The sequence below is a fragment of the Micrasema longulum genome, unplaced genomic scaffold (genome assembly GCF_059751315.1).
Source record: "Micrasema longulum isolate JH-2025_06_02 unplaced genomic scaffold, ASM5975131v1 h1tg000429l, whole genome shotgun sequence".
Lineage (NCBI taxonomy): Eukaryota > Metazoa > Arthropoda > Insecta > Trichoptera > Brachycentridae > Micrasema > Micrasema longulum.
This window is the reverse complement of record NW_028277629.1, coordinates 126,587-370,069: the sequence shown is the minus strand read 5'-3', so window position 1 is coordinate 370,069 and position 243,483 is coordinate 126,587. Positions and strand designations below refer to the sequence as shown.

General features: G+C 33.0%; 1 protein-coding gene across 1 annotated transcript; it reads right to left on the bottom strand.

Moving 5' to 3' along the window:
* Positions 1 to 3,647: 3,647 nt before the first annotated feature.
* NaCP60E (Na channel protein 60E) lies at positions 3,648 to 217,638 on the bottom strand. The gene is made up of 25 exons (XM_088226406.1): positions 217,562 to 217,638; positions 130,783 to 131,003; positions 92,290 to 92,488; positions 56,607 to 56,826; positions 45,914 to 46,048; positions 44,086 to 44,342; positions 42,686 to 42,798; positions 40,266 to 40,429; positions 38,469 to 38,619; positions 30,957 to 31,171; positions 29,862 to 30,032; positions 28,147 to 28,340; positions 26,386 to 26,617; positions 19,889 to 20,166; positions 18,976 to 19,241; positions 17,798 to 18,143; positions 15,734 to 16,049; positions 14,922 to 15,197; positions 13,987 to 14,283; positions 12,957 to 13,245; positions 11,911 to 12,104; positions 11,041 to 11,243; positions 9,216 to 9,488; positions 8,082 to 8,441; positions 3,648 to 7,538 (listed from the first exon to the last, which is right to left on the bottom strand). The coding sequence occupies exons 1-25, from the start codon at positions 217,621 to 217,623 to the stop codon at positions 6,824 to 6,826; spliced, it is 6,147 nt and encodes a 2,048-aa protein (XP_088082532.1). The 5' UTR covers positions 217,624 to 217,638; the 3' UTR covers positions 3,648 to 6,823.
* Between the last annotated feature and the right edge of the window lie 25,845 nt (positions 217,639 to 243,483).

The window sequence follows — 243,483 nt, the reverse complement described above, 5'->3', positions numbered from 1 at the left end:
ATCAAAATAAATTAAGAAAATGCGTGAAAATGATTTGTGATTATCCTTGCATCACAAAAATCACAGCTGGTTGTGGGAACCAAACCTTTTTACTTACTCAAAAACACAGCCGGTAGGCCAATGCATTTAAGTTCTTTAGTATTTAAAAAAATGCATTTATTGCTTAGAAACATAAAACATCTTGTAGATTCCACATTTCATCCGATTACAGTATGGTCACAAACTGTACAAATTATACCTTTGAACAAACTGGTTAAATAATAAAATGTTAAGCAAATTCTTTATGCGGAAGAAATTTTTCAATAGTTTTTCGAGATTTATGTACTGTTCACTTTCAGAAAAACATTTTTTAAAATTTGAAATTGAGTAAAAAGAGGAAAAGTAGGGAATAAATTGTAAATAGTAAATAATTATGTTCTTTCGGCATAAAATAATGTCAAAGTAACCTCTGTACTATAGAATGAGATAATATAATTTAAATTTGTATTATATTATTTATAATAAATACTCAGGTAAATCTTAATTATTTGATTGGTAATTTAATATATTATAATGTGCCATATTTACAAAATAACTACAGGGATATATTTGAAAGCGGTCCCTGAGAAATTTTTAGGGTAAATAATTTTTTAAAGTAACGATATAAAAATCTAAAGTTCTGGCATTTTTATAATATCCATTACGTAATTAAAGTATAAAATTTTAAATTACTAATATCTCTAATATTGTTTTCCACCGTGGATATATTGATATGGTTGGGGGGGTATGAAATATTGCGAACCGTCGGACAAGGGCCGCACAGGAAGGGGCAGGTCTCGGAAGTGAAGGGTATAGAAATGAAGAAACTCTAAATGCCGTGAAAACTATGAAAACTTAACAATCTATAAGCTCTATATTCACAGATTAATAATACATTATATACTCATGTTTATATTATGTAAGAAGTATAAATAATGATTTTCAATGGCAATAAAATTCAATTTTATCCACAAACTAACTTGTATTGTATCGGTTTAAAATCATGGTTCATGGTTTAAAATCTTATTAAATTATCGAATAGTTTTAAACCAAAATTATTTGACTATTTGATTAATTTAATTCAGCATCATCTTGTTAAAAAATTTCTTCAAACAGATTTATCATTCAGGCATAAAATGTTATCTTTGTCACTAGCTCAGCCAGAAATCCAATCTGGTTTTGCATGCTAGGTTTTGATCCAACGGTTATTTAACCTTTTCAGTAGCAGCCGTATTTTCTATGGGGGAATTCTTTTGTAAGTCAGCCATTTTTTGGTATAAGAATAGAAAGAAAAAAATGTGTTATTTACAAAAGTACAATATAAACAGCAAAATAAGATGTTTTTCAATTTTACAGATGAGTTTTCCTCATTTTTTCATCTTCAGAAAATGGTAAAGAAGGTTTTCACTACTGAGTTTTTCTAAAATAACATAGGTAATATAATTAGAACGAAAAACTATGTTTAAATCGTTTCTAATCTTATTTTGAACATTTAAATGACAACATTGATAAAAAACTAAAATGAATAAAAAATATTTAAAGACAAAACCCACGAAAACAACTTTTTCAAGAACTTACAAACAAACACGCAAGGAGATTCTCAAACGTGGGGTGATTCCCTTATTCTCTGCGTTGAAAAAACTCGAGTTTTAACCCCAATGTCTTCTGACGACTGTTAAACTAATCATTTTACAAGATTACACATCTTAGAAGATTTTTCACAAACAAACCATCACGCCGTTTCTCCGTAGGGGTAGGATAGAATGCCATATCGCTCAATTTTTGCATACAGACCTCACTTCCTCTATATTCATACATCTTCTCATGCACGCACGCCGATTATTCCTACTTATGACGTGTCCATCTTCAAGTATTTGATAGACTCGATCGCGTCATGTCTTTCTCGGTCTTCCTCGTTTTCTGCATCCATCAACATTCGCGCCGTACATCCTTTTAGCCGTTCTTTCATTGTCCATTGATAATGCATATCTCAGCCTTCATGGATCTCGACATTTGTGCACCTATCATACATCGTTTTACCACACATTCGCCTGAGAGATTGCATTTCGACAGCATTCAATCTACTTTCATCATCATTTTTCCAATTCCATATTTCGCTCCCATACATTAGAGTTGCCACTAGAACTCCATTGTGAACTGCTAATTTAGCCTCCTGCGATAAACATTTGTTTGCCAAAGTAGATTCCAGTGCACCGTTCACCCTGTTCCGGGCACTCACCCTCCTTTCAATATCTTTCTCGGTCTTTCCATCCCTAGTAAACATACTTCTCAGATACACAATTTCTTCTACCTGATTTTTAATGATGATTCACTTTTGATAAAGAGCGCCCTTGAGGTGATTTTCACAAAAATGGCGCTTTATAAATTATCCAACCATAGATATATATATAAAGATGTCGCTATAAGTTGAAACTGTACTAGGTAGGTTGAGTAGGTTATACTCTGTTCTTTACGCCACAAAGTAGACGCGAGATAACTCGCTCATGGCCTAACGCGACACTACAGCTTACGCTCGATATCTCGCTCGTGGCTGACTTCTCGTGGGGTTAAAATGGAATATAAAACATGTTTTTCTTTAGAAAATCCGTTTTAACGGATGAATTATTTTGTATAAAACTATTGAAACATTGAGTCGGGACAGTCAACACAAGTGGAAAAGTGAATAGTTTGTACTAGTGTTATTTTATACTGCTAAACACTTGAAATAACTTTGAATTGAATTACTAGTGACATTTACATTTATCTTGTGTTGTTGAGCTCTAGAGCAACATTTTAAAATTAATTTCACACACCCCCTCAAAAAATTAAATTTTGATTAAAATAATAATATATTTTCTAAGGCACCACTGAATTATATTTAATTCAACATTCGTTTACTACTTTGGTATGAAATTAAGATTTTAAAAATCTTTGAAAAAACATTTGAAAGTGTTAAAACTCTTTGGTATGGGCTGTTTATATGTTTATAATATACATATATAAACAGCGTATTTTAATTAGTTGTAACTGCTTGTTGAAGCATCTTAACTGTTCCAGCTAGCAGAGAAAGAATTCAAGGTAAAAAGTATGTAAATTGTTCACACGAGGAAGCTAAGACCCGCCGAGGGTCGTAATGCTGAGGATGATGACATTGTTCACATGACAATTTTCTTTCTGAATAGAAAGGAATTTCGTGGAGAATTTTCAAACCTCAACAATCTCATTATATCGCCTATGTAAGTTCAATACCGGAGAAGAACCATTTGTCAAAATGTTCAGGAGGGACGAAAACCTTGCGATTTCATAAAATAAATTTAAGTGTAGTTTATTTTGTGTCATGTAAATATATTAAAAAATCTATTTATACTATTGTATGCAACTATACGAATTTAATTGAGGAGTTATGCATGACGTATTCGCTGAATACAGCGATAGCTTTTACGCAAATCTAGTATGTTTCATCCACTGTATTGGATTTAGAGATATACGCGGTATTGCTTGCGTCTTTCGTGGGGATGATTCACGGTATTGGATTTAATTGAATGCGAGCAATTTCAAAATTCAAATACACCAATCTAATGTGGTTTGTCCGGTTCAACTGAAAATGCTAATAAATAGTATTATTATTCTTTTGGCTCATACGCAGTATTGAACTTACATGGACGATATTCTCTAGAGGACCTAGAAATATTGCTTTAAGAAAATGCTAATTACAAAGCAATGACGAAAATGCATTCCATTTTGTTCTGTTTTGATTTTTTGTTAGATTTTAATTCCGAACTCATTAGATTAGATTTTGAAACAACAATGATTTATGAATTATATTGGAGTTTGTAAAATAATGTATTTCAATAATAGGTTTTTTTAAATAAAATATACGTACACGGATAATATTGTTAAAGGGTGTCATCAATAGATGATTGAGATTCTAATAGAATGCCCAAATATTTTGTAAATTCAGCTATAAAAAAAATGTAAGAGTTAGTTTTTTAAAAATGGTAATTTTATTTGTAAAATAATGTAAATAAAACACTTGAAATGAATATTTGAATTTAACTATGCAACCCCCTATACTGAGAGGTATTAGATTTATCCATCTGATACATACATTTAAATAACTAAATATTATATTTTTAGGCCATTTGTAGTAATTTGGTTTTTACACATCCATACAAATTTAGTATTTGTAACTTAAAATTAACAACTGATACAAAAACATAAGTACTAAGATAAATAATCAGGTAGAAGTAGCTTCTTAGTAAAGTAAGCTAAGAAAAGTCTTAAAAAAACTTAACATATAAATATTTTGATTGCTTCAATTTTTTTTCTTTAGACTTTTAAAATCAGTTTGTACCCTAACAAAAATCTTCCTTCTGAGTATATGAAAAAAATTATGCTGATTATTTCCCCCCATTATGACACGTTGCTTGTAAAAGATGGGGTAAAATATCAATAGAAATAATATGTTTAAAGTAAATAGCGTGTGAAATATAAAACTATTCTAAAAATCTTCTACTTCTGATTGTTCCAACCAATTGTCATCGAATGAACCCGCTAGATAAACAATTAGACCTTGAAGACCACAACCGACACCTTAGTGTCACCAGTCACGAGGAACGAAAGAATTGACAAAGATGGACCGAAAGTTGACACATTGCAACTACATACTTACTGCGCTAGCAACCTGAAGATACGAAATTAAGTGCTTAAATTATCACAGACTCCTAGGGAATAAATAAAGGAACACAGTATACATGAAATAATTGGGATAGAATGTAACGCACGGATAGGTATTATAATTCTAAAAGTAAATGGAGTTTTTGTGTATAATTTTATTTCCACACCTGGAAAGTAATTGATTTTTCTTATCCGCCTATCCTTAATTACTGTAAAATGTACACTTACGGCTAGTAAGGGGAAACAAGTAGTGCGGTGTCGCAATATCAAGGAGCATAGTTGGCTACGAAGAAACACAATGTCTCTCTACTAAATACCTATGTACAATATTGTCAATGCCCGCTAACACGTTACTTGTTACTTGGTAATAATATCTTTAACACAACCATCGGGAAGAGTGCGCCACCTCGCCTTACTCCCGCCTATGTACAAATCTCGGAAGATGGAAAGTTTGTCGAAAAATAAGTTCTGTGATTTTTTAATACAAAAGTTCAGCCGAGCAGAACGCCGCCCGGAAACTAAGCTAACAGACACTACGGAACAGTGCAAAACATTAGCTAATTATGGAACGTAAGGAATTTTATCTCATAACTGATGTAAATGTGCTAGAATGTCTTAGAAGAGGTGTAAGTTTTTAGAAAAGGTTTTGTGTGACTTTGGTGCATGCAAAGAAAAAGTGCTTGTATAATTTTACGTAAAGATTATTTCCTTCGAAGGCACTTAATTAACGCAGGCTTTGGTTTAACTTAACAGGTTGCGGGGTCCCATATTGTAATCATCGAAGCTCTCAGTTTAATTATACGTAATACATATTATGTCGGTTGAAGGTATGCGGTAGGAAATGACTGTAACGCTCGCGCCTTACTCTATAGTAGTCTAGGAGAGGAGGGTGAGATGTCGTGTACTGAGGTGCGACTGAGATGGTGGCATTTACACAGTTATGAAGTAAAATGATGAAAATACTACATATGTATAAAAGTTTCACTACATAATATAATATTGGTGGTGGACCCGTTAGATATTGTTCTTTTAAAGCTCGCAACGAAACGAAACATTCTGAGACCTAAAATACGCGTCCTTAATGTTGTCTAAACCTTAATATTTTGGAAGGTTAACTCGTCATTTAACTTTAGTAAGTTTAAGCTAAAAAAGAGGAGATAGTGTGTACTCTAAAGTTACGTAGATTGATTGTACAGAAGCATTATATTATTAAAAGAGATGGTAAATTTAGGGGGTGGGACAACACTATGCAGCCCTATTCAGCCTTGATGAGTCACCAACGTACTTCCGGAGAAGTGGATACAGCGGAGAAATGAGATAAATACATTTTAGTTTAACAGCGAACTCTCATCTCTTCACGAACACCGAGATTACTTAGTAAATAGGTGAGAAAAAGTGCTTGAATATGAATAAGTCTCCAAACTTTATTATTGCTCGTAACAAACGCGAATTTAAAATGCCTTATAGAATTTCCTCGTAAGTATTAAGTAATTTTCTAAAGAGTAAAATCTATTTCTACAACGCACAAGGATACTTCCCTCTGTAGAGACAACACGCGAGTGTATACTTTCTCCTGTATGCGCTTGTTAAATTGTTAGAATTCACTTTACCATTGATGCCAAGTAAACCATTTAACCGTACGAAACCCACTATTGGATTTCCAGTCAACTGATGTTACCCTGTTCTTACTCAAGTAATATCAACTACTAATTATTATAAACTATATCACCTTTACACAGGAATATTAGCAACCGTACCGAGTCTAACTTTCGCTAATACTATCAACATTTTAATAATGAACTATCTAAGTATTTCACCTTAACTCTAACTGAATCTGTCATATTATTGCATATACATTATATTAAATCGATATTTCAATTGTAACAAGCGTAAATTTTATATTCGCTTTATTTAAAGTAGCACCCATTCCGCTATGATCGAATATCGCTAAAATAATTCAACTAAATTGAAAATTCTAAACTATCTAACGCACCGCCGGCCGCGGTAGCTCAGAGAACGCGGGATATCAACTGTCCAGTCTACGCGGGATCCAACGCGACAGCCTACCCAGCGTGGGAGGATGAGGCGGAAGTTAGAGCAGCGGGTCCGTGGACCGGGCGGGCGCGCATCAGCTGCTCTCCTTCCTGTCTTCCTCCGCCGAGTACTCCTCGCTCTCGCGGTGCACCAGGGCGTGCACCAGCGTGGGCTCGGGGGGCGCGGGCGGCAGCGGCGCCAGCGGGGGCGCCTCCGGCGACGCCTCCGTCACCAGGATGCTCACCTCGCTGCCGGCCGGGCACAGCCCCCCGAGCTGCACGCTCCCGGGCGCCCTCAGCCCCGTCTGGGAGAACCCTCTCTCCAGAGGCTTCTTCCTGATGATGCTGCCCCCGCGCCGGTGTTTAGGCTCGTCTCCTCCGCCCAGGTGGAGTCCCAGCACGGTGCCGCTCTGTTTCAGAGAGCCTTTGTGCTTCAGCGGAGAAGTGATGTCGTCATCGTGTTGGGTTTCCACAGCATCCTGGTGCTTTAGGAAGAAATTGTAAATGCTTCTTCTCCTAGTGGGCGGTTGTTGGGGACCCGTTGCGGGCCCTCCCTCGGGGGACGGCTCGCTGATAGTGATGCATGGATCGGCCTGCACGGTGCCGGCCAGGAACAGGAGGGGCAGGTTGAGCCAGGGACCCGCCAGATCGCTGAGGTCCGAACCGTCCGAGGCCCTCGAAGACTTGCGGGACGAGGCCCGACTCCCCCGGTGCACGTGGAGGAAGGCCGACAGCCTCCCCTGCCAGCCGCCCGGAGAGGAAGTCTGCGTCTGCTCGTCTTCAACTTCCAGAGGCTCGCGCTCTCTATCTCTTTTAGCCCTGCAATAATTGAAACACACATGAGGACTATTTACAGTTGAACTTGGACAGTTAAAGTGTCCGCCATACGAGGGAAAGAAACCCTGTCTTTAGGCGGAAACAATGTAAAATTGCGTGCGCTGTATTTGTCGGTTGTTTGTTGTTTGTAACGTGAGTTTTCAGAGCAGTCCCATAATTGTGCCAGAATCATGTTGAGTATAATTTTGCGTTATCGGTGACCTAAAGTGCTATAGTGCCAAAGTCCAAAGACTCACTTACTCAGTAACGCTGGCTATTCGGGCGAGTACGGACTTTAGTTAACATACGACCATGCGGCGACCGGGAGCAAGAATGTAGGAATTAGTCAATACTTGATTATCACCTGAATTTGAACATACTGTTAATAATGTTATCGTGTTACTGGGAAAATATCCATTACTTATATTGCTTTAATACTAAGTGGCTTGAATCCGACAATGTTATAATCAGAGGTTAATTTTGGATAAAAGATATTTCCCAGTTTGTAATCTATCGAATAGTCTATCTATGACTTACTTCAAATAATCTCTGAAGGCCTTCTGTATCAATTTAGCGGCTTTGTCCTGTCGTTTCCACATTCTGGTAGAAGAAACGATCTCCAGCTCCTTTCTGGTGGGGAACTGTTTCTTGAACTTGATGTCCATCTGGTCTTGGAGCTGTCGGAAGTTATCAGTTTCCTCCACGTGTCCCAGGACGTACTTGACCAGGGAGTGCAGTATATCCAAGCAGTGGATCTTGTTCCCTTTGGCGATGGGAAGGTTGAAGCTGACGAGAGCGACAGTGTTGGGTTTGGAGATTCCCAGTGGGGGGTCGAGGGAGGCGATGAAATCGGAGAGCTGAGAGAAACTGATGAATTGTGTAGCGTGCGGGTCATATCTGAAAAATGTTTAAGTTAGCTACAAAGCAATCCCCTCGACACATACTATCGACAGCTTAGGCACAACTAGTGTAAACTTCTTATAAACTCTACCAGTTTGAAGATGCCGTGAGAGGTTATTATTGATTAAAAATGTGTCAACCTGTCGTTTACATATAATTTAAAAAAAAAAGTAATTTATTGTAATGAACTTCCACAAAGAAGTTTTATGAATTGATTTCAATGTATCCCAACAATTTGCCTTCTGAGGAGCATAAAAAAGTACTTTTGATAAAAATGAGTTGCAGTAACTACATAATTTGTTCGGTTTCTGGAACAAGTAGGTAACTACGTATTTTAGAAAAATGAGATATTTTCATAAATGGCATCAAATAATCTTCGTTTAAAAATAAACAAAAATGTTTCGTATTTTATTGCACTAAAAAGAATATTCTGTAATATTCAACAAGTTGACCGCAAGCAGTTTTATTTGAATTGTTGATCTGGGGTGAGCTTTTAACTTGTACTAGAAACCCAACAAATATATTTTTTTTAATGTAGCATAGCAGAGTTCAGTGGACCAAAAAATCTTGTTTATAATTTATTAATGTCCTTATAAACATTTATTTGTTCTTTTTATTTACACCTTTATATAAATATTGAGTCCATTTACTTAAAGTCTTATAACTGTGCTAGGGAGTTGTATAAGAGTGGAGTTCGAACCTTAAAGGGCCAGATCAGAGGTCCAAAATCCTAATCAACGCATTAATATTAATAATAGTCGAAGAACTTACTTAGACCAGCGTATGTAGAACATCTCAAGGTCATCCTCCACAATGCCGATCTCTTCCTCCTGATGCGCTTGGTTGAAGTTCTCGAGGATAATGGCAATGTACATGTTGATGACGATCATGTAACTGATGATGATGAAGCTGGTGAAGTAGGTGATGGCCAGTAGCGGAGAGCCACAGTCCCCGTTGGCCTGACCCTTGGCGAACTGATCGCAGTGCGGCGGTTGGATCATCAGGGTCTCTAGGACGTCGTTCCAACCCGCCGATGTCATGAGCCTGCCAGGAAATACTATGCGTAAATATTGATTCTTACAAGCCTAGAAATATCTGCCTGTAAATGATATTCCACGCAACTTAGTAATTTTACAAATGAGGAAATTAAGTGAAATGCAACAGGGAATTGGATATGAAAAATGTTTTCTTGTACCTGGTAAAAATTAGAGCAATTGGTTCTTTTTTGACATGTATTTTCTCTAATACAAAGGTCCGATAGCTATCTTGGATCCATTTCATGAAGGGATTTGAATACTGTCCAGCAAAGCTTGTATTTGATTCTCTCTGGGCTTTTTAACCAGTGCAAATCTCGAAGTTGTGAGATGTGAGAATATTTTTTTACTTCGCTGCTGCATTGAAAACCGATTGAAGTTTTATCAGTTTGTATTTTGGGAGATTTGTGTATTTTCCATTACAGTAATTTAGATACGAAACGCATTCACAAGAGCTTTAGTTGCGTCTATAGGAATATTTGTTCGTATGGATTTGATTCGTCAGAGATGGAAGAAACCAGCACTTACCGTTTTATTGACCTGAGAATGCAGAGAAAGATTTGAATCTAAATGAACACCCAGTTATGTTTCATTTTTCAGTCGTGTGTTTTGATCACTCACCGAAAAGAACTCTTGACGTCGTGAGTGTTGTAATTTGGAAGTTTCGGTGGGGATTTTCAAAATAACAAAACTTGAAAAAATCACAGCGGTGATAATACGGTACATAAATAAAATATTTTTTTTCGACTTAGTTTGATAGTCTCAATATAATGTTGTCCATACAAATGATTCTAGAACGACACATGTGATTTTCTTCAATTTTACATGAGTGGTTTAGGATTTTTTGACACTTTACAACTTGACAAGGGCAAAACAATATCGTTTGATACTTTGGTCAGTTGTATAACTATAAATTGTATATTTTTATTCAAACCAGGAAAATATAAAGCCTTTATAAAACCTTTTCAAGATCAAATATTGAAGAAAGACAATATCGCATTTTTCGCACGTCCATCCCCTTGTTCTACGATCACAATGATATATTATTTTTAAAACCACTGAACTTTCTTATGTTCTTTTTTTATTTGAAAAATATTTACAGACTAATAATCAATTTTATATTATGTCGGCGCTTAAAAAGCGATCTTTATTTGCTGAAGGGTTCTCACACTAGCATAACATTTTCATTAAGATCATCGAAACATTAGTCTCAAATTCGGTATACTCATTAATGTCAACATAAATTAAGGCAAATTAAAAAAAAACTTCCTGGAAAGCGTAAGAGTATGTATTATTTAACATATGAACAATGGCCACAATGGAACATCCCATTTTTATCCGTTAGGAACACTAGTTATAGTGTAATTTTATTTTTAAAAACTCAAGTCAATATTTATACAGAATCCATCAGACATTCATCTGCTTTTATTTCCGCATACAATAATAAGACTTATACTTGTCCCTAAAAGAACAGTGTATTTTTGCTATAACCAACTACCAATGCGTGGTGATGCAAATGAATTTATTGCAAATTGAAAAATGATTTTATTCAGCCACCTTACCTAAACAGCAGCTGCATACTTCTCCCGAAGGTCTCAAAGTTGACCAAATCATCCAAAGCTCCTTGCTGCTTCACATGACCAAATACGGACATTCCTATGATGGCGTAAATGAAGGTGATCAGTGCCAGGAGCGCTCCGATATTGAACAAGGCAGGTAAAGACACGACAAGAGCAAAAAGAAGTTTCCTTATTCCTTTAGCGGCCTGAAATTTAAAAAATAAATACGTATATCCACTTGACCGACACATTATAAGGGTAGGAGATTAACGGACGTTTGGCAGCCACCAGCGCAGCGTACCTTGATCATCTGTTACATGAAGGCAAGGTGATCAGTCTTACGCACCAGGTACCAGCCAGAGACAGTGAAATATTGCAGTGTTCAACCGCCTTTAAATATTGCCAGGGATCGAACCCGGGACCACGAGAATAGTACATTAAACCACGAGGCCGACTTATCTCTGCTTGATTTCCCTTTTCAGAATTTTTGTTTGCCATTGAATTGAAAACACTTGTCCAGGGACTGGTTCTATTTTACACACAGAATATCCGCCTGGATACAGACATTTAGCAATATTTATAGTTAATTATATTTTTCCAAATGAAAATTTGTATGAAAAATATATCATGTAATCGGCTTAACAAATAATTACAATTACCAAAGACAGCGGAACTATTTGTGAATAGTATTTATGAACAATAAGAAATCTAAGGAATAAATAAAGTCATTCATCAGAAATTCCTTCATTTTTCCTTTTGTAGCAATGGCTATCAATTTGTTGTTCATTTAAACTGTAAATATATTAGTGTCTATGTGAATTATACCGCCACATTAGTGTGAATTTTACTGTTTGTATAATAAGTACAGTATACCTTGATGAGCCGCAATATCCTCCCGATTCTGAACACCCTTACGACCCTGAGCAGAGTCGGGGACACGGGCAAGTCTATCATGATGTCTTCCATTAGTATTCCCAGTATACTGGCCAGTACCAGCAGAAAGTCAAACATGTTCCATGGAACCGTGAAGTAGTGGTGCCTTAATCCTACCATTTTTACAATGGCCTCTGTAATCGATAACAATTTAATTTGTAATTGCATAATCGAAATATTATAAAAGTACAAAGTGTACATGGGCAGGAAAACTGAGAAGAAAAACAAAATACTGTTGATTTAAAACTATTTTATTTTTATTTCACTATGCATGAGTAGATATAATGATAACTTTGTATGAAAAGTAGCTTAAGAGAAGTTGTAATGTTCTTTTAATTTTACATCTATATAATACCGATTGAGGAAGTTTTCTCAGTTAGTCTGTATTTGATTTCAAATAAGTTTTCTATTGAAATTTATCAGTAGTAATTTATATAGAAGAGAAGTGGGATTTGATTTCAGCTGAGATCTGAACTGACTGGGACTGTCGATGATTCTCAAGTATGAAGGCAATTGGTTCCAGGCAGAGGGGCCGGTTATGGCAAAAGCACTATTTCCGAACCCAGTGTATTGGGCAGCGCCAGAGTTAGACAAGTTTGTTGTTTGCCTGAATCAAATGCTGTCATAAGAGAAGATTTTCTTTGACATGTATTTTCCCTAATACTGAGGTCGGATAGGTATACTGGAACCATCTCATGAAGGGATTTGAATACTGTCCGGAAAAACTTAAATTTTTCTATTCTCTCTGGGCTTTTTGACTAGTTCAAATCTCGAAGATAACCTCCCGTAATAACCCTTGCTGCCGCATTGAATAGTGAATGAAATTGATCAGTTTGGTGTTTTGGGATATTTGAGTATGTTCCATTCTAAGTAATATAGAAGTTACATTACAGTAATCTAGAGTGATCCTAAATATAAATAGATTTAAATTCAAACGCAGCCCGACTAGTGAGTGGGTATATTAACATGTTTTGAGAAACACTTACCTAAACTGAAGACTGTTGTAAAAAATGCATTGCTAACTTCTAGAATAAAAAATATTGCGTGTGGTTGATTGTAATGCTCAATACCCATAGTAAGCATGTTTAAGAATATTAGAACAAATATTGCAATCTCGAATCTACGTGAATTAGACAAGTCATAGAACATTGCGAGGAACTGGTTGATGGGTCTTTTGATGACCTTTTGTGGTTTCTTCCGTCCTAATTTCTTCATAGCCGTATAATAATGCTTTTGACTTTCTGTCAGAAACATTTCTAAAACTCCTCCCTCATACTAGAAAATAAAACAAATATATCGTTATGAAATAACCGAGTGTCTGTGTTTCAAAATTTAAAGTCGGGAAACTTTTAAGTTCTTATTGTTAAATGTAGATAACTTTTTGGTCAAGGCAAATAAATGAATACAAATGTAATTATAATAAATGAAGTTACATTATCAATATGTTTCTTTTTTGGGTGATACCAAGTGTGTTGGATATGATCATTGCACCAGCCATCTTCAGGGTAAACTGAATTTACCTGCAATGGTAGCCGAAACGTCAGAACAAATCCAACACATACGGTGTCACCCAAAAAATAAACATATTGATAACAGTGACCGTGAAGTGACATTATTACAGCAATGTTCATTTGAATGATATGATTTTAATGATAGAATGTCATAACTCTGCCATAACCAATCACAAAACATGGAAGTTATAATTGAGTGTTGACGGCATAAAAATTAATCAAAGTTCCGGATCGTACTGATTTGTACTATTTTTTTAACTCTTTTGAAAATTTGGTATAATATTGCATAATCGATGTTAAATGTTTGAAGTTATTGTCCATAAACTCAGTATAAAAATGTTAGTTATATTCAAATACGTATCTTTGTATGAATAGATAAATTGAAAAAATCTATAGGTAAACATAATATTTCCATTGATATTAAAATACTTAGGCATATTTAAGTAAAAGTGCCGCAAAAAATGGTGTTTATTTAATTTGATATTTTATAATGTAGGCTCGTTACCTTCTTTTTAAGCATGTTGAAATTATCGATGATAACTCCGATGAAGAGATTAAGAGTGAAGAAGGACCCGCAAACAATGAAGATAACAAAGTAGATATAAGCGTAAAGGTTGGCTTCCCTCTGCGGCTGCAGGTCCACTCCTCGGGCGTCCACAGCATCAGCCATGACCTCCATCCAACCCTCGAAGGTGGCCACTTGGAAAAGAGCCAGATAAGCTATGCCCACGTGGTCGAATGAGATCTTAGAGTTTATCCAAGAGTAGTTGCGGTACATACACTCCCATTTGTCATTCACAATCTGGAAAGAGTAAGCAGTTCATTATGGAGATTTTGTAAAAATTTATCGTAACCATCATATTTTATTTTCTTAAATTTACGGACAGAGTTGGACTCTAAGTTTATTATAACGAAAAAGATAATTATAGTATGCAGTGAAATAAAACTAGAAACGATACAATAAAAGAAAAAGCAAAGACAAATAGTGGACATCTTTATGTAAGGAATTTATTGAATATTATTATTTATGTTTTAATTAATTAGTAAAGTTATTTCATTTACAACCGAAAAAAATCTAGGTAGAGGTGCCTGGAAACCATAATTAGTCTTATGATGACCGAGGAACAGAATTTCTCTATTTCTGAGTCTACGTGAAGGAACATTAAGAGGTATTTATCGGAGAACAGTCGGGACATCAAATAAACCTAAATATTTTAAAGATGCACATTAAATTAGTTATTAATTGAATCCCATAGTTGGATTTCAGTGGGTTTTGAAATTGAATTATTTAAAAATAACTATTTTGGAAAATAGAAAACGGATTGTGGTAGTGCTGGGTTTAGCCTCTGACCTCTGGTTTGTGAGTCAGTGACACTACCGTGGAACCACAACCTAATGAAATAATTGTCTTAAATAATATTTCTTAGAAACATTACTCACGTTTATAGGCAAGAGCTCTCCTTCCCCGTCGACACATTTGAAAAACTTCCCTCCGAAGAATTGCACTCCCATGATGGAGAAGATTAACCAGAACACCAGACATACCAGCAGGACGTTGAAGATACTGGGGATGGCGTACATGAGGGCGTTTACTACTATCCTCATCCCCTGCCAGCGGGATATTGCTCTCAGCGGCCTCAAGGCTCGAAGTGTTCGGAGAGATCTCAAAACCTTCAAATTCTCATTTTCTTCTATCAACAGACTGAACACCGACACCTGGAAGATAATCATACATAAAATATAAACACGGTAAAAAAATCATCTTCAGTTGTCATTTCCGTTATAAATAATTATCAAAAGTACCACACAGATTATATCAGAAAGGACAGGTGAAAACAGAAAAAATGCTTACAAGTCATTATCAGCCTACGGCTACATATGGTCGTAAAAGGGGAGCTTAAGGTTATCCGCTATAAGTTATTTTACAAATAATAAGCTGGAATTCAGTGCTTTGGCATAAATATTTAAGAATTTTATTTGGTGACAAATGTGTAAATCCGCCCTAGACACATAATTATTTTAACAATTTATATAATTTTAGCATCTTAAAATATAAAGGCTACAGAAATATAATAAAAGTTTCATTAGAGTACTATTTATAAATTAGGTTCTGTTTATAAATTTCGTTGATTGATTTGAAAAAAAAATCTACCATACTATGAATCTTCTCAATGGATCTCATACTGCGGATATTTTTGATATTATTTTATAAACGCTTCTTTTTCACATGTAGTAAAACAAATTATACTTACAAAAACAATTATAAAATCTAAAATAGTCCAGAAACTAGTGAAGTATTTTGTGAACCCGAGGGCCAACCATTTTAGGAACATCTCGATGGTAAATATTAGGCAAAACCCCAAGTTGGTCCAGTAGAGAATTTTCTTCAGCGGCTTATTACTCTCCAAGTGGATGTCCTCGAAACACAAAGTTATACTGGAAGCAAATATGAGGACCAAGATGAACCACTCGAAGGCTGGAGTGTCCACATATTGGAGGATCACCGTTCGGACAGTTGTCCACTTCTGGCCGATAGGTGTTTGGACCAGGTTGTCCCAGCACGAACATCTGGAAAGAAATTTGAGGAATATTGCGATTAAAATCATTTTTAGCATTTTATTACACTCAACTTATAATATTGTATCATTTTGGATTATCAGTGGCTGTACTTAAAAAAACAAGGGATTTAACATATTACAACAGAGATGAAGAACATTTTAGAGAAGGTAATATGGAAGTCTAGGCACCTAAAGGGCTTATGACCTATCATTGGCTGGTGTAAGTGGCCACTTTACACAGTGTAACATTCACCATTCTGTCCATATTTGAACATCCATATCCCCACAATTCTTTCATCTGTTGATGTTTGTGAAGTTAAAGAGCTGAAACCTTTATTGTAATGTAATTGAATTATTTCTCCTACATACCAGGCAACGTCTGAAAATCTTATTTTTTCAATTTCTATACTTCTTCATGGACCAGGTCGATTTGTCAACAATATTTTGAGTTTGTCCAAATTTTTGTAGACAAGGACTGGATACCCCAGGGAGTTTAATTCAGTCCTTGTCTACAAAAATTTGGACAAACTCAAAATATTGTTGATTCAGCGTATTTCAGCGTTTGGTTTTTAATTTGTTTTTCTTTATTTTCATATTCATATTTTTTTTATTACTCTAAAACGGGTTTTCCCAAAAATTTTCAGCAATGTAACACTTTGCAGATTAGGAACACTTAGGTTGGAACAAATTCATAATAGTAAAAATGACAACAAAAAATGTTTAAAAAAAGTAAGATATGAATAAAACTTATTCAGAATACAACTGTTTACAGTAATTACAACACGTTCAAATGAATAAAATGACTCGCCTACAGGCTGTACTAAATGCCGCAGCGAGACTTATTTTTGGAATCTCTAAATTCAGTCATATCACTCCACTACTTCGGGAATTGCACTGGCCACGTTTTCCACAGAGGGTGGAATACAAACTCTGTTGGCATATGTATAAGTCACTGCACAACTCTGGCTCCAGAATATCTGAGGGGACTCTGCATTCCAGATGAACTAGCTGACAGACGTCTTACGCTTAGATCAGCTACATCTACGTCGAAAGGAAAAGTTATTATACCTCTACGCAAACAGCGCACTAAATTCGGCGAACGTGCATTTGCGGTCGCAGGCCCTACGGCATGGAATGCTCTCCCAGCAGAAATACGAAACTGTGAGAGTGAAGTGATGTTTCGGAAGAAACTTAAAAGCCACTTGTTCTCTAAATCATTTGAATAAATTCTTAGCATGTGGTGGAAAAGTAATATGAAAAAGTACATTATTTTTCTTAAATTAAAAAGTTAAAATTAAATTTATGTCTTTATATAATCACTTTGTAAAGCGCCCTTGAGGTATTATATTACGAAAATGGCGCTACATAAGTTATCCATAATAATTAATTAATAATTCAGTCAAAATACGGTATTATTTTCAAGAATCTGATTTTAAAATTATTGGGTTTGTTGCAAACATGGCAACCTTTTTTCTATCGAGTATTCCAAAGTTGGCAATCTCCAAAATTAAATGAATTATTTCACTGTTGTCTCTTGACATAATTGTGATTATTTTATCATTAATTACAAATAAAATATTAACTGGTTTAAATAAAAATTTGAAATATAAAGAAAAGTTAAAGCTATTATTGTATCAGTTTTTTTTATGATTTGCTTAAAATGAAGAAATATGAATTTTGCCGGGTTCACAAATAGCACCCTGCCTAGGCTTGTGCTAGTATTGACCTCTGAAAATTTCCGAAATAAATGACCACAACCTTTGATAGCAATGCTGCGGAAAGCAGTCTTGCGGCGCCTTCGCCGTCCTGTTCCTCCCGAAGCTGGGGAAGTTGGCGAATCTGTCCACAAACTGCCCCTTGGAGTTCCTCCGCCCGCCGACGGTGAGCTCGTCCACGTAGGACACCAGGGCGTGCCACGGCCTCTTCACTCCTCCGCCGGTCTCCTTGGTCTCCTCCTGTTGGGGGACTTTCACGGTGACGGACTTGGGCTTCCTGACGACCATCTCTTCGCCGATCGGAATCGGAATGCCTTCTTCCGTCTCGGTGTCTTTAGAGGAACCCTTTTCCAGAACGGCCAGTTCGATACTTTCTGTCCCTGTTTCGTCTGAAACGAAATGAAGTAGGATAAATGTCAAAAGAAGACACAATCGAAGGGAATGAACAAGATTCACGTGAAAGAAGCTAGGAATGTATGACAGACAGGATAGACGGTGGTTCATCCATTCTGTCTATCGCTACGAGAAAATGGCGTGATGGTAATAAAGTAGGATAAATAAGCAGAGCTCGTTTCTCGAGACATTTCAATTACTGTGTTGTTGAAATAGAAGAATTCCATAATAATAATTATTTTCATACTAATAATCTAATGGTAGTATCTATTAAGTATTTAAGCATTGTATTTTAGATCTGAAAAATACTAGGCGGACCAAAAAGTTTGGAATAATCCTACGAGACGGTATTAATATGCACTGATGTGAACAAAGCCTGAAAAGCGTCATCTTTCATTAGACGTCTGTCGAAATTTTAGCTGTTTTTGTTCACGCATTTACAAGTTACAGTAGTGAGAAGCAACCGACCTTCGTGTTTTTTTTAAATGAGAAAATCTGAGTTTCGTCTTCTGATTAAACATTATTATTTACGCAAGATGAAGATGATTCAAACGTGGTTTTCTGTCTTTCGTTGAGGCCGTACAAGCACCGATGACGCTAAACGATCTGGACGCCCAGAAGACGTCAGTACACCAGAAAACATGGAAAAAAAACATGATATTGTGTTGAACGACCCCAAAGTGAAATCGAGGGAGCTAGCTGAGACCGCAAAGATGTCATAGGGCAGTGTGTTCAATAATAATTGTTTTAAATAATGCAAACAATATGTTTTTACTTCCGCTTGTTTATTGCGTACACCCAAATAATATCAATACTTACAGGAGTTACCTTTGCTATCTTTCTGTTGCGTTCCAAAGCCCGAGGAATATTGCATTTGAAGAAGTTGTTTGTTGGCGAAGTCCTTCTTCTCCCTGTCGGGAGACAGTTCGTCCAGAGCCTCCTTGGAGTCCTCTCGTATGGTGGCCGAGTACCTCTTGCCCTCGCCCCCGATCTCCTTAATGTCCTTCAGCGTCTCCTGGCTCCCGTGGTTGTAAGCCGCACTTTGGTGAAACAGCCCACCCGCGGAGTAGCAGAAATCAGAACCTGATACAGGCCTGCAAGGATACATATTACGCTGTGATCGAAATAATGTAAATAATCAGATTACTTTGTGAAATTTTTTGGCAGATATTTTTTAGAGATCACAATTAGCTTTTTTTTATTAAATATCAGCAAGTCTTGACAGAGAAAGCGTATGTTTCGAAACCGATAAACATAGAAAAGTCGGTAAGTGGTTATATTTAATTATTTACTAACACTTAATTAAATGAACATTTTATTAAACATTGGTCAAACGACCACAAAGTTAATGTTTTAAATATTAATATAAATTCACATTATCTTGTTGGCCTTAATGTAGGTTTAAACTCCTTGATGATTTTCCAATTATTTAAGTTGGTTGTTTCGCGTTCATCAAATGTTTGTTATTTTTACATCGATGTGCTACTCGTATTATAATAAGGAAGTTTAGTGTCTTTTTTTATTTTTTATTATTTGTCAATGAACTATTAAACTGAGCCAAATTTTTTTTTCATTACATTTTCAAGAAAATCATTAATTTGATGTTGATGTTTTGTGTCTTTTTAATATTCATTTTGTGGTGTCACAAATTAATTATGTAACAGACGGTGCATGATGGACAAAATTTTTCATGTGTTCTGAGGTTGAAAATCAATAATATCAGGTATTGAAATTAATTTACCTGTTGAGTGCTTCCTGATAGCTGTGGTTGTATATGTTGTCGTGGGGAAATCCAACGACAGTCTCCTGAAGGGATCCAGAGTACCTGTGTTCGCTGATAGTGGAAAACCTTTTCTCGCTGTTGAGCCTCTTCTGTATTATGACCTCGTTCACAAGCTGCTCGAGCCTCGAGGGCTTCTCCTCTTCCTTGGGTTTTCCGGTGAAGGCGATCTTCTTTTTCCTCATAATGGATCGGATCCTCTCGAAACTTCTCGCTAGCTTGGAGTCCTCCCCGACTTCCTGGAAGATCTAATATTTGAAGGAAACAACTCCGAGTTTAATAACACACAATAACATGCACGAACAAACCTCCCTCCGGTACACACACATCGAGGAAAGGCGGAAGGAAAAACATCACTGAAAAAGCCAAACACAGTGTTTAATACAAGAACACAAGGACACAAAGACAGTCATGCAAATCACAGGAAAATGTGCATCACAAACAATTATATTTCGTAATATAAGAGGTATTCTGTAGCTTAATCACAAATAACTCTCGATGTGCTTAAAAACACTTTAAGCATTTGAGCGATCACAATGAACCAAAATGAACACGCTTAAATTATCGCAGTCATAAGTCAACGCGCGTGTAATCTCTAAGTCAACGCTCGTGTCGGTTTGTTTTTTGTTTTCCTCGTAAATAAATACAGTTCACTGGCGAAAAATCGGCGTTTACTATAAAAAATAATACAATATATTGCATTTGCAAAATAGTAAGGAGTATCTAATACAAAAATGTGAAAATTAAATTACAAACAATTACTATGGCAACTGCCTTTCTTGACATTTGGCTTGCCAATCGCAGGCTGAATGCAATAAATAGCGTGACAAATAATAAATAAATAAATAAAAATAGCAGTTTTGGAATATTTTCTATTTTTACACCGGTGAAATTCAAATATGTGATTGCGCAGCAGGATTATACGTCGCGAAATGTTAATATTTTAACATTTAATATAAGAACCCACTTGTTCTCTAAATCATTTGAATAAATCCTTAGCTTGTGGTAGTATATCAAGTACATTATTTTCCTTAAATTAAAAAGTTAAAATTAAATTTACATCTTTATATAATCAATTTGTAAAGCGCCCCTGAGGTATTTTATTACGAAAATGGCGCTATGTAAGTTATTCATAACAATAATAATAAATATTAGGTGTTCACGGATGTTCCATTGTGATCGCGAATACGATAAACATCCATGGTGAGAAATTGTTATCACATCGCTTATTAGCACGTCGATAGTTATTTGTGATTGAGCTACTGATATAACTAATAAGAGAGACGAGACATGACACGACTTGACCTATAATATGTTTATACAACCCTAATGGGTTTTTTAAAATAACTAAATTATTATTTTTCAAAACAGTACAATACAAAAAATATGAAAAGTGGCTTATTACATAAATTATTTGAAAAATGGCGCGGAGAAAGATTCAGAATTAACGGAATCTTCTCGGATACGAAGCCTATCGGTTTTTAAATTAATGTGAGATAAGTGGATTGTGCCTACTCAAAAACATATTTATGGTAGATATGCTTCTGTAGGTAGGGGGTGAACATTGGCTGCAAGTAGCCACCGACCAAGAAAAATGGAAGAATATGGAAGAGGCCTATATCCAGCAGTGGAGGACAGAAGGCTGAAGAAGAAGAAGAAGAAGATGCTTCTGTAGAAACATGATGAACCTACGCGAACTAAACAGTGAGAAAATGGAGTTTTCTTTGACAGCAACAGGTCAGGAATCGTAGGTAAATAAAAAAAATATTACGGTCCCAAAAAATTTTTATTAACCTTTTAGTAAAACCATTACAACCTATTTAAAAATGTACAAAATATTATTATATGTATTCAATCTGTTTAAATCAAAACTATTGTATTTTAATTCAAATTAAGTTTATACGAAATTTCGTTAAAATTAGTAGACACCAGGTACTCGTATAAATTATAATGAAAAATTGTAAACTTTGTTAAACAGGTAAGTTTTACCGTTGTCAACAAAAGTAAAAAATAACTTTATTCCGTATTAACGTAAATTATTTAGCGAAATCAAAAAAAATAAAAAAAATTTTTAGGCTTCGCTACAATAATAACTTCTTTTCTCTTAAAAAACAGATTTAAAAACGCAAACGTTACGAAAAATTTATTGATAGGTAGTTGGTATTAATTTTTAAGTTGAATATAAAAAAAACCGCGCGAACAAATTTCATATAATAAAATAATTGTAATATCTTATTGGTATTATAATATGGAGCTATTTGTATTTTAATTATAAAATTGGAAATGTGATGACTTTTCATGCGTTTTATATACACTAACACACGCAATCCATTCCCAAAAAATATTGTAATTTATAAATGATTATTTTAGGGAATTTACATATGAGGGGAAAAAAAATAGCGGTGTCTGGTGATGACGATAATACTAAAAAAGATGCCAAAATGGCCTACGTTTTTGTATTTTAAAAATAATTTGTAATTCTAAATACTGTCGTTTTACAGGAGCAGATTTACTTTCGGATAACATTTAATTAAAAATGTAAAACGACCCTAAAAGGCACACTAATTTATTCTAAACTACCCATAGATATAGGAATTATATACAAATATATGCGTTGTCATTGAATTATGAATTTTATATTAGAAAAATATTGTAACCAACCACAGAAATAAAAAAATCATCTCCCTGGAGTACCTAAGCATTTTGTGTCTGCATTAATAATAAGTGTGAGCTCGTCGTACACCATATTGACATAATGCAAATATTCTACGGGCAAGTTGGTCACAGGAACACGCATGGAGTTAACCTTACTCGGGTACTAAATGTTGACAAGGTGTTGACAAACGACGGGGTAGGGGTGAGATGTGAGGGTGGGCATAATATTTTATCATTTTTAATTGAATAACACCGCCTGTGTCTGTTTATTGAATAATGAAACAAAAACAAGTAAAGTTCGTAATTAATCAGTCATTACTAGACAGAAAATAAAATAACGATACATTAAGAATCGACTTAAATAAATTAAAATTATATTTGCATTAAAATATACTCAATAAATTTTGAAAATTATTTTACTATCAGGAAAAAGTCATTTCGTATTTTTCGCTTTATTTCAATGTTTTATAAAAAGTGTAACAACAATCCATATAAGTCAAATATGCGCCGTTCTCTTTGATAACTTTTTGCTAACTAGAATTTAATTCATAACGCCCCTCTTGCAGAAGCCCTTGTCCCTATTGGCGAAAAACTCGGACAACCAATTTTCACAGGCCTCTGTTGAGACCAAATTTGTTCCCCTAAGCGCGTTGGCCATAGACAGTAACAGGCGGTAATCACTCGGTGCCAGAACTATAGGGTGGAGGCATATGAACTTCCCATCTGAGCTCCCGGAGCTTCTGGCGCGTCATCAAAGATGTGTGCGGCCTGGCGTTGTCCTGATGAAACACGATTCCTCTCCTATTCACCAATGCTGGCCGCTTCTGTTCAATCGACAGCTTCAAACGGTCAAGTTGTTCACAGTGGAGGGCAGAATTGAGCATTTTGCCATAGGCGAGCAGCACCTTCCCGGCCGTCAGTCCTGGCTTAGCCACGGTCTAGGCTGCTTCGTTGGCTTTTTACCACGATCTCTGTCACTTGACATTGTCGTAAGTGACCCATTTTTCATCACCACTCATCATCCGCTTCAGAAATGGGTCGATTTTGTTGCGATTCAGCAGCGATACGCAGATGGAAATGCAGCTCGTGTGGCACCCAAACATCGAGCTTTTTTTTAAATCCAGCCTTATGCACGGTTCAAAACGGTTTTATGATCTATATCAGCTTCTGGACGATGCCACGACTGCTAACATGACGGTCTATCTCGATATGTTCCATGATTTTATCGAAATTTTCAACGACAGGCCTGCCAGAGCGTGGTGCATCATTCACCTCCACTACACCAGAACGAAATCGCTCGAACCACTGTTGCGCAGCACGAACCGATAGAGTATTGGCCCCGCATACATTGAAATTTTTTTTGGTCGCTTTCGAAGCGTTTTTCTCTTTTGGGTAGTAAAAATGTAAAATATGGCGAATTTCTTTCTTTGAGACCTTCATACTCGACGCACGATAGTTCACGACTGAACCGATCAAGCGCAATACTGTCAAAAAAGCGTTTGTAGTATACATTCACACCTTTACAACGCCGTATCGTATGATGTAACTAACAATGAACGAGATATACTTATTAAAATTTATTTCAACAGAGAGGGAAAAAAATATTTTGAGAAGGGAATATGGAAGTCTAGGCATTTACAGGGCTTATGAGCTGTCATTGGCTGGTTTAAGTGGCCATTTTACACACTGTGTAACATTCACCATTCTGCCCATGTTTGAACATCCACATTTCCTCAACTCTTCCATCTGTTGACTTTTGTGAAGTAAAATAGCCTGTAAATGCTGTGTAAATGCCTAGACTTCCATATTCCCTTCTCAAAATATTTTTTTCCCTCTGTTGAAATAAATTTAAATATGAACAACTCCCTAGAGAGGAAATCCAGCCAGTCTGCAAGCATTTGGACATAATCAAACATTGTTGAGATTTACTTAGTTCACCAAAAAGGGCGCAAAATACGAAATTACTTTTTCCTCAACCTAATATCTTGAATACAGATAGACTTTGAAAACAAACACATTTAAGCTACGTACAATAAAACGTGCATTACATTAAGGTATACATATTTAACAACACTAGCACGAAGAAATAAGTATGAATTACCCACCCTGATCTATGGTATTTCGAAAAAATAAAGGTGTGAAAACGCAGTGAAATGAAATAGTGGAACGCATATTATTTTTTTATTTTCTTATATTTATAATGCGGGAAACAAACTGATGGGATAAAAATGAAATGAAATGATTGCATTCTATGTTGGACTCTATGTTAGATTCTATGTTGGACTCTATGTTGGAAAAAAATTACATTAGCTTATGTCAAACTCCTCCAAATAGTACTATTGTAGGAGTCCGACGAATTTCACGGGGCGGAGAATACACTCCGAACACGATGATTTGTTCAATGAGGAAATTCAGTGTTTTTTTTATTATTTATATTTGTTAAAAGACAAAAAAATCATGAATCGTATTGTCATGTCTTTGATTTTTTCAAGTTTTGTAATATTGAAAATCCCCACCGAAGCTTCGAAATAACATCGCCCGCGTATGAGTTTTGGTCGATGAGTGTTCAAAACACACATCTGAAGGGTGAATCATAACTGATAAGAAGCGAAGAAAACATAGGCTTAACCGACATTCTACGACATCGTTTGACATGATTTTTTCAGTTTTAGGAATGAAAAACGGTTTGTTTTTTAAAAAGTTGAACCCAGTACAATCATAATTTGTACCCGTTAAACTTCAAAATACGCTATACGTCGAAAAACATGGCTGCCCCGGAAACGGGGAATCTGTTTCCGGTTGCAATAGGGAAATATCACATACTATGAATACCGACAAAAATATATGAAATAGATTAAGAATAATTAATTGTATTTTCTAAATCAATATGGATATTGGTGGAAAAATGTTTTCGTACATAAATGTAAAAAAGAAATTTGATAAAAATAAATTACTAGAAAAACGCGACGTGTTTGGCTTAGGTTGTTGTGACGCCAAGATTCGTGATAATGTTCTGAACAAATTTCAATGGCCAGGAATAAATAAACATGAATCGTGACGTATTAGGGGCGTGGCCAATGGAATTATCGTTTTGTCGGGAATTAAAAATTGCAAACATAAAAATAACTTTTACGCTGCTTATTAGCAAAAATATTTTTTTTTTACTAGACAGTATTTCATAGGCCTTTATAATGTAAAAAAAAAGATATTTCCCTATTGTGATTGGTCATGATCGCCACAGAAACTTACCAACGCTTTAATTTATTGGCTATTGCAAATACGTGGTCACATAAACCCGTGACGGCCTCCGTGGTGTAGTGGTCGAGACGCTTGACTCACACATGGAAGGTTCCGGGTTCGATTCCCGGTGAGAACACAAAAATTTGATGTGATTTTTCTCAAGCCTGGGTGTTCTGTGATGTAATTCACCACTGCCTTCTGGCCTGTTGTAGTGCAAAAAAATAATAATGAAATAAATAATAATAATAAAGTTCATTTTTACGAAAACCATTTTTATTAATTTTTTCATAGATTTTCGAGAAACTTCGCCGTACATGCTCTAATTTTTACCACACGTAAGAAAACATTTTTTGTATCCAATTTCCCGTAGCACTGAACTTCCTCATAACCATAAATGATTTTCAGAATTGAAATTGTCGAAAGAACTATCTTCTTTAGAATTTTAGCGAGAGAGTTAGTGATTTTTTATATATTTCGTCTGCGAGTACCCGCGATAAATACCCGCAACTCGCACCTACACTGTTCCCAAACGGAATTAATCAAAAGTATGAAAAAGTACCCACCTCCTTTCTGTTCTTGAGTTCCTCGCTGTTGAAGCTGTTAAGCAACAGGGCGAGGAAGAGGTTGAGGACCATGAAGTTGCCCATGACGAGCGCGGGAAGGAAGATGAAGAAGCAGGTCTCCGGCCCCGCCACCTCCTCCGCGCGCATGCAGTCCCACAGCGGCTCTATCCACTCTCCGCAGAGTATTCGGAAAATCATCATAAAGGAGTGGAAGAAATCATTGAAATTCCATCTGAAATAACATGCTCAGTGATGGACTGTAGTCGGCCTGCCGATTCCGCACGATTCATGCTCGTAAATGTAACATTTCAATGGTGGAGGAGATGTACCGAATATGGCATAGGTCCCTAATATGAGATGACGGTGTTTTTCAAAAACTAAGCAAGAAGGCTAACTAAGTTTAACCCAGCGTACCCGATTCCTCACCGACCGACCGAAACATGTTAGTAACCATACACACATTAAATTTTTGTGCTTTACCGATTTGATATTCACGTCAGTATAGTTATTTATTTATTAGAATTTATTTAATTTTGAATATACGAGAACAGAAAATAATAATACATTCATACTAATTAAAATCGAATGCAGTTTTTACACTTGTTTAAAAAATTTATCTTAATTTACTTTGAATTTATTTATTGATATATTAGTTTTAATAGTTTTTAGTTCATTAGGGAGATTATTGTAATTTTTTACACCTTTGAAGACAAAGCTAATTTGACAATGACTTGTGTGGAATTTAGGGATTTTAATATTATTTTGGTATCTGAGTGACTTATTCATCTCAAATTCTTTTATTTTATTTTATTTTATTTTATAAATTTGTGTAATGGAATTTATTTTATAAATAGTAGTATGAACATTAAATAATTAATATAAACTTTCCGTATTGAATGTTGCGGGTTTCTTTAAAAGTACTTTAATAATTAATCTTTGTACTATTTTCAGAGGGTATATTGGCATATGCATCACCCCATCCAACAATACCATGTTGGAAGAGAGATTGTTCTATTGAGTATTGATCTTGTTCTTAATATGGGATATCTTAGCGACTCTATAATATAAATATAGTTTTTAATATAGAATTCTATTAGAACCAAATTTGTATTTATATTTTTCAGGTTGTATCCAGGTTCCAGACTCCTTTCAAAACATGATTGTAATTCTTGCAAAAGAAAAGAGATACGGAGTCAAAGACAAAGAGTAGATCCAGGGCATAGCCTGCCGCCAGTGGTCCCATATTGAGTGTTCAGTGTATCAGAGAATTGTTTGAAATGATGACATTTCTATGTTTAAAAAAAGAAAATGATACATGCATTTTATGTTACATAACTAAGTTCCCAAAGATTTCAATTTTTAATACTTAATAAACAATTTTATTATAATCAACAAAAAAAAATTACCGTAAGCTATTCCATATTCGGTATCTCCATCTCCAGGTACTTTTATTCAAAATTGATAAAATTCTTTGGTATTTAATTATTTGTCAAAATATGTGGAAACTTTAGACAAAAACGCATAAGTCTTTCATATATAAACTGACATGCAAATGAACCTTCGCTAAAACGTTACGTACATCTCTATTGGTACTATTTAGGAAATAAATTCAAACCTCAAAAAGTAAAATTACCTTTTCGACAGAGAATTCAAATAAGACGCCGATAAGATTCTAACGTCAGATATGAAAAGAACCACTGACTTAGTATTTTTAATGGTAAATATTGCGAATAAATAAACAGTAATGGCACAAAAACTTACCTTGGCACGGGGTCTGGCTCAAATTTGTCAGGAGTATAATCCTTGGAGAACAACTGCATACCGATCACAGCGAATATGTATATGACGATTACTAACACAAACGTAAGGTTACCTAATGCACCGATAGTAGATATAATAATACTCAGCAGAACCTTCATGGTGGTCCACGACTGAGCTAGCTTTAACACCCTTAACTGGAAAAATAAAACACGAATTAGTTGTATATCTTGGAAGTACCGCCGAAAAACGATACTCGTACTATTCGACAGTGTTTTGAGGAGTTGAGGAAATGTGGATGTTAAGCAGGGCGTAAAGTGACTACTTAAACCGGACAATGGCAGGTCATAAGCCCTGTGAATGCCTATACTTCCAAATTCCCCTCTCGAAAATGTTACCCCTCTCTGTTTCAATGAATTTAAACGATTCAATTCCAAAAGATGTCTCATCTGTAGTAGGACCAAAATTTAAGAAGTAAATAATATGAAAGAGCGTAAAGTTTTTAAGAGTGCAAACATTGTACAAAATGTCTGGCAGTGAATAGATCAGTGTTTTTCAACACCCCCGGGGGGTCACGAAGCTCGCTCGGGGGGTAGCGGTCGCAAAAGCAAAAAGCTAGTGTTTTAGGTCCCACGCAACAATAAAAATACAATGATTTCAGTGAGAACGCTGTGCTTATTTATTTGTTTGACAAATTTAGGAGTCGTGATTCTATTTACATATGTCGCATGTGGCTAATGGCAATGATAATTTCAAAGCCTCTCTCGCCAGCTCCGGATATTCTTTTATTCTCTTCATATTATGTGAAATAAATTCCATTTTAAGTATGCCTTAAGCAGTAAGATATATAAGATTTATAGATATCGCTGTTGACGCTGCACCCGCTCTGAGGAGCGAATTAAGCGAATTAAGCGCTCGAATTCTCGATTGATAATAATATGGTCTCAATAGGGAGAAAACTAAATATGTATGTGGTAGTTAAGAATCGCTGACAGACGAGTAATATAATAATATTAAGGTCCCAGCGGCTGGATTTGTTACTCGTAAAATAGGCGCGGGCAACTCAGGAGAGCAGCTCAAGTACTCAGCTGGAGTTTTGAACCGGCTCGCAGATCAGCTCACATTATTTCACGCGACTACCGCGAGTCGCGAGTATTTCAGTGAGTCGAATGATTCAGGTCGCACCGTTCGGTTCAAATCAATGTATGGTCCACCGAATCACCGCTGACGCGCTGAGTCAGCTGAACTCTGAAACTTATAATGTACCGCTGAAAGCCGCCGCAAATTTGAGCGGCAGTTCAAAAACGCAAAGTGTTCGAACTGTCTTTTTGAACCGACTCAAAATTGAGTTGCCCATGACGTTATTACCCACGAGTTACCCATAAAGGGGCCGCGCACTCATAAAGGTTGAAAAACACTGAGATACATAAACTAGATTAAAGGAGGGAAGACATTTTTTATAACTTTACAATTTCAAAGAAGAAAACAGGTAAGATTGAAATAAAAATATTTTTGAAAAAATCAAAGATTTCTCAAAATCCCTGGATGGTTCACGCTTAAACACCTCAAGAATTTTAGAACGTTATGATTGAACAAAATATTACTTTGTTCGCAACATATTTTTTTAAGCACCTTTCCAAATAAATTCAAAAAATGTATTTCGAATCAGGGTAACATTTTTGAAGGTTAATTAAATCATAAAATAAATTTTTCCTTACCAATCTAAGTCCTCGCAAGACAGATAATCCATCGACGAGTTCGAATATTAGATCTAACAAACTAGCTGATACTATAATAAGGTCAAAGATGTTCCATCCACACGCGAAGAAGTCTTTGCTTAAAGCTAGGACTTTCAGGAAGCACTCGAGTGTGAAGATGGATGTGAAGACCTGGAAGGGAAGGATTCAACAATCAGAAAGTTTTCATCACTAGGATTAAATAAGGAAATATCGTATTTACATAACAATAAAAGGTTTACAATTGTCTATGTTTCAGAATTAGTTAAAGCATTATCTGGCCTACAAAAAATCGCGGAAAATTGAAAAAAGTAGGTGTATATGATACAGAATTATATCAGCGGCAACGTATGACAGAACTTTTGATATTTCAAAAGTGTTGTGGATTTTTTTCCCCGAACGATATTTACGGTATTTAAAAAGTAGTTTATTTATTTATTTTATTTGATCATTCAACAAGAAGATATAAATGAAAGGTCAGACAAAAAGAATAGTGAAAAAATTTATATGCCTTCCACAAAAAGGACCACAAAGATAGTGATAGATAACAGTGATAACCATAATATCAAAATTGTTTTAATAGTGAATCTGTTGAAAAAAAAATGTTCTTTATTTTGAAGTATATGCAACACGAATATATTATATTTTATATATTTATTATATTAAGACGAGAAGTGTGAAGTGAGATGAATACGATCTTTAAAACTAGACAGGAGTAATAAATAAAGTAATAAATAACCAAATAAACAATATTCCCTTTAGTCTACTCCTGTATAGTTTTAAAGATCGTATCCATCTCACTTCACACTTCCTAACTTAAGAACGACATGACAAAGAGACTAGAATTATTAGCTCCACATCTATCAGATATTCAGAAATCACCGTAAAAAATAAAATAGGATAGAATTCATTCGTCGAGTATACCTTGATAAAAAAAGCTAGCGTAGCTTTAAAACCGGTCGGTAGGAAAAAAAAGTGGTTGAAAACAAAGAATAACCACAAAGTCAGCGCATCAAATAGAAATGTATTTATTGCTTGAAAATGAATTAAAATGAAATAGAATAGACAAAAGCTTACTTTGTTTCCTACGTCTAGGGCCCGCCGTATACTCTCACTCATCCCGTGATGCTCCAGCGCCAGGAATAGGGTGTTGAGCACAATGCACATCGTAATGAACAACTCAAATAGTGGATCTTTCACTATCTTGTAAAGGCAATTCTGAAACTGCAGCCATCCTTCATAGTCTATACAACAAGATATGCATTTATCACAGTTTCTGTCGGGGAGTTCATCTAGAAAACAAAACACTCGTTTCTTAAAATTGCACTTTAAAACATTCCACGTTATAACACGACACACACAAGACGAAAAGAAGGCGAGTCCCAAGTAAAATATACATAAACAGATAAATTAATCCATTACTTTTACGACCACATAACAAATACTAAACATCAAAACACATACAATGTAGGAGACATATTTTTGGAGTTCTCAATGTACCTACGATCTCCGTACTTTTCTAATTGTTTGTAATTACTATAAATTATTTATAAAGCTTGCTGGCAAACACAAAACATTATAACATGTTCGGAAATTTGTGGGGTACATCGACATGCTGAAACAAAATTTTCACGTGTAGTTAAAGAATTGAAAAAAAACAACAGTCATAAGAAAAACAGGTTTTTTTTTTCAAAAAATATGACATGGTTTATGCATATTTTACTTGTATGCCAATTCGATATATACAATATACACATGTGAGGAACCTATCACCTATTTTTTTTACTAAACGTACCAACATACCTGATGAGTAAAATTCATATCTAGGTATATTATACTGACGAAACTTTATATGAGGGGAAGTAATTTTTATGCATTAAGTATTATGTACATGGATATAAGCTCTTTGTAAGCGCAATTAGTAATAATTTATCTACGGCTGCGATGAAATAAAAATGAAGAACGATGTTAAAATAATTAGTATTTTTGTCATTATAATCAAAAAAATTAATGATTTTCTATCAGGGCAGTCAACCTTTTCGTTACTGGATCATTATCATATTGCAACAGTTGACTCTGAAATCAGCAAGCCAATCTAGTGCTTTATTGAATTTCATTATTTAAACAAAATAGTACCTAAACAAAGAAACAAAAAACATTTTACGCGAGTAACTCAAGATTTAATTTTCATTTTAAGCCAAATTTTATATTGTAGTTAAGTCGACGTAGAATATAGAAGCTTTTCTTCAAAGTAAAACATGAAGGATCACGCAAGTAATTTAAATTAATATTTCGAGTCGATGGTAGAATTTCCAAGTTTTATGCGAGGTTCAAACGCTATCAACAGTACCTACAATTAGTTTGAACTGTTTCTGAATCGAATTCAACATTTTTTGTATGTTTATGCTACCACTAATGCGCCTGCCCGATGCCCTTAGAAATTATTTACATAAAAATTTAAGGATATATACATTTGGTTTCCATTTTTTGTCTAAAAGGCGTTAGTTTTATGGTTCATTCGTAATTTCGGAGAATTTTTTCAAGTTAACATAGTTTACAATCTCAAGAAGATTTCTTAATAGCCTAAAAACAAAAGTACAGCACACCAAATGCAAATAGAGACAAATATGATAAGACAGAGAAAATGAAGGAAGTGTAAGAAGTATCATGCAGAGTAACAAGCTTTGAGCAATGCAACACATTATCACTGTTTTTATGTGAAACAATACATCAATAGTACTTTATGATGTATTATGAAATTACTACTATCTGTTGGATGATTTTTTGAATAATATTAAAACAAGTAATATTCATGAACTCTTGTTTACGTATTTGTCCAACAAATAGTAATAATTTTAGTAAGGACAAAAACATTGAAAACTCCAACATTTGTTAGTATTAATTTTCTGAAACATCAAGTTTTTAATTTTCTTAAAGTGTTTTCTTTAAATATTTTATGATTTCCAATATTAACTGCTCGAAACCAAAAATGTATACATTGAAATATGTAGCTATTTTGAATTTAGATTTTCAATACGCGAAAACGTAAAAATCTGAAAAGATGGAAATAAAACTAATAAACGCATTTAGTAGGTATGAATAAATAAGAATTATGTAAAATGAAGTTTTAGTTTATTGAGAAAAAAAAAGGGTATTAAAATACTTTGCGATCATTTTTCTTCGTTTCATGAGAGTATTTCTTAAAACATCGGAATAAAAATGAAGATAGGTTATTTGTTTATTGATGACGTATTATTGAGATGTGCTCTGTAACATTCAACGCAGTGCGGTTGTGGTGTAAGTCATCCAACTTAATAAAGTTTTAAGTCTGAATTATTCACAGTTATAAAAAAAATCGTCATTACGATTTCAAGTAGTAGGTACATTTTCAAATTTTCAATAACCAAAAATTTAAAATTAAAATCACTTTGTTTTTAACTTTCAAAGCTGCGCAAGCTTTCTTATCAAGGTACAATTTTGTATTAAATATAGCCATATTTTATACTAAACTAAACCGAATGCATCCGAAGTCAAGTCATTAATTATGTCAAGTAGTATTTAGTGTTTTTGGAAGTACGGAGTGAGGAATGGGGGGTTGAAACTCACTCCATATTTCCACAAACACAAAATACTACTTGGCATAATGAAGTACTTATTACCTCCAGATGTATTAGATTTAGTAGACACTGTTAAAATTATAAAATAGGGTAATATTCATTACTAAATTGTGCATTAATAAGGAAACTTGTGTAGCTTCTAAAGCGGTTAAATAAATATAACGTGGTTATATATTATATAATGAATAACCGCAAAATTAGTGATTTGAATATTAAACTTAAACTAGACACATTTTTAGAGCAATATCAACTCTTTTTTATGGGTTTTAGAATTTGCTGATTCAAATTTTGGTAGAAGACGATTTTTAGATTTTTGAGTATGAACTTTTTAAACTTAAGCGTGTTTCAGGAGGTTTTTTGTGAGAGTTTTCAAACGTTTCGTCCGACATTTTGTACGTGGGCTCACCTGAGTAGAACGACAATAGCATGTTATCCTTGGCCGGGAGTAATCTGACGGTCTTGTCAGTACATAAGTCGGCTAGGGGAAGCGGGGTGGACTCCGGTGGAAGGTCCACCGGCCGTTGGTATGGCCAGTCAGCCCCTGATGATCATTTCAGTTTGTTTGGATTTAAGGAAAGTGCAAAGATGCGCTTAAGCGAAAGCGTGACATTCTCTCTATATTATGGAGCTAAACGTGTCGTCGTGAAATGGCTGCCGTGAATGCGCACTCGTCTAAGGAGAGATTTATGGAATGAGTGAAATGAGAAAATATAAGCCTTTAGCTCCTAAACGCGCGAAACATTTTTTCATTAGTAATTTCTATTATTGTTTGGAATATCCACCTGTTAAATTGAACTAATGTTTTGACATTTACATGAAATTATCGTACGCACGCCTGTGTGGAAAACCATAAATGGTTAGATAATACAGTTTACAGCCCGTAAAATAACGGTAAAAATTCTCCCAAAAATATTTCTTATCGAGAATAATTGGTCTTTAAAATTTTAAGAAAAAAAAACATTAAATTTTGGTTATTACGTGTGAGTTTCTAGTGTTAGTTTGACTTTTCCGGCAATGTCATTTATGGCATATTAATTGTTCACTCTACGTCTATGAAAACTAGTAAGAAGACAGATAACAATTAAAATTTAGACTAAACATTGAACTCTAGGAAGTTTGGCTAATTTTAAACACGAATCTGACCCTATTCAGTCATAGCTAGAACAGCACATTTTAATATATTCAAATACATAAATATGTACACGTCGTTAGCTCTATTAACTCTTACCTTATCGAGGTTTGATTTCAAACATTTGTATAGAAGTAAGACTATTGATTATAAACTAACACTCTCTACAACTGCAAAATGATGATCTCAAAATGGCGTCTGCGGTAGGCAGAAGATGACAGCACACAAAGTCGATTTACTGAATAGGAAATTTCGGAAAATTCAAATGAAACCTAAAACTGAATCATGCTTTTTAAATTTTCATAAAATAAATATTTTCTAAAAACGATCAATTTTTAAAAATATTTTAGTATTCTAGAGTTCTTATTATATACTCAAATATGAATTTTTTTAGACCATTTCCTAAAAGTCGTAAATAACTTGTGCTGGAAAAATGGAAATCGAGTTGTGGTAGAGTGGGTTTTGAACTGGAACCTATGGTCCGTGAGTCCGCAATACTACCACGGGACCACAACCCGGTTTAAAATAAACATTATTCATAAAAACTCGTTTGCATGTAAAAACGATATAATTATTATTGTTTTAAATATTTCCCAATGTCAATGTTTGTCGGCTGGCTGGGTTTTACTCCCCGGGAGTTATTACGATTTGAAACATGGAAGGAAAGGGAATATGGAAGTCTAGGTATTTACAGGGCTTATGCTCTATCATTGGCTGGTCAATAAAGGTGTCGGCTCTTTTGCGTAACAAAAGTTTTCAGATGGGCGAGTTAAGAAAATGTGCATGTTAGGCAGAATTGTTAATGTTGTTCCACTGTGCGTAAAGTGGCAGTGGCCAAGTGTAAGCCAGCTATTGACAAGTCACAAGTTCTGTAAATGCCTAGACTTCCTAATTTCTTTCCCATAAATGGATAAACAATTTATAAATTAAATATATTTGTAATGTTATTATTAGAACACACATAACAATATGTATGATATGTGTGCCCTACTTTAAGATTTAAATAAATAAAATAAATAAATAAATAAATGTTTTTCCTTTCTGTTGTAATAAATTTAAGTGATAATGACCTTTTACCATAGAATAATATCCTTTGTCTGTGGATAAATATATCAGATTGGGGATAAAGTAATTTCGTATTTCGCGCCCTTTTTTTTCAACTAAATATATCTCGCTTAATATCGGTCATATCGAATCATACAATACTGCGTTGTAAAGGTGGTATATTGACAATATTGCTTTTTGTCGGTTAAGTCGTGAACTATCGTGCGTCGAGTATGGAGGTCTCAAAAGAAGAAATTCGTCATATTTTACTACCTGAAAAAGAAAAACGCGTCAAAAGCGACCAAAAAAATTTACCAAGTATACGGGGCCGATACTTTTTCGGTTTGTGCTGCCCAACAGTAGTTTGAGCGATTTCGTTCTGGCGTAGTGGAGGGTAATGATGCACCACGCTCTGGCAGGCCTGTCGTCAAAAATGTCGATGAACTCATGGAAAATATCGAGATAGACCTACATGTTAGCAATCGTAGCATCGCACGGGAGCTAAATATTGACCATAAAACCATTTTCAGAAGGCTGGATTAAAAAATAGCTCGATTTTTGGGTGCCACACGAGCAGACGCAAAAAACCTCATGGACCGAATTTCCATCTGTGAATCGCTGCTGAATCGCAACAAAATCGACCCATTTCTGAAGCGGATGGTAGCTGGTGATGAAAAGTGGGTCACTTACAATAATGTCAAGCGACAGAAATCGTGGTCGAAGGCCAACGAAGCGGCCCAGACCGTGGCCAAGCCAGGACTGACGGCCAGGAAGGTGTTGCTGTAGGTATGGATGGATTAGCAGGGAATACTTTTCTATGAGCTGCTCCCCTATAGCCAAATGCTGCACTCTACTCTGAACAACTCGACCTTTTGAAGCTGGCGATTGAACAGAAGCGGCCAGCATTGGTGAATAGGAGAGGAATCGCGCTTCATCAGGACAACGCCAGGCCGCACACATTTTTGATGACGCGCCAAAAGCTCCGGGAGCTTGGACGGGAAGTTCTTATGCATCCCCTCTAAAGTACAGACCTGGCATTGAGTGGCTATCACCTGTTCCTGTCTATGGTCAACGCGCTTGGGGGTACAAATTTGGCCTCAAAAGAGGCCTGTGAAAATTGTTTGTCAGAGTTTTTTGCCAATAGGGACAAGGGCTTCTACAAAAGGGGTATTATGAAGTTGAATTCTCGTTAACAACAAGTTATCAAACAGAACGGCGCATATTTGACTTAAATCGGATGATTGTAACACTTTTTATAAAGCATTGAAATAAAGCAAAAAATACGAAATTACTTTTTCCCCAACCTAATATGAGTACAGTAAGCTTAAGTAGTAGGTAAGAATTGGTAACTAAATACATCAGCTTCATCAATATTTTCGCAGATATTATTTATCATAGTTTGTGAATTTCAAAAAGTTTTTTATACTGAGAATGTCAAAACAAAATAATGATTTATATTCTAAAAAAGATCGTAAATAATGCCACATGAAAAAGATCTAAATATTTATATACAATTTCTGTCATAATTTCGAATGCCTACAATAGACGCCATTAAGATCTTGATACTGAAGAATAGGTTTCGACCTCGTAGGTTTAGTCTTAGTCTAACTTACAAAACTAAATATATATTTGACTAAAAATTAACGGCTTATAAATATTTGATACTTTATTTATGAGTAACCTGCGTTTTAATAAAAATTAAAACGGTAATTCTTTTCATTAGAATATTTTAACGAAAAAAGTTTTTGAGGTACTCGAGGACATTGTTAATCAAATGAATGCACGCCAAGCTTAAGCCAGCTTATAAATGTTAAATTTGGAAAGGTTAAAAAGAAAGATGGTGAAAAATACCAATATTTTCTACAGAAAATTAAAATTAATGTAGAAGGCAATGATGTATCTAAATATGTGTTATGCAATGTTGTAATATGTATTTTCACATAAAAATATATCAGTGTCACTTTTAAATGAAATTGTATCTAGTAAAAAAATACTTTTTAGGTAAATGATATAAAATGCATTTCTAAGTAATGCGTCTAACGAAATTAATGTTAATTAAAATAAAAATCTAATACAAAGCATAAATGTATTTGATGTGATCTTTTAATGTAGGCAAAACAAATAATAAAAAAAAACAAGAGCCTGAAAAACTATTATAAAACCAGCAATTTTATTTAAATACTGAATAAACATAATTGAGATACATACTATTTAATTAAAAATAATACATAATAGAAAGTTACCGAATCGATTCTTTTTCTCAAACTGTTGAAATGTTTTTTTGTAAGTTTTTTGAAATATTTTCATAAATTAAATAATTTTCTGTTGCAAACATAGCGGGGTATTATCATTAAAACATATTAAATAAACACTCATAAACATATTCTTTATGAATAATAAATGAAGTTTAGGTTTTGAACTTTGTGGCTTAATATAAATGTATTTTTTATTAAAACTGATCTAGAAAGTTCGATATTTTGTCTATAGGTTTGGTAGCAATCAGTCTCTTTTCAGAGCACGTACCTTTTACTCTCAATATTATTGTTTTGTTTGGAAAATATTAAAAATTGATATCAAGGTGAAAAAATCGATAATACCCTTCTGTCAGAAAAATGATTTTTTAGTGTATGAGTGGTTTTAGCGACATTTTCTAAAGATAAATGGTTGTATGTAGTATGCGTGTTGTGAAGAAGAGCTAAAAGGGTTGAAAGAGTAACTGTACATATATGTCTCGTGTGTGTGGGTGAGCTAGTGGGAGAGTGTGGTGGTGGTGTGTGTGTGAGGTACAACAGCACTCACCCAGCACGACGATCTGCGATAGGTAGTCAGGGTGCAGGGTGTAAGTGGAGTGGGCGTGACGCACCCTCCGGGCCTGAGCCACCCCGTTACACTTGATCACCCTGACGGACCGCGGGGACAGGGCGACTGTCACGGGAGTCGCCTCGGCTCTCTGCAGCTAAAGTCATCAAGAGTCATTACAACACGAATAAAAACAAGGTCAAAGCAAATCGAATGTTTTCAGCCCTCTGAAGCTATAATATTTAATAATTCATACAATTAACAAATTATCTGAAGCATATAGGTATGCCCTGAGCTATGCGCAAAAATGGCAAGACTCAACTTATGCCCAAAAGCTCAGTCATGTCCAATGCGTATTTAGTCGTTCTTTGACATCCAGCCGGGCGTGACGTTTAGAATTAAAAATAAAACGCATGATTGTGTCATGAAAGTGCCTAAAAATCTTTCGGATAAACATCGTAAAAAGGATTATGTAACTTTTCATTCGTAAATATTTGTATATGAGTGAATCACAAAGCTTAAATCAGTTGATATTCAAATACAAATATTATTCGCAATTGCGAAGCTCTTTTTAGTTACAGGGGTGCACTGATAGAAATTTGTTTTTAAAATATAATAAATGTGAGTTAATATTATTTTTGCGTTCTCCAAAATCCAGTGAAAAGAAATAAAATAATCGAAATTATAAGGGAAGAATCTGATTGAAATACACCAAAAATAAATATTGATTGTTAACGTCAAATATAAACTTTTTAAGTACCAAAAATGAGTATCGTCAATTTTTTGGTAGCATATGCATGATCGTTGAATGCAGCCCATGTTTAAATAAACAAACTTAGTAACTATGAGTTCGTTTCGTATCATTACTTTTAAAAATATTTTAGTCTATAGGGCATGTTTTTGTATTAATATATCTGAAGATAGTTCATATCACGTACAATTTGCTTCGTAAATAGAAAAATCCGCTTTCGAGAAAAACGCAAAAAACCTTTCAAACTAGGGAATTCTAATTATATAATGATTTATTTATCAATATACACGGCATGTAGTGCATTTTATTTTACAAAAATATACATTGTGTAGAAAAAAAACACTTCAAATAATATACAGTAGACAAACGAGAAAAAAAGCATAAAAAGTTTATATCTATATATTATAGCAAAATGAGTTTATTCAATTAACCCGCTAACATATTGTGTAAAACATAAATCATTGAAAGGCGTTTAAAAAAGAAAAAGAACAAAAATGAAATGTTTTTTTTGTTTAAAGAATATTTTTTTAAAAAAGGACAGGTAGGTATATCTTTAATCATAGGTACATTGAACAAAAAAATTAAGCCAAGTTAAAGTGAAAAAATGTTTTTTTAATAGTTAAAAATAAGAATCCAAAAAACATATATATTAAAAAAATATTCAAAAACTAGAAAAAAAATAAAGATAAAGCAAATAAAATTTTATAAATATATATATTGGTACATAACTATAGCTTGACAAATGTATGTTACCGTTTACCATCTTTGAAATAATTGAAAAGAGTTGATTTATATAAACTATACTTAAAAATATCAGCAACGTCAGAATAGTTATTGCCGAGTACATATTGATTGAAAGTGATTTTTTTTGGAATTAAGATATTACTAATTGTTCTAGGTCTCGTAATTACGTTTCGTGACGTAGAAACTTTAGTACGTATGTAGCCAGATATAGAGTTTTACCAACATGGCACTACTATGCACAAGAATAACTATAAATAAATAAACATAATATATAGCAACAAGATGTTTCAGTATGGTCCTACCTGCACCAGACTGTGAGCATGTTGCGCTTGGTCCTCGAAGGTCTGGTCGAAGGGTTCTTCGTGGTCATCCACCACCCCCGAGTCGTCCAGAGAAGACTCCCTGTTGTTGTCAGAGCCGCTGGCCTGACGGCTCCCGGCTCCCAGCTGCCCCCGGTATGGAGGCACTGAAAAAGCGAATGAAATTTTATTTATTTTTATTCTGTTTGTCATCGAACATATTCTATATTATTGAAGAAACCAACATTGAATCTTATCGCTGTCGTATATTTGCATTTTGAAATATCTAAATGGATTTGACAATAAGAAAAGTCACGGACAAAAATAATGTAGCTAGTTTTTTTTTTTTTTAAGAACTATACGGGTAACCAATAGGTGAAATATCAAATATAAAAAAATCCGCGTGTCTTGTCCAGTAAATAATAATGAATGTAGAGATAATATAAATTATGCAAATATCACACTGCCGGCACTGAAATTAGTACCAACTTCAAATTCAATATGCAGCTTAACAGGTACTTATACTATTATACTAAAGGGGCCTTACTCATAAACTTGGTATAAAGTTACGCCTAGGCATAGTAGTAGAATACGGGTGGAAAACCATCCTTATTACAGTGGTAGAATGAAGCCTAGGCAGAACTTTATACAGAATTTTCCCTCCCTACCTACGGAAGCATATCTACCATAAATATTTTTTTGAAGAGGCACAATCCACTTATCTCACATTTATTTTATAAACCGATAGGCTTCGTATCCGAGAAGATTCCGTTAATTCTGAATCTTTCTTCGCGCCATTTTTCAAATCATTTCTGTAGTAAGCCACTTTTCATATTTTTTAATAATTTAGTAATTTTAAAAAACTCATGAGGGTTGTATAAACATATTATTATAGGTCAAGTCGGGTCATGTCTCGTCTCTCGTATTAGTTATATCAGTAGCTCAATCACAAATAACTATCGACGTGCTAATAAGCGACGTGATAACAATTTCTCACCGTGGTTGTTTATCGTATTCGCGATCGCAATGCAAATCCGTGAACATCTAATATTAAATGTCAAAATATTTACGTTTCGCGACGTATTATCCTGCTGCGCAATCACATATTTGAATATCACCGTTGTAAATATAGAAAATATTCCAAAACTGCTATATGTATTTATTATTTATCATGCTATTTACTGCATTTAGCCGGCGGTTGGTAAGCCAAATATCAAGAAAAGCAGTCGCCATACTAATTGTAATTTAATTTTCACATTTTTGTATTAGAAACTCCTTACTATTTTGCAAATGCAATATATTGTATTATTTTTTATAATAAACGGCGATTTTTTGCCAGTGAACTGTATTTATTTACGTTGATTTAGAGATTACACACGCGTTGACTAATGACTGCGATAACTTAGGCATGTTCATTACTGTTCATTGTGATCGTTCAAACGCTTAGCATGTTTTTAAGCACATCGATGTTATTTGTGATTGAGCTACAGGTTTATAAATAAGGCCCAAGATGAATATGTTTTGAATTATTCATTGCCTTCCTTATCCCCGTGTATTATACATGCATCCCCGTCCTAATCCCACATTTACTACAAGTGCATTTTTGTTATTTTTGTTTTAATAAGTAAGAAGACGGTCACATTTGACATATTATGTCAGTTTTTTGTATCTTTTAATTATAATACTTATCGATGTTGAGTAAAAAATGTTACATTTTGTGTTGTGATAATTTTTTGCAATATTTTACACTGACATGAGTATTGATGGTCCATAAAATACAGTTATACAATCCAAAATGTTTTTTTTTAAATAAAAATCTATCATGAGCAATTTATTATACAATAATATATATATATATATATTTATTTATTTAACTTTTTATACATAATTTTTATTTTACATTAGCGGGCTTATTGCCAAATGGAAATTTCTTCCAACCAACCAATAAAATAAAAGTTTTATTTTTATAATTCAAGCAAAAACATATTAAATGGAATATCAAGATTCAAAAAAATGCTACAGATATATAAAAATAGAAGGAAATGTATTTGTTTATAAATTACCTTAAATCAATACTATTACTCAACGAGAAAAAGGAAAAATGAGGAAAGAAGAAACGAGGAGAGATTAAGGAAGATAATGGAGATGTTCCTTCGGACGTGATTTAAACAGAGATACTGTAGTAACATCTTTGACGGTAGATGGGAGATGATTCCACAGTCGAGCCGCATGGACACTAGATTTTATAAAAATACTGTAAACGAGTAACTCCACTTTTGTTATATTTGCTTCAAAATCAGAAGTTTACTAATTTTTTTTTTTCACAATTTTGTTTTGAATTGTGACATTTTTCTAAGGGGGTTGCGAAATATTAGTGAGCACTTATGTGGTAATTTCAATGAAAATGGTACAATAAAACTCACCTAGGGCATTCCCGGGGTGCAGTTTCCCTTGCTGCAGCTGAAGGGTGCGGGGGGGGATGGCCGGGGGCGGCGGCGGGGGCCGGGGAGAGGGGGTCGGGCTGGGCGTCAAAGACCTACGAGTAATAAGAAAATCACGCATCGTGAAGAAAATTTGAGATAAATTTATAGATGTTCAAACATAGGCAAAGTGGCGAACGTCACAGAAAATGTGATAATTATCGTCATCAAAGTTCTCTTGTCGGTACCTAATGGTGAATAGGTTAGTTGCTGCACTGGAATAACAAATTTAGAGTATTGCAGTCATTCGCTACTTAGAGAATACGGAGTAAGATGATCAGTCATACGTTTAGGTGACAATATGGTAAAATATTGTAGTAAAAACACACTTTAGTAAAAAGTATTTTATTTTACTCTTCCCACGATTCGCATTCAGACCGGTACCTTAATGTGCCTAACCATTACACTATGAAGCGAATCACTCACCAATATGCTAACTCTAACCGGGTTGTGGCCCGTGGCTAGTGTTGCGGACTCACGGATCAGAGGTCCGCGGTTCGAACCCCACTCTACCCCAACTTGATTTCCACTTTCTAATAATAAGTTGTTAACAACTCGTTGAAAATGGCGCCAAAATGAAAATATTTGGGTAAATCCTAAGCGCAAATATTTATTTTCCAAAAAAGCCCCATCATAATACTTAGCTCATTCGGTTTCGGGGTTTTCGCCTCTACAAATATATCGAGCCATAATCGGCAGAACAACGTAAGCGACAAATAGTGAATTGTGCAGGAGAAGGTTTTTTAAAAATTTTTGTTCCATTTATATATTTTTTAATAATTCGATAAATTCGATTTTTAATGGTTGGTACTGAAGTATTGGCAGTAATTTCAATGACATCCAAATTGTTTAAACACCTTCAGCTTTTAAGATAGTGGCGATAAAGCTGTTTTGACTATAACTCTGACTGTTTTGTGAGCCTACATTGCCTACATCGCCTACATTGTCGTCGGTCACGTTGTTTTGCTTAGCTTCAAAATAATATGTCAACATTTTTTTATTTTTTTTAAAGCGGGGAATGATGCGAAGTAATACAAAGAAAACTATAAATGGCCAAATATTTGGTTTATTTGTAAATATTGTTTTATTTTATTATTATAGTTCTTGCCTTCCGACCTAGATATAAATCAATAACAGATGAGAGCTAGAACAGACAGAGCGCATGGACGGTATGAAATCGAGCCCATATTTACGTCATTAAAAAATGGACTTTTTGAGGTTCCTAAATACTTTTCAAATGTAAACAATTTCGAAGGGCTGGATTACAACCCGTCCTGCACCTACTGAGCGCTTGTACGGTTGAAATTCCAGACTCTATTTATGAATGTATGATTATAGGTCACCTGCTCTTCTGTTGCGTCACCAGCGTCACCGGTGGTTGCTGTCCGTTGCTGGGCTCTTGCAGTCCCCCCACCAGCGCGTTGCTCCTCCCCCTCTTTCTCCGCCTTGTCTTCTTTCTCGTGTATGACGCAAGTAACACCCCCTTCCGCGCGTCAATCTTCTTCTGGTGGTTCTTGGCCAATATCTTCACGTTTATGCTGGCCGGGTCGAAACTGAACATTGAATCGTCGCGGTGTTCGTTGAGGTCTTTTTTCCTCTCCTAAAATATAAAACAAAAGAAAAATCGGTCAAAATCATTATTTGTGTTAGGGAAGAGTAGGGATAGTTGATCCATAGACATAGTTGCTCAAGTCATGTTGAAATAGTTATTCAGTAGATCAAAATTGCAATTTGTTCATTTTTCCCCTTTTGCAGCGTCTTTTGAAACTATTTTGTTACACTAAGGTAGGAGGATCCGTCTTACGTTTCAGGTGCTAGCCTAGGGCATATGAAATATTCTAGTTTAAAAACGCCTTTAAAATAAAAATTCTTGTCGATCATGTCGGGAATCGAACTCGAGACCTTTTGCTCAATAGGCAAACCCTCCGACCGTTTGACTACTAGGCAGGCAAAATTACGATAGTGACTTATAAAATATTTTATAAGTTAAATATTTCTAAGTTTAAATATAAATTCATAAAAAACCATTAAAATGTAGAAATTAGGAAGTTTTTAAAATAGCTGTACAAATGATTAAAACTAATTTATAATGTACTTTTAAAAACATGATATACTTGCATGTAATGAATTTAACTAATAGTGATAAGAACGTTTTGAAGTAAGATATTTTAAGAACGTTTTGAAGTCTTATTTTTAAGCTTAAAGGAGGCAAAAACCGTACCTTTAAAATTACATCAATTTAAGCAAAATGAAAATAAAAGGGAAAGATTGTTATTCAAAAAACAATTCGTATAATCTTTTTCCTCATCTACCACAATGCACAACTCTGCTCCGGAATATCTAAGGGAACTATGCATTCCAGATGAACTAGCTGACAGGCGTCTAACGCTTAGATCAGCTACGTCTACGGCGAGAAGAAAAGTTATTTTACCTCTACGCAAACAGCGCACTAAATTTAGTGAACGCGCATTTGCGGTCGCAGGCCCTATGGCATGGAATGCTCTCCCAGCAGAGGTGCGAGGCTGTGAAAGTGAAGTGATGTTTCGGAAAAAACTTAAAACCCACTTGTTCTCTAAATCATTTGAATAAATCCGTAGCATGTGACAACAAAATAAATTATTTTAATTTAATAACAAATTTAAAAGAATCAGTATGTAAAGCGCCCTTGAGGTATTTTGTTAGGAAAACGGCGCTATATAAGTTATCCATAATAATAATAATAATGGTGAATATTTCTTTGTTTGTTTAACTATCACTCCAATATAACTGTGACTTTGATCTTAAAGGGCCAATATCGTTAATTGCAATATTACAAGAGAGTAATTTTGCAGCGATTCGTAATGTTATAATGAATTTATCAATAACATTTTGAGTTTGTCCAAATTTTTGCAGACAAGGACTGGATTCAATTCCCTGGGGAGCTGCCTATATCAGCAGACACAAAAAAATCTCTGTTGTAGTCTGTTGTTATAATGAATTGTTTGACGAGTTTGATAACGAACAATTAATTGACATTGGCCCTTTTAAATCTGGCATTGGCCCTTTTAGATCCGAGCCACAGATAATTTGATAGCAATTTAATATAATCATGTATTTGAAATTATTTGTTACACCATTGATATTTTCAATGTGACGAAAATATAAAAGTAATAAGCATTAAGTATAGATTACCTCTTGCGTGATTTGAGATTCCTCTTCGTAGCTGAGGGCAACCACGGCGAGCATCAGGTTGATCAGGTAGAAGGAACCGAAAAAGACGACGACAGTGAAGAATGAAACGCTCATCGGACCGCACGAGGATAGAACCTGAAAACGAGGAATTTGTTTTAATAATACGGAAGAATAAGTAAAGAGAAAATAACCTATCATGCAAACTGATAACAGCAATAATTTAATGATTTCGTTCGCCTCGTAGTCCAGAAAGCCGTTGACACGTGAACAATACAATATTGTTTTGTTACAGGACTCGAACATCTACACAAATGTTTAATAATGAAATAAATAGGAACAACTTTGTTTTCAACCACTTATTTTTTATTTTTTCTACCAATTTTCTAATAATACGGCGTTAAAAACAAAGTTATTTTTATTTATTTTATTATAATTCTTTCTGTAATATTTCAGATTCATGTACATATTATTACTTTTAACTTTACCTTTATGTAATTATTTTCTGTCCCAAAATGAGTTTGTTATAGCTCCTGGGAGCAAAAAAAAAATTTGTAAGATTTAATAACAAAACATGTTTTTAAAATTGTCTTATAATAGCGTACATACTCCTAAATCTGACCGTCTGATTTCGGAATTTTTTTAATTTTCTGAATTTTTCGATAAAAGTTCAAAAAAAGTTCGCCTCGAAAAAAAAACAAGAAAACCGAACGAATAAAACAAAATGTTATATCGTAATTTCAATATACGAGTATTTAAAAAAATATGGCCAAAATATCAACAAATTTCAAAAATAACTTATATGTAGAAAATAATACTCATACAAAAATCTTTTTCAAAAAGCCAGATTGAGTTTTACTGACAACTTGATGGAAAAGCATCGAGCTATGTTTTGTGGAAGACGTTGTGTCGAAATTTTAATTTCCTCTTTTTGACAAAATCTCTCAATATTAATCATCGTTGGCGGCTGGATATATAAGCACGTACTCGTATAATATCATAATGTGAATATGTACACTATACTACCTCAGTACTTACGGAGCAGAAAGCAATTTCCGCTCATATCAATTTCGTAGAAAAAGAAAAGCGGATGTGTTTATTTATGGATATTCCTTATAGGAGCGAACAGCTCTTCCGGAAGTTGAGGAAACTGCTCGAATTACGCGATATAAAATAATTATTTCGGTAAGACGTCACAATCGATGGCGGTGTGCCGTTTCCGTAGACAGAGAATGCCTAAATTACCAATTGATTATTTAAATCTAAGGCCGTGTAAACGTCGCGTATGTAAGTTACCGACTCTTATAGGCACTCACCATATAACGAAATGGCTAAGACACCCGCTTTACTCACAAAGGATTGCCGGTGAGATCGCAAAAAAATAAAATGTAAATTTTCTCGTGCCTGGATGTTCTGTACAGTAAATCACCAATGTAATTGGGCCTTCCAGTTTACTGTGGCGTACTCGTAAAACATAAAAAATCTTATTAATATTTAAAGCATTAACTTTGTGGTAAATATTTGTAAAAAACCACTTACCGACTTTTCTATGTCTACCGGTTTCGAGACGTACCATTAAACCAACATGCAGGATCAGGTCAACAGGTAAAAAAGTGTTTATAGTTGTAGCGCTACTTAAAGGATGAGAATAATTTTAATAATAAATCTGTAAAATGAAATAAAGGAATGAATATTTTTTTTCTAAAGTTCCTAAAATTTAATGATTGATTCAGGATAAACCTTTTATTATGTCAGGAAATCAAAAAAAATTACAAATACACCTACAAAATTTTTGTAATTGTTATATATTTTTTAATTGAAAAAAAATAAAACAGTATATACAACGCATAAGGTTAAATCTGACAACTGACAGAAAGTTAGTGGATTAGGTCATGAATTTCAGATATCTGGGAGTAGAAATATCAAGTCACAGTGATTTGTGTACTAAAGTCCGAGAACAGGTCGACAGAGACTGGGTAGGGGTGTCTGGGAAATGTAATATGGAGAAATAAGGAAATGCGTATTAGAGGTGGTAAAAAAATCAAACAGTTATTCTTCTGAAAATGCTAAAACCGTTTCACAAAAAAATAACCAGTTTTTCTTTGGAAATAGCCGAAATCGTTACTATACTATAACTGTAAAGAAATTCATTTGAGTAGCGTAGCTCGTAACAAATAACAGTTAAATGAACTTTTGTGAAAGTATTCCAGCAATTGCTTGTAATATTTTTTGCCCACGCTGCTCTAAACTGTTATTTAGAGAGTTTCACAAAAGAGTTTTATTCGTGAAACAGTGACCGTTAATGCTCTAATTATGAAACACCCAAATGTATAGTATGAAATGAAAACCCTAATGTATAATAATGAAACACCCAAATGTAAACACCCAAATGTAAATAATAATGAAACACCCACAGCAAATGCTGAGAAGTTCCTGATTAGCCCACATTAATATATCCATTTGATCCCAATAGTTTAGATACATTTTAAGATATTTAATTGCAGAAAAATCCACTTTTTGAAATATAAACCTTGTAAATTATAAGCAAGGTAAATAATAAAGCAACTCCCATATAAAAAAAATATATATAAAAAAATGAAACACCCATCTCTGATGCGTACCGAAAGCGAGGTCAGGATATACAATACATGCGCGAGACCCATCATGACGTATGCTGTGAAAGCGCGGGCTGACACTGTTCGTATTGAAGGGCTACTCAGGGCTGCTGAAATGAAGGTCTTAAGGTCAATTATTGGAAAAATGCTCCGAGACCTAATTCATTATACTACTATTAGAGATACTGGTGAAGTTGAGGATATCGTGTGATGAAGCAGATCCAGAAGATTTCCAGGTACTGGAGGGACCATGTGCCATAGAAGAGATCCCAGCAGAATGCTCGTACGAGGTTTTCCAGTAATTTGAATTATTTAATACCAAAAACACGTACGACTTTTGCTCAGAAAAAATCCTCTTTTGTGGCCTCAAGAGTGTTCAATTTCCTGGAAGAACATATTAAGTTCTCCGAAACGAAAGCTATTTTGAGGAGAGGTGTACAAGAATGTTTTTTGTTTAAGGGAAGAGACCATTGCAGGAGACTGCTGAGAGATATTACATAGATTTACATACTATTAAACGTGTTGCCCAGATGTTTATTGAAATATATGTTTATGTAATAATTTTTTAACATAATTTTTGCTATTGTTTTATAATGTACATGCTTCCACTTTCCATTATGTTGTATCCCAACTCAACACCGAGCCCTTGGCCTCATAGAGTTTGGTATACGTTATTATTATTTTTTTGTAATATACATGTATTAGTATGAATAAAAATAAAAATTAATAATGAAATATGGACAAAATGAACAGCGACGGATTTGTGTACACTACAGCCAATGAAATCCCATCTACAATTACAACAAATTTTCTATAACACAGATCTTAGGATCTCTTGAAAGAAGAAGAAGAAGAAAATGTTTAAATGTTGAGATTAAAATAATTATTTTATTTGGTTCAAAGTTAAATTTTGCTTAGTAAGTATTTAGGGTATGTTTCAAAATTAAGTAAAATGTTTCCCTCGGCACAAGACGGTGAGTGAGGGAACACTCTTTATTTTCAAGAGCGAAAACTGTGAAAGAATAAATAAATATATTTTTAAAAAGTCGAAAACTTCCGGGCACGATGGCAACAAAAAAAATGATTATGGAAAACACATTTTCGAACAAAAAGTGAATTTAATTACCTGGTGTGTTTGTAATTCTGATTTCTACATAATGTCTTTATAATATAGAAACAGAATTTGAGTGAAAAATAAGCGAAAATCAGAGAGTTATGTAGGGTGGAGTTCGGGATTAATCAACCGTGGAATTTAATATCCGTTTCGCTCCGGTCAGTTGCAGATTTCATAACGTCCAATTTTAATTTAAGTGTAAAAAATTCAGCAATGTATTGATTATGTAAAAATGTTTGTAGACCGGCTGGATTACCTTCGTAGGGAGTTATTTAGATCTAAATATGTTGCGATAGAGAGGGAAAACATTTTGAGAAGGGATTATAGAAGTCTAGGGATTTACGGGGATCATAAGCCCTGTAAATGCCTAAACATCCATATTCCCTACTCAAAATGTTTTCTCTCTCTGTTGCAGAAAAATTAGAGAATAATTCGCTTCAAAATCGTTAATTCATTTTGCTCGATTCTAACAGTGCCGAGTTCATATTCAATATTGAACCGTAACCTTTCTTCATCAATTGAGCTATGTTATTGGCTAAAAATGAAAATAAACGCAAATTGAAATATTATAATAATAATAAACAGGTATTTTAAAAACGAGGCGGAGAACTGTTCGAGAAGAGAAAACTGAAGTCTAGTCATTTACAGGGCTTATGGCTTGTGCCGTTGGACGTCAAGCGATCACTTTACAGCCGTGTAATATTCACCATTCTGACTGTTTGTAAGTACTTACTCATGTCTTCAATTCAACTTTATATTCATGTAACGGGCGATCTAATTACGCTGCATTTGGTTTGCCAATGCAGTGCCCCATGCACCACTGGGTGTGGAAAATGGTGATCAGTTTTACCCCGCTGGCACAGAGGTTATGAAAAATTACAGGGAATCGAACCCAAGACCTCAGACATGGTAGACGAACACGTTATCTACTAGATGACGAGACGAACTAACCTCCAGTCAATAAGATTTTAACCAGTAGCTCAATCACAAATAACTATCGACGTGCTTAAAAACATGCTAAGCATTTGAGCGATCACAATGAACATGTTTAAGTTATCGCAGTCATAAGTCAACGCGTGTGTAATTTCTAAGTCAACGCTCGTGTCGGTTCATTGGCGAAAAATCGGCGTTTACTATAAAAAATAATACAATATAGGAGTAACTAATACAAAAAAGTGGAAATTAAATTACAATTACTATGGCGACTGCTTTTCTTGACATTTGGTTTGCCAGCCGCTGGCTCAATGCTATAAACAGCCTGACAAATAATATATAAAAATAGCAGATTTGGAATATTTTCCATATTTACACCGGTGAAATTCAAATATGTGATTGCGCAGCAGGATTATGCGTCGCGAAACGTAAATATGTATTTTGATATTTAAGGTTGTAGTCTGGTAAAACGAACGCAAAATTAGGATTAGGGCCCTTATATACTAAAATATGTCAATATATTTTTTTTTTTTTAAAGTATTACTGAAGGCATAATTTTAAGTAGAACTAAAGGAAAATGTATGTTATTTAAAATGCTTGTATTTCTTTTCGAAATCAAAAAAATTTAATTTGGCCTAGGCCACTTTCATGTTCAATTTATTATCTTTAAATTATTTAAAAAAAAAATAGTTCAATACTCGGTCTTTATTGAGAACCCAGGATACCTAAGTTTAGTCTAAATATGAAATGGCGTAATCTGCCGGTCTATAAGTAATTATATTTTAGTAACATAAAACTCTCAAGTATATTTTTAAACAGAAATACCTTTAAAAAATATTTTTTCATATAATTTATGTTTTTTCATTATTTTATTATTGTAATAATAAAACATTTGTTTTAAAATGGCAAAATCGTATGATTTCCTAATTTTGCGTTCGTTTTACCAGCTACAGCCTTAATATTAGGTGTTCACGGATGTTCCGTTGTGATCGCGAATACGATAAACAACCATGGTGAGGAATTTGTTATCACGTCTATAGTTATTTGTGATTGAGCTACTGAGAATGGAAGCGATCGAGTCGAAAACATTCGACTAGGGTTCTAGTTCTAGGTATTTCATAAAAAAAACCTTTTTTATTCTGCCCGGGCATAATATAGGTAATAAAATCCTAAAAACGCCTAGACCTTCTTACTCCCCTCTCTAAAAAGTTTTAGAACAGTTTCTACCTGTTACAACTTCGCCGACGACACAGCAGAGAAGTACAAAACTACAACTCGACATAAATAGCTTCTGCTATCTACTATGGGGAATAAGTTCAGCGAAATTGTGTTCGGAGAAACAGGAAAGTTGAGGGCGATGAGAGATAAGATAGGACAATGATGCGTGGGTCTGAGAATGAGAGAACCAAATGAGTGTAAGATGCGATCTTGCTAACTTTAGATTATTTTCTGTTCTACGCTTTATCTAGTCTCGTTTTTATCTTCACGAGAAACGTAATAAGGTTACTAGAAAACTTGCGAAGTAATTTAATCAATCACGTGTTGAGTATTAAAGTATTATTTATACTCTCTTTTAAAGATTCTTTGTATTTTTCAATACACACTATATTTTTAAACACAGTTTTATCTTATATTTCTTTATGCTGTATTTTTTAAATGTTATGTTGTTTATAAACACGTGTTTTGTAAATAATCTTATATTTGTAAAATAGCTCTGGAATTTTAGGTTTTTAACAGAAAATGTTTCATAACCAGCTGATTCTAAATGTGGTACTTAATTATTACTCAAAACTCCCCACTTCTCCAACGCTTGCGTTTTGAGATATTTCATCATACAGGATGTTCGGTCCATATTTAAAACCATTATAACTTTTAAACGCAAGCAGTTAGAAGAATTTGCAGTAAAGCGTTTTAATAAAAAAAAATATGGTTTAATTTATTACAAATATCGGTTGAAAGAGCGGCGGTGTTTCGCTATCGAGGCGTAATTAAAATACGATTTTTGCTTACTGCGACCGCGGCGCTATATTTGCGGGATAAGTTACGTGCCTTGAATAAAAAAACGCGAAATTGATTTGACAGATAAAAGGTTTCAGAAACAGCTGTAAACAGTTGTCGCCAAAGCCAAGCTTCATCTGTACCGTCTGCGTCTGATGAAAAAGTCTAGCGCGGAAGTGATTTGAAAGCCTCATGGCACGGTGGTCCCGCCGTAGGTCACAGCCTTCCAATATTCATGTCTAAATTATGATGTGTCACTGCAGGTAATTAGTGAACTATAAATAAGTTTGTGTAACTTCGAAACAGTTAGGAATTACATAATTATAACGTGGTGTTTTTATTTTAAATTTAACAAAAAAATAAACAAATCAAATAAACTTTCAATGTTAACAATACCGGAAATCAAACCCGGGACCTCATATCCAGATCTAATATTAGTCTAAACAAAAATATGAAATTGATTTAACGATTAAAAGATTAAAGGTGTAAATTAATATTTTGAAAATCAATAATTATTTCAAAGAAATACTTATATTTTAATACGAATTTCAAATCACTATAATATAAAAAAATGTATAACAGTAAATTATAATGTTTGTAAGTATACGGAAATTTCATGTTCTCTGAATATTGTTAATTAAATTTTAATTGTTTCACAAATCATTTTTATATGTCTGAATTGATGTAAAAATTTTTTTTTTTACGATTTTATAACCAAAACCGTTATTATAAACCGTGGTTTTTCTTTCTAATTACACCTCTAAAATAACATTTTTTCTTTGAGAGCGAAATAAATTTCCTCCGTAAACCGAGCCAACGAGGACTTAAATGGACCCTTTCATGGTTACTGAAAACAGATTACAGGAAAAAAATAATTTCAGGCTTAACGTTTGGAATGGCAAACATCTTCAAAGGTTGGTGAGGAAATTTGTCTCAGAAATTTAATCATTATACTACAAATACAAAAGTAAATCAGATGACCACAGTCGGGAAACATCACTTTTTTACAATTTTTAATCAATATGGGTCGTCATTTACAAACTGAAATTGATAATGAGTATGTAAATGATGGAACAAATACACACAACTTGAACTAGTTTTCCTTGTGAGACTTTCAATTTTTGTGCCTAAAGCTAAGATTTTCTACTGTTTTCGACCATATTTAGGTACGATTATCTGTGTTCACTACTGTTCACGTCTTATAAATATAAATAATTATTTGTGTATAGTTGTAAAATCCTCGGCCTGGATCCTTAAATACTCCAGGCGCGAGTGTTCACTTTTTATAGGTTTTATAATTAACAAGTAAAAACTCTTATTATTTAAAAAAAATAATTCGATGTGCAAGTTTAATATGATCACAGTACAATGATAAGTGACTCGCTGGGAAGGCAAACCCGAATGATAGAGCCGGCCGGTTTCCGCTTCGCGCCGCTCGCAACTTACTCGTACGTATCGTACACTTAATATAAAGGTGCTTATACACCAACATATAATGCATACAGTAGTAAACTCTACTTCTTTTTATTAGCGTAAATATTGAAAAAATATTTTTATTTTTTAACATATACCAGTAGTTACGCCCACAATATTCCTTGTTTGCCTGTTTCGCGCCCTCAAATAAACAAGGTTGAATTCAAATACACACATTTTAATTTTCAATTAGAAAAACCTTGATATTTCAAACTAGTATTTTTAAAATATCGTGGTCGAGATTAAGCTGATAAACCTGGTTGGGCTTAACCGAGTTTAAGCTGGAATGATATTTTCTTGATGTTTAAATAAACGGTATGATGCACAAAGCTTTAAAAATGTCACTTCAATAAGCGAGAGTGGCCTAAATTCTACCATCTTGCAGCTCATTCCAAATACGACAGTATACGAGCAGAAATTTTCCAAATACGACATGTGGTGTGGTTAGTATTTTTTATTGATTTTATTTTATTAAAGATAATTGATCAAATTTGACCTTTTCACTATAAACATTGAATTGAAGAAGTTAAATAAATGTAAAAGTCAAAAGTCGGGTTGTGGTTCCGTGGCTAGCGTTGCGGACTCACGGATCAGAGGTCCGAGGTTCGAGCCCCACTCTACTCCAACTTGATTTCCATTTTCTAATACTGAGCTATTTACAACTCGTTTGAAAATGGCCACCAAAATTGAAATAATTGGGCAAATTACCAGAGCGCTAATGTTTCATACATAAAAAATAATAATAATAAAAAAAAACAATCGACATATTACACTGCAAATACCATATTTTTATCAGACTTTTAATTTTATCTTTCAATTTAAACTTTTTAATTTTTAATTTTATTTTTAATTTTAATTTTAATTTTAATTTTAATTTTAATTTTAATTTTAATTTTAATTTTAATTTTAATTTTAATTTTAATTTTAATTTTAATTTTAATTTTAATTTTAATTTTAATTTTAATTTTAATTTTAATTTTAATTTTAATTTTAATTTTAATTTTAATTTTAATTTTAATTTTAGTTTAATTTTAATTTTAATTTTAATTTTAATTTTAATTTTAATTTTAATTTTAATTTTAATTTTAATTTTAATTTTAATTTTAATTTTAATGTTAATTTTAATTTTAATTTTAATTTTAATTTTAATTTTAATTTTAATTTTAATTTTAATTTTAATTTTAATTTTAATTTTAATTTTAATTTTAAAGTTCATTGAAGCAGAGAGAGAGGGGAGGAAAGTAGAGTTGGAGCTATACAATGTTTTCTCCCTTTTATGTATTTTTTATTTAATATTTATATTTTGTAAATTTATTTTTTAGAATTTGATTATTTTTCCCATCTCCTCCTGCATTCATAATAAATTAGTGTGAAATCTGTAATTAATCTAACTTTTTTAATTGTTCTTTTTTACCTTGTATTTATGTAAAAACTGTATGATTTCCTTAATAAATAAATAAATAAAAATAACATGTCAAAGAACAGAAATAACATTCTTGCCTTAAATGTGTAGGTACGTCCAGAATGTAGGTACATAATTTAAGTGAATAAAAAGCATTAAGAAAGAATGAGCATTATTTTACGATAAACAAAAAAAGGCATCAAATTAAAAATTGATAAAAAAACTATTGTTACAGTACTGCTTACCGAAGAAATAAAATAATTATTGAAGAAAGTTTAATCAGTTGTAAACCATGATTTATCTAAATATTTTAATATTAGAGAAAATATTATACTGTCCTTGGCAGGAAATCAATTATGTAAATGATTCGGTTGGGTTTCAATAGTTAAACTGATTTAAATTAATCACATTAAGTCGGTAGGATAGTCAAGGGACAATTAAAGGAGTATAGCTGACAGAACTGTCAATATTGACGGTGATCCTCAGCGTTGAGGGAACGACCGAAAAGTCGGGCAAGATATGCGCATGCGGAACCTCTTTTGCGGTTTCTAAATAAAATTGTACGAAAATGAATTTGAACATTAATTTGACGATGAATCGGGTTGCGGTCCCGTGGCTAGTGTTGCGAACTCATGGATCAGAGGTCAAAGGTCAGAGGTTAGAACCCCACATTATTCCAACATGATTCCATTTTCTAATATTGAGTTATTTACAACTCGTTGAAAATGGTCAACAAAATTGAAATATTTGGGTAAATTATAAAAACGGTTATATTTCTTTGAAAAAATGCGTAATAGTTATATAATTATACTATTTGTTAAGAATTCTCTACATCGTTCTTTTACTCAGTGAGCGAATAATATATGATAGTGATAGTGAATAATCTTTGTTATGATTTTTGAAAGTTTAATTGTAGTCATGTTAAATTTTTAATAACATTTAGGTACAATAAACTAATTTAATCCAGAAATGATTTTTATGCAAGGAAACCTATGCATCATCATTATTTTTTTACTTTACTTTTTTTATACTGTACTGCGTAGAACGTATCCCCCCGTGAAAAAAAGATTTTATAGTATAGAATGTATAGATAGCATGAAGCTCCAACGAGGACAAGAAACATATGAAAGATGTAAACGTAATAAAATGTTTAAAAGTTACCATGTTGTAGACGTTCTCCCAGTAGTCCAAGGTGATGAGTTGGAAGGTGGTGAGCATAGACCAGAGGAAGTTGTCAAAGTTGGTGTAGCCGTGGTTGGGGTTGGGTCCGATACAGAGGCACGTGTAGTTCCGGGGGCAGTGGCGCGCCCCCGTCAGGTTGCCGCATATCACGGGGTCCCCCGCCAGGTTGTATATCCAGTTGTTCTCTTCGCTTATCCACCTGGAAGAAGAAGATTCGAGAAATTCTTCAATTTGTCGATCGACGTCCACACCCACCGGATGCCCGGTCATAAAAGAAGCCCCGTTCCTAAGAGACGAATTATTAAATCTGAGATGAAAGTCAACATTTTATACAAATAGGGGCAGGTTGGTTATGGTTATAAATAAGAAATGGATAACATTTTAAAGTTCACGGTAGTCCAGGTGTCACTGAAATAAACAGTAAGCTGGAAGAGAGACACCAGAGATGGTACGGGCACATAAGACGGAGATCACCAGACTATTCGGTAAATCAGGCAATATCTTTGGATCATCTTCAAAAGGTATCCAAAAAAAGACTAAAAAGCTTCAACGCTCCAAAATCTCGCAAAGAAACGACCTAGATCAAAGCGACAACAAGAATCGAAAAATATACAGTCTGAGAACGAGAAGAGCCGACCCCGACAGCTTATCCAGGCAATGAGTGTGGGCAGTTCCAGAAAGAAAAAGACGGGGCTGGAATTTTAACTGCTAATTGTAGCTGCAACATGTGTTGTAATTTAGCTTCCACGTGCTATTTTAATCCTGAGAAAATATTTATAGGCAGTGGCAGTATTTGATAAGAACTGTTGCTTAAAAAAAGGCCACAGCTGACTATCACGCCAAAATAGAACAATGATAGAAAGTAGTCGCTAGAGCTATTATTAATTAAGGGGCAATCGTCCAAAAAGGTAAACTAGATACAATTTTTGATATAAAATCGAATTTACAAACATAAAAGACGAAACAAAAACAACAGAGCATTGATAAAACATTCAACGACATCGAGACAAGATCTGGACTACTTATTTAGGGCTCTATATAGTGGTAGACTTAAATTAAAAGAGACCAAATCTGCTTCTGAGTTTACAGTACGACAAAAACGGGAGATTGATGCATTCAGGCTACGGTTTGTTCTCTGCTGATCGAGGAACAGCGCTTAATTTTTTTTATAAAAATGGGAATAATTTTTAAGTGGAATGAGAATTATGATGGTGACATTAAAAGTCCAAATATAAACGAAAGCCCACGGAGTTCCGTAAATTTAATATTGATAGCTAAAAATGAGGAATAATTGCCATACTTTATTGTTGATGTTGCAATAGTGACGCACCGACAGAGCTAAAATTTAACGAATACTTCACTATCAAGAAATATCTAATTGTACGAGTATTATGTGTGGCTATTGCCAATTATTAAGAGCTCGTAAAACGATTAATTTTAATTTAATTAATGCAATAAACTAAACATTGACGGGGAAAATATAGATGAAGTAAAATATTTAGGGGTAATAATAAGCTATAATTTGCATCACATTTTGAGTACATCAACAACAAAATTTCTAAAAAGTTAGGATTTTAAAAAAGAATAAGTAAAAATCTCAGTTTAAATACAAGTAATCTAATTTTCAACGAAATGGTTTTGCCGCATTCCAATTATTGTTTTAGTGTTCTCTTTCTGAGCACTGAGAATGAATACGTCACGAAAAAAGCTTAGAATAGGGGAATGAGGACAATATTGAGATGTGGCAGATATACAAACATTCAACATATGTTACTGAAATGTACTGAACACGCTTTCGGTAAAGCAAAGCGTAATTCATATTTAAATTAAAAATAAATTATTGTTCGAATACATGTTTTGTGATGTTCGGCGTAATAACGAAATCGCTACCCTACGAAAGGAGGAGAAGGTTTCTGACTCCCTAAAACAAGAATCCAGGCAACTCAAAACAATCTGTATCATAAAGGACTTCAAGATGTACAATGAGTTGCCAAAATATATTAGGGATGCTGGGTCTATCGCATCGTTTCGTGGGTTGACGGTGAATTTTGTTAAAAACAAGCATCCACATAGGTAGATAGAGTGTTATCGGAAAGCGTCTGGATTTTATAACAACGTATTGTTTTTGAAATTATTGTTGTACATATATTGTTTATTAGTTGGGGTATAACAAGGTGTTCTTTACATCACATTACATTACATGAAATACATTACATTACAAATACTCTTTCGCATTTATCTTTCAACGTCGATGTTACGCGCTAATTAAAAATAGTTAAACTTCTGAAAAAAAGACACTATTTTGCTTGATGGTCATTTAAGGCGAGACATGTTAACAAATTAGTGACTTAACCTTGATTTTTTTCGCTTTGCCCGTCCGCACCACTTTGACGTCCTATAATAATTGTGGAAGGCAACGCCTGAAAACAATTTTCCAATTTTTATACTTCTTCTTTTACCAGCTAGTTAATTCAACAATGTTTGAGTATGTCCAAATGTTTGCAGACTGGCTGGATTTCCTCCCTAGGGAGTTATTTATATTGAAATTTATTTCAACAGGGAGGAAAAACATTTTCGAGAAGGGAATATGGAAGTCTAGGCATCGGTTCAGCCGGATAAATCTCACCCACGTGATAAAAATTTCAGCTTTTTTGCTTCACAAATGTCAACAGATGGAAGAATTGAGGAAATGTGGAAGTTCAAACATGGGCAAAATGGGTGAATGTTACACAGTGTGTAATGTGGCCACTTAAACCAACCAACGACAGATCATAAGCCCTGTTTTTTTTTTTTTTTAATAAATATTTGCGTTCTTATGATTTACCCAAATATTTAATTTTGAGGGCCATTTTCAACGAGTTGTAAATAACTCACTATTAGAAAATGGAATCAAGTTGGGGTAAAGTGGGATTCGAACCACGGAACTTTGGTCCGTGAGTCCGAGACACTAGCCACAAGACGACAACCCGATTATTGTTAATGCCTAGACTTCCGTATTTCCTTCTCCAAAATGTTTTCCATCCCTGCATTTATTTGTGAAAACAAATTACATTAAAAATTATACATTATATAAACCAAATTCAATTGGAGAACATAATTCAAATAGAAAACTAAAATAAAGATAAGATACAAATCCACTTTTTATGAAGAGAAAACTAAATATGGCGGCCTCCGTGGTGTAGTGGTCAAGACGCTTGACTCACAGACGGAAGGTTCCGGGTTCGATTCCCGGTGAGAACCCAAAAAATTAAATGTGATTTTTCTCAAGCCTGGGTGTTCTGTGATGTAATTCACCGCTGTAATTGGGCCTCCTGGCCTGTTGTGGTGCAAAAATAAAAAAAAATAAAAAAATATCGAGTGCACTTCATTCAACGCCATCTTTCAACTGACTGATTCGTCCCCAAATGCTCGCGCGCTGTTATAATACGCCCCTCTGGACGCAACGGTCGCGCGTATTACGCACGGGAGAATCGCAGCGAATTAGCCCTTTCTGGACATGCTCTTAAGGGAAATTTTAAATAAAACACCGAAGAACTCCAATATAACTCTTATATCACTCAAATTATTTTCATGTACGCATCTTTCATAAGATTTGATTAATAATTATAATTTTCTGATCAAGCGAAGTGGGATGAGATGGGATAAAAATATTAAAAGAGGTGAGGTTATTCGATTTCTTTGTTAAGCTTTTCCAAAAGCCCATGCATGATAAAAAAAGGAAATGATTTCCCCGGATTCCCAATCTCCCCTTTTCAGGAGAAAACAGAATGAAAAGTTATTAGTTTGATTTCCTATTTCTGTGTTTTCAGGAGCGTCTGCAAGTTGTTGGGAGTTACTATTTGTAGCCATTTTCTTATTCCCCTGTATTCAAAAGCAAACATTCAGAATGTATACAAAAGTATACATATTCGAATGCCTGTTTCTCTTTTTTCACGCTGTACGTATTTAGGAATAATATTATTTGTTCGATGAATTATTCCGGTGTTTTCAGTTAGAATTTGTATAAAAAGTAATTAATTTAAATCCCCGTTTTTTAGAACACTGAATTTGTGAGTATTTGTTGTATTTTTTCTATCAAGCTTTTTAAGAAGTATATTGTATGCGCAAGGAATAAATTTGCACAAATCAACATGAATTATTTTGGGCAATTTGAAAGAGAAACGCTTTGGGAGTATTAGGGAGGATTATTGAGATTCTTAAGTTACATCATGGAAAATATTTCTGTTCAATAAGAAAATAAATATAATTTTTATTAATATTAAATTTTGTAATTATTTTACACTTAAACAACGAGATTACTAAAAAAGGACAATTAAAATATGTCAATATTTTTATTCAATTCAGTCTCTCTCAAAGCACGAGAGGAATATAACTGAAAATATAATTAAAAATGTTTTGAGTATGTCCAAATGTTTATTGACAGGCTGGATTTCCTCCCTCGGCAGTAATTTAAATCTGAATTTGTTACAAAAAAGAAGAAAACAAAAAAGAAAAACATTTTTGAGAAGGAATATGGACTTGTGACATTTAAGCTGGATTAATTGGCCACCTTTACACTGTGTAACAATCACCATTCTATCCATGTTTAAACATCCACATTTTCTTAACTCTTCTCCCTGTCTATGAAATGTTTTCAATCTCTGTCGCAACTAATTTAGATCTAAATAACTCCATTGTATCGAAAACCAGCTTGTCTACAAACATTTGGATATCCTGAAAACATTGTTGATCAAACTAATTGGTTAAGAAAAAATATAAGCATAGGAAAATTGTTTTCATGCGTCGCCTCGTGGGTGAATTGATTCAGCCGGATGAAGGTTTTAGCTTTTTTATTTCACGAAAGTCAACAGATTGAAGAGTTGGGGAAATGTGGATATTAAAACGTGTAAAATAGCCACTTAAACCAGCAATTGACAGGTTACAAGCCCTGTAAATGCCTAGACTTCCATATTCCCCTCTAAAAAATATTTTCCTTCTCTGTTGCAACAAATTAAGATGAAAATATAATTACTTATATGTTATATACGGCAAGTCCAGAAAGAAAGAGTACTGTTTGGCTCTTGTGCTATGAATGTTTTTTTTTTACGAAAATTGGCAACACTGATTGGTAGTGGGGGGTTTCTTGAACACAACGAACAATAGGGATGCTCGTTAGTACCAAAACTTGCCTCGTAGTGTTCGTTTCTGTGAAAGATGTCAATAAGAAATCCCGGCAAGTGCGAGGTGCGCGCCGTCATAAGGTTCCTTCTTGCGGGAGGAAAAACCCTACCGAAATTTTTGCACGGATCAAAACTGTTTATGTGACTCTCAATTGTGACTGGTGATGAAATATGGGTGGGTCATTACACCCCTTAGACAAAAAAACGGTCATCACAATGGCGGCACACTAGTTCCCCATCTGCCAAAAAATACAAGACCTCAACTTCGGCCAAAAAATCGTGGCATCCGTGATTTGGGACCGAAAAGAGATAATTTTGATTTTTTCTTGCCTCAAGGGGAGACGATTACTACAGCATGATACTGTGAGACAAAACAAACGGAGGGGAACGTTGACAAAGGGAGTGTGTTTGTTGCACGACAACGCCCGCCCGCACACGGCTAACGCCACCAAGGCGCGTTATAATTCGTTTGGTTGGGACATTTCTAACCATCCTGCATACCCCCCTGACTTTGCATTCTAACCGATGACGAGGTGAAAGAAGAGGTTTCGAAGTGGACGAAGGAGATGGCGAGAGACGCAGGGCATCAAAAAGCTTGTGCCACGAATTACAACCTGCATATAACGGGAAGATGACTACTTGGAAAAATAAGTAATATATAAACAAACAATGTACTGTATTTAAATACAAAAATTGAGTACTCTCGTTGATTACTTTCGGTATATGCATTTTATATTTAATTATCTCCTCGTGCAAATGCAATTTTTAATATGTGCGGCATTAACATGGTGAAACAATTTAATTTCACGAAAACTGTAATCACGTAACTCTCGGATCTTGTTCTTGGATTTGATAAACTTCTGCAAGTAATTGAGTCCCCAGATAATCTTGTGACTGTTGATAAATATCATCCCCCGTTAAATATTTACCTTAACTTAATTACTCAAGAAAGTCCCGATTCTATTACTGAGTTTTGTAATTTCAAGAAAGCAGAGCCATTAAAATCGGGAACATGTTGATATTTTTGACAAAAGAGATTTACAAATCAAAAAATGTCTAGAATTTCACTTTTTACTTTAAATTTGTGTTTAAATTTGTGTGTATGATATTTAGTTTTCTCTTCATAAAAAGTGGATATGTGTCTTATCTTTATTTTAGTTTTCTATTTGAATTATGTTCTCCAATTGAATTTGGTTTATACAATGTATAATTTTTAATGTTATTTGTTTTCACAAATAAATGCAGGGATGGAAAACATTTTGGAGAAGGAAATACGGAAGTCTAGGCATTAACAATAATCGGATTGTCGTCCTGTGGCTAGTGTCTCGGACTCACGGACCAAAGTTCCGTGGTTCGAATCCCACTTTACCCCAACTTGATTCCATTTTCTAATAGTGAGTTATTTACAACTCGTTGAAAATGGCCCTCAAAATTAAATATTTAGGTAAATCATAAGAACGCAAATATTTATTTAAAAAAAAAAAAACAGGGCTTATGATCTGTCGTTGGTTGCTTTAAGTGGCCATTTTACACACTTTATAACACACACCATTTTGTCAATATTTGAACATCCATATTTCTTCGACTCTTCCATCTGGTGGTTTAAGTGAAGTTAAAGAGCTGAAACCTTCATTTTTGCGAAGAGATTTATCTGATGGCAACGCCTGGCAACAACTTTCCAGTTTTTAAACTTCTTCTTGGACCAGTCGGTATTATTACAATATTTTTAATTTAACTAAATGTTTGAAGACAAAAGACTAGGTTTTACCTTCTAAAGAGTCATTAAAATTAACAAATTACAACATAATGTCTCTCTTGGGGGTTAAATCCATTATTTTGTCTAAAAACATTGGGACAAACTCAAATATTGTAAGAAATTGTTTTATTTTAATTTAACATTACGTCAACCAACTTTTCTACCAATTCACTCGAGTGCCTAAAATTATATATCCATTGAATCTTCACATTCGTTTGAAAATGTCCTAACAAGGGGAAACAATTGTCACAGAAATGTTTGTTTTTATATTGTAAAAATAAAATTAAGTATTCAGTAGACTCAAATTAGTGTTTGATTTTTATATTGAAAGTTTAAAGTTTTTACTTCTTCAAATATGGATACATCTATGATTAAGCAGACAACCGCACTGGATTGGTAAAAATAAAACATCATTCACAAATTCGACTAGGCAATCAATGGGCAATGTGTTAGAATAATCTCTCCAAAATCGATTGCAATACGGTGGAAAAGCTCATTTCATCCATAATTCAGGCACGGTATCTGGATGAGAAAATGATGTTACACGCCAAAAATTCAATAATAAAATGTTACATTGAGATCAAAGGAGGTCATGTTAAATATTTATTTGTGGTGTTTTGTACTAACACACGTCCTTGTACTTTTTATTTTGTTTCACTGTTCGGCACTGTAGCTATTATAATAACAAGTTTACATCAAAATCTAAGAGGTTGCGTTTTGTACTTAAATGAGCTCGTAATATCAGCAACAGTTTAAATACCCGGATCAACCGAATCACTAAAATACTTGTTGTATTTCTATATCTTTATGGCCACCGTCCGTCTTCAAAAGACGATGGTGATGTATACTTAATTTGAAGACTGGGAAAAATAGCTTTTCCGGTGACTGTATAGTCCTATACGGGACCAGCACAGTCAGCCACATTTCTCACACTTCCAGGTTGTGGGCTTCTCACACTCCAGTAGGTAGCTGCCTTCCTCGCAGTCTTTTAAGCCTCAGACTTTCCATCCAGAGGTCGTCGTGTGCCGCTTTTCCCTCCTTTACGGCTTCACTCCACACATCTCTTACCCCGGCGAGATCTTCCCGAGGATCAGCGTCAATGCAAAAAGTCTTCATGTCGCGTTTACAGACATCTTTAAATCGCAATCGCTGACCACCGTGGGATCTTTTAGCGTCACAAAGCTCTCCATACATAATATCTTTCGGTGTTCGGCCATCCTTCATTCGACTCACATGACCGAGCCATCGCAGGCGTCTTTCTTTTAAGATCGCCATCGCCGAAGACATCCGAGTGCGGGTTAGTAAATCTGCATTTGTCACTTTGTTCTGCCACGTCACGCCAAGAATACGCCGCAAACACCGCGAATGAAAAGCGTTGATTTTCCTTTCTCGGTGTCTGTAAGTTGGCCAGGTTTCACCGCTGTATAGGATTTTTTTGTATTATCGTATAGCTGCAAAGAAACGTATTTCTCAAATGAAACAAAGAAAAATACCACATATTTTTACTTAGTCGATTTAGTTTTGTACGCTATCATGCAGGAATGCTTTTATGTGGCTTTAGAAATTTCTCTATGCTGTACATTTTTGCTACGTTCATATTTACGAATTTTTGTTTAATCGAAACCTCATCGGTCTATCAAATTCGATTAAACGGGATGTTATAAACCTGCATATTTGCGACTGTCAATAGTAATTATATAACACACTTCTGTATACTCGGGACTTCACCCCGAACGCCTACATCCTACAAGGACAAGCTTGTTTCCTAATCTGATTGAGGGGTTTCTAAACTCGGCACTCTACACTCTACAGGGAGAGTTAGCCCGTATTAATGGGGGACTATTGAAAGTTAGTTAGCAACGGATAATTACTGATTATCACACCTACTCGGGTCACAGGGGATTACAGAAAACAAGCACGAATAAAGGTAGAATTTAATCAATAAAGTATATTATAAAGTAATTTAATTAATAAAGTATAGTGCAGTGGCGAACGGTGATTTTATTTACAGGTAAACCATAAAAAAATATCATTTAATTGTACCTACATAGAAGGTACATAATATAATGGAAGTTATATTATCTTTATACATATAATTATTCTGTACGTGTAATGTCACTTAACTTTTCCTAAACGGCTTAACCGATTTACGTGCGGTTTTCAGCGAAATGAAGATCTTTGTACTGCACGTGTTCGTAGATATTATTTTTTTCAATCGAACCTTCCAAAAAAAGTTAGAAGCATAAATCTTTTTTCCATCGACCTACCAGGGTTACATTTGACGAGAATGCATATATATACAAAAATTTTTTTTTTTTTTTTTTGTTTCAAATAAGGTTGTTTTTGAATGTTTACAAACAACATTCGCTTTTTGCTGATCCCAATCAGATACTTGCCTTACATTCCTTGTGATTTTTTCCCATTTATTTATTTTTACTGGATTTTGGTAATACTAAAATAATATAAACTGATATTTAATACATTTTCGAAAAAAACATTAATGTATTAAGTGAACCCCTGTTGATGAGAAGAGCCGAGTTTGACATTTGCAAAAAAAAATCTATATTTGAAAACGAATTATTATATGTTTTGGAATTCAACCATAAACAAGTACCTAGGTACCTATTTAACAATGAAAACTCTTTTTCCAAGGTAATAGCAGGCAAGTCAACGTTCGGGCAGGACAACGTCTGACGGAACGCTAGTACAATATAAATTGCTATTTTTTCTATGGTTCTGTGTGATACAACAACTTTCATATGTGAAATCAACTCAAACTACGTAACTTCGTGATAAATATATTGTGTGGCTATATTATCCATTGATTTAACACATAACTTATATAAAAGTTTATAATTCAGTCAGTATTCGGTATTCTCGTATCGATTGAAATGTCAACTCGCCGATTTATTCTAGAATTCAATAATGCCAAAAACAGCTGCGTCGTGCGCCACATGCGTTGCGAGTCATATGTCAAAAGTATGATCTCAAAGAAAAATAGTCCTCAAGGAAAAATGTTTGAAATACTGTTTTCCAAATCGAGAATCTTCAAAGAATATATAATTTGCAAGTTAACTCTAGGAGAAAAATCCCGCCACCGGGTTTTATGTGTTCAAAATATAGTACACTTTTTGTATGAAGAAATAAGCTGGAGTAATCGGCTAGATTCTTGGCTCATTGCTGGCGCTAGGCGCACTTTCTTTATATTTTTATTTAAATATGAAGAAACATACGAATGGTGGCAACGATTTATAAGAAATTGTCATTATTTGTTTGTTTTTCTGTAAATAAAGTCGCGGTTATAGCCAGTAAAATATAATGTTAAGCTGCGAATAATCGCATTTATACACGATTCGCCCCTGGTCGTCCTGGTAGTCTATTCGAAACTAAAAAAAATATATTTTTTTTATTGAAAAAAATGTCAACAAATTGATTTATCTTTATAAGATATACATATAATTTATTAAGAGTTGTTTGTGAAAAATCACCCGAAAGGTAATAATATCTCAATACATTGTACATCTACAAAGCGCATAAATGGTAAAAATGTATTTTCATTTATATTATATTTTACATAGAAGTATAGGGTTAGAAAGTAAATACACACTGTAGGCATTGAAGTTAAAAGTCCCATTTAATGTTCCATTATTTCATTATTCGTTGTCCGCTCCCTAGTTGGAGCAAACGGTATCCACAAAGATCCTCCAAGAATGCCTGACACGAACTGCCGACGAACAGTCAGCAGTGGACGTCCAGGACGTCGAGAACCTGATGCCTTGTAAAGTAGGCAAGCGGGGGTAAAGCTCTCAGGAGGCATCCGCAGCACATGGCCAGGCCAACCGTATCGCTTCCGCTTGATGATAGTTGTCACCGGAGTGTGCTGCCTCCGTTCTTTTATTACTTTTATTCCTTACAAAGTCTAACCACCGCACACCCAAGATTCTTTTGAGATACCTATTCTCAAAACTCAAGAGTTTTGCTGTTTCGGGCCCTTGTGAGGTGCCACGATTTGCATCCGAAAAGGAGGATAGGTTTTATGCAGGCGTTATAAAGGCGGTATTTGATTTTCAGTGAGTAAATATCCGATCTCCAGACAGCCTTCATACTGTTGAATTTAGCGCCTGCTATTCCTAGCCGCACTCCCAGTTCTTTTTGAATGCTGCCATTTGATGTTAAGCCCAGGTATTTACAATCGCTAACAATGTCTAATTTGATTTATTTAGGATAGTTTATATAGCGCCATTTTTGTGAGAACTACGTGAAGGGCGCTGTACAATAAGCACCTAACACGCCTTGCAACTACAGAGCTCATAGGTGGTTGGGATTCTATTTCCCTGTTTCTAATAAGGATAATTTTTTTATAATTATATAAGATCTAAATAACAACACGTCTTGACGGTACATGGCACATGGACGTTTAAAAATCTAGCCCCGCAGCACAACATTTTTTATTAAGAAGTGCTTTTAATTTATAAATAATCGTTTAGAAATAGAATCCAGATTACACGTCCTGTAACTACAGAGCGCATAGGCGGTTAAAAATCTAGACCCCAAAGTTTAATTTAGATCAAATATAAAAGGTCACAATACTAAAAATTTTGCAGCTACAAAGCGCATAGACGCGTGGGGTTTTAGTAACATAAAATTATTTTTATTTATATCCCTACAGAGATGAGGTAGAATTTTTTCAAATTCAGGATTATGGTTATTCGAGCGTTTACAGGGCTTATGACCTGTCATTGGCTGGGTTAAGTGGCCACTTTAAGTAGGTACTACAACATTCCCCATTCCGCTTATTAGCGAATATCCACACAGGTAACATTTTTGATTTTTGTATATATGTTACGAATTGAGAAACCATCCACAAGCGAGTTGGAGCGCCATCTATGTATTGATATTGAAGTTAAGTATAAAGTATAAAGTAATAAAGTTAAGTATAAAATTATTGTTTAAAGTTTACAATAATAATACATCGAGCTAAGAACTAGTAAGTTTGGCAAGTTAAGTGAACATGCTACAGTACGAAAAGAAAATAGTAGAAAACGAAACAATGATAGAATTCCTTAGCGTATTCTTGCGGTTACAAGATTGCAAAAGCGGTGACCAATAACCTAAGGGTGAGTATTTTAGGTATACAGGTTTTTCTGTTACAAAACTGTAAAAAAATTTGGTTCACAGTTATTAGCTTACTGAGAGATAGTAGATTCACATGTAACCTCTTCGTTCTCATTCTCAAGGCACTCTCTTAATACCCATACACAATTCCTCTTTCTTCTCTAACTCATATAGTGTCCATGCGGCTCGACTGTGGAATCATCTCCCATCCACCATCAAAGATGTTACTACATTATTTATGTTTAAATCACGTCTGAAGAAACATCTCCTTTCTCTTCCTTAATCTCTCCTCCTTTCCTTTTTCCTCTTTCCTCTTTCCTCTTTTTTCCTTTTTCCCATTGAGTAATAGTTTTGATTTAAGGTAATTTATAAACAAATACGTTTATTTCTATTTTTATATATTTTTAACTTTTTAATCTTTTTTTTTCTATTGAATATGTTCTGTAACTTGAATTATAAAAATAAAACTTTTATTTTATTGGACGGTTGGAAGAAATTGCCATTTGGCAATAAGCCCGCCAATGTACAAATAACATTAAATAAAAAAAATATGTAAGTAGTGTAGGTACCGAAGATGTATCCGCTTCTTGTCAATTTTGTTTGTTATTATGAGACGCATGTTTCCCGCTTAAAATCTCTGGTTATTATAATTTTTCATTGATTTAGACTTTAAATAAACTGGTGTATTTTATAATGAATTTTTTTAATATTTTTTATTTTTTATTTATTTATTTTTACATAAACGGCATTAATTGCCTTTAACATATATTGATCTTAAATATGGAAAAAAATGCAAACATAAATACATAACAAAAAAATATAAAATTGCATAGCTATAACAATAGTAACAAAAATATTTACGAAATAAATACATAAATATGAAAAAACTAATAAAAGTTTTGATATTTGAGTAATTTTATGTGATACATAAAAAAAGTGACATTTGTATCTCTAAATGAACGAACGAATGTATTTCTGAATAAAATCTATAATATTTAGTTAAATATTTCGGCACTTGATCGTCACAAATAAACACATTTTTAAACAGTTTTAACAGAAGCACAATTACAAAATCATGAGAGTTTGTGGGTTTTCATTCTAATACTTTTTCTCGTTATATGAGATGAAGCAATACAGAGTCCCTTAGTTTTGTTGACATTTATAATCAGATCGTTATCGTGGGACCATTTTGAGAGCTGTATAAAGTATTTTTGAAGTTGGCGTTCAGCATTTGCTACATTCTCACCTGATATTATTATGGCCGTGTCGTTTGCAAATAAATGTGTATTCAATTCATAAAGAAACTTTTTGAGACCATTAGCATACATAAGATACTCTTTCGGTTCAAGAAACGACCCTCGAGCAACTCAACACGTCGGTGGCTCGAGTAGCCTATATCTAAGTTGAAGCTCTCATTGCAAAGTGTTCTCAGTCGATTAGGCAATTACCAGAAACTCGGGGGCGGGAGTTCCGCCGAGTCACTCCGGGGCCGAAGGGGTAGCGTTGATTGGACACCTTCCCAGCATCCCGAGGTGCCGATTCACCCCCCGCGGATCGTGATGACTACCCGATAACGAGCACGTTCAATCATGATTCTCCCACAGATTGATGGGAAATCTCCATCTCCAGGTTTATGCGGATGTATTCATTGAGTTGGCGTTTATTTTGCAGAACTCCAAATTATAGCCTCCATATTTAAAAACAGAAATGAAGAACATTTTTGAGAAAGGAATATAGAAATCTAGGCATTTACAGAGCTTACGACATGTCATTGGCTGATTTAAGCGGAATATACTCGTAGATAGAATTGTAAATCAACACGTATCTTTTTTGGGTGATCCCGTGTAAGTTGGGTTCGTTCCGACGTTTCGGCTACCGTTGCAGGAGCCATCTTCAAGGTAAATTGTGTGTTTTATAGCAAAACATATGTGTTTATGTACCTATTAGTAATTTGTACCGTGTTGTAGATGGCAGTAGACACATTCCGTGTCATTTTTGTCGTGTGTAGTGCCGGGAACCTACTTTAACTAATCGTCTCTGTTTGGTGTATGTTATGCCGTGTGTAAAGTAGCCACTTAATCCAGCCAAAGACAGGTCAGAAACCCTGTAGATGCTTTGACTTGTATTCCATTCTCTAAAATGTTCTTCATCTACGTTGTAATTGTTGATAATGTTAATATTTCAATAAAACGCCAAGACGTGGCGCAGTTGGTTAGACGGCTTACTGTGAAACTAGCATCGTGATTGTGAATATATTGTATACCATTATTTTATTTCCCGCGTTTGTCTTTGCTACATAGTTTTATGTTCTTTTTGTTCAGTTTCTTGTAAATATGTTTCTTCGTGTAACTGTTGTAATTTGCTAAGGCCGTATATTTATGTAACATAAATAAATAACAACAAAATACACAAAGAAATAATTATTATCTCACAGAGACAAGACGTCGCCCAGTCGCATGTCGGTAGGTTTCATCTTTCGAAAAGTGACCTAATTATTTCTCTTTTGTATAACTCTCATTGCTGTAGGAATACATCAACCGAGCTGTCTTTGGACACTTCAATGTGAAACCTAAACATTCCTGGCAATAGTGAAAAGAAGCCAGTGTTGGTTCTGTAATTTCCCACAGCAAATACAGTGTTATTAATGAGAGATGTTGTAATAATAAATAAAACAGCGCGCCTTTCTTCCACAAAGGAATTAGCTTTGCAGAGCTGGTATTCCGAATGCTTTTATAGCGTGGTATATATTGCGTATTTGTGTACTAAATACGAACTTTAAAATCATGTAGAATAGCGGCTCCGGGGTGGTATTCTGGATCTTCTCTACCCCCTAAAGAGTGATTCATTTGAAGATTTTTTTATTTATTTACTTCATATAATGGCCACACTGATGAATAAACGTCAAACAAATACGAGCACGTGCAACCAAATATGATTTTTTTATTGAGACCATTATTGCGACCTTAGCCATTACCTAAAACACTTAATTACGTTGAATTCATCAAACCATATAAGTTTTTTTTCATTTTTAAAGCAGCTTTATACACCATTTAACGTTTAATCATAAGTGTGGCCATTGTATAAAGCAAATAAAAAAAAAACTTCAAATTAATCACTCTCTAGGGGGTAGAAAAGATCTAGAATACCACCCTTGGACATGTTAAAGTAAGTTTCGAATGTGATTCCAATTTGCTGTATTATTTTAATAGCAATAAAAAAGGTTTTTTGCGTTTACTTAGAAAAAAATTGCCTTAATTTAATGGTTGATTAAATTTTCCCGATTTATGCATATCCGGATAACATCGGTACCCACTCATCCAGATAATTTAAGTTTGACCGTATATATAAATGTGTGTGTTATATCTGTATAAAATTGTGTTTCTGTGTGACGTTTTTTTAAACATTATTCAAACCGATGACAAATCATAAGCTCCTTAAAGGCCAAGACATCCAATTTCTTAATAACTTTTTGTCTAATTAACAATGTTTTGAGTGTATCCAAATATTTGTAGACAGGCTACATTTCTTCCCTAGAGAGTAATTTAAATTTAAATTTGTAGTAACACCTTGTTTTCTCTCTGTCTGCAAAAAAATTACACCCAAATAACTCCCTAGGGAGGAAATCCAGTTTGTCTACAAACATTTGGACATACTTAAAACATTGTCGATTAAAGTAACTGGAATAAAAAGGTGTGCAAAATAGAAAAATTGTTTTCAGGCGTTGCCAAGTAGGTGAATTGGTTCAGCCGGATGAATCTCACCCACATGATAAAGGTTTCTGCTCTTTTACTTAACAACGGGAGTGGCGTTTGTGGATCTCACGGCTGCATACAATACGGTGAACCATACCAAACTTGTTAATAAGATATAAAATGTCACAAAGGACTTCAAACTTACATCCATAATCCGCAACTTTCTGAACAATAGACGATTTTATGTAACTCTTCAGGGCAAGGACAGTCGATGGAGATCCGAAAAGAATGGACTACCACAGGGAGGCGTTCAGGCGCCAATCCTATATAACATATATACTAAAGATCAACCCATACCAATGGAGACCAGGCAATTTTTACTATGAAAAAAATATGTTAAAGCCAAATCCAAAGAAAACTCAACTCTGAGCCTTCCACCTCAAAAATAAGCAGGCGAGAAGAGAACTGGAAGTCACATGAAAGAGGAAGAGAATCGAGCACTGCCAAACACCCAAATATCTTGGTGTAACTCTGGATATGACGCTTTCCTATAAGCAGCACTACACCAATACTAAACAGAAAGTCTCCGCCGGGAATAAAATATTACGGAAGCTCACCAGTTCATCTTAAGGAGCATCTCCACATGTACTCCGCACTTCTGCCTTGGGTTTGTGTGTATCCGTAGCAGAGTACGCTTGTCCCGTTTGGCAGAAGTCAGCACACGCCAAGCAAGTGGATATTGGTGTAAATGACATGGCGCGATTGGTGTCCGGCTGCCTTAAGCCCACACCGGTGCACACACTTTATCCTATTATTGGGAATCACTCCACTCAACATCAGGAGAAACGTAGCAGCGGATACAGAGAGACACAAACAGACCCATGACTCTAGACACCCGCTTTACGATCATCAAATGGCTCCTCCGAGACCAGGATTAAGAAGAAGTTTCCTCAAAGTCACAACTGACTCGGAAACCTTTGCAGAAAAACGCAGAGAGGATCTGTGGAGAGAGGTAGGTCGACGATAGGCTCTGAATAATGCCATGTAAAAGCACAAACACCGTCCACAATTTTGACTTCCCTACGTGTAAAGTTCTCAATAGATTAAAGGTAGGGGTGTCAAGGTGCAAATACAACCAACGGAGGTGGGGTTTTCTGGAGGGACATCTCCCTCCATGTCATCACATGAACTGCGATTGTGGAGAGGTGCAGGATGATTCTCATCTGCTGCAGTGCCCACAAATGCAGTTTACTTGTGATAATAATGATTTGAGGACGGCCACTGACAAAGCGATATATGTCGCTGCACATTGGAGTGGCAAGATCTAAAGTCCGGACCCGATAAGTAAGTACTTAACAAAAGTCAACAAATGGAAGAGTTGAGGAAATGTGGATGATTTAACATTGAGTGAATGTTATTCAGTGTGTAAAGTTGCCACTTAAACCAGCCAATGACAGGTCATAAGCCTTGTAAATGCTTAGACCTTAAAAATGTTTTCCCTATTTAATGCAACAGATTTTAAGCATTATCTCTGTTTAAAACAATCCCATATCGATGTTCGTCCAGTCGAGAAAAAAAATCGAAATTTGTTTACAATGATTTGGACTAACTTATCATATTGCTTTTCTTGGTGAAATTTTTAACCGCTGAAAACGCAGTCAGCTTCCTTTTCGATAATAGTATGTCCCGTTTCAGGCCGAGGATTTGTGAAGGGCATTAAACACACCTCTTATTATCATGCTAAGGACGTCTTCCCTTACTAAAGGCTATACGATGGTGAAAATCCACACGGTACGACAGAATTATATAAAGTGGATTGTTTTTTATTATATTTTTATTTTTAATTCATCATTGCCCTTTCCGCACCTAGTTGTGCATAGGGCGCTGCGTTGGTTGACCAAATGCACATGAAGGTGTGATCTGTCCTACGCTTCTGGTATAATACACCAGTTAAGGAACAATGAAATATTATATTAAAAACAAATTTACTCGATTTCCTTATTAAGAATTTTCGCCTGAGAGAGGCCGGCCTTGTGGTGTAATGGTCAACGCGTTTGCCTACCATGCAAGAGGTTTCGGGTTCGATTCCCGACATGGTTAATATAAAATATTTATTTAAAATGGTATTTTCTCACGAGAATATTTCATAGTCCCTGGACTGGTACCTGAAGCGTAAGACTGATCACCTTAGTTTCATGAAACAAAATTGATAGAGAGATGCTGCGATTGGTGTAACAATCCAGTGCTCTACGCACCATTAGGTGCGGAAAGGGAATGATGATGATGATGCAGCCTTCTAGTCGAAAACATTCGTCAAAGGTTCTGGTTCAATTTCACACACGAAACTGTATTCTTAATCCGTCAAATTATAAAATTATTTAGATTAATTTTTTGGACGTCGAACGCACTAACCAATACACTGCAGTGGAAAGCGGTGCTTGTTTTTTACAGGTAATCTACGAAGAATGCTCATTCATTTGTACCTACATATGAGGGAGGGTACTACTTGCAAACCCGGCAAAATCCATCTTTATTTATTTTTAAAAAATCACAAAAAACTGATACCTTCAACTTTTTTTTTAAACTTGAATTTTTTACGGTAATCAGTAAATATTTTAAACGTAAGCAGTGATGACATAAGCATGATTATGTCAAGAAGCAGTAGTGAAATAATACATTTAATGTTATGCATTACCAACTTCGCAATACCCCGAGGAGAGGTTGCCATTTATGCAAAAAAGCCGATAATTTAAAAGTCAAGTCTTACAAATAAGGCTGTACTTTTAACTGAAAATATTAAAATTATTGTAAAAAATTGTATTCTGAATAAGTTTCAATTAATAACTCACTTTTTTAAAATTTTGGATTTTGCCGGGTTTGCAAGTAGGACCTTCGTTTTCTGTGGTTTTGTAAAAAACAAATCAAACAACAACTATTATTAACTGCTTAATATATACATATACACGTACTTCTTTATAAAAAAAAGATTCACTTGGAAAAGAATATTCATAAAACAAAGATTATGAGTCCAACAGGACGAGACATTTTCATTAACGATAATGAAATCGAAGTGGTTGATGAATACATTTATCTAGGACACAAAGTGAAACTTGGTAAAGATAACCAGATAGCGGAGTTATCAAGAAGAATAGGGCTGAGTCGGGCTGCTTTCGGCAAACTTAAATATATTTTTGAAAATAAACAAGTCCCTATATGCTTGAAAAGACAAGTATATGAATCGTGCATATTGCCGGTGACAACATATGGACTAGGAACTATGTCTATAACACAGAAAAGTAGCCAGAAATTAAAATGCACGCAACGATCCATGGAAAGACAGATGCTCGGTGTAAGAGGCAGAATAAGAAATGAAGAAATATGGCGCCGAACCGGAGTCGTGGATATCATGGATCGTGCAGTGAAATTAAAATGGCAGTGGGCAGGGCACTTGGCGAGACAAAATGATGGCAGGCGGACACCCAGAATAATAAAGTGGAGACCGTGGGCAAACAAAAGAAGTGTTAGAAGGCCACAGAAAAGATGGGTCAACGACATTGCCTCTATTGCTGGTAAAACGTGGATGATGAAAGCGGGTGATAGGAAGGAATGGAGACGTTTGGAAAAGGCCGCCATCCAGCAGTGGAGAGAATAAGGCTGCAGAAGAAGAAGAAGAAGACTTCTATATAGATATACGTAGCTTTATTTTACACTATTTTGATACAACACTAATATGATCATCAATATGATTAAAATTATTTATCCACTTTTCAATATGAATGATGCCAAAAACGGCCACTTTGAACATTGTAACCCACTGTATCCGAAATAAAGAACCCATTTTTTTCACCCAAAAAGCAAGGTTTTTCAAAAATATTTTTTGAATGTATTTTTTATTGCGTTGAGTTTTTTATACTTCCAATTTTTTAGAATCAATCGAATATTTAACGAAGTAGTAGATAATGCTAAATCGTAAATCATCAGTTTTACATTTTTAATTCTACATCACGAAAACAAAATGGTATCCGATATACGGGCACCTTCTTCCATACTTAGTTGCGCTACCAAACTAGTGCGGCAGAAGGTGATGAGGAATATAGTCTGTTTTGTTGTAAACTGCTGGCGCTGGCGCTGTACCGCGCAACAATACAAACTAGAACTAGCGCCGAAGTAAAACAGAAGTTTCCGCCTTGTTCGCCATTAGGTACCTACCTGCCTACCTGCCTACCTGCCTACCTGCCTATGTGTGTACAGCACCCACTACTTAGTGCTAGTCTACAGGACAGGGAGGTAACTCGTCGTATTATCGTCGTCACGGAGCAAATAAGTGGCCAATTTTATTGATTAACATAATAAAAAATCTTTATTAACCATAATATATACCAATCCGCGGTTTAGCGGTTAAGACACTTCACTCACACAAGCAAGGTTCCGGGTTCGATTCCCGGTGAAGAGATAAAAATTCAATGTGAATTTTCCCAAGCCTGGGTGTGCTGTGTTATAATTCAACACTATTATTGCGCAAGCTGGCCTGTTGTAATGCAGAAACAATGATAAATACAAATAAAAATAACTTATTTAATTTTTTTTAGTAAAAAATTGTATACACAGTTAAATGGCGAACTTATTGCCACAGCAATTTCTTACAATCTGACAAAAAACAAATGAGATGCTAAAAAAGTAAAAAATAAATAATAAAGCATATAAAACAGTCAAGAAGAAAAGAATCTGTAAAAACATTATAATACTTATGGTGTCTATTCCTTGCGTTATTTACATTTAAAACACTTAAATTTATTCAATTGTACCTTCCAAATATTCATTTATACCATATTTATTTATTTATGCATACATATCATATTTAACAAAATGTTACAATAACACTCTGACAAATATTAGTATATAAAGAGTCGGCATGCTAGAAATATTAATATGCCTAATGTTGCAATCGGTTCCTATATGAACAAATGCCTGTTCTTAGAAACCAATTTGTTGCGGCAAATATGGTTACCGAATATATTTCCCATTAATAAAAATAATTTTGAAGAAAAATAAAAACAATAAAATAAATGTTTACGTTAATATAAAAATAAAAAAAAAATAGGAATATCAAAAAAATACAATAGGTTGTTAAATGATTCAATGGAATTGCATAATATTTAGATCACTATCCTTAATAAATTTCCTGATTCCTTACTTCCAATGTCTGTCAACCAAATCGTAATTCTATTTTCAATACCGTTGGTTCAGATTTCCAATTTAATCCAATTTATTAGACAATAGAAATCCTATAGAAAAAAATTCCAATCCAATTTATCAGACTATGGAAACATTTATCTATTAGAAATACTTTTGACACTATAGAAAAAATTGTAATCAATTTATTTCTTCAATTTTATTGGAAAGCTTATTTTATATTTCGACTGCCATGCAAATAGGCCCTCTTGGTATAAATGATTGTTTCGTCAATGGAATGTTTAATTTTATTCCTTCCATTTTATAAAACTTAATTTAATTGTTCACCAATTGTAAGTTTTTTTAATTTTTTAGTTTGTTAAAATACTACCAAACTTTTTCAAAGGCCAAAATATAAAAAAATAATTTTTGATCAGTTTTGTAATTTTGAAATTACTCCCCCGCGACGTTACGAGCTGTCGTAGGTGAGTTGTGTTGCCAATTAAAAGTAGAACTCTGTAGCTATTGAATGGCTACCCGGACACCGCAAATTTATCACAACACATAACAACCTCATAATTGATTGTTTATTATTCATTAAACCGTGTGACGTTAAAGTGGTTAATTTTTATTATTTTTTTATACATCTTCGAAAAACTTCGCCGTAAAATTAAATGCTCTTATTGTTGACGTCTGTAGAAAAATTTCCCGTAGCACTGAATTTCCCATTGAAAAAAATGAACCAACAAGAAATAAATTAACAAACATAAAATACACAAAGACAATTAAAACCAATACAAACTTACACCACTTTCGGTCGAAGGGACTTTGAGTATCAAGTAATAAAAATCTATAACCTACTTCCGCTGTCCATTAAAACAATCAGTTTGGAGAAAATGTTTAAAAAGGGTATAAAAAAGTATGTCAGCCACAACATGTTAAGCTAGGGTTTCCTAGGACAGCGGTGCCCGTATTTTAACGGTCGTAGTAAACGGTGATGCGGTAGACAGCCGTCGTAACGTCGACTGGAGAGTGGTTTCCTAGGGAAACGGTGTTAAATGGTGTTGATAACACCGTTTTCCTATAAAACCACACTCTAGTCACCGTTACGACGGTTATCCACCGCATCATCGTTCACTACGGCCGTTAAAATACGGGCACCGCTGTCCTAGGAAACCCTAGCTTTACTCTCCACAGATAACCAGACCGGCGAGTTTCAGGGGAGAATCGGTCTTGGGTGGGCTGCATATGGAAATATGAAGAAGATCTTTGTCAGCAACGTGTACGATGTAAGTGTACGACCAATGTGTACTTCCAGTATTGACATATGGAGCAGAAACACTTACTCACCAAATTGACTACAAGGAAGCTTCAAGTAGCACGTTGACAACATGAAAGAGCCATGCTCCATATAAAACTCTCTGACCGGATAAGAAACACCGAGATACGGAGAAGATCGGGGGTAACGGACGTGGTCGAAAGATTGGCAAAGCTTAAATGGTCATTTGCGGGACATGTTGCCAGATCAAAAGGCCAAAAATGGACTAAAAGGATAGTCGAGTGGAGACCTTGTAAAGACAAAAGAAGTCGAGGGAGACCCCCCCCCGACGGTTAGGTGGTGTCAAGAGAATCGCAGGTGACTGGATACGGAAAGTGCAAGACAGGGACGGAAGGAGTATAGGGGAGGCTTATGTTCAACAGTGGACAGGAGTAGCTGTGTGAAAAAAAGGAATAAGAACGAAAAGTACGTAGAAGCAAAATAGATTGTCATTTGGCCAAACTTCTTTTGAAATGCCTGCTTCATAATTCTATGGTAATTCTTTATTTTTTTTTGCACGTTTATAAGGTAATATGTAAGTCTAGGCATCTACAGGTCTTATGACCTGTCATTGGCTGGTTTAACACACTGTGTAATATTCACCATTCTGCCCATATTTGAACTTCTACATTCCTTCGATCCTTTCATCTGTTGATGTTTGTGAAGTTAAAGAGCTAAAAGCTGTATTTATGCGGGTGAGATTCATCTAATTAAATTATTTCACCTACACACTAGGCAACGCCTGAAACTTTATATTTTTTCAATTTTTATACTTCTTCATGGACCAGGTGGATTTATCAACAATATTTTGAGTTTGTCCAAATTTTTGTAGACAAGGACTGGATTCAACTACCTGGGGAGCTGCTAACATTAACATATTACAACAGAGATGACTTAGACACTTAGACCAGCCAATGACAGGTCATAAGCCCTGTAGATGCCTAGACTTCTTATAACCTTCTCTAAAATGTTCTTCATCTCTGTTGTATTATGTTCACGTTAACAGCTCCCCAGGGAGTTGAATCTAGTCCTTGTCTACAAAAATATGGACAAACTCAAAATATTGTTTTATAATAAAAATAATATTTAGGTATACAAAGAGAAATTTAATATACTTGTATATGCAATGTTTTGAACAGTCTTAAAATTTTGTAAATTTCTCTCTGCATAGTAACATATATGTATGTAACTAAATAAATAACAAATAATGACGTGATGTTTTCGAGATACACGACCGACAGATATGATGATATGAATATTAAGTCGGCATACAGGAGGCAGGAGGCGTAATTATCGAAATCCAGAGCAAAATTTCTTTTAAGATAATTTCAAATGAGGTTCTGCAAGAAACAAAACTCACGATGCTCGCTATACAAGTTTAGAATAAATTTATAACAGGAACATAATACGCAGTGGTGTGTCATTCTCTAAATGAAGACCATAATTAATATTGGATATCTTCGAGAATTGGTGTCAAAAAAAAAATACCAAAGAAAAAAATAAAAATAGATAATGAAAAAGAAAATTAGAATAATGAATCGAATAATAATATGCGAATTAAATGATACAGAATTTTATTTTGCGATGAAAATAATTGACAATATCATGCCTATTACAAAAAAAATATTTGATCAAACTAACCAATAATGGTATACAACAACCATTGCGTGAAAACAGGGAGATGACATACAAAGCTACTTAAAGAGTTCAATCAAATGAAGAATGGAAGATATGAAAAACATTATAATTAGGAAACATAGTGCGTCTGAATCTAATAACTCGTTATATGGTAACTGAAATTATTTTTGTTTATATTTATTATAATGTAAGTAAAAACTAGTTGTTTATGTTTTTTTACAACTATCTAAATAACTATATTAATTATTATGTTTTCATTGTTAAGAATGCAAAAACAATTATAAAAATAAATAAATGAATGAACCGTCACTTCGTTAGGAGATGCACAAAAACTGGCGACTTCTAACCACGATGACGATGACGCTGACGCCGACGCGACGACAGTCGACCTACGCCGAAGTATGTGAACAGTTTATTTTTTGATCTCTTGAAACATTTCATGATTCTTGTCTGGTTCAGATTAGCTAAACGTGAAAAGGTTGCCCGGTATGAACTGTAACTGAATGGCCAGTGGAGAGGAGTCGACGGCTCTGGTTTGCCTGATCGGACTTGTTTCTCCCAGTTTACTAACAAGCCAATGAACCGATCGCCGTCAGAATTAGGAAAATTAGATCGATGATGTCAGAAGAATTAAATATACATTAATAGGGGCACTGGAATGGAAGCAGTAAATGCGAATTCTAAATAACCGGAATCTTTTATCAACAAATCATTTAAACTTAGAATTTATTTAAGGGTGTGTAAAAAGACCACAAGACCTCTGAAACGGTCCGGGTAGGTGGTGAGGGCTTTCAAAATGGTCCAGACTGTTTAAGAGTTTCCAGTGTAAAGTTAGATTTTTTTATTGTTTATTTTTGTACATTCAAATTAGCATATTACAACAGAGATGAAGAACATTTCAGAGAAGGGAAGTCTTACACCATTTTGGACAAACTCAAAATATTGTTGATAAATTGGTTGAATTTGTTAAATTTGTCGAAAGAAATAAATCTGATGAATATGAAAAAACAAAAAAAAACCTTATAATTTCTCTATCTGCATCCAGCAATGCATAGGACACTGCATTATACACCAATTGCAGTACGTATTGACAACTTTTTTTTACATAGAAATCAATATTTCACTTTATCTTGCCACAAACCGAACCTGGGAGCTCAAGCATGAATGGCGAACGCGTCAACGTCTACACTACGGGGTGCCTTCGTAGCTTTCGTGTCGAAAACACTCGTACTAGGTTCTTGTTCTATTTAGCAGTCAGAAATATATATATTTTTCATCCTTCCGGACACATAACTAACACGTACAAATATAAAAATAAACCGAAACGTAATATATAAAGTAACGAATTTTAATCGTTAATTCTTATAAAATATTCAGAAATAACTACATTTTACATATTCATTTATTAATTTCAATATATTATGCACCATCATCATTATCGTTCCCTCTCCGCACCTAATGGTGCACAGGGCACTGCATTGGTACATCAATCGTAGCGTATCTTGATAATTTTTTGTTACATGAAGGTAAGGTGATTAGTCTTACGCTTTAGGTATTAGTCTAGGGACTATAAAATATTCTAGTGTAAAAACACCCATTTAAATAATATTTCATATCAAGCAAGTCGGGAATCAAACCCGAGACCTCTTGTATGGTAGGCAAATGCGCGTACCATTACACCACGAGGCCAACTTATTTACTATAAGCATTATATACTATTAGAATAAAAAAATATGTATTGCTTATATCTGTAAGTTTTTTTTTTTTTTAGTAAAAGAGAAATACTTGAGTTCTTATTATTTACTTAAATATTTAAATTTTCAGACCATTTCCTAAAAGTCGTAAATAACTTGTGCTGGAAATATGGATATCGAGTTGTGGTAGAGTGGGATTCGAACCTAGGACCTTTGGTCCGTGAGTCCACAATACTATCACGGGACCACAACCCACTATAAACTTATTATAATATGTTTGTATATTTAATGTATAATTAAAATATATTGCAAATATATACGTTATACGCGTTAATGTTGTTTAGTTTACTGTTAATTAGACCCATTAGTGTTATCGCTATGTAAAAGGCAGGCTGACTGGCAAAATAAACAAGTTAACACTTACTAGTAGTATCCAATTATCTATAAAGCACAGAAAACGGTTTTTCAGTAATAATATTTTTGTTATTTCAATCTACACAAATTTATCAATTTTGAGGTCATTTAGGCCAGTTGGAAGTAAGGAAGAAACCGTGTTTTAAAATTGTGGTAGAACGGTGTTCGAATCTCGGACCTCTAGTCCGTGAGTCTATGATGCTCCACAAGATTGCCGGGTAAAAAAAATAATAATTGCATTCAAATTTTGACAAAAATGCTGTCAAAAGAATTAGTAAAATTAATTATATTTATATTATTTCATTCTATCACGGAATTTTTTGATCTGGTTGCCTACAACTTTGTACCTTTCTTTTGTACAGAAACATTATTGTATGTTGTAACACATAAAGTGCTCACTTTTTCTAGGCATTTAGATGTTCTTAATTTCACCTACATGTTGTGGATTGCTAACCGGGCAAGTACAGCCATATAAAGTCTTCCCTTCTATAAAATAGCCCACCAAGTTGGTCCCAGACAATTGAAAAGTTTGATTTGAAGTTTGAAATATACATTCGAGAAATCCCGGAAGAGAGACTATAATGAAAAAAAAAATTACAATACAAAATTTGTGAGGCTGGAAGGTAAGATACATACAAACAAAATACAGGAGAATACTACAGGGCTGAGCCTGCCCGTGTGTTCACCGTCTAGCTCAATCGGAAGCGAATAATACCCTACTAAAAGAGAAGTCGCTGAGGAGTAGGCAAGTTCAATAAATAAATTACTAACGTAACATTCTAAACAATTAACATGAGAAAATATCTCAAATGCTCAATTATATGAATTTCATGGCCCTCGGAATCATGAAAGAAAAAAATATTTTTTGTAAAGAGTGTTTATAATAACTGTAACATAATAATATCTGAATAAACGTGATCTATAAATATAGAAAATCATGTCCGCTCATACCACATAAATTTGGGTTACAGATTTTCAAACTCCAATAAAACAAAAATAAGTGACTTGATGAGATAAATCATAATATAGAAAAATGCACCATTTAGGATAGAATAATTATAAGTTTCCTTCAAACCAAGCAAGAATTTATGTCAGAACATGCTAGTGAATACAAACATATAGTATATAAATATGATTGAACATTTGCAAATTGCATTAATAAATATTGTTTAAACGAAATAAGAAATAAGAAAGCGACATTCGAATTTGCCAAAAAAACATCAAAATTAGGTAGAAAATAAATTAATGTAAATTAATCCGTTCCTTACAAAATATTTACCTCATACTAAAACATTACAAGGGCTTATGCTTGGTCGATTAAAAGGAATAAAAAGAAAAGTTTTCTCTAATCATTTATTTTAATAAACTCTCTAGAATAAAAAAAAGTCAAAAGGATTATTGAATTATTCAAACTTACCAAAAAAAATGTATTTCATAAATGAGTAACGTGCCTATTGGCGTATCTATTGATATTAACACAAAACCAGAAATTTAGTTCTTACTAAAAGTTCCCCGTAGGTATTTTATGGATTTAACTTTTCATTTAAAATTTGATAAAAAAACATTTATTTCTAGAATTAAGTTATGCTTTTTAATCCTGCAGATGACTTCTTCCAAGTTTCCTGGATAATTATTGGTTTAACGCATTGCCTTCAAAAACTCCTAGAATATTGAGCGGAGATGGTCATCATGTGAATTTCGTGCAAATATTACTTCTTGCGGAATATTTGACATCATCTTAGAATTCTCTTTGGCCTCTAGAAGGTTGGAATTTTGTCGGTTGTAGAGCGATAATTGCCTCCTGGCATTTTGCCGAGTGAGTAATATATATTTTTATCTTCGGAATATAAATATACGAAGGATTTTAATGGTATTCATATAAGGTGAAAGGTTTTGGTTCGGTTATCACGTGGTTGTGTGGGGCCTGTTTGAACAAAAATTGCACGAAAATGTAAGAAAATCGATCCTGAAGCTCCCGCGATACCAAAAAAATAAAATATCGAGGACTTACGTCAAGTTTGACGCCCCCGGGTTAATTTGGGACAACGTTTCCTCGATTTGAGTTTGCCACGCTTCGTTATATATCCGGAAATCAGACGCGGAAGTTTTTGAACTCTGTTGTTAACAAATTATTGAAACAAAAGAAATCGTTACGTTAGGTTGCTTAATCTGAGCTCAGAAAAAACAGTTTCTGCAACATTACACGTGCGCGCGGTAAAAAAACGGAGTTAAATGACATACAGTACATACGCGGATGAATTAATTAGTTACAATGTACATGTTTCGATTTGTTTTTCTTGTATAATTGTTTTCCAACAATGTTTTGTTTTGTATAGTTATTGATCTCAACACTCTATAATGTTTACCAGTCTGGAGATGTCCACTAGAAAGTGAAAGCGGTAATCGGTCAAATAAATACAAAAGAAAATAACAAGCATTTAAAAAAAAAATTAACTTATTTTCAAATATAAGTTATTATATCGTCTTTATTTCCTTTCTGCACTGGTGTATAGGGTGTTGCATTAGTACACCAATAGCATCGTATCTTGATCATTATTCTTACACGAAGGATTTCATATCAACCGTATCGGGAATTGGACCCAAAATCTCTTGCATGGCAGGCAAACGCGCTAACCACACGAAGCCGACACAAATAATATTATATCATTATGAATCAAATTAAGTTTTTAACTTATTTAAAACAGCGTATTCCAACAAAAGTAGAGGATATTTAGGAGAAGGGAATATCGAAATCTAATAATTTACAGGGCCTTTGATCTGTCATTGGCTGGTTCAAGTCACCACTTTAAAACTCTTTAAGTGATTAGTTAATATGTAGGATGCGGATAAATGAGAGCTCTTAACCAGTTGGAGGTTGACAGAAGAAAACGATTCAAGTGTGTTTATTATATGTTGTATATACAGACTGATAGTGAATGTAACTACGTTTTATATTAGTAACTGATCAGTTGAACCAACTACATACTGTAACTAACCGTATAAACTGATTAACAAAAGATACTACTAAATAGTGACAGTCCATTTTATTTCCTAATAGGATCTTGAGATCGTGTTTCTTAGTGATTTTACATACGTTATTCAAATATTTTGACAATCTATTGTTTGCATACGGAAAATGTATGGTTCACATTGAAGTCTCAAAATTCTTAATAACTTCATAGAGAAAACTTATAATTAGTTCAACTTATAATGAGTTCTACAAAATAAACACCAAATCAATCAATAACTTCATAGAGGGTGAAATCCACTCATTGTCAACCGCTGAATAGAGTTCTCTTATATCTATATTGTCTATAAAAAATTGGACAAACTCATAATAAGTTGCAAATGACCATATTCTACCTATTGATGTTTACCATCCACCTTTATTTATTAGATTCAATACCTCGATAACTCAAAAGTACAAAACTTCTAATATTAAGTCCAATTTTTTTAAAGCAGATTATCCAGCAATTAATTCATTTCTTTCGACTACTGACTGGAGTTTTATAAACCAGGAATCAAATATCGATACTATAACTGACCAATTTTATACCATCCTTAACACAGCCATTGAAACATATGTTCCTAAAACCAAGTTTATTTTTAATGAGTATCCTAAATGGTTTAATAGCCAACTTATCAAAGTCATACGTAACAAAAAAATTGCTCATGCTACTTATAAAAAATCTCGAGATATTAACGATTACAATGAGTTTACTAAACTGCGAGCTCAGGCTAAAAATCTCTCCAAAACATGTTATCGTAATTGTATTTCAAAATTTGAACAAGAGGCCCTAAGCAACCCTAAACATATTTTTAAATTTTCTAATACTCTCAATTGTAAAGAGTCTGGAATTCCATCCACAATGTATTATGGCAGTAGAATGGCCGACGCACCACAAGATGTTGTTAACTTGTTTGCCGACTACTTTAGCAGTGTATATAGTTCAGAGACTGATCCAGAACTGCACGATTTTGTTTGTACTAATTTGATTGATTTTAATACCTGTTTGTTTACTAATGCTGATATAAAAATTGGGGTAAGCAAATTGGATCCAAGCAAAGGTTCTGGACCAGATAATATTCCTCCCCTCTTCCTCACCCAGTGTGGTTCTTCCTTGACTGATCCACTTACTAAAATTTTTAATTTATCCATAAAAACTGGTATATTTCCTGAAAGATGGAAAGCCAGCTTCTTGACACCTATTTTTAAAAAGGGTGATAAATCAGATATTGCTAATTATAGACCCATCTGCACGCAGTCAACTATACCTAAACTATTAGAATCTATTTTTTTGATAAAGTTTACTCCAGAAATAAAAAAAGTTATCTCCCCATTACAACATGGATTTATTACAGGAAGATCTACAACGACAAATCTAATGTTGTATCAGCATCGGCTTATGGAAGCTATGGAGAAACGCCGGCAAACTGATACGATCTATACTGACTTTAGTAAAGCTTTTGATAAGGTGTCACATGCGATTTTAATACACAAATTAAAACTATTAGGAATCTCGGGAAACATTTTAAAATGGTTCAAAAGCTACTTATCGTCTAGGAAAAGTTTAGTCAAAGTATTCGGTTATGGGTCGTATCAGTTTGAGGCATCTAGTGGAGTTCCTCAGGGATCTCACTTAGGTCCTGTTTTGTTTTTGCTTTTCGTTAATGATATTGTATCGATATTTGAGGGAGTGGACATTCTTTTATTTGCTGATGACCTGAAATTATCTAAGACTATTGCTTCTGTTAGTGACTGCGAATCTCTTCAATTAAACCTGGCGAGTCTATATACTTGGTGTCAGAGAAATGAGCTCTTTCTTAATATTGACAAGTGCAGTGTTATTACGTTTACCCGTAATAGAACTTCAATCAACTTCTCTTATAATATAAATAACACAGATCTCGTAAGAGTTACAGAAATAAAAGATTTAGGTATAGTGTTCGATGACAAGTTGTCATTTGCTCCACACATTGATGCAGTTACTAACAAGGCAATGAAGTGTCTCGGATATTTGCTGAGAACGGTGAAGGATTTTAATTCCATCGATTCGCTTAAATCTTTATATGTTGCCTTAGTTCGGAGTAACTTAGAGTATAATTCAATAATTTGGTCACCTTGCTATAAAATACATAACATAAAATTAGAAAAAGTCCAACATAAATTCCTTCGCTTCATAAATTTTAAACTTAATATTCCCGTTGACCAAATCGACTACAACTTCCCATCAAATAATTTAAAATTGTCTACTCTCTCGAATAGGAGAATCTTAACCGATTTAGTAAACCTATATAAAATTGTAAATGGCGCGCTGGACAGCCCTGATTTAACGCGACTGGTCAATATTAAAATACCTTCCCGTCGCACACGAAATAAGTCGGTGTTTGTCGAGGTGTCCAGTGGGCACAACTACTATGTAAATTCACCTATAGCTAGACTTCATCGCCTTGGTAATGAATATGGCGATGTCGATATATTTCGTTACTCATTGAGCATATTCAAGACCAAAGTACTACAGGCGACCGACGCGACTGAGTCTAGTCAATAAATCCTCGATCGTATTTATGTATGCTTAAAATTTGGCCCGTGTTATGTTTTATATTTTTAGTTTATAAAGCCCTTTTCAGTTTTCAACATTTTAAATAACTTCACTTTAAAGTTTAGTTTACCGGTGTAAAAAAAATTTAAAAAAAATTTATAATTATGTTTTATTTGAATCCTGATATGCCTTATATTATAAACATAATATAATGTATGTATTATGTCTTAATAGTGTATTATGTTAACTATGTAACTTTATTTTTAAATCTTAATAATATTTTTATTTAATTTTTATACTTGAAAAAATGTTAACTATGTTTAGTGTGTAACTTTTTCTTATTATATAGTATGTATAATGTAAAAGCCCCATGGGCGTCAACAGAAAGAAAAATAAAAAAAAAATAAAATAAAAATAATACTGCTTATTGAAATCGATTTTATTTCAAATAAAGTTAACAAAATAATTACTTTCCCCAAATTGTCTATGATTTGGATACTTTAAAAATTATCTGAAAATTAAATTAGAATTCAATATTGAATAATTATTGTTTATTTAGGTTTTATAATAGTAATTATTGTAACTTTATATGACTAATTATTTGGTATGACAAATGATTGACTTAAAATAAAACGATAAAAGCATTATTTTTAAGTTATGACAGGCGCCGTGGGTTAGACGGCCAACTATGTAATAGGCGTCGCGAGTTCGATTCCCGCCAGTTGCAAGAAAAAAATCGAAGAAATAATTTTCCTTAGTTGGTCTGGGTGTTCAAGGGGCTTTTTCATAACTTTTTTTCATGACCTCTATTTTCCGCTCTATGACGAGCCTATAAAAAAGAAGCTTGGGAGGTTATTACTTTAAAAAAAACCTGTTTAAAAAATATTTTGATAATAATATTTTTATTTTAAAAATACTTTTATATGTTATAAATAAATCGCACCGAGTGTGTTCAGAAAAAGTTGATAGGAAAAATTGCCAACTAATAAGGAATCACAAAAGACAACTCGCATAACTATACCACTATGGAACTTTTTCTTAATTTATCGAGTCTTTCAAAACACCGATTTGATGCAAATTTAGGATGAACGAGTATATTTAAAACGATTAATTAATTAATTTATTTATTTATTTATTTACAATCTTTATCAAAATACAATTCCATGTTTATTAATTTATCAAAAATAATGAAATTTTGAACCTCCGTCATCATAAGACTAACTTTAGTTTCCAGGCACCTCTATCTAGAATGATCAGACGTGTTAACAAAAATCAGGATATGAATTATTTTAGTTGTAAATAAAATAACTTAAATAATAAAAAATATTTTTAAAATAAATTCCCTACATCCCTGTTCTGCCCTGCTAAGTCCATAAGTCGTATCTGGTAAATTGTAAATTTTCAACTGTTTTATGCTTTGCCTATCTTATATCTTTTATAAAAAAATTAAGAGAATATCTCACGTTTGAGAAGCTAAAATGACTCGTTTTAAATATGTAAGGCTTTCAAATGTGTATTACAAAAGCAGAAAAAATGCATAAACGAAATTTTCAGTTACGACTTTTAGGCTTAGCAGTACGAGTTTAATTAACGTGGATCCCATTATGTTTATCTATTATGTATTTTTGTCTTTGATTTGTCTTTTTTTTACTTTATATTTTTATGTTACTGATTATTATGATTGATGTTTCTGATTATATTATGATTAATGATTTTTATAAAATTATCGATAAAAACTCTATGGTTTTACTTTATTTCATTCAACCAACGAGCGTTTTCGCTTAAGTAGGCATTGCATCTACAGGAACGGTAAATTTAAAAAAATGTTTTCAATTTTTATATTGTTTCTTAGAAGGTGTGACAAATAATTCTAGATAGGTACTTCGTCACATTTTTTTTGCTTTGCTTTGCGCGGCAACCCATTTGATCTATGAATCGGAAGCAGTAAGCCTTTCTTCTATGGAAAACGCAACCAACATGGTGAACAACTGAACGAGACGCAGTGTAGCCAAGCCCACAGTTTTAACTGTATATTTACAGTTTTTTGGAAATCTTCTCAGTTTTCAGTTTTCAGTTTTGACCTCTAAATCTACAGTTTTTTTTTAAATGCTATCGCCATCTATTTTACTTGCTATGCAGTTCGTTCACTAACTCCGCTTCATCAAAACCTTAAACAATTCAACAAAAGCATGTACGATTTCAATAACAAAAATGAAATGGAAAATAAAGAAGATTTGCAAATTGAAAATCAGCTGATAGCTTTATAATATCATGATACCAGTCCTGAAAATGTCAACTTAGGCGAAAGCGCTCGTTGGTCAAATGAAATAAAGTAAAAGTAAACTAAGAAGTTTTTAATGTTTTATTTTATTCTATATTTTATCAAAATCAGTTGACTATGGAGTTTTATCAAAAAATTTCTACAAAAAACATTAATATTATATACCGATGATTTTCTTTTTCTTTATGATATATCGTTACTCTAGATGTGATACCTCGTATTCACAACCCAGTCAACACTTCAGGAGTGTTCTGACAATCAAGTCAACCGTACGGAGTGTTATCAAGGGTAGTTGCGAGGGCTCAGTTTTTTAGTGAAATAAGTCTCCCGTACGTATAAAGTATCACTAGAAAGACGAAAAATTACTTTACGAAAAGTTTCCATAAAATTTAAAATTGATCAAAAATTGCAGTACGAGGTGTTACATCCAGAGCAACAATATGCTCAGCATGGAATAAATTGATAAAATAAATAAATCATTATATTTTGGTTATTGGTATGAATTTAAATTCGTTCTATGGATGCATTACCCCAGAGAGTAAAGTAGAAAGTTTCGAGAACAATGTAGCATCATCTGTTGCCGCCATTTGTAGCACGAACACAAAACAAAGTAAACAGGAGAAGAGGAAATAGAAAATGGTGTAATATCAAGAAGAGAGTGCACCAGATTTAGTAGCGAGAAATAGGTTCACCGAGGGGTATAGTCTAGTGATAACTTTTCACTTATTTCTAACCTGCACTTTTCAAGGGGGTCGGTAAAACGAGTGTTGTGGAGCTGTGTTATTTATTCCTTAAAACCGTGAAAATATTTCCTCACATACGAGAAATACTAACACTTTTTGATTTACCATTACAATTTCCTTACTGTGAGATAATTCACAGTTATCATTATTTCAATTGTAGCGTACCTGGGCCGCAATAACAATGGAAAGTTAAGAACGTCATACTAATAACATGACGGAATAGTTTAGGATAAGTTCTCTCGAGCGATTATAAAGATACATGACCGATGCTCTATCTTCATGTTTTGAGGTAAAAAACCATTTAAAATACGAAAGAAAAATAAGTCAATTTTGAAGTCAAATTAAATTCTGACATAACTCTTAATGGCTGTATGACACACTTACACTCACTCTTATTTCAACGCCGCCTTTCTTAAACAGCGCCATATTTTCAATATTCTCTTAATGAAAATCAAATTATTCTTTAAAAATGCAATAGAAATTTTATACCAAATCTAAAACTACATGACATATTTGCATTGCTTCGAGGTTAGGGTTCGAACCGTCAGTAGAGTCACAGTCAGTAAGTCACATCTTGCCGGAGGGTATGATTTAATTAAATTCTACGAATGCCCAGTTGCATTCCACTGGCAACACTACTGACTAGTCCAACTCGTTAGCGTTCACGTCGCGAACCCTCGGCAATGGAATTGCACGTATAACAGTGACAACGAGAGTATGAACGAGTACGAGTTTCTGGTGCCTCAAAACTAGAACCAACCAACTAGGAAAGGTAACCCCGACAGAAAAGTCCACCAGAGAAGGCAACGGAAAACCACTCTAGTCATGTTTTTCCAGGAATCATTAGGACGAGTACATCCAACAAGCAGTTGTCCTGCCCTCGGAGTAGCGCAGGACCGAGATGCTTTCGCTGTAGTGATCGACAACTTCAAGGAGACCTGATAAGGCACCGCAAGACGAAGAAAGGTAGAAAAGGACAACAAAAGAACTCAATGAAATACATGGTTTTTAGACCATATGTTAATTTAGTTTTTTGTCTCTCCTGAAAATTCTGCTTTTTGAGTTATGGCTCTAATTTATCGGATACGCAATACGTATTTATAATGTTATTCGTAAAGAAAAGTATGAAGAACTCACTCTTTCCAGGCGTGGTCCGTCATGTTGGCCAAGGTGAAGTTCTCCGCGGGCATGTTGAGCACACACTTGTTCCGCAGCTCGCCCATGTAAACCTGCAGCGCGAAGAGTGCGAACACCATCAGGCAGAAGATGGTCAGCGTCATTACCTCCGCCAGCTGTTTGAAGGAGTGCAGAAGCGCGTTGATGATAGTCTTCAGGCCTGGAATGAGGAAACTCAAGTTAGCCTATTAAAAAAAATGCAAACTCTCGAACGTTGGCTTGCCTGCTATTAACTGGTTCAGCAAACGTTTTTTTGATATTCGAAAAACTATATATTAAGTGACATTTGATATTAAATTTGACATTTCAATCTTTTCGTTTCGTCATTGTGTGATTTGCTGTTGCCTAAAGCAAAATAAAAAAGAGTGCAATATCTCGTTATCTGAAGAGAAAAGGACACGTTATTTATTTTTGCCTTTTTTGAGCTATTTATACATTCGTAATGTGGGTAAGTTTTTCATTTTATCTCCTCATGTGATTGGCTCAGAGTCCTCTTCGTTATCGTGTGTTGAGTCGATTGTTTGTTAGATTAATAATGTGGATTCAATAAAGAACCATTCAGGGACCCATTCAAACACACACAATTTTTTTTTTATCAAAATCGGTTCAGCTGTTTAGGAGAAGCTCAGTGACATACACACGTACAGAAGAATTATGTATTTGAATTTTTTTTGAGGTTCAGATATCAGAAACATCACTTTATATCATTCCAAAAGAAACAATATTACTGATGATTATTCTGTTAATTCTATACGAATAGTTAAGTAAATATCTACAGTATAGAGCGATTGAATCTCAAATTGAAATTATATAAATTTCATGAGAAATAAATGCAGGAGCTTAGGCAAAAACTAGCAAAAATGCCTTTTTTGTCATGCTTCATGCGCTTGTAACAGACATTTTTATTAAAAAATCGTTTTTTAATCCCAGATAAGTTAATAAATACTCTAAATATTTCCAATTATTGAATTTTTCATTGTAATTCAATCAAACTTAGGAAATATTTTAAAACTCTGTGGCCGCCTGATACCGTATTAACATATTATATTATAGTATTTACGCATGGCGTGCGTCGTCCTAAATAAAATGAAAATCATAGATTAATTTATTTGTCAGCTCGGAGACAAGGTCGAGCTGAAAGCGCATCGGTCGGTTCGAATTATATATTTAAAAATAATTACAAGATGAAATGTGGAACTGTTTAAATACATAAAATACCTAGCATCGGCGCGGCGGCCCAGCGGCTTGTATCTGGGCCTTAAGACGAAGAAAAGAAAATCACTTCACTTTACAATGAGGTCGTATTGATCAGTTGAATAAGTAACCTCTTAAAACACTCGAAAATGGCTCGAGAAATCAATCAAAGCTCGCTTCGGCGAGGAATGCAAATAGCGAGGCGAGTGTGGCGAGCACTCGGAGGATGAGAGCACCTGAGCGAGGCTCGGTATTCAGGGCCTGACTCCAGTGGGGGCGGGGGTCGAGGGTCGAGGCCCGCGCTCGAGTGCCCGCCCTTAGTTATCATCCCCCGAACATTGTTCCGAGGGCTTCCGGCGGTGGCGCTACAATAAACGAACGTATTTTTCCCTCTTGAATGCGAACTGAGAACTCAATGCGCGAGGACTTTCTGAATGAAAACAAGCTTCTGCACATTGTTGCGTTTTGAAAGAATGTATTACGTAAAGTGGCGGAGGACTAATGTATTTTTAACGTGCTGTTTTATCTACGGATCATTGCACTGTGAGAATATAATCCCGTAAAACAATTTCTTTTGCATTTAAAAATCATCGTGTGAATTCTAGAATTCTATTGCGTCAACATTTAAGTTGTGCCGATTTTTAATGTTCGCACACTAACCATCATACTATGTGGATAATTTAACTTGCATAATAAATACGCTAGTAAGTAGTCTTGTTTTATTAATGTTTTGCACTGCATATAAAAATGTGTGCATTTTGAAGAGGCTGTACATTGTACATAGTTAGGTAGACTACACCCAATCCTGAGAAATCTATTAACTTAAAAACGTTGTAAATTTTGGAAATTGTTGTGTTATTAACAATTGTTATTAATATAAAGGAATGTCATGTCTATAAAGACATCCGTAAGGGTATTATTAGACTTGTATTTACACGATATGTTATTTGCACAGAAAAGTTTTTTTCATAATTATTCTTTTTTCGACACCAAAAATAAAGGTTATTTTTAATAATATATTACAAAAGAAATGGAGAAAAATGAATGAATCGGATTGGTGTAGCCACTTAAACTAGCAAATGACCTGACTTTAATATTTTTTTCTCAAAAATGTTGTCGAAAACCGTAGTTACGTGTTAATTTTGTAGTATTAATATTTTAAGCATGAACTTTGTGGTCAAACATTTTACTAGATGTTATTAAATATTCGTATATAACCACTTACCGACTTTTATATGTTTACCGGTTTCAAGACGTACCCGTTTCTTCGTCAGGACACCAATTAAAACAAACATGCAAACCAACTTTTTAATATTTTTTTTGTTAATTTTGATTACTCCTTAAAGAGTGAAATTCAGTATTTGTCTGCAAATATTTGGACAAACTTGGAATATTGTAGATGACTTTTTTTGGCTTGAAAATTTAAATAACCATTACTACCATTCTTTACGCGTGATGACGCTCAAGGGACTCAATGGGCACATCAATAGTCTATTGATAATTGCAATGGTAAGAGTAAAGTTACATTGTCTCCTCATCAATTAAAACATTCAATGTACCATAAGTACGCTAATAACTGAACTTTGAGAAATATCTGAAATGTAATAATAAACGTATTTATAAAATAGGAGATCCTTTTGATATTTATATATATATTTATAATTAAGTGCCTCGTTTAATGACGTTTAAAACATAAACCTCATTAAACGAAGTTGTTCGATACCTAAGTTCCCGGAAAAAAAGTTAGGATGAAATAGACAATTACATGAAAGAACATAAAATTGTTTTTATTCGCTTTTTTTAAGTTGAGATGTTTTTTGAACACAAAGCGCTAATTTGACTGGGCCTCAGTTGATACTAAAAAAAATTTGAAGCCTCCCTCGAGTCTTTACATTCCCTTTTTAATTAAAAAGTTTAATATATTTCTTATTACAATTATTAGATATTTTTTACAGTCTCAGTTTCAATATTTAATGTAAGTATAATGTCGATGGCTGAGAACTAAAATATTGTACCTCCATAAATCATAATACTGAGACAATCGCATTTGAAGTTTTGCACACCTTGAAAGATTAGAATTTATTTTATAGAAACAAGGTTTTGTATCTGGTGTAAATACACCATTTTGGCATGGACTTAAGTTTGGCATAAAAATAAATATATTATTATGGAAATAGATTTTTTCATAAATATCTGTGCTTTCAAATTTTGTCAGCATTTACAACATATTTTAATAAGTATATATCTTTAGATTAGTAGGTTTAGGAGATACAATATTTTAACACATAAAAATAAAGGTTAAACTTAATACTTTTCAGTACTAAACTCATTTCCGGCAAAAAATGGATTTTTTGGACATATTTCAGTTCTAAGCCATCGATGTTATGTTTTTTCTTTTCTGTTTCTCACTAAAAAAGATACAAGCTCTTGCGCTTGAAAATTTCGGAAGCACATTTTTATTAAATAAACATAATATTACAAAACGTGTTTAGTATAATAGTTTTTTATTTGGGTTAAAATAAAAGAAAAAGGGATAATAAGGTTTCACAAGGCCAAAAAATCGTGTCCACGGGAGGTAAGAACTTTGGAGTTTTATCGCTGGTGTTTGTGATACTGACTTTATGATTTCAATTTGGAGTTTGTGAGTGTGTGCGCGCGATGACGTCAGCCTTTAGTCTAGGGGTAGCTTATGATATGTCAATTAGAGTTATATTCACAGTCCATAGGTGTTGGTTGTCGGCCAGCCTTGTAAATATCAAAGAAGTGCTATTTTATTTTATTATCAGGGACATCTCTTATTTGTCGCACCGAGAGTTCAATATTTTGGAAGAGTGTATTAAGCTCTCAAGGACAAAAAACTATTTTCAAGAAAATAGTTAAGGACTGGATTTTCCTTAGGTGGATGGATTTGAGTAGCAAACTCCGTGATGATTTTCCGAAATTTTGAGTTTATTGTTTACCATAAAATTTTATTTTATGTGTTTCTTATCCTATATTTGTGATGATATACTCGTGTGTCTGTGTCAACTAATTGCTCGTCGCATCTCAACACAGGACTTTTAGTCCCATTGAGTTGGGACTTATGTATCCATAATGTACAATAAACTACATTTATGTAAATAAATAAATAGACGACACTTACAGAAAAGTTAAATATACATACAAAATAAACACGAATAAATTTTCCCAAGATAAAAAAAAAAAACAATTGAATATGAAATTCATATTTGAAGCGCAAAATTTGTGGTTATTCGTTAAATAATAATAAAAATAAATAAATCATTTAATAGGCATTCACTTCGTAACACTTCTTTATAAGTTTTTTTAAAAATAAAAACTTTGTTATTAGTTTTACACGTTTTATTCTCTTAAAAGAACACAACTATGCTCTATGATCTACGGAGAAGTGCTCTCCCGAAACTATAATTGTGTTTTTCAAAGATAATGAAACGTGTCGCAGTAATAATAAAAAGTTTCAATTTTATAAAAACAGTTTTTTTAACCACATAATATTAATTTAATTAAAGACCAGTTTTTAAGCTAGAGAAGCTTTATTATTGACGAAATTCGCCCACCGCGGCTGTTTTGCCTTTTTTTTATTTTATTGTTTTCATTTTGATATTTGACAACAATGTACAAGCAATACTTTTTGTTATATTATTTTATGTTATTTTGTTATTGGAATTTGAAAAAATCAGTAGTTATTGTTTGATGTACCAGATTAACCGAAATGATTTTTCATTTATTGGAGTCGTTATTAATAAAGAAATTACAAGTTGTGTTCTGAAAATAGTCCACATTAGAGAAAAGTTTCGTTAAAGTGGTTATAAAACAAAGATTTGTAATTTTACCGAATATTAAAATTTTCAAACCCAGTCGTAAATAACTTGTGTTAGAAAAATGAAAATCAAGTTGCTATACAGTGGGATTGAAAACTCGAACCTTCGATTTAATGTCTACAACACTACCATAGAATTAAAACCCAGTTCGTAATATACATAAAGGCATCTAACAACGTTAAAAAGGGAGAAATCCCTATATTTTTCTCATTAAATATGTTTTTTCGTATCATTAAAAGGGTATAACAAACGCCAGACGCTTTTGAAATATTAATTTTAAATCGTATTACCTATGAAATATTACATTAAACATAAAACGAGGTTTTCATTAATTAACGTAGAGTTTTTAAGTTTGCCGAAAACAGCTCATATGAAAGGACTACGAATATAGAGGTGCGGATAAGGTTCAACAAAGGGTTCAACAAAGGGCACGTCACTATAGGACCGCAGATCATTTGTAGCGATCCTTATCGGGACCTTTGAAAGGTCCTTTGTTTTTACTATGTCTGATACCAGTTGATTTGAAACCCTAAATGTCTGATAATTTATTACACAAATAAACTCTCGGAATGTTTATCGTTTTGTCAAACAGCCTTTGTGATTTTAATTGAATTTGCGATTGTGTTTTACAAAGTATTGTACTCGTAACTGACTTATAACAGAATAGAGACGCGTATTACAACAGAGACGGGGAACAATGTCGAGAAAAGATTATAGAAGTCAAGGCATTTACAGGTTGTATGATCTATCATTTAGTGGTTTCAGTGATCACGTTAAATTACGCGTAGCATTCAAAACATTTGAAAATTTGTTTTAAAAGCTAAAATCCAATACATTTATCTACAAACATCTTGACATACTTAATTTTTTTTTCAAAATATTAACATTTTTGTTGATTATCAAGTAGGCAAATAACGACACCGTAAAAAAATTGTTCGTAGCATTTCTAAAAGACTTATTTCGAAATGGCCTTCAGTCGGGTCTTCGTGGCTCTCTCAATGTCTTTTTACTTTTATTTGCTTTTTATGTATATTGATAATTTTTATGTTTTTTTCATAATGTATTTTTGTATAATTTAATTTAGTACGTACTTTTATTTGGCATATGATTTGTTGTTCCTATTTCTTATATTTCTTACTAGAGTATTGAGTGAGTTTCTACAAAACATATCTCAATTATCATTTCAATTATGCTTTTATATATATATTCTTTTTCTGGTGATTTAAATGATACTCTTATTTTGTTTTTTTTTTAATACTACTATATTTTACTATTATTTTGTTGATTTTATATATCTGATTATGTGTGATTCTTAATTTGTATAATTTATATTTTAAAAATTATTTCTGATAATCTTTTTTTCGTCGTTTTCTTTGGAATTTGATTATTTATTAAATTTACCTTTTTTTCTAGATTTTTATCTATGTCATTATAATTTGATGTAATCAAATTTACTACGTATTTTTATTGTTATTTATTGTGGCTTGACACGAGCATAGCCTAAAAGCCTTAACAAGTTCATAAATATTTAATTTTGTAATTTTGAATGAATAAATAAATAAATAAAATGGTGTCAAAACGTTTTCCTTTTAGCACGGTTATTATTTTCGTGACGGCCAGAAGTTACGTGCTGCTAAACCCGGAGACTCTCAGATTATAGTAGCATAGTATTTGAACGTAGTTATGTAGAAAGAAAACAGTCAACAATTTTGGAAAAATGAGATATAGGTTTTATCGGGTGCAGTAAGGCCATTCTATGTTCTGCTAAAAAAAGCCAAGCCGCTTTCATACAAAAAACGGAATTTATTATAATTTTGATTTGATGTTTACTATTGTTATCTTCGGTGGAAGAAAATTAAAGTCTACTGAATACAATTTCAAGATACATGAAAATGTAAATGTATTCGATAAAACCTCGCAAGAAACTGTAGCAAGGTACAAATAATTTGCAACTAAAATAAAAAAATGTATGACGGAAAATCGGTTATACCAAAGGGAAATTATGGAATAGAAATGACATCTTAGTTTGGATATTATTCCGGCCACGTCCTGCGGAAATACAAACTTAGTCCGCGCGAGGGAGGAAAATTGGGGGATGAAATTGATAATAGTTCAAGCAAATGGACGTACTTCCCGGACGGGGTGGAGAAACGGGATGTGCACAAAAAAACTTCTGTGGGAACACAGAAACAATGGCAATGAAATATACTCATTACTTTCATATTAACTACTAGTTTCTTCCAAATTAAAAAATAAATCCTTCTCCAAAAGGTTCTCCATTTCCGTCGTTGTACGTTTACTCTCCTGTGGCTATGATGTAATACTTGTCTACATAGGAAACAAGACTTAATATATCTATCTTATTCAACATATTACAACAGAGATGAAGAACATTCAAGATAAGGTAATTTATAAGTTTGGGCATCTACAGGGCTTATGACCTGTCATTGGCTGGTTTAAGTTGCCACTTTATACACTGTGTAACATTCATCATTCTGCCCGTATTTGAACATCTATATTCCTTCAATTCTTTCATTTGTTGATGTTTGTGAAGTTAAAGAGCTGAAACCTTTATTTATGCGGGTGAGATTCATCGAAATATGGGCAGAATGGTGAATGTTACACAGTGTGCAAAGTGGCCACTTAAACCAGCCAATGACAGGTCATAAGCCCTGTAGATGCCTAAACTTCTATATTACCTTCTCTTAAATGTTCTTCATCTCTGTTGTTGTATGTTAATGTTAACACCTCCCCGGGGATTTGAATCCAGTTCTTGTCTACAAAAATTTGGACTAACTGAAAATGTTGTTCTATCTTATTTATTAAAATAATGACGTTGTATTTTTCGTTATCTTCGAATTGAAAAGAATTGAAACAATTTATTGAAAAAAAAAAATATTTACCGTACACAAAAGCTAAAAAAACATTGTTGCAATGTGCGGATTTGAAAAGAGGCCACAGGACCTTTAAAACAGATCCAAATGAGTGGGAAAATGACAAAAAAAATCTTTAATTTGACGCTTTCACATCGGATTTGGAAAGTAAAATTTGTATTTATATGCTGGATTTTAATACAAAAAATATTTACTATTTAAAGAACGATTGTACAAATGAAAGTGATGCCAATGTCACAATAAATCTGTTTAACTGTATAAAACAAAAACAGGAAAAAAGAACTTTTAACATAGAAGACAAAGACGCAGTTCTGTGGCCGGTGTTTGTTTTTTTTTACACTTCTTCTTTTACCAGTTAATTAATACAACAATGTTTTGAGCATATCTTAATGTTTGCAGACAGGCTGGATTTCCACCCTAGGATTCAGATCTAAATTTTTGATAAAATAATATAAAAGTTTAGGCATTTACAGGACCTGTTATTGGCTGGTTTAAGTGAATGCAAAAACTCTCTATAGCATCTGCCAAGTACCGAAATTTAGTAAATTTGACTGACAATATAATAATACGCAGTTTGGCAGTCTTGACCTGTATCCATTGTATGTTTATTGTTATTTTTTTTGTAAAAAAAACGAAATTGGAAATTTCTTTAGAAACTAAAATTACCATAGTCGCATCGCGTCAAACCATTCACTAGCAATTTAAATGGTCAAACATGAATTCATTATCCAACGGTTCACTCGGCGATCAAAATTCGATTATAAATACGCGGGAGTGTTGGGTTCAGAGAGCTCTACTATATCAGCTGTATTCATGAGAAGTAATTACGGAAATCCGGGTTTATCGCGCTAACCGGAAACTCTGGAGGAAACGTTTTGCCGCCGAAAGTATCCGCGCCCGCGTATTCAGCACGAACGACATCTTGTGACAGCGACGATCGTTTTGTTTTGCACTATACAGTACGAAGTATGCGGTTAACTTAAAAAATGTGGGTTGAATCTAACCCTAGCTCCATGGTGAATTTTCAATGAACGCGAAGTAAGTCGGCTGATGTTTAGAGCATAACTCACGCAGAAAGAGTGACAAAGCCTTTGCCGGTGTTTTATGCCGCGAAAAGGATTAAATTAACTTGAAAGCGAGACTTTTATTTCTATTTTATTCATTCAGAAAGAGAGTTCTTAATTTTTTGCCTGCCTGACCTTGAAGGCGAGAAAACTCATTTAGTGTCGGATCAATATTTTTACAATTGTTGAAAAGAAAAAGCTTTTGATTTTTCGTTTATATTAAATACATATTTTACACCGTGAAAATCAACGAAAGAAATATGGACATACGAAAAAATATAGGCGGGATGCTGAATATTACACAGAATGCTCATCGATAGGGACGAGGTTGTCAATTTTTTTAAGTTCGAGATTAGCAATTGGCGAAAAATCTGCTTTCCTTCCATACTTTTACTTTTATTTGCTTTTTTTATATTTTGATGTTTTTTTCATGATGTATTTTTATGTTTTTTTCATTATGTATTTTTTTGTTTTTTCATGATGTATTATTTAATTTAGCACTCAATCTTATTTGGCATATTATTTATTACTCCTATTTTTTACTACAGTGTATAGTGAGTTTATAGAAACCATATTTCAATTATCATTTCAATTATGTTTTAATATAAATATTCTTTTTCTTTTGATTTCAATGATACTATTATTTTGTTGTTTATTTTAAATACTACTATATTTTACTATTATACTTTTATTTGATGATTTCAATGAAACTGTTATTTTGTATTATTGATTATGTATGAATCTTAATTGAATAATTCATAATTTACATTTTAATGTTGATGTCTGATTATCTTTTTTAAATTGTATTCTTTGGAGTTTTATTATTTATTACTTATACCCTTTTTTCTGGATTTTTATTATATTGCATCACATGCCATTATATTTTAATCTAATTAATTTTACTATGTATTTTTGATTGTTATTTATTATGGCATTGCCTAAAAAGTCTTAATAAGTTCACTTATATTAAAATGAGTGTAATTTTGAATGAATAAATAAAGAAAAATGTAAAATTATCACTTAAACCAACCGCTTTGGTCATGAACCTACACATCCAAATGCCTTTTTCAAAAAGTTTGTTGTTGTAATATCTTAATAAAATAAAACGAAGTTAATAATTTGACATTATTTAACTATGTATTTTTTATTGTTTATTATTATTACTTGACGCGGGTATAGCCAAAAAGCCTTAATAAGTTCATAAATATTTAAACGAGGGTAATTTTGAATGAATAAATAAATAAATATTTCGATCGTAGATTATTGGATGTAAATACTATTATCTATGAACATGTGTATAATGGATAATGTGACCAATGCTTATACCAAAGGTCTAAATAAAAATATGCAAGTCAATGAAAAATCTTTAAAAATTCGTTTTTACACTCAGCAATTGGATAAAAAACTGTTCTCTAAAACAATAATTAATTATAACAATAATCCGGAATTTTAGGGATAAAAACAATAATGAAAAAATATCATTAACATTTTTCATTTCATTTTTCATTCAATTTTTTTGCACCACAACAGGCCAGGAGGCCCAATTACAGTGGTGAATTACATTACAAAACAACCAGGTTTGAGAATAATCACATTTTAATTTTTGTGTTCTCACCGGGAATCGACCCTGGAACCTTCCGTGCGCGAGTCAAGCGTTTTGACCACTACACCACGGAGGCCGCCTATTTTATATTTATAGTATGAAAAAGAGTCATCAAAGAAACATTGAACAAATACGGGTTTATCAGACGAAACGATTAATTAATTTTGATACAAAATGTGATGTAATTAAAAGTTTATAATATAAATGAACTATATAAAGCATAAATAAAGAAATGACACGCGGATTAAAAGTTTGACTTTTCAGTACGAGTACTTTTTACCTAACACCATAGAAAGTAATTAGAAAAATTAAAAAACTTGTTACTTTTTCCCGTTTTAAGACTTTTAATACCATAAAAGTACTTGTCAAATAATTTTTCAGAGAAAATTAAATTTATGTTCTGTAGAAGTTGTACGAATTGAAGATTACAACATTTCGGGCGAAACTGACTTAAAGTTTACTAGTTTTAGTGAGAAAATTATTCTCCTGGATATAACTAGTGCCCAGTTATAACAAATGGTGATCGCGGGTTCATGTTATAAGCTGTCTACTTCCTCTAAGGACATACACATGTACACGTGTATAAATTGTAATTACATAACGCGAAGGGTGGACCATTTGATTTCAATATACTATACCACTTAAAATAATTTCGAGCGGTATGACGTTTTATGAAACGAGTAAAATTGTGATTTGTGAACTCGAAAGTAGCAAAATTTAACTATCTAGAACACCACTCCCCCTTAATAAATTTCAACAGTACATCTAAAATTGAACTTGTCTTTTTTGTTAAATGCATTAAATATTAAATACCTACCTTCTAATTCGTTAAGGATAATAAAGTTAAGGAATGATGACTATTGTCCATGCGATGATTTTTCTCCACAGAGTATCGAACATCTGTTATTTCAGTGCCCATTTTTCAGTTAACAACGCCATAATCTTGAAGCAGAATGCAGGAAAGATGGAATATCCTTAACAGATACCCACACTGTCGGTAAATGTAGTTATCACGCGCCATTGTTTTTGGACTTTGCAACAATGGTGATTGGACTCATAAAGGTAATAAACCAAAATCAGTGACCGAACATCCCATTTCCAAGATTATAACGATTTTTTCCTAGTACCTTAGCCTTGTATTTAACACGTAAGGCGTAGGGCTACTAAATACAGGGTTCCAATTATATGTTTTTTCAAAAATGACTAAACTTCATTGTCAAATTAAAGCATTATGAAAATAGGGGCTAGATTACTTATCGTCCGTGCGCTTTGTAGTTGCAAGGCGTTATCTAGCTCTTATCTGTTTTAATTTAAATAGATCATAGTTGGAAACGAGGAACTAGAATCCCAATTGTTCATGCGTTCTGTAGCTGCAAGACGTGCTTGGATATTTATTTATTATACAGCGCCTTTGAGGTTATTTTCCAAAAAAATGGCGCTATAGAAATTATTGAACTATAAAATATACGATGTGTTAACATAATATTTTTAAAACAATTATTGAAACACAAAATACTTACTATCTACATTTTTATTAAATTTAGCTAAAATCTATTTTTTACCATAATTTTATAAGAACCACCTTAAGAAAAAAGATTTTAAACCCAGTAATAATAATATTTTTAAAACAAATATTTCCTACGTACTCCAAATAAATGCCTCAAATTGATCAAGCCTTCAGAAAACCTCTACCAGGAGACAATGAGTCGTGGAGAGGTAAGAAGTTAGTTGTAATGACTCGGGTGAGGGTATTACGTTAGGCATTACGCTCATGGTTACAGCTACCGAGGCTAACTGAGCGTGAATATGTAATATGTCTCGAACGCTGCCTTATAATCTGCTTCTCTTCTGTACTCCTGGTACAACACATTTAACGAGACCCCCATTAGCTTAATTTTTTCTTAATTCGTCCAATTTCATCTGGAATTACTTATTGTCAACAACAACTTTTCAAGGCTTATAAGATATGGGAGTTCCAGCAGTAAGAAAGGAAAAATGGAGAGAGATCATGGAAAAAATATAAATTTGTAAAAACTCAATGGTTAATTTATTTTTTCTGTCTAATAAACAGAGTTGCGCAGAATGTTCAAGATATGTAGGTATGAAAATATGCGAAATATTAAAAAAAAATAACGAATGATGTTACTCGAACTTTTATAAGATGCATGCAAAATGTCAGTACCTCATATATATTATAAAACTCATCAAAAATCAAAATTTATTTGTTAAAAAACGGTAAGTATGGATGGAAAATACAAGAGATCCTATCCTGCTTTTCCAAATACTTATTAAATAATAAAATAAATATAAAACAACTTCATTTTTAACCACTTATTTTTATTTTTTTCTAACGACCGGTTTCAAAGCTACCCTTTCTTTATTATCAAGGAATACTTAACGAATGAATTCTCTCCCACTTTATTTGAACAGTGATTACTAAATATCATCAAACTAATGAAACTAATGAATCAAGTATTTTGTCTTGTAAAGATGGAAAGTGTTAAGTTAAACGTTTTTTAAAACTAGACAGGAGTGGACTAAAGGAAATATTGTTTTAGATTTTATATTTAAAGCACTAAATATGTGATTCAACAACTTTGTGGTAAATATTAATAATATTGATATAAATATTGTTCGTTTGGTTATTTATTAATGTTTTCTCAATAGCTTTCTTAACTTCTAAGATTTCATTGTCTAATTTTAATATTTTATTTTCAACATAAAAAACGTTTAATCCGGTGTCTTAATTAAAATGATATTTTCGTTTATTGAATCGCAATCATTACAATTGAATTGGGACTTTATCTTGCTGATTTTTTACTAATTCTCCTGTATTATTAGTTGGGTAGAATGCAGGTTTAAAGTTTGATGGTAGGGAATGAGTTATTTGATTAGACAAATTGCCATTTGAAAAAAGAACTATTTAAACTATTTAGTCGGGTTAGCTTGTTTATTGTGAGAGTAGAATAATCGAAAGATATTTAATTTTCATTGCTTATGAAGTTTTCCGAAAAGTTTGTTTACAGGTTTAAAAAAAATCATTTTCGCGTTTCTTCGTATTTCCTAAAATAAACCTAAAAATCACTTATCTGCACCTGACGGTGTAAAGGGACACTGAATTTGTTGAGTAAATGCAGCGTATCTTAATCGAATGTAATAACAGTAAAATAAATTACAATTAACCACCTTTAAAAACAAATATTTCATATCAATCGCAGTATTCACAACACAACGAGAAGGACGATTCTTCACTCGATTTCATTTTCAGGACTTTTACCTGAAAACAGCGTCAAAAATACTCTTTCAGGATTCTGGTTCTATTTTACACTCACAGGACTAATTTTTTTATCCGCTTAGACACAGATAAAAACAAAAATAGTTGCATATGTTTGAGAGATATATTCTGAAATAAAGACGTACCCCCATTCACGTTTTTTGTAAATTTGAAATTGAATAAAAAATTACAAAACATGCAAATGTTATCTAAGGATATAGGAATTATGGCAAGAAGTAGCATGTAGCTCAGAAATAAATCTGGCATTTCATCAAATAAATATATAAGAAATATCACGAATTTTTTTTTACGATTGGCAATAAAAAAGTTATTTTACTTATTCTTTCGTAATATTATTACAGCACTTGTTGACGAGGATATAATTTCCAATTAAAACCAACTTTAACTGCTACACTTAAACCGGCAGTAACTTTGGTAAGTTTAAAAGTGTTCAAACGAACATTTAAAAATTAAAGAGTACAATCCCTTAGCGAGTAATTAACTTAAAAAATGTTTCACAATGTTTGCAGAATGTAAAGCAAATTATGTGCTGTATATTCTACATATAACAGTTCTATGTCGCATTCAATAATTTGTAAAAAAATACAGTTTAATTAAATTATTACTGATTTTATTACTTTACATTGTCTTATGACAGGCGACTGCTTCGCGGGGAGTTTAGTCGATATCAACCACCTTCTTAATTTCTTGTAAAATGCTACATGACACGAAGACTTTATTGGCACTTGCAACACCACGTGCCAGGCCTGCCATCGTTGCAACGCAACACTTCACCAGCGGCTGCAAAAGTAAATTCAAACTCTCTTCGTCCAGCGCTGGTTTCGGTTGTCCCAACACGACACTGTTAACGATATTCAACATTAACATAAATCAAATTCATATATTACGGCGAAGATCAGCTAGTATTATCGCCATTCATTTCATTGTATTTTAAGTGAAATTTTTCATTTATTCACGCTCATCTGATAGAAAAAAACTTTTGGATAAGTCGAAATTCCATGTAATCATTCTTTACACAAAAACAGTTCATTACAACTTGAATAATTACCATCATATCGCACATCCAATAAAAATAGTAATAGCTCAAAAAATCTGATTTTTAGTATTGTATACAGAATAAATTATAAAAAAAGATTCTAGCCCAACTATTTACTTACTTGATGGCTGTATGTCACACAAATACAATCACTTATTTGAACGCCGCCGTTCTCAAACTGTGTCATATTTGAACTATTTTCTTGATTATCTTATCGATTATCATCGAGATATTATTTTTTTAAATGTTTGCGTGCAGCGGGTACATATTTTTGTTCGCTGTTTATACAATTTGCCACTTTCACACAAGACTCATTTAATCCGAGGAATTCATGGCGCTCGCATTGACAGGGCACCCTAGGATATTAAAGGGATGGGAGGAGAGGAGAGGGTGGCACTCGGGAGGAACCCGAAATGGAACACACGAGAGAGCCTAAAATGTACCATTAAGGTAAAAGAGAAATAAAGAATAGCTCTATCTACAAATTGAATTTACAAATATCACTCAACGCCTTTCTCTAGAGATAATTGAAGTCTGCACGAACAAAATCAGCAATCCCTATTTTTTATTAAAAATTACAAAAATTTACCTTAACCCCTTATTCCTTTTTGATTAATTAAAGGTTTTGAATTTTTTTCTTTTTCAAATTATTATAATTTATAATATAATATTAATTAATAATATTTTCACCTAGATTGAAAATTATTACTGCACTCAAATGTATTACTAATGAATGTAATAAACCATGGGGCGTATAAATGAATAATTAAACATCTGATTTATTTACACCTGAACGAATTTATATCGTCAGGAAGCAAACGGTTCACGTACCATGTCAATACCATGTCGATACGCCACCGCTGGCGCTGTTTCCATTATATTATTTATGAACATTGAAGTTTATTAGTGAAAATTGTCTGTGGAATTTTTTTTAATTCATAATACAAGTGATACTTAAATTCACAAATGTGGTATAACTGGCTCATCGCATCCGAGACATCTTCGATATTAAAACTCTTGTATTTATTCACCCCGTAACACTTTACAAAAAGGTCCTGCAGGCAAAAAAAAATAGAAAAATACTTTTACATAGTATGATTTAAATTCTCTATTCTTAACGTTTTTCTAAAAATATATTAAATTTCATAGTAATGATACCAGTCTTGAATATGCCGCGAATGATCTGAAACTGGCACTGGTTATTTAAAAGCAGAAGATTCGAGAATCATTGGTATTTTATTTCTATAAAAAAATGACAATAAACCTGAACCGAGTTGTGGTCCCGTGGCTAGTGACGCGGATTCACGGATCTGAGGTCCGAGGATCTCACCACGCTTTGCCACAACTTGGTTCCCATTTTCTAATGAGTTATTTACAACTCGTTGAAAACGGTCCCCATAATTACAATATTTGGGTAAACCATGAGAATGCGAATATTTTTTATTTAAAAAAATTAACTCAGTCAATCCACGTTGACTCCCTTGGTGGAGGATATGGTATACACGAAATTTCTCCAGGTCTCTTTGTGTGTATTTCCAGTAAGTTTTGCGTGTCGTAGTTCAAACGTGAACTGCCGACGAACTGGTCAGCCTTGGATGTACAGGACAAACGTGAACTGCCGACAGGCTATCACCCCTGGATGTACAGGAACGCAAAAACCGGATGCTTTTTAAAATAGGCAAGTGTGGTTAAGGCTCTCGATAGGAATTCAGGGGGTGACTGTGTTTGTTGTCTTATTTCCACATTCCTTACGAATTCAAACTACCAAACTCCCAGTATTTTTCTAAGGAACATATTCTCAAAACTCAATAGTTCGCTGTAATAGGGCCTTAAGGAGGAACTTATAGAGGTAAAGAGGTAAAGAGGTAAAGAGGTACAATACAGGTATTAAATAGGCGGCATTTAGTTAAATTTGAGTGCTATAGAGAAATGAGTATAATAATGCGAAATGTAAAAAAATAATTTAACAATAAAAATCGTAAACTATAGTAAAATAAATAAAACAACTTTGTTTTTAACCACTTTTTTTTTTCTACCGGCCGGTTTCAAATCTACTCTAGCTTTTTTTTCAAATTGTCTAACTAATGAATTCTATCTTTTTTATTATATCAGTAAGTGTGTTTGGAAGTATTAGAAAAAACATAAATAAAGTTGTTAAAAACAAAGTTGTTTTTTTTAATTTTATTATAATGAATAACCACAAAGCTAGTGATTCAAATATAAAATTTATCGTAAACTATGTCTGAAAAAACGATGCTACGTTATAAAACAATCATGTAGAAAATAAACAATGTCAAAAATATTGTTTAAAAACAAGCAGAATGGTGAATGTTACAAATTGTGTAAAGTTTTCAAATTGCCAATAAAACCAGCCAATGACAGGTCGTAAATTCTGTGAATGCCTGGACTTCCATCTTCCTTTTTTATAAATGTTTTCCCTCTCTGTTGCAACGAATTAAAAATTTTATATTTTATATTATGACTTTCAAGAAGTTGACATCGCACATCGATACAAAATACTCACTTTACACACATGTAAGCAAAAAAAGTAGGAAGTTTGGGAAGTAGAATAATGGAGATTGCGCCATTTGTTTGAGGAGCTTATTTTATTTTTCTGATGGAGTAAAGCGTTATTATTGAACTTTTATCTTTTTTTGCTGTAGCAAGTATCCAGTTTTTAAACTTTATTTTCACGTTTCAAATTGGCATAACGACTTCCAATCCATCCACATGATAAATTGTACCACATTCAAAGCTGAAGATATTCACTCAATCTTATGATACGTAACATGCGTACTCGGATTATTATTAATCAATTTAATACATCATTTATTCATTTTTTTTATACGTTTGTTCAACAAAATGTTCATATTAAATATTGCAAATAAACTAAATCATTATTACGAAATTACATTTCATTGCAGTACAATTCGTAAGTTTAAAAATACGTTATTGGAAAATGATAATCATCATATGTAATTACAATGGAATTCGATCAAAAATTGTTCTTAATAGAATCTCATCGTAATTAGGTAATAAGTTATATTTTATGTAAATGAAATAACTATGTACACTTCCACTTATTGATTTGATTAATTAGTGCATTCAACTTCTACTGGTACTTAAAATAAATTATTTTTACTTGATTTATTTGGAAAAAACAATAGTTCTTACATATAATTTATATAGAAGATAAAGGTACGTTGGAAATTAAACTGTAAAAACAGTCAATAATCATTTTCTACGACTATGTCAGTTATCAATTAAGTCTACGCAATAAAATAACCCAGTTATAGAATAAAATTAATTTACAAGTTAAGAAATGTGAATAATTAAGAAACTGAAAATAAAATATGTAAATGGAATTAATAATAATAAAAAAGTTTAAAAAATTGAATTTAAAAAATGTACATACAATAAATAAGTACATTTATAAATATATTAAAAAAAAATAAGATAGTAAAAATAAAAAAAACAACTTATGTAATAATATTGAAGAAGATAAAAAACATAAACATGAATAAATAATTTTAATATTCTCATATAATTATACAGTAGGGTGGACCGATATTTTTTGAAGGTAAGGTGATCAGTCTTACGCTTCAGGTACCAGTCCAAGTACTATGAAGAGTAAAAACACTATTTTAAATAATTTCATTTCAACCATGTCGGGAATCGAACTCGTGACCTCTTGCATGCTAGGCAAATGCGCTGACCATTATACCACGAAGCCAACTATATTACTAATAATTTATTAGTTTTTAAAAATACGCAACATTAAAAATTATGCTACCCCAACTTAGTAACCCATACTGAGAAAACTTAACAATAAAATGTTTTATTACAATATTTGAGTTTGTTCAAATGTTTGTAGACGAAAGACTGGATTTCACCCCCTCGGGAGTCATTAAGATAAACAAATAACAACAGGTATGGAAAATACCTTAAAGAATGGAATATGGATGTCTAGGCATTTACAGGGCTTATGATCTGTCATTGGCTGGTTTAAGGGGCTACTATACACACTATGTAACATTCACCATTTTGCCTATGTTTGAACATCCATATTCCTTCAATGCTTCCATTTACTGATTTTCACTAAAATCAGCAAATGGAAGCATTAAAGAGCTGAAACTTTTATTGTCGCTAAGAGATTCATCTGACTGAATTATTTCCCATACTAGGCAACGCCTGAAAACAATTTTCCAATTTTCAAACTTTTTCTTGGACCAGTTGGTTTTATTACAATATTTGAGTTTGTCTAAATGTTTGTAAACAAAATACTGGATTTCACCCTCTCGGGAGTCTTTGTTTTCAGGCGTTGCCAAGTATGTGAAATAATTCAGTAAGATGAATCTCTTCACAACAATAAAGGTTTCAGCTCTTTGACTTCACTCATATCAACAAATGGAAGAATTGAAGAAATTTGCCCTTTGATAAGCCCTGCAAATGCCCAGACTTCCATATTACCTGTTGTAAAACCTTACCAAATGCTGGGCTTTATTTTTAAAATTTCCAAACCCTTTAAAATAACAAATACATAAAAAAAAATTACACAACAACACTTTTTTTACGCAGTAACTTGGAGTTTGCATCCGTTGTGTGGAGCCCACAATACATAACAAACATTGAAAGGATTGAAAATGTTCAACAAAAATTTCTAAAATACCTAGATTTTAAAAACAATAAAACGCTTTGCAATTACAGCCAATCTGCGAAACGAAATGGAATTTTAACCCTTGGAATTAGACGCACTGTATCTGATTTATGCTATTTATAAAAATTACAAAAAAATAACGTGGACTCTTTTAACCTAATCTCCAAAGTTAATCTGGAAGTTCCCTTTTGCGTGACAAGAAATAAGTATTTATTTCATCTGCCAGTCTGTGGCACTCTTTGCACAACACTCTTTTCTTTATCGTTCTTGCTCAAACTATAAAGGTTTTTTTTCATCTATTGATATATTTACCATGCCCCTTAATTTATTTTAAAATAAATAAAGACTTAGTCTTTCTGGCTGCAATACGCCTGTATATACGCCTGTATATACGCCTGTATATACGCATGTAATACGTTGTACCACAATTTAATATTTATGATTTTTATTTAGAAACTTCACTGGTCTGTCTTTAAACCGTTCTTTTTTATGTTATTATATCATTTCGACTGTTTGATTATGTAAAATAAATAAATTGATAAAATTACCTTCTCAAAAATATTTTACCCTCTTTGTTGCAACAAAATTAAAAAGCAAATATTTTATTTCAATTACTCGTAAAACAAGTCACACAAAATTTTCTACAAAATTGTTGATACGACGAAAGTATTGAACACATTAAATAAAAAACTTATTTCGTACGAGTATTTTCATCCGGCAAAAGTATCTACATATCGCACATCTGATAAAATAGAGTCATAACTCATGAAAGCAGAGTTTCTAGGAGAGCCATAAAACTAAATTAATACGCATGAAAACATTGTATTTTTAATTGAATTTTTTTGTTTTCCTTTTCACCCTTTAAGGCAATGTGTAATATATATTTTTATTTGTCTTTAAAAAAGATACAGTATTTTTTAAGTAAATCTCGATTGTTATAAAGAAAAAAGATATTACATTACACTGTTTGATAACGACGCCGTCGCTGACCACGTGAAAACCATACAGCTATCAAGCATATAAATCGTTAAGCTACAATTCTGTTATTTTTTACGACATGAGAGTATTTTTTACAATTTACTTTGTGAACTTAACTAAAAACCAGATTTTCTCGAGTTATGACGCTATTTTATCGGATGTGCGCTTATGAGAAAAATGTTATTCCTAAAACACTGAACATCCGATTGGATGCGGTGTGCAAAGGCTTCCGAGCTGTTAAATATGACAGAAAAATGAATAATTGGTAATTGTATAACACTTGTACGGTCCACTCCAGTGGAAATAAATGTTCTGTCAATACCGCCTAACCTCCTCGATTAACACAGGTGAGTTGTTTTTACCGCTGCTATATTCTGTGACTTTTGTATGACATAAATAGACTGTTATTTTGCTCCACACTGAATTTCACGGGTTAAAATATCTGTATAAAGTTGATTGATATTCGGGTCCGGCTAAAATTATTGTTTAAAATAGTAAATTGCATTTTGATATGGTCCCTAGAAAAAAAATTGTAAATAATTCGTCATATTCGGAAATTATTTTTTTAACAATGGCCATTTAATTAAAATATTACGATGATTGATTGGTTAATTTAAAATTATACTAGTTTACATATTTATGAACTTATTAAGGCTTTTTAGGCTGTGCCCGTGTTAAGGCATATTAATTAACAAGATTAAAAAATCATATTATAGTAAAACAGATTATATTATAATAACGTGACATGCAGTCGAATAAAAATCCAGAAAAATAAAGCGTAAAAATTAAAGAATAAAACAATAAATATAAGAATTCCAAAGAAAATAACATAAAAAATAATGTAAATTGTAAAAATTTAGTTGCGTACATAAACGAATATACAAAATAACAGAATTATTGAAATCAATAGAAAAATGTACAAAAACATAATTGGAATGATAATTTATTGAGATATGATATTGTTAATTGAATCGGCATTCACTTTGTAACACTTCATTATAAATTATTATGACAATAAAACTTTGTTTTTAGTGCTACAAAATTCTTATTATTTTACAAGAACACTACAACAGTTTCGGGAGAGCACTCCTCCCATCGACGGGTGATATAAAACTCTATTGAGTTTTATATAACTCTATCGAGTTTTTTATCACCCGTCGATGGGAGGAGTGCTCTCCCGAAACTAAAGTAGTGTTCTTGTAAAAGAACAAAAATTGTGTAACACTAATAACAAAGTTTTATTTTCATAATAGTTTATTTAGATATGGTTTATAGAGTAAGAAATTAAAGTAATAAATAATATGCCAAATAAGACTGAGTACTTAAATAAATAATACAAAAAAGAATCATTAAAATATCAAGGTATATAATAAGCGAATAAAACAAGGGGAGGAAAGCAAAAAATTAATTTCTTTCTATTCTCGAGCTTCAAAAAGATTGTAGATTTCGTCCCTATCGATATGCAGCAGCCAATTGCAAACATTTTTCTTAAACACATTGGCACATGTGGAGTTCTTTATGGCTACCGGAAGATGATAAATAATATAGTAATCTATACTTCATTGTACATATATCTAGACGGAAATTGTATTTGAGTTAATTTGACGGAAGAAGATGAATTCAGTTCTCTGTGAACCAGAACTCTGGACGGTTGGTTTCGACTCAATGGCTACTCTCGGGTCTTCCTTGTCGGTCTCTCATGCCTGAGCATCGCGACCGCTCTTTCGCATTCTCGACACCGCAATACAGTCTGACCAGCGCATGGAAGACCTCTGTCGTCCTCTTCTTCCCTCTGCGCTGCCGGCCGCAACAAGCTTCTACGGGCGTTGTTTCTCTCTCCTTGCGAGGTGAACCGAAAATCGGAGAACTCATCAGTATCGACGAGAGTCTGTCCGTCAACTTCAGTGCCTGAAAAATGGAAGTATCGGTGCGTCTGGGGGTCCAGGGTATTCTTACCATACGCCTCCAGCACCACATCTCAAAGGCATCTATAATGTTGAGTTCTTTTGCCCGTATTGTCCATGTTTCCGCTCCATAAAATGAAATAGAAAATACTTCAGTTCTGGCTAATCTCATATTTGTCGCTTTCGATATGCCTCCGTCCTCCGACGTCTGTACTGTCATGCGAAAATCGTGAAAAATAATCCACCTAAAAGTGCAGTGGTTGGCGTATTCACTAACCAGGGTTGATGCGGTTCCGGGAAGGATTCCTGGCAAGGTCGATATGAAATATTTCTTAAATGGTGGTTTTAATATTATTTCACCCTCCTTTATTTCTTTATTATCCCGGCCTGATGATGGGAAATTCAGTTTACCCGAAGTATGTTGTGCTTTGAATAAAAAAAAGTGATTTATTTATTTAATATTAAGGCATATTTTTACGTAAAAATTGATTACTTACAAAATGAACACAAACATTTGGAAAAGTGACAAAGCCGCTAAAAAATGCTAGATATGACGATGTTTATAATATAAATGTATTTTTTCTTAATAAATAAAGTAACTGTGTTGCTTCCTCGATTAATTTACTGGGAAAAGTTAGTGGAAAAAAAATCTTCATCAAATTTGAAAAGACGAATGATAAAAATGTTGTTGTTGTTGAAGAAATTTTTAGGAAAGAAAACCTCCGTCTAAATAAATTACTATCATTACTTAATTTTTCAGTAAAGCTCTACTCTCGTTCTGGTACACACCCTTTAATAAGAAGTGTGACGAATTATTTAGCGAAACAAATTTTTAGGCAAGACCATAAATAAAATTTCAATAAGTTATTATCTGTTAAGATCTCGTTGAATGATGGTATACATTGAGATTCATAAAATATAAGAAAACAAAGGTATTTATGGTTGAATCTCTTACAGTCAAATAAAAATAAAAACTAGAAGACGTAGGAGATGACAATGGCTACAAATTCAATAGTTTATTCATGTCTTAACAAACTGACAATAAATAAATATTTTATGAATATTAATGCATTGAAAAAGTATATAATTTTATTGAACTTTTCGACTCAATTCGTGATTCTTTTTACTCTGTTTTGTATTTTTATGTTTAAAAACACATGAACATAGAAAAATAATATAATCTATAACTCACGTAAGAATGACCTACGAGTTACGCATCGTCACGCCATATACCCCCTCACAATGAATATTTTTAACCCTCTTATGCCGGATTACTCAATAATTTTTGCGTTCTGTCTTTTTCTATTGATGAGAGTAATGTGCGATTTTCCTATGTATACATTTTTTTTTTAATTGAGACAACTCCGATACCAGTTTGAAAGAACAATTCTGATATTGCCTTGGTTTTCGAAATATAGAGATCCTAGTTTTCAATTTCTTAAATATGTTTTTTTTTAAAACACAAATATAGGTATATTTTATGACATTGATCGTACAAAAGCAGGTAGGTGTAATGCAGTAAAATATTAACTAGCCCAGAACAGCGCTGTACAACTATCTTGTTAATAAATAAAGGGTTGCCAATTACACAGCACAACTCAGAAAATATGAAACATGCATTAAGGGGAATCTAACCTGGGACTCTTCCGGGGCAGGAGATTTTACGCGCGTTCATTACCAGAACTGCCAGGGCCGGATGTGAGATTTACTTATAATAATTCATAAAATAATTGAATTAGCATTAATGTCTATTTCTCATATAATAACTATTAATAAACATGTAAATTCTAATATTAAAGTAATTTCACCTGATCTTTTTTTATTTTTCTTATAGAGCGAAATAAAATGATCCATTTGACAATAAAAGGTTTAGCTGGAAAAGGAAGGAAAAATTATTGCAGTCCGACCGATAGCAATAATGTGACTCACCGAAGCTGAGCGATAATTAATTAATAAAATGCAAAGGTTATGCGCAGTAAAATAATAATTTCGTCAACACCGGGACATTCTTACGTGAACTAGAGTTGTAGATTAATTGTGTACATTAAATTATCATACGATGGTAAGTCATTAAATTATATTTTAAAAAAGGTTTATTGTATTTTAATTAAATTATTTATTCATTTTATATTACATTTGTATACATGTTCACTAACATATAATATTATGGCTTTTTAGGCTGTTCCGTGTTAAGCCATAAAAATTAACAGCAAACTATAAACAAAAGCAGAATGGTGTATGTTACACAGTGCAGCTACTTAAACCAGCCAATGACAAGTCATAAGCCCTGTAAATGCCTAAACTTCCATATTTACTTCTCAAAAATGTTTTCCCTCTCTGTTAAAACGAATTTAGATTTTAGTGTCTCCCTAAGAAGGAGATCCAGCCTGTCTACAAATATTCGGACATACTCAAAACATTGTTATTAAAATATAAAGTAAATTTGAATAATGACATAATTACATGTACTCGGCAATAACTATTCTGACGTTGCTGATATATTTAACATAAAGTGTAGTTTATATAAATCAACTCTTTTGAATTATTTCAAAGATGGTGAACTGTAACTTACATTTGTCAAGCTATAGTTATTTATTAACCTATACTATATTTTTCAAATTTTAATTGCTTTCTCTTGACTTTTTTTCTAGTTTTTGTATATTTTAGTGAACATATATTTTATGTTTATTGGATTCTTATTTTCAAATAAAAAAAATAAATTTTTTTCTTCGTAACTTCGATTTTATAGTTTAGTGTTTTTTTGTTCAATGTAATTATTATTAAAGATATACGCACCTGTCCTTTTTTTAAAAAAATAGCTTTTAAAAAATAAATTCTAAAACATTTTTCGTACTTTTTATTTTTTATATTCCTTTTTATGCTTTTTTTCTCTTTTATCTACTGTATTGAAGTGTTTATTTCCACACAATATATATTTTTTGTAAAGTAAAAGGCACTTCGTGCCGTGTATACTAATAAATTAATAGTAAAAAATAAAAAAAATAATTCATTTTAATAAAGTTAATTAAAAAAAAACAATTCAAATACAAGAAATAACATTAAATACTTAAAAAGTTGTAATTGTATGTTATACTGTATCAAAAATAACAACTGAATTAAAAATAACAATCCAAATAAAATAATAACATTAAAAACTTATAAAACTAAAAGAATATTATTTTCATTCGCTACATAACTCTAACGGGTACATTTAAAGTACCTTTGGGAAATGATCGATGTTTATTGGTTAAGTTTGCTATTTGTTTCGAGTAGAAAACCACTACGAGATGCGGAAGTTTATAATCTATATGGTGTTTTGCAGCAGTAGACTAAGATATTAAAATATCTCGCGCCGAGAACTTCCTCTTGAGAAGCCACGTAGAATATAAAACGACTTCCGCATTCTTCAGCCCTTCGGAGTTGAAAGAGATGAAAATATATATTACTTCATAGATCTTCAAGCAAGTGTATTAAAGTAGACAATATTTTCCTAGCGTGCCCACTATGGCGAACAAATATCTCATCTCTTAACTTCAACATGAATAATAAAGCGGATTTTATCAATTCTAGCGGGCCTGACAGACATTGTCCTGCCAGAACGTTGGCTTGCCTGTTATTATCTTGGAAAAAGACTTTTCATTGATAAGCAGGTACTTGTTTATGATTAAATCCCAAAAATAAAAATAATAATTATCAAATATAGAATTCTTTTTGCAAATGTCGAACTCGTTTCTTTTCACCAACAGGGGTGCACATTAATCATAAATGCGATTTAAAAAAATGTATTGAATGCAAGTTAATATTATTTTAATTTTACCAAAAATCAAGCAAAAAGTAATAAATGGGAAGAAATTACGAGGAATGTAAGGGAAAAACCTGATAAGGATCCATAAAAGCAATTTTTGTTTGTAAACATTTAAAAACAAACTTTTTAAACACATAATGTCGAATGCAATTTTAGTAGGTCGATGAAAAAAGATTTATGCTTCTAACTTTTTTTACAGATTAGATTAAAAATTTTAATATTTACGAACACGCGCAGCGCAAAGATCTACATTTCAATGAAAACCACACGTAAATCGGCTGAGCCGTTTAGGAGGAGTTCAGTGACATCACATGTACAGAAAAATTAAATAAATATAAATATAGTTTAATTTGTAAGGAGCAAACATTGATAATAGTCAAAAATGTTATGAGTTTGTCCAAATTTTCGTAGACAATTAAACCTCTTTGGGAGCTGTTAATATTGTCATATTGCAACAGAGACGAAGAACACGAAGGACAGAGAAGAGAACATAGGGCTTATGACCTGTCGTTGGCTGGTTTAAGTAGCCACTTTACACACTTTGTAACATTCACCATTCGGCCTATATTAAAAAGTCTATATTCGTTCGATTCTTCCATCTCTTAACTTCACAGACGTCAACATAATTGATAAGAGTAATAGTAAATGAATATGAAGTATTCCGTTAATCTATTTTTGCCACCAAGTATACATAAAAGTAGTAAAAATGTTTAGGATGTGGCGGGAAAACGAATTCCCACGCGGGTGCGGGGCGAGAAATAGCGGGGGCGAAGCTCTAGGGCTTCTACGATATAGTGGACTGTATTTTTTAATTTTAATACATAAATAAATGAATATCTTCGATATGAGGTATGCAATGTCAATCTGTCACAACTCCAACAAATGAAATGGATCAAGAATGGAAGTTACTAACCCGGTTCGTTCTTGATGGAATTGCTGTCCGACTGGTCAATTGCGAGCGGCACCAACACTAGGACAGGAGGCGCCCGGACAGGGACTGAACACTGGTGGTTGGTGGAAACAAATGAGGACGCGGAACACGTTTGGCGAAAAAATATACAAGACACGACGTCTTGCTGTGGCGGGTTATCAAGGGATACTGGAGGTGAGAGGTGAACAGTTGTTGTGGGTAAAGGATATTGAAGTCAAACAATAATCGACAAATGCACACCCGCATAGTTCGCAACCAGTGTGTCCGAATGTTTGTAGACTGCTAGATGAACTGCAGGATTTACAAAGATTTGGACCTATTCAAAACATTGTTGATTAAACTAACTGGTATAAAAGATGCATACATATTGAAAAGTGTTTTCCGGCGTTACTAGTAGGTGAAACAATTCAGCCAGACGAATCTGACTCACATAAATAAAGGTGTCAGCTCTTTTACTTTACAAAAGTCAACAGATAGAAGAGTTTAGAAAATGTGGATATTTCAACATAGGCAGAATAGTAAATAGTACAGTGTGTAAAGGGGCCACTTTAATCAGCCAATGGCAGTTCACGAACCTTGTAAATGCCTAGACTTCTATATTCCCTTCTCAAAAATATTTTATTCTTCTATTGCAATAAATTAAGATAATAATAGTAAATAAATCAACAGTAATAATTTAAAGGAATATTTTTTTTTTTTAAATCGTAAATTACTTTATATTCCATAGCATATGAACTAATATTTACACTTATTTTAATTACATTAATTAATTACATAATCTTACAGTTATTACAACATTTATTTTTTAATTCATTCAAACTTTTTTTCTTTCTCATACATTCAGGCATCTCTTCATACATTTTCGAGCCATTATACAAAATGCAATGTTGAGCTTCTGTTTTTTTTTAAAATGGCAGCATTATTCTTTCCTTATTTCTCGTAATATGCTAACGAAATGTTTTACTAAACACTATTTTATTTATGAAGTATTTGGGTATTCGATTGTAACAATTTTAATATAAAACAAGCACATTTTTTTTATTGATATCCAATTGAGTTTTTTTCGTATTTTTTCTACATTAATATACCTACATTTTTTTTAGCACTATTCTCATGGCTCTATTTTTAAGTATTTCCAATTTCTTTAAATTTTTGTCATTGGCTAAAATCACACTGAAGAGCAGTAATCTATATTTGGGATAATTATAGTTTTAAATTTGAATTCTGCAATAGTGGTAGGCACCGTGGTGCAGTTGGTTAGACGGCTATCTGTGAAACTGGCGTCGCGGGATCGATTCCCGCCAGTTGCAAGAAAAAAATCCAAGAAACATTTTTTTCTCAATTGGTCTGGGTGTTGTGGTGTATTTTTCATTACCTCTTTCCATATCCCCTCTATCCCACCTGCTGACAGGCCTCAAAATAGAGGCTTAGTGGGTTATTTGCATTTTCGAGTCTAATATTATACCCAAATACTAATTTTAATGTGAATATCTTATTTTGATTTAACAAGCTAAATGGTAAAAACTTTGATGCGAATATCAATATCTAAACTTATAGTACCACATAGAATGAGATTTTGCATACATCTCATTTACATGAGCATAAAGATTGAGATCTGAATATTGGATAAATACATTCCTTAATTCTAAGTAACTTCGTAAAAGCATGGAAACTAAAAATAGTACAAATCATACCATGACGACGAATTACGTTTATTGGCAGCACAGAATTTCGGTTAAACGTACGTACTTTTTTATCTAATTTCTGAAGAGGGTATGTTCAAATGCCACGTTTGTAATACACGTACAATCGTAAAACCGCAAGAGATAAATTACTGTATTTTCAAAACCTTTCAGATGTATAAATAAACAAAAAATACAGTAAAACATGATAGAATTTAGCATATTAAAGCCAACAAATACGGTCGCCAGTAAATATTCCAATATTGTACGTTTCTTTTCTCGGGCAGATCGTTACGCATGGCTGATAAACTAGGTACATTTCAGTATGGCTTTGTGAAGCGGATATTTAAGTAGGGGGTAGCGGAGTAAAGGTCAAAACAACCCTTAAAATCTTTCCCAGCATTTCATTTAAACTAAAAAAGAGAATACATTAACAAAAGCGAAAGAATTCGCATATTGTAAGGCCTTATATACGAGCAAGTTAGTTCCATCTGTAGGTGGACGAACAATCTGGCTCGGTTTTGATTGAGTGAGGAACAAAGAGGAAAGTTTCATTGTGAATTGTATAAAATCGTTTATTCCTTGTCATCGGCTATTGTTCGAGAAATTATAGAAGAAATGTGCCAACAAAAGAGAATTAACGTTTAATCGGGCAGAAACGTGGCCGAGGGAAAAATTCAACGAAAACTGTCACAAAATCCATTCACTTATATTACGATTTGAAGAACAAAATCATTGGAATCAATTTTCTCGGCTAATGACACAATTGAAAAGGGATTCAGGTGTTTGTAGATGTGATTTTATAATAAATTATAATTAGTTTTATGAAATAATTATAAATTTTTCAAAAACACTTTAAATTATTGAATTAAATCTACTAAGTTGCTTTTGGTAAAAATAAAATATTTATAATATTTACTGTTTGAGTTGATTTTCACAGAACCACAGAAAAAAATAGTATTTTATAATTACATTACTTACATATTATATATCGGTACAATTTAATTATCATTTTTTGTAGATTACCTATAAAATAAATCACGGCTCGCCACTGCGCTTTAGGTGCTAGTCCAGAAACAATGAAATATTGCTGTGTAAAAGTATGTTTAAAACCAAGATTTCTCTCCGACCTATCAAGATTTGAATCTAGGACTTCAAGCATGGTAGGTGAACTCGTCAACACCTACGCTACGAGGCGGACTTATCCCCGCTCAGTTTCCGTTTTCAGGATTATTATCTGAGAGCAACGATCGAGTTGAAAACACTCGTCCAGAGTTCTGATTCTATTTCAAACAGAACTGTATTCTCCACCCGCACAGAGAACAAACAAAACACAAATGAGATAAATTTTATGGTCGCATTTGTACTTTTTTATTTTCCAGAGATAAAAACATAAGCTTTTAAACTCAATAAACAAGTCGGTTTATTTGAAAATTCAGCTTTAAAAATAAAAACCCCAAGCAGTTTTGAGTCCAATTAAATTGACAAATCACCTCGGGTATCGTTCTGTACTAAATGTAATGAAAAAAGGCGTATTGTTCGCGCAGAAGGACGCGAAACTCTTTAGTATAGCGAATACAAGTCTGGAATCACACGAGTACAATACCATAGTACTCCAGGCTCGGCGGAGGGTAGCCATATCCGCAAAATCAAAAAACATTTCATATTTTTATTTTCCGCAGCCGCGATTTTGCTTTGTCTCAAATGCATTGTGTATTTCGATTCTCTACCATTTAGTGGGAGTTTTAAACGGTATGGTAACATAATTCAGAGTTTGTTTTGTATTGTCAATGTTATAAATGATATATTTGCGAAATACAGTGGCCATTTTGAATTTAAACACTCGCGTTGAATAAATTATAAAATAACATTTCGTAAAAGTCTAGTACCTGGTGCATTTATTCGCACGGAGAGTTTATAAAGAGCGGTAGATATTACGATAGAGAGGGCGAACATTATTTTAATGGTGTTTGTATACAAATATTTTGCACACAAAATATTCTCAACTCAACTGACTGGTCTGAGAAAGAATAAAATTGGAAGGTATTTTTGGAAAAGCGGGTGAAATAATGCGAATGAATCTCACTCGAATTAATGAAGGATTAAAGAAATAAATATGGATAAATTAGTGAACTTTATAATGTATTTTAAGTAATGCATCTGTATTAAGTTATGAATATATATTAAATACATGTTTACGTTAGTCAGTCTGTTTGTTTGTCGCAGCATCTCCTCCAAAACGGTAAGCCGAAGCGACGAGAAATTTGAATACGTCATTTATGACGCAATTTTTAGTTCAACTGTTTTATTTACGAACCGACATTTTCTCGATCTTCCTCGCAAAAGGTATGATTTTTTTTACATTAAGCTGTAGAGACGTGAAACTTAAATTAAGCATTTAAAATGCCATTTCTGGATAAACCACGCTGTTTTTGAAACAAATTTTTCTCGGCCTTCCTCGCTATTATTTAGTATAAAATATAATTTTTTAACGGTTATCCACAGCGACGTGAAATTTAGAGTCAGCAATTGAAATGCCATTTACATATTAACGGCAATATTTTTGATCCAAACATTTTTCGGTTTTCCTCGCTACAGAATAGAACTTTTTGACGGTAAGTCGAAGCGACGCGCGACCTAAAATTTAGACGCAACTTACAATAATTGTTGCGCGTTGCGTCTAAATTTTATTTTATCTCAAATGAGATATACATTTGACGAAGATTTTTTTAACGCAGCGAGGTTTACAAAATTAAAATATCGGGACATCACATAAGAATGAAAACATATTTTAACGTAGTTAACAGCAAAGTTGTATTAAAATTCAAGTACTTGTATTTAATATCTAGTCAAAGCTGGCGTTTTTTCATTTTACTTGACGCTTAAATAAAGAATACATCGAGGGGATCCAAAAGCCCACCATCCACCCGCAGCCGTCGGCGGACTCTCTGGCAGCTGCGCGTAGAGGAAAGCTGGAAAAAATATTCCCGAGGAATACAAATTCTATGCAGATGAATAAGGGGGGGGGGAGGACGTATGTACAGAGGCCGACAAGATACGTCGACTCCCTCCCTCAGGATCCCTTGAATGCCTTTGTCTTTTTATTATTCAATAATAAAATATGTACAAAACTAACTGATGAAACAAAAATAAAAAAATTTAGTATCAAATATATACAAATAATGACTAAATACTAAGAAACGCAGAATAATACATAGTTAAACTATTTTTCAAAATAAAATGAATATAGAAAAACAAAATGAGCATAGTACATACTTAAGTACTCGATGAGAAAATACAAAAAGATGAGTACGTAATACAAAAAAACACATTTAAAATTTACAGAGAAACCAGATAACTCGACAAATTGCTCAAATAAAGAATATTGGTAGATAAAAATTAGAATAAAACTCGACAGATGTTGCCTTTAAAGTAGCGCCGAATAATGCGAAAGGAAGTCCGATATAACTAGATAAAAATGTGCCCATACAACTTCGGAAAATTGGGGAAATCACAGAAATCACAACGTTGCGCAGAATTGTCAATACGAGGGTTGTCTTTTAAGTTTCGCATATGGAGTTGGACTAAAACGGTAGATAGCTTTTAAAGTTTTTCGAAGTATTCTCCAAGAAGATTAACACATTTTTGCATGCGCTAGAACCAACTCTGGAAGCAGTTATTCCACTCGTTTGTTAGTACAGTCAAAATAACGCTTTTGAAAGCGTCTACTGCTTCTTCCGGCGACTGGAACCTTTGACCGCGCAGCTTGTTCTTGATTTTCGGAAAATTAGAAAATTTTTTGGGACTTAGGTCGGGACTAAACGGAGGATGGTCTAGCGATTCGGCATTTTGTTGCTCTAAAAATTCAGTTTTCTCGCGAGCTGTATGCGAACGTGTATTATCTCGGTGGAGAATGATTCGTCGTTCAGGGTTGGTTTTTTGAAGCTCAGCGATGACTTCCGGCAAACAAATGTTTGTATACAGATTGGCAGAAACAGTTCTTTGTTCAAGCAAAGGAATTATTGCTCTATGACCCGCTTTTGAGACAAATGTTGCGACCATCTTTTTAGAGACACTTCGAGAACGAATAACTTTTGTCGGCTTTTCTTCACCTCGAAACACCCAAACAGATGATTGGCGTTTATTTTTGGGTTCAAATGCGCATATCCACAATCCATCACTACTGAAGATGCTGTAAACAATTTTAGAGTTTCTTGCGTTGAAGCGGTCTATAGTTTTTTGACACCAAGTGACTTTAGCTAATTTTTGTTATTCGGTCAAAAGATGCGACATCCAACGGAAAACCATTTTTTTAGACACAATTCATCATACAATTTTTTAAAATTGAAATTCCCAATGCTTCAATCTTGCAATATATCACATGCTGATTTTCCTTTCTGGGGTTGCCCATAGCATCGACGTTTTTCTGGGTGACTGCGGTTTTTAATGCACCTGTCCTTGGATCATCGCTAAGACTCCCGTCCACGTTTGAATTGGCTATAGCAATGAAAATTTATAATTGTGATGCTTCATTGTCAAAAACAGAAGCCACTCGGCGAGGCATTCTTGTTGAGATAATCGTCTTCGCAAGTCGTAAAAAATTACTGCGTGAAAATTTTCTGGGTTTAATTCCGTTGTTCAAATAATTAGTAAACTTTGACAATTCGCTGTAGCTACAACACTATACGTATCGCGCTGAAACTTTAGATTTAGATTAACTAAAGATTAAGGTTTCCCCAAGGAACAGGTCAAAAGTCCTATAAACGCATAAATTTCTAAATTCCCCTATAACTACTTAAGCAAGATTAGGATATCTATAAAATAATATTTCCTTCGTTTCTGTCGAGAAATGGGTAACTTTATAATTTCAGTTTCTATACTCAGAGCAAATTTTGAACAAAATTTTTTTTCAACAATTTTACTGCCGTATTAAGTTTCTGAGATCAGTTTTTTATTTTGTAATTCTTTTTTCGGAATGCTATCAAAACAATTGAGATAATATATATGAAACGATAGAAATTTATCTTAACCGGACAAAAAAAAACAGTTCTGTGTCTGATATTAAACCAGAACCTTTGATAAGCGTTTTCAAGTTGACTCATCCAGTGTAAAAAATCAGAAAACTGATGTGGAAAAGAGAGGTCCCGGATTCGATTTCTTGTAAGATTCAAATGCAATATTTCAGTAAAGTGTTAGACTCGAGATCATCTTGCTTTTATAAAATCTGTTTAATTGATTTATTCTTCAATTTTTGTTCGAAATGTAAAGACATTAGCGGGCTTATTACTATAAGCGATATCTTTAAACCAAACAAAACAGGCGGGTGTTGGTCAAGGGTTGAAAAAATATTTTTCGCAGCTGTTTGTCAGATAGTGCTACCACGAGTACCTACATACGAGTATGAAAATGGGTATTTGAAAATAATTTAGAAACATTTTAAATGATGATGTAAGGAATGCATAGGATGCGGGAGCGGGTAAGGAGTTTGTAAAGGGGACGGGGAGAGGAGCCAGGGGAAAAAGATGAATGCTACATTTTTATATCCGGAAAATAAAAACGGACGAATGTGACCGTAAAATGTATCTCACGTGTATTTTCTGAGATAAATAGACAAATAAAAAATTATGTCATAATAAATATAAAAAAAGAAATACAGGGTATTTAATGTATAAAATGTAAATATCTATTTAACTTGGAATTGAGTTGTGGTAGCATTGTGGACTTCCGAACTAAAGGTCCGAGTAGATGCGAAGGTTTCCACGGTCACTTTTATAAATGAGTTTCTTTTTTAAGTGATACCGTGTGTGTTGAATTTGTTCCGACGTTTCGGCTACCATTGCGAGTAGCCGCAATGGCAGCCGAAACGTCGAAACAAAGCATTTTGAGAAGAGAATATGGTATTTATTTCAAATAAAACACTTTGTAAATTTACATTAAAACACGACTAGTTTCGGGTAGTCAGTATTACCCATCCTCAGGTGTAAACATAAACTTATAATATATTTACACCTGAGGATGGGTAATACTGATTACCCGAAAAAAGACGTGTTTTAATGTGTTAAACTCTTGTGTGGTAAATTTACAAAGTATTTTATTTTAAATAAATTCAAAATATTTCTCCACAAAGTAAATGCTGAAACAATAAATAATATAAGAGAATATGGTAGTCTAGACATTTGCAGAGTTCACAGATGATAAAGGTTTCAGCTTTGTTACTTCACAAAAGTCAACAGATGAAAGAGTTGAAGAAATGTGGATGTTTAAACATATGCAGAATAGTGAATGTTACAAAGTGTGTAAAGTAGTAACTTAAACCAAACAATGACGGGTGATAACCCTTGTAAATGCCTAGACTACCGTTTTCCCTTTTCAAAATGTTTTACCTCTCTGTTGCAACAAATGTGGTCTGTATTTTGGATGGCCGGAAGGTATTGCTTATTGCAATAGATCTACTATTTTTTTTGTATTAAGAGTTTGAAATAAATAACTATAAAAATAAAATAAAATTGAATTAAAACGATATACAAACAAAGTAATTATCTAACATTATTTTATGTAACATAGGAAAAATGATGAATGTTACACAGTGAGTAAAGAGGCCACTTAAAACAGCTAATGGAAGGTCAAAAGCCCTGTAAATGCCTAGACTTTTATATGGTCTTTTCAAAAATGATCGCCATCTCTGTTTAATCTGTTAATCTAATTAATTTTTAAATGATTTAAATAATTTCTCTGCTTTTTTTTCGTTTAGCTTTCGTTATAACTGTGAAATTAATTCCAGATTTAAAAACATCCACTGCATTAAACACAGTAAAATTTTACCCTTAAAAAACGGACAAAAACAACAGTACAAACATAGGTAGGACATTATTTATTATTTGAAAGGGATTCATACCGTTTCTATCAAAACGATTCTGTCGGTACAATTTCTAAAGTACATATTGTTTGATGATAATTTATGCCGTTTCAGGAGCTGTAAAAACTGTTTACGATAAAAAATACGAAATGTTTCTGACAGATGGGTGTTTTTATAATTAGGTCAGAGGATGGTGTGACGTACGTTCCCTACTCGGAATGAATAATTGGCTCTTCAGTTATTTTATGCGCGCAAGTAAATTGAAAATTATAACTGAAACAAAAATATCAATTTACATAAAAAATAGAAAATGAATATGGCTGAATATTAGGCAAATGACTTGATTATTTTAATTATTTTTTTATTACCTTATAAACAAATAAATAAATTAAACGCACCTAGTTGTTTTTTCTACCCTAGTTCTTGTATGTTCAATATACCATTTTTTTAAATTGAGTTATGAATGTCAATATGTTATTATCTTATATATACTTACTGTAAACTTATGTTTAATATTTGATTTTAACGTTAATTTGTTAATACCATTTTTTTTAGTAAATGTATTTATTTTTTTTGTTTAAATTCTAAACAAGTATTTACAATTTGCTTTTTAATTCAACTACTTTTCTTCTATCCATATATATATTTTTCTTTTTTACTATGTAAAGTTTCACCTTTTATTTTGCATGGCAGTATGCTTTTTATTGTTTTTACATGTATACAAAAAAGCGTTGTTTATTTTTTAAATTATTACTCACTATGTTTGAACTTACCTGTATACTTTTTTGTAATTGCCCCTTGGGCGTATTGTAAAATTAAATAAATACATAAAATTAAATAAATCAATGTTCATTATCTTAATACGCGTCCATGTAGCTAAAGAATCATTATTTTTTCCGTTATTAAATAGTGTTTTTGACATTTTTGAGTAATCTCCACTTACTAATTTTACTTATTTGACTTTATAACAAATAAAATGTCTTATGTAAAATTTGTAGAATGGTCTATTGAACATACAAGAACTAAGGTAGTGTTTTGGATTGAACAATATTAAGAGCATATTTTTCATTCGGGTTTAAATATTCAGGGGTCATTTTTAATTCACCAATGAACCTAGATGCTTTTCTTTGACTTTAAGATGAGGATGCAGATATAATCTGCGCAAATATAATTAAGTTGAGATTTAACTGTCTAATGTCATTGTAATCGGGTTGTGGTCATGTGACTAGTGTCTCGGACTCACGGACCAAAGGTCTGTGGTTCGGATCCCACATTACCCCAACTTGATTCCATTTTCTAATAGTGAGTTACTTACAACTCGTTGAAAATGGCCATCAAAACGAAATATTTCGGTAAATCATAAGAACGCAAATATTTCTTTAAAAAAAAAACAACATGTATACGTGTGAAATTACTAGGTTTTACTCAAGTTGATTTATACCTAATATTATAAATTCGAAAGTGTGTTTGTTTGCTTGTTTGTGTGTCCTTCACGTCTAAACGAAGTGACCTAACGAGTTGATTTTTTGCACTGATAGATAGGAAGTGAAATAAGCTACTCGATTTTTTCTCCGAAAATTTAAAAAAAGCTACACTTAAAAAAATATGAGATAAAGTAAAAATGAGCAACATTATTTGTAAATGAGTAAGCGGATGTCAAAAAGAGTCAATTTGAAATCAATTCTTAAAATTTTTAGAATAAGGAACTTCAGCTTTACGGGAAATAAGATACGAAAAATGTTTTCTGGCGAGCGGTAAAAGTTATAGCATTAAATTGTACGGCAAAGTTTCTTGAAAATGTACGAAAAAAAAAATATATATTTCAATAAAAACGCACTACTTTGATTGACGTCACTGGTTCATATAAACCAACCAATGTTGTGAGAGCTGTGAAGGATAACCGGTTGGCTTACCGTAAACGAACCAATGGGAAGAACTAACAGAGAACAACCTCTGACGTCACACGCGGAGTAATTTCAGAAATACAAAACATTAAAAAATCACAGCACTGATAATAAGATATGTAATTTTTTTTGGCTTAGTTTAATACTCTATTAACAAATTAAAAAATTAAAAAAGACACATGACTTGTTTTATCAATGCTTAGTTTGGTTTGCTTTCCTTTTGAGTTTTGTGGCAGGTTTTTGGAATTGTAAACACAATAAAGATGCTACGTCACTATAGAACCACGGATCATCGTATTTCTTTCATAGCGATAGTTGGACGATCAAGCTTCTTTCAATCCCGATAAAATATATCATTCTATCGCAAAAATCCTTAAGGATAAATAACAACTCTTATTAATAAACGACACAACTAATTAATTACCTAAATAATTTCTTCCTAATATCTGCGGGTAAAAGCTAGTTAACAATAACTCTAGTATCGATTCCTTCGTAATTTTATTGAACAACAGTCAAATATAACAATTTCTCTCTTGTTTTCTTAGTTTCTCGCATTTTTCTTGCGAAGATGTTTCATTTATCTTTATATTTATATTGGTATATAATGTATTATTAAACAGTGATCAATATTATTTAATACAGTAGTTTACTCAATGTAAAATGGCTGTTTTTTTAAAAAACATAACGAATGATTCAAGTTTCAAAAAAATGGTGTGAAGAAGTTTGGATTCATCCGAACAAAAAGTTTGTTCATCTCTAACTGTGGAAGTCATTTCTATTCTATGTATAGGTAAGTTGAATGTCGGGCTTACCTGGCATGATGGAGACCGTTTTTAAGGCTCTCAGTACCCTGAATGTCCGGAGACCAGCCAAGTTACCGACCTCCATCCCTATAGTAGCGTATCCCGACGTGATGACCACAAAATCTAGCCAGTTCCACGGGTTCCGCAAGTAAGTGTATTTGTTCAGTATGAAGCCCTTAGCGATAGATTTGATGATCATCTCAGCTGTGTAGATGGCAAGGAAGACGAATCTGAAAAAAAAATAAACGAGCTGTTTTAATATTTTTAATTTTATAGAGATATTGGGATAAAAAATTAAATGACATAAACATAATCATTATTTTTATGTTATTTAATTTTAACAGACGTTGTACTGCCCGAACGTTGGCTTGCCTGCAATTACCTTGAAAAGAGCCTTTTCATAGATATGTAGGTACCTAAGTACTTGTTTATGGTTGAATTCCAAAACATAAAATAATGAATTTTCAAATATAGTTTTTTTTTTGCAAAATTCAAACTCTGCTCTTCTCACCAACAGAGGTGCACTCTATTAAGGTATGCAATTTTCAAAAATGTATCGAGTGTCTGTTAATATTATTAAGTATTGCCAAAAATCTAGTAAAAAGAAATAAATGTTAAGAAATTATAAGGAATGTAAGGAAATAATCTGATTGGGATTCATAAAAAGCGAACGTTGTTTGTAAACATTCAAAAAACTTTTTTTTAAAACAAAAAAACAACATCCTTAAATTTTTTGTATGTATGCATTCTCGTCGAATGCAACCCTGGTAGGTCAATATAAAAATAATCGTGCTCCTAACTTTATTTTTATATATTAGGATTGAAAATTTTAGTATCTACGAACATGCTCAGCGCAAGGATCTACATTAAGCTAAAAACTGAACGTTAATCGGTAAAGCCGTTTATTTATTTATTTATTAACATACACGGCATAATTGCCTTTTACAAATTTATAATATAAACATATAAGGTTTGATATTTTTTAAACTACATATTTGCACTCAAAACTAAGGAACAATAATCAAGCCTAAAAATTATATAACATAATATTTAAAAAAAAAAAGTTTAAATAAAACAAAAGTTTGAAATAAAAAGTATACGAGAACTTTAAAAATTAATATAAAAAGTTAATCAAATTTTAAACATAATAAGGTTTATAATAAAAATATATTAAAAATATATATAAAAAAAAAAAAAACAGAAAATCATATATGAAGTAACTACATTAAATATGATTACTGCTCATCTTTGAAAAAGTTTATAAGGTTTGTTCTATAAGAACAATACCCCACATTAAATATATCCGATATGTGGGAACAACTATTGCCGAGTTCATGAAGTCGGCTCAATACGGCATTACAATCATACACTGTGCGTGAGTTACTACTGCAAAACGGTGGCACCCGCCTAGTTATCCTTCCAGGCACCCTAAAGTTGACGAGTGACAAAAGTTCTGGGCAATCCCATATAGAATGCACAATTTTATACAAATTTAACAGGTCTATAATTTTTCTTCTATCGTTAAGTTTAAGCAAATTTAATGTTTTTAGTAAAAAATCGTAATTTAAAAATTCATGACTAATTCCAAGTTTAAAATTTATGTATCTTAAGAATTTTTTTGGACCCTTTCCAGAGAATTTTGATGACAATTGTAGTAAGGAGTCCAAATTGTCGAGTTGTACTCTAACTGACTTCTCACTAAAGAAGTATACATCAACTTCAAAGTGCCTATGTTTTTGAATTCATTAGTCACACGTAACACGAATCCCAACATTTTCAGAGATTTACTAGTTATGTTGTTAATGTGACTAATGAAGGATAATTTTTGGTCGAAAATGACGCCTAAGTCGCGCACCTCAGAAGAAAAAAAAAATTCAGTGACATCACACTTACAGAAGAATTATATATATAAAGATATTAACTGAAACCTAGATTTCAATATTTCAGATGTCCAAATAAAAAAAAACATTTTATGTTCAAGTATTATATAGTATACTGTAATAAAAAATAGAATATTTTATTCATGTAACGTTAAAAAAAAGTTCGTCTCTGGATGTAGCAGTCAGAGCATTTGGTTACCACGCAGTAGGCCTAAGGTAAAGTGGGGTTATATTTCTCGATAAGTTGAAGATTAATTCAATCGATAAGATTTTGTGAAAAAAATGTCTTTTGTAGTGAAAAGTCTGTTCTACTGGGACTCTTAAATTTATTAGTAATAAATGCTTCGGACCATCGACCAAATTATTTAATATTTTCTACAGAAAAATGACGTCAGCCATGTTCCCGCGAATTTGAAGTGTGTGGAGTTTAGGTAAGTTCGTGGATTCGTCTGGACCTATATTCAGAGCCAACTGTTTAAAATTGTAATACAACGTGAACTTATTTGGCAAAAAAAGTATTTATTGAATGTTGTTTAATTTTAAATATCGGGGATCGGTACGTCTGAACTAGGTACTTTAAAGACTCGTAATAAATAACCGAAGTGAACTGATCAAGAATCTCGCTACGTGGAATAATAAATAGGTTTGAGATAAGGTTTTTTCTGGCCTTTTCCACCACACTTCAAACTTGTCGCATTAGTTCGCAAGTTCCCGAATACGCACCGACACGTGTACTCGTATAATGTATACCCGGAGGGGTTAATCGACTGGGTTCTCATTTTTTGCCGTGTGACGTCGGTGGGGCTGAGTCATTTCGGATATGAGCTCGGCCCGCAAAGGCCAATGCGGGCTGAGGGCAGGTGTCGGCGTAGAAGTGAAAATCGAGCGGACTTTGTAAGGAAATTCAATGCGAAATCAGACCTGCCCCGCGTTAAATTGACCTTCATATAAAGTCTGATTATTTTTGTTGATAAAATGTTTTCAGCTGGGGATTTTTTCGTTCTTCAATATATTTGATTCCAGGGCCTTGATTATGATGGGGAGATAAAAACCTCATACCTTGACAGTAAAGTTGAAGATAAATTTTGTCTAGCGATAACAAAGATACACTACCGACCCCCCACCTTCAAGTTTTAAAGTTTTGGGTAGGTACATCGATATGAAACAAGGGGAAGCGTGCGTCACGGTACACATATCAACGCACTAAAATGACATAGTTTCAGTATGACGTCATAGTTTAAGAAAAAATTCTCCCGACCGATTACTAAGATACGCTACCGATCCTCCCACCATCAAGTTTTGATGTAAGTACATCGGTTTGTATCGACGGGTCTTGGATCCTTCGATACGTTTATCTACGCATTAAAAGTGATAAAAATTTTGTTCTAACGAGCAATTTTACCTTTAAGTACGATTTATTAAAATTTTTGATCCTTCTGAGGTTGGCACTTTTTTTCTGAAATGCCTATTAAAAATATGAGAGAGAAATAAGTAAATTTTGAAGTCGAATTAAATTCTGACATAACTCTCAGTTTCGGAATCGAGTGGCTAGATGCAAAAAATAGTGCCACTATAGAAAAATGATTAGTTATTTTATTTTTTCCGTCTGTTTTATTATCATCCGGAGAGTACGTATCGAGTCGGCTTTGTAATCGCTCGGTAGATAAAGGCAGGCATACTGTCCTTGTAATTGTCAAAAGTTATGTAAAAATCATGTTCAAGCGAGCATTTTTTGCTTGAATTGGGACTCATTCGAGTTTACAATCGCTTTAAAGTGAGCACTTTTTATCACAGAAGCTTATTTAGAATATAAATGAGAACTATTTGAAATGTTAATGACGTAAAGAACGCGGACTAAATCGTCGCGGGCATCCATTGGTTTGTTTCGATCATATGATGTCGATATGACAAGTAGGTAGAACATACCGAGGTAGCGTCTATAATTGAGGCCCAGTTATGCTCTCGTGGTAGTGTTGAGGACTCCGAGTATAATGTCTATATAATAAACCTAGAAATGAACTGGTTATTCAACTTTGTCGTGATTTATTTTAGCTTATAACGTTAAACTACGCATGTCTACAAACCAACCGATTAATTGGCCAATGACTTTACGATTCAAGTACGGAACAGATAAAAATAATACGAGAATTTTTTATTTCAATAATTAACTAACACCGTTCTTTTGTTTTGCACATAAATAATTATGTACACGTGATTATATAACCATGCGTTGTGTCCCGGTCCCGCGTTTTCACGTGGTTTACCAGCAGGGAAAAAGTAATAATAAAAGTCACTAGATGTCAATAAAATGCACTTTTTCAGCTAGTAAACCAGCTGGTAAACCACGTGAAAACACGGGACCGGGACAAAACGCATGGTTATATAATCACGTGTTTACACGACTCCGGGATACAAAGTGTTAACTCCGTATGCTGTTTACCAGCCTGAAGATGCCCGTTAGAGGGTGAAAGGGTTAATTTTTTGGAAGTGTCCTAAGTATTTTAATTTATAACTAATACGAAACTATAATTTATCGCTTAATTACCACGGAATTCGATCAAGAATTTTTAATAAATAATATAAATCGAATCGGATTACTTATTAAATAAAATCAAGTAGATATTGCACTAGCACTCCATTTGCAGTGGATTTCTATCATTGATATATGAAGGCAAGATAATCAGTCGCACGCTTCAGATTTAGTCCAGAGGCTATGAAAAATCCCTCCGCCGGGAATCAAAACCGAGACCTCAGGCGTTTTAAACATAAGCTCTAATCGATTCTCAGTTCGATTTATTTTTAGGAGTTTGTAAGAGTTAAAACCTCCAGTTCAGGAATCTGGCTGTATTTCACAGACAGGTTTGTGCAGGTTTTTTCAATTACTACCTCAAATAAAACGTAGGAGTCTCATATCAAATCTCCTGATATAAATAAAAAAAGTAGTATGTAGATACAAAGTCTCTAATTAAGACATGGAATTAAACAAACAAGAACGCTCGATACACGGCATTGTTTTTCAATCACCTCAACTTTAGGCTCGTGCATGTTGTAAATCTATTTTCACCACGCGAATACAGACCTTACCTGACTACATGCCTACATCACGCACACACACATATCCACTAGTGCTAACCACCCTATTGCTGTTTCCGCATTAAATATCGATTTAAAAACGAAACGACCGACGTTTTGTGACGTCACAGCGTGTTTATTATTTCAGCCAACCGGGGAACCAGGATTTGGCGTGCGACAGTACGGACAATCGATTCAATGCTCGGCCCATTCATTGACTGTCTTAAAAGGTATTTTGTTGTTCATATTAGGTGCTGTGACGCAACTGTTTTGAATACAAAAATGTTAAATGACGTGTCTTTTTGTTCACTTACCACATTTAATTATTACGAGAGTTTTTTTTTGCAATCGGCGGTGCATAGGGCATCGTATTGGTAGGTCAATTGGGACGTATTACCATACTACGTTAAAGAAGGTAAGATGGTCAGCTTTGTTCTTTGGGAGTCAAGGTAGGGAGGATGACGTTTGTAAAAAAACATATAAAAACTTCATCAGGAACTGAACCTGGAATCTCAAACATGGAAGACAAACGGAATAAGCACTGCTGAAAATACTTTTTCGGGAAAAAAGGTAACTAAAAGAAACTTATTGTGTATATTTTGACGTTTTGAAGTACTAGTACTACTAGCATCACTTAATAAAGACACCAGTCTCGAAGTTGTCGCGAAAGCGATGAAACCGGTCACTGGATATTCCAAATTTGTGGATTAAAGTATTACTCGTATTTTATTTCTATAATAAATTACAATGAACTTCCATCAAAAATTGTCACTTACAAACTTAAAAGTATGTGTAAATATTCAAGCTACCTGAAAATTCAAAAATGCAAAAAAATCCATTGCAAAAAATAAAATTCCCAAAATTGATTGAGTAATAATTTCTATCCCCTAGAGAGTTCTAGGGGATAGAAAAGATTCAGAAAACCACCTCAGTAGATTAAAAAAATAAGGTTAGCTGCGGAGTATTTCGAACAGGTGCTTTTATAACTGTTAGTTTATTGATTTGTTTTATTGTAACAAGCTCCAATGGTAGGTAATCCCGAGGAGCTTTTGCTATTAAAGCTTATGAGGTTCCCTGTGACGTTGATCTAATACCCTCCCGAGATATTGCTGGTACACAGTTACACATATATTAAAAGGAATAGCTACGTACGCTCATGTACATAATATATTATGTATGTAGTTTATGAAATACTTGTACATAACATTCCAATTAAGTTATTTTATGGATATTATTTATGTTTAAAGCATTACCTTTGTGGTCAAACATCTTAACTAATGTTAGTAAATATTAGTATATAACCACTTACCGACTTTTTAAGTTTAAGTTGCTTAAATAGATTCCCTGGTAACAAAATATAATATATTTAATAAATTATTAATTAAAAAAAAAATCCTATTACAATTATTTTAAATATGTGTAGTATTTTGCTAAGTAAACGTTCTAAAACTGTAACACACTACAAAGCAATTTATCTAGGTATATTTATATATTCTTAAAGGCAATAAAGTGAGACAGTAGTATAGCTTTTATGAACACTCGAGTATATGGCCGCGCCGCGCGCCGGGTTAATATTTTACGTGCGTGTTACTATTTTTTCCACAAGTCAAGGAGTTTTATTGCCAAAGTGTACTAGGGTTTTTCGTTGAATACTTTGTTGGTGGATTTTAAAATAGTTTTTACTTGGATTTACAAGAAGCCAACTATTTTCAAAAATGAATAACATTTACACCAAAAATGAGCTTGTCTAAAAACGTATTCGGCAGTAAATAAAGCACTCGGGCTTAAGGTTAAATTTTATTTTATGTTTATTGTTATATTTATGTTTGTATTTATAATTATGTTCATGTTTATATGATAGAATAGGCTCTGCATTATATAGCCATTTTACTGGAATAAAATAAAATAATAAAAAAATTAAGAAAGAGACTGTTAGCCATGATCGGCTAACTTACACTTTGTAGAACTTTCATTCACGTGTATCATTGTGTCTAGATACCGGACTCGTGCGACAGAGATTTTTAACTTTTTTTTTTTTTTTTGCACCACAACAGGCCAGGAGGCCTAGTTACTGTGGTGAATTACATCACAGAGCACCCAGGCTTGAGAAAAATCACATTTTTAATTTTTGTGTTCTCACCGGGAATCGAACCCGGAACCTTCCGTGCGTGAGTCAAGCATCTTAACCACTACACCACGGAGGCCGCCAATGACACACAGGATACGATTTGATCAATCTAGTTGGACAAAAAACCAAATCAGACTTGTAGGATTTTAAATGACTCGAAGTGACAGTTTAGAGATGTACCAGCAAATAAAATATAATTTCGTTGATTCAACTCAATTTATTTTGATTTTAAAAATGTTTTTATACTAATTGGATATTTTTTGCTGCTTTTTTAGGCACTTTCCGCTAAAAATAAATAAAGGGATCAGATGCCATTCATACGTATTTAATTAAACCATAATTCATACAAACACGATAAGTTTTTTGTGACTCAATCTAACCTTCTTAATTTCTTTGTTGTTGGCAACGAAAGCCTATTCGAACATTACTTGTCCTATTGGTATGACAAAATATCTTATTATTTCTGATTCATGCACTAAGATCATATTCTTCGTGTAAGAGTTATAATAGAAGTTTGCGGGTTAAGGCAATAGTAAGTTCAATTTCGTTATTTTTTACGCGGGCACATATAAAGAAAAATGTAATATCTTTAAAACCGAAAATAATCCCACAAAGTGGTTATATCTCTAACAAATTTTAATGATGCGATGATATGTTGAGAACTTTTTCATGCCTTGACTCAGCTTAATAACATACTTTAGGAGTATTTGAAATTTAATTATGCTATTTTTAGTGTTTTAAAAATGGTGTTTTTGATGACAGCATTATTAGTAAGTTTTCACAATTATTTTGGTCAATAAAAATGCAACAATAAATCAATTATTACTTTTACTTCAAGAAAAATACTTAAAGTTACAAAAAACACAGTTATATATATACCCAAAGTTAACCTTCACGGTCGCCCCGAGCGGGCCGTCGATACAAGTAGCCGGCGCGGCGCGCCGCGCGGCGCGCTGCGCCGGCTACATGCATCCGAAACGGTAACTTCACTCATTGTTTTTGAGGGAGCCGTAGCACAATAAATAGTTTAAAGTGTATTACCGGTTGAAGGAAATATTCAAGGGCATATTCATATTAAAGAAAAGCAATATTTAAACATTTCAATTCAGGACTTTTGTCTCTACACTGCCGGCTACCAGTTGCTGGCGGTAAATTAGAGGCTTCGGGCTGAGAAAGAGACTGTCAGTCATAACCGGTCAACTTTGGCTTCTTAGAGCGTTGTCTCTGTCGCACGAATCGACAAGTATGAATGACTAAACGAAGCTCTAAAAAGCCAAAATTAGCCGATTATGGCCGACAGTCTCTTTTTTAAGCCCGATATCCTTTGTTTACTGCTGGCAACCAGTTACCGAGGCCTTAAGATGTCTCTCATTTAAGGCCGGCAATTGTAAACATATTCCCTTCTCAAAAATGTTTTACCTCTCTGTTGTAATTAATTCAGATCTAAATAACTCCCTCGAGAAGAAATTTAGCATGTCAAACAAACATTTGGACAAAATCAGAACATTGTTCATTAAATAAACCGGTATAAGAGGTATAAAAATTGCTTTCAGGCGTTGCCTAGTAGGAAGTTTACCACCAACACGATAAAGGTTTCAGCTCTTTTACTTCACACACGTCAACAAATGGAAGAGGTGAGAAAATCTGGATGTTTAAGCATGAGCAGAATGGCGAATGTAACTCAGTGTGTAAAGTGGCCACTTTAACCAGCTAGGGTCAAGCCTTGTAAATGCCTAGACTTCCATATTCTCCTCTCAAAAATGTTTTCCTTCTCTGTTGTAACAAATCAAGATGTTAATTCATTTTCAATTTGAAATATCATACAAAATTAAAGTTCAAATAACTACAGATCGTTTAACCATAAAAATAATTTCTTGATTTCTGTCTACAAAAAACCATAAAAGAGACGTAATAATAACTATGAACAATTTATTTCATTATAAATTATTATGAAAATAAAACTTTGTTATCAGTGTTACACAATTTTATTCTTTTACAAGAACACAACTATAGTTTCGGGAGAGCACTCCTCCCATCGACGGGTGATATAAAACAGGTTTTAAAACAGGAGGTTTTATTTCATTTCATTTCATTTCATTTTTTTTGCACCACAACAGGCCAGGAAGCCCAATTACAGTGGTGAATTACACTACAGAACAACCAGGCTTGAGAAAAATCACATTTTTAATTTTTGTGTTCTCACCGGGAATCGAACCCGGAACCTTCCGTGCGTGAGTCAAGCGTCTTGACCACTACACCACGGAGGCCGCCACGGATTTATATCACCCGTCGATGGGAGGAGTGCTCTCCCGAAACTATAGTTGTGTTCTTGTAAAAGAATAAAATTGTGTAACACTGATAACAAAGTTTTATTTTCATAATAATCTATAATGAAGTGTTACGAAGTGAATGCCGATTCAATTAAAAAAAAAAATATTTCATATTTATATTTCTAACTTAAGTAGCGTTCATATTATGTAGAATCCACAGTAAATACATTTTTTACAACGCGCTAACATTATTCCCTAATTAAGTTTTTAATTAACGCACAAAGAAGAAAATGACTACAAACCAACGTCTGAAGATGTTTTCAGTTTTACTCATATTTTAGAGCGTCATAATATAACGATATTCGAGATAATGGCCGCACGAGAATTTCACAGAAGGAAATGAAATTATAAGGAATGAAGTTTTATGTATTCGCAGTACTTTGTACTTGAAAATATATGATCAACGATGACGCTGCGGAGGAAGAATGAATAAAATAATTATTTATTAGAAATTAAATGAAAATAAAATCACTTTGTTTTTTACCACTTATTTTTATTTTTTCTACCGACCGAATTTTAATCTTTAACTTTATCAAGATATACTTAATTGATGAATCTTATCCTATTTCATTTTTAACAGTGATTACTAAATATTTATAGAATAGCAGGCGCCACATTCAACAGTGTGAAGGCTCTCTGGAGATCGGTTATTTACTCAGTGAAAACCAAATATAAAGCCTATTGAACGCTTGCATAACAGGTATTCTCTTCTGACGGATGCGAATCGTAACACCTCACTAGTACCCAAAACAGCGAAATTCTGAGTTTTGAGAATAGGTGTCTCAGAAGGTGTGCGGTGGTTCGACTTTGTAAGGAATGAAGTAATAAGACAACGGACGCAGCAAACTCCGGTGACAACTGTCACCGAGCGGAGGCAATACGGTTGGCTTGGCCATGTGCAATTATTCGTTTCGAATCATATTGTACGCATCCCCGAATTGGCTACATAATAATATTAACATATGACGTTTATCAATTTTCGATATTTTTTCACTCGAGTTTGGATAAAAGTGACGTAACGTATTTTGAATAAAAAAAGATCAATAAAACTGTAAAGAATCATCCAAAATCACAGCTTTTAAAATTCCGCCAACAAATGGTTACGTAATATTATAAATACCCTCCAATAGCCGATCACTAGATGGCTCGAAAGCTCTAGTGTTTTGTGCTCTTTGTTGTAAAGAGGACAATAGCACTCTTCAGTCGGGAGAAGGAGATGAACCCTACTTTTAGTTTTCAGGGAAGGATTAGGCGTCGCGACGCCAGTGTACCGAGCTCTCCAGGGACGTCGGATTTATACGGCGATGAAATAAAGTCAACAAGATTGGGAAACAGAAGACGACGAACCTTATTTGGAGTTTAAAGCTGACACAGAATTGACGCGGGTATTACGTTCACGTAACTACAAAATAAAATACATTTACACTCTTCTACTTACTCTGCCACGCGGGGGGGTTGGCTATCATCGTGGCAATTTTTATTTTGTCCGCAGTTACTCCAAACAAGGATTTGGAGCTACAGATGAACCACTTACTTTAGGCCGGAAGATTCATCGCCTTCCCAAATTGAGTTTTCCTTTGAATATTTCTTTTGACACGATTCAGACTATTCCTCACTCCTCACTTTTCTTAATTGCATTAACTATTTATCTTTCTTTTTTCATGCGTCTTAATACTTCATCGTTGCGAACTCCTTCAATCCGTGATATTTTAAGCATTCAAATATACCACCATGTTTTGAATGCTATAATTCTTTTCTTAGCTTTGGCGACATTGTTAAAATATAGTTATTTACCGTTCCGTACGATGATTTATCATCTATATAACAAATGGTCCATAATAAATACAGCGTTTCTTGTTTTCAATACGCATTGAATTGAAATTATGACCTTGGTGTGTATTTAGATAAAATATTGACATATGAAGAACTTTGATACAGTAAATCATAGAATTTTAATAAGTAAATTACGTCAAATTGGCATAAAAAATGAGTGCTTGTTGTTTTTTGAAAGTTACTTAACAAATAGACTGCAATGTACCAGGATCGGAATTAATGTTAGTAATACTAAAACTGTTATACACGGAGTCCCACAAGGAACGGTTCTTGGCCCGTTGTTGTTTCTTATATATATTAATGATCTTTGAAATATAGCTGTCCCTGATAAATTAGTTTCTTATGCAGATGATACTGCAATAATTGAACAAAGTGATACCTGGGATAATACTTTTTAAAAAGCCATTATATGTATACCTATTATCAAGGAGTGGTTAGATCGAAATCTTCTCTCGCTAAATTGTAATAAAACACTGTTTATTCCATTTTACAACTCAAAATCATCTTCCCCTATTTCTTCCCTTAATGTAATGTTTCATAATAAATATTGTAATCTTGACATATGTAATAACTGCGAAAACATGATGTCTGAAAGGTGCATTAAATACCTGAGAGTAATCATTGACTGTCAACTTAAATGGACTAATCATCTTGAAGTAATTGTTAATAAACTAAGATATTTAACCTATGTGTTCAAAAAACCAAATATTTAAGCCCAGCTAAAAATACGATCAAAATGGTAAATTATGCACTTGTACAGTCATCATTTTCCTATGGAATAATTGGATGAGGGGAACTTACAACAATCATATTAAACCATAAGAAACTGTTCAAAAATTTATATTAAAAATAATGCTTCACAAAAATCGCACTTTTCCCTCTATCTAATTGTTCCAAGAAGCTAAACTTTTAGATCTAAGACAAATATATTGATTTCAATGTTTAAAATATATATTTAAGAACCAAAATTTATTTGAAAGTAATTCAAATAAATCAAGTCAAAGAAGGAATCGTGTGTTAGAAATACCACATTGTAAAACGAGTCTCGCACAGAGACATGCATATTTTATAGGCCCAAAAATTTTTAATTCTTTTTTTACTGATAATATTTCATTGATTACAAACTTTCAAAATTTTCTTTCTTTTAAAAAACATGCTCTATCCTGGATTCAAACTAAAGATATGAATTCTTTTTTACTATGATTTATTTTGTGAGTGTTTTTGTGTTTTTTTAAAAATATTTTTTATTTCCCTTTTTAATTACTTTAAAATAAAATGCCAAATAATCTTTTACAGAATATTTAACATTTTTTTTCTTATGTTACACAAAAATTATAACTATCAATTATTTATTATAGGAGCAAAATTCATAAACATTTTCTTGTATACCCACGAACAATAAATAAAATGCCATATAATCTTTTACAGAATATTTTACATTTTCTTTCTTATGTTACACAAAAATTATAACTGTCAATTATTTATTAAAGGAGCAAAAATTCATGAACATTTTCTTGCCATGCCTTTGTGGGATTTTTTGTTTACTATTTTTACTATTAATATGTATTTCATTGCTATGTAATTATGCTTTATTTTTTTAATACTCTGTTTTATCAGTTATGTTTATTGTAAAAAAACTAAAATAAAAAAATAATGATAATAAAAAAAACTGAGTAAACAAAAAACTTTTTCTTTTAATTAATGTTGTAATATTTATTTCTTTTACAAGTGGAATGATACGGAACGACTTTTCACGGGTACGCTTTTTTTGTCCTCCCGACGTTGACGATCACTTGGGAGAAAGCTTCTCTTCATGGTGATATCCTGGGAATTATTGACCGAAGTGGTTTCCCTTTGCCTTCTTCGGTGGAATTTTCTGTCGGGGTTACCTACCCATAGGTTATACATAGAAAACAATAATTGCCCTATAATTAAGATTATTTGTAAATATTGTTTTTTTATAATGACAGGTATTCTTTGAATAAATAAATAAAATAAATCATTATATATATTTTTTTTCTGAAGGCTGGTAAGAGAGCGCAATATAATGGTTTCCGTATTTCAATATACAAATATTACCTTTTTAAGAAAACCATAGAGTAAATTAATGACACCGGGATTTCTTAACAAATTTAACCATTTCGATTTGTTGATAAGTTTAGCCATGGTTGACTTTGAGGAATCAATATGTTTTGTATTTTCCCGACTCCTGAAATCTACGTGTTTCACATTTCAAGAAGAAATTGAAAGAATGAACTCGACCGTCCCGAAACATCTCTATGTTTTAAGAAAAATAATTTTAATTTTACAAAAAAATTACGTTGTTAAAAGGCGTCTTTTGTGAGGTAGAAAATATTAGTGATAATATCGAAACCAATTCGTTATTTCTGACACGCCAGACTCACGACGAACAAAGTGACGAACTCTACGTACTAGGCACCGGAGAACATAACATGTAAACAGGTAATACGTATACGGCTCTGTACCGGCTTTGTGCGGGGAATGTGTATCGAGCCGGCTTACGTACTCGACTCACGCTGGGATAGGTAATTCCCACCCACATGCTCGTCTGTGCTCCTGGTAAGTCATCCGTCTACTCAGCGGAGTGGTGTGGGAACAATCACAGATTACCCCAGCCGAGAATACCTTTACAGTCCACATACATACATACATACACATACACACACACATGCATGTACGGTGATGACTACGTCATAAAACGCGAAAGCATGCTTCGCAAGATGTTGGGAAACTTTAGCATCACATAGGAGCTGTCGACAATATGGCAACCGATCGATGATGTTTTATTAATTTTACGTGATTCTCAAAATTCAAACAATATTTTTTTCTGTCTTTATTTATGATCCCCTATTTTCCTTGAATCGTATTAGCCCTTAGAGTAATAACATGCCATTGGCTAATAGTCATTCATGCGGCCAAAAACCATTCTGTTTATCAACCACGAGCTTAGCTATAGTTCACAGCAATACAACGGCCCGAAGGTAATGAGGAACTTCAGCAGTTAAAAAAAAATATTAATAAACTATTAAACAAATCCAAAAAAATCTTAATATTTATGTATGGATATTTTATAAAGTTTTGTGTTTCTGAAATAACTCCGCGTGTGACGTATCAAGTTCTCTTTCGCTTCTTCTCGGCCAGTTCTGCTGATTGGTCCGTTGACGGTAAGTAAACCGGAAATCTTCCACAACTCTCTTTTCATCAGTTGATTCGTGTCGTCGTTCAAAGTAGGTAATTATAAATTCAATATTATTCAATCCTTTTTTCGTACATATTCCAGATACTTTGCCATATAATTTAATTTTTACCGCACGTAAGAAAACATTTTTGTATCCAATTTCTTGTAGGGCTGAAGTTCGTCATAGCAAGCGCAAATCGGAACTATCCGTTACACGTTTGTTGTTAAACTAAAATCCGAACTGAAAATTTAGAACGCTTTTTAATTTTACAATTTAATTTAATAATTTAATAAAACAATAAAAAAAGATTTGAAATTTATTTATCAACCCTTACGGATCATATTACAAATTCATATATCTTTTTCTTTCATGCTCTGTTGTTGATTACAATATTTTTTACACCTTTTGAAAAGTTTGGCAGAGTCTTTTGTTTAGTTTTGTCTGGTAGTTTACTGTATAATTTCAGTCCCTGATTTATTAGTCTTGATTGTCCTAGTCTTGTTTTGGAATGTTGTATGTGATATTTTCTAATATTCTTGTGTTATTTAGTTTTTTAAACAGTTCTTTAGTTGGTTTTAGAAAAGCGAAGTCAGATAATAGCTTTAATATTTTATTTTGCTGTCTTTGTAGTCTGTTTATGTCATTTTTTCATAGATGGGATTTTTTCCGTTTTATGAACAAGGTTTTTGATTTTTTGAAAAAAAAATCGATAATGTTGCTATTTTGCTAATTAAATTATTGATGTGAGATGTCCATGCCAATTGTCGGTCAAATGTCAAAAGTCTAGATTTTTTTTTGTTCAAAATTTAAAAAATGTGGATGTGCAAATATACGCAGAATGACGAATGGTGATAGGTTTCTATATTTTTTTTTCATTTTTTTTTTCTTTCTGTTGCGATAAATTGAAATCTTAATTATTATTGAGGTGAAATCCAGCTTTGTCCACTAACATTTGGACATTATCAAAATGTTGTTTAAGAAATGTACATGGCGTAATAAATGAGTGAATAAACACGTTTTATATAAAGGATAAATGATCATTTTGAAGCGAATTCTTTGCAGAGGCAAGGATTTATTTTCTCTGTTTTAAAAAGAACGAAGGAAGATCATAAGAAGCCTCGTCTACATGACTCGAATAGAACTCCGGTCTTTACTATGCGTTATGCTATTCTCATTCCATGAATTTTTTTTATTGCATTTTTATTACGGTACCGAGTACCTACACATCTTCACAGTAGAATATAATATCAATTCAAAAGATTACCAGCAGAACGCGACTGTAATTTATCGCGTATTTCCGGAATGTACGACTGGGGAAAATTTCTACTTCAAACGTTTATCGCAATATCATAAAAAAGATTAATTTAACCATTTAATACTAAAAGTGGTTGCTATCAAGGAAATATATCACACAATATCGTATTGAACTGTTCTTATTGCTCATTTAACTATTGATGAGGCGATCAGCGATCAGCGCTCACCCGTAAGACTCCATGGAAGAAAAGTCGAGCCTCATTAACGCAAAATGAGTAGTATGAGATGAACAGCTCGTCAAATCGACAAGAAGAAGTGGTTGCAAATTATGTGGGTATGCATTGTTAACAATGTTTATTGTCAAAACTTCAACATTCTTTTTTTACCCGCAACCACAGTTCACTTCCCACCTTAGTATCCTTTGATCATCAGCCACAATAAGACCTTGTATAGTGAATCGTGCGTTTATTTTGTTGAAGGTGTATCGCATCATAGACATTGTTTCCACTAACCACCAATGTTCAGCTTCAGATCGGGAGCCTGTCCTGGTGTTGGTGCCGCTCGCAATTGACTAGTCGGACCACTGCAAATCTATCAAGAACGAACCAGGTTAGTGGCATCAATTCTTAATCCATCTGATTTGTTGGGATTGTGATTATTTGTTTTTAATATTGTTGACTCCCCTTCGTGCTACTGCGGATATCCTAACCAATCTTTTGAACACATCCTGTAGATTTGCCCGTTTCCCCTTCTCTGTCATTACCGAATGGAGCGTCTCGCTACTATCCGTGGCCCTGTTATAGGTCCCGTCAGAACAGATCTGGTGGCTTCCAAAAATAATTTTAAGGCTTTTAAATCATTTCGGCAAATTAATCATGTCCAATCAATTTAATCCCAGTCAGTGAAGAATTCACTTCCCTCTTTTCTCAATCCAATGAAATACATATTATGTACTTCTGGATTACTTTCTTTCAGCAAAAAGATACAAAGGCTACCAGATACGGTTTTTCTCGTTTGACAACGTGCAACTTTTCCGTGTATGTGGGCACCGCCAAGGAGAATTATGTCCTCAGATGCGGTGTGCGGTATGTGGTGGGCAAGCTGATGGGATTGTGACCGATTGACACTGCATACCGCATATCAAGGATATTCACTTGTTTCATTAAAATAAAAATACTGTCTTTTCCACTAAATGATATCGTAGAAGCCCTAGAGCTTCGCCCCACGCAATTTCTCGACCCGCATCCACGTGGGAATTCGTTTTCCCGCTAAGAAGAATCCGTGTATATTTTTCATCGATTCATTAAATTTATAATGATAAATAAACAATAATTCGTATTTTTTTTTATTTTTATAGAAAATAATATATTATCACCTCACTAAATGCATAGATATTATTTTTGTGACATTGAATTTGTGAATAACCTGTAGAAATAAACGACTGGCACATTTTTTTGAGCAATTACTGTTCTGAGTTTCGAAATGTGTCTTTTTAATTAACAATATGGAGAAGACAAGTCATTTAACCATTATAAATAATTCGGCTATCAGTGTTCAAATCATCGCGCTCGCTGTACGTAAATGCCACTAGGGATGGAGAAAATGACACGAGAACAGGAGATAACAAGTTTGCCTGATCATTCAACAGTTACAAAGTATGAAGTTGCCGGCGCTCGGTCGTGTGGTGTCTACCAAGGCAGATGTTGTTTCTACAAATGAATTAATTTTCCTCAGTTCTCTTTTATTCGCAACATGTGCCTTCAGCCGAGCAAATTGGTGACGAGTCTAGCGAGAGAAAATTAAGAATAAATTACTTTACCGCAAAATTGAATGATCAGTAGCTCAATCACAAATAAATGGGGGGGTCGTGCGGCATCTATTTTCAAGCCGCTCATAATTTCACAAACATGATTATTGAGAATAATGTTCCGGCGCCCTCCAACATACCCGTCAGAACAGCTGTTCCAATACATGAAGGTGCGGGATATGAAACAACTGTACCTAAAAGAAGCACTTACACACTTATGGTTGAACAATAAGGAGAGGTCTCAGCAAAATGTCCATACGAGGTTTTCCCAGAGCATGAATTATGTCATACCCAAAACCAGTACGACTTTTTCTCAGAGACATCTCTCATTTATTGCACCGAGAGTGTTCAATATTTTGGAAGAACGTATTAAGCTCTCAGGGACAAAAAATATTTTTAAGAAAGGAGTTAAGGACTGGATTTTCCTTAGTAGGAGGTATTTGAGTAGGAAACTCCTTGATGATTTTCCAAATGCTTGAGTTTACTGTTTATCATATTGATGTGCCATATAATATATGTTTAAAAAAAATATTTTTTATGTTTCTAATCCTTTATTTGAGGTGATATACACATGTGTCTGTGTCATATATTTGCTCGTCCCATCTCAACACAGGACTTTTAGTCCCATGTAGTTGGGACTTATGTTCTCAAATAATGAACAATAAACTTAAGTATGAAAATAAATAAATAAAAACTATCAACGTGCTAATAAGCGACGTAATAACAATTTCTCACCATGGTTGTTTATCGTATTCGCGATCACAATGCAACATCCGTGAACACTTAATATTAAATGTCAAAATATTTACGTTTCGCTATGTATAATCCTGCTGCGCAATCGTATATTCGAATCCCATCGGTGTAAATATGGAAAATATTTCAAAACTGCTATTTCTATTGTTTTCTTTATTATTTATCATGCTATTTATTGCGTTTAGCCGGCGATTGGCAAGACGAATGTCAAAAAAAGTAGTCGCCATAGTAATTGTAATTTAATTTTCACTTTTTGTATTAGATACTCCTTACTTTTTTGCAAATGCAGAATATTGTATTTTTTTTATAGTAAACGCCAATTTTTTGCCAATGAACTGTTTTTATTTACGAGGAAAACAAAAAACAAACCGACACGAGCGTTTACTTTGAGATTACATACGCGTTGACTTATTTATGACTGCGATAACTTAAGCATATTAATTATTGTTCATTGTGATCGCTCAAATGCTTAGCATGTTTTAAAGCACGTTAATAGTTATTTGTGATTGAGCTACTGGTCTACTGTAAAAGTGCTTTGATTAGGAATTACTACATAACATCGATCGGTTACTACATGAATCGGGTTGTGGTCCCGTGGCTAGTGTTGCGGACTCACGGGCCAGAGATCCGAGGTTCAAACCACTCTACCCCAACTTGATTTCCATTTTCTAATAGTAACTTATTTACAACTCGTTGAAAATGGCCACTAAAATTAATATATTTGGATGAAGAACGCCAGTATTAACTTTTTCTTAAAACAAAACAAAAACGTGTTTCCAGGTAAAAAATAATATAAATATAATAAAAAAGCAAATGGAATCTTCTTATTTGAAAACATTTGATCACGACTCGTACTTGAAATACCCGACCCGGAGCGAGATGTATTTACATATTTATGCCGCATATAAACAGATTACATACGAATCAATGCGATGATTCGATTACAAATATGCAGCCAAAATGCACAATATAGAACTACTTTTACACACAAATAATTACCATCAACAAGTTATTTCATCATCATCATTTCGCCATTCACTATTCACGCCCAGTGATGCATAGGGCACGGCGTTAATCTACCAAATGCACCATATCTGGATCATTTTCGATTCCTGGCAGGGTGAACGTGAAATATTGGTTTAAAGGTGGTAATATATTACTTTAAAATTGAGATGCATTGTTTGTATATGTGTGTAGATTTGTACAAGCAGCTTTATCACGATAGTTAGACGAATAATTACAATGTTCTATTCTTTTTTTCCAAAAAATGACTATGGTAACTTTAATTTTTTTATAATTAAATATCAAAAACCAATATACGCACTGCAATATTACATTGTTCCTTGACTGGTAACTGAAGCGTAAGAGTGATCACATTACCTTTCACATGGAACAACATTGTTTAAGTTGTACCGCGATCGGAGTTCCAGTGCAGTGCTATGCTCCACTGAAAGCCGAATAGGGAAATTTTGATGAACGCATAAAAAGTATAAATTAATAAATAAAATACTGATCACAACGCTCGGCCAGGCTGAAAAAATAATAAAAATAAAAATCGTGACAAAACTGAGCAATCGAAATTTGAAGAAAGAATTTGACGTCTCAAATATTTTGTTATCAATATATTCATTTCTCTTTCATATTTTTAACAAAACACAAATGTATTTTTTACGAGTATATAACGACGTTCATTGTTATTAAATAAGTTAATATAATTTTAAAAGTACAGTTTTTAAATAATTTTTCGTACTGTCATCGTAAATTTAAGTAATGTTGATTGCGTCGACAAAAGCTTTTTTGATTCCTAATTCAGTGATTTGGAGGAGAGCGATTTAAACGCGATCACATTCATTAGTGGATAGTAAAAACCCGAGTACCCCTTTCAAAGGGAGAGTCCCGGAGACAATTTTTATATTTTTCCAATGAGATTTGGGTGCGATGCAAAGGCACAGATTGTCGGCCCCGGCTCCCAAACAAAATAAACAAATAAAGCGCTTAAAGCACTGCGGAGGAGATTAACAGAATGTTCTAGTTCAATTTGAATTTCACTTTATTTACTGCTCCGCTTTGTTTGAGCTTCCACAGAGGAAGTTGGTATGAAAACTACCACGTAGAATAAAAAATACTCAAAACATATATTAAATATAAACGCAAATGTTTCTCTTCATTAAAATATATTTAAATATTTGCGTTCAAATTTACTTCAGTATTTCAAATTTGGTGGCCATTTTCAATAAGTTGTAAATAACTCGCAGTTAGAAAATGGGATCCAAGTTGTGGTAAAGGGAGTATTGAATCTCAGACCTCTGATCTGTGAATCCGAGATACTACCCGCGGGACTTCAGCCGTGAAATCATGATTTAAAAAAAAAACACAAAAGTAAGAAATAATTCAAAAAGATTTCATCTACAAATCGACATCTATAAAGGTTTCAGGTTTTTTATATAATCAAAAACATTAGTTGGAAAAATCGAGAAAATGATGAACGGTAAAACATGGGCAGAGTGGAAAACCAGCGTATTTATAAATCATATACCTATGCATAATCACAATCTTTCCTCAGAGTAATTTTCTGAATATGAATTGATTGATCTGATTCGATGTGTGTTTTCTCTCTCTACTTTTATTCTTCTTTCTCAGCATATTTCAATTACATGCAGGTAAGGTGATCAGTCTTATGCTTGTAAAAAAATGCAGTGTCATGTCATGTCGACCTTTTCAGAAATCGAACTATAGTAACACAATGGTGTATGGCTTGTGGATCAAAACTACCCATATGTATAGTTGGTCAATTTTGCGCCATTTTGTGAAAATCACCTCAAGGGCGCTGTACGATAAATAAATTCTCACGGCACGTCTTTCAGCTACAGAGCGCATGGATGGTTGGGATTCTAGTTATTTATTTATTTAAAACTTTCTATACATATACAATTAAAATACATATAAGGGCGAGCATATTGACTTAAGGCAATTTCTCCCTACCTACCTAAATCATTCAGTTTGAGAAAATTACGAGTACATGGATATATTGAATCTTACGATTTTATACTAAATTAAAAACAAAGATTAACAAAATAAAAAATATTAAAAATTAACACAATACTATGAAGAGAGGAGAGGGGATGGGAAGGAAAGAAGGATAAAATAACAACTTAAATATTTAGATAGTGACATTTAAATATTGACTTAAATGTAAATAAAGGGTCGTCTCTAACTTTTTTTTTTTCATTTCATTTTTTTGCACCACAACAGGCCAGGAGGCCCAATTACAGTGGTGAATTACATTACAGAACAACCAGGTTTGAGAAAAATCACATTTTAATTTTTGTGTTTTCACCGGGAATCGAACCCAGAACCTTCCGTGCGCGAGTCAAGCGTCTTGACCACTACACCACGGAGGCCGCCGACATTAGTGGGTAGATTATTTTACAACCGAGCAGCTACTACTGTGAAAGAGGAGGCAAGAAAATTAGAGTTCTTCGTTTCCAATTCAGATCAATTTAAAATAAAATCTGTTGATTACAGTACGTCTTGCAGCTACAAAGCGCATAAATGGTAAGAAATCAAGACCCCATTTACTCATTTTTGAATTGACAAAGAAATTGAGTGTATTGACGAAATAAAAAAAATTAAATATTATAATAAAATAAAAAGGAGTAAAAATACAACACGTCTTCTAACTATTAGCGCATGGACGGTTGGAATCCTAGACCCGGCTTACAAAATTAAGGTATTTTATAGTTGATACCATTTACAAATGGAAGCTAGATTACCAATCGCCGTATACCATTGTCCTCAGACTAGCTCGCCCGCCACATACCGCACATCGCACACCGCATCTGAGGATTTATGTCTACTTGGCGGTGTGCACATATGGTGAAAACTTGCTTGTTGCCTAGTGAGAAAAACTGTTTTTTTAAGATTTGGTATTTTTAGCGTATTGATGCAGAAATGAGGTAATTCAAAAGTACTCAGTACATACTGCATTTGATTGAGGGAAATGAGATTGCATCCTGACTGACTGGCGCCAAAAGACTTTTTACTTTGACTTAATGTAACAGACATATGATCTTTATTTTATTTTATTTATTTATTTCGAATACAAACAGATGTACAGGTTAAATTAATATAAATAAAAACCATAAACAATGTATGCATAGTAGGGCCTGCCATCCAATTATATGTATTCACTAAATTAAACTGCAATAAAGTGATGACGGTTTGAAGTTTAAACTATATAAAGAATAAATATACTATATTTAATTTAATAAAATAAATATGGAAATAAAAAGGAGATAGTGGGAAAGAAAAGAAGGAAATTGATAAGGAGTGTTGAAGGATGAATGAAGGAAACTAGGAGTGGAAAATTGCATTTGATTTAATGATTAAGAGCAAGAAAAGATACAAAAAATCTATTCTCTGTTATTCTGCATCAAGCCTATCAGTTTTCTTCTGCACCTATTATATGAGTGTCAAATATATTAAGACTTAACAGTATTTTGAGTTTGTCCAAATTTCTGTAGACAAGAACTGGATTCAACTCCCTGGGGAGCTGTTTATATTAATCTCTTTAACTTCACAAACATCAACAGAGGAAAGAATTGAAGGAATATAGAGGTTCAAATATAGGCAGAATGGTGAATGTTACACAGTGTGTAAAGTGGCCACTTAAACCAGCCATTGACAGGTCATAAGCCCTGTAGATGCCTAGACTTCCATATTACCTTCTCTTAAATGTTCTTTATCTCTGTTGTAATATGTTATATTTAGACTATCTTATGAAATGCTTCACATACTATATACGAGGGATCGTAGAATATTTCCGATGATAAGTTTTAATATTACGAATATAGAAAATATCAGAGGGTCTGGTAAGTCTGGAGGGGACACGGTGAGCAAGTAATTTAATTAGTTCTGGGGAATCAAATTTAATATTTACATATAAAGTTTATATTTGAAGCACTAACTTTGTGGTTATTCATTATTTATTATATAAATAAAAGACGAGTGATACTTTAATCCACAAATTTGGAATATCCAGTGACCGGTTTCATCGCTTTCGCGACATCTTCGAGACTGGTATATTTATTAAAAAGTTATATGTATTTATACAGAACAGAGGTAAGGATACATAATTCAAAGCTATATGTAAGTAAATTAAATAAAGTTATTTTTATCTTAAGGATCATTATCAACAAATTTTCTTTGGTTTAACTAATTTTTTTTTACTTATTAGTAGCATTAAACATATTTTTAATTTATAATTTTGAATTCCCGCAAAAACGTCATTCCATTGGCCACGCCCCTAATACGTCACGATTCAGGTTTATTTGTTCCTGACCATTTAAATTTGTTTAGAACATTGTCGCGAATCTTGACGCCACAACTATCAAGGCCAAACATGTCGCGTTTTTCTAGTGACGTATTAAAAAAAAATGTACGTAAAAACATTTTTCCACAATATTCATATTGATTTTGAAAATTTCTATTCATAAAATTTAAATAATCTTGTCGGTATTCGTAGTATATGATATTTCCCCTAATTGTAATAGGTTATCATATTTCCAACATTCGTTGAATACCCTGACACGAATTACAAAACGTAATTTAGCATGCAGAATTTAATTTGGCAGTTGCTCGTTCGGTTAAGATGCGATTTAAATTCAAATAAATTAGCAATATTTCCTATCACTGTAGTGTAGCGCTGAGCTCAGCATGTTATCTCTACTGCACTGGATACTTACAATTCAAACAGTAGCAAACCACCAGTGTCTAGCTACAGTAGCTAGTAGCTACCGGCCGCCGCCACCGGCTGCAGATAATGCTGACGAGAGAACATCCATAGTCAGCGTTCGCTGTAGTTTATTTTAAAGGGAAAATGCTAAATAAGCATCAAAGATAAATGTCCACCAGAAAAAAAACGCGAACAACTAGTTGCTGAACATTTTCGTGCATAAAACAACATGGATTTTATGTGGATTTTCATTTTAGATATAACGGGATATAGTTTGAATTTGAAGGTTAGTTTATTGTATTATTTTTAAAATTGTAATGGTATCTTTATACATAGAATTGAGAATAGTCCAGAAACCGCATACGCGCGTCAAACAGAAGGCGACTAAACTACTCTTAAAGGAGTAGTTTTACGTTTTGACCCATTAGTTTATTTGTAGACATCGCTCAGTACGCAACTCCCGACTTGAATACAACTTAGCCGTTTTGTGTCGTTTTAAAGTGTAGAAATACTGCTGGGATCAGAAGGAAATAGGATGGGATCACATTTTACGTGTAAGTAGCAAATGCGTGTATAAGTAGTTAATGCATTAATTAAAAATTGAATTATTTTTGTGTTGCCAGGGTAGTCAAATTTTTAACGCGAATTTGCTTGTCAAATATTATTTAACATCACATAAAAATATCCGCTTTATGTAAAAAAAAAAATGTTTTCATTTAGCTTTTTACTCTTACTAAACGACCCTTTGTTTATCTACTCTGTTGTGTCAATAAATGTTTCCGCGTGTACAATAAAATTTTAGAGAAGCATTTTTTAAATAAAGTTATCTTACATTTTTTGTGTTATAATTATATTTTTCGCGATCTGGCAACATAACGCGGAGACTTCACGCATGCGCACGGTGAAAGTGGAGCAAAGCGGGAGGTTTTTTGGACACAGTCCGATGTATTCAAATATGATTCTACGCTCCTTCTGGACTAATATTAATTATATGTCTTTATATTTATAATTCTTCTGCAAGTATGATGTCACTTAACTCGTTCTAAACTGCTTAACCGATTTACGTGGGAGTTCCATCGATATGTAGATCTTTGCGTTGCGTGTGTTCGTAGATTTTAAAATTTTCAATCGAATCTGTAAAAAAAAAGTTGGAAGAATAAATATTTTTTTCATCAACCTACCAGGGTTACATTCGGCGAGAATGCAATTACAATAAAATGGAAGGATGATAATTTTTTGTGTTTCAAAAAAGTTTGTTTTTGAATGTTTACAAACAACGTTCGCTTTTTATGTATCCCAATTTTTCCTTACATTCCTGATAATTTATTTTCATGAATTTATTTCTTTTACTGGATATTTGGTAATACTAAAATAATATTAACTTACATTCAATATATTTTTTTTAATCGAATATATGAATAAAGTGCACCCCTGTTGGTGAAAAAAGCCGAGTTGGAAATTTGCAAATCGAATTTAATATTTGAATATTAATAATTTATGGTTTTGGAATTCAACCATAAACAAGTACCTAGGTACCTACATAAATTCAGTATTTAAATATAAATAATTCATCACACATACAAACAAACAAACAAACAAACCATCACGCTGTTTCTCCGTAGGGGTAGGTAGAAAGGATAGAACGCCATAACACTCTATCTTGGCATACAGACCTCGCTTCCTTTACATTCATACTTCTTCTCATGCACGCACGTCGATTATTCCTACTTTTGACATGTCCATCTTCAAGTATTTGATGGACTTGATCGTGCCATGTCTTTCTCGGTCTTCCTCGTTTTCTGCATCCATTAACATTCGCTCCTTAGATCCTTTTAGCCGTTATTTTGCTGTTCATTCGCTCTACATGTCCAAACCAACGCAGTACCCCTTTCTTGATTCTGTCAATAATGCATGTCTCAGCCTTACACACTTCACGGATATCGACATTTGTGCACCTATCATACATCGTTTTACCACACATTCACCGGAGGGATCGCATTTCGACAGCATTCAACCTACTTTCATCATCATTTTTCCAATTCCATACTTCGCTCCCATACATTAGAGTTGGAACTAGAACTCCGTTGTGAACTGCTAGTTTAGCCTCCTGCGATAAACATTTGTTTGCCAAAGTAGATTTTAGTGCACCGTTCACCTTGTTCTCGGCACTCACCCTCCTTTCAATATCTTTCTCGGCCTTTCCGTCCCTAGTAAATATACTTCCCAGGTACACAAATTCAGAATATCTCCGTTCACGCTGATCTCGCATTTAGTTATATTTTCATCCCTTTCAATAACCATCACTTTCGATTTATCAACATTCATAAGCAAATCGCTTTTCTTGCATACATCGTAGACTTTTGTTACCAAGAATTGAAGGTCTTCTTTGCTGCTAGCAAGAAGCACGGCGTCATCCGCATATAGAAGACAGTTAACAGTTAACAGTTGTACCACTCATTTTTGCTCCCATTCTTAAATCTTTCAGTTCTTTCATACAGTTATCGATGTATATGTTGAACAATCATGGCGACATTACACATCCCTGTTTGACTCCTTTCGGAATATTAAACCACGATGTGAATGACCCATTCACTTTCACACATGCTGTGCTGTCCTTATACAGTGACGCAATAGCTCTTGTCAGGTTACCATTTTCTCCATACTCCGATAAAACCTTCCACAATTTCTCTCTGTCAACTCTATCAAATGCCTTTTGCAGATAGACAAATGCGCAGAAAAGTTTCTGGTATTTAGCCAGAACCTTTTTGTCATATTTCGCAGAGCAAATATTTGATCCATACATCCGCTTCCATTCATAAACCCACTTTGTATATCCCAAACTCTATTTTTAGTCACTTTTCTTACTCTCTCAATCAGTATTCTGCCATAAATCTTTCCAACAGCGCTCAAAAGGCTGATAGCTCTATAGTTTCCGCAGTCCACCATAGAGCCTTTTCCCTTGTATAGAGTATATTTTCACACATACAGAGGAATTATATATATTGCTTGTGATATTGTACTTTTTTTTTGCTTCGGGCAACAAAAAATCACACAATGATGAAACGAAAAGATTGAAATGCCGAATTCAATTCAATTCAATTCAAATGTCACTTAGTATATAGTTTATAGAAAATTCGAATAAAAAAAAAGTTTGGTGAACCAGCTAATAGAAGGCAAGACAACGTCTGTCAGTTAATTATATATTAGATTTAATTATTCAAGTAATCTAAAAAAGAGTTCTTTCAATGTGGCATGTTAAAATGTGGCTATTATTGACTTATTTTGTGAAACTTTAAAATTACAGTAGTCTATTTACTAAACTGGTTTAAAAAATCAATCAATCTTAATCACGGAAATTCAGTTCACTATGAATAATTACTATGCATAGTAAAGAGCGTATCCGGACGGATGAAGATTACACTTTTATTTTATTTTATTTTTATTTTATTAACATAAACGGCAAATCTGCCTTTTACAAACATTCATAATATTAACATATTTGGTTTAATATATATTTTTTTTTAAAATATGAATTTCCTTATACCCAAGATTTATAAAAAAAAAATTAAACAAAAATTATACAAGGTTTATATTTAAAAAAATAACCTTAAAATTATACAGCATATTCAGTAGAAAGTTTCAATAATAAAACATTCTACAGTAAAACAGCAAGAAAATCATAAGTACTGTTTCACACAGCTAGGCAAAGTGAACAAAAAACTGTATATATATATATATATATATATATATATATATATACATATTATGAAATGCATGAATAAATAAATATAATTTCCATTCACCATCTTTGAAAAAGTTCAAAAGATTTGTTCTATAGGAACAATACCCTACACTAAATATATCAGATACGTGGGAATAACTATTGCCGAGTTCATGAAGTCTATTTAATACGGCATTACAAGTATACACTGTCCGTGAATTGTTGCTACAAAACGGTGGCACCTGTCTAGTCATTCTTTCAGGCACCCTGAAGTTGATGAGAGATAATAGTTCAGGGCAATCCCATATTGAATTTACAATTTGTGGGTGAAAGAGAACTGGAACCCTGGAAGAGCGTTTTCGATTCGACATATTTATTTAAAATGCACCGCAATAATTCCTCGTCCCTAAGCGTGAGACTGATAGCCTGACCTTCATGTAACCGATCGATAATCGAACTGACCTGCGTTCGGTTTACCAATGACGTACCCTATGCACCACTCGGTGCGAAAAGGGGGATGAGAATGATAGTAGAGCTCATAAAAAGCATTATTTATCATATTTGAATTTACCAAATATATTTTTGACTATTATGTATCTTTTTTGGGTGATAAAAATTGATCAAATCTTTTGATCAAATCCAACATACACGGTATCACCCAAAAAAGATACATAATATTGATAACAGTGACCGTGAAAATCTTCGCACCTATTTATATTTTTGACTATTTGTTGTGATGTTCATCACAAACCGAACCGACCGACTTCATCAAATTAAATAAGCTGAAATATTTATCTACACGAAGCAGAGTTATGAACATTACGAGTCCGTTCCGAAGTTATGACAGGAAAAATCCTGGTTTGAAGTTTTCATTTAAATTTGGCTTAATCTTAACAATTCACAGCTCTCACTCAAGGAATAAAGAGTCTCATTCTTCTCCGGTCTTTCCTCCGCCTTTTTACTGTTCTCGCCACTTCTGTTCTCTCCCTTTCTCGTTTGTCTCGATTTATCTTCCCGAGTCCTTTATTGTCAATTTCTCGGCAGCATACGTCCGCCAGCTCCACTACCCGGGGCTCGGGGCTCGGGGCTCGGGGCTCGGGGAAGTTATATTCCATACGGGTAAATACTGAGCCGGGTGGTTGTTCCGTCAATCGTATCTTGTATTAGTCTCCAAAGTATTTTCCTTCAAACGAGAACTGTCACATTGTTGAATGAACTATGATACATTTAAAGAAAAAAATTATTTATGGGAAAGCCGACTATGTACTTTTTTTTGTATTGGAAATCGAATTGCGAAATTATCTTATTTTAACAACAATATTTTTAGTTTGTCCAAATTTTTCTTGACAAGGACTGGATTCAACTCCCTGGGGAGCTATTAATATAACCTTATTATAACAGAAACAATAATATTTTATTTAAGTTCACAAACATCAACGGATGAAATGATTGAAGAAATATAGATGCTTAGATATGGGCAGAATGGTGAATGTTACGCAGTGCGTAAATTGGCGACTTAAACCAGCCTATGACAGGTCGTTAGCCCTGTAGATACTTAGACTTCTATATTACTTTCTCTAAAATGTTCTTCATCTCTGTTGAAATATGTTATCTCATTTTATATTAAACGAGCTGAACCCGGGAATGCTTTGCTATTGCTAGATTTGAGTACATACTCGTTTATATATTAAATGAACACAATCGAAAGTTTGATATCAATGATTGTATTTAGTACTAAATTAAAAATGTCCGCATATGTACATTATTATTTGTGTGTTTTGGTTAACATAAATTGTGAGGACAGAGAATTTTGATAAATAGGTATTCGAACATTGTTTTCCCGTCACTGTCTTGCAGATGCCTCCCCGATCCTGTGCGAAAAAGACAACTGCATGTCATACCTTTTGTTAGAATAGACTAAACCGATTTTGAACCGGTTTTGTTATTTTTTCAGAGTATCAGAATACAATTTTCTGTTGAAATACGTTTTGCGTTTTTAAAATAAAGTAATATTTGTATACCGTGCACCCGAAGAAAGTAGGTGTCTTTTTACGGGTGTTTCGATGGGTCTAATTCCCAAAATAAACTATTTTTCAAAAAACAAAACAATCGTGACACGCCAATGTCTATAATGTGTAAAAAAATCACTGCCCTAGTGCCATAGCCCAGAGAAAAAATACGTTTGCATGAAAAAAGTCGGACCGCGTTTACAAAACTTTACCAAAAAATCTTTTGTAAAAACCGTTCGGATAAACGTTTTTTTTTTCTTTTCATCGGTCAGTAGGTACTTAGTTACTTTTTTATGGTTGATTTCCAAATCAAGAATAATTAATATTCAAATATTAAATTTAAGTAGGTACCTAAGTACTTGTTTATGTTTGAATGCCAAAACATGTAATAATTAATTTTCAAATATAGAATTCTTTTTGCAAATGTCAAACTCTGCTTTTCTCACCAACAGAAGTGAACTTTATTAAGGTATGCGTTTTTTAAAAATGTATCGAATGTCAGTTAAAATTATTTTAGTATTACCAAAAATCCAGTAAAATGACATGAATGGGTAAAAATTATAAAGTTTAAAGAAACACTCTGATTGGGATCCATAAAAAAACGACAACGTAAACATTAAAAAACAAACTTTTTTTATAAACTGAAAAATTACATCCTTCCAATTTTTTTGTACATGCATTCATGGATGCAACTCTGGTGATGGATGAAAAAACTTAACAGCTTTAATATGCTTGTGGCAAACATCTACATTTCGCTGAAAACTGCACGTTAATCGGTCCAGTAGTTAATCAACCCATCGAGGACAAACATACAAACATTGCCTTTTATATACTCGTACTTGTATACAGAAAAAAATTGTTAATAATTTTCGCCAGAAATCGAAACACGCATTTATAAGATAATAAATAGTAGGCATTTTAAAAGAAGATTAACTGCAGGTTACTTAATAAGATTTTTTTTTATTTTTGTATTGTTGCCGAGACCAATTTGAGAAACTTCAAAAGAATGATATTAAAAAAAATTCAGGTGATACGTTTTTAATGAATTTCTGTATCCGGAGAGCAGGCGCTAGAGGAGGTGGAAAAACGAAGATTTATAAAGAGATTACCCATATAACCGGAGAAGGAAACTACCAGCAGCCAGCGCCCAAGCGAACGTGACTGGCATATAAAACGAGGAATTTTTCACATTATAACGAGGTTTACCCGCGTCAATGTTTAACTTAACTGAGTTACAGATCATTAAGGTTCAGTATTTTCGAATTGGGTGTCGACCCTAAATTTTTGTCATGTTTATGTGAATTATGAATTATTAATTTGAGTTGCTTCTGGCGGTTTTATTTTCCGTAGGGAATATATTTGCCCTTTGGAAAATCTAGACCTGTCAAACGTAAGCCTGGCGATAAAAAGCTCGGTGTGGGTGGCACAGAGCGGTAAAAGCGGTACAGAAACAGAGAAATAAAGCGAGCAGTGAAATTATACGAAAATACTTTTGGAAGAGAATTATTGTGTTTTTATATTGATGGAAATGAATAAATAAACACTTCTCGCTTCTCAAGCGTAATTACAATATTACCACCAGAGTACAACAAAAAAGTTAATTTTTAATTTTAGGCACATTTAAAAAATGTTGTAAATTGTGATAAGTGCTAAAAATTTGCCCGAAAAGCCATGTTGGAAAAAGCTTTATAATATTTATGCTTCGATATAACTATTTAAAAAAAACAATTTCCAGTCAATAGATCCACATTAAACACACACGAAAAAAGCTTTGCGTACGTACTTATTTATTTATTTATTTATTACATATACGGCCTAAGCCAATTACAACAGTTTCATGACGAAACATAAATACAAGAAACAAAACAAAAATAACATAAAACTATGTAGCAAAGACAAACAAGGGCAATACAACAATAAAATTAAATATATTTATAAAAACGAAAGATTTAAGGCTTCAAGCTAAACCATGTCAATCCAACTTCATCCCACACTGTTTTAGTCGCGAAGAGATCTACGAAAAGCCGGAAGATCTGTCCCGGAGAATTCGAAGTCGTGTGACGAATTGACTAATCTACACATTCTGGATATTGGGGCACATAAACTAATGTTGCTCTTAGAATATTTTATAAATAGTCGATTTTGACTTCTGGTGACATGGTTAAGAAAATGAAAAGTAATTGAATGCAACAGAGATGGGACATAAGTTATACCATTAAGTATTTTGAAAATGCATATAACGTCCATCTCAGTTCTTCGTTTCTTCAATGAAGACAGATTAAGAGATTGCTCTATCTCAAAATAGAAATGATAACCCCTTTGAAATCCTAACAACCATTTCACTTTTCTTAGAAAACAGTGATGGGCAGACTCGATACGGTCAATATGAGCTCTGTAGAATGGAGACCAAATAGGAGAAGCGTATTCTAGATGGGGTCGAACTAGTGAGCAATAAAAAGTTTTGATGGTATTAATATTTTTGAAGTCCACAGTCATTCTATTGATAAAACAGAGAAGTTTGAGAGATTTGCTAACAATTTTATTTAAATTGGGAATGAGGCTAGTAAACAAATGTTTAATAAACACGGTTTGTCGACAGTTCGTGAAAGATTGAGCCGAAAGGACGCACAGGCGGCGGCAGTCCGGGGGCCATTTGTAGACACCATATACTCCAACTGAGGAGCGAACATGGAATTAATATTATGTATTTAAGAAAACTTTATGCATATTTTGAACTGCGTCATGTTAGAGAACGTTTCCTGGAGTTTAAAACAAATTGAGTAAAATAAGCAAAAACATCACCTTATCCTAACCCGGCGTTTCCACGTTCACCTAAAATGTTAATTTTACCGCAAGATGAAACTTTTACATTACTGAGAAGTGCACTTTGGATTATGTGTAGTGGGGCATTATGGAAGTGCGCTGTGGAGAGGTGTTGCCATTTGCAAGGTTAAATGAATTTTCAGTACGAGCCAAGCACCAGAGAAACAGGAAATGACCTAGACAAACTAACTTTCTTTAAGCTGGCAGAGATTTTAAAATATTTTAACAAAATGGAGCCTTAAACCCTGTCGTGCCAATTGCATTATAGTTTGAGTCAAATTTTCATTAAAATCGTTTCACAAAAACTAAAATAAATACAAAAAACAGGAATCGAAGTACCCTTATTTAAAAAGCGTTGTATTTCAGAAAACAAATTGAATTAAAAAAATAACATTTGTAAAAAGTATAATTAAAAATTTAAGCAAGTACTCGTACTATTTAATTTTTACACTGTAATAGGAGTATTATCTCCATAACAGCAAATTATTATTGTAAATAAAACGACAATAAACATAAATTTCCCAGCCTTTTCTTTATTTTCAACTTTACCTATAATATTTACTATTATACGTATGTTTATGTCGCTATCCATAAAAGTTAAAGTCACGAAGATTATAGAATTAAATATCAAATCTCTGAATCCACACGAATAAAAAATACAGTTCTCTGCGTTTAATACAACTATAACCCTGAACAAATGTTTTCAATTTGATGGCTGAAATACGAATCTCGAATAGGGAAATCGAGTGGGGATAAGTTCGCTTCGTTGAGAAGTGGTTGGCGCGTTCGCTTACCATTCTCGAGGTCCCGAGTTCGATTCCTGTCAGAGTGGACAGAGTGAGTAATTATTCTCATTTTAAAATAGAGCAATCCCTCAATCTGTCTGTATTAGAGAAACGAAGAACGGAGTTGGACCTTTGCATGTTTAAAATACTAGTACCTTTGATGCGACCAATTTATTTTCACGTTCCAAACCGTGTCACCAGAAGTCAAAATCTGCTATTTATCAAGCCTTCTCAGAGCAACTTTTGTTTTTATGCCCCAATTTCCAGAATGTGTAGATTAGTCAACTCGTCACACAACTTGGAATCCTTTGGGATAGATCTTCCAGCTTTCCGTAGATCTATTCGCCATTAACACAGTGGGATGAAGATGGATTGGTATGGGTTAGCTCGAAGTCTTATACGTTGATCGTATTTATGAATATATTGTATAGAATTATTTTATTGACCGTCTTCTTCATCGCTACATAGTTTTACGTTTTTTTTTCTTTTAGTTTCTTGTATATATGTCTTTTCATATAACTATTGTAATTGGCTTTGGCCGTATATTTAATAAATATTTTGAAAATACACATTTAATAATTATCTTTTACGTAAATTGAATGCCCTGGAGTTTCTAGGGATAGGTGAACGGACATTTTCGTCTCTCAGTATGACGAGAATACGACCTGTTTCTGCCAGGCTAAAATGGAACGATAAGGACAAACTAACACGCTCTGTTACGTGAGGAATCCTTTACAAGTTGTAATATTTTAAGTGAGGCACGTCCACCCCACTCGTCCTGCCTCGAGGGGATCTTTTTGTTATCTCAAGTTTCAACGGGTTAACATTAAGGACTATTTCATACTTAGTTTTAAGTAATAGGAAAATGGCGCTCAGGTTCCACGATACTTCCAGTGATGGCTGCGGTATGTCGAACCTGAAACTTCATGTGGTTTGAAAATTGACATAGGTACCACTTTGACTGAAAAAAAATAAATTATCTCATAATTTGTGTTGTATTGAAGTTGAAATACTGTTACAAATAAATTTTTAAAAAAATAGGTTTTTTATACATAATATGTAAAGAGCATGACTATCAAAAAAAAAATGAAGAATCGTCTAAAGCTTAAAACTCAGCTAAGAGATTAAAGATCTCGTAGTTGAAATAACCATTGTATAAATTACATTTTATGTACATGTTGCTCCACAGCACCTGTCAGATGAACTCAAAATATCTAATTTTGAGATACACATGCAGGTATGGTAATAAAATAAATGAATGAATATTTTATTCTTGAAAATATAGTATTAATAATCCGCTTCAAATAATTCACTCAGTCAGACCAATTGCACACCTTAAAGTCCGATTATGTCAGAATTTGTTCTTCAGAGATATTTCACTATTGCCAAAGCAATAGAGAGATATCTCTGAGGATCGCTAGCCCAAAGGCTAGCGATCCTAAGGATCGAGCTCGGAGCTTCGAGTATGAGTGACGAACGCAGTAACAACTACACTGCAGGCGGACACATTCAAATTATAAAACGAGGAGTTTTATCTAGAAATAACTACAAGGAAACATCAAACTATTCAAACAAAACTACGTACTTAAGTTACTAATCAATTTATGTTATAAAGGGCATTTGGCCAATATTTTGTTTCACACATAATTGTCGTTAACCTTTCTATCATAATAAAAAAATTAAGATAATTTTCTGAAAGCTTTTTGTTTTATTGACAGTAAACATCGTGCTAAATAAATTACTACATAACTAAATATATAATTTTCTTTGAGTAAAATCACTAAATTTGCCTACCGGTTTTAAAACATGACTGTTTTGTTGTCAAGGTTTAAAAATTAACGAAATCTAAATAAATGTTTATTCTCACTAATTAATCAATGTTTTATCTTAAAGCCCTGGTTACAAACGCTTGGACAAGGAATAAGGCATGTGTAGCAGGATCGGATTGATTGATATTGTAACGTCCTTTTGTGAGGAGCGTGAAAAATGTCCAACTTTTCTTTTAAAATAAAAGAATGTCAACACTCAATGTATTAACAGATTTCAAAGATTAATAAAAAAATGAAATTTAATTATATGGAAAAATTTAATGATGCCTTTATTGGTTGACAGCTACGCTCTGTGCATTGTTGTGAGACCATGCAAAAAAGTGAGCCGAACAAATAAATGCAGATCAAATCCATCACAAAATATACGCTATTCAGCAGTGTCGCTCAGCCGGTAAAGATGAGATCTCTTCCTAGAGACCTTCCTTCAAGATGTGTGAAGAATTAAGATAAAAAATAGAATTCAAAATTTAAATAATCTCGGAGCCTCAATAACCACTGTGTATTGCTAATTAAAATGTGTAGACCAGGTAATTGCAAATGATTTAGAAATCAAATTAAAATGAAAATAAATATTAAATATTTTTTGATTCTTGACACCAATCATCCACGTTAAATTCTTTAAAATCTTCTTTGTAGATATTCAAATTTTTTTTTAGTTTCAAATAGCCGTAGTATTATGTGAAAGGTTCCAGTTTTTAAAGGTACATCCGGCCAACATCTTAGCGTAAGCCATAGCTGTCCGCATCATTCCTCTAAATAAAACATCGACCGATCTTATTGTCGTCGATTCGGCATCGGGTTAAACAGTTCAGATTTTATATATAAAAATTGACGTCAATTGTCAAGACTTAGACTAACGTAATGATAATCCATTATAAATATGGTAATTAACCATATGTTTTAAATATATAAAAATAAAATGGGGTATTTAGGAAGTCTATAATTATGGACAAAAATACATCATAAGATTCCGTGTTCTGGCAAATTGAAACGACAATACGATTACTAATTCAATTACATAGTACTTACATGCCGTAAGGCGATGCTCACACGATATAAGAAAACTACACCTTCGATTTTATTGAGCTACACGTTTATTTATTTAACATTATTATGGAAGGTGAAAATTAAATATAATATAATAGTAAAAAAAATATACTTAACATTATTATGGAATGGCTGTTATTATCTTTAAAATGAACAATGTTTTAAGTTTGTCCAAATTTTTGTAAGGACTGGATTTAACTCCCTAGGGAGCTGTTTATATTAACATATAACAGAGATAAATAACTTTTTAGATAAGGTAATATAGAATTCTAGGTATCCACAGGGCTTACGACTTGTAATTGGCTGGTTTAAGTGACCACTTTACGCACACTGTTTACCATTCTGCGTATATTTGAACGTGTATATTTCTTCGACTCATCCATCTGTTGACAAAAGCGGCTATTTAAACCACCCAACGAGAGGTCATAAGACCTGTGGATGCCTAGACTTCTTTTAAAAAGTTCTACATCTCTATTGTGACATGTAAATATTAACAGCTCCCTAGGGGGTTGAATTTGGTCGTTGTCGACAAACATTTGGAAAAACTTAAATCATTGTTGATAAATCTACCTAGTATCCGCAACAATAAAGGTTTCAACTCTTTAACTTCACAAGTGTCAACAGATAGAAGAATCGAAGGAATAGTTCAAAAATAGGCAGAATAGTAAATGTTACATGGAATGTAAAGTGGCCGCTTAAACTAGCCAATGACAGGTCATAAGCCCTGTGGATGCCTAGACTTCTATATAATTTATATAAATATTTTATCTGCCATTTAAAACATAAAAAAAATTTAAAAATACACCTGTTAGGATCCGATCGCTAGGCCGTTCATATAAAAAATGATTTTGTCGTCTTCGTTGACTGAAAGCGTGGCGTCTCGTGTAATCCAGCTACTCGGTGGTCGGGTGAGGTGGTAGAGTGGATGGTCTGAGGTGAGGTGAGGTCGGGGGTCTGCGGCTGAGTTTTTGGCCCACGTTGACCGGGACGTATATAGGCATATTTTTTATTTGCAAAAAAACAGCACATTACAACGTGTGTTTGATGGTGTCCTTCTGAATTGTTTGCCGAATGTTGTACTGTTGTAGATTGGCAAACAATGTCAGTTTTAAAAAATAAGTTTGAAATCAGAAGGAAAATATAAAAAAATATGTACTTGAAAAAAAGCTGTTAGAATATTACTTTGAAGATTTATAAAAAATAATTTGGGAATGATGCGCCAGTCATGCGCCACCAAACAATTATCTTTTCACTTGTAAAATAGTTGTTATTTTTTTTTTTTTTTCCGACAGCGGTTATTTGATTTGTCTTATTTAAAAAGTTGAATTTAGACTTAAAGCTCTGGTTAATCAGCAAGTGCTCCTCGGTGGGTAAGGTGGGTAGGCAGTACCTGCATGCCCCCGGATAGGAGTTAATGCGATGGGAAATAGAATATCTAATGTTATCCCCAGGGTGTGCGGATGGCCCAGATATCGAGATGTCGATACGAGATACAAATCTATATAGATAAATTGCGCATGCAACCCATCTAGTGGCAATGTTTGCAAATATGCTGCATCGTCATACTGTATACACCCAGACAATAATATACGTACAACTTGGACATTAGTACCGGGTATTATTAAAAATAAGAATTTTACTTCATCGGACACCAACATACCAGGTGAACTCAAAAATATCTTTGTCAATGATTATTTAACAAAAAGAGGGCAAAAAAAATTCTAAAGGATTGCAAAAAATACATCCGAACGCTGATATCCAATTATTTTATTTATTAATTTAGTGGACATTGCGGTTAATTTAATCTATTCTCGAAAAAAAAAATTACAGTAAAAATTAATAAACAAATATCTGTGCTTTATTGCGGGCGTTTAAATAAAGTTCATCCTATGCTTAAACAATTTTGATTTTAGATAACATGAATTAACTCTAGGAATCGCTAGTGCCATTAAAAATATAATAATTACTTTTGGATGATTATTTAGACAGTAAGAAAATAAATGTAAAATGAAAATATATACAACATTATATTTATATGTATATATTTGTCGGCCTCGTGGTGTAATGTTCAGCGCGTTTGTCTACCATGCAAGAGGTCTCGGGTTCAATTTCCGACATGGTTGATATGAAATATTTATTTAAAGGAGTGTTTTCACACTAGAATATTTCATAGTCCCTGGACTCGTACCTGAAGCGTAAGACTGATCATACTATCGTCATGCAACAAAAAATAAAAACAAAATACGCTGGGATTGGTTGCCAATGCAGTTACCTATGCACCATTAGGTGCATGAAGGGAATGAAAAATATAAAATAAATCAAACAAATGCAGAACCACTTTGTTATTAACCTCAATTTTTTATTTTGTCTGCCGACCGGTTTCAAAGCTACACAAGTTTTTTTTTAATCAAGGTTTATTTAACTAATGAATTTTATCCTTTTTCATTTTAACAGTGATTACTAAATATTACAGAATAAATATACGTCGAAACGTATTGAGCCATTAAGTCAAGTATTTTTGTCATGTTGCTATTGTAAAGATGGGATGTGCTAGAAATTAATCATAATTAATTACAATAAAGACACCGGATTGAAAGTTCTTCATTTTGAAAAAAATCAATTAAATTAGACAACTTAGAAATGGGAAAAGCGATTTATAATAGAAACGAATAATAAATAACCGAATAAACAGTATTTTCTTCAGTCCACTTCTTTCTAGTTTTAAAGATCGTATCCATCTTACTTTAAAATTCCGATCTTTATAAGAGCAACATGAAAAAATAATTGACTTATACGCTCCATATGTTTAGATTTATATTTATCACGATAATATTCATTGGTTAAGTATACTTTGATAAAGAAGATTGTGTAGCTTTGAAACTGGTCGGTAGAAAATATAAAAATAAATGGTTGAAAACAAAGTTGTTTTCTATTTATTTTATTAAAATAAAGAACCAAAATGTTAGTACTTCAAACAAAAATTTTATGAATAAATAAAAATCAAGTTTGTTGAAAAAAGTTACCTCAAATTATAATTATTATTTACCATTAGGCTCTGGCATTTTATGTATAGATGTTTAGAGTTTTAAAAAAAATGTAGGTATATAAAATGAGATAAGTACAAAGGAATCAAAACCGAATATTCAAGCGAGGTAGGTAACCTGACATACTGCGGTGCCCCAGAAGTGGGTGCCGGTAACTGTCAGGAAAATAGAGCAATAGACAACAAACACGACAGGTTGGCAACCCCGAGGATCAGTGACGTAGATATCAAAGCACTGACGCCGACGCACTGATCGCTCTCTCTTCTCTTCTCTACCGCTGCAGCTCGCCACCCACTACCGAGATCCGAGATCTTCGTCTGTCAAAATTATTGTTAAACGCGTAGTAAAAATATGTAAATTATAACTCCGTGTTAGAAGTCGTATCAATGGAAACATTTTATTGATAAGAATGAGAATATAGTAATTGTTTTCTTAGACTTCAAAATGGCATTCGAGACAATAAAAAAAGTAGACTACTGTGAAAATTAAGAAGTATAGGGATTGACAACAATGACCTAAAATAGTTGAGTGATTATTTAAATGATAGAACACAAAAAACAAAATTTGGAAATGCACTATCTTTCGAAAAAACTACTAATCTTCTAAATGATATTGTTAAATGCTTAAAATATTCTTCTGTCAAACTTTTTGCCGATGAAACTCTGCTCTATATGACTGAAAACAATGTCGGTGATGCTCACAATAAGATGCAAACAGATTTAAATATAATATCTTATCGGTTCGAAATAAATTAAATTAAAATTAAATGTTTCAAAAAGTAAATACGTGAAAGTAAGTAATTCAAAAATAAAAAAAGATGCAATAAACTAAATGTTCACGGGGAAAATATAGATGGAGTAAAAGATATAAAATATTTAGAGGTAATAATAGATAATAAGCTAAAATTTGCATTACATTTTGAGTATATCAATAACGAAATTTCTAAAAAGGTAGAATGTTTAAATAGAATAAGAAAAATCACAATCTAAACACAGGTGATATAATTTCTAAGGCAATCGTTTTACCGCATTTCAATAATTAAAATGAGAATAATTACTTTCCGAGCACTGTAAATCAATATAATGTCATGCAGAGCTCAGAATAGGGGAATGAGACAATATTGAGATGTGGCAGACATACGAAAATTCAGCATATATGTTGACGGTACTGAACATGCTTTCGGTAAAGCAAACAGTCATTTTAAATACTTTAGTGTTAATATTCAAATTAAAAAATAAAATATTGCTTGAATACATGTTTTGTGATGTTAAGCGTAGTGACGAAATTCCTCGCTATCATACGAGGGGAGGTGAGGGTTTTAAACTCCACAAAACTAGAATCCAGGCAACTTAAAACAATCTGTATCATAAAAGACTTACGATGTTTAATGAGTTGCTTGCGGAGATTAGAGATGCTGAGTCTATAGCATCGTTTCGTGGGATGGCGATGTATTTGTTAAAAGCAAACATCCATATGGGTAGAGTGTCATAGGAAAGCAACTGGATTTTACCACAATGTTTTGTTTTTAAAATAATTTTTATATTGTTTATTAGTTAAGGTATAACTAGATGTTCAAGTTTTATTTGTTTAATTATCTAAATAAATAAAACACAAGACATTTGTATTTGTAATATATTCAATAACGAATCTCGTTAATTTTTGTTGTTTTTTTTTAGCTTAAATAAATAGTGTTCAAAACTCATGTAAATACCGAATTTCATTTTATTAAAAAGTTGAAAACAACTTTTTGAAGACCAAAGTGAGGCTACGGATGAGATGTTGGATGTAGGACTTCAATCGACTTCCTACACCACATTTGAGCCGGTAATGCAGGACTCAAAACATCTACGCGTAGCGTATACACAGTATACACACTGATAAACCTACCCACTGAGCCAGTAGTAGAGTCGACAATAATTAGCCAATCGCTAATGAGTGATCTTCACCACAATTGATGACTTCAACAACGCCCGTTGCCCCTTACAATACGAATCCAGGTAAATAAAGAGTCAAACAATCATAAAATTTGTGATTTGAGATCAACAAATTCAGGCGAGTACAATAATCTCGGTACAAAAATGATAAAAATGGTTTCTTCGTTTCATACGATTTCATTTTGTAACTGCAACCGGTTTCGGTTGCTTCTTATGAATACCTCACGTATTTAAAATAATTTATTAAGTCTCTGGAAGGATGAAAAATATAGGTCTACAGGTAAAATGGAACCCGGATCCTGGATTTGGTCTTGAAAGTGTATTGATGATGTGTTATTTTCAGGTAAAAATCTAAAAAAGGAATTCGAATACAGATAAGGCTGCCCGGCAGTGTGGTGGTCGAGAATATGTGTTATGCAGACGTTGTATAGGCGACATTCGGTTTTTTACTAAATATCTGAATTCCAGGCAGCTTTCATACTATTTAAAGCAAAGTCTGCTATTCCTAGCTGCACTTCCAGTTCAAACGATAAGTTTTTGTGTATTGTAAAATCGTGAAAAGCAAAAAATCCTATGAAAATCTCAAAGAATTATAGGAAAATATCACAAACTACGAATACCGAGAAAAATATATGAAATGTTAAACACATAACTTTAAAAAAGAAATAATTTTAAAACATGTCTTTAAAAAAACGCGACATGTTTGGTCTCGATAATTGCGGCGTTGACGATTTGGAAGACCCAATCATCAGATAAGAATTTGATTACGCACCAGGCATTGACGAAATACCGGCCGAACTTATGAAACCAGGGACAGGTATTACAGGCGCTTTGTTTAAAATAGTGCGTATTATTTATAATACAGGAATAATGCCCGAGAAAAATGTCTAATCGTTACTCTCCCCAAAAAATCTGGTACGACAAAACCGAACAGCATAGAACACTTAGCTTTATATATCATGCCTCTAAAGTATTATTTTGCAGAGAATTAAACCAAAAGTTGAAGTTACTCTTACTCAAGACCAATTCGGATTTGGAAAAGGTATGGGAATTAGGGAAATTATTCTGTCTTTGCGAATAATATTGAAGAAAATATTAAAAACAAATCAAAATACGTATATTGCTTTTGCGGATATTGAAAAAGCTTTTGACAAAGTAGAATGGAGAACGCTTTTTTAGATGTTGAAAAAAGTAGTAGTGAAATACAGAGACAGGAGAATTATATCTGCACTATATTAAAATGAAGCTGCTGTAATTACATATGAAAATGACATAGAAGTGGCCAAAATACGACAGGGAGCCAGACAGGGATGCTCGCTGTCTCCAGTATTATTTAAAGGATATATACAGTGCGCGATCGATGAAATCAGGGAAAAAAATGAGTCATAGAGAGGGTGTTAAAATACACGGAAAAAAGGTAGACATGATAAGGTTTGCCGATGACATCGCCCTGATTGCTAAATGTGAAGACAAACGTACTGAAGCTCTGATATCCGTGGAAAATGTATTTAATAATAAATATAATATGATAAAAAAACAAGAGCAAAACCAAAGGAATGACTGTGGCCCGTAATGAGCATCGAATGAATGTAGTAATGTCAGAAGCAACTCTTAACGCGAAAGAATTTGTGTACCTTGGAAACTGGATCACCTGGGATGGGAGAACAAAAAGAAAAGTCGTCTGCCGCATACATCAAGCAAGGCTTGCGTTTGACAAAAAAATCTAAGATTTTTGAGTCAAATAATAAAAAATCTAAAACTCCGTAAGCAACTTGCCAAGACATCAAAAGATATAAAAAAAGACTAGAGGCCTTCAAGATGTGGTACTACAGAAAAATATTAGGAATTTCTTGGAGAGACCACATAACTAATGACGAGGTTCTCAGCAGAATCGTAAAAGGGAGGCACCTAATCATCACTATCTCAGAGAGGTGAGCCCAATAGATCGGCACATTATACGCCATGAGGGTCTCCTGCATGACATCATAGAGGGAATGACTGAGGTGACAAATTACAGAGGGCGCCCCCGACGGGAATATTTGGAGCAAGTGTGCGAAGATTTAAACTGCGCCTTACATGTCGAGCTGGAGAGGGCTGCAGATAATAGAGACTAATGGAGGACGGATGCAGGACTTAGCTGAAAACAAATCCCCAGGATTGAAACTGCGAAAAAAAATTGCGACGTCAAGATTTTTTTAAAGGGTAAATCCACTATTTAGAGGCTTGTACGCAGGTGAGGAAGAGGAAATATGGAAGGAGGTTATAAAAAATGCACCACAACACCCAGACTAATTGAGAAAAAAATCTTTCTTTTAAATTTTTCGGGCAACTGGCGGGAAGGATGGATGATGGATGAATGGAATGGATGAATGGAATTATTTTTTGAATAAAGACTATTTAAAAAAAAAGGATAACAAACAATAATACACATTATTTAGCAATCTTGTCGAGAACTAGATGACTAACGGATACCATTGCCTCCTTAACCTAGATTAGCCTGGATAACCTATAGAGTGGTATTAGAACCTCGTGCAGGATATTTATTGTATCGTGTCGGGTACAAGTGCAGCGGGGTACTGCAGCATTACAGTTGCCCGACCTCACACGAGCCTCCCCTGCCTGGCTCTGCTGCGAAAGGGGATGTTTTGGTGTCACTCGTTATATTTGCACCAGTTCGCGTAATAAAATATTCACTAGCTTCGATTTTGGCGTGTTACATACACGGGGACGATAAACGGGTAGTTTTTTCGATGCACGATTAACGTTTAATTTAATATTTTACGAAAGACATGCGGGAACATTTTATAGAAGAGAATATAGAAGCCCAGCCCTTTACAGGGTGTATGACCTGTCGTTGGGTGGTTTAAGTGGTGACTTGACAGATAACATAACTAACTCTTCTTGATAAAACCAGCTGGTCCGAGAAAAAATATTAAAGATAAAAAATATTTTCAGACGTTGCCTCGTATGTGGGTTAAGTAATTTGGTCAGAATGTTACCTGCATCAAAAAAGCTTTTAGCTATTAAACTTTGCAATGATTTATAAGTGGAAAAATTGAAGGCATATAGATGTTCAAACATGGGCAGAATGGGTGAATGTTATACACTGCGTAAAGTGGCCACTTAAACCAGTCAATGACAGGTCATAAGCCCTGTAAATGCCTAGATTTTCTAAACTATCTTTTATAAAATATTCATCATCTTCGTTTTATAAAAATACATAAATATTTCCACGAGGGTTGAATCTAATTCTCGTGTACAAAAATTTGGATAGACTCGAAATATTGTTAAACATTAACATATTACAACAGAGATAAAGAACATTAAGGAGAAGGCAATATAGAAGTCTAGGCATCTACAGGGCTTATGACCTGTCAATGGCTGGTTTAAGTGGCAACTTTACACATTGTGTAAAATTCACCATTCTGCCTATATTTGAACATCTATATTTCTTCAATTCTTTCATCTGTTGATGTTTGTGAAGTTAAAGAGCTGAAACCTTTATTTATGAGGGTGAGATTCATCTAATTGAATTATTTCACCTACATACTAGGCAACGCCTAAAAATGTTATTTTTTCAATTTCTATACTTCTTTAAGGACCAGGTGGATTTATCAACAATATTTGAAACAGGTCCTTGTCTACAAAAATTTGGACAAACTCAAAATATTGTTGTTAAACATTTAGTTTATTTACTATGGATTTGAAATCGTAAAAGGGCATACAACCGGGAGGAATACCGACATCAACGTGAGTATAAAAATAAATATACGTAAATAATTTTATTATTATAATTAAAATGTACTTCCACCAAGAAACGTTAGTAGAAAAACTCGATCTATATCAAACATTAGTAATTATAAATCCTTACTGGTTGATAAAAATATTTAAAGCACTGAATTTGTGGTTTTCCATATAACATCATGTAATTTATTTGAGTTCATATAATAAAATAAAAATGCGGGGACACAACTGTTCCGTTTTTGATAAAAAATGGTTTTCAAACTAAATAACTGAATTTATTTACTTATTTCAGTTGGTAAAACTTGTTTTTGGGTAGTACTTTTGATTTGTAAAAACAATGTTAAAGATTTTTATTTGAATAAGTTAAGTAACTAATATTAAATGCTTTCGGAAAAACAATACCTGTTTTTTGTGAAGGCTAAACTTTAAAAATAAACGATACGAAACAATTTTAATAATGATAAAAAAAAAAAAAAAAAAAAAAAAAGGGTAAAATGGGTAGATAATATGATGCCCACTCTGTACTGTAGTGATATATTTGATGGTTCTTTTTTCAAAAATGCATGTACATAATACATATATAATTCATTAAAATATTTACTTCTGTTATTTCTCTTGAAATCATGTTCTGTGTACATTTATTAGTAAAATGTTAATTATTTTGTTAATTGAATATATTTTTTATATTATTATACGTTTACTGAACATATCAAGCATCTTCATATTTCTAATATATATACATGTTTTTACCAGATTGACGAAGCAGTCGATTTGATTTGATAAGTTTGAAATGTTATATACTATAACTAGCGGATCCGTCAGACGTGGTCCTGCCCGAACGTTGGCTTGCCTGCTATTAGCTTGGAAAAATACTTTTCATTGATAAGTAGGTTCCAAGGTACTTGTTTATGGTTGAATTCCAGAACATAAAATATTTTTTTTTCAAATATGGCATTCTTTTTTCAAACGTCAAACTCTGGTCTTCTCACCAACAGAGGGGTGTACTTATGTAGGAATACGATTTTTAATGTATTGAATTTAATATTATTTTTGTGTTACTAAAAATCCAGTAAAAAGAAATAAATGGGTCAAAATTATTAGGAATTGAGGGAAAAAATCTGATCGAGATCCACAAAAAAACAAATGCTGCTTGTAAAAATTCAAAAACAAACTATTTTCACACACTAAAAAACATCTTTCCATTTTTTTGTAAATGCATTCTCCTCGAATGCAACCCTGGTAGATCGATGAATAAAAGATTTATACTCCTTACTTTTTTTTACGTATTAGATTGAAGATTTTAATATCTACGAACACGCAGAGCGCAAAAATCTATATTCCTCTAAAAACCGCACGTAAATCGGTTAAGCCGTTTAGGAGTTCAGTGACATACGCGTACAGAGGAATTATATATATAAAGATATACATATGAACTTATACCTACCGAAGATGGGTACGATTCAATCCATTATAAATTATCGTCTGCCTTGCGGTGTAATGGTCGGCGCGTTTGCCTACCACGCAAAAGGCCTCGGGTTCGATTCCCGAAATGGTTGATAAGAAATATATATTTTTAATTATGTTTTTACACTAGAATATTTCATAGACCATGGACTGGTACCTGAATCGTAAGACTGATCATTATACCTCCATGTAACAAAAATGATCAATATACGCTGCAATCAGTGTACCGACTCAGTGCCTTTTGCACCATTAGGTGCGGAAAGATGATTATGAAATTATCGACTATCTAAATTGATCATTTTCCTTAATTGATTCATAAAAAAAGATACACACCACATATATTTTTATGATTAAGATCATATTGTGATGAAAGAATAATACTGTAAAATCCACAAAATTGCCTAAAAGGTGACATTTAAAACTGTTTTTTTTTAGCCAGCGGACTTTGAGACATTAAGGACATTTTAAATCTTAAAAAAATAAATTGTATTCAATGTTACACAGAACTGCTGAAAAAGGTGATTTCAAGAATATAAAAAGCACTACAGGGCCACGAGTGAAATATAATATTTAAGATAGAAGGAAAAATGGGGAAGAATTATAAAAATCGCAAAATATATCATTGGTGAAATAATTCAGTCAGATACTTGCACCAATAAATGTTTCAGATCTTTAAATTCACAAAAATCAACAGATGGAGGAACTGAAGAAATACGGATTGTTCAAACATAGGTAGAATGGCAGGTCACAAGCCCCGTAAATGATTAGACCGCCATATTTCCTTCTCCAACACGTTCTCCATCTCTGTAGAAATGTGTCGATAATATTTACATATTGTAATATAGCAACACTATCAAGTGAATTCACGCAGGCACGTATTCGTATTAAATACACTTAGGATACGATGTGAGTTGTATACGAATACTGCATGTATTTTTGCTACAGAAAAATGTTTGGAATTCACGAGACGAAGATGTGCAAAGGGAACGGAAATGTATTCCCTTCCAAGAAAAATACAAGAAGATTAATCTTATCAAGTATGGGAATAATGGGATTATTCTGCACACCAGAAAATTGAATTAAATAATACACAATCTCGTCCATTGTACCTGAGAGTTGCGATTCCCCGACTTTTTCGTTTCTTAATCTTTCTTCACAATTTATCTAATTATTTTTCCCTTATTATTTGGTGGTTTTTGTTTATTTTGTGTGAGGGAGCCATTCGCTGTGATAAATATCTGAGTAATTAGCGGAGGGTAAAAGGATTCCGGTTAAATGTCTGGATAAAGCGCGTCGAGAGGCCATTCTCAACATCTGTTGTGTATTTATAATTAAATGCCAAATGGGATAGCTGAGAATTTAATAACCGGAAAATTAAATTAAAAACGAACTTCACCATATAATTTTAAGTGAAATAGTTAACGTTCTCAAATAACAAGTAATGAGATAAAATTATGATATTGTACAAGCAAAATTAATAAATGTACTCGTAATTTTGTAATGTTCATAAATTATGATGCTAATTCATCAAGCATATCGGATAATATATATTATAATGATATGATAAACAACGATACGATTGTGCTCTTAATATCAATATAATCACACTTTTGATATGCAAAAATAAATACGCCAATGAATAAATATTCAAAGATATTTCGTTGCTTTTCGGTTAATCAATTATTTTGTTATTTAATCAATAATATATTGAAAAAAACGTGAATAAGTAAATCAACCCTCGTTTATTTACATTTCAAATTACCTTGCGAGTAAAACCAGGGAGTACACAAACGTTATTATGATTTAGATAAGATGCTAATTGTTTCCTCGAAATGAAATGAATAGTTGAACATAATATTGTTATAGTAAATGAAATGTATCGAATATGGAATAGCTTAGAGAAATAATTCTTATTAATTTTAATCAATTAAGTATTACTCATTGAAATTTTTGGGAACGCAGTTTCGTAACTAGGTGGAAAAAAATAAAACATACGAATGCCATAATTTCAAACAAAAAGAAAAAAACTATTTTTTACAAATTGTTCCTATTAAGAAAAACATCGATTTTTAAATTTTGCAGGCAATAATTACTCTCGACTCAAATATTATCGACCCCCAAATACTCAATATAATACTAATGACGGCAGGCTTTGCAATGGATTCACTCTTTTCCTTTGAGCCTTTTTTAAAATGTCCCTTTGTCATTTGTTTTAAAAGGAGAATGGAACCTGGATACAACCTTGAAAATATAAATAAATTTGGATCTATGAAAATTCCATATAAGAAACAATATTTATAATTTCAGACATTATTACACATAAAGATCACCCAGATATCCCATATTAGAAACAAAATCGTTATTCGTGGTATAGTGGTCAAGACGCTTGACTCACACATGGAAGGTTCCGGGTTCGATTCCCGGTGAAAACACTACAATTAAAATGTTATTTTTCTCAAGCCTGGGTGTTCCGTGATGTAATTCACCACTTTAATTTTGCCTCCTGGCCTGTCGTGGTGCAAATAATTAAAATTTAATTTAAATACATAGTAAAATTTACTTGAATTAAACTTCAAAACATACAGTATCATGCCTTATAAAAAAATATTTAATCAAACTAACGAATAATGGTATACAAAAACCCTTGCGTGAACTTCGAGAACAGGGAGATGATATGCAAAGCTATTTAAAGAATTCAATCAAATGAAGAACAGAAAATATGAAAAAAATAATAATTAAGAAACATAATGCGTTTGAATTTATATTCAGTTATTATAAACTCGTAATATAGTAACTGAAATTATTTTTGTTTATATTGATTATAATGTACGAGTAAGTTATAACTCGTTGTTTAAGTTTTTTTACAACTCTAAATAAATACATTGAAATTCAGACTATTTAAAAAAAAAAAAATATAAATATATATATATATATTAGACCCCTGCATTAAGTAGCCTTACGTGTCATGTACAAGGCTCGGCAAAGTACTCGGAAAAAATCGTTATTGTTTGTCTTGGAAATGGGATGTTTGATCACTGATTTTGGTTGATTCCTTTATGAGTCCAATCATCATTGTCGCTAAGTCCAAAAACAATGGCTCGTAATAACTACTTTTAACGACAGTGTAAATATCTGTTAAGGATATTCCATCTTTCTTGCATTCTGTTTCAAGATTATGGCGTTGTAAACTGAAAAATAGGCACTGAAATAACAGATGTTCGACACTCTGTGAAGAAATATCATCGCATGGAAATATCATCATTCCTTCATTTAAACCTATATAGGTCACTTCTCATAGCTTCGTGTCCGGTAAAGATTTGGGTCGTTTCGAAAGTACTTTGGTGATGACGACTAAAGTTTGCTGCATCAGCCGGCGTTGGGAAAAACATTTTAGTGATTTTACTTGTAGAAGAAGCGCGCCAATGATCCTTCAAACGCTACTGCGTATTTTGTTTTGTGAAGAAAGATGCCGTTCTTTTACAAGTTGCGGCTTTTGCCTTTCCTACCATACCATCTTGTCCTCTTATCCGGCATATTTGAATAATCATACCTCTGAATTTTAGAAAATTCAGACTATACTATTATCGGTCGGTAAAAGATTGATAATTTTGTTGAGGAAAAATATTTTTAAAAAAAAGTTACGTTATTATCAAATCGGTAAATCAGACGCTTTATCAATGGAATGGCTGGTGAGAGTACCAATGATCACGACTCTCAGAACTGAGGAAAGACAGAGAAGAAGAAGAAGGCACAAAAAGATAATCTCTGTCTCTGACGCTTGTGGTGCGTCTGGCATTGGTCGGTCGATGGGGAAGAGGATACGCTGGGTTATAGGGGGCATCTGTGCCTAGTTTTTGAGAAACACCGTAATCTCATATTAGGAACGTAGGCAATATTCGGTACATCTCTTCTAATAAAGGAGCGCTGAATGTATTATTCACTGTTAATTGAATTAATGAGTTATTCGAAATTTTAACAACACTATTTTGCCAAGTGGATTTAGTAAAACATGATTTTGTATTTGAGAAATGTTCGATTAAACTAACAAGAGTTTTGCCGCCGAAGCTGAGATTGATAGGCGGGTGACCCCGTGCTTAATGTGGCCAACCGACATTAGATACTCGAGTGATATACAAAGAGTAATGAATAAAGAGAACGATGTCGTGCAAAATATCACAGTAAAATTATTACACCCATTTTTTACGTTTTATACTGCATTGCGTCAATTTCACACCAAAAATAAGAATATCATCATTTTCCTATCCGCACTCAGCGGTGCAAAAGACACCGCATTGGTAAACCAAATGCGGCTTAGTTCGATCACCTGTTTATAAAGATTATCTATCTTACGCTTCAGGTGCCAGACCACGAACGATTGAATATTTCAGTTGAATTAATCTTTCAAATTAATATTCTACATCCACCCTGCCAGAAATTGATCTCAAGATCTCAAGAATTGTAGGCGAACGCGTCAACCACTACACAAAGAAACATACTAATCTTGAATAGATTTCCTTATTCCGGAATTTAATTGAGAGTAAACATCGAGTTGAAAACACTCGTCCAGGGTTCTGATTTTATTTTATATACTGCCATATTCGTCACAAATTAAATGGTACATTCTAAGTACTATCCGTTCGTACAAACTATGGCCACAACTCTCTACTTGTACACTTTGCTCGTAGAATTATAGATTCGGTTATAACTATTTTTTAATGACTATTTACTTTACATATTACATTGTATTACATCTTTTATTTGTACAAAATATTCCCAACCATCAAAAGTGTTAGTATGAGGAGATTGTCACATGGCCTGTAAGAACAGTTTTTTTAAAAGGTATTTTAAAAGTAAGTATATGTTTTGTATATTTTTTAAGTCAGTAGAAAGTAAAATGTACATTTTTTTCGTTGTATACATAAAACTTTTTATTTTTTTGTCAGTCCTAAGTTGTTCGTAAATTTAATGATTGGATTTGTTAAATTCAAAATTTCATTCCACTGACGCTTTTGATTGCAATAAAATGACATTCAAAGTGCAAGCTCTGAAATTCATACTAACTGCTAGATTTGACGATGTTTCAACTTGTTTATATGTTCGTTTAGGTACTCAACTTAATTTGACAATTCTTATACGTACAATGTCTAAATCTTAGAATTTTCTCTTCTCCTCATATTTTTTTTCCTCCTCACACGTCCACCCTCACAAACCCACCCTCACACGCACATACACACCCTCACATGTAAACAGACACGCTCATTCTATACTTGATTATGTTGACTGTATATTTGTGGGAAGCGGTTATTGGTTTTCTTTTTTATTTTTTCCTTTATACTGTTTTATATTAACTTCCTTCTGTTGATATTCTCAACAAACCAAATAAAAACATACAAAACTATGATTATTATCCTCTTGGATACAAAGAAAATGATTATGGATTTAAGTACACGCTTTTTCTATGTACTACACGGTTTTGACGACCCTAGTGTGTAGCTGATTATTTTTGGTTTGACCTGTTAATTACTTCGACAGCAAATCATAATTAATGTTTATATATCAGTGTTCATATGCCAATACGTACAACATTACTCGTATACTGTTTTGGACACTAAAATCCTACCACCTGAGTTGCAATCATACTGTGCGGTTATTTGGTCGGAAATAATTGACAATCACTTTATTTGATCGGCTACATAATTAACTTTGCTCGGTTTGGAAAATTAGTCGTTAATGTCGGGTCGAGGTTCGATCTTCGCTCTATCACGATCGATTCCCATTTCCAGCCAAATTAGTACAGATGAAAACAATCTCCATTAGTGATATAACTCTTAATTTTATACTTTAATTTTAATTAAATATTTGTATTAATTACTCTTTTATTACCTTTTTAGTCGTAATTTTTTGTTTACGAATGTTAAAAACGAGTAACCCGAGCAAACTTAAAATATTAATTTTAAAAATTTGATATCAAAAAAGATTAAATACGACATTTTTAATAGGGTCTTTTAATTTTTTATAATTAAATAAATTAAACATAATTTTATCGAAGTGTTACATTTTTATTGGCCAGATAAACTACGAAAAATTAAATGTTTTGAAATTATTAAAAAAAAAAAAAAAAAATGACATATTGAACCAGAGATAGATGAAAACTAAGAGAATGGAATTTGGAAGTCTCGGCATTTACAGGCTGGTTTAAGTGGCCACTGTGCAGAATTCTAAATTCTACCTTATTCATTTGCCAATGCCATCCACATCCCTTAAATTCTTCTTGATTTTTGTAAATTCAAAAAACTGAAACCTTTATTGATGCGGGTACGATTCACCTGACTATTTCACCTTAATACAAATAATGCCAGATTAAAAAAAAAACAAACTTTATTCTTTGACCACTTAGTTCAATCAACAATATTTTGAGTAAATCGTAATTTTTGTAGACAAGAAATGAAAATTCAAGTTTGTGGGTGGTAATCCTTGGAGGAAGTTCATTTTAATTTACAATAAAAAAAAAAAACAGTGATACTTCAATTCATAAATTTAGAACAGCCAATGTCAGCTGTCATCACTTTCGCGACGTTGTTATCTTTATTATGAAATTGAAGAAATTTTGCCAATAATATATTATGGCATCGATGGAGAACAGTTTACAGAAAGGAATATGGAAGTATAGTAATTGTCGCGTTTTCTTCAAAACAGACAAAAACGAAGATAAGATCCCCCGTTTGGACGATAACGCAACAATTATTCATCTTCAATTATGTATTTAATATGATGCAGGTCTGGAGCGTCCTTAAAAAGCTTGATGAAATGTGTTTTTCTAAAGTCATTTGAATGAAGCCGCAGCAAGTTGCGGCACGACCCTTGAAAAAAGTATTTAATCGCCTAAAAAAATGTAACTGTTCAGTCGGCTTAATACGTTCCTTTGTAAGAAAACTACCGTTTCAAGTTTCAGGTGCAATTTCCTGAAGACTTCAGCTTCAGCTGAAAAATAATTACAATGCAGAGCGATTAAACTTAATCTTAATGTATATATAGAATAACTAAACGTAATACAGTGTGATTTCAATCCAGGGTTAACTCGAGCGGCAGAAAATTTTATTGCTAAAGCAAATAATAAATTAACAATATGTTGTGTTTTAACTTTCTAGGGAGTTTCAAAATTGAAATTATTTGCGAAAGAGAGAAAAAGCATTTTTGAAAAAGAAATATTAAAAAATCTAGGCATTTACAAGGCTTACGACCTATATTAGCTAGTTTAACATAGTCAGAAAGGTGAATGTTACACAGTGTGTAAAGTAGTCACTCAAATCAAACGACGACAAGTCGCGAGCTCTGTAAATATCTAGACTTCAATATTTAAAAAAAAAAAATGTTTTTATCAAATAAACGTATTTGAATAATTAAAGGTAAAACACGCTTAAACATTTCTTGAACGAAATAAATTAAAAAAATAATCTGTTGTTTTTTAATGCACCTGGAGTGTAAGAATGATCACCTTACCTTCCATGTAACATAAACGATTCATATACGCAGTAATTCTAATGAAGTGCCCTGTACACCACTAAAGATGATGATGATATGCATCATTATTGTAATTAGTTAGTTTTTTCATTATTTATTTTTTTATAAACGCCCAAAGAGCTTTTACATATACGAAGGTCATTAAAAATTTACAAATTTAAAAAGCAATTTAAAATTTAAAAAAAAACAAATAAATACAAATACTAAAAACTCAATTATTGTAATAAAATTTTTATCAGCCTAGTGATGTAATGGTCAGCGCGTTTGCCAACCGTGCGAAAGGTCTCGGGTTCGATTCCCGACATGGTTGACATGAAATATTTGTCCAAATAGGAGTTTTTACACTAAAATATTTCATAGTCCCCTGGACTGGCACCTGATGCGTAAGACTGATCATCTTACTTTCATGTAACAAAAAAAATAATTAAAAAATTATCAAGATACGCCATGATTGGTGTACCAATGCAGTGCCCTATGCGCCATTAGGTGCGGAAAGGGAATGATAATGATCAATAATAATTGGTTCTCGAAGATTGATAAAGTTATATAGAATTAAATAAATAAAACATTAAATAAATATGATTAGGAAGGTATATTTCTTTTAAAAAATATGATTTAACGAGAATTTGGTCAATATAATTCTATAAAATGGTTCATCGGTTGTTTAAATCTAATTCAATGTATAAATGAAACTAAAACATCGATTACAACAGGTCAATACGTATTTGGTCAAAAGGCAAATCTTTGAAATAGATATATTGCACTTATTTTCAGCATTTCATTGAGAACGATACACAGGTTTACTTCGTTTCGGGCTTGGTAATTATTTTCCATATTATGGTTTAGTTTTGAGAACTATCCCCGAGGAAAGGTGCATAAAGCAGCTCACTGCGCCCGTGCGCTGTGCGCTGTGCAGCTGCGGTTCAAGAGCTGGCTGTTATTCACTACGCAATATTAATTTACTTTTACACCCACAGACTCCGCCGTATAACAACTGGACCAGAATAAGTCATTGTAAAAGTTGCAGTTCTCTTGGTGTTGACATTTTCTAAATTGTGTAAAAGCATTGTCTGGATTTTGTAAAACATGATTTTAGAAAAAAAAAATTAGGATGAAAATTGTTTTGAAACGTTGCCTAGTATGGGAAATAGTTCAGTTAGATGAATCTTTTCGCAACAAAAAAGATTTCAGCCATTTAACGTAAGTTAAATGAAAAAATGGAAGAATTGAAGAAATATGGTAACATTTACCAATGGTGTGTAAAATGGCCACTTTAACTAGCTAATGACAGGTCATAAGCCCTGTAAATGCCCAGACTTCCATATTCCTTTATTTAAGGTATTCTCCATCCCGGTTATGACTTGTTAAATACTTCACAGTTCTTAGACTAGCGTATTATTCTTATTCTTAGAGGTGGGGGTCAGTGCTATGCAAGCTCCTGACGTCATTGCGATCTGTGAATATCTTTTATGACGGGTCCCCGTGATAGTTCTCGCCCTCCAAGTTCAGGTCTATAAAAAGCCTGGCTACTGTGTGGAAGGCGAGAGTTTAAATGTTGCTAAATCTCCCCCTCCAAGCCCAGGTCCGTTGTGTATCGGGCTATTAGGCAGGGAGTGAGCTCTTTCACATCCTCAGGTTTAACCAGTGGTCTCCCGAGGATGAGGCTCCTTTTATAATGCAAAGCATTATACTCAAATAGAATGTGAATACATTTAGAAGTTTGGGAAAGGTTCTTTCTAGCGCGGTGTTTGTTCAATCTGCAGTGCCCTGTGAGGCCCTCACTTGAGACGTAAGAATGACCAGTATGGCTTTTGGGTATTTACATTACAAATTATCGTTTTTACGCTATATAAGCGTTATTGTGCACATGAAACAAAAACACTCGTAGTATAGTACCAGTAGAGTGTCGTGTGCACAATAAAATTAAGAGTAGGTATATGAATGACAATATTAATGATTGCGACTTGGACACAAAATAAGAAAATGTGGGAATGTAATGGTACTCAATTTAAAAATGCGTTCATATTTATTTTTATTTTTAAAAATACTACTAAAACGATGATGCGGGACATCACAAAATGTACAAGTGTAAGACAGACAATAAAATACGCAACGAGAATGTGTTTATGTTTGGACGAATCAGTGAAATTGGTACAAACAAAACTCGCGCATATTGTGTGCGAATTTGCACTGATTTTTTACAGGAAAAATTTGTATTGAGGTAGGTCAAATAAAATTAAGATTAAAAAACAAATTAATTAATCAAACTGCGAAGGTTTTAATATCTGGTACAAGTATTCACTAGAATTTGAAATCCCGGGCGTTTCTTTGGTATTTTCGCCCAACTAAATTCGAAAAAATATTCCGTGAGGTAAATCTACGCGATAAACAAACATCCCCAGTTTATTCGCGGAGCAAAATTAATCAGAGAAAATAGCATTTTGTCTGTTTAATTCTCCCGTTCTTCTATCCCTCCGCCGGCCATTAGTACCGGGAACGAGGAGCTGCATTCATGCCTAATCTTTCACCGGACACTTAATCCGGGATTTAATCTCTCTACGATCATAATTAAACCTGCTGAAATCTACACGAGTAGTAAATGTGCACTCTGAATTCACACTTAAATAATATATATTTAAGTCGTGAATGTAGAACCTTCCATACATTTAAGGACTGGAATCCACTTAAAACGAGCGCTAAAAATGAATTTTTTTACAACGTTGTCATGGGATTCATTTTATACGAAAAATGTTAAAATCGGTTTAAAAAGGTTGAAATCATTAAAAAATGTGTATTAATATCGTGTAAGTACAAAAAAAAAATATGCCCTATAACTGCAGTAAAAGGCATTTTATTTTATTGTACGTTTGATTTTTTTGGAAATTTAATTTGAAATGAATTTTTTAAATATTAATAGTTAATTTTTCAGTATGACGGAACCGGTGTAAAAAGCACAAATATTCTCTCAGGCCTCCAGGACATACTTGTATGTAATGCAAAAAGTCGATTTAAAAATAAAAAAAAGTAAAAAGTTTATATTTGAAGCAATAACTTTGTGGTTATTCATTATAATAAAATAAATAAAACCATTTTGTTTTTAACCACTAATTTTATTATTTTTTTTTACCAGGTCATAAAAAATTAGTGGTTAAAAACAAAATTGTTTTATTTATTTTATTAGAAAAAAAGTGTTTATTTTAAGCAAGTTATAATGAAAAATCTCACGAGAATTTTCCTGGATTTATGCATCAATTTTTAGAATATTTATTGCTAGAGGGAAAAATTCCCACACATTTAAAATCTACAAATGAAAATCTTACACAAAATGTTGTTATTGATTATTTTGAAACAGAAATATCTTCAAAATCCTTTGGTTTCAGGCAATGGTTTTTGGGCATATCATATTTGCCTGTCATACCTAAATGAGACTATCAACCCGGCTCCTGGGGAATTGAGTCACCTTCTCAGTTCTCACCGGAGTCATTCTCATTCAGCGTGTCCATGTCGCAGGGGTGGGCACCTTTTATTCAGTAGATCGAAGTGATTAAGTGGCTAAGTTTGGATGATGACTCAGTATTGCGGGGTGTAACGCGATCCCTCGCCCAGGGCTATAGATGAAGATCCCGACGGCTGTGGTGGCGGAGATGAAGTGCAACAGTACGGCAGAACAGACGAAAGGTGCTTAAATCTTCTCGCAGGCCACCACTTCGGGCTATAAGCTGTCAGGAGACAGCCAGGCAGCCAGACAGTCAGAAGTTGTGTTAAAGATGGCAGTGGAGGAACAATAATCAACGGTGGCATCCTAAGCCCCAGTTAGCGAGAGGGGTTACTGCCTCGGCGTCAGGTGGCACTCAGCCGTAAAAAACCAACCAAACAACAAATCCCCTAGTACGACTTGTAGACTGACGTATAAGAAAAAGAAGAAGAATTATTGTTTTTTTGGTGTTTTCTTAATCGTAAAATGTTTGTTTTCATATTTAATACTAGTTTTTATCCGTGGCTTTGTTCGCAAGATAGAAATCAGCGCATTAATTTGTTTTATCATTCAGCAATAACAATTTTCCCGACGGAATGATATATTTTTTCGGGATAAAAAGTACTCTGTAACATTTGCCGGTTCTTCTATCACTATGCAAAATAAACCCCGATCTGTTGTCAATGGTTATTCAATGTTGTTATTCTGTTAAAATATAATTAAAATTTCTTTAGTTGTACTTAAATTTAATTGTAACTGTATGTATTTTAAGGAAATATGTTTGCCATTGTTGAATGGACTGAATAAATCCTTAAATAAATATGAATTTACTTTTAAACTTAGAATTCATTTTTTAACTAAGAATTTCCTCTATTTAGTGATATTTTTCAGGATGAGAAAGGATAAGAAAAACTAAAATATGTTATACGCAACTACTATGGGGAGCAGGATATCAAAATGACATAAACATACTACAAAGACAACAAAATAAAATATTAAAGTTAGTACATGACCTTCCCTGTTTAACTGCAACTAGAGAACTTTTTAAACAAACTAAGCAATTAAATATAACTGAACTCTTTTAACTAGAATCATTAAAATTTATCCATTAATTAGCCACAAATGTAATTGTAGTCGAAGAACTAAAACTTGTAAAAAAATGTAGTCAACATGGACATAATACGAGAATATCAGACAAATACCATATACAACTTTCTGAAACAAGACAAGGACAATCAAGACTAATGAACCAGGGACTGAAATTATACAATAAACTACCAGACAAAACTAAACAAAAGACTCAGACAAACTTTTCAAAAGATGTAAAAAATATTATTTTGAACAACAGAGTATAAATGAAAAATGTATATATTATTTTATGTAAAATGAATGTAATAATCCGTAAGGGTTAATAAATAAATTTTCAAATAAAAAAATAAAAAAGTTTAAACTATAAATTATAATAATATGAATGTTTTCAGATTTTTATGAAGATTATCTTTGAAATTCGTGAGTTTTTTTTAAATGTTTTGAGGCATGACAAATGATAAAAAATATTTAAAGATAACTTTCCTAACTTGATTATCTTAAAATTATTCGTGAAAACAAACTTGTTTTAAAAGCTATTAATTTATTAAGAAAAGGTAAAAAAGTCATCAAAGAGTAATTTCAGTCCCAGATTTGTCATAGATAACGCTCCGAGGTAGAAAAACTTATTTCTGCCATTCTCACTCCCACTAGATCTTCCCGGGCAAAAGCGTAAACATACTGAAGCGAAACAAAACTCGGTCGGCCGGAGATTGTTTATGGAAGGGGAATTAAAGCTCGCCGTGAGAAAATGGAAAAGCGAACCATTCTTTACTCTCTTTTTATGTGGAGTAATAAGAACGAAAAAACACGAAAAACAACTCACGACAAAATGGAGAATTATTGACTGTAAAGTAAAGCGCGATATTTACTACGAGTCTAACTATGGAAAACATTTATTATTGCGCGCCTTGAAATGATTTAAAGTTAGATTAAAAACATTCCCACTCTTCCAGCGGATTAAGAACACTAAATGTTATAAAGTTATCGAGGGACGTTATATCACCGACGAGGAGTTATCGCCTGCCTTTACTTTACCGTTGCAGGTTTTATTTTTCAAACAGTATTTCTTCTAATATTCTCCATAACAAGGTTGAGTTCATTTCGTTATAATTTGTTGAAAATGATGTACGAGTATTATTTAGATTAACAAGCTGTGAAATTCATTATGTACTTATGTTGTTCAAATAATATCTGACTAAAGTTAAGGGTTTTTATTAACAAGCCTTAAATCAGTTAATTGTGTGTAGTATGTATGTAGTAGCAGTAGATGACATTTATAATATTTGTGTTATTGGACTTCTTTTAGAAATCATGAAATATGTGATATTTAGCTTATTTGAACCACCTTTTTAGTAATTATGGCTATTTTCACACCATAGTAAATTTCCAGACGACACGATAAAATAACATACAATGGATTGATTTTCATCATATTAAAATTAATTTATTAAAAAAAAAAAAAAAATATTATCTAAACGCAATAACTAATTTTACTCGATTTTCTGTTGCATGATTTTACCTGAGAGTAGAAACTAAACAAGTAAAACGAAAAGATAAAATAAGAAATCAGTATAAAATACGCACTAGAATTTTGTTTAGTCGCGTGGGTTTGGATGATGCGTGAGAAATTGGTCCATCAGAAACTGCAATTGGCTGTTTCATTCTCAAAAGCTTTTGAATCTCTGTTTCACAGGTCACGTGTCACCCATACGTATGTATCTACGTAAATGCACGTGCTGTTCGCGAAAACTGCATTTTATTCATATAATGTCTGAACCCTAATAAAGACATTCCGTATAAAAATAAAATGCGGCATGTGTTAATCTAAAATAACGAGTGTAAAAACCGTATTCGTAAAACCTTGAAAAAAAAGAATACTCAGCTTATAAATTAAATCAAAATTCTTTATTTTTAATCATTTCATTAAAAAACGATGTTCATCATTCACAAAATACATTTGTTATTGGGTCAAGACATTAGACAAAATGTGAAATTACAAAGTAAATCAAAGATGCTCCGTGCCCAACAGGGTTACGAATATAGTTATGTGTTTGAAATAGAACCGGGACCCTGTATGTTTCGATCGCGATGGCTGCTCTAAGTTAAAAATCCTAAATAAGAAACTCTAGTACAGATAATTTTTTCCTCGTAGTGAAGTAGTTGACGCGCTCGTCTTCTGTTCTTGAGATCTTGGGTTCAATTTCTGGCAAGATGGGTAGGAAATATTGATTTGAAAGGGTTTTATAAATTGCAATATTTCATTGTTTCTAGACTGGTACCTGAAACGTACTTTACCTTCATTTAATTGATGATTGAAATGCGCTACATTTTTTATGCAGTATCCTATGCACCGCTGGGCGCAGAAAGGGGATAATGATGATGATGGTTTTTTAATGTTGATACTTTTTTGCGTTTTCATAATGTTCTGGCTCAATTACTGATGTAGACAGATATAGTTTATTAATCAGAATATAACACAGATAAGATATAAGTTTTACTATGCATAAATGTTTGCTCTTTTTCTATTGAAATTATTTATATGTTTAGTCAAAAATAAAAAATCAGCTAGAGGAAGTAAAACACAAATTGATGTCAAAAGGTGTAACACCAAAACCTCTACATAAAATTCAAAGTTCAAGTCATCTCAAAATTGTTTTGTAAAGAATTTGAATATAAAAGTGTCTCAAAGCTGCAGACGAATATGAGCCGTACGAGAAGGTGGCTTGCACATTTAGTAACGTAGGCCGCCGCACCCCTCCCGCTCCACCCCGACCGACCCTCGGAATTGTCTCCGGGAAAAGCTCTCGACAAAAAGATCGGCATTGCGCCAGATAGAAATAGCCTTCACTCGCTCGACCGACACTCGCGGGACAAGGAAGGTCGAGATTATTAATACACTCTTTCTCGTTCCTTAATAAATTGCGAACAGTTTCGAGTAATACCCTCAGTTCATCATAACCAGTATAGTACTGGTGGACTTAGTATTTTTTGGTTTAATCAGAATATGCGCCGGATAAGCGGTTTGATCATTACGTTCTTGAATCTTAGAGCATAATGTATAAACTGAGATTGGAAAAAAAAAATTTGTCACTTTCTTACAGATGGCTCCCCGAACACTGCTTAAAAAGGGGGGACGTCGGACTGTGCCTAGTTAAAATCATCAAAATCGAGGTCTCGCGTTCTTGTTTTCTCTACCCCAAAACTAAACCGATTTTTTTTTAGAGGGCGGAAGAAATAAATTTGTACAAATAACAATAATGTAATTTTTCCTACACTTTTTTTAAATATTTTTTGTTCATATTCCTAGGTATTATTTACAGTTTTACCATAATTTAAATTTCCTGCTTTCAAAATGTTTTTTTATTGTTTACATATATATTTTAAAAAAATACAGTTTCTTTAGCTTTTGTACTTAACTATTACTTTTATTAATTCATAATTTGTAACAATTATAAAGGAGGGCAGGTCTAGTAATATTATATATATATATATATATATATATTATTTGTTACGAGGTTTGTATGTATGTATGTATGTTAAGTTATTTGTTATTGTTCCCTAATAAAACAAATAAATTTTATGCGTCGGCACATTTTGATTTTTTCAAAAATATTGTAAAACGTAACGCCCGAAAATAGTAGATAAAAGGCGCTTTCGAGGGTTTTCAAATAGTTGTAATTTCTAAAAAAATCAATTTATCAACAAAAATAATAACGATAAGGACACGCCAGTCTAGGGAAATAATACGAGAATACGTTTGTATGAATACAAATAAGACCGCGATAATCTTTTAAATTTTTTGCTAGATGATACTAACGTGATGTTGATTTATTTTCAGTTTTTTTGTTTATATTTTGGTAGGTACATTTTTTATTACATATCACTGTGTTTAGTTTATTAAAAATTAAAAAAATCGCACATAGTCATGGTTTATGCGTGGAGTATGCTAATGTAAAATATATTATAAACTCTTTGATGTGAAAGTAAAATGATAATATACTGATAGGGATCGCACGATGGCTAATATTATTTAAAACTTACAAAACTTGTTTTAGATTGTAAATTAACTTTCTGTTTGCAAAAAAAATTTATTATTAATAAAATATTGCAGTGCCTAAAACGTTAGTGCCGGACGAGACCGACGAGAGACCTGCAAAGTTGGCAACCCTGAGGATTAGTGACGTAGGCAAGTCTTTGAAAAGCCTACACATTGATCACGCGGCCTCTTCTGTTCTTCACACCTCGTCACAACCTAGCGAGATTCACGATTCTCGTCAAATTGAATTTATTGTTACCTCTGCAACTACATTTTACAAAAAGTAATTTCAGTGTAAATAGCGTAAAAAATATTAATTTATTTTGTAATTTATTAGTAAATAGTTATAAAAATCTAAATTGAGGGCTTTGACGTGGTTCCGGTTTTTTACTTCCGTTTTAGAATAGTAAAAATCAATTGACAGAATTTCTTTTTGATTTGTTGTTTTTTATTAAACTAAATTTTAAAAAAAAAACAGTATTATGCTAGAAACATAACTGCATTTTAATATATTCATCTATTTAAAGTAATTGTAATATTGCAGAATTGCATTTAGCTGTTTAGTAGATATTTCAATAATAATTTTAGCTTCTATTCATATTTGATTTTTTTAATTTTTCGTATCAATTGAAATAAAATTATTAATACTGATAAGTTTAATATATTTAAGATACTTAAAAAATGGGAATGTTTAACAACCACGTTTAAAAATCCCAGATTAAATAAAAAATGGATATTTTCGGAATTTTAAAACGTAAATTTATTTTAATGTCCATAGAATATTCAGGAATCGTAGGAAGAATAAGAGGCAATCGCGAAGCTTTTTGTCTGCAACTTTTCAGAACTTTTGCACATTTGGCTACTCCATTCAATGAATAGAAAATTCAGAAAATGAACAAGAAGAGAAAAGCAAAAAAAAGTGGCACTTTGAAAAGTTTTAATAGTAAAATGGTATGTATATATACATGACTGATTCTGATTGAGAATATTGTAAGACGAAGGACATAATATCAATAATAATATCTACTTTTCTAAAAATTGTTAGGTGTTTGTTTGTGTTGATGATATTACTTTTTAACGAATAAAAACATTGACATCACTAAAAATTTTTTAAAAGATGTTTAATGTTACTCGTATTTAAAATAAAAAGGTGATCAAATCAAAATATACCCCGCCACTTTAAATAAAATTATCTGTTCATTTTTTTGTTATATCCAAAAAAAGTTCAAGGAAAATACTATAAATTAAGAGAAACATAATATATATACCCATTAGAAATTTGGCAGAAGAATTCTAGAAGTAGGTAGAGGTCCAGTGGTGGTGTTGTGGACTCGAGGGTCAAAGATTGGAAGTTCGGATCCCACTATACCCCAACACGATTATTTTTTTCAAGCGCAAGTTATTTACAACTTTTATGAAAATAAAAATTAAAACATTTTGGTAAATAATAAAAACCCGATTTTTTGTCTATTAATATTTAGAAAAGCGGGCGCTGAGTAACTCCGTGTAAAAATGTAACTATCGTTATGATTTAGAAGTTTTATATATTATTCCTATGTTTTTTTAACAAGAAAATCTGAAATATCTTGAAAAATCTCACAGACAGTAACGCGACATTAAATACCACTGGAAATAATAGATTTTCTAATTTGGAAAAATCGGTTCGTTTTTCCTGTATAATTTGTAGTTTCTGTTTTTGTTACGAATGGTTTACCAATAAGAAACTGACACATTAATGCGGAGTGCCGTTATTCGCCAATGTAATAATGTAATAGTATATAGGTACCATAATACGGTAAACGGCTAACAATGCAGCGTCACTTTGGAACAAAACCCCTTTACTGCCGAATTGATAAACGACCGAGCAGCAAAGCTTATTGAATGGAAGCATTACTCTACAATCAAAATAAAGAAATGATTAATGCTTATTAGACATCACCAAACTGTGAACAGAACCACAAAGCATATTATTCCATTTGCCAATTTGTTGCCGAAGTTTTCCCTGGGATTCTATTTACGGATTACCGTAGACTATTTCAAACACTAAAAATTCATAAATTTACTTCTTTGATACTTTGAATTATATTTTCCTTATAAGTAACAACCCACGAAGCTTCTTCTTTTAAGGCTTGTCAAAAGTTTAAAAAAATAATATCGAAGATATTGGAAAACAGAATACGGATAGAACACAACCGGCGACGTCAGTTTCACAGTTGCCTGTCTAACCGACTGCACCATGGCACCTACCGTTTTGTAAAAATTAACAAAATGTGAGCGTTAAAAACGAATGTTGATTTTATTAAATTTACTGTGAATATATTACTAAAAATAAAAATAAAAATGTTTGAAATTTATATTCATTTTGTACTAAAGGATCTATAAGGGGATGTTTGAATTTTAGAAAGAACAATTTGCGTATACTAAGTTAGAACATACGAGTACATACAAAATATATAATCAATTGCGATGATACATCACCCCGCACAGTTTTTTAGATAACAAAAAGTACCACCTAGCCTTGACAAACTACGTGTACTATAATATGTAAGTATGATTGTTTATAAAGGGAAGGAAGCGAGAAGAAAAACTAGAGACGGTTTGTCTAATGAGGATACTTCACTTCTTTACGGAGAGAAAGTTAGTTAAAAAAATACGACGTAAAGAAGGCAGATAAAAATAGAAAAAATTGCTTCGCTAGAATAAGGGAAATGCTTCTCTGTCATTATTTTTCCATTAGTAAATTTACTTCCATAGCGAAATAAAGGTTTTACTTATTTAGACGGGCTCTTTTTCATAATTGATCTGTAATTTATTTAGCTTAGGAAGAAATTGCTGATATGATTTGGTCGTAAAATAATGAGTTTTACTATCGAGGGATTAATTTTCATATTGTATTCAACACAAATTTTTGATTTAAAGCAGTAATATAACGTATATAATTTAAATGGTAAAAACAAACTAAGAAATATTATTATAATTTTTTAGTCATTAAAAATATTTAGAGCTGCCGGCGAACGGGTTTTTTTTCTCTCCTATATAATGATAATATAATAATAATCACATTATAACTTAATTGTGTTTAAGTAAAAATCATTATCATTCGAAATAGTATGTAACAATTTTATTAAATTAAAAAGTAATAAACGACCGGTTTGTTAGTATGTCTAATTATGCCAATTATTTCTTTGAAATAGAACTTAATTTTATGACAATCTCAGGGGTGGTATTCTGAATCTTCTAGAGAGTGATTGATTTGAGGATTTGATTTTTATTTTTTTAATTGCGTTTACACAATACTTCATATCTGGCCATACTTATGATTACACCTCAAATGAATCTAAAAAAGTGAAATTGAACATAATGATTTTCATTTAGAACATTATTGCGACCTTAAGCATTACCCAAAACACTTAGTAAGGTTTAATTGACCTAGTGTATTCTTATCCGAATTTTGTAAAAAAGGGACCATATAGTAGAGTTGTACTCTAATTAGCTTTTAACCAAGGATGTGTACAAGAGTTTCATTATTTTAACCAATTCAAAATCCTATATAGTTCTAATAACAAAACCCGGACCGGACACGGAGCTATGAGAAGTTACCTTTATGGGTTTAAATTAAGGAATGATGACTATTGTCCATGCGATGATATTTTTTCACAGAGTATCGAACATCTGTTACTTCAGAGCCCATTTTTCAGTTTACAACGCCATAATCTTGAAGCAAAATGCAGGAAAGATGGAATGTCTTTACTAATATCCACACTGTAATTTAATGTTGTTATCACGCGCCATTGTTCTTGAACTTTGCAACAATGGTGATTGGACTAATAAAGGAATAAACCAAAACTAGTGATCGAACATAACATTTCCAAGACAAACAAAAACGATTTTTCCAAATACCTTAGTCTTGTGTATGACACGTGAGGCTACTCAAAACTGGGGGTTCAAAATATATATATAAAAAATATTTAAAAAATAATGATAAAATTTAAAGTTTTCATACTGTGAACGAATTCGAAGTCATGTGGTTGATGTGGCTTTTGAAGTCAAGTTTTTCGTCAAATATGACACCAAGATCTCAAATCTCTGTGAATTTTTCCAGTTGAATGTTGTTTATTGAATACGGAAATAAAATTGCAGTTTTTTTTTCTACAAAAAGATAATAATTTGCGTTTATCAACATTTAAAAATAAATTATTAGAGATACACTAGTTATTTAATATGTTTAAATTTGACTGCTCACCTATGCCATTGATCCTCTGGGTTGCCAACCTGTCGTCTTTGTTGTTTATTGATATTCTATTGACAGTTGCCGGTACCTACTTCTGAGGCACATCTCGTTAATAAATAATTCTGTGATATCGAATAAATCTTGAAAATTAGTTTGGACAAAACCGATATATTTAAATAATCAATTTCCGAAAAGCAAATTCAGAATAAAGTCAACAAAATACTTCCCCTCACATACTTAAAATTCACAGTCCAGTCTGATGATTTCGCGAAAGCGGTGAAACCGATTATTATTTAGTAAAACTAAGCGGATTAAACTGTTAATTTCTGTCATTTTGTTCAGAGGAAGAGACTATTGTAAGAGACTGCTGTAAAAATGACATAAATTTATTTATTATAAATCACAATTATCATCATTAGTGGCGCTACAGCCCATTGTGAGCCCTGGCCTCTTCCAGAATATGTGTTCATTCTACCCGGCACCCTGTGGCTCTTTTCCAGTTTGTCAGGTCAATAGATTTAATGTTACTTTCCACACTATCCGGCCATCTTAATTTTGATCTGCCTCTGCTTCGTCTGCCTTCCGGAGTTATATAAATAATCTTATTAGGGGTACGATTATTATTCATTCTGTGCACATGGCCCAACCATTGTCATCTTTTTATTTTTACGAATTGAGCAAAACTAGGTTCGCCATACAGTGCATCTAATTCAGGATTAAATCGTCTCCTCCACACTCCGTTTTGGTTGACAGCATCAAATCTCTTCGTCAAAATTTTTCGTTAAAATACATATTTTGATTTTATTTGGTCATAACCCAGCATTCGGCATCATATGCACAATGACCGTTTTCAGGAGAGTTCTGTAAATAATGGTCTTAGTTTTTCTAGAGAGCAATTTGGATTCCATATGTTTAAACAAGCCATAAAAACTTTTGTTTTCTACCGATAGCCGTGCTCTAATCTCGGTGCTATAATTGTTATCATTGGTAATTTCAGTAATTAAATATTTAAAGGAGTTGACATTGTCTTTGTGGTGTGATCCATCGTCAATTGCCTACTGTGCATAATTAATTTGAGACTTTCTGGCTTACATATATTTAGACTTAGATATATTTATTTTAAGACCCATATCACTTGCAGCCATCTCTAGCTTTAAGAAATCATCTTTTGATACCGCGATAGTTCTGTAGGTTGAGTCTAGGTCATTCGATCCAAAAAACACACAACACGATAGTGTTGCGATGATAATATGGAATTGATATAATTATTTTATTTTTTTTGCATCACAACAAGCCAGGAACCCCAATTGCAGCGATATATTTCAGAACAGAACACCTTGGGTATTTGAGCTTAGGCTCGAGAAAAATCTATATTTCTTCTAAATCTAAATAAAAAGTCGATATACATATAAATTTTATTATTGTAATATGTATGCTCCCACTTAATCCCAACGCAACGCAAGTAATATGGAGTATGGTATACGTTACTATTTCATGTAATATGAGACGGATTGTGGTCCAGTGGCTACACACATCACGGAATCCGGAACAGAAGGTCCAAGGTTTAAATCCCACCCAACCACCACTCGTTTCCCATTTTCTAACACGGTTATTTACGACATGAAAAAAATAGGTCCAAAATTTTTTTTTTACGTTTCGAATGAATAAATAAAATAAAAAAAATATTGATTTAAAACGTTAGTTCATAAATTACAATGAACTTCCATCTATAAATTTCGCAAAATAGAATGTTTAAGTAACTAATTTATCGTTGAAAATAAAATAAAATAATTTGTGATTACCAGACTGAATTATTTACAAAGTATTTATAATATAGAAGTTAGCGTAATATACGAGGCTCAGTTTATAATATTGATTTTTAATTGTTCTCATAACGGTTTTACGTTCTTTATACATACTTAATGATGGTGACTTAAACAACTTTACCAGTATTTAATGTAGGAACTATCTACATAGCATGCTCAAACGCCTCTCTCGAGAGATGAGTATTCCGTAGTAGATGAAACTTCCACGGTATTAAATTGCTCTTATTTCTGCAATTCATCTGCACTATAAATTCACCCTTAGTGTTTGTAAACACGATACAAAGAAAACGTTCTCTCCACAATGCCTCACAAGTTATTCAATATAAAAGTAGAATATCATCTAAAAAGGTTCAATAAGATAAAATAAAATAAAAATAGCATTAGATAGGTAGGTAGTAGGTACCTACATGTGTTTTATATTATTCGTACTCTTTTCTGACGTAAGTATCGCATTACTGCGTCATATACCCGGAATTGTAACGTTATGTACTTTAAATTTGTACCGAGTCGCAGTCGTAGCTGATGCAGCTGGTTAGTTCGAAATCTGTGTCGTTTCACAATCAACGCTTTTATGTGTTTTCTTTATTACTGGGTATCGCATTAAATAATCCTCTGCTCATATTGTTAGGATGCGTGTAAAAGGTAGGTACCTAAACGAAGTATTTGTAGGTGTTGCTTAGTGAGTAAAAATATTTTTTTCAATGTGCTTACTTATATATTGACTTATAAAAAAAAATGTTCAGTGTTGTACGCAACAGTTAGTTTTTGAAATAATGTATTTACGTAATACATATGGGTATTTAAGGAAAATTTTGAATTCAATAGTATTTTTGGCGATTAAAAACCATTTTTTCACCTTAATTATTTGATCGCATTTATAAAAACGTTTCATGTAAACTAAACTAACAGTATTTCGTAAATTTAAATTTATTTGCACAATTATTTTTTTGCCAATTTAATTTCTCTTCGTATTTAGCGAAATCGAACATTATTTGCTGAAATCAGAGAGTTTAACTTGAACGCAACCTGTTTTAAAATTGATCAAAAACTAGAATCAAAGAGCTAAAAGTATTTTCCATGAATGAAAGAAAATATTTTCCCTGGCAGTAGAAATTAATGATAGCAATTCTGGTATCGACTTTCTCGTCAAATTTTGTAAAGTTTTTCAGAATCAGATGAAAACAAACATTTGGCCATTTTCCCTATTTGATAAATTTCCCAGGAGGCTTTCTCGCCACAGGAAACGTTTTCTGACGTATCACGATTTGTCGATCTTAAGTATGAGAATTTATTGAACATGTGAGAGCGGAGATTTGTTTTAATTCAATAATGCAATTTAAATATAAAACGAAACTGCTTCGATACGCAATTTGTAGCGAATTTAGATAATTTTGGTTATATGGAAGGCAAAACGATCAGTCTTACGCTTCAAGTGCAAGTCCAGGGACAGTGATATATGGCAAAGCACAACTTTTACAAATGTGTCTTGTCCACCCTGTCGGGAATCAAAACCGGAACCTTAAACATGGCAGGCTAATGCGCCATACACTACTAGGCGAACGTACTCGAAAATCTTGTCGATTTTCCTTTTCAGGATTTAAACTTCTTTTATTTAATTATTTTTCCAAAGTGCATTACATTACAAATTTTTCGCGATATTATACTCGTATTATCATCAAACAAAATAAATGTTACAAAACATATACCGAAAACTATGAAAAGACCGCAATTTGGAAAAAATGCCCACAAAGGCTTCGACGTCTGAGTGTGGGCCATTAATTTACATTTATTTTTTACTACCCTGTAGTTAAAGCACATAAATATATTATGACACAACAAACCTGTAAAGAAACCAATTTATGCAGAGATACATAGTAGAACGAGACAAAATACTACTTTTTCTGTTGATTTGCATAGTTCACACTATAGTGAGCACTCACCTATTCCACGGCTCCACATGTTAGCAAACAAGCTTGGAATTTTTTATTTTTTTATTTATCTTCATACCAATTAAAATCATAACTTTTTACTCACTTCTTTTCTAAACTACAAAAATATACTAAGTGTTATAATTGTTTTACTGTTTTTACTATGATACATCGCCTATTGTCACATTTAAACTGTTTATTTATTGTTAATTTGCTCCATATCTATGCCATGATTTCTTGTTTCATGTTTTAAAACTATTTTTGCTAATTTTCCAATTTTTTAAAATTATTATTTTATACTAATTACATTTTTAAATAACGCACGCCATTTTTTTCCGAAATATAACGCCCGAGATGTTCCTGCAAAATGGCAAACCGAAAGCGCAGTAGATTTTAATTATTACAAAGCCTCTGGGGGCTCCAAAAGCGAAAAGAGGCATATTTCATACATACTCCTATGTATAGAGACATAGATACACACATAGGTAGGCATTCGCGAAACTGTTAAAAAAAGAAATGAAAACAATGACGCGCTTCAGTTCAAATTGCTTTTTTCTATAAAACTATTAGAATGCATTATGTAATTACGGTACGCGTCTGTCACGCTCGTATAAAGTAAACGGTGTGTTGAGATTACAATAAAAAACCATTACTGGATGTAAAAAACTATAAAAGTGGCGTTGATGAAACGTGTAGAAAATGGAGTATTCTCTTTAGAGAGAGGGGGGGTTTCATAAATTGATGTTTTTATATTGCGAGTGTTGATTGCAATCATGTTGTGGAATTAATTTAAAAAGAGGACAAAGACAAATACAATATTAATGGTCTTTTCCAAATAACTAATCAAAAAATATATTTAAAGGCGAATTAAAAGAGCGGTCGTCGTTTTTGACTAACTGATAAAATACAAATATGTAATAAACTGTTACATAGAAGAAAATTCGGTCCTACAGGCCTCGTGCAACAATTTTATTAGAAGTACGAATTAACACTTTAAGCACCGTCCGAATACACATAAAAATTTTCCCGGTGTCCGGCCCATTTTTGTGAAATTTCATGTTCTGTGAAGGGTTTCTTAAAAGTGTCATAATTATAAAAAATACTGATTTAAATCGATTGAAACTTCTCATATTTATTTGAAACAATTTAACAAGTTATTTTTGCATGATAGTTTTGCTAACATTGGCCTTTATGGAGAGCCAAATTGCAATGCTCGCACAAATACAGGGTCTCTCTCCTTTTTTGTGCTTTGTATCCCGGAGCCGTGTAAACACGTAATTATATTAACCACGCATTCTGTTCCGGTTCCGTGTTTTTACGTAGTTTATCAGCAGCAAGAAAGTGCTAATAAAAGTCACTAGATATCAATAAAATGCACTATTTTAGACAGTTTATAAACCACGTGAAAACACAGGACCGGGACACAACGTGTGGTTATATAATCACGTGTTTACACGGCTCCGAGATACAAAGTGTTAACAATTTTATACAAGTGATAAAACTCAGATTCCACAGATAGTGTTTTACTTAAATTATTATTACTCTTTCTGTTGTACATGTTAAAAATTGTACATAGTTAAAAAATATTCAATATTATTGGCTCAATGACAGGTATGCGGACGATTTGTAGGTGCAAACAAGCGACCGTGTTTGCGTATATTATAATGAGGTTTTAAATCGCTTCAATTACGTGACAAACTCCAATACAAAATTAGTATAAACACTCACCTTATACTGGCGTCCAAACCTTATTGCTCGAATTTTTTCTCGCGAGCGGGTTCTACGGGAATCTGGGTTAAGCAAATCACACGATCTCGTGGTCACACGCTACGACACGATGAGTTTTATAACTTAAAACCAAATAGACAATTGGGCGGAGTGAGGATCCAAAACTTACAATAACTTATCAGTGGTCGCACGTGCATACAATTCATGCACTCAAGGAGACAGTCAATATCTTATTGTAGTGGAAAAAAAAAAGAATTGTTATGTGGGTAATGTTATCGGATCAAAACGATCCGGATTCAGGTGATAAATTTAAATTCAACCTGGCAACCTTGTGATGGGACGCAACCAAACTTTTTTTTTTCCAAATTTGAATTTGTGTTTTTATATATTTAAAAGTAGAAAAATAGTAATAAATAATTAATTCTCTACATAAATGTTTAATACTGTACCTGTAATATAACTTTATAATATAATATAACATGTGACATTACTTTATAATTTTATTCTATATCGAAACATATACACCGCGTCGTTTTCTTAATCGATGCGTATAGAAATATGAATAAATATGAAAAGACAAAGATTTTTATCGAGATTTTCAGACGTGTTTTCGTCCAGCCGAATATTCTCAAGAAACAGTAATGTCGCTCTTCCGAGCGACGAGGAGTGCGGTTGCAGATTTGTTGTCGTTTTCTTTTTAATATTATACTTTCCGCGCGATAAGAGCTCCGCTTACCCCTGTAAAGGAGGTTGGTTTGGCCGTAAAATAAATACGCAAATCCTCTTTGCAGATTACAGCTACAGTTGGTACATGGAACAGGAAATGTACTCCTACGAAGTGTAACGTAGTAACGAAGCCTTATCTGACAGGGTCCAGGGTTGCGAATCGGCATAAAAAGGTATTGTAATACATGACAAATTCTAAATCTGTTTTTTTAGTTGTAAAATTAACAATATTAGTAAAAGTAATAGAAGATAATACGAGAAAACGAATCAGAGAAATTAAATAGCAAAAATGTTAACTCAAATTATACGTTTTTAAGATCATTTACAATAATTCATTATATATTTAATACCTTAAACTCGTCAAATAAGTTTCTTAAGTTATTGATTCAGGTCAATTAAGCCATTTTTTTTAATGAATTAAAAACATTTTTGTATATTCACTAAAGATGTTTTCAATTTATAAAGTATAAATCATTATTCAATAAATAGAAATCAAAAAACAAAAAAGGCATAAAAAGTGTATTCTATTTTATATTTTTTTTGCATTGAACAGAATTTTAGGAAAGGTTTAAAGCATTTTAAAATAATTTAAAAGTGTAAACAATGTATAATGCTAAGTAAACAATTGTTTTTTATTAGAAAAGTAATATTGATAAAATAAACATTGTGATGCCACCAAAAAAAGCTGTGAAACAGTTTGGTCGTTCAATTTAAAGCACGATAACGCATTTTTCTCTTTTCTTAAATATTTGAGGTAGTTTTGTCTATTTGAGCATTTTTGAAGTATTCCATACGACAATAATTCTCAAACTTCGCGATAGATGTGATAAAAGTTATTTATTGTAAATGGAGTGAAGTTACTTGTATTTTGGTATATTTCTATAATAGCCCCACTATATGAATAAGAGATATAATAAATCAGTTGTTTCTTATTAAAAATAAATAGTTTAAAAATAACAACTAGAAAATTAATATAAAAAAAACAGCTTTAAGCTATTCTTTTTAAATGTAATGGTGTAACTCCCCCTCCAAAGACAAAATCTTCGCCCTTACGAAAAGGGATTGCGTAAACTAAATATATTTTAATTAATAATATTTAAAGCATTAACTTTGAGGTCAAACATTTCACGAAATGATATGAAATATTTGTGTATAATCACTTAAGTGGTTATAAACATTTTTTTAATAACAATTAGCAAATATATTTGATTATGTAAATTTTATAAGTAATACACAAAACATTGGAATTGTTTCGTTGACTTTACTAAATTATTTGAAAAGTGGTTGAAATTATACAAAAAAGTAAACAATGGATGTTATATTGAAAAAAGAGTAGATCATGTATCGGGAAAGGTAGCTCTCACGCCCCTGAGGACGGAATATTGCACAGTGGCAGTGTAAGGAACAACGTTAACTAAAGCGTCCTGTTGATTTATTAACTCTACTCAGCTGTTGAACTCGCTACGGTTCCCGGGAAACGTTTCCTCGCCTCCGCCCCTGTGTGCGGGTGTGCGGATGTGCGGATGTGTGAGTGTATAGCGTACGGGGGTGTGCGGGCGCGAGGGAGTGGGGTGGGGGCGAGGTGTTGCATTGTCCCGAGCGAGTACCGTGCCGGGCTCGTATTATTGGATAGAAGAAAATACGTGGTCCAATAAAGATATAATGAATATGTACATTCAGTATTTTTAGGCGCGTGTAAGAATAATAATTCACACCTTCAAACTTATTTTTCACAAGTGAAACGCCGCCATTTGATGTACCGTTTGGCAAAGATTTAATCAAAAATAATTTTGTGACAACTTTTGCAGTTACAAAAAAGAATAAATCCAAAAGAAAATTATTCTGCCGAATCCCAAAAGGCGCACTCCTACACCACCGGGAGTCAAACTAGAACACGGGTCACGAGATCTACTGCAAACTCTGAATTCGGGCGACGGAATTTCAGGTTGCGGGACCCAAAATTCTCGATGTATCACCCGAAAATTGTAAAACCAAACCATGGCCAAGATTCAATGAGGAAATTCAACCTTACGGGAATTTACATATAAAAAATGTTTTCTTACGCGCGGTAAAAATTAGAGCGTTAAATTGTGTGACAAAATGTCGCAAAAATGAGTGTATAAAAATATTTTAATAGAAACAGATACCTTTGAACATTATATATTATTATACAACAGATACATTACAGCGTAACTATTATTGGATTAATTAGGTACTGATATGCAGTAATTTCGATGCCAGGTGACGGTAAGACAATTCTTGTTGTACCCGTTAGTACGGATAATAAGTTGGGTAATTCCAAAATGCGCCTTTTAACATTATTTGCAGTGCATCTCAATAAATCTTTATACAATTTCAAGAATGTTTACTCAAGTAAATCATAGGATTACTCGCAATACAGTAAATTATATTTTTATATATTTTGTTTCCTTGAATACGAATTGTTTTATTTCTTTATTTAAACGTGTTGGACATATTATAAATAAAACATTGGTGAATTTATTGCCCAATGGTGACTTCTTCCAACCAACTGATATCATAAAGGTATTATTTAGATAATTTAAGTTCTCTTATTGCTCTATAAACCTATTATTTATAAAGTACTAATGTTGTATTCATTTTCATTTTAATCTAGTTGAATACTAACTACCAAATTATTATCTTAAATTATTCTCAACTTTTCTCTGTTATATTTATATTGAGAATATAGGATTTTGTCATGTTAATTGTTATCTCTTATTGAGAGATGTACTGTTTCTGTCTGAAATTCCAACCGTCCATGTGCTTAATAGTTGCAAGATGTGTTGTAAATTTACTCTTTTTTGAAAAAAAAATAATCAATACACTAAGTTTTTAAGTCAATTTAAAAAATGGGTAAATAGGGGCTAGATTTCTCACCGTCCATGCGCTCTGTAGCCGGAAGACGTGCTGTAATTAAGCTCATATCTTTAATAACTCAAATGAAAAAGAATCCTAACCGTCCATGCGCTCTGTAGTTGCAAGACATCCTGGGATATTTATTTATTATACAGCGCCCTTAAGGTGATTTTTACAAAAATGGCGCCGTATAAACTATCTAACTATATATGTAATGAAGTAATCGGTTTGGCCGTTTTTGATAACGCGTCACAGTGTAAAATAATAACTATACCTGTCTCCTTTTCTAAAGCCAATTTAAATCCTGTCTCTTCCGTACCTTTATGAAGATTAAGAAAAGAAAAAAAATGCTTATTATTTGTTACCTGAAGTCAGTGTCCGCTTTGACCTCGATTGAAGTACGTATTTAATAGCTAATCGATTTTCGCTACAAAAACGCATGGCAAAATATAAAACCGATAATTCATTGAAAAAAGTCCATCCCGTAATTTTTTAATCTTTATGACTTCCAAAGGGGTGAAATTTAGTCTTTTGGATACAAAAATTTGGACAAATTAAAGTATTGTAATTATTGACACTTTTCTTTTAAAAAAACCCACAACTTCAGCAAACAAGACAAAATACTAAAAGACATCAAATAAATTCAAAATTTTGCAGTGACTGAGACAATGTATCATAATGTATTCCTTTGCATTAGTATCACACAGGCAAGCAGTGCCAGAGATAGTGCTAAACGTAGTTTTAGTTAATAATTACAGTTTCCAAAATAAATGTTTGAAAAGTTCAGATTTTAATTTGAATAAGGATAAATAACATTTAGGGCCATAAAAAAAGTAGGTAATAGGCGAAGTTTGAACAGTGCGAGTTAACAGAGAAAACGATAGTTTGCCTCGTTCCGAGCTGTCTCACAAAAAAAATAAAAAAATTCAAGAGTTTCGGACTGTCAAAACCATTATGTTATTGATTTCCCATAAATTACATTTTAGTAAAACATTGCATTCATATATCATATGGTTAACATGGAATATTAAAATTGTAAAGCTAAGTTTTTGTTCTGAAAATATGTCGCTTACCATAAAACAGATTTGCTTTTTGAATATAAATTATACCTAAAAAGACAGCAAGAATATTTTACAATACTAATGAAACATCTTTGTTTTCCGCACACGAACTGTTTAGTATTCCAAACATAATAATAAGCGTTAAACACAAAACAAATCAACCACAACACATGTAAGGGAACGCATCGACTCCCTTAACGATAAGGGACAGCAATAAGGAATGTGACATTTCATTATAAAAAAAGCCTTTGTGATACACATTGCGTAGCATTCTAAATAAGGTAATGACAAAAAACACCAATAAGTATAAATCAAACTCATACATACTAATAAATAGTAAACAATAAGTTTTAAGCTTAAGCATTTTATGTAAATAGTGTTAATGTAATTTTAACTTCATTCGAAAAACGTCCTGTAAGAAAAAACCTTTCAAAAAATCTACCTACCAACCATTAAGGTATATAACTAGATTCAACATGAGCGTTCAAAATATGCTCCCTCAACCTGCGGCCAATCGACATATGTATGTTTGATATAACGGACTTTAGTCTGTTGCGAGCATTCCCCGGCTACTTTTCACCTCGCAATTACTAAAATACCTATATTATGTACGCTAAGCTATTGCACCAATCGATCTGGAAAAGATAGAAAAAGCGATGGTATAGCATTTCACCGGTAAGCAATGTTTTTATTTTGGTCAATACTTGTTTAAAATAGCTATTTTAATGTTAATGTTTTTATGCTGAAAAACGTTACCAGTCGTAAGCTATCTCCTGTCTCTGTCTTGTTCAGTTAGTCGGGCGTATAGTGAAACAATAAAAAAAGGTGGCGCGTATGCGGAAGGGAGCAATATACTGAATATAACTTACAGTAAACCGATGTAAACAGTCCGTGCTTTTTACTGTACTACTTGTTTTGCTTGTCAAAGTCTACATGATATAACGTGACGATACTTACTCCCTCCGCTGGTCATTTCCTTTTCTTTTGAGGAAGACTTTCTAGCTCGAATTTCTATGGAGTGTTATTTCTATATATTATATCTTAATGCTACCAACAAAAATTTATTGCCTACTGATTTAACATATTTTTTAAATGAAAACTCGTCAGTTACAGAATTACAAAAATAAAGATTTTTTTTTTCTTCTTTTTTTTATACGCCTCCACTCGTTTGCGAGTGAAAATAAAGACTTAGCATATTTAAATAAGAAGGGTTGTATATTCTGGCCAAATTTCACTACGACAATATTTTGAGTTTTTCCAAATTTTTGTAGACAAGGATTGGATTCAACTCCCTAGGGAGCTATTAATATTAACATATTACAAGATGAAATACATTTAGGAGAAGGTTATAAAAAAATCTAGGCATCCACAGGACTTATGACCTGTCATTGGTTGGTTTGAGTGGCCACTTTACACACTGTGTAACATTTACCATTCTGCCTATATTTGTACATCTATATTCCTTTAATTCCTTAATATGTTGATGTTTGTGAAGTTGTTGATAAATCCACCATTTTTTCATGCGTTGGCTTGTATGTAGGTGAAATATTTCAATTAGATGAATCTCACCCACACAAATAGAGGTTTCACCTCTTTGACTTCACAAACATCAACAGATGAAGGAATTGAAGGAATAAAGATGTTCAAATATGGCAGAATAGTGAAAGTTACTCAGTGTGTAAAGTGGCCACTTAAACCAGCCAACGACAGTTCATAGGTCCTGTAGATGCCTAGACTTCTATATTTCGTTTCTTTCCGCACCTAATGGTGCATAGGACACTGCATTGGTACACCTTGGACTTCTTCATTACCATCTCTAAAATGTTCTTTACCTCTGTTGTAATAAGTTTAAATTTCATTATGTAAAAATGAATATTTTTTAAGCTATGGTAATAAAAAATCTGGCATCAATAGACGATCATATCTAAAAAACGCTAAACGAGTCTTTCATGTTCAATGACCATTAATATTTTGAAGTACAAATCATGTTTATCAAATAAAAATCAAGTGAATAATCGTTTTAAGATCAAATCGAAACTTAAAAAACTTGATGTTGATGTAATGATTCAATCAGCTTTTAATTGAGAGGAGCACCGGGGAGTTTATCTTAACAGTTTTTCCTTTCATAATGATTCCCCCAAAGTCAAAATATAATAGAACAAACCCTTGATTCGCAAAATCGACAAATTAGGGTAACTTCAATATAAAGCGAAACGCGATGCTTAACGATGGGGAAAATAAAATATAAGGGCGGATAATTTAAGCGAAATTTCTTAGTACAAAAAAATATGAATCGTAAATAAGTACAATATTTCAAGCGAATAATTTAAAAGTATTTTTGATGTTTAAAAGTCCGCATTGAGTGCTTTGCTTGAGTTGAATCATGTCCGGGTAGAGCAAACAACACCATTTTAACCACGGTGCATCCACTGATTTTCAACTTGTTTCATTTAAAATATAATTATAAGATTGGTTTCAGTAATTTTATTTGCGAAGATAAATTTAATAGTAATAATGATAATCGACAAAAATAACAATAACTTTATCCACTACATACACAGTAATAGATTTTTCTAGATTATGTCTAGTCTGCCCAACTAGGTCAACCTGTTTTAAGACATATATTTTTATGCAAAACAAACAATAACCTACTAGTTAAGTAACCATACAGTTAAACAAATTTAATTTATACCATTTATTATGTCAGAATGTTTTTGAGTAAATTTTCCGATTTTTCTCGACCTAAACCTGGTAATTGAAACCCAATAAACCTATTTTTTTACAAATTTATTCAATTGAACCCGAGTCATGGTTTTGCAATGTTCGGGTAACTTATTGAATATTTTGGGGCCCAGAAGCCAGAAATTTCTGTGCCCGAATTCAGAGTGCTCCTTTTGGGATTTGATGGAATAATTTGCTTTCACAAACAAAAAAATTATCCAATACTTATCTACAAATATGTGTTATCTACAAACTTATCTTAGGCTAGAACGGCATAAAACTCAGTATTTTACTATTTTTGGATACTTTTGCCCATAAAGAAGTTCGTATATTCATATGCAGTGGAACTCTTAAATTAATTCGCTATCTTAATAGTTAATTAGACCGATGAGACGATGACGATTTTTAAACGTGGTTACAGAATAAAATAAACAGATACTTGTATATCACATTGAGGCACAAAAGGCGGACGCTCGCACAGTCGGACGCTGGAGACAATTCATCCATATAAAGTAAATAAAGTCGGTTTTCAGAAGCTAAAGTTAGCGAGAAAAGAAAAAAACACCCAACAAAAGAAACCACAAATACCATGAGCATTTTTAATTTAAATTCATAAAAAAAGCCAGAACTATTCGTCTTAGTAAGTTGGAGCCAACTAATGTTAAGAAATAAAACCTGGAGTTGTTAATCTCCCTTTTCTCCTCCTCTGTGTTATTCCACCCCCTTCCCATCCCTCTCCCTTAATTACTTTTCTCGAGAAATTTTCTATTCTTGTTTATAATTTAAAACATGAAAATATGAAGGCGTTGATTGTGATAATCGCTTCTCTATTCAGAAAGGGTAATTTTATTCATTCGCAAATATTGTTTGATGTCGAAATTCCGACTAAGAAGAATTGTTTTTGCAAATAAATTACGAATTAAAAATTAATGATAAAAATCGTTTTCTTTGATGTGAATTCTTAGAAATAAATATGAGTTGACTTTTGAAAAATTACAGATTTTTTCTTAATCTTAGGTGTACCAACGGTCAAAAATGCGGCTGCATTAGTGCATCAATAGGCGTGTATCTAGCCTTCGCATGATAGGTAAAAGCGTTAGCCACTAACATACAGACCTCTGCTGAATTTACTAGTTGTTTAACCGGTAGAAAACTTACAGTAAAAATTGGTGACATTCAATCCCATTTCTTCCTTGCAACAAGTTGTGTTCCGCATCCCACTTGAGTGCAATACTGATAATTATCTTTGTAAATGATAAAATAGATATATTTGATGATGTAGAGGTATTTTTGTTTGCGAACGACATGAAGATTTTTTAAATAATTAACACCGTCAAAGATATACAAACTCTAAGGTAAATTTTTGACAAATTATTTATTTGGTGTTCGACTAATAAACTGCAAATAAACATTAAAAAATGACAGGTTATGCTATTTTCCAGATTAAATAACCCTATCCTATTTGATAAGTTGATAGGGAGCAACAAATTAGTTTCTGTTTCTGAAGTGCGAGATCTAGGTCTAATTATTTATCAAAAGTTGTCTTTCACCAGTCACATAAACTGCATGTTCAATAAATCCTTAAAAATGTAAAGATTTATTTTGCGAGTGACAAAGGACTTTCAAATATTAATAGTTTGAAATTGATTTATACAGCTTTAGTTAGGACCCAGTTGAAATACAACTCGATTGTATGGACTCCGTATAATATTATAGTTTACAGTAATATACTCTTGAAAGATTTCTAAATATTTTTATAATATACGTTAACTTTAAACTCGGAATCAGATATGTATCCGTTAACTGTGACTTCCTATTAAATACTTCAAACTAGTTTAAACTAATTGAGAGAAGAAATATTATTGGTTTATTGAATTGATTTAAGATTGTCAACTTTACATGGGACTGCCAAAACTATTGGGATTCATTAACTTCAAGGTACGAGGACGAATGGCTCGTCGAGTACCGCCGTTTAGTTGTAACAATTCGCGAACAGTATACTCATATAGTGCTATTCTGAATCGACTCCGTATACTCGGCAATAACTGTTCTGATGTTGCTGATATTTTAAACATAAAGTATAGTTTAAATAAATCTGTTTATATAAAAAATACAAAATACAGACAAATCAAAAATTTTCAATTCGATGATTAGAATTGTAGTGTGGATTAGAGTTAGAATTGTATTGAATGTGTAAAAAATCACAAGTGTTCGGAAATGTCTCGACCATAAAAAAAAATATATCAAAGAGCACACACAATTCATGTTTTGAAAAAAAAAAAAAAACTCATTAGATATTGCAAATACAAAAAGCATTATAAAATGAAAATAAAAATCAAAACCAATTAAAATGACAATTTATTGTTCAAAATAAATACTCGTCAATTTTTTAATGCATCACAATACCGCATTTAATTCGACTAAATAGTTTATGTTTACTATCACTTTTTATCAATGTTTCTTTTATGTTTTTTTGCACTTAAACAATGACTACATAGAGATTTATTTCGATAAAAGTACGATTTTCCGAATAATGAAATTCGGAATCCTGAAATCCTGAAAGAATTCCACCCTCCAAATCGCTTCGTTCTCATCGAAAATTCATCGAACGCGGAGGAAACCTTCGACTCCAAGGAATATTCCCGCTGTCCGCTGGGACGGGATAATGATTTTTACAAAGTTTTACAACTTATCCGAGCGTATAATACGAGTATAACATATTGTTTACATTCAAATTCATGTAAGATATCTAAGAAAACTTCCAAAAACCTTTTCATAAAACTTCATTCAAATGGCAACCCGTTAACGCCTAAGGTGTGTACATATTATACGGTAAGTGATTCAAAATGAACAAAAGCATATTAAATTGCGTTTCTGAGGCTTTATTTCACATTTTCGGCTGTACATACATATTTAATTTATAACCTTACTCGTTAGTGTGGTCATGTTAAAATAGTTTTGTTCCCCGGTATCTTTTTATTTCTAATTTGATGAAGACAGCTTTCGTTGCCATTTAAAACAAAAGAAACAAACCATCATACCGTTTCTCCGTAGGAGTAGGCAGAGAGGAAGGAATGCCACATCACTCTGTATTTGCATACAGGTCATGCTTCTTCTATATTCACACATCTTCTCATGCACGCGCGCCGATTATTCCTACTCTTGATATGTCCAACATCAAATATTTGATGGACTTGGTCATTACATTACATTTACATTTTTTTTTTGCACCACAGCAGGCCAGGAGGTCTAATTACACTGGTGAATTACATCACAGAGCACCCAGGCTTGAGAAAAATCACTTTTTTTTTTTTGTGTTCTCACCGGGAATCGAACCCGGAACCTTCCGTGCGTGAGTCAAGCGTCTCGACCACTACACCACGGAGGCCGCCAATGCCATGTCTTTCTCGATTTTCCTCGTTTTCTAAATACATCAACATTCGCATCGTAGGATCCTTTTAGCCGTTCTATCGCTCTACATGACCGAACCAACGCAGCACCCCTTTTATGATCTCTGCACTTATCATGCATTGTTTTATCACGCATGCACCTGAGAGATCGCATTTCGACAACATTCAACTAACTTTCATCATTGTTTTTACAGTTCCATACTTCACTCCCATACATAAGGGTTGGCACTTGAACTCCACTGTGAACTGCTAGTTTTGCTTCCAGCGACAAACATTTGTTTGCCAAGGTGGCAGTGCACTATTCATCCTATTCCTGGCAATCACCCTCCTTTTAATATATTTCTCAGTCTTTCCATCTCCAGTAAACATACTTCCCAGATACACCAACTCTTTTACCTGATTTAGAATATCTCCGTTCACACTGCTCTCACATATAGTTATATTTCACCCTTTTTTCATTAGCAAATCGCTTTTCTTCCATCGTAGACTTTCATTACCAAAAAATGCAGGTCTGTTTTGCTTCTAGCAAGAAGTGCGGCATTAAGAAGGTGTTGTAATTAAGGTTATTTTGTTATTATTTCCAAGTATGTATCGTTATAATGGAAAATTTATATTTATAAAATTTAGATTATTATGATAACTGCGAACGTCTCTGGTCTCTGGTCTCTGGTCTCTGGATCTAATATAGTAAAGAATGTTTTAAAATAAAATATAAAATAAATTTGTATTTTATTCTGTCAAACATGTTAAACAAGTTCAAATTTCCTTTGCAAAAATTTCAACACTTTAATTTTGTTCAGATTTACATAAATTTATAATGGCTTTGGAAAACGCACACCGATCCTTTGACACGAATTAAGTAAGAAATATCTATATTTGATGGTAAATTATTGAACTGCCTCGACGTTTTCAGGTACTCATTATTTGTAGGTAAATATTTTTTTCCATTTGGGGCGTTGTTTCCTTATCGCGATAAATTTAGACAGCGAAGCGGATCAAAAACAAATTTATAGGCAATTATTCAAACCGAATCTGATAATGGCATATCACGTCCTGTAAAGCTGTCGGTAAGGGCTCGCAAACAAACAATAAAACTGGTTCGGATGTGTTTTATACCGAAAATAAATATCCCAAACTCTCATAGAACTGAAGATATTAAGGAACTAAAATACGGTCAACCGGTTCATATAATATGTATATGTATAGTATAAACATAAGACCGCCAAGATTCACAAAATACGAAGAAAGATATTTTTAATGTTTAGTTAAAGAGGTGTCGAAGGAAGTTGTGACAAATACACCACAACACCTAGACCAATTGAAACAAATATATATATATATATAGATTTCGTTCTTGCAGTTGACGGGAATCGAACCCGCGACGCCAGTTTTATAGTTAGGCCCGGTTATTGGATCGTTTGTAATAGTTAAAAATAGACGAAATGGGTTGTTTTGTCTATAGTAACTAACGGTGGTTAGTAAAATTCTTTAGCCATTAGTTAAAAATTTAACCCGCCAATGTTGGCGACTAAAACGTTTTACTATAAAGGGATTTTCAATTGGCGCGGGTAGGTTTTGACGGCCCGTGGCAGCCATTTTGTTTTGATGACATCTGTCATATATTTTTTAATTTAATTACTTACGACAAATCACAATGGCAAGTTACACAATTGAACAGCACGTTCAAATGATAAAATTTCATTATCAAAATGAGTGTTCGTTAGTGCAAACGTTGCGCTCATTGCGCCCATTTTACAATAGACGTGGTGGCCCTTCACAGTCAACTCTTTAACGTTTGGTGGCCAAATTTGAAACGACCGGTTTGATAACAGCCAATACATCTACGTTCAAAAAATGTAAGATCGGCCGAAAACATCGCCGCTGTCCGTGAAAGTGTACAGCAGAACCCAAAGCAGTCGATTTTTCGTCGTGCACAAGAACTCGGCCTTTCGCAAACTTAACTTGGTGAATGTTGCGTCGAGACTTAGGCCTATACCCTTACAAGATTCAACTGTTCCAGGAATTTAAAGTTCAGGCTTCGAATCGTTTGGAAGACAACCCCAATTTTTGCCGAAAAATATTTTTTAGCGACAAGGCACATTTTTGGATGAATGGCTATTTCAACAAGCAAAATAGCCAGCAAAATAAGACAACACCAACCCACGCATGGTTCTCCAGGTGATAATGTATACTCAAAAAGTTACCGTTTGGTCTGGATGTTGGGCCAACGGCGTCGTTAATCCGCATTTATTCGAAAATGATGTTAATGAGGCGGTCACGGTCAACGGCGAGCGCTACAGAACGATGATAACAAATTTATTATGGCCCAAATTGAACCATATAGACCTAGACGACTCGTGGTTTTAGCAGAAGGGTGCTACGTGTCACACAGCGGACGCTACGATTGACATGTTGCATGAACGATTTGAGGGTAAGGTTATCTCTCGCGCTAGGTGATCTGAATTGGCCATTAAGGTCATGCAATTTGACCCCGCTAGACTTTTTCTTGTAAGGTTTCTCGAAATCATAGGTCTATGCAAATAAACCACAATCAACCGATGCCCTAATGGTGAACATAACACAGGCCATCGCTCAAATTTAGCAGGATCTAAGCGGAAGAGCCATTGAAAATTTGACCACTAGGATCCGTGCCACCCGAACTAAGAACCCGAGGCAGGCATTTAAGCAATGTCATATCTCGCATTCAATGGCACATGTGGGTTTTTCAAATAAAAATAGAATTTTGTTAATTCCTTACACACAATTCAACATCTACTCGCCCTTATATATGTTTGTGAAGTTGATAAATTACGTTGTTGTTGATAAACGTGTATGTTGATACGTGTATGTTGATAAATTACCTGGTCCATGAAGAAGTATAGAAATTGAAAAAATAACATTTTCAGGCGTTGCCTAGTATGTAGGTGAAATAATTCAATTAGATGAATCTCACCTGCATAAATAAAGGTTTCAGCTCTTTAACTTCACAAAAATCAACAGATGAAAGAATTGAAGGAATATAAATGTTCAAATATAGGCAGAATGGTGAATGTTACACAGTGCGTAAGGTGGCCACTTAAACCAGCCATTGACAGGTCATAAGCCCCGTAGATGCCTAGACTTCTATATTACCTTTTCTTAAATGTTCTTCATCTCTGTTGTAATGTGTTAATATAAGCAGCTCCCCAGGGAGTTGAATCCAGTCCTTGTCTACAAGAATTCGGACAAACTCAAAATATTGTTGAATTATATTTTAGTTACATAAACCTTTTAAGTATATTAAATTATTGTTTTTATCTAATTTAAGCTTATTTTATTATAGCGTGATTAACAAAAAAACATTCGTATAAATAACAAAATCGTATGATTTCCTTATTTTGCGTGCGTTTTACCAGACTACAGCCTTAAAATACACATCTGAACAATGAAATATAATTGAAAAGAAGCTAAGAAAACATGGCTTTAACTGACGGTTATTGTACTAATCGCTAAATTGCTGGCATTATTTGACATCGTTTGACACAATTAAGTTGGAAAGGATGACGAACATTTTTTTTTTGTTTTTTATACCTAAAAATTGAGCTCCGATGTATCCGAAGTGATTTGCTGATTTGCTAAACGTCAAAAAATATAACTACCCCGTCAATCTGCCGCCGGTTGCAATTATACATTACTATTTTCATATCCAATTTCCCGTAGTACTGAACATTATCTTTGTTTACCCGTTTAACAGTAATGAAATGAAAAAAATATTACAAATGCACTCACTCTGCCTCCTCTATAGTCTCCGTCATGGCGAGAAACACGCAGTTTAGCAAAATGGTGGCCATGACGACGTAGTCGAAGAGTTGGTTAGTACACAGGAAGATGCAAGCTCTCCTCACGGGAGACCAGGGAGACCACCAGAAGAACGAACTGGTGGCCGTGAAGCGGTGGATGTAGTTCTTGCGGAACCGCTTCGACACCACGCAGAACGTCTGGAAATGGAAAACACAACACTTAGCTAGAAAGAAAAGTCAATACATCAAAAAGGAGATGGACATATGATACTATGATGTATGGGCTAATCTGATGCTGGATAAATAATAAAGAATAGTGAAACGTCGGTAATGGACAAACAGTGAGAAAATATAAATGATAAACTTCTATTTACTTAACTTGAACTGTTCAAATGCTAACCGAGGCGATGTGTTTCTTGAGATTGTGATTTCGTAAAAGACCGGTATTTTTTCGTGTTGTCATGGGAGCTAGCCACAACATTACATTAATAAATGACTCGTTTGTTTTACACGTAAATACAATAAATAGGCATTTACAAGGATTAAACCTGATATTTCTTTGTAGAAAAAAAGTGGATTTTATATATTGAGGAATACTATTCTACTGTAAAACCAAATTTTATGTTTTATAAGTCATTTAAGTGTTATACGTATTCAGGAGTTGTTGAAAAAATAGGGGCTCTCAAATATTCGTGCAATTTGTAAATAATAATTATAAAATAACTTTTTGTATTTATTTATATATCAACGGTTCAAAGTAATATATAATATGAAATATAGTTAAATAATTTAAATTAAACAACTAAGTGAAAGTAAAATATTTTTTTAAAAATAACAAAAAAGTAAAAAAGAAACATAACATACCTAAGATGACAAATAAAAGATAACAATTAACGAAAGAAAATCTTGTGTCCTAAATATAAATATAATAAAGTAGAGTTGAGAATAACATAAACATAAAGTGGCTAGTATTTAACTAGGTTATAATGAAAAACAAAAATAACGCTACAATGCTACTTTATGAATAATAAGTTTTTGGAGCAATATGAAAATTTTAATAATCGAAATAACACTTTTATTTTATAAGTTGGTTGGAAGAAGTTGCCATTTGGAAATAAATCTACCGATGTATATTTTTAAATATAAAGAAATAAACCAAAAGACGTATCCAAGAAAACAAAGTTAAATTTAATTATTTTTTAAATCATTACTTTAAAAAAAAATACTGTGTGAGATTAAATTTTAATGCATTAACAGAGTTTGAATTGAAAATATCAAATATTTGTTCAAACTTATTTCCATACCTATATATCCTGGATATGGGTGAATGCTTTTCGAAGTTGGTACAAGAATTGTTACAAAAAACAATTCTCTACTTCTAGTGCACCTACCAGGTATTCGAATTTGAATTAGTACAAGTAGAGGAGGGCTGTCAATTATTGATTTTATTATTTTAAATAAGAATAATAAATCAGCTATAACTCTTCGGTCTGACAATTTAAGTAATCTCATTTCACTTCTAAAAAATTTAAAATTTAAGGCTTCTACAGGTGTTTTTAATTTATAATTTACCAATAATTAATAATAATAAAATCATTATAGACGCTTACTTTGCAAGCAGATCTACATTAATACAAATATATTTATGTATACATTTTACGTTTAAAGCACTTGTTATTAGTAAAGTATGCCTAGATAAATAAGCTGGTATAGCTTTGAAACCGGTCGGTAGAAAAAAATAATAATAATTGGTTAAAAACCAAGTTGTCTTATTTATTTTGTAATATTTATGTACACTTGGATTACATAAAACAGCGTTTTTCACTTTTGTTTTATTGCATATTATTTGATTCGTGCTTTAGCGTTAAACTATTAGATGATATTTTGCGTTTCGGTAACGCTAGTTAACTCTCCCTTTCCGGCGATGTGGAGCTGGTACAGTGACTAGTCTAGTACACATAGCAGTGCATCTAATAACTTCAAAGTCGTCATAAATATAATAAATTTTAGATTGAGATTTTTGGTTTTCTTACGATTTACATTTACGTATCGGTTAATTTTTTTTCATCAAATAGGTAATACTTATCGGGAATAGAAAAAGCGTTTTATCAGAAATCGCAGATAAATCACTTATACAATAAAAAATTCGCCTATGTGTCGTATGTTGCACTGAACATTAAATTATTCTTACGTCTCACTCTCGAAAATACGGATATATTTGGGAGCGAGAGAGACAATTTCACGCGTCACACGCGCTAACAGAAAAGTTGCTAGTTCTGCCTGATGCCAATTGGCGGCTCTTCGAATTTCGTCGGGCGTGATTCGTTTTCTTTCGTTCGCGTTGCGAGTATGATGGTTTTTTCATGTTTTAAGCGACTTAATTATTATAATTGTCAACGTTAAGTATAAATAATTTCCTACTAATATTCCATTAAAGGTATCAGCTCTTTAAGTTCACAAACATCAACATATGAAAGAATTGAAAGAATATACATATATGTTCAAATATGGGCAGAATGGTGAATGTTACACAGTGTGTAAAGTGGCCACTTAAACCAGCCAATGACAGGTCATAAGCCCTGTAGACGCCTAGACTTCTATATGACCTTCTTTAAAATGTTCCTCATCTCTGTTGTAATATGTTAATTAATAATATCAGCTAAGTGTCATTTTTTACTGTTATTTTTCAACTAATTCCTTAAGCACTCATCTTTGTCCCTCCGGTTCCTTCAAAGGCGAATTTAATTTATTTTTCGAACTCGAAATGATACGGGGACGTAATTAACCAGCAGAAGTAATACCCCCGGAGTGCCGTTCGGCGGCAAGACCGAGGGTGGTTAAATATTATTTTCCGTATGAATATTCATAAGAAAGAAGAGAAAAACCTTCAGAGGGAATTTCCCTAACACGAATATCATAACCGCCGGCGTCGGATGATTTATCTCCGCCGTTTTTTTCTAAAGTGCGAAATAGAAATGAACAGTGCAAAAATGTATTTTCCGTAATTTGAAAAAGATTAACAGCGCTGTGCCGGGAAATAAAACGTTTAACGCGTTAGTAAAAAGGTTAAGCAATTGTAATTATAATACTTGCGGTTATCGGTTCAGGAATTACGTACGTGGTCGACTGTACATGTGGATGCATGTTAATAGTATTTTTCTCTTCATGAATTAGGTGTTAAGAACATTCATTATTAACTACGTAAAGACAATATTAAATTTGTGCTTTATTGGTCAGTTAATTGACCTTTTTAACATATTAACGCTTATTCGTAAGTTTTATTTTATATATTTTAGAAGCGCGTAAAAAGTTTACAGAAACATTAATTTTAATATTATTTGAAAAAACCAAAATAGTTTAAAAAAATCTTAATCAATGTTTATCGAGTTAACCGTGTTTTAGGAAAATAAACAGTATATTCTTCTTCTTATGGTTCCTCTCCCCGATGGAGGTTGAAAATCATCATTGCGATTCTTACTTTATTGACAGCTGCCCTGAACAAGGACTGAGGGCTGCAATGGAACCAGTCGCGCAAGTTCTTAAGCCAAGAGATGCGCCTTCTACCTGCACTGCGTCTCCCTTCAATCCTTCCCTGTAGAATGACTGGTAATTTTTTTTTTTTTTCATCTCTCATTCAATCATTCAATGTAAAAAACTAAACGATATATAAAAACTAATAACCAATTCGCCGCCACCTTGAGTTTGCACCTGTTGTTTGGAATCCCCGATACACAATTTATATATCACAATGAGATAGAATACAGAATAGATTCCTTTAACTTCTGGATCATAAATTTCTTACATATTTTGACTCTAATGAAGACTCTTCTTCCTTTCATAGTTTAAGTTCCCTTACTAAACTTAGGAGCATTTCTGATCTGTTTTTCCTCTTCAAAATATTAAACAATTTTATCGATAGTCCATATCTCTTGGAGCGTATTTCAATCAATTGTCCGGTAAAGTCAACACGACAAGTTAATTTTTTTATAATTTATTGCTCAAAAAAAATATGTTGAAAACTCGTTTATTTATCGTAGCTGCTCCAAATTTAATTTACTTTGTCCCCATTTAGATGTTTTAATACAAAATTTTGTGACTTCAAAAAAAACTTTTTGAAACACTGTAAAATAAAACATTTGTCATTGTGTAATAAGTTTATGTTCCTTTGAATATGTTTATTTTATTATGATATCAAAATTTTGAATTGGTCAACTATATTATGAAAATCCCTTTCCTTCACTCCTCCACTCTATTTCCTCATTCCTTAACCTTCTTACGAGCTCTTTTTTTTCTCATGTCTTATATAAAATATTATTTTTCTTTTTACTGTGTAACATGTTCTTTCATTATATTTGTGAAAAACTTTAACTGGATGTATTAACTATTTTTATATTTTGTATTCTTATAAAACAACTGTTGTTTTTCCTTATTAAATAAAAAAAAAAAAAAAACTTAATTTATAAAAAATGTCGGGTCATAAAAAAGCGAATTATTCTCGCCTCGATATTTTCAAAGTGGTATCTTAGAATTATTGCAGTTAGATGTACATTTTGAGCTATGAAAATAAGTACAGAATTTAATGTCCTTTAGATTTTACGAAGAACCAAATAAAGAAAGACGATATTCTTTGAAAAATGTGTCAAGAAAAAATAAATAACATTTGGAATGGCGTAATTGTTTAATGCGATATAAAATGTCTTTAAAAATATGAGTTTTAATCAATTTGCATGAAATAATGGTTAAAAACGGGATTAAATATAAAACCGTTGGAATATAAAAGAAAACGAAACAAATGAACGAAATAGTGGTAAGATTGTTATTATTTGTTTATATTTAACTCGATGATTTTTCTACCGATGAATATGTTTTAACTTATAATTATCATTTTTTTGGAAACTTCTTACCTTTAAGATGTACGGTAAAACCACAATGATTGGCACATTAAGCGTACTAATTGAGTCAATATTTTTAAATAAATTAAACAATCATCATTTGAATGTACACTTTTTTTTGCATCAACAAATGTTAGTTGATTTTAAACGAATCATTGATATTAAGAGGATCTTTAATTTTCTTTAGAGAAATAAAGATGATTGAAAATATACTGTTATAGCCATTTATTGGCACCTCTAGTTATTAATTGGCATAGCAATTTTGTCAGTTATTGACACCTTTAAAATTTCCGTGTATATGGCAAAAAATAAAAGACGTGGTATTTTTTATAATTATTAAATGGATACAATATTATTTAAAAAAAACAAAGTATGGCTCAATCTCAATGTTGATGGATGCAAAAAACGAAAAAGACATGGCACGATCAAGTCCACGAAATACTTGAAAATGGATATGTCAAGAGTATGAATCATCAGCGAGCGTGCATGAGAAGATGTATAAATGTAGAGAAAGCGATGTTTGTATGCAAAGACAGAGTGATAAAGCAGTCTATCCTCTCTGCCTACCCCGACGGAGAAACGACGTGAACGACGTGAACATAACATTAAAATTCCCAAATTCCATACAAGTCATGGTCAAAATAGCTTTGTCTTCAAGGTGTAAAAAAATATAATAATCTTCCTTATGAACTAAAAACTATTAAAAAAAATATTTCAGTAAATAAATTTAAAGCAAATCTAAAGAAATTTTTTGAACTCATGTAAAAACAACATTAAATTTTAATAAGTATGAATGTATTTTTGTTTTTTTTTATTTATCCTATGTTTTCATTTTTCTTTTTTGTGTACTCGTATTTAAAATTATATAAAGTCTTATAAATAAACAACTAAAACAGCGTAAGTCTCTCTCTAAGCACAAGAGTTAGTCTCTTTTTTTGGAGAGTTACAGTCATAATATTTCCTCGATGTGTAAAAGTAGATATGTTTAGAATTTTACAAAAACATGTACTTTTTATGAAATTTATGAATAAAAATAAAAATAAAAAATAAAAAAATTATGGAAAAAATTATTGAGATGCGACGATTGTAAGTAGAATATGTTAAATTAAAGTGCTGGATTTAATGAATAAATTTTGTGTCTCTCGCATCATTTAAGAGTTGATTAAAAAAACATTTGTCACTCTGAAGCGTTTTGAGCGTTTCAATTTTTGATGGACTATTGTATTTTACTATCTAGAAAGAATGAGTGCGTGTTAAAACAGAGCAGATTGAGACTATTTTGGATAAGACAATGTGGAAGTTTTGTGTAATTTGAACATCAAAACGGCAATAATCACCAGCTTTACTAAAATAATTATTTTCGTAATAGGCTTGTCTTACCAGAAGAAAAGTGTGTAAAAATGTTTCCCAGTTTCCCATTTTCTTTTCTTACGGTTATTTGTTATCAAAGTGTGCCAGAGTTAATGATAATTGCTTTACCTTTGGCCTTTGCAGGCTCTCGTAAACATTTATTCCAAGGACCACTTTTTCAACGCCCATTGAATATGCCAGGACTTTTCGTTTCCTGCAGAGCGTTTGTTACCACCACCTTTTGAAGGATTAACGATTGCGAGCTTTTCGTTTTTTTGGATTAATCAAGAATGCCGAAAAGTGTTTATGTGGCTGAAATTATTCTGAAAGGATGGAATCGTTTTTGCAGTGGATACATACTTTTATTTGAACTTGTAAGAGCAAAAATTTTTTTGCGACGTATCGCAATTAAAGTAGTAGTAGCATGAAAAATCATCACATAATCAGATAATAAAACTTAAAATTTCAAAGTATTAATGTGTATAAGCAAACGTGCAAAATAAGCAGTTCACAATAGTGTCCTGGTGCTTACCCCAATGTAGGTACGGGAACGAAGTATGGATTTAGAAAACCAGAAATAAAATTAGTCTGAAAGTTGTCGAAATGCAATTTCTCAGGCGAATGTGTGGTAAAACTACTTAACGTTTTATCTTATGTATCGCACAAAGGTAGATGCACAAATGTCGAGATCCGTGCATTATGTAGGCTGAGAAAAACACTATCGATAAAATCAGAAAAGGAACTCTGCGTTGGTATGGACATGTAAAGCGAATGGACAGCGAAACGACGGCTAAAAGGGTTTACGGTGCAAACGTCGATGGATGCAGAAAAAGAGAAAGACCGAGAAAGACACGGCATGACCAAAGCTAACAAATATTTGAAGTCAAACAGATCAGAAGTCAGAATAATCGGCGCTCAAGCATGAGAAGGTGTATGAATGTAGAGGGAACGAATTATGTATGCAAACGGGACAGAGTGATATAGCGTTTTATCCTTTCTGCCTACCCTTACGGGAAAACAGCGTGATGGTTTGTTTGCAATTCATACTGTTTCCAGGTAGATGAAAAATGCAGTTCTCTGTGTGTGAAATTGAACCAGAATCCAGGTCGAATAATTCTGAATTAGAAAATAAAGTGCAGACACGTACGCCTCTTTGTTATGGACCCCGTGTTTGCCTACTATTCTAGAGGTCCTAGTTTTGATCGCTACCAGAGTAAAAGTGAAATATTTATTTTAAAGGTTCATTAAAGTGAAATATCTCATTGTTCTTGGACTGGTACCTGAAGCGTGGAAATGATTACCTTAGTTTCATGTGACATGTAATCAAAATACGCTGCATTAGGTTAAGAAATGCGGCACTCTATGCACCACTGGGTGTGAAAAGGGTCATGATGATGATTTGGAAAAATATCGGAGTTTTGAAATGTATTTTTCAGTCAAATTCAACATTCCTTCATAGGTAAAACATAAATTCCCCGGACCCGTTTGTTATCTCACCTTCCCGTTTCTTGGCTTTATTATTTCCACCCTTCCGATGTGTTTGACAGCCCCTCGCAGGTTGTGATCAACGATAACATTAACCCTCTTATAATACGAGCATCACTCACAAATATTCTTCTGTGCCTGAAAAGGCCAACATTTTTATGGCAGTGTGAATGAGACAAGAGGAAAATCTTTTGAATAAATTGTATTTCAACGGAGGCTTAGAATTTGTGATGTTTTCATGAAAACATATTGTCATCTAATTGAACAATAAAGTTTGTTGCTAAAGGGATTTATTTTCCACTTATTTGTTGATAAATTCGTATAAACTACTTTAATTTTTTTATTACGCTTCGACCGGTTTCGAGGTTACTACCTCATAGTCAGGAATTTAACTAGTGAAGTGGTTTATACAAATTTTTAAACAAATAAGTGTAAAATGTCATACCACAAAGTGAAAAATGTTTTTGATAACCATAAGGATTTATTTTCAATCTGTTATAACAATTTATTATATTATCTATATAAATCTGAATCACTGCGCCGTTGTTAGGCTCGCAAAAACTCGAACATGGCTTGATAGATTTACGTGCGATTTTTTGCAAAATTTTCTAATTTACGTTTTAAAAGTTTATAAATAATAACATCTTCAATATGTTGAGTGGAAAAAAAGTTAAAAGAATATGTCTTTTAATCGATTACCAGGGTTGCATTAGACTTATAAAAAATACTAAAATATCTTAAAATTAAAATTGATTATCAAATTAACATCAAAGTTGTAAATAATTTTAATTACATAATGTAATTATTGGAAAAATTTCGAATGATTTTTTTGTTGTAAGCACACGTTAGGAATTCAAGTTTTGTTGAAAAGGATTTGTATTCTTGTGAACTCGTGCAATCAACAATGTTTTGAGTTTATCCAAACGATCATGGACAAGAATTGGATTCCACCCGTTGAGAAATTATTAAGATTTAACAATAAAACTAGCTAACGACAGGCCATAAGTCCTATAGCTCCCAGACTTTCATATTTCCTCTCTGTTGAAATAAGTATGTTAACTCATAACATTTAAACATAAAAATACGTGTATATACGAGTATATCTAGGTACCAGTACACAAATATACATATTTTATTTGTACAAAATATTCCTTATCGACATAAGTGCTTGTATGAGAGGATATAATATATTATGACACTAATAAAAGTCGATAAAATAACATCACATATCACTCGTCACACAGGCTGTAGGAACAGTTTTTTAACAGTATTTTTTAAATGCGTATATGTTTTTCATATCTTATAAGTCACTAGAAAGTGAATTGTAGAACCTTATTGCTGTTTACACAAAACTGTTTCTTTTTCCGTTAGTCCTATGTTGTTCGTAGGTTAAATTATTTGACGCTCTTGTATTTTTTGGATGTATTTTAAAGTTTAAATTTAATTAAATATTATAAATATCATATTTACCTTTCTGTGTAAATTGAGCATTTTTGTTATTTTATTTAAACCTTAAGTTTTAGTATGTTTATTACAATCCTAATCTTAACAGAAGTCATAATAGAGTGTCATGGTTAACGGTGTCAAAGGCTTTAGGTAAGTCAATAAATATTGGGATCACGTATTTACCTTTATCGAATTCATCATTTATATCATTCATAGCGTCTTCTAAAGTTGCTGCCGTATTACTATTTTTCTGAAGAGCACACTGTCATGGATCAAAACCTCCATTCTTGTTAATAAATTTGACAAATCTAGTAAGAAGCACCTTTAAAAAAATGGTTGGTGTACTGAGTAAGCTAATTGGTTTAAAGTTTCCACATTAATTTTTACTTCCTGACTTAAAAATTTACAATTAGGATATTCGGCTTTTTCAATAAGACTGCTGATTATGTTAGACAATGGTGAAGCAATGATATCTTGAATAGTTTTTAGATCTGTTGCCGTTATTTCGTCACAACCGCTGGATTTACCACTTTTTATTTCCTTGATTATCTTTAAAATTTCTCCCCCATCAGTTGAAACAATAAAAATACTATTTTTTGTTTTAATCATATTAATATTATTTGTGCAGGTGCATTTATCTTTCTGTTTGAATTTGAATCAAATAGAAGTATTGAGACATAGCATCAGTATTATTTTGTGCATCACTTATAATACGAGTACCATCAAATGTTATTAACGCTTCAATTATATTTTCTGTTTTTTTTATATATTTCCAACAGTTTCTTTAACTATATTTCAAAATTTCCTTATGTCGCTAACTAAACGTTTATCCCGCGAGCTTATGTAATTCTTCTTTGCCTTTCTTATTTAATTTAATAATGCGTTTTAATATCCCTTTTGAATAGTTTCTAAAGCATTTCTAATTTTTTGCACGGTTTACAATTTGCTTCTATATTTTATCATTTTCATAATATCTGGAGTTAACTTGTTATTATCTATCCTCAAACGATATTTGTTCACTTTCATAGTTATTGACTTAGATAACGAAATAATCGCTATTAATTTTTCAAAATTAATGTCGTCTGGTTTTAACCTTTTAAGTTGTTCATTAACTATATTCCCGAAACAGTAAGTATTTATAAGAGTTCTCTCAATAATTTGAAATTTCAGTTCATGTTTTTCAAAGTTAGTAGCAAATGCTTTTATTATCCAATAATCCAGTCCCGACCAATCATGCAATTTCAATAAACATGTCTTCCCAGCACTATTCAGCGAATGATCAATTAACGTACTTGTTTCATCAGTGACTCAACGCTTGGCTATTTTCAGTTTATTTACGATCTCGAAATTATTTAAATCTATGATGAATCTATATGGACATGTTGTGACAGAATTTTCGTACAACAAATCATCAATGATTGAAAAAAATACTAAACTTTGACAAATTTTCATCAGTCCTCTAAAAAACCATTTACTGGATCAAATGTTGGTGATCTATAAAAGGTACATAATTTTAGTCTGTAAAATTGTTAATCACCATAGTATTATATTTCACAGATTCGTAAAGTAATTAGAAACTGAGTGTTTTTTTAAATATAAATTACTGTTACTCCACTTCTTAGATCGGAATTTCTGAAATTGAATACATGCCTTTATATCCTTTAATTAATAACAACATTCGTTAAAATAATAACATTCGTCTGTGAAAAGCCAAGTTTCACCAAATACTAATTGGTCAGGATCAGAATAATTCATGATCTCAATTTCGTGCATCTTATTTCTAATTATTCGTAGGTTTGCAAACAATATGTTAAGATTCTCTATATTGGGACTTTGTTTAACTATTTCAGTAGCAGTAGGTTTCATAACAGATTTTTAATGTCAGGCAAATTATCGAGAAAAGCAGAGAATTCAACAAACCTGTGTTTCTCTGTTTCATCGGTTATAAAAAAGCTTTTGACTCAATTCATCAATAAAATAAGTTTGTACGTAAAACTAAACAGGATATCGCCTTTCCACGATTTTGCCAGAATCGTGGAAAGACGGGAGTGTTGTCAAGTTACGGAAGGTGTTGACCTCGCTCTTTCATGACATTGGTCGTAGGGAGTCAGAAAAGTTGATGCATGCCACGGATTGGAGAACCTTACTGGATGTCAAAAATAAAATATTAAAAATAAGGAATAATTTAAAAAATATATATTTATAGGTGACAACCATGAAATTTCGCATAAATAAATTGTCAATGTTTTTATGAATGTATGTATGTGTATGCGCATGGGTGTATGTACGTGTGTGTGTATGTACATGTGTATATATGTGTATATTTATATATACATGTGTGTATATATGTGTATGTCTGTATGTATATGAATCAAAATGTGTCTCCGAATAAGTTTATATTTTGTTTGTCTGTGCTCTATATTAATTTGTTAACTATTATAATACATAAAAATGTAATTGCCTAGCTTGGAACGGGGTATGTACCCTTGTTAGCTGAGCAAAGTGAATATGGAATTGTATTTTGATAAAGAGTGTGAATAAATAAATAAATAAATATAAACTTAAAAAAAAAACAAAAATTTAGATAATTGAAATTTCGTGTTAAATGTCGAAGTATTGCATATAAAAAAATATAATTTTAATAATGGTATGCCGTATATATCGTCCTCAAAGATTTGCTTATGGATACTTAATCGTGAAAGGAATTGTGGCATTTTATAAAGTAGGGTAAAATTTTGCGCATTCCTTTACGTGAGTAAACACATCAAAAGTCGCCGAACTTTATTTTGAGAAAAGAAAAGTCGCCGGTACAATGGGGGTGATTTATTTTGCACGTTAATGTACGTCCAAATAAAATGAAACTAGCAGCCGACGCAACGCGACGCATGAAATAAACAAAGTTAACTCACGCATATACGAAAGAGGTCGGAAGTTTCCGACAAAACTTTCAAATATTAAAAAAATAAATTATTAGTTTTATTTTCATAAACAGTCGTGTATGTTAACCGAAATACTTATAATTGTTTATTTTTCACCATAAAGGCTTCCAAACAAATGCGTAACTAGGTGTTCTAAACCAATTAGAAGGAGTGTGTGTATTTGTGGCTTCCTGTATATTTGAGAATACGTATTTGTGTGAAGTAGGTTGTGTGTAAGTATGCATTAGTATGCATCAATGTGTAAAATAAATTAAATTGAAACACGAACAATAAACTGATTCCATACAGTTATTAGGTTTACGTTTTTTCTGGAATACTTTTTCATACCAACAAAGATTTAACTTTACATTAAATAATTCAACAATGCAATAAGATGGTTCAGTGTTTTAAAAAAAAATGTTAATGCACTATCAAAGAAACCCAAAAATTTATCTTAATTTTTGCATGTTATATTATTAGCGCTCTGATTTTTCGTATTTCTGAAATTACTCCGCATGTGATGTCAAAGCTTCTCTTCCCCTTATTCTCGGTCAGTTCTGCCGATTGGTCCATTGACGGTAATCAAGCCGGATATCTTTCACAGCTTTGGATACATTTTTTAATTCATATGAACTAGTGACGTCGTTCAAAGTAGTTGGTTTTTGTTTAAATATTTTTAATGATTTTTTTGGTACATTTTCAAGTAAATTTGCCGAAAAATTTAATGCTCTTTGCAGTAAAATCTAATGCTCTAATTTTGTCCACGCCCATGAAAACATTTTTCGTATCCAATTTTCCGGAGGGTTGAAGTTCCTCATTTATTTGTTTATTTTTTTATTTTCCACTTACTAAACAAGATTAATAATACAAATAATTTGACTAAGTTTGAATAAGTTACCCGTGCCGAGAATACTGAATAATATAATTTGTTTTAAATATTTTTATGTTTGAGAATATACAAAGAGGATTTAATATACAAGGATAATAATTAATTATTAACAAAATGTTCAGACAGTTTTGTACACTAAGTATTTAAGTTTATATTTTATTATTTACCTGTATTATTAAATTATGAAAAAACGCACAATAAAAGAACAAAAACCTAACATAAACCATACATTTGTGGAGCAGTTGATTCAATATTAGTTTTGGTGAATGAGACAATCCATTTTACTTCTATCTAGCTCCAATATCCATATTTTTATAGCCTTTTTGAACATTTTCTCGTTACTAATTGTTTTAATAGACAGGGGGAGTAAATTGTAGATTGTAATTGCATAATACTCAGAATATCAATAAAATCTTCTTCTCATCGTTTCTTTGAATCCCTTAAAATAAATATGTGTTTATGTTTTTCCTTTTTTAAAAAAAAATGTTATTACTATTTTATTTTATTTTTACATCTGAGTATGTTTTTCATTCTTTATTTCCATTCTTAATTCTTAATTACTCTTACAAGTTTTCTTCATTTTTAATATTATTTCCATTTGTAAATACTCACTACAAACTACAAACCTTAAAATATTTTATTTTTTTCACTTAAATTTAAATTTTTAAACAACTTTCATTTATGTTTTCTTTTTCCTTCTCTTTTTTATACTTTCATAATTAACATTAGATTTAATTGCTTTTTAATATGGAAACTTCACTGGTCCATTAGAATTAAGTCCAATTGTGTAAAATATTAAACTTTGTAACTGTACTGTATGTTTCCTGAATAAAAGAAAAAAAAAAAAAAAAAAAAAAAATTATGCCAGTCTATCAATTTAACGAGCATTTTTTGTGTAAAATTTAAGTTCCTCTAATTATTGTGAAATTTCGTTTTATTTCATTAATAACGAAAAATAAACGTAATTTATGTGGCAGCTGTTCCCGAATTAATCCAAAGTGACAAAAACGTTACACTTTAAAGACTTGAAATGCTCGCCATATTACTAGAGGAAAATAAAATTAATCTGCTAATATAAACGTTTAATAATCATGTGTGACTAAGGGATGATATCTATTCATTCCCTTATTCCTTTCTTCTCTTTATTTTTATGCTATTTAAATTACTTAAACATATATGCTCTCTGCATCACTCAGTGCGGATAAAAATATTATTACAATGAAATTGGATTAAATTGATTACAATGAAACATGCATAAACGATTGCGTGATGGTAGTAGTAGTAGCTATAATAATTTTCTAGCATTTATTTATACTTTAAGAATAAAAGTGATGATGGTTTATTTATTTATTATTATTTCACATTTTACATAGCACTTTTGTTTTTCAATTTGGATACCTCACTGGGCACAACCCGTGTCGAGGCATTCATTTACATGATTTATATTTACACTTATGGTGTCTAAAAAATAAACATAAAATAATGCATATACATACCTAAATCCACACAGATATATACATAAAAAATAGTTAGAAAAAAAGAGAAAACAATACTTTTAGTATAGTTCACATATTTAACCACTGTGCAGACATTATAAGGTCAAGTAAGTTCCCGGTGGCCTAACATCCGCACAAATGCCAAAAACCGATTATCGAATTTTGTAAAAATTATGTTGATATACATGTCCCTAAAGTATGCTTATATTGTCAGCTGTATTCATGTTTACTTTGTCTGTGGCAGCCGCCAAGGTTAGACGTGTTCGGCGCGCTCAGCGATTTTCGTCTTGGCGATCCAGAATGCATTCACTGGGATGATTGGGCCGTAGTTTCGACGTCATATCCATACAACCATGTTTCATCACCTGTTATGACACGTTTCAGTAATTCTGCATCGTCGTTGACTTCATTTAGTGACACCCGAGCAACTTCCATTCGTCGCTGTTTTTGTTCAATATTCAAAAACTTTGGAACATATTTTGCTGCCACGCGTTTCACTATCGAAACATTTGAAAAAAAATTACGGCATGAGTCAATCGATATGCCAACATCATCAGCATTTTTTTCGATTGTGATTCAACGATAGTTCATAACAATTTCATTAACTTTTTCCATGTTTTCATCGGTTTTTGACGTGCTGGGGCATCCGTGCCGTTCGTCATCTTCAACGTCTTCACGGCCATCTTGGAAACGCTTATACCACTCGTAAACTCTTGTTCTACTCGTAGCAGCTTTGTTAACATTTCACAAACTTTGTTACACTTATTTAATTTTTGACACTAAATTTGATACAAATTCTTTTATCCACTTTTTTTAACAAACGAAAATCGCCGAGCTCATAAAAATACGTCTAACCTTAGCGGCTTTCACAGGCAAAGTAAACAATGAATACAGATGAAAATTTTAGCACACTTCAAGGGCATTTCAACCGACATAATTTAAACTATTTTCGACAATCGAACTATCCAAACCCGCGAAATTGAAAAAATCCCGTTATTTTCTGAACAAATCTCGTATATATGACATTTATTCACCGAAACACTGTGTGGATAAAAATACAAAACAATAAATTCAAAAATAATTTTATATAAACAGGTCTACGGCTTTGGTGCGGTTGTCATCTCGAGACAGTTCTCAGGACCCAAATCAAGTAGCCATTTTTGTACAAATAATTAAAATTGCTCAAGATTTAAATCTATTTTTGTGGCAAATGATATATTGTAATATATTCTTGGAGCAAGGTGTATTTGACTTCTTTGACCAATGATGCTGTCATTTTAGGTGCCATGTACAGGTGTTTTTTTTAAAGGTGCGTTTCATAGCTAGTAATGTAACATTTACTTCCACCATGTTTATGAGTGTGAACGAGAAGTGTCCTAGCATACAGTCGCCTGAAGTTCAGAACGCCCACTCGTTCAAACACCTCCGCTGTGGGTGACCTGATAGGGATCCCGAGTAGAGCCTTGAGATAACACTTTTGTGCAATTTCTAATGCTTAAATAGCATTTTTCGTGGCCCCCCTCCACGCAATTATACTATACTAAATAAGACTTAGACATAATGAGAAATACACCTATATCGTCTTTTTTTTGCCCTGAATGTTTCTTAGAGAATTAAAAACAAACACAATTTTTAAAAATTTTGTTGTTAAATTGTCGATTTGAGTAGTCCAATTTAAATGCGAATCTATGATTACACCCAAATATTTTATTTTATCAACTGTATTTATAAATTTTCATTTGTTCCGATAACTACACTGCATCACATTTTTCGTGTATGAATCATTAATTTACTACACTTTGAATTCCCCTTTTTTGTCACACTAAAATTTACAAATTTTAGTTGATCTTCATTCAAAGTTAAAAAAATTGAGTCTAAGTCAATTTAAACAGCAGATAATACCCTTTCTGCCTTTTGGTGAGTTTTTCCCAGGGGTTTCCATCAATGAGGAGTGTCATGAGAAAAACTTATTATTTTTACATTGTTTTCTTCTTAAGTACATATATTATTTATGTATATTAGAAAAAGGATTAGTCTCAAAACGCTGCTTTGAGGTACTTCAAAAGTGATTGGTAGCGGTTTACTCAAAATTCCATTTACCCGCAATATTTCGGTTCTATTTGAGAGATAACTTCTGGTCCATTCTTGTTCGGTATCAAAAATATTAAGATTATCCAATTCGCTATGTCATGTGATATTATATCGAAAGCCTTACTTAGGTCTAAGAATATTCCTGTGCACATTTAACCTTCATCTAATTTATTATTACATGACTGGTAAAAGAACAGTGCATCGGAGGAATTCATATTTTTTTAGAAACCGAACTGATTAGTAGATAAAGTGTTATTGTCCTCCAGATATTTTAATAGTTGAGCCTTAAAAACTTTTTCAATGACTTTTGAAGGAACATTCAGAAGAAAAATAGCAGATGTTTTTATTCCAGATAAAAGAATTGTTTTAGCTTTTTTACAGTGCTCGGGATATTCACCCGATTTGAAACTGTTGGTGATATTTTTTTTAAAGACGAAACGACTTCTTTTTTAATATTTTCTGACACAATTCCAAAGATTCCATCCTATCCAGAAGACTTTTTTATTTATAATTCATTAATAGCTAAATATATATTCAATTTTAATTTTGTACTCACGTGCGTTACGTTTTCCTCATAATTTGCGTAACTAATTGTCACATCTGATATATCGGTATTTTTTTATGCAATGCTATTTGCCATATTCGATCCTATGTTAGCAAAGTAATCATTCAAATAGTTTGTGATTATCTCAGGTTGTGTAATTAGTTGTCCAGAAGAGAAATGAACAAGTTTTCCAATTTTGCTTCGTTTTGTTTCAGTTGAGTTTGTAATCTCCCTTATTGCGTTCCAAACTTTTTTTGGGTTTGTTCCGTAGCATTCAATTTTCTGTTCGTACTATTGTTTTTTTTTCCTTTTTTATTATTCTGCTACAAACGTTTCTATATTTTTGATGAAAATTATGTTTTAATTTGATCGTATGGATGTTCTCTCATTTTTTACGCAGTTTTTCTCTTTTGCGAATGCTTGTTATAATATCCCTTGTTATCCAAGGTTTAAGTTGTCGTTTGTTATAAAAAATATTAAAAACTGTAGAAGCGGAGAATTTATTTTAACTTCAAGGGGAGTTAATATAAAAGTATCCCGAGCTTCGTCAGTTTCTTTGTTACCTTAATGTTAATCTAATCAATTTCATTTAAAGATTTTTCGTAATCCAAATGAGTTTTAATTAGAGTTTTAGATTAATTGCGAGTGGAACAAATATTTAATGGAGTTTCTATGTTTAAAATTGTTGTTAAGTGATCTGTTATAGAGGATTCGCATATAATACCAATTTATGAATTTTTAGATTTAACCATAATAAAATGGTCTATGCAGGTTTCACTGTTTTTGTTCTTTCTCGTATTATTATTTATGGCGGTTTTGAATAAATAATGCAAAAGAAGCTGCTCGTAATTAGTTTGTTGCAAACTTTCACTCTCGAGTATATCGATATTTGGATCCCCCGTTGCAATTATTATATTATTAATGTAAACGACTTTCTCGAGAGTTGTATTTAAGGAATCAACAAAAGCTGTACAATCCTGTTGGAATGGAGACCGGCAGATAACTAATACGCACGAATTTTCCTCTATTATTATTTTTATTGCATTTGCATCTTTTATTTTTATTTTTTTATTGTTACTTTACAAGCTTTCCTTCACGTAGACTACGACTCTATCATTTTGTCTCTCGTTATTACTGTGTTGAATGTTACATATTTTTTTACGTTTTTACGAGTAAAAAATGTACCCAACCAGAACTCCGTTAAATGATATATAGGTTACTCAACATATTTAAGCAATTCATGTTAAAATAAATTAACTGTACTAAGCGTTATTATATGAGAAATAATTAGTTTTAAAAAATCGCGACTTAAATAATGACATGAATCTAACAGCGACGTAAAAAAATAGAAACTAAACCGTGCGTAAACCTAAATTACGCAGCTTCGCCGTTACCCTTTAGACTTTATGTCTACAAACATTATTTTTTAAATTCTTATATTGCTGATGAACGCAATAATGAAAGCTCTGTCCGCAGTTTAATGTCAACATGACAGGAAATGCGACCACCATAAAAGTCCGATGCCATCGCGACGCCGCCCTCGGGCGCCCGCCCCCTTTCCACCCCTACAAGGGGCGCTTACACGACGAATAAGAACTTTATACATTAACCACCGGAGGAAATTTATTTCACTTTTTTAAACGACAAAAGAGGTTAGCGCGAAACGAATGAGTAAAAAAAAATTGTCAATAGACCATCAAGTTTGTTTAGTTAAGCAAAACCAATAACTGTGTACCGTATTACGAGTATCATCGCTACGAGTTTTGTAATTTCGAATATCCCCACCGAAACTTCGAAATTACACCACCCGCGACAAAACGTATTCTGGGTCTTCATTGGTACATTGAGGCGGAATATGGTAAATTCGATATTTATGTACAAAAATGGGTATATTTGTACGAAAATTCAAAGTATCTTTGTCGGTAAACTGTAATTGAACACTTTAGCGCGTAGGTATGTGTACCGTGGTATTTGCGTCCCCTTGGTACGTATCGATGTACTCTTCTGGCATGGTCTTAACTACCGATTGTAATTGCGGCCCTGGGCCCATATTCCAGTGGGAAGCTGAGCTAGCTTCAATTTTATTTACAAAGTAAAATGAAGTTTTCTGTATGAAAAATAGGATATGTATACAGTTTTTTTTCTAAATATGTTCAATTACAGATGACCGACGAAAATGCTTTAAATTTTCATACAAATGTTCACATTTTCCTGCATAAATATCGATGTTTATTTATTAACACCGTCTCTATATGTTTCTGTATAATCGTGACTTTGGACCGCGATTACAAACACTATTTTTATCGGTACATATCATGACAGTTTAAAGTATAAAAAAAAAAAACGTGGGATATTTTTTATTCAAAAAAACTTCATTTTAATTTGTATAAAATTGAAGATAAATGTAACATGAGCCTTGGTTTAGTGATCAAAACATACTCGAACGGAGAAGATAATTGACCAGAAACGAAGAAAACATGGGTTTAAATTCAGTTTGTTGTACGAACCGCTGACTTGCAGGCGTTCTACGGCATCGCGTGACATGATCGGATTAGTTTGTAGGAACGACAAATAGTTTGTTTTTGTTTCTGACATTTAAAATTTGAATCCCGTACAATTATGCCTAACACATACCGCAAATCGAATCTGAGGACTTAAGTTTTCTTGGCGGTGCCTACATACAAGGAAAATCGGCTTGTTGCCGAACGAGAAAAGCTGCCCGAGAGAGCTCTCTGTAATCAGGTAGCCTCGGTATCCTTGTGCCAAAATAATATAATTCGGATTTGCGAGTACATATTGTGTACATCATTGGACGGGAAAAGCGGGAAGTGAATTCTTTACTGACTTTGATAAAATTGATTGGACATGACCATTGATCAATTCGTCGAAATTATTGGAAAACTGTTTAAAAGCATCGAAGTTAATTTTGGAAGCCATCAGACCTGTATACTCGACAGGACCTATAACAGGACCACGGATGAAAACTCTATTAATTATTCATATAAAGAGAGGAAGAGACGAGACTCTGGGATGAGTTTAAAAGATTGATTAGGATATCCGCAGCAGCACAAAGGGGAATCAGCAATATTGAAAACATATCAGTTTTCACTATATTTACCATGACCTGATAGTTCAGTGATCAGTCAAAACTCACTAAACGTTGAAAAGCATAGCTCTACGAAAATCTGTCTCCAATTATGACCGTCCATGGTTGCCACAACTATAAAATTAATTAATATAACGCGATAATTGATTGGGTATAGCAAACGCGTGGTCATATAAACACGCGACGTTGTACAGCAGTTTGTTATTATCGAAACCATTTTTATGAATTTTTTCATATATTTTCGAGAAACTTCCGGTAGAATTTTATATTTAAATTTTTACAAAACATTTTTTATATCCAATTTCTCGTAGCGCAAAACTTCCTCATCAACATATTCTGCTGTCTGATTCGCAAATAAGTATATATTTTTAACATATTAAAATAAAATCATACTGTTTTTATGTACCACTTATAATTTGAAAAGCAAAAAACAAATATTTTTTTATTATTATATGTCTTATGTTAGTCTGTAAATAACCCCGAAAAAGACACAGTATTGCCGAAACTAGTTGGTTGTCAAATTATAAAACTATAAGTTTACACAACTATAAGTGGTACATAAAAACAAAGTGATTTATTTTAATATATTTAATAATACGTGCTTCAAACATAAAAAAAATAATATTTTTAAACTTATTATTCCGTCGCATCGTGGTACTTGCACACTCAAGTGGGTACGTAAACGCTTCTGTTTCCGATGGTGCATAGGACACTGTATCGGCATTTGGCATCGGGTTATCTCTATGTTGAACACAATATTACTTTGGACATAGACATTTTTCACGTAGAGACGTGTCTATGGGAGTTTTTCGTTACAAGATTTTCTTACTTTTTTAGCATATTATTTTCTGGATACTTATGTGTTTTTTTATATAAACCTAATTTAATCTATTTTTTAAAATTACTTTCATATGTATGAATTAAGATATTCCATTTTGTAATGTTCATATACATATGTGAATAAATAAAATTAAAATTGAATTCCAATCGCAATACATCAGCGATCACTCGCAATATACGAGTACTTCTAGGTGTTAGTCCAGGGACTATGAAATATTTTAGTACCTGTTATTTAAATCAATATTCCTTTTTTTCTAAGCAGGACTCAAAAATAAACTCACGAAGTTTTTTTTTGTTTTGAACAGTAGTTACTTGAAAATTGTTGTTATTTTACAAATTACAACAGATATGGAGAACATTTTGGAGAAGGTAATATGGAAGTCTAGGCATTTACAGAGCTTATGACTTGTCGTTGGCTGGTTTAAGTGGCCAGTTACACACTGTGTAACATTTACCATCCTGCCCACATTTGAACATCTATATTTCTGCAATTTTTTCATCTGTTGATGTTTGTGAAGTTAAAGATCTGAAACCTTTATTTATGCGGGTGAGATTCATCTAATTGATTTTTTTCACCTACATACTAGGCAACGCCTAAAAATGTTTTTTTTTTATTTCTATACTTCTAAGCCATTGACAGGTCAAAAGCCCTGTAGATGCCTAGACTTTTATATTATCTTCTCTTAAATGTTCTTCATTTCTGTTGTAATTTGTTAATATAAACAGCTCCCCAGGGAGTTGAATCCAGTTCTTGTCTGCAAAAATTTGGACAAACTCAAAATATTGTTAACATATATATTCGTGTCGGGTTGTGGTCCCGTGGCTAGTGTCTCGGACTCACAGACCAAAGGTCCGTGGTTCGAATCCCACTCTACCCCAACTTGATTCCATTTTCTAATAGTGAGTTATTTACAACTCGTTGAGAATGGCCCTCAAAATCAAATATTTGGGTAAATCATAAGAACGCAAATATTTCTTTTATAAAAAAAAAAAATATATATTTAAATATATATTTTTTTTTATTACCCCATCTTTACAGTTTTTGCTGTAAATATCCAGTAGGGAGGTGACGCTGTGAAGGCCTTTTTTTTTGGAGTTAAATTTTTCCCTCGTTAAAAGTTATCCAAATTAAGAAAAAAAATTGTCATCAGTTGGAGCAAGATTCGGCGAGTACAGTGGGTGACGGAGAGTCTCCAGTTTCAGCTCCCGCAGTTTAGAGACCGTCTATCGTGAAGCAGCTGCAGCAGCTGCAGCAGTGGCGACGAGAGATTCACCGGCTTCGGTTGCTTTACTGCGAGCTTCTCCACAATTGTCCGCTATTCTTGACAACACACGTTTGCAGTTACAGTTAAGCCAGATCGTATGAAGTTGACGTGGAGCCTCATACCGTCACCATATGCTGACCATTGTTAGGCTGGAGCCCCTTTATCCAACCACTGAGATGAACGCCTACGGTTGTCGTTAATTATACACATTTCTCATCGCAAGTAACGATCTGACTGTGGGCTCCGAAAAGCAATACAGGAATCGACGCGCGCTCGCTGCTGACGTTCGTTTAGCTCATAGAAAACACACTTCTTAATCTTCTATACTGTGCGATCTTTGGCCTACTTTAGATAAAAAAGTGTTCATAAATCTACTCCTGGTAAAAACGTTCGTAATAAATCTCAAACAAAACTAACTGTCCACTAGTTAAAATCTATTCTCTCCTTTTCCACTCCATTTATCTACTACAGGACACGACCTCTTCTCGAGCTTTTCTTTTTTAAAAAAATGATAAAATTGACCTCATTTTACTTTATTAAAATATTGCTGTTGGTAAATGTTTACAAATAACAATATTTTTCCGGTTTTACGGTCGGTTAGAGCATTATTTACTCAAATGATGATTATCATTATTATGTATGTATGTATGTATGTATGGATATATACGGCCTAAGCCGATTTCAACAGTTATATGAAGAAACATATGTACAAGAAACTGAACAAAAAAAAAACTGTAAAGCAAAGACAAACAAGAGCAGTAAAATAATGGTATACTAAAACAAACAAAATATCACGTTTCCCGTAAGGAGAGAGGATTGAACGCCACATCACTCAATATTTGCATTCAAATCTCGCTTCTTGCCTCTTGCATCTTGCCTGAGAAAACGCATTTTGAGAGCATTCATTCAGCCTTCTTTCATCCCCGTTTTTTCAAGTCCACGCTCCCATAAATCAGGGTCAGGACCGGGACTCCATAGTGAACTTCTAATTTTGCCTCTTGCGACAGACATTTATTTACCAACGTTGATTTTAAGTGCACCGTTCACTCGATTCCCAGCACTCACCCTCCGTTCAATATCTTTCTAAGTCATTCCATCCCTAGTTAACATACTTCCCAGATACACAAATTCCTCTACTAGTTTTAGTATAACACTATTCTCAGTGATTTCACATTTAGTCATACTTTTATTTCTTTCAAAAACCGTCACATTCGATTTATTGACATTCATCAGCAAATAGCTTCCCTCGCATACATCGTAGACCTTTGTTACCAAGAATTACAGTTCCTTTTTGTTGTTAGCAATAAGCACGGTATCATCAGCATACAAAGGACAATTGGCAGTTAAATAACCTTTTTTTTGCTCCCATTCTAAAGCCTTTTAGTTCTTTCATACAGTTATCGATATACACGTTGAACAGCCATGGTGACATCACACATCTCTGTTTGACTCCTTTATGAATGTCAAACCACGATGTGCATGATCCATTAATGGTATACCATATATTCATAAACACGAAAAACATATAAGACTTCGAACTTAACCATACCAATTCATCTTCATCCCATACTGTTTTGGTAGCCAACAGATTTACGAAAAACCGGAAGATCTATCCCAAAGAATTCAAAATTGTGTGACGAATCGACTTATGTACACATTCTGGACATTGGGGCATAAAAACAAAAGTTGCTCTTAGAATATTTGACATAAATATAGCAGATTTTGACTTCTGGTGACATGATTAGAAACACGAAAAGAAATTGATTGAAAGAGAATGGGACATCACTTATACCATTAAGTATTTAATATTGATTTCTCAAATTGTATTAAAGTCACCCGGACATGCATTCAAATTGAGCATCTCGCTTCCTTAAATAAATGAACACAAATATGGCGTAAAAATCAGATAAACCGTTAAAAATCTTAATAAAAATTTAAAGTTCATTCGTATCATATCAAAATACAGACATAAAGTTAAGATACACGAGTTAAACTGTTTACAAATGAGATTTATGTTTATCCAATATTATTATTATTAGAGCCCATATAAGAATATGCCTATGCGTGCGGCATGTATGACAATATGGATCCAAGTGGAAGAGTCTAAAAATGTAGGTATCTTGAATGAATTAATGAATAGGACGCTTTATCCTCTCTTACCTCTGTGGTGAAATGCTTTGATGGTAGTACAAGCTTCCAGTACGAAGATATATTATGCTTCAATAATGTACCGATTCGGCGTATCGAAGATAAATATGGTTAAATCTGTCTTACAAACAAAAGTATTACAACAGAGGTGGATGGCATTGTAGAGAAGAAAATATGGAATTCCTGGCATTTACAGAGCTTATGACTTCGACTTCAACTTCAACTTTTTTGAACCACAACACCCAGGCTTGAGAAAAATCACATTTTAATTTATGTGTTCCCACCGGAAATCGAACCCGGAACCTTCCTGTGTGAGACAAGCGTCTCGACCACTACACCACGAAGGCCGCCTGATGACCTGTCATTGACTGGTTTAAATGGCCACTTTACACGTGTTGTAGTACATATATGTACATACTTCCATATTTCCTTCTCTGAAATGTTCTAAGGGGTGAAATGCAGTATTTGAGACAAAATTTTGGACACACTTAAAATATTGTAAAACAAAAGTGTAATCTTGTCAAAAGCGATTGTACGAGTATGTATTTAGCCTATCACCACGCGGTAGTAATGTAATATTGAACAATATCAATATTTGATCAGCGATTAAAATACTGTTTAGTTTATGAGAACAGTTAAACAAGTAATGGGGCATTATTATCAGACAGCGAACGAGAGATTGTAATGGGAAGAGTTTATTTGAAATGGTTTCGAGACCTTTGAATCTGGCAAGTTAAACGCCTGGCACATTATATTCAAACAACTTTGGGAATACCATAAATTGTAAACATTTATTAATCTAAATTAGTTCCAGGGCCGACAGAATATGACGGGGGTTGTTCTAATTAATCCCGAATAAGAAGAAACTTCGTACTGTGTTTAAATTAAATCGTTACTCATCGTGGCGGGGATCCCCTTCTATTTATTAACACACGTATTTTAGGAATAGAGTCTTCTACTCGTATAATAAACAACTTGTATAAAATACACGAAACAACCTGGACGAAAGATCATAGTTTAAAAAGGTATATTATACACAAAAAGGTAATTTATTATATAAATAAAACACGAGTGATACTTTAATCCACAAATTTGGAATATCCAGTGACCGGTTTCATCGCTTTCGCGACATCTTCGAGACTGGTCGCGAAAGCGATGAAACCGGTCACTGGATATTCCAAATTTGTGGATTAAAGTATCACTCGTGTTTTATTTATATAATAAATTACAATGAACTTCCATCAAGAATTTTCACTTACAAACTTAAATGTTTTACAAAAAGGTAATGTTGAATAAAACATATTAAAAATGTTTTTCTTCTAGGTGGAAGTGAAACCTCGATATAGAGCTGGTCGGCGTAAAATGACAACTAGAGGGACAAAGCGTCGTCTAACTGCTATATAAACTGATAACCCCAAAAAAACACCCCTCGAACAAGAGC

What these genes read in the sequence shown, in the direction of transcription:
- NaCP60E (XM_088226406.1), bottom strand. Translation starts at nt 217,623, where the DNA reads ATGGCCACCATTTTGCTAAACTGCGTGTTTCTCGCCATGACGGAGACT. An exon ending in AACTCAAGAACAGAAAGGAG is followed by an intron (nt 20,167 to 26,385) that starts GTGGGTACTTTT and finishes TAGATCTTCCAG; the next exon opens with GAAGTCGGGGAGGACTCCAA. An exon ending in GCCTTCAGAGATTATTTGAA is followed by an intron (nt 7,539 to 8,081) that starts GTAAGTCATAGA and finishes CAGGGCTAAAAG; the next exon opens with AGATAGAGAGCGCGAGCCTC.